The 249,942-nt window shown below is 33.2% G+C and overlaps 10 protein-coding genes across 12 annotated transcripts; 5 read left to right on the top strand and 5 right to left on the bottom strand.

Annotated features, from left to right (window-relative positions):
- Window positions 1-9,856: 9,856 nt before the first annotated feature.
- LOC139503357 (uncharacterized) lies at window positions 9,857-22,363 on the bottom strand. Its single transcript, XM_071293127.1, has 4 exons — window positions 22,179-22,363; window positions 18,301-18,426; window positions 16,846-17,061; window positions 9,857-10,158 (listed from the first exon to the last, which is right to left on the bottom strand). The coding sequence occupies exons 1-4, from the start codon at window positions 22,261-22,263 to the stop codon at window positions 9,857-9,859; spliced, it is 729 nt and encodes a 242-aa protein (XP_071149228.1). The 5' UTR covers window positions 22,264-22,363.
- Window positions 22,364-35,021: 12,658 nt separating this feature from the next.
- LOC139504460 (uncharacterized) lies at window positions 35,022-74,434 on the top strand. The gene is made up of 14 exons (XM_071294554.1): window positions 35,022-35,131; window positions 41,905-42,065; window positions 47,512-47,687; window positions 48,761-48,938; window positions 50,400-50,583; window positions 52,558-52,744; window positions 65,269-65,449; window positions 66,190-66,514; window positions 67,149-67,335; window positions 70,120-70,288; window positions 71,807-71,882; window positions 72,140-72,201; window positions 73,278-73,383; window positions 73,604-74,434. Exons 2-14 carry the CDS (start codon window positions 41,906-41,908, stop codon window positions 73,872-73,874), a joined length of 2,262 nt encoding a protein of 753 aa, XP_071150655.1. The 5' UTR covers window positions 35,022-35,131; window position 41,905; the 3' UTR covers window positions 73,875-74,434.
- A 19,137-nt stretch (window positions 74,435-93,571) lies between these two features.
- On the top strand, window positions 93,572-95,330 carry LOC139502990 (cerebellin-1-like). Its single transcript, XM_071292659.1, has 3 exons — window positions 93,572-93,696; window positions 93,955-94,014; window positions 94,875-95,330. The coding sequence occupies exons 1-3, from the start codon at window positions 93,600-93,602 to the stop codon at window positions 95,282-95,284; spliced, it is 567 nt and encodes a 188-aa protein (XP_071148760.1). The 5' UTR covers window positions 93,572-93,599; the 3' UTR covers window positions 95,285-95,330.
- A 6,080-nt stretch (window positions 95,331-101,410) lies between these two features.
- LOC139503556 (peroxisomal acyl-coenzyme A oxidase 1-like) lies at window positions 101,411-134,236 on the top strand. Its single transcript, XM_071293357.1, has 14 exons — window positions 101,411-101,633; window positions 105,261-105,423; window positions 114,602-114,762; window positions 115,754-115,861; window positions 116,407-116,526; window positions 118,255-118,370; window positions 120,534-120,703; window positions 126,804-126,966; window positions 127,574-127,764; window positions 128,581-128,733; window positions 129,253-129,358; window positions 131,959-132,105; window positions 132,810-133,016; window positions 133,994-134,236. Exons 1-14 carry the CDS (start codon window positions 101,510-101,512, stop codon window positions 134,063-134,065), a joined length of 2,001 nt encoding a protein of 666 aa, XP_071149458.1. The 5' UTR covers window positions 101,411-101,509; the 3' UTR covers window positions 134,066-134,236.
- Window positions 121,833-126,399, bottom strand: LOC139503555 (uncharacterized). Its single transcript, XM_071293356.1, has 2 exons — window positions 126,268-126,399; window positions 121,833-125,710 (listed from the first exon to the last, which is right to left on the bottom strand). The coding sequence occupies exon 2, from the start codon at window positions 125,600-125,602 to the stop codon at window positions 122,354-122,356; it is 3,249 nt and encodes a 1,082-aa protein (XP_071149457.1). The 5' UTR covers window positions 125,603-125,710; window positions 126,268-126,399; the 3' UTR covers window positions 121,833-122,353.
- A 2-nt stretch (window positions 134,237-134,238) lies between the features above and the next one.
- Window positions 134,239-136,307, bottom strand: LOC139503557 (rhodopsin, GQ-coupled-like). Its single transcript, XM_071293358.1, has one exon. The coding sequence runs from the start codon at window positions 136,064-136,066 to the stop codon at window positions 134,906-134,908; it is 1,161 nt and encodes a 386-aa protein (XP_071149459.1). The 5' UTR covers window positions 136,067-136,307; the 3' UTR covers window positions 134,239-134,905.
- Window positions 136,308-142,315: 6,008 nt separating this feature from the next.
- Window positions 142,316-197,387, bottom strand: LOC139503862 (chitin synthase chs-2-like). 2 transcript variants are annotated; one of them, XM_071293818.1, is made up of 16 exons: window positions 197,331-197,387; window positions 167,095-167,204; window positions 163,648-164,023; window positions 160,309-161,252; window positions 159,535-159,634; window positions 157,812-157,966; window positions 157,010-157,092; window positions 156,386-156,494; window positions 152,212-152,365; window positions 151,132-151,333; window positions 148,460-148,654; window positions 147,755-148,152; window positions 146,274-146,438; window positions 145,180-145,388; window positions 143,967-144,109; window positions 142,316-143,274 (listed from the first exon to the last, which is right to left on the bottom strand). In XM_071293818.1, exons 2-16 carry the CDS (start codon window positions 167,193-167,195, stop codon window positions 142,409-142,411), a joined length of 4,200 nt encoding a protein of 1,399 aa, XP_071149919.1. In that variant the 5' UTR covers window positions 167,196-167,204; window positions 197,331-197,387; the 3' UTR covers window positions 142,316-142,408. The 2 variants fall into 2 exon arrangements, with proteins under 2 accessions (XP_071149919.1, XP_071149918.1); XM_071293817.1 differs by lacking the exon at window positions 197,331-197,387 and adding an exon at window positions 170,054-170,208.
- Window positions 197,388-199,313: 1,926 nt separating this feature from the next.
- Window positions 199,314-202,576, top strand: LOC139502993 (uncharacterized). The gene is made up of 3 exons (XM_071292662.1): window positions 199,314-199,444; window positions 200,308-200,409; window positions 201,518-202,576. The coding sequence occupies exons 1-3, from the start codon at window positions 199,338-199,340 to the stop codon at window positions 202,107-202,109; spliced, it is 801 nt and encodes a 266-aa protein (XP_071148763.1). The 5' UTR covers window positions 199,314-199,337; the 3' UTR covers window positions 202,110-202,576.
- A 3,906-nt stretch (window positions 202,577-206,482) lies between these two features.
- Window positions 206,483-222,497, top strand: LOC139502975 (Golgi reassembly-stacking protein 2-like). 2 transcript variants are annotated; one of them, XM_071292645.1, is made up of 12 exons: window positions 209,005-209,231; window positions 210,627-211,190; window positions 211,353-211,528; window positions 212,553-212,743; window positions 213,319-213,364; window positions 213,803-213,889; window positions 217,287-217,417; window positions 217,827-217,962; window positions 218,668-218,740; window positions 219,369-219,488; window positions 220,375-220,503; window positions 220,962-222,497. In XM_071292645.1, the coding sequence occupies exons 4-12, from the start codon at window positions 212,646-212,648 to the stop codon at window positions 221,192-221,194; spliced, it is 1,053 nt and encodes a 350-aa protein (XP_071148746.1). In that variant the 5' UTR covers window positions 209,005-209,231; window positions 210,627-211,190; window positions 211,353-211,528; window positions 212,553-212,645; the 3' UTR covers window positions 221,195-222,497. The 2 variants fall into 2 exon arrangements, with proteins under 2 accessions (XP_071148745.1, XP_071148746.1); XM_071292644.1 differs by lacking the exons at window positions 209,005-209,231; window positions 210,627-211,190 and adding an exon at window positions 206,483-206,670 and having other exon boundaries at window positions 211,424-211,504; window positions 212,586-212,743.
- An 8,041-nt stretch (window positions 222,498-230,538) lies between these two features.
- LOC139502911 (uncharacterized) lies at window positions 230,539-242,612 on the bottom strand. Its single transcript, XM_071292578.1, has 11 exons — window positions 242,398-242,612; window positions 241,642-241,720; window positions 239,990-240,144; window positions 238,957-239,380; window positions 237,975-238,238; window positions 237,414-237,509; window positions 234,494-234,646; window positions 233,722-233,832; window positions 232,875-233,044; window positions 231,401-231,508; window positions 230,539-230,667 (listed from the first exon to the last, which is right to left on the bottom strand). Exons 1-11 carry the CDS (start codon window positions 242,605-242,607, stop codon window positions 230,557-230,559), a joined length of 1,881 nt encoding a protein of 626 aa, XP_071148679.1. The 5' UTR covers window positions 242,608-242,612; the 3' UTR covers window positions 230,539-230,556.
- Between the last annotated feature and the right edge of the window lie 7,330 nt (window positions 242,613-249,942).

Genomic DNA, 249,942 nt, shown 5'->3' with positions numbered 1-249,942 from the left:
AAATGTCGACCTAAGTTTGGTGTATATGTCTAGAAATGTGGATCTAAGTTTGGTGTGTATGTCTAGGAATGTGGATCTAAGTTTGGTGTATATGTCTTGGAAGGTGGATCTAAGTTTGGTATATATGTCTTGGAAGGTGGATCTAAGTTTGGTATATATGTCTTGGAAGGTGGATCTAAGTTTGGTGTATATGTCTAGAAGTGGCGACCTAAGTTTGGTGTATATGTCTATAAGTGGCGACCTAAGTTTGGTGTATATGTCTATAAGTGGCGACTTAAGTTTGGTGTACATGTCTAGAAATGTCGGTCTAAGTTTGGTGTATATGTCTAGAAATGTCGACCTAAGTTTGGACTGTATGTCTAGAAATGTTGACCTAAGTTTGGTGTATATGTCTAGAAGTGGCGACCTAAGTTTGGTGTATATGTCTATAAGTGGCGACTTAAGTTTGGTGTTTATATGTCTAGAAATGTCGGTCTAAGTTTGGTGTATATGTCTAGAAATGTCGACCTAAGTTTGGTGTATATGTCTAGAAATGTGGATTTAAGTTTGGTGTATATGTCTAGAAATGTCGACCTAAGTTTGGTGTATATGTCTAGAAATGTGGATTTAAGTTTGGTGTTTATGTCTAGAAATGTCGACCTAAGTTTGGTGTATATGTCTTGGAAGGTGGATCTAAGTTTGGTATATATGTCTAGGAATGTGGATCTAATTTTGGTGTATATGTCTAGAAATGTGGATCTAAGTTTGGTGTACATGTCTAGAAATGTGGATCTTAGTTTAGTGTATATGTCTAGAAATGTCGACCTAAGTTTGGTGTATATGTCTAGGAATGTGGATCTAAGTTTGGTGTACATGTCTAGAAATGTCGGTCTAAGTTTGATGTACATGTCTAGGAATGTGGATCTAAGTTTGGTGTATATGTCTAGAAATGTCGACCTAAGTTTGGTGTATATGTCTAGGAATGTGGATCTAAGTTTGGTATATATGTCTTGGAAGGTGGATCTAAGTTTGGTATATATGTCTAGGAATGTGGATCTAAGTTTGGTGTATATGTTTTGGAAGGTGGATCTAAGTTTGGTATATATGTCTTGGAAGGTGGATCTCAGTTTGGTGTATATGTCTAGAAATGTCGATCTAAGTTTGGTATATATGTCTTGGAAGGTGGATCTAAGTTTGGTATATATGTCTAGGAATGTGGATCTAATTTTGGTGTATATGTCTAGGAATGTGGATCTAAGTTTGGTGTATATGTCTAGGAATGTGGATCTAACTTTGGTGTATATTTCTAGAAATGTCGACCTAAGTTTGGTGTATATGTCTTGGAAGGTGGATCTAAGTTTGGTATATATGTCTAGAAATGTGGATCTTAGTTTAGTGTATATGTCTAGAAATGTCGACCTAAGTTTGGTGTATATGTCTAGAAATGTGGATCTAAGTTTGGTGTACATGTCTAGAAATGTCGGTCTAAGTTTGGTGTACATGTCTAGGAATGTGGATCTAAGTTTGGTGTATATGTCTAGAAATGTCGACCTAAGTTTGGTGTATATGTCTAGGAATGTGGATCTAAGTTTGGTATATATGTCTTGGAAGGTGGATCTAAGTTTGGTATATATGTCTAGGAATGTGGATCTAAGTTTGGTGTATATGTCTTGGAAGGTGGATCTAAGTTTGGTATATATGTCTTGGAAGGTGGATCTAAGTTTGGTGTATATGTCTAGAAATGTCGATCTAAGTTTGGTATATATGTCTTGGAAGGTGGATCTAAGTTTGGTATATATGTCTAGGAATGTGGATCTAATTTTGGTGTATATGTCTAGGAATGTGGATCTAAGTTTGGTGTATATGTCTAGGAATGTGGATCTAACTTTGGTGTATATTTCTAGAAATGTCGACCTAAGTTTGGTGTATATGTCTTGGAAGGTGGATCTAAGTTTGGTATATATGTCTAGAAATGTGGATCTTAGTTTAGTGTATATGTCTAGAAATGTCGACCTAAGTTTGGTGTATATGTCTAGAAATGTGGATCTAAGTTTGGTGTACATGTCTAGAAATGTCGGTCTAAGTTTGGTGTACATGTCTAGGAATGTGGATCTAAGTTTGGTGTAATTGTCTAGAAATGTTGACCTAAGTTTGGTGTATATGTCTATAAATGTCGACCTAAGTTTGGTGTATATGTCTAGGAATGTGGATCTAAGTTTGGTGTATATGTCTAGGAATGTGGATCTAAGTTTGGTGTACATGTCTAGAAATGTCGGTCTAAGTTTGGTGTACATGTCTAGAAATGTCGGTCTAAGTTTGGTATATATGTCTAGAAATGTGGATCTTAGTTTAGTGTATATGTCTAGAAATGTCGACCTAAGTTTGGTGTATATGTCTAGGAATGTGGATCTAAGTTTGGTGTATATGTCTAGGAATGTCGGTCTAAGTTTGGTGTATATGTCTAGAAATGTCGACCTAAGTTTGGTGTATATGTCTAGGAATGTGGATCTAAGTTTGGTGTACATGTCTAGGAATGTGGATCTAAGTTTGGTGTGTATGTCTAGGAATGTCGACCTAAGTTTGGTGTATATGTCTAGGAATGTGGATCTAAGTTTGGTGTATATGTCTAGAAATGTGGATCTAAGTTTGGTGTATATGTCTAGGAATGTGGATCTAACTTTGGTGTGTATGTCTAGGAATTTGGATCTAAGTTTGGTGTATATGTCTAGAAATGTCGACCTAAGTTTGGTGTATATGTCTAGAAATGTTGACCTAAGTTTGGTGTATATGTCTAGAAATGTCGACCTAAGTTTGGTGTATATGTCTAGGAATGTGGATCTAAGTTTGGTGTATATGTCTAGGAATGTGGATCTAAGTTTGGTGTACATGTCTAGAAATGTCGGTCTAAGTTTGGTGTACATGTCTAGAAATGTCGGTCTAAGTTTGGTATATATGTCTAGAAATGTGGATCTTAGTTTAGTGTATATGTCTAGAAATGTCGACCTAAGTTTGGTGTATATGTCTAGGAATGTGGATCTAAGTTTGGTGTATATGTCTAGGAATGTCGGTCTAAGTTTGGTGTATATGTCTAGAAATGTCGACCTAAGTTTGGTGTATATGTCTAGAAATGTCGACCTAAGTTTGGTGTATATGTCTAGGAATGTGGATCTAAGTTTGGTGTACATGTCTAGAAATGTCGGTCTAAGTTTGGTGTATATGTTTGGAAGGTGGATCTAAGTTTGGTATATATGTCTAGAAATGTGGATCTTAGTTTAGTGTATATGTCTAGAAATGTCGACCTAAGTTTGGTGTATATGTCTAGGAATGTGGATCTAAGTTTGGTGTATATGTCTAGGAATGTCGGTCTAAGTTTGGTGTATATGTCTAGAAATGTCGACCTAAGTTTGGTGTATATGTCTAGGAATGTGGATCTAAGTTTGGTGTACATGTCTAGAAATGTCGGTCTAAGTTTGGTGTATATGTCTTGGAAGGTGGATCTAAGTTTGGTATATATGTCTAGAAATGTCGACCTAAGTTTGGTGTATATGTCTAGGAATGTGGATCTAAGTTTGGTGTACATGTCTAGAAATGTCGGTCTAAGTTTGGTGTATATGTCTTGGAAGGTGGATCTAAGTTTGGTGTATATGTCTAGAAATGTCGACCTAAGTTTGGTGTATATATCTAGGAATGTGGATCTAAGTTTGGTGTACATGTCTAGAAATGTCGGTCTAAGTTTGGTGTACATGTCTAGGAATGTGGATCTAAGTTTGGTGTATATGTCTAGAAATGTCGACCTAAGTTTGGTGTATATGTCTAGGAATGTGGATCTAAGTTTGGTATATATGTCTTGGAAGGTGGATCTAAGTTTGGTATATATGTCTAGGAATGTGGATCTAAGTTTGGTGTATGTGTCTTGGAAGGTGGATCTAAGTTTGGTATATATGTCTTGGAAGGTGGATCTAAGTTTGGTGTATATGTCTAGAAATGTCGACCTAAATTTGGTGTATATGTCTAGGAAGGTGGATCTAAGTTTGGTGTATATGTCTAAGAATGTGGATCTAAGTTTGGTGTACATGTCTAGAAATGTCGGTCTAAGTTTGGTGTATATGTCTAGAAATGTGGATCTAAGTTTGGTGTATATGTCTAGAAATGTTGATCTAAGTTTGGTGTATATGTCTTGGAATGTGGACCTAAATTTGGTGTATATGTCTAGGAAGGTGGATCTAAGTTTCGTGTATATGTCTTGGAAGGTGGATCTAAGTTTGGTATATATGTCTAGAAATGTGGATCTTAGTTTAGTGTATATGTCTAGAAATGTCGACCTAAGTTTGGTGTATATGTCTAGGAATGTGGATCTAAGTTTGGTGTATATGTCTAGGAATGTGGATCTAAGTTTGGTGTGTATGTCTAGGAATGTCGACCTAAGTTTGGTGTATATGTCTAGGAATGTGGATCTAAGTTTGGTGTATATGTCTAGAATTGTCGGTCTAAGTTTGGTGTATATGTCTAGAAATGTTGACCTAAGTTTGGTGTATATGTCTAGAAATGTTGACCTAAGTTTGGTGTTTATGTCTAGAAATGTCGAACTGAGTTTGGTGTATATGTCTAGAAATGTCGACCTAAGTTTGGACTGTATGTCTAGAAATGTTGACCTAAGTTTGGTGTATATGTCTAGAAGTGGCGACCTAAGTTTGGTGTATATGTCTAAATTTGTCGATATAAGACAATCAATCATGCTATAAACAAGGAGCAGAAAGCAGCAGGTTTCTAGGGAAGAAGGGTAAATTTCTTCTTCCTCTTCTTCCCGTTACGATTCGAACTCTATAGTAAAATGTAATTGAATCGGGCGCATCTTAAACACAAAGGAGGCCACTCATCTGGCCAAAAGTAAAAGTCCAGGGAAAACTGGATGGTATTTACAATAAAATATGATCTTAACTACATCTATGTGCGCTGGTTATCCTGCTGTCTTTTTCAGATGTGGCTGGATCTAGGGGATGGTATTCACTCTGGCCCTGAAGTTTTCTAGTTATCCGGACACCACTTCAGATTCGGGGTGTTTGTTCCATTCTCTAGTTGTTATTGGGAAGAATGAGTGATAGTACACATACCTCTTCACTCTAGTTTGTCTGAGTTTGTGGTTGCCTCTGGTCCTACTGTCCCCTGTGTAGTATTTTGGCTGGATCAATGGCAATCAACTGTGTTGGGTCTTGTAACACGTACAGCACCAGACTCTGTGAATCACAGACTGAGTTCTGTTGGACAGACACTGTTTTATCCATTCAACCTGGAAACCTCTTACTCCATAGTAATCCATTTTACGAAGAAGTCTGGCATGTGATACCTTATCAATATTAATGGCACAATTGGTCAATGGCATCATGTAATGTTGTCATTTTAATTATATTTAACATTGCTATAAAAGCGGGAGGTTTGGCTAGCCACAAAACCATTTGAAATTCAAATTATTTGAAACATAACAGGAAACATATATTGTGTGTCTGATGTTGCAATACCAATAACACATAGTATGTCTGATTAGGTGAAATGATTTGTTTTCTGAAATGCAACAGAAGTGATTGTCGGATTGTTAAATGAATTCAGATACTCAGAAAGGTCATTAGTCTTTGCTGTCACTAACGTCACTGTCTCAAATTAACAAAGAGTTTAGTTTATTAAGTGTAAAAAAAAACCTCAACAACAAATACTATAATATCATCAACCACATCTATATACTCCTTTAAATATTGTCCCAGTCATTCTTAAGTGTAAACATATACTAGGTAATTGTTCTTTTTCAATGACGGAAACTGCCATCTTTAAATCTCTGTCACTGACATATCATTTATTAATGTGGTTTTTTTTAATAATAAAAATAAAGTTGTGTCTCACTTACACAAACGTTTGCCCTGTTGATATTTCAAACCAGTTACTTTATCATCTGAAGTGATATACAGAATGTAAAAAAGGAATGTTTCAAAGAGACAACCCGACCAGAAGAGCACAACACAGCACAAAACCACTAATAAAACGCAGCGGGAAAACTCCACACTCGGAAACAATATTCAGCTGTTCCCTAAAACAATTATATATACTAATTCAGTGCAGATGGACACAGCAATAAACTCCTAAACATCAACACCAAGTAAAATTTAAAAACACATATGACTTACAAAAACTAGGGGTACCTAACTTAGGACAGGTGATTGGACTTGTGGCGGGGTAACATATCTTTTGTGAGATCTCACCCCCCTCTTAAAACTGCCGTTATACAATAAGGAACAAACACCCACAAACAAAACGCAGAGTTCAAGTATATGAGCAGCATGGACAACATTTGCAAGTGAGTTATATATATTTTAAATGACCTTTACTATTTGTTTCATCTTTATTCATGTTAGATAATTAATGTTAGCTAAAAATTCGAACAGATATAATGTCAATGGCACAAACCACTTTATACTGATTTCGTAATAACGATGCATTGCGTAATTATCTAACAATAAATTGATGCCTAGAAAACATGTTTGTTACAGTAACTTTACATTTGTGGGCGATGGACATCAGAAGGAATATTTTAAAAGATTAAAAGTCATACTATAGCCTAGAATATGATCGGAGTGGCAACTTTTGTAGAAGTTGAAAGCACCTGTCACTAGCGGGATCAGAACTCAAAACCTCTGAGATTTTTTATATAAGACCACTAGACTACTGAGGCACCTATGTTGACTTAGGTTATCATCTTAATTGAAAAACAAACTCAAAGACACAAATATCAAATCAAGTGGTTCTGAAACTGAATAAGCTGAGATAAAACCTGATGACACCGGAAAAAATATTCAGAGTCAGCGAAGAGTATTGTACAAAACGTTTGAATATAAAACATTTCTCTTTATGGATTCTGTAACACTGTAATTTTTTATCTGCAATATTCCTCCTACTATTTGATTTATACAAGCAGTAATTGTGTGCTCTTTGTGTTACTAATATTGTGTGATCTGACACTGAACTTCTCATACCATCGATCATATGTCTTTATTGACGTCTTGTAAATGTGATAAAATGGCTGTCCGACACGATGGCGTGATTGATGATCGTAGTTGTGTAGGGTTGATGATTAACTTTGTTCTGAACTTTGACGTATTTTGTCCGTTCCATTTCCTAATACAAACATCTCACTTAAGTCGATACTTTCGTTAATGGAATAGCAAAATACTTGAAGTTTGTATATAACAGAGATAGAGAGAGAGGGAAAGAGAGATATCACATATTTACATCATTTTACTTTGAATGTACAGCTTCTTCTGATTGGGTGACGTTGTTATGTCTATCAGCTCATAGACATAATTTTGTCTCGTGACCTTCACGTCCTTAACGTTTTTCATGGTTTACTCCGGTTTAAAATCGAATTTACAATGTGTCATAATTGTCTATAAAGATTAATAAAATTATGTTGGGTAAGAGGAATAGCGGTGACATACTGTTGCAGTTATGTATAAAGACCAAAATTCAAAGTCCAAATCGCATAATTTCAAGATAACAAAATTGTATCATGATTTTCTGACGATATACACGTCTTTTTAATATGATTTCATTGTCTACAAAGTTTCATGAAAGTCGGTTGTGTTTACTCAGATTATAGGAGGGGTAAAAAATGTTGTCTATACAATAGTAGAGTGTTTGTTATTCTTTTGAGAAAATTATGCATCAACTCTTTATGTTCAAGAACAAAATAAACGTTAGTCCTGTTGAACAGCGAAACTGACTAAACTGTTCACCTACAACCTTTTTGAACTTGCTGAACATAATGATGAACTAAGTCTTGATGCTGAATGGTGAGGCTTAAAGAAAAGATATATAATTCCGAAATAACAGGCATATATGCGTTTAAGTTTTTGCAGCTTTCTTATTGATCTTGATTGGTAAACATTAATGCATTATTGATGTTTTGTTCTTTAGCAAATTATTTGAAAAAGAACATAAGGGCACACTTTAAACCATGAAAAAGAAATTTACAACTGAATTTTGTTTTATTTTTTTGTTTTGGAAAATATATTAATATTTATGGTTAATGAATGTGTTCGAAATTTTAAAATGTAAATAAACGGTGATGAACATTAGCACGAACATTAGGAAAATGGTGATTTCTTGATAAATTTTATTTGACAAAATATAGTTTCCATATGATTTAAATTATTTCAAATAAAAACATCGTAATACAACAAAGAAGTGGAAGATACTAAAGAGATATTTAAACTCATATGTCGGTGACAACCTGACATAGGTCAGGGTAAAAGCAGAACAGTAAATAACACAACACAGAATTTCAGATTTTAATGTAAATAATTCAGCTATGACTGCAATGTGTGTCAACGTTTGCATACTTTCTAATTTAAGTTTTATTAGCTTTATAATGTTGTGCACATAACTACAATAAATACATTAAAAATAGACAAAAACACACAAACAAACAAAAAATAACTATATTTTGAATTAGATAATCATTTACTTCTTTATGGGAAAGTTGTTTAATTCTGTATAGTAAATAAGGGCAACAGTAGAATACCGCTGTTCGAAACTCATAAATCATTGAGAACAAAACAAACTGAAACTAAGGGAAACGCATGAAATATAAGAGGAAAACAACGGCACAACATAAACACAGAATTAAAATGTAACACACACAGAAACGAACTAAAATTTAGCAATGGCCGTTTTCCTGACTTCGTACAGGACAGTTTAAGAAAAAAAATGTTTATATTGTAGCATAAATAATCAGTTCAAATTAAACGTTTTGTTTTTCATTTCTACCTTTTATTTAATTTATAATGAATGTCATTATTTGTTTTTCTTTAAAAAAATTATACTAACTGTATGGTCGCAACATATGTTGATGACATCCATTTATCTAGTTATTGCTTTAATGTTTCTTTCTAAATCCCTTGTACTTTCACATTTTTACAACAAATGTAGGAAATGCTTTAAAAGAGGGACGAAAGATAACAAAGGGACAGTCAAACTCATAAATCTAAAACAAACTGACAACGCCATGGCTAAAAATGAAGAAGACAAACAGAAAAACAATAGTACACATGACACAACATAGAAAACTAAAGAACTTTAACTTTTACAGTTGTTTGAATCAAACACCAAATCCCAAATGACAAAAAGACAAAAGGAATCACGGATATCAAAATGATGGCTTTCCTTATTTAAGGACTGGTAGAAAACGGAATCTTGAATATAAATTTGTATCTTTTTACTTGGTTAGCGTCTGGTATACAAACTCTAAAGTCTGGATCCATTTCAAGCATTACTCCATTGTATAAAACATCTATAAATGTGTTAATCTGCATGGACAATTGTAAAGGTGTTAATCTATTGTTATGCTGTATACAATCGGTTTTTTTTTAACTGGGTGCTGTAAGTACATAGGAGAAAATTATTCTTATATTAAAGAAGATTGAGTTGGGTTTCTTCAACCCTGGAAAACTTAATATTTTAAGAGTATATGCATAGGTTATCCAAAGGGAAGTCATCCTTACAATATAAACTGATTTATTTTCCTCTCGAATGCACTGACTATTTGTGTTCTATTGTCTTGTATTTAGTTGTTGTGTCTGTGCCTTCAAAGCAAATCATTGCAATCATTGTCTGTAATGTAAACTCACATGCATGGGTCGTTGATTGGTCAAATAAGGTGTTGTATTTCTATTTCTTTGAAGATTTTAATTAGATACAATTTGAAATAAAATTCTTTCTGTACAAGCGACCCAGATTGTATGGGTCTAATATATATGATAATCAAACATTTCTGAAGCATGTAGCAGTTTAGTTGTTTTTGTTATACCGTGTACAGTCATCATATGTATGTTATCTAATTAGTATCGTGACGTTCTAATTGATTGGCTGTGTCTACAATAGAATCATCAAACATTGTTATATTAAATATTGTGGCTGTGTCATCTCCCCAGTTTTGTAAGCGAGCTCCCCAGTAATGGTTCATTCTTAGTTCACTCACATCAGCATCCTTACTTCTCCCCTTCTTCAGTTTATTATGATGAATGGCAACATATTTTACACTTTTTGTACGACAAATTGGTTTATCTAATTTATTTGCAGGTTTTGGAGTACGACGCAAATATCTCTTTAAGATATGTTTTTCGTCTTTAGGTTTTCCTAAGAAGAGAAAGTTTTTAACAGACCATTCGTTTACATCCGGATGTTTTTGCGAATTCATATGAAGAAAACGAATCAGAAATCTTTGTTTTTTGTCATTTGGCATGAATGGATATTCGTCCATATCAAATTGTATTTGCCATGTTGAGATATTGCGATAAGTCTCCACTGCATGTCGATAGGCAGTCATCTGTGTGTCTTTAACTGAATAAGGAAAGTGAGCATGCCAGTCGTGATAACTTACAGCAAAAGGAAAATTTTCAAAACACCAGTTAAGGCCTTAAAGATTCATTCTTAACTTTAAAATGATCATATAGATATATTCGCTCAACTCCCGCGTAAAGCATATAATCAATCCATTGTCTTAATTCTACTTTGGTCCATTTTGCTTTGTCATTGTCATATATTCTTACGAGAATCACTGCAGTTAAATAAAATGGAGGTTTACTTCTGTTCAAATGTCGAAGGCTGCCACTTTCTTTGTGGTTTTGTATTATGTCTGTTAACCTCACGTGAAAATAGTCCTGTTTATTATAAAACAGAAATCCTGATATTGATGAATATGCAAACACGAGAATACTCATACACCCAATTAAGGTTAATAAAAGTTTAAAACACTTACACCATCTAATCATAATTTCCTCTTTTTAAACACTGTAAAGGAAAATACACACACAAAATATCATTTGTTGAATGCACGTATACCTGTTCTAATTTTCACAGACTTATCAAAACTTAGCATATAATTTTAAATCAAATTCTCACCAGTTATGGCAGATAAAATATACAACACATACAATCAAAGGTTACACACAAGTGCCTCTATATATAGGGTTATTTATGACTTTAAAACATTATTATTCACAGATACAAGTCGCTTTCATTTGTATAAACATTTTATGTTACCAATAAGGACCTATAATATTCAAGATTTATGTTGATATAAACACATCTTTGCACCAATTTAACAATTCATTAAAGAAATGACATATAAAATAAAATATTATGACCAGGCCAGTAGTGATAATTGACAACAGTGGAAGTACTTTTGAAGCTTTGTTCGTGGGGTACCAATTTTCGTGGGTTTCGTGGTTGTTTCCATTCACGAACTCAAGTGTCTAACGAACTTCAGCAAAGTCAAAACACGAAATGCAAACTGTAACGAACTTAGATATCAATAAAAAAAAACTTGGAGTGCCAGTACTTGTATTTTTCATATATAAATGCAGAGACAAAAATATATTTTTTTGAAAATATATAAAAGTTATATACAGTATCATGTTCATATTCCATGCCAATATAGTCCAGCTGGAGACCAATATATTTTTTTGAAAATATATAAAAGTTATATACAGTATCATGTTCATATTCCATGCCAATATAGTCCAGCTGGAGACCATTGCATTGTAAACAATAAACAACTGAGATAATGCTAGAAAAAGATCTCAAATATCTAAGTTGTAAGCAGAAACTCTCTTTTAAAGAAATCATGATATGAAATACAAGCCCGGAAATATCGTATCAATTGGAGGATATATACACCGTAAGCAGACGCGTATGGTATGTTGCTACATAGAAATGGAAATATCTTAATTTGGAAGCTGAAATCATCTCTTCTGTCGTATAGTTTTGTTTTCAACCGACCCTCATTGCCAATTTCCAGATGTAGGTTTAGATATGAGGTAGACTTAACTGTATCTGTTATTTCATGTATCTCTAGTTCCATAGAATAGATGCGTTTAACATAGTCACCAAATTGTGAAAAATTAAGTTAAAGAACATCATCTATGTAACGTTAATGAATATTGTAAATTTCTTATCTGTCTTTTTACAAAGTTCCTGTCTAACGTCAGCCTCACAATAATAAAGAAACAAGTCAGCAAGAAGAGGGACACAATTGATTCCTATTGGAATGCCGACAGTTTGTTGAAAAAATCGTCCTCCAAACGTAACAAGCATGTTGTCAATCAAGACATTAAGCTAGCATCTTGATAATGTAAGTTTCAGAGAATTTTTGTGGTTTGAATCAGAGTGATTTAGTCTTTTGGGATAAAGATAACAATCAAAACTCTATGGGACTGACTTGATACCAAAATATTCCAAGATGTATCGCTACCTTTATAATACACAAAATAAAGTGCATTGTTCGTAACATTTCATACATTCTATCTATGAAAATTTGCCAGAAAGTGAGAAATTTAGAAAGATAAAACAAAAACAGGTTTGATCAACAATTTCTACATAAGAAAATGCCTGTACCTAGTCAGGAATATGTAAGTTGTTATCTATTCGTTAGACTGTGTGTCGTTTGCCTACGGACTTGACGTTTTGAATGTTCCTTGGAGTTCAGTATTTTTGTTATTTTACTTTTTATCAATGAACGATATGCCCTATATTCAAACACAAAATGTTAGTTTAAACATATTTATTTATAGTGGATTGGAAAATAAGTTTTGCAACTTATATTAATCCCTTTCCACTTTGCGGGTGCGAGTGCTGCCTTGTAGCGGCATTAGCCTACTCTTTTTCGAAATCTACAAGGGTGTCTTTAACGTGCAAGAGATAAGGCTCTCTCTTAACACGGGTCAGCCATTTATCGTCCCCTTCCGACGGACTATCATCGTTTCCTCAAGACCATACTCGCAAATGGTTTCAAGGGAGAACCGAAAATTGAGTTCCTGAAATTTTCATCCCAGACGGGAATCGAAACAGGAACCTTTGTGCTACTAGTCCGATGCACTAACCACTACACCACGGTTATATTTGTTACGAAATTTACATAACTTTTGCAAAGTGCTGGAAACTTATATATATTTTTAAAATCTACAATGCAAGAGATGTTATTCTGGTCGAACCATGAGATATCGCTCCGTTTATATCTTCCACGCCGTTATGTGTCGGGTTTTTATTTTGGTTTTTTGTGTACAAATGTTTATTCTAAGAATATTGGTAAACTACAGTTACTTCGAATTGCAAATCTTTCGGTTAGTTTGACACAATGTTGTTTTGGTTATTCATTTTATAATATGCTGATGAATTAGTATAGAATATTGAAGTGTGACGGTATTTACGGCGTGTCCTTTTATTGATATAGGGTAATTTTTTGTATGATCGGGGTAAATGTACTACATTTTGGCGAAATTTCTTATTGCTCAGTGGTAAATGATGAGAGAAGCCAGGAAAGACTTTTAGAAATATCAAATCACGATTCCAAAGCCCGCCTCTGGGTGCGGGAGTTTCAAGCTGTGTTGAATACCCGTTGGTGACCTTCAGCTGTGTTCTATCCTTTGGTCGGCTTGATTTCTCTTTGACACATTCCCAATATTTATTCTGAATTTCAAGTTCTGGTATATCTTAGCAACTGGGAGCTATAAACCACATATGCAGGAGCTGCTAGATATGTTGTTACATAGAAATAGAAATTTCACAATCGGGAATCATCACTTTTGACGGAAAGTTTTGTTCTCAATCGATCCTCATTTTAAATTTCTATATATAGTCAAGATATGAGACCACCTTCAATGTATCTTTTCCAATTCCGAAGGGTATATTGCGTTCAACACAATCACAAGTTATTTTATTTATTTTGTGAGAGGACATCATTTTTATAGCGGAAAGTGAAGTTTAAGAGTAATGCTACCCTATTTTCATTCTCCACAAGAAGCTCCTGTATAAAGTCAGTTTATTATGATGAATGCTAACAGCTTGTACAGTTGTAGTTCATTGGTTTATCTAATTAGGAAATATTTTTCTTTTTAAGTTTTGAGGGTTTCTTAAAAGGGAAAGATTTTCACAGACCATTCATTTATCACATTTTATTTTATATAATGATTCTATTGATCAATGTTCCTCTGCTTATACATATCTTATGAACTATATATGCTGCAGAAAAGAGAAAACATTTTAATATTAAAAAATACAAAATAGAGAGGGCAATTTAGTGTCGAAAATAGAAAAATATACAGAACAACGGAAATGTGTATAAAAGATAATGTAACGTGTAACCGGGCAATCAATGGATCCGTATCTGAATAAATCAGGATATCAAGTGTTCAACTCAATGTTTCATCACAACCAGATGTCCGATTCCAAACAATTAACACATCCTCAAATTGATCCACAACAAAAACTCTATACACAGCACAATGCACATAAATCAAAATGCAAGGTGAAGTGCCTCATTCACAATGCAGAAACACACTGTATCATAACAGAATATATATACACAATGTCACTTTGCAATCACTATGCAACATGTATCAGACCGATTTATTCACAATGTCACTTACATATTACCATGCAACATGCATACGGCCCTAAGGCTTTATAACACAATGTCACCAACATAATACTTTGCAACATGCATCAAGCACGTATCACACAAAACGTATGAACACACAATTACATTTATACAACTCCTATTAACAACGTCCACCAATATATAGTATCATCTTGTTAGTCTGCAACTAACCACAATAACACAATGACACAATTACACTTGCACAATGTTTCAATTCACAAGGATTATACATATAAACACAGCTGAACTCACGAACTAACTATCCTTTTAATTTTCCTCACAATGAATATTATCCAACTGGTAAGGTTTAACACAGTGCATTTTCACTAATACACTTCCACAATATAACAACTTGCAACACCAGCAAGTAAACACCTTGTATTCTGACTAATACAAATCTATGAAGTATTCACACTTCCACATAGTACAACTTGCAACACCAGCAAGTATACACCTTGTATTCTCATTTATACAATAAGCACTTATATATATCAGATTCACTTTATACATTGTATCACAATCACTATTGCAATATTCACATATAAATCCGAACACTATTTATATATCCTTTGGAATCACTTAATTCACTCTACTTACCAGTTGGAAAATAATCCCTGATGTTATCGCTTCAAGGGTCCACATATAACTAAAAAAGTTTCTCTGTCTTCAGCTGCCTTATATACTACGATATGGAACGGTCCATTATACTTGAAGGGGTGAAAATCAAGACTATACCAAAATTAGGGGTGTTTTAAGTAATAGATGGTGCTCCAACTATGGAGAAACTTATAAACATATAGAAACACAATAAACAGGGAAAGACAACTGGTGTTTCACATCAAAATAAATAAACTATGACCGATTTTCGTTACAATAAAAACAAAATACAGAAAAGTATCATATACCAAGGTCTATTCCTAGGTATAATACTGTGAAATTGTACCCCATTAATATAGATTTGAATTTCACATTCCAAAAAGGTGACATATACCAGCGACTATCTGTGAACTAGTAAAATTTAGAATGGAAATAATGAATATGTCTATTAAGAAACAACAACCCGAACAAATGGCAGAAACAGGCGACGGCCACCAATGGGTTGCCAACGCAGCAATAAAATCATCAGATTGTCTGCAGTTGGCTAATAAATAAAAATAGATACCAGGCTTACCAGTTGTGTTCGCCAGACTCACGTTTTTTTTTCAAGAAGTCTATGATCAGTGATCTCGAATAAAAAAAAGGCCAAATATTGACGGTATCATTTTGAAATGCCAAATATTAGAAAAGGTACGTTTTTTTATTTAACCTGCTAAAATACGTGGTCTCCAGTTGAAAAAAAATAATCTAAAACTCAAGTAATGTAACAATTATAAACGTTTAATTTCATTCCTCATTTGACGCCCATAATCTGATAATAATAAAACCCAAAAATAAGGTGGGCTAAAAAGGATAGGATCCTTCAATATGAGCCCCACAACGAATTTAATATTAGACCGTGAAAAAATCGACAGAAAAACATTTCTGCAACTTCATTCATAACATCCGCGTTTTTTACTTTGCTAGTTGGAATACCTCTGATTTTAACATCAGATGATACCAAATAACCCGAAATTATTATCAGCCAATTGTAGACGCTGTTACAAACGACTTTGGTAGGATAAATGTCACAAATATTTCACAGGTGAAAACCGCGTCATTTTACTTAATATTTCTTGCTATTGGGTAAAACTGTGCACTGGAAAATTTCTTGCTTTTGCGCAATATTGTGCAATTAGATATTTCTTGCTATTGTGCAATACTGTGCAGTTGAAGATTTCTTGCTATTGCACAATACTGTGCAACTGAAGATTTCTTGCTATTTCCCAATACTGTGCAATAGAATATTTCTTGCTATTGCACAAGACTGTGCAATTGAAGATTTTTTGCTATTGCCCAATACTGTGGAATTTTAAATTATAATAAAAAATCTATAAGTTTATGTTCAGATTCAGCATATCAAAGAACCCCAAGAATTCAATTTTTGTTAAAATCAAGCTAAGTTTAATTTTGAACCCTTAATTTGGACTTTAATGTGTACCAATTGGAAAACAGGACCAAAAATTAAGAATCTGGATACATGGTTAGATGTGGCATATCAAAGAACCCCAATCATTTATTTTTTTATGAAATCAAACAAAGTTTAATTTTGGCTCCTTTTGGCCCCTTATTCCTGAACTGTTTAGACCACAACTCCCAAAATAAATCCAAACCTGTCTTTTGTGGTCATAAACCTTGTGTTAAAATTTTATAGATTTCTATTTACTTAAACTGAAGTGAGAGTGCAAAATCAAATGTCTTTGGACAACGACCCCAACATGATACCAATATACGACCAAAAAAAACTTTACGATTGTAAACAAATAATGAAGCCTTTATGATATACATTATATATTTTTTATCTTTTGAATAAATTCCAACATTAACTGTTTTCCCTTCCATTCTGTTTAATCTACAGATACAAGTTAAGAAAAAACACATACCATTTTCTTCCTCTGCAGCCTTGCTTGTTGATGGTACTTCTTGGTCTGTACATTTCTTTCCAACACTGGTACTTGCTGATTTAGCTATTGAAATAAGTTTTATTTTTTTATTTTTTTTTAACTATAGGACTTCAGTTTGAAAAGAATGATATTGTTTCTTGTTATATATATATATATATATATATTTGTTGTTGTAATATATATTGTTTCCTTGTTATATTTACATTTTTATTGTATGTACTGTACATATTGTTTCCTTGTTATATATGCATTTGTTGCTCAATATTCATCATTTTTCAATGAATGAAGAAGGACTGTGATAAAACCTCTTTTATTAATTCTACAATGATAATAAATTTCAAAAGGTATTTAGTAGTTTTATTTTAAAAGAGTTATATATTTGCTGAATATTCATAAATTTTCAATGAATGAAGAAGGACTGTGATAAAACTTGTTTTAAAGCATTTTTAATTTTACAAGGATAATAAATTACACAAGGTATATAGTATATAAATGTACAAGTGTATATATATATATGTGAAAATGGATAGCAAACAACAAACCAGCTACTTTTATTTTACCATTATATTGTAATGTTATTATTGTCAGTTTAAACAAAATGTACATGTATTGTGAGCATTTTTATGTATAAATAGATTACAAATATATCAATATGTTTCTGAGTGATGGAATAGTTTATTACAGTGTTTACAGCTGTTTTGATATATCAGACGTAATGGACATGATTTACAAGTATGCCACTACCAATACCATGAATTAAATAAACAAATTAATAAAAAATACTATATATTAATATGTTTTAATAGGAATAAAAAGAACATGCTTGTGATACTTATGGTATATTTGGGTCATTACCAGTCCAATCATAGTAATACGAATTGCATGTGTATTAAGATGAATGTATGCCAATGTGTTAAAGCTCAGCTCATATATCATTGTATATAGTATTTAAAAGTGCTTTTGAATATAATTATATTATATTATAATGATTAAAGATAAGCACATATTCATAGATCTTATTTGTCATTCCAAGGTTTTGTTTTAAGTTTCAGGGGAGTTGCTATGAATGAATATGATATACTGTTGTAATATTATATTTAAAATAAATAAAGGGTAAAAGGGGTGCTACTCCTATAAATTTAAGTTGATCATTGTTGATATGCACATCTGCTTAGTATTTTCTTATTATCTATTCATGAAATTTTGTTTTGGGTTTGACAGAAATTGCAACAACAAGAACAAGAATACAGATAAATAGAATTAAGAATCTCAAATAAGTCTCTCCATCAATGCTATACATACGTCTTGGTTCAATAACCAAAATTTTTTCTTGTTCTACAGAACTTTCTTGTTCTGTCAATATGTTGACTCCATCTTTTTCCAAAAGATGCCCCTGCTCATTAATTAATTTTTGTAGATGCTCTGGATCTACAATGTAAGGATACATATTTTTAAATGTGAGGTGTTTTAGGTGAAACACATTAAAAATCAAAGAGCTGAAAGCTCTGAAGAAAAATGACGCCACTGTCTCTAATATTGGGATAGTTTTTATGCAAGTCTTGATTTTCACATACCGTAATTAGTTTAACAATGCAACATGTCTCGTAAGCATATAATTGATATTCGTATATGTGTGTGTGTGTGAAGTGAAGGTGACAACTGGCTGTTTTTTAAGACAAATGAATAGGTCAAGACTACCTGAATTGTACAAATAAATACTGTAGAAAGGCTTGTATATTTCTCACTGGTACATAGTCTGAATCCGGGTCCGTTCGCGCCCACTCATGTTCGCCCCTTTCACTTTCACGCCCTACATGTTCGCACCCGATCTTAATTGGTTTTGTGTTTAATAACTCTGTAAGCAAGTGTTTTCTTATTAGTATAATTGTTGTCATTGTCTCAAAATAAAGTGAGACAGCATTTTTTTTTGTGTTGAATAAATCTTTATCATGTTTTAGATAGCGTATTGTTAAAAATTATAATAATTCTTTCTAAATAAAGTGGTATCTGTCAACGTTTTATTTTGTGTTGAATAACAGTTACTCTTAATCATGTTTTGGTTAGTGTATTGCTATAACTTTGTTTCATTGACTTCTTTAGAAATGAAGTGAGATTCTGACTATGTTTTTTTCTGTGTGTTGAATAGATTTTATCATGTTTTGGTTATAATAGTGGATTGCTATATTTTGGTTCATATATTTTATTGTTTCATTGTTTCAGATGAAAGGGACCAAGCTGTTAAAAACAATTATCTTTTGTGTTTTTCCTTTAAAATCTTCAATGTTTTACTCATACCAAGCTATAAATACATTCAGTATTTACACCAAAGCAATTTAAAACAACAATCATGATTTTCCAATTATTCAACTTGAATTTGAATTAAAATTGGATGCGAATGAGTAGAGTGCAAAGGGACCTTGGGTGCGAACATGCGAGGTGCGAACGTGTAGGGTGCGAAAGTGTATTGGGCGCGAACAGACCTGATACCACATAGTCTGAACCCCCTTCTCCCACAAAATATTAAGTAAATAATCTTTTTGTTACTGTTATCAAAGGTCTAATGAAACTGAGGTAATTTCAAACATTTGTCAAAGAATTCAAGTCAAACCGGCACCTGGTTAAATTGGCACCTGATATAGTCAATTCATCACCCATGTTAAATATCAATTTTAACAGTATTTTAAGCAAAAAGAGTAAAAATAAGTAAGGGGTTGCCAGAATTTTCTTCAGTATTTAAGCAAAAAGAGTTAAATACTAACTTTCACATTTTTGGGTGTTCATGTACATTTTGTATATATTTATTTTTCTCAACTTAATGACTTTTTTGGTGTATTTTTAATGATATATATATATGAGTAGTCAAAATAATTATTACGTCTGGCAAGGCTTTTTTATTTTATTCTGGGACAACTTTCTATGACCGCAAGGCTATGTTAATTTTTTTCTGGGACGCCTTCCTACGAACTTCGTAGGAAGACATCACAGAAAAAAAATAAAATAGCCTTGCCAGACGTCATAATTATTTGGACTAATACATGAGATATTGGATATTTGTATGCATTATTTAAACCAGTTGAGAGCATTTTACAGGATTGTTTGTTTAATGCTTTTTAAACTTTACTGAAAAAAGACACCTTAAATTTGCTTATTATTTGGCATGAAAGTTTGATTTATTGAAAGGGACTCATAGTTTTCCATTTTATTTTAATAATTGTCTAATTGTTAAAACAACAGCTTGGGTAAGGGCTTCATTGTTTACCTTTACCTTTATACACAACAACATAATTTCACTTTGGTTTCGTTGTTTACCTAAATACACAACAACATATTCACTATGTACTTGGTAACAGTTATTAATTAATTGAATAGAAAATATTATAACAAATATTATTGGATGCCGAATTGACGTCAAATAGGTGCCGATTTGACTAGATGCCAATTTAACCAGGTGCCGACTTGACTTGTATGTTTCAATTCCTCTGCGATCGTTTGCGGTATTTTCTTGAGAAAACCCTATTTTCCACCATCAAGGAGAAGAAGAAACTGCTTGAAAATGATTCTGGAACGCTTCATGATTGTTAAAATAAGTTAAATTCACTCAAAAAACAATTTTAAAACTTGCGATGTTTAAACAGGAAGTTTCAAAAGCATGTGTAAAAGAAGAAATTAACCGGTGAGAGTGGAAATCCGTACATAACAGATATCACTATAGTACGACTTTGAAAGCAAAACAGTTCCATCCTTTTGTAAAACAGTCTTTAATATACCTATCACATTAATGTTTGAAGGGTCTTAAGCTTATTAAAACCATAAAAGTCGGTATGAAACACCAAAACGGAATGAACAATAACCGATTACGTTTTGTAGTTTACAAATTCTAAACTGGTTCCCGTCAAACTACAACACTTTGTTCGAGTGTAGTGGAATACAAGCAGAAACCAGTTAGTTTGTAAACTGGTTCCTGGCTGATTACTGCACAATGACCTCTCATGCATAATGATAACACAAGCAAATTCCAGTTTGTATAGAAAATAGTAAATACGAAACCAAGCGCGGTAGGCAGAGAAATGTAATGAAGTTCAGGTCGCCAGTAATGGAACAATGACTGCGTCATTTTCCAAAAATTGTTTATTATAACAATAAAAAATGGAATTCAAATATGTCAGAAAAATGTCTATTTTTTCTCGCATACGTAAAATTACATTACATTATGGCAAGTTATTGTGGTTGGCTTACATTTACAACAACATCATGTCATTTTAAAATCAACCTTCATTTAATTTCCAATCAAAAATGTAACATTAATGATGAAAATACATGGAGCTACAATGTACTACAGTAAAATGCATACAGTATATATATTTAAATAAAATAAAAACTCGATAGGAATTGTATTTTCATTATTCTATCAAAGAAATGTTATTATAGGAATTGAATATGGTGCATACATGTAAATTTGTTTTTTCCTGTCCTAAGTCATGTTACTGACGTTCAGTGGTTATCATTTGTTGATGTTTATTTTAAGGATTTCTGTTTGTTATATATAGACCGGATCTAGGCCATTGGTTGACCTCTTTGGATTGTTCATTGTTGTTTGGCACAGTCAATTTTGGGGATTTTAATAGCTTTGTGTTTAGTTTAAGCCAAGACTCTGTGTTGAAGACCATAATTAAATCTTTATTTGTTTTTACAAATTGTGACTTAAATGGAGAGTTTGGCCTTCGGGCTAGGGTCGAATTTACTTTTCAGTTAACCCCTAAAAGGGTTCGTTTAATATGGCTGTGTATGGGTTTGAAATTAAAAAAATTTGAAAAAATAAACCAACAAGTTACATGCTACACAATTAGCCCGATCTCCGGACTGGTTTAATTTTATTCAAACTTTCAGTTGGTTTGTTTTTACAAAATCTTATCATTTGCTTTTCATGTTTATGACAATGTTAGTCCGAAATTACTCTGACGTCCGACGGCTGTTTTGCCAGGCAAGCTGGGGCTGTGGTGGGACGTCAGAGTAATCTCGGACTATGACAATGTATGATCATCCAATCATGTTATTAGACAAACAGTTGGTTAATAATATTTTTCTGGGAGACAGCTTGCTCATTCATTTCATTGTTTAAAAAATTGTCAATATTAAGGTAAATCATTTATATAAACATGATTTTCCTTATTAATACTTACTGTCATGGTAAAAACTCATCATACTATATGTAGATTGAAACCTGTAATTTTGAAATTCATAGTTTAATATGGCCTCTGCTTGCATTGTCTGTTAGTGATGGATACCTTATATATTTAAAGAAATGAATTGACTTCAGTCTACTGTACCGGAGGCAGATGTCAGATGAGAAGAGTGCAGACGACAATGAAACAATTAGAATTCAAACGACGAAAAAATTAATCTATCCTTACATATCAAATGGCACCTCAAATTTATAACAAAAAGGTGCACAAACGATATAAAAAGACGATTTTTATTGCATCTCAAGCAGACGAGAATACTGTTACTTTCATTCATGTATTTCTTCTCTTCTTTATATACAGAAAAACATCAACTGGTTGATGATTACTTTCCGGCGCATGCCTGGTTTAACAATATTGTTAATGATTAAAAAATATATATTTTTGGTTTCTTAATAATTTTTCAATTTTTATGATACAAATGTATATGTAAGTAATATTTTTCAATTTTTATTTTTAATTTTTGGTATAAGATAAAAAAAAGATACATATTATACATGTAGGTGTTTGTAAGTGTCAAGGAGCATCTCTCTAGTGAGTTTCTCCTTGAAGCACTCAGTAGTGGTGCTGCAGGCTATTGGTTCTGGTAATTTGTTCCAGTCTTTTATAGTTTGGCAGAAAAATGAAAATTTGTAACTGTCATTGCTGCATCGAATTTGTCGGTATGTTTGTTCGTGGCTAGACCTGGTGTTTGATTGATTTGTTTTATTTGGATGAGCTTTTATGAATGGGCTGGAAAATCACAAATATGCGGCATTTTCACAAATGAAAACCCCCAAAATAACTCGGTTGTGTAATTATGTGTTTCCTTTAAAATCGTAAGTGTTCTATGCCGTTGAAACATCATCATATATCTTTCCTTTTCTGTAATCTGTAATTCGCCTTTTTCAGAAACTAGAGGACTATGGGTAATCTCATTGTTCGTACACCAAAATGAAAATAACGTCACGTCATTGGTTAAATTTCCATTGTTTATGACATTTTTAACCAATCAGGACGTTTTGGTGTACACTTTTGAAAAATATTACCAAGGATGCATTAGATTCTGAAACGGCGAATTGCAAATTGTTTACATTCCTGTTACCTGTTACCTGTTACCTAATCTGTAAGTTCCGCCTCTGTCAGGCGCACCACCATACGGTGTAACTTGGGAGTTGCTATATACAGGGGCTCAATCACACCTTAACTACATGATTTATAATGGGTTTCATCATGAATTTTATGTTAACCAGGTATATACAAATAGTAACCATAAATGGGAAGTTAATATATACTTTAATGGGAAGTTAATATATATTCTTCTTCAACTCTACTTTCCGCCATCTTGGATCTGTATTCTGTATCTGTATCTGTAATCGTAGTTCTGCCAATCAAGGCACACCTCCATTCACACAGAGGATGTCCCTTCATAATATAATTTCCAAATGGAACAAATATTCTGGAATATTATTTTCACAGGAATAAATATTACAATAGATGTTCCTAACGGAATAAATAGTATGTATGTATGTACTGGTAAATGCCTCCGATATCCGAAGAACCCCTCGAAAGCTGCGAGGGTACAGTGGCATCCATGTACACTCCCTAACGGGATTAATGGAGATGTGTCACTAACGTATATTTATACGACAATTTTTTTTTACAAGGACAATCAATCCCCACCCAACACAAAGGACACTGGGAAGTCTGTTATTGTGGTGGAGGAAGCCGAAGTACTCGGAGAGAACCACCGGGCCACTCGGTGGAAACAGACAAACCAGAGAGATATCAGAAGATTGATCTCCAGGTCAAAGTAAGGGGCAACTTTGACCCCAAAGTACCCATTCTAGTTTAAACTCCGGTCTGGGTACCAGAGATGTGTGTGAGAGGGTGAAAATTACCCTTCTGATGTGCTGATATTTTTAGCACCCCGAGTGAGAATCGAACTCGGGACCTTCAGCACTGTAGCCATCGGTCTTAACCACTAGACGACGAAGTATACAATATTTGTTCCATCAGGTACAGGTATTATGACATTGTTTATAACAAAGTTTCCACTGGAACTTCTGTTAGGTGGAACAAATATACGTTGACAAGGAAAATGTCAATACGCAATATAACACAATACAACGCGCATCACTTCATATATTAAAATTTTCCGCCACCTCAAGAATTTATGTTACATACACAAAATAGAACATTAGACAAATCTTTGATAGAAATAAAACTAAAATGTTCTTTGAATACAAAAACAACTCATTCTGGGACCATGTGTGCCCGATATGTACTTGCAAGGCCAATCTATCTAAACTACACTATAAGCAATTAGAAGTTAGATTTTCTACTGCCTTGCTTATCTATATTAGCTAATAAAGCATAGCGTTTGTTATGCATATTATAAAGCAACTGTCTACACAGGGGTTCCAATATGTTACTGGTTTCCTCAAAAACAGCTCTGTTTGCATTAATGTCTACATAACAGAACGGATTGATGATTAGTTGGATAAGATCAATTGGAAACGATGTTGCAACTTTGGCTAGGATCAGGCTTCCATTATCTAAGATCTTTGACAAAAGTGGTATTCTTGTCTCTTCTAACTTTTCACACAATAGAATAAAATGTTCCACCGTTTCATCCGCTTTACCACAGAGTTTACAAGTTGGACTTATAAAATTATTCTTTGAAAATGATGCCTTGTGGGTTTGTAGGATATAGTTCCCAGTTGAAATTTTAAGACGTACAGGAATTTTTCTGATGTCCTTTATATTTGCATTAACTGATATAGCTAAAGGATGTACGGATCCAATATTATATTTATGGTCCATAAATTTAAGAGTTGAGTAACCTTTTGACTCATCAGTAATTTTAAATGTCCAATAGTCATGAATTTTGGATTTAACTAGCTTTTTCCATTGGAATTTTGATAACGGATTGATTAAATAAGCATATAAGTCATTAATTTCATATTTTAAACATAATTCCTTGACTTCAATAAACCAGCTGCCTATTGGATGCGGGGAAATCGACGAATCAGACGAACCGTATGGTACGGCGCGTTCCATTTCAGGTTCGAGGGGTTCAGCTGGTACGTACCGCATAATGGAAAGCACCCCAGGTTCAACCCACTATTTTTTTTCTTAAAATGTCCTACACCAAGTCAGGAAAATGGCCATTTTTATCATGTTTATATTATATATGTAGGACTCTAAAGTGCGATGGGGACGCTTAAGGTCAAGTAACAGTAAATGAACGCCGTCTAGCGGATTCCGCGAAATATTGCGACGTTTTGTACGAATTACGTCCCTTTGACCAGATTTTGCAATGTTAAAATTTCAACCGGCGACTTTTCAATGGGACAACGGTAAATCTGACGGAAAGTATGTATCTTCTAGGAGAAAGAACTTGTTTGCTAAAATTGAAGAAATGCTACAGGATTTTGAAAATGAATATGAAAAGTCATGAAGACGACCTTCAAAACGAAAATCAGGTGTTTGAGTTTGGATATCTGCCGACCAGTTAAAACAAGTGTGAAAACTGTTGACCACTGTTGCTCACCACTATTTCTACAGAAAAACAGTGCGGTCTCGACAGTATATTGAACTCTGACACAAAATAGTACTTTTGATGTCATTGTTTACTTAAACTAACGAACAAATATGCAGAAATGAAACTTCTGGTGAAAGGGAAATATATTTAAACCATTTTGAGTCAAAATTCACTTGTCTATGAGTTTGCGTTAAAAATTCAGGATTAATGCGCTACATAGTACACTAATTTAAGATTTCAAGAAAACAGGGAGTTATTATGGTAGTACCTGTGTTTTCAAGATCAGAAATTTCATATAAGACTTTAAACATTGGTTGAAAATTGGCATGTAGAAAGGTGATACATGTACAATTCAGGATATACCTGGTTTCCTTGAAGTTAAACTTAAGGTAAAATATTTAGATAGCTGTGAAAATTGCAAGATTCGGTTGAACAGATAGGGATTTTTAATTGGTGGTCTGACACCTTTATTTTCGTTTTCCTCCCAAAATAACACAAACTGAATAATCATAAGAAAAGATGACAAATGCGACTATACCTATATAGAACACAGAGGCATGATGATTAATTCATTGTAGAAGGAAGAGAAGCGACACACAAAATTAGGTCTTCTCGTTTATTAGTATAGATACTCTAACTTTTCTTTTACAGTACTTTGTATATCCCCATCCCTGTTTCACTTGAATTATTGTCAGCTTATTCGAATATGAGCATGTTTTCTGGCACGTTTGAAATAAATGCAATTCATCTAATGTTTGAATGTTAATTTACACAATCATGTAATTATAAACATTTAGCATGTTTTAAAAACAGGAAGAAATGTTTAAAAGTGCAACACACGGTATTTTTGGACAAGAAATCAATTTTTCTTACACTTTTAAAATTCAAATGAAGTAAAACAAGAAATCAATCTGGTTGACGCAACAATGACAATCTGTTACACAGAATAATAGTGGTGCATTTCTTTCCAGTGGGTCTCAATCAACACTGATTTACAGAAATCTTGGTAAGAATTTAGTCTTAGATGCTTGATTTTTTTATTAGTTGTTATTGGCTTTGAACAAGCTGTCAGTAACTGCGTGTAGTGGCGGATACAGAGGGGGGCATGAAGGCGTACGCCCCCCTTTTTGCTTGGACTTAGACTAGACTTCGTAAACTTTGCCATTTCCCGTGTATTTAATTTTTATGAGACAATTCTTTTCATATACAGATTTTTTTTCGCCAGTATTTACTGATTATTTCAAAAGTAAAACTACAAAATACTGAACTCCGAGGAAAGTTCAAAACGGAAAGTCCCTAATCAAATGGCAAATTCAAATGATAAAACACATCAAACGAATGGACAACAACTGTCATATTCCTGACTTGGTACAGGCATTTTCAAATGTAGAAAATGATGGATTGAACCTGGTTTTATAGCGCTAAACCTCTCACTTATATGGCAGTCGCATCACAGTAGAGTGATTCGGTATGGTTGAGTTGACCAGTTCGTCGAAAAAACGTCACTTAGTCATTTTGAAATTCAAATTAAAGGAACACATTTGCAATTCTGAGCATGAAAAATCATGACACCTTCAAAGCGACAAAGGAGTGAGCAAGAACGTATTGACTTCTATTTCACAATTCAACCAAAAAAAGTTATACTCTATTATAATCTCATGAAAAAAGTTCCACATTAAAATTATTTACCTACGAAATTATGTTTAACCCCAAACGCCCGCGCATATCTTAAAATAACATAGCTGATAATTATCCCCAGTCAGTATAAGCTCTGGATAGATTTAAAGTGCAAGGTTCGAGCCATTGTTTGAGGAGGCAGTCTGAGATCTGAGAGTCTGGTCGTATTTAGATTGAAAACAATAATCTTGTCCACTTTTTGGCTAATAGAAACGAAAATTTCCAACAGAATAATATAGCATTAAATGAACATAATGAATAAAAAACGGGCGTATTTTTTTCGGGACGGGGGTTTGCATGAACTGATATATCGAATACTTTTATCAAGATCAGACTGCAACCTGCCTGCTGGTGCATGTGGCCTTTATGTCTCCATTTGTCGACCGTCATTCATAAATTCGTTGTCATTTCAGACTCATTCGTAGCTTTTGGTTAATTTTCAATTGTGTTGGGTAAAACATATCAACCAAACATTTGTATAAAAATTACTTGTTTGTCTTTTTTAACTCGTGTCGCTCGTATTGTAAAATTCATCGAATAGCGCGGCGTGTATCTTGTTTACAACAAGAAATCTGTGAGTTTATGCTAACTTAACATACAACAAGCGAGAATTTTCCATGTCTTGTTTTTACTGACAAGTCCCACATCAAATATATCAGTTCATAGCTTTTGACCCATACTATAATTTTATGATAGACAATTTATGGGGAGAATACAACATCAAAAATGTCCAACTCTTACACTTGACAGCAACTATTAAATATACATGCCCCACCTCAAGAACCGTTTAAAAAGTGCATTTTACACTTATTTTATGTTTTTTAGCCAAAAAAAGGTCCCAAAATTTGTTCGCCTCGCGCCGCTCGGCGAATTTAAAAAACTTCGCCCCACTTTGCAAAATCCTGGATCCGCCCCTGTATTCTATACGTAGTATGTCAAAACTGTCCATACAAAAACCCTATACATGCTATATTCACTGGGAAAAGACATCGTGTAGCAGGAAATAAGCAGAATGGGGTGCAAGTTTGGGACATTAATACTAAACTTAGTCTTGTACGGTAAGACTAGATATCCCCTATTTTGAAAATTATCACACCATTCGGAACAATTAAAAATATTTTCAAAGTAGCGAAAAGGAAATGAACCACATAAATTAATACTGGTCATAAATTCTCAGCTGCTGTCAGTCAGTCATATAGATGACACTAAACTATAATACATTTAAATTTTTAACCTTCTTTACGGTCGGAACAATAATTTAATATTCATACAACAGTTTTTAGACTATAACAAATGAAAAATAAACAAAAATGATGTCTCACGATCATTAATCCATCGCTACATTTTGTATTCTGACGTGTTTGTTTTTTTCTAATGGTGTTTTCTTTCACGTCCGCAATTTTGTTGAAAGTTTCGATGTTAAAAATAGAACACAAATCTTTTTAATAGATACATGTATAAATAGTTTATGGTTTAAAGAGTTATACATGGAATATTATCCTAATAAAAGAACATTCAGTGGATCCTTAAAATAATTGTCTTACTAGTATTGATTCGTATGGTTGTCTCCTCAAAGGAAATTGTTCTATATATATATATATGGGTAAAAATTAACCGAATAAAAAATAAAAATGTACCCTGAAAGTAGCATCTCAAATATAGAATAGAACTGTTATCAATTCTATTTCACCCATAAAACTTGAAGGTCGAGAACGAGATTATATCGATCATCTCAGTGGCGGATGCAGGAATTTTCGAAAGGGGGGTGCTAGCCCAGGGCAAAGAGGGGGTGCAGGGGGGGTGCAAACATATGTCCCGATTCAAATGCATTGATCGGCCAAAATAAAGGGGGGTGCGGACCCCCGGAACCCCCCCCCCCCCTCTGGATCCGCCACTGCATCTCTATATCATACTACTACTATATACCTACTAAAAAAATAGGAAGGGTCCCGATTCCGAAATCCCGGCCTTTAAAAAATGAAATCCAGAGGTCCCGAATTTAAAGTAATTTAAAATAAATCCCGCCATCCCGAAATTCGAAAAAAAGATTCCCGGATCCCGAAAAGATTAATTCCGAAATCCCGTATTTAAAAATACCCGATCCCGGAGTTCCGATCCCGGTCCTCCCCCCTCCCTCATTTGTGTGGATGAACTAAATAACAAAACAAACATTTACGAGTCATGTCTCAGCCTGTGTGCGATTATATTTTTTTTTTTTTTGTGTGTTTTCTTTTTTTTTTTTGGGGGGGGGGGGATTATTTTGGTAGACATATTAAACATTAATTTGTACATCTGTTTTTAAGTTATATCTCAATCTCCGTATGTTTGGTTTCCTTGTAAATGTTTTACACGATGTATCTTCTGGAAAATACACCGTGCTTCAAAGACCGTGCAATGTCTTGAGAAAAAGCGAAAATCAGAGAGAGAAGGACATTAATTTATTGTCACATATAATAAGATCTCAAAGGGAGTTGCAGAATAACGGATACTGGCGAATGTAAAAATTGAACAAAAAAGTTTGCAAAATTATAAAGAATAACAACAGAAAATAAAATAATAATTTAATACAACAGTGTTGACACAGACAAGAACCATGTACAGAATTAAGAAATCATTTAATAATAGAAGAATTTTACAAAATTCTTTATTGAGGATTTTACAGAATAAGCGTTGTATTTAAAGATAAAGAACATTTAGGTCCACACTTCATATAAACCCTTAATAACTCGTTGGATCATCTCGTTGTGGCTGGTCAGTAATAAATAAAAAAAAGTCACTGGTCAATTCAAAGGTTGTCGTAAGTGATGCAATATATTCTTATTTTCCTGTTCCCCTTGTGTAACTTCCAGTTTTATTGAAGTTTACATCGATCAAAGCCTTAGTTTAATTTAGTTTCCTGTTATTACTACCCCCCCTTTTTTTGTCGCATGTTGTGTATCATGTACTGATTCTATATATACTTCGAGCATACACATGTACACTTATGGAAAAATAACTATTTACTAAACTTTTTAAAACGTTTTTGTAGACTTGTATACAATAAATTTTATGCAGAACAAAAAAAAATATTTACAAAGATGTCAGTTTGTCTGCGTGTTTTAATTGTTAACTTGAAGATGTATAAATAACCGCACGACACTCTTTCAATAATTTGTAGAATCGTTGATATAATGTTTGTTTATATATGCGATGTTAAGCAGTAGTATATGGACAGAACTCGATCTGTCGTGATATAGTACCAAAAAAACGAGCTATTACATGTTCCGCTGCTAAAGTAAAGTAACCGTTGTTTTAAAAAATTTGCCAAATCATATATCGGAACGGAGAAAAAATGCAAACAGATGATCTACACTATAGTCTAAGAGATTTACGAATTGGTTACCCAAAAAAGTGACAAAATTCAACAATCTCCCATTAGAGCAAATATTAATAAAGATCACAACCCTGACCACATGCACACCTTCAATATATGTACTAACAGACAACAAAGTGAAAACGTTCTAGGATTCAAACTGTAGATGTTATGCGGATTAACTATAATAGGAGAAGGACGGCGGACAGAGGGACAGGGGTAACCCCCCCCCCCCCAACTTTCAGTTGCGGGGGCATACCAAATTATAGTTTCAATTACATCTTTTATTGCGTCAACTTGTAGATTGTAGACAGTAAACCTGATGATTTCTATTTTTATGTTTTTACTATTTTTGCGTTCATGTACTTGCAATGTATTTTTGTTTGAATTAGTAATTGTTTTAGACATGTGTATTGATAATGAACATACATGTATCATATTTTTTATAACGTATAATTTCTTTTAAAAATGTTCCATAAAAGAGGGTCTGATTGAGGTTAACGGAATACAGAATAATGGGCAAAAATTGCAGAATAAAAGGCAAAAAAAAAAAGAAAAAAGAAAAAGAGCATAATGGGGTGCCTAAATATAAAGAATAAAGAATATCGGAAATACAAAATAAAAATTAATGATAATTATCCAGATAAAAAGAATCTATCAATACGAAACACATATTAATCGTGCATAATCAACACGAAGAACGTTGCAAATGATTAGCATGATAACTTGACGTTATGTAATAAAAATAACGACGTCACGAATTTTGATGGGTTTTTTTTTGCCAAAATCTTGAGTTTGCGTCGCTTCTACGGGGAAAACGAAGTCGGTGACCATATTTTTTTTTAATATCATCTAATTCGTAAGACAAAGAGGAAGAAAATGTTAATTTAAAAAAAAATCTATGGAGCGGTTTACGTGATTTATACCGGAAACAGAAAATTGTAGAAGAAAAATACAGATTCCCCTATATATTCAATGTAATTTAGTACCCTCTCGGACCATTTAAAAATGATTTTTTTTCTCGAAAACGAAGTCGGTGACATATACTTTTTTTTACATTTTCTGATGTATATTTTCAATATCTAATCAAGTTCTAAATTTAAAAAAAATCTATGGACTAGTTCATTTACTGATCCTTGACCTTAAGTACGATGGTCACGCTAAAGTGCGATGGTCTACGCTAAAGTGCGATGCTTCCATACGCTAAAGTCCGATGGTCCGCGAAAATATAGACGTTAGAAACGTAGTTCGATAATGACGTAAACAGTCGTTCATACAAACTAAAAATGAACATGCCAGTAGACAAAGATGAGGAATATTTGATTAACAATTTTTACATCAAATGTCCATTACTTACTAGTAATTGATTTGATTTAACCGTGTTCTTTGTCGGCTGAATCACAATGTTTATTTTTTTCGAGTGTTGGAAGAAGGACTACAGTCGACCCTTTTACTATGTAAATACAAAACAGTATACGCATACCTATCCTGCTTCTATTTGAAGCGAACGGATACATTCGAATCATTGTTTTTGTGGCAGTGTACTTTGTGATCCCCGTTAAAATGCCGTCGATTTTAATGAAAAGTAACGTCGGTAAAATAGAGATACATGTTTTCGTGCGTGAACTGTAAATTGTCTGCTAAAACATTAGTTCGTACTGTACATTGCCGGAAAATAAAACATGTATTTGTACTCGCTACGAAAAAAAGGAGAAAGCTCGGCAAACATTGTATTTCTCTCTCATTTAGATTAAAGCTTATACAAATAAATGTTGCATATTCCGACAGTGAACGCATTTTGTATTTTCAATTTTCAATGACAAATGTGGACGGCAATCTACCCCAATTATCCAAATATTCAATACGCTCCGAATTGTCAAAAAAACATTTTACATGAAAAATAATATTTTGCAAAACATAAATTAAATTAATAGCAATTATTACATGATGGTCGGACTTGTTAATTTAGAAACAATCACTTCAGCCTACCGGTAAATTGTAAAGCCTATCACATATGTTGTACTTTAGCATAATAGCTTTTGCAAAAAGACTTTTTAAACCTCGATGTTTTAATACTTCGAATTTTACCCTTTGAACCATCGCACTTCAGCTTGATCCACCATCGTAATTTAGCGAACAAACAACCATCGCACTTTAGCGTGAGACACCAGATCGTACTTTAGCGTAGACCATCGCACTTTAGCTTGACCATCGCACTTTAGAGTACCATCGCACTTTAGAGTCCTACATATATATATATATATAGTTCGTTTCTGTGTGTGCTACTTTTTAGCGTTGTGTTTCTGTTGTGTCGAAGTTTTCCTCTTATATTAATTTGATGTGTTTCCCTCAGTTTTAGCTTGTAACCCGGATTTGTTTTTTTTCTCAATCGATTTACGAATTTCAAATAGCGGTATATTGGCTACTGTTGCCTTTATTTAAGACACGGATAGTGGATGCATGATAGATGCAACTGAAGAGGTGATACAGCAATTGCAAAACGGGTAGATACGATCTGTAATTAAATAATTTCAAAAGTTTATTTAAAGTAACCATATGCCGGATGATTAAAAAGTGTGCCATTTATTGAAAAAACATATATGGTTTGGTAAACTGACAAGAAAACTTCTCTGGTGTTCAAAAACATTTCGTATGAATTTTCAATGCTCCACTTTACATGACATGTTCATAGGCGGATCCAGGAGACCTGGAATGCCCGGACCCCTTTCGTGGGAAAAGTTTGGTTGATTAAATAGGGAATCACTGAAGCATGCTGGAGCACATGCACCCCCCTCCCCCACCTTTTATGAAAATTTCTCGGGATCCGCAGAGACCTAAACCCCATCATTTGAAACCTTATTTCTCCAAATAAGATCTTTAACTGTGGACACGATTTCATATTAACATTACCTGGAATAAAATCTTGTGTTCATATTTTTGATCATACCCTTAAACCCATTCTGTTATATAATTCAGAGGTATGGGGAGGTTATAATGTTTCTTGTAATAAATTACAGTCTTCCTTATTTAATCTTGAAAATATTTTTAAAAATCTTAAGTGTGAGAATCTCCATCTTAAATTTTCTAAGTTTATACTTGGTGTACACAAAAGGAGTGTCAATTTTGCTGTATTATCAGAACTGGGGCGTTTCCCCTTACATTATGATATTGTAAAGTCAATTGTAAAATACTGGTATAGATTTGAAAATCTTACAACTGAATTCAGTCTATTGAAAGATGCTTATAAATGCAGCCAAGAGCTTCACAAATCTAACATAACTTCTTGGTACTCATTTGCTAAGAAAGTATTAGAAGTTTTTGAAATTAAACCAGAAGTAAAACATTTTGGACAATATAAATTTTTGAACATATCTAGCAAATTAATTCACACTAAATATATTAGCAATTGGTATGCTAGCCAAAATAAAGCTTCTGATGGAAAACTGTTTAATTATGTGAAATTTAAGCAGAATTTTGGTTATGAAAATTATCTTTCTTTAATAAAGGACTTTGATTTAAGAAGATCTATATGCAAATTACGTATTTCTGCTCATAAGCTTCAAATTGAAGTTGGACGTTTTTCAAATATTCCACGAAATGAAAGAATTTGCAAAAAATGCTCCTCTGGCTGTGTTGAAGATGAAATCCATTTTTTAACTAACTGTGAAAATTCTAAATCAGATAGAGATGCTCTCTTTGACTTTGTTTGCCAAAGAATTCCAAATTTTTCTTTACTGGATAATCAGCATAAATTTATTTATTTATTAAACTGTGAAGACAATCAGGTCCTTAATGCTGTTGGTAAATTTATTAAAGTGAATATGAGTTAGTAATTGTATTGTTACTGTATGTAAAATAATGTTTGTATCTACATTGTATGTATCTATCAAATTAATATTCTTTTTCCTTATTCATGTATGCTCTGTATGCCCCTTGTGGGCCCTTAATTGGAAATAAAATATGTTCTGTTCTGTTCTGTTCTGTTCATTATTCGGTGGACACAATTTACTGTGAAATAATGTCCGGTGGACAACAATGAATCATATTACTATTAGATAATTAAATTGGTCAGAATAAATTCGGGGCAATTTTTTAAACCCTTGAAATTGAATTTTACATTTTTTCTAATATCTGTCAAAATGTTAGCATGTTGCTTATTCCGAATGCAAAGAAAATCCATCTCGAATCAAAAAATGTTTTCCTATCGGTCGGGACGTTAGTCAGGGGATTGGTCACAGCTTTAGGGTAACCCAAATTTATTTCCCCGCCAAATTGAAACGTAAACAAGAAATTTTATCACGGACCCCGATTGTTATTTTGCGATTTTAAACAGCACACGTAAGTATTTCTTTCTCTTATGTAGTTAGGCTGTATCATTTCTTATGTGGAAGGCTTTCAAGATTTGTCCCACGGCCCCAGCTTGTCTGGCAATACAGCCGTTGGTCGTCAGAGACGGTCAGAGTACAGTGGCGGATCCAGAGGGGTGGGGGGGGGGGGGGGGGGGGGGTTCCGGGGGTTGGAACCCCCCCTTTTTTTTGGCCGATCTATGCATTTGAATTGGGACATATAGTTGGAACCCCCCCCCCCCCCTTTATCCTGGGTTTTTGAACCCCCCCTTTTTTTAAATGGCTGGATCCGCACCTGGAGTAATCTCTGACTAGTTTTGGCCATGTACTAGCGCACACTTGGTTGTTTCGGCCATATACATTAACATTTACATTGAATGAAAAGACTTTTTCTTATCGTATATTTTTGTATCTTTTAACAGTTGAAAAAAATTTGTTTCTATAATTATAATTGAACACTTTTAGAATAGACAAATTATTATGATAGAAATGATGTTTTATTTTTTGTTGAGCCTTCGACTTTTGTCGAAAAAGCGAGACGAAGCGATCCTACACTCCGGCGGCGGCGGCGTCCACAATATTCACTCCGTGGTTAAAGTTTTGAAATTTTACTAACTTTCTTAAAATATACTGAATTACTTCCAAACGTGGACAGAAGCTTGTTTATGATCACAAGATAGTATACAGAAGTTAATTTTGTAAAAATGAAATTCCATTTTTTCCGTATTTTACTTATAAATGGACTTAGTTTTTCTGCGTGGAAACATTACCTGATTACATTCACTCTGTGGTTAAAGTTTTTGAAATTTTGATAACTTTCTTAAACCATACTGGATTTTTACCAAACTTGGACAGAAGCTTGTTTATGATCATAAGATAGTATCTAGAAGTAAATTTTGTAAATATGAAATTCCATTTTTTCGGTATTTTACTTATAAATGGACTTAGTTTTCTGCGTGGAAACATTACATTCACTCTGTGATTAAAGTTTTTGAAATTTTAATAACTTTCTTAAACCATACTGGATTTTTACCAAACTTGGACAGAAGCTTGTTTATGATCATAAGATAGTATCCAGAAGTAAATTTTGCTAAAATAAAATTCCATTTTTTCGGTATTTTACTTATAAATGGACTTAGTTTTCTGCGTGGAAACATTACATTCACTCTGTGGTTAAAGTTTTTGAAATTTTAATAACTTTCTTAAACCATACTGGATTTTTACCAAACTTGGACAGAAGCTTTTTTATGATCATAAGATAGTATCCAGAAGTAAATTTTGCTAAAATAAAATTCCATTTTTTCCGTATTTTACTTATGAATGGACTTTGTTTTTCTACGGGGAAACATTACATTCACTCTGTGGTCAAAGTTTTTGAAATTTTAATAACTTTTAAACTATCCTGGGTTTGTACCAAACTTGGACAGAAGCTTGTTTATGATCAAAAGCTAGTAACTAGATCAAATTTTTATTCAAATTTTGTACCGGTTTATCTGTTTTTTACTTATAAATGGACTTAGTTTTTCTTCCAGTTAACATTACATACAGTCTGCAGTTAAAGTTTTTAAAACATTTATTAGATTCATAAACTATCCTGGATGTTTAAACTTGGACAGAAGCTTCTTACAATTAAAAGATAGTATCAAGTGGAATATTTTTATTGATTTTTACCCTCATTTCAGGGCTCACACTACTTCAGAATTATAGGGAGAAGTGACTTCTCTTTTTGAAACTGATAGGGAGAAGTGGTGAGATTTGAAAGAGAAGTGCTCATTTGCGCGGTGCGATACAATGTTTGGATTTTTCAATAGTATAAAGGGCCATATATAAATAATGTTCTTTTTATATTGTTCAATTCATATCTGAGTAAAAAAATTACAATTATGAATTAAAGTAACATTTGAAATTAAAAGTTGTTTAAGCTTGTGAGAAACTACCAACTAAATATCTAGCACTAAAAAAAAAATATTTTAAAAAATGTAAAGAAATTATAATATATATCAATTACAATTTAATTAAAAATCATCTTGTGTATGACATTCAGTGTTTCTCATAAAAAAAATATAAAAGTTATTAAGCTGGGCCATAATATATTGATATTAGTATAATAGTCTCAGAGTTAAGCAACTTTAATCAATAGTTTGAAACAATCCATAAAAAATATAGGGAATTATATACATGTTCACCAATCAATTAGATGTAACCAAAAGTCTCTTAATGCGTGTGGAATGCGTAATTTTTCCCTTTGGGATCAATATTCTTCTGTCAGCTGTTCCATCAGTGCGTCCGTAGTAATTATTGTAAAAGTACGGATTTCGGTCATAGCTGGTCCGGTTCAGATCCGGAGTTTAGAAATCGGTCAATGGCGGACGAATGCAAGAAAATTTACAAAAATAAAAGATGTTTGACAAGTTATTTGGAAAGGAACATGACGTTTTTAATGCAATAAATGGATTAAAAATTTACTGAAGGCAACTTTTATCACGTTTAAATGAAGTAACAAACTTATTTTGCCGCTGAAATTGAGGTTGATGTACGTTATCGAGTATCAAGCACCGGAACTTGCGGAAATGCACGAAGTGATAAAAAGTTGTATTTTTATCAAATAACCTGCTACACACGGCGAAGAACATGCTTCAACCTCTTTTCAAAAGATAATGAATCGTTTATGTCTGAATTTCTTTAATTATCAATAAAAAAAATGATGTTTCATCAACTTGGTAAAAATTGAAAATGTCCGATGACGGAAGCGACTGAAAGCGACTATCGTCAAGAACAGGGCGACTTGTTTTCGCTTTTGGGGTTCGGGGAAAGCGAAGTGACAGTCGGGAAGGCGACTTCTTCGCCCAAGTCGCCTGGTAGCGTGAGCCCTGCATTTTTGTTGAGCCTGCAATTCACAGCAAAAGTAGGCGAGACACTGGGTTCCGCGGAACCCTTACGAATTTTTGTTTAAAATAGATTGTTATTTTTATCATTTTATAACATGAATATATACATGATATATGGTCAAATCATATGATTTCGTATGAATATATGATCAAATCATATGATTTCGTATGAATATATGGTCAGATTATATATTTTTGTCCAGCCTTCGACTTTAGTCGAAAAAGCATACTAAGCAATCCTACATTCTGTCGTCGTCGGTGGTGTCCACAAATATGGACCATAATTTGCTATTTGGCTCCGTTTCCTATTACTATAGAAAAGTGATAAAATGTGAATTACTGTAAGAAAAGTTGTAACTACATCTAAAGATGCCATTATTTTTATCAACATACAAGTGTGTGCTACTCTTCCCTAGAAAAAAAATTGAAATTAACAAATTTCAAAGAATATATGACCGTATTTGTGTGTCGTTTCTCGCGTTACTTTTCGCGTCCGAAGTGCATAACGCTGACTAATTTATAGATAATCGTCACCAACAAATTCGTAATTTTTGCTTTAAAATAACTAAGAACATCGACCAATAAGAATAGTGAGAAGAAAATGACGAGATTTATAAGTATTTCTGTAGCAGGTGTAAGAACACTGTCGTTATTTTGGTTTCCCATTTCGTAACGCACATTTTAGATGGTTTAATCTGCTTTGTTGTAAAAGAATTCTTTGCAACAATATGCAAATACGAACTCTCGCGAGATGTTCAAACAGGTAAATCAGAGATGATTTACATTCTTGTTTTGTCCTTCGTAATAATTAAGTTAGAAAATGACGTTATCGTTATGCGTTACATTTAACACGAAACAGAATCCATTTATTTATTAAAATTGTTTTTGTCGTTAAGTTCTAATCATTTCCGGTCATACGTGAAACATGTGACTAACATGTGATCACGCCCTTACAGCCGGATATATATACGAAATACTAGGTCTAAACATTGTATTTGTTTCCAACGGGATGTAAGCAAACAATGTATCAACATCTACAACATAGAGCTATGTAGTCACTTGAAAAGGGTACTTCAACCTATCACTCAAGTATAAAGTTTTACTTTGACATCTTCCAACATGACAAAACTTTGTTAATAACATTTAATACAAAAAGTTCCAAATTGTGCTCATAATTTATGTACAGGTGCTGGTTAAAACATCATCTACATGTATCTTTTGATTGCGTTGGTTAGCCACTACAGAGGAGCTTGATTACAATGTACATGTAGCTTGGTCTTGAATTCCTCACTGCTCTCAATCTGTAATACATGTAGCTCGTCTGGTAGTTTATTCCAGTCTCTGATGGTCCGATAAATAAAGCTGTAAAAATCTTTGTTTGGCCTGATTTTAACATATCTTTTAGTATTCGGTTGATGGAGTCTCGAAGTTCTTCTTAGTTTTAAAATGTTTGATAGCAACCTTTTCATGGATGGCTTTATTTTTCTGGTTTCTAAAGGTGTCAGGTTCAATTCTTCTAGAAGAGTTGTAACTGTTCCAGGCTCTCTTGAGTAGTTGCTTTTGATAAAGCTTGCTGCACAGCACTGGACCATCTGATTCTCAATCAGTAAGCAGGATCAGGGATCAGAACCCCCCAATGAGACCCCCATGTCATGCATGATGCATTTTTACAATGTAATGAACAGATTGAAAACCCATGAGACAAGGATACCCAGAACATAATTATAGTCCGCAACTCAAATTTTTTTTAAATGTCACCTGTTCAAATTGTATTTCACATTTGAGTTAAATATCATTTTCTGCGGCCCCAGAATGTTTAGAACATGTAGAAATGCACAAACATTAAATATACCCTTTTTATGGTGTGACATTGCGCTATTGTGATACCATTACATTTTTTGAAAAGAAAGGTGTAATGCAAGATATACATTTTATTTATATCTATAATTATAACGCCTTAGTCAAGCTTACAATCACAATACACAACGCAACCCAAATTAATCTACAGATGTCATCTTTAAAATTTAGAGTTATCTTTCTTTGTTCAGAATTGTAAATGAATCAACTTCAACCAATACAATACTTAATTTTACTTCTGATAAATTAAAGCAATCTTTACCCTTCAGTGCTAACATCTACAAGCACTTTGATTTTCTCAGAGAGCACTCTTAGTGCAATTGACCATGTTGGCAGCACTTGAAGAGGCATCCTTAGGTAAGATAACTCCATGTACACTTTAAACTAAAGGAGCAATTGGCAGCACTTTAAGAGGCACCCTCAGGTAAGATGACAACATGTATACTTTAAAGGTGTGATTGGCAGCACTTGAAGAGGCACCCTCAGGTAAGATGACAACATGTACACTTTAAAGGTGTGATTGGCAGTACTTGAAGAGGCACCCTCAAGTAAGATGACAACATGTATACTTTTAAGGTGTGATTGGCAGTACTTGAAGAGGCACCCTCAGGTAAGATGACAACATGTACACTTTTAAGGTGTGATTGGCAGCACTTGAAGAGGCACCCTCAGGTAAGATGACAACATGTACACTTTAAAGGTGTGATTGGCAGTACTTGAAGAGGCACCCTCAAGTAAGATGACTCCAGGTACACTTTTAAGACCTGTGATTGGCAGCACTTGAAGAGGCACTCTTAGGTTATGGTACAATGTAAGATGACTACATGTACACTTTAAAGGTACAAATGTACATGTACCTCAATAAGGCCAGGCCTCTACAATAACCTTTTTTTCAACTTGTCCTGTAGGACAAGTACATACCAAAATTTACTTGTCCGAATGAACTTGTTACTTGTCCAAAAAATTTCTATTAAAAATAACCTTTTTATATTTTTAGTTGATTAATAGGAACAAAACGAATTTAAACAAAAGACAGGATTTAGTGTATTTCTTTTGATTTGAAATACGTTTCAAAAACATGAGTCAAGATCAACTGAATCTAGTCATGTCACAGGACTTAGGTTCTAGTTTTTCATCAATGCCAGCCTCATCAGACTCTAAACATAAGGTACCATCTGATAGGCCTGTACACTCATTGGATTTGTATAATCTTGCTTTTTTATAAGTTGAAAAAAGTTTATTGAAATGCAATTAATAAAAAGAAGAAGATAAGGTACATGTATGATTGCCAATGAGACAACTCTCTGCAAAGGACCAAATGACACAGAAATTAACAACTATAGATCACTGTATTGTCAGTATTGTTTTTTTCTTCTTATGATCAAATATGATTTTGAAAATTTAATAGTAAATAAAAAAATAAAAAATTTGTGAAAAAAATACCAGTATGGTATTTGTTATAATATAAGGAACAGAATAAGGTAGCAAAATGAGGTACTGATTTGTCTTGGTCCCGAAATGTCTCTCGACTTGCCAAACTGTCTATCAATCATGTCTACTAATTTAAAATATGTCTCCTACGGTGCAAAACTGTCTATTTAACTTGGAGCACAAACCTGTAGAAGTGACGAACTGCCCTGTAAAGTTACCTTATCTACAAAACGCATCATTGATTCGGATCAGTAAGACTGGTTTCCGAGAATAGTATACCTTTTACCTGTTAAAAAATTGTTTTCTTTTTTTTAGTTTATAATTACTTTGTTCATCAAAGTTGGATTAAATTTATTTTCTTCTGAATAATTGTACTTGTCCCAACGGACAAGCTTGATACAGCTTTTACTTGTCCGACCTTTTTTCCCTCTGGTACCGGACAATCGTTAATGTCGAGGCCTGAAGGCACTGCTACTGATAGTGATTTAATCGAGTTATGCATATAAATACTATTTTACATATGGATTAACAGTTTGTTTATATGTTAAATTAAGTATATGTATAATATCAGTCTGCCTTTTGCTTTCAGAATGGCAAGAAAAAGAAGAAAGCCGACTGTTTGCCAAACAAAGAAGTACTCTTACATGAACCAACAAAAGCTAGATATAATCAAAGAAAACCAACTTTCTTGCTCCAAACCAGCAGTTCATAAACATCATAAAGGAAATGAGAGGTTATCTGAGAGTGAAGGTAAAGTTGTCAACTTCCTGTTTACCGAACACTTGCATATTTTTACACTATTAATATTATCCACTTGCGGCGGGGGTATCATCCGTGAGCAGTAGCTCGCAGTTTCACTTGTTTTGTCTGTTATATGGTCGGGTTGTTGTCTCTTTGACACATTTCCCATTTTCATTCTCAATTTTATTTTTATGCAGTTAAGCTGCATTATGCGAGCACCCTAGATTTGTGTTCTACCCAATAAATCCTGAAATACTTGCCATTGTTATTATCTAGCCTGCTACTATGTTATATATAACTAATTGAACACTTTTTTAATACTTTTTATTCTGGATTACAAAAAAAATGACCAGAAAAACCTTAAATGGTCGTCGATTTATCCAAAAGTTTTAAAGTTACACATAGGAAGTAGTGCTTATTAAGAATCCTTGTGTAGTTCATTATGACTTGTGCTTTTAGCTAAGATGTCAAAGAACAATTGTATGAAATATTTAATCGCCGAAAATCTCTTAAGACAAGTAGTTTAGATTTCCCAAATGACAAAAGTCGTAGGAATATTGTTTGTCATCAATACGTAGTACAACTACGTCAGTAGTCTATTATATAATAAGTTCAACTCTTCATGCTGTTGGCGGCAATTTCAAATTAGAAAAAGAAATTTTCGTAGCTTTTTAATTTGGAGGCAGGTGTGCAAATTAGCGGTGTTCCGAGGTCCGCGACCTTCCACTTTTGCAAGCGGAATTTCGACTAGGATAGTTGGTTTCTAGCTACGCCCGACGTAGTCACCTTACATTTGAAAGAAAATAAGAAATTACTTTGCAAACCTTTTCACCATGTTCACCAAAGTCTCCAATTAAACGAGCTAAAAACTTATTTTTATCATTATTATTCATGACGGCGATGTTCATTTTGTTCAACCGCTAGCTTTATACAGAAAATCGCCGACAAATATTGTATAAATTCGAGTAAAATCGTATCTGATTGACAAAAACAACATTGTAAACACATAACAATGGCGGCCGTGAAGACAAAATTTTACAAAATCGGATCCGATTCCGGAAGCGGATAAGGGTAATTCCGGGTTTGGCGATCATTTACAAAATAAATCCAAGCAGGTGAAAAAATACATCTATGCATGGTAAATGAATATAAACACTAGTATTGTACACCGAAAGATATATGTACAAGAAAGAAAAAGCAGAAAAATATTTTATTCAGAAACTCAAAATTACTTTTTGACAAATTTTAATTTAAAAATCCAATACAACGTGACAGCTGGGAACAGTATATCTAACAATATACATGTTCATGGTCACAGTCTAAATTTTCTTTATAAATGATAAATGATGATAATGCATGTGAGATACTTTTAAAGTGTAAACATATTACTGCAATTTCGAGGGGTTATTTGTTTTTTTCTCAATTTTAAAGGGTCAATTAAAGTAGCTTAAAGTTTCATTCTTTATTTTCACAAATAATGCAACTATATTATATATACCTTAATGTATGTAAATCACATGGTATATAGGTGGCATTCTTTGGGCCACTTTACCCCCTCCTGTTTGATAACTTGGAAACTGACGGTCGAGCTCCCCACCCCTAAACCATATGAGGGACAGATCCAGGATTTTAGGTTAGGAGGGGCGCAAACTTAAATTTTCACAGAGCAGAGCGAGCCTAAAAAAAATTGAGGTAAAATTATCGGAATGTTCTTTATTAAGCTGAGAACAACCCATACTTTGCAAATTTAAGAGGGGTGCAAGCCCGCAACCCTCCCCCGTCTGAATCCGCCCCTGCATATATTCAAGTATAGGACAATATGATCAATAAAAAATGAAATATAGGGGGAGTCCCTGAAGTTACCCCACCCCCTCCTGTTTAAGAACTAGGAAACGGTCGAGATCCACACCCTTAACCATATATATTCATGTTTGTGACAATATGAAAAATCAAATGAAATATAGGAAGAGTCGCTAGGGGTCACCCACCCCTCCTGTTTTAGAATTTAAAAATGGTCGAGATCCCCATCCCTAATCCATATATATTCATGTATGGGACAATATAACAAATCAGATGAAAGATAGGGGGAGTCCCTGAGGTCACTGTTCACCCTCCTGTTTGAGAACTTGGAAATGGTCAAGATCCTTACCCCTAAACCATATATACTCATGTATGAGACAATATAACAAATTAAATGAAATATAGGGAAGTCCCTGTGGTCATCCCAACCCTCCTGTTTGAGAACTTGGAAACGGTCGAGATCCCCACACCAAAACAATATATATTCATGTATGGATCAATATAACTAATTAAATGAAATATAGGGGGAGTCCCTTGGGTCACCCTACCCCTCCTGTTTGAGAACTTGGAAACCAATGAGATCCCCACCCCTAAACCATATATATTCATGTATGGGACAATATAACAAATAAAATGAAATGCAGGGGAAGTCCCTAGGGTCACCCACCCCCAGTGGCGGATCCAGAAATTTTCATAAGTGGGGCCCACTGACTGACCTAAGAGGGGCCCGCTCCAGTCACGCTTCAGTGATTCCCTATATAAGCAACCAATTTTTTTCCAAAAAAAGGGGGGGGGGGGGCCCATACTAAGTCAAATTGAACTTCTAGCAGTCAAATAAAACCAAGGTTAACTACCAAGTAGAACAACTGCAATCATTGGGAACTTGTACCACTGCAGACTCACCATAAAAATATACATTGATATATGCATTGCTTTTGAAACCTTGATAACATATAAATTATTTGCCTTAATAAATAAATCATTAGATAAACATGAATGTACTATATATGAATGTTTAATGTTGAGGCAACATTGCAACAGTTTTCATAATTAGGGTTGCCTTGGTTTTTGGTTAACTGCCTTCAGTGCTTACAGCGCTTTGATTAACAATGACTTGACAAAAAAACAAAATACAATGAAAAGATAATTCACTGGCGCACAAAATAGAAAATAAAAAAGTGAAGACTAAACAAGACAATTAGTTGCTCTTTAAGGGTAAACAGATCCTGCTTTACATATGGAGATGCTTTTCGAATTTTATAACTAAAAATGGGTCAATGTATTTGTTTTAATCTTTTCGATATATGAATTTATGATTTTTAGCTCACCTGGCCCGAATGTAAAGTTGGCAATGATATAAGTGGCTTAACACCATCTGTTAATAAATGTAATACATGTATATAGTAGATAATATTCAGTATCAAGAATTTATACAAATGAACAGTCCAAATCAACATGTGCAATATGAGGTTATTATTGCGAACCCTATCATAGTTTTCCATAGATTCACCTGCAAGTTACCTGTCCATTTAAACTTTTGTAAGTTCTATTGTCCCATTGAACAAATACAACAGGTAATGTTTTCTGGATAGTTTATTTGATGGACCTTTAAATTTCTTCCAAGAGAAATCTATCACTCATTGATTAATTTACCTGAACAAAAAATTTAACTGTCAATGATAAAAAAAAATACATGTACAAATAATAAATAAGAACTCCTGCAAAACTGCATGTGAATTGTATTTATTCAATATCAATAATACATTTTTTATAGTTTCAATATAAACACTGATTCAAAAATTAAAAGTTGATTTCTGATCAAACTTTTGTATAATTAACCTTATAACCTATAGGAGGGTAAGCTTGTCTAAGGGGGGATTAGTTTGTTCATACTTCAGTATTTATGATAGTAAAATGAATCTCAGCCAAGTGTGCATTGCTATTATTTAGTTAAGTTAGTTTGCAAAATAAATTTCAAAGTCATTTTCAAGATTTCAAAATTATTCAAGATGCAAAATTAAAGCGTTTTTTTTAATCAAATTAATCATGAAATTCTTAAAATATTTTTTTATCTAAATTGATGTAATGTGTAAATAATGTATCCAATGCAAAATTTGCACTTTGTATGAATCAAAAGAACTACATAATACATGAACAGTCAGACTCAACAATAACCAGGGGAGATAATTTTAATGAATATATCCACAGTGTTTAAAAATGTTTTTTCCAAGCGTTATTCCATCTATAACTGCATCACATATTGCAGCTCTTGTATGGTCAAAAGTAAAATAACAGTGATTTTATAAAATAAGAGTACAAATAAATCATTGTACAAATGTTACTTTTTGGTCTTCCCTTACATAAAAACAGCAAGAAAATTATTAATCTATTCAGATACATAGCTGAGAAATCAACATAAAAGGAATAAGTTGAGATGAATAACTATTTGTGAAAATAAGTTGGTTTACAGAATTTGAAAAATAAACAAAAAACACACATACATACACCTTGGGCATCTATTATATTGATTTCTGTCCTAATAAATACACTATTGACATCCTTTCATGAAAACATAACAAAACCTCAGTTTTGAATGAAGAATAAAAAACAACAACCAGGGTATATTGAACAATTACAAGTGTATTTTCATTTATTTAGAAGAATTTTTTTTACTCAGGTAAATTAATCAATGAATGATAGATTTCTCTTGGAACATTGTGGAAGAAATTTAAAGGTCCATCAAATAAACTATACAGAGAACATTACCTGTTGTATTTGTTCAATGGGACAATAGAACTTACAAAAGTTTAAATGGACAGGTAACTTGCAGGTGAATCTATGGAAAACTATGATAGGGTTCGCAATAATAATGATTGATTTTCTTAGTATGTTAGTTGAGGACCTAATATAAAATTTAGAAGCTGTGAAACTGATGTCACCATATCTGTGTTCCCGCTCTTATTCCTGATATTCATTAAGGTGGCTCGGGACTATTTGACTGCGCATAATTTCAAGCATGAATTACAAAAGTATTTGTCGTAAATTCGATATAATTTTTTTAAATATTTTGATTGATTAGAAATGTTAAATCATTGTAGTTATGTGACTAATAAAATGTTTTTGTTATTATCCATATTTTTTTAAGGGTCAATATGACATTTCACCCATTTTCACCATTTTCTCGCAAAATTTGGGTTTAAAGGCAAAATATTTATTTTTCCTTATCTGTGACGTATGTTTTTTATTTGCTCATTCTTTGAAGCTATATTTGAGCTTTTTATATTGCTGTTTTGGCCCAAGTGTCATAGAAAGTTTTTTTGATATTCCGATAAAAACATGTCAACACCTCTATTTTTCCTATCATTTCATTGAAAAATGGTCCCTTTTACATACCTGTTTAAAAGTAAAATTATGTTCTTAAATGGTCCTTGACCCCTATTTTTTTTTTCGACCAATGTAATTCACTTTGTGTAAAGAATAAAATAACAAAAAATACAGCACTTCTGATAGAAACCTCGAATAGGCCTGAGCCACCTTAATCATATTAAATGGGGAGTGTAAGTCACAGTGACTCACATGGGAGATAACTCTGTAAGGGTTAACTTCCACTTAATGTTCAGAACTTCAGAAATTAATGATTATTTGACTTTTTCAGATGAGATGCCTTTAAATTATCCAACACGTCTGATGTGCAGAGGTAAAGTCAATGATAGCGGACTCTGTAATGAGGATGGAGAATACACTTGGAAGAATGGTAGAATTATACTCCAGCTTGTAAATGGATCATGGACAATCAGCGTAGAATATGAAGCTATACAAAAATATGTAGCAGTAGGTAGATTTTATGGCTCATACTATAGATATAAGAAGATGTGTTATGAGTGGCAATGAGACAACTCTCCATTCAAGTCACTTGGCTCACATCATACAGCAAGCTATAAAGGGCCCCCAAAAAAGACTAGTGTAAAACCATTCAAATGGGAAAAACCAACGGTCTAGATCTATATAAAGATAAAAACAAGTTGAGCTTCACGAGTTGGTTGACCGTTATGGAATAACCGTTTCACAAATGATATCGGATATGTTCCTTACGTCGTAACTACAATCCCCTTCCCTTTCATGAATATGACCTACCGAATTAGACTATTTACCGGATTTGTAATCACATAAGCAACACGACGGGTGCCACATGTGGAGCAGGATCTGCTTACCCTTCCGGAGCACCTGAGATCACCCCTAGTTTTTGGTGGGGTTCGTGTTGTTTATTCTTTAGTTTTCTATGTTGTGTCGTGTGTACTATTGTTTTTCTGTTTGTCTTTTTCATTTTTAGCCATGGAGTTGTCAGTTTGTTTTAGATTTATGAGTTTGACTGTCCCTTTGGTATCTTTCGTCCCTCTTTTAGGTTAAGTTTTACAGTACCACCCATAGTCAACTCACTGTAATGGTTCCAAACATTCTCCCTTTATCTGAAACAGTAGTATAACATCACAACATAGAAAGACACACTATAAAATATCAATTGGAATTACTTAACTCGTTCAAAAAACAAAGTGACACAAATAAACACACACTCATGACAATGAACGAATGAATTTTGTTTTAAAAATAAGGGATGAATTTTTAAAGTAAAACTAGAAATATAAAAATGCTGTGAAATGTTAAACATCTTTGAAAAAAAATATGTCATGCCATGCATATACATGATATAGAGTGTTATTTTCGTGGATGTAAAATTTTGCAATTTTCAGTAAATAATGTATACAAAATATTTTGGCAGTTATTATTTTGGCGAATTCAAAACTTTTATCAATACCTTTGCATGTGCCATTTTATATTGGAGGAATTTATTTTGGCGATTTTGTTCAGTACATAATCTTTACTTAATTACACTGTTTTCGTTTTAGCTATCTTCAAACATTATATGTGACCTCTCCTGTAACTCTGAACTAAAGATACAGTTACGTCCAAATGGAGGCTCTACACAACATTGTATGACCTTCAACTTTAAACCACACGCCAATAAAGGGGAAGGTGATATGAGGAAGGTGTATAAGAAACTGTTACAGATACAAAAGGGGAATGGTAGGTTCACAGATGAAGTATGAATTTATTTCTAGATCAAGCTTTACTACTTAGAAAAATAAGTGCCTGATTTATGTACAAACATTAGAAACAAACAACTAAATTATAGGCTTCTGACTTTGGACAAGTATAAGCCTCACTATTGCAATGTATTGAGAAAAATAAGTGCCTGATTTATTCACAAACAAGAAAGTAACACCAACTAAATTAAAGGGTCCTGACATTGGACAGGCACAAGCTTTACAAATGAGAAAAAACACTGCCGGATTTATGATCAAATAAGCAACAAACGGCCACTAAATAACAGAACCTGACTATGGACAAGCACAAACAGAATGCAGCGTGCTTAAACCTATTTATCAAATACTCAAATATCAGTATGGTCATATCAAATAGATTAAGCAAAAATAAAATCATAAAATGTCAGAAAAAACATGTGTAATGCCTAAAAGAAAAGATAAGCAGACATATTCATAGATGTGTAGCTTAAATATTTAGTTCTGTTTTAGTTTATTTATACAAAATTATTTTGTTTTATATATAAGGAACAGACTTAAGGTAGCACAATAAAAAGATTTTTTTACTTCCAATCTCCAATATAAAAGAGGTATATATAGATAGATAAAATATTAAACTTTTATTGCGAAAATATACAGTCTATCAGAAATTTGAGACACTCTTTTGTAGATAATGGCTCTAGGAACAAGAATTTATAAAATCAACCCAATGCTAATATTGCATTAAATTGAAAGAGTAATCTGTTAGCTATCTATGAATACCACTTTTATAAATGTTCAAGCGTTATAAAGAAAGTTACAGGCTCTAGGAACAAGAAGTTATAAAATCAACCCTCTCAGGGTAACCATGAAGAAGCTAATTTCAATTCGAACATGTTGAAAGTGGAAATTTCTTCTAAAATTTTGTAGACATTGTTAACATTATAATTGATTACATAATTGATGTATAATACTAATATTGCATTAAATTTATAGAGTAATCTGTTAGCTATCCATAAATACCACTTTTATAAATGTTCAAGCGTTATAAAGAAAGTTACAGCACTTTAAAACTAGGAAATGGAAGGTATAAACATTGATAAAACCTTTGTATTGTGCTACCTTAGCAAGTCTAATTTTGGAAACAATTCTAGATTTTGTGCTTTTTATGCCCCACCTACGATAGTATGGGGGCATTATGTTTTCTGGTCTGCGTCCGTTCGTTCTTTCGTCCTTCTGTCTGTTCCTCCTGCCTCAGGTTAAAGTTTTTGGTGAAGGTAGTTTTAGATGAAGTTGAAGTCCAATCAACTTGAAACTTAGTACACATGTTCCCTATGATATGATCTTTCTAATTTTAATGTCAAATTAAAGTATTGACCCCAATTTCATTGTCCACTGAACATATAAAATAACAGTGTGAGTGGGGCATCCTTGTACTATGGACACATTCTTGTTATTTTTTTAGGACAGCCAGATCAGAATAAAACCTTGACCAACAAACCACCATTAAAACAGACAGACTTATGCCATGGTAAACCACAAGACAATCAGAATAAAACACTGACCAACAGACCACCATTTAAACAGATTGATGAAAACCGTGATAAACTACGAGACAATCAATATAAACAACTACCATCAAGTACAAGGTGAAATGGCAAATGTACACGGGTGTTTATTGTTCTAATCGTTTTCATTTTTGTTGTCTACAAATATAGTCCCTAGTGTTGACAGAGTAGTACTTGCAAATTTTAGTTACACCACTTCACAATTTATTATATCATAAAATTGAGAGTGGAAATGGGGAATGTATCAAAGAGACAACAACCCAACCATAGAGAAGACAACAGCAGAAAGTCACCAACAGGTCTTCAATGCAGCGAGAAATGTCCGCACCGGGAGGCGTGCTTCAGCTGGCCCCTAAACAAATATATATACTAGTTCAGTGAGAATGAACGCCATACTAAACTCCAAATTGTACACAAGAAACTAAAATTAAAAATAATTCATATTCAGCCTAAAAACTGTAAGATGGGGATCAAAAAGGTAAAAATAGTATGATTGAAGCTCTCATACTGAATTTGAGACCCTCTTTAACACAAATTTGGCCAATACGTGTTAAGAGCTCATGTATTTTTGATAGTCTTGATATGATTTGTTCCAAAAATAGTACCACATTGGAAATACTATTTATAAAGCTATTGCCTAATTGATGAATTTTAAACCATGTTTTGGCAATTATCTTGAAAACTATAATTTTAGATAGATAAAAACTTTAAAAAGTAAAAATGTTTGGATGGACATGATTTTTGTCGAGCCTGCAACTTTTGTTGCAGAAAGCTCGACATAGGGATAGTGATCCGGCGGCGGCTACGGCGGCGGCGTTAGCTCACTTCTTAAAAGCTTTATATTTTAGAAGGAAGAAGACCTGGATACTTCATACTTTGTATATAGATGTTTCATGTTACGAAGTTTCCGTCAGTCACATGTCCAATGTCCTTGACCTCATGTTCATGGTTCAGTGACCACTTGAAAAAAAAGTTCAAATTTTTTGTAATGTTGAATTCTCTCTTATTATAAGTAATAGGATAACAATATTTGATATGTGCGTACCTTGCAAGGTCCTCATGTCTGTCAGACAGTTTTCACTTGACCTCGACCTCATTTCATGGATCAGTGAACAAGGTTAAGTTTTGGTGGTCAAGTCCATATCTCAGATACTATAAGCAATAGGGCTAGTATATTCGGTGTATGGAAGGACTGTAAGGTGTACATGCCCAACTGGCAGGTGTCATCTGACCTTGACCTCATTTTCATGGTTCAGTGGTTATAGTTAAATTTTTATGTTTTGGTCTGTTTTTCTCATACTATATGCAATAGGTCTACTATATTTGTTGTATGGAATGATTGTAAGGTGAACATATCTAGCGGGCAGATGTCATGTGACCCTGACCTCATTTTCATGGTTCAGTGGTCAAAGTTAAGTTTTTGAGTTTTGGTCTTTTTATCTAATACTATATGCCATAGGTCAACTATATTTGGTGTATGGAAATATTTTATGATCTTTATGTCAGTCACGCAGGTTTTATTTGACCCTGACCTCATTTTCACGGTTCATTGCACAGTGTTAAGTTTTTGTGTTTTGGTCTATTTTTCTTAAACTATAAGTAATGGGTCAACTATATATGTTGTATAGAAGCATTGTTAGCTGAACATGTCTGCCTGGCATGTTTCATCTGACCTTGACCTCATTTTCAAGGTTCATTGGTCTTTGTTTAGTTATCTTGGTTAATGTTAAGTTTATGTGACAGTTGTAATAAAGCTTAGCTTTACACCTAGGACTATCAACATAATATCAATGATTAGTATAGAAGGCGAGACATTTCAGCGTGTGCACTCTTGTCTTATATAAATGTCAACATGGCTAATTGTAAGTTAGCTTTTTATAGAGTTATTGACTCTTATGATGATCATTGTGTAGGATAAACACATTCTTGTTTTAGATACTAATTATAATAAAATTGAGAATGGAAATGGGAAATGTGTCAAAGAGACAACAACCCGCCCAAATAAAAAAAAAAAAAAAAAAAAAAAAAAAAAAAATTAACTTTTTTCTTCTTCAGCCAAATGCAAAAACCAATAAACAATCTATCAGCATTGGCTTGTAGAGGGAAAATTAAATGTTTTAGAAGTGACCCTAGCAAGTTACCATGGAGAAGTGGGTCACTCAGTGTAGAACTTTATCAAGGCAAATGGACCTTGACCTTGGACTATGACATCAGACAAAGTGTCACACAAAAATGTTACGAGGTAATTTTATTATTTTGCTTTAATTAAAATATTTGCCATAAGTCATACATTAATCTATCAACCAGTTGTTAAAATCATTCCAAATGTGAAACCAGGTGCTCCGCAGGGTGCAGCTTTATTCGACCGCAGAGGTCGAACCCTGAACAGTTGGGGCAAGTATGGACAAAACATTCAAGCGTGATACAGCTCTGAATTTGGATTGTGATCAAATTTTTGACATTACATGGTTTTTTTTTACACAAAATAAATCAATTAAAGATTTCTTCTTCAAACTTTTTAAATCTAAAATTAAATAGTTGACACAGCATAGGTCTCTGACACAGAATGAATGTGGTCTAATGAACTTAAAAGGTTTTTTTTGCCTTTGAGCAATTCACTATGCTGTTGAATATTAATCCTCTCAAAAAAATGTTTAAAGAAATTTTCTTTTTATTTATGAAATCTGAAATGAGAAAAATTTAAACCCCCCCCCCTTTTTTTTCACATCCCCGTTTCCCTTTTTCCAAAACTGATATCAATTCAAATTTCTAATGGAGTTTGCAACAATAACTACTCTTTTAAATACATCATAAAATATTAAAATGTAAAATAAAGTGCTTGTTATCACTGAATGGTAAAGATTGGTTGGTAGTAAAAGTGAATATACATTGTTTATATATTGTATAAAACAATAAAAAAAACTTCATCATCAACATTTTATATTGGCAAATTTCCAATGAAGTTATTTACATAAAGTTATTGGCAAATAAAAATAGAGAATGACATCATAGTCATGTCTGGCAAATGTCCAACATACATGACATACATTATCTAAAAACATTTTAGATAAGATAAGGAAAAAAAGCTTCATCAGCAACATTTTATATTGGCAAATTTCCAATGAAGTTATTTACATAAAGTTATTGGCAAATAAAAATAGAAAATGACATCATAGTCATGTCTGGCAAATTTCCAACATATATTATCAACTACTATTCTATACAAAGAAAGATAACTCCAATTGAAAATTAATTGCTATTGCACAATATTGTGCAATTAGATATTTCTTGCTATTGTGCAATACTGTGCAATTGAAAATTTCTTGCTATTGCACAATACTTGATATGGAATCCTGATTTGGACCAACTTGAAAACTGGGCCCTTAATCAAAAATCAAAGTACATATTTAGATAAAGCATATCAAATAAGCCCAAGAATTTAATTTTTGTTAAAATCAAACTTAGTTTAATTTTGGACCCTTTGGACCTTAATGTAGACCAATTTGGAAACTGGACTAAAAATTAAGAATCTACATACACAGTTAGATTTGGCATATCAAAGAACCCATTTATTCAATTTTTGATGAAATCAAACAAAGTTTGATTTTGGACCTCCATTTGGACCAACTTGAAAACTAGGCCAATAATTAAAAATCTAAGTACATTTTTAAATTCAGCATATCAAAGAACTCCAAGGATTCAATTTTTGTTAAAATCAAACTAAGTTTAATTTTGGACCCTTTGGACCTTAATGTAGACCAATTTGAAAACAGGACCAAAAATTAAGAATCTACATACATAGTTAGATTTGGCATATCAAAGAACCCCAATTATTCAATTTTTGATGAAATCACACAAAGTTCAATTTTGGACCCTTTGGACCCCTTATTCCTAAACTGTTGGGACCAAAACTCCCAAAATCAAACCCAACCTTCCTTTTATGGTCATAAACCTTGTGTTTAAATTTCATAGATTTCTATTTACTTATACTAAAGTTATGGTGCAAAAACCAAGAATAATGCTTATTTGGGCCCTTTTTTGGCCCTTAAAATTCCTAAACTGTTGGAACCAAAACTCCCAAAATCAATCCCAACCTTCCTTTTGTGGTCATAAACCTTGTGTCAAAATTTCATAGATTTCTATTCACTTAAACTAAAGTTATAGTGCGAAAACCAAGAAAATGCTTATTTGGACCCTTTTTGGCCCCTAATTCCTAAAAAGTTGGGACCAAAACTCCCAAAATCAATCCCAACCTTCCTTTTGTGGTCATAAACCTTGTGTTAAAATTTCATTGATTTCTATTCACTTTTACTAAAGTTAGAGTGCGAAAACTAAAAGTATTCGGACGACGACGACGCAGACGACGACGCCAACATGATAAAATTTTTGCTGTCGTATAAAAATTATGGCCTTATTAATTTACACACACAAAATATAAATAAACAACAAATATGTAATAAGCAACAAATGACGACATAGATATAGACATTGTCTAGGATAAAGATGTATCTTAACCTGGGAAAGTGATGTAACTGTACATTATTAATCAGTTGAAAAGGTTAACTCTTTCGATGGATACAAATAGAAATTTAATACATCTAACAAAAACACAGAGTGGCCAGGTTCCTGTTACATCCCAATAATAAAAAGACATTAAGAACAGATCTGAGAGTACTTGCACTTACTGACAGCTAGTTCAAAGCCAATAACAACTAATTAAAAAAATGTATACATCTAAGACTAAACTATCAATGATTATGCATCCATACATAACAATATTTAGTTTGCTTTTAATTTGCTGATAACCAAATCAAAAGTATTACCAATAAAACAAAATTCAAAGACCTATTTACAGTGTTGGATTGATAACCTTTTAGAATAAGTTTATTTAAAGGATCCATAAGTTTAGCAGATTGTTCATGTTGTTCTAAATTTTTGGGCACGGTAAACAATACCTTAAAAAGTAGGATGTGCTATCCTGTTTGAAATAATTTTTCTACAGGTTCAACCAAATTTTGTAGCCAAATTCTTACATCTATGGAAAAAATTAGTAACGGTTTCATGTAATTTATGGTAACGAAATCCTTGATTTAATACTTGACCAGTAATACATAGATTACATGTCGCACTATAAAACCAATGGCTAAAGAGGAACTAATTTTTATTCAGTGCCTAGTTACAATCTGAACTGTCTTGTTAGGGACAGTTCTTTTATACAACTACGAACGTGACTTAAATTTAGAAAGAATGTTGTTTGTTTCTACCTTTGACAGGTACTTACTTTTAGAAAGCCTATAGCCACAAATAAAATGGTTATAAAAAGTGACCATTACTTTTGGTCTCATATACTTAACGTTAGGTCAATTAAAGCCAAACTATTAAAGTCTAATTAAATACGATGACCACATGTTGCTGAATGAAAAAGCAATCGTCATAAACTTGAACATCCCTTAAGCCAAAACATGTACATATAGAAAGTCACGTTTGTAGTTTAACAATAATACATACATTTATAAACTTTAGAAATTATATTTAATAATTTCCATACTTTCGATCACTGCATAGTGTTACATACCCCCCAATGTTCTAGAAATATAGCATAAATTTCTTTGCTACAAATATAACACTACAGGATCGAAAGATACCTAAAATAAAGAATCAATACACAAAACCTGAAATAAAACATAAGTATATATATTATATAAATCAATCAATTGATAAATTTTACATAATTGTTCAATTTATTGTCAAAAGTTCTATGCTATCATTCTCCATCTACCATTTTCGTCTACCATTTCTCCGTCCACCAATCTCCGTCCACCATTCTCCGTCCACAATTTGTCCGTCCACCATTTCTCCGTCCATGATTTTTTCCGTCCACCATACCTCCGACATCCATTACTCCGATATCCTTACTCCGACATCCTTACTCCGACATCCTAAACTCCGACATCCTTACTCCGACATCCTAAACTCCGACATCCTAACTCCGACATCCTAAACTCCGACATCCTTACTCCGACATCCATACTCCATCATCCATAACTCCGCCATTTGTATATACAATGTATAAAGAACAGTTAATTGTCATGTTTGTATATATATATATGAATAAATATAAAGTCAGTATATGTGATCGTATAGTGTTTTAAAACATTGTTCGTTATAATCGAATAGTACTTCAGTATTTACACGTTGTGTTTTATGCTATTTCTTCAATTTATATTCGCACTGTTTGTTCTGCTAATTTTAGCAGTGGATATAAATTATTAGCCACTTCTTCCTTTGAGTTGTCTAACATTGGTGCAGAGGGAACATCTCTGGAGGTGTTAACATCACCCTCGGTCTTAGCCGACACCAGTTTACTCACTCTGTCATACTTAGGGGCGACATTCTGCATCTTGCAACCACTTCCTCGTTTGACTGAACAAGGTAACTTATTTCTATATTTACATAATATGAAAATGATAATACCTAACAAAAGAGAAATTACTAGATAAATTACGTTATACACCCAATTTGGAAAACTTGAATCTTCTTGTATGGTTTGTAAATTTTTCAATTGGTAAATCAGATTATCCATTGGGATTTCTTTAATATTTTTCAACTCCTTTGGTAGCTCAGTCAAGTTAAACCTTGGTAAGGAGTCGTGAAACGGCTTCCAAAGTTTTCGCATTGTTAAATTATAATTTTGAATAACTTTCGTAAATGGATCATCCTCAAGAGTATATGAAGATTGTCTACTATAAAACGGCAAAAGCGTAAGATAGTCATTAGTCGCGGTACATGTCTCATTTAACGCTAAAATATTCAAAGGAGGGTTAATTATTTTTGTAAACGTTGTCTTTTGCTTATATTTTTCACAAACAATGGCAAAGCGTAAGGGTGTGTTAGTGGTAACTAACCACGAACCAGATGATATATAACTTGCCATTGGAAGAACTGAATTTGGTTCAACTACGACACGACAATATTTATCAATATCAATTCGTTTCTTTAGGAACAAAGAAGTTATGCAATTTTTACTTAAATTAATAGGATAAACAGGACTTATAACTTTACAAAATTTCGTAAAAGTGTTTGTGCATGATTGAATTTCTTGCTGTTTAAGCAATACATATTTTGACCTTTCTGCATTAACTGCAAAGTATTCTACATCCAAATCGTATTTTGCAACCATACCTATACTTGTATGATTCTTTTGCATGGGCATTGGTAAATTAAATGCCTGATAAATTTCAAATTTATTATTCGAATCGAGAAGAGGTATTGAAATGACAACTAATATTCTACTGTCATACAGGATAGTGGAACATGTCAAGAACCTATAAAAGAACCACAGGTTTTCTTTTGGATCGTTACTCAATTCTAAATATTTTGGAAGTTTATCTTTTATCTCGATAAGAAGATCTTGTAAATTATTTGGTGTTATTGTACTTGGTGAAAGATGGCCCAATGAAAGCATGCTTAACTGATCTTTTATATGCTCTAAATAGAAAAATCCTCTTTGGATTAATTGTTTTAAATCCCCAGTTATTAAATCTAATTGAATATATATTTGCACAAAGTTTTCCAAATCTATTATTTGCTTTTCAATAGCCTCCGTTATATTAACCAACCGGATGTCTAAATCTTGCAACCCCCTTGATAATTTATTAATGGCGTCTCTATTTTGAGATACCTCTAGCCTAGTTACGTTTAAAATTGATAAATTCTCAGTTAAAATGTGTGAAATTTGCTTTTGATTTTGTGCCAATGTACGAACGTTGCCTTTAATTAAATTAATATCGTCTTCGGTTAATGTACCAAACAAAAAACTCATTGCACTACCTATAAACGGCAAAACAGAACGTTTGTGTCGATGTAAAGTTTTGAAATCGTCAAATGTATCAGTTATTGAACGATGCATGTCCATTAACAGATCAAATTCTTGTTCTAAATTTGCAAAAGTATTATAAAAATGTTCTTTTCCAGGTTGTTCATAATGTCTCAAAACAGTTTGTGCTAATGCAGAAGATTTTACCATGTCATGGGATATTCTGTTCAAAAATCCTTCAAAAGGTTTTAAATCAATTATGAAGGTTACCAACCATTTTGACCTTGTGGTGGTAACAGTATTTACTTTGTCAAATACAATATTGTCAGATATGAAAGCCAGCTCGCCAAAACCAAAAAGAAGTGTAAGAATTATATGTCCAGCCGTCCGTCCCATTTCCTACAATTAAACAAAATACCAAATTTTCATGACTAATAATAAAACCATAAAATAAATTAAATAGTTGCTGTACACGTTAACTTTCACGGTACAGCCACAAAAGATCATTTCGGATATCCCCCCCCAATTTCGGCCATAAACTCAGGGCAAAATACAATCGCCCTGTTATACCTTATTTGATTTTCCATCTGTAATCTAAGCGTATGTAAATAATAAAAGCCCCTGTTTCTGGCTCTTTCTACCACAATTTCTACTACCTCTTTAACTAATGAAGGAATTAACAGTCGGTCGTGGTGGGAATTATCGAAGAAAGTTTTATAGGAATCTCTAAAAATAACCCCCATCATTGTATTTTCATGGAACAATCTGGCCTTTTGAGACCAGGTTTTATAAATTTGTTTAATAATTGAAGGAAGAATCCCTTTTTCAGTCAAAGATTCTTGGCAACCCGAGTAGGCTATAAAAGCGAATTCGTTTAGAATCAAATTGAACTTCTGTTTTTGTTCCACTGCCTCCACGTCCTTCCCTTCCAAGTTTATTCCTCTGAACTGCATCTAATATAGTAATATAAATATATTAGTATTTTATATATATAATATGCCTAGACATACATATAAAACAAGCTACTGTTCGAGAATACCTTTTAAACATTTTGACATATCAGAAAAGATATTCAAAATTTTGTCATTTTTGGCAATGTCATCCCGCTTACACGCAGGTTTTTCAATAAAATGATTTACTGACATTGCCTCGTCTTCTGACGAGTTAGCATCTAAATTGCTAGACCTTGTTTCAGAAGTCATTGCCCGAGATTTCAAATTATTTTGTAGCTCAAGTAAAGGAATATTGTCTTCTTCATCCGTTGTATTTTCATTTTGGGCCTTTATCCGTTTCTTACGATATTTTACTCTTTTTGTAAGTTCCATTAAAGGAATATCATCTTCACCAGAGGAAGATTCGCGTTCATTTTTATACCTTCTTATCAATTTGTCACGAGTTTGCTCTACTCCTTCCATAGAAGAATTTTCGCTATCAGTTTCATTATCTGACTCTTTATCAGATGATTCAGGGGGTACAACATAAGTGGTTTTTCTTAACCGTTTATCTTTGTCAGCTTGACCTAATTTTGGAATAGTCCACTCATTTACGGGTGCAGGTTTAAGATGTTGGGCATGCACTTTGGTGGTAGTTCCGTTTAGTTGATTTTTTATGATAAAACTGACCGGTGACCTTTGTTCGATTATCCTATAAAATGGTTTCCATTTACTGTCCAACTTACTTTTACGGAGGTGATTTCGATAAAATACAGCTTGCCCTACTTTAAATTCAATATCGCGTCTCGACTTATCCGCGTATTCTTTTTGTTTTCTTTTTGACTTTTTCATATTTTTGTGAACCATGACAAAAGACTTATGTTGCTGTTCTAATAAAATTTTATGGGGATCGTCACCTGCGTACTTCCGTCTTGGACGCAAAATATTATCAACGGGAAGTACAGGATCTCTGTTGTATAAAAGAAAGAAAGGAGAGAAATCAGACGACTCGTTTTTGTTAAATCTAATTGCGGCTAACGTTTGATTTAGATAAACGTCCCATGTTGAGGCGTCGTCTTGTATTTTCTTTGCTAGAATGTCATGCAAAAATCGATGTAACCTTTCAACCTTGCCATTGGACCCTGGTGAATAAAAGGACGTAGTCACATGGCTTATGTTAAGTTCTTGTAAAGTTTCGCGTACCATATAACTTGTGTTTTCACCCCCATTATCTGTCAATATTTGTAAAGGGAAACTATGCTTTGGAATGATTTCTTCTAATAATAAATGAACTACATTTTCAGCGCACTTATCAGGAACAGCAAAACATTCTGGGTATCCGCTATAAAGGTCAATAAAACTTATGATATATTTATTTCCTGACAATGACCGTGGGTATGGACCGGACAGGTCAATTGCAATTTTTGCAAATGGAAATGGTGGTATATCAGTTTCCTGGAGCTTTGGTTTCGCATGATAGGAGCTACGTTTTTGACACGTTATACAGGAGTTTACATATTCATGGAGTTCTTTGTATAATTTTGGCCAAAAATATTTACCCTTAATAGCGTCATACGTTTTGTCAACACCCAAATGATCTTGATCGTGATATTGTTTCACTACTTCGTCTCTTAATTGTAAAGGGACATACAACCTTAACACAGGTTCAGTATCTGCTTTAGAGATATAATACAATATTTCATCTATCAATATAAACTTATTTTCAACTGATTTCGAGGCTTTGCCATTTTTCATTTGGCTAATTATCAAAGCTAATTCTTTGTCAAGTGATTGCTCATATTTCATGTCGTAACCCGAAACCACAAAATCTTTAAGTGTCAAAGTATCTGACTCTTTGTAACTACAACTTGCAAATTTCTTTGGGTCAATTTCACTAGAATTAATGGTGTTAATTTCGTAAGCCTTATCACTAATGTCTATTTCAATTTCTTCGTCGTCTGTCTTTTTATTTTCTGATGTATTACCTACTACCCGGTTAGGTCTTCTAGAAAGATAGTCCGCGATAGTGTTTTCTGTCCCAGCCAACCATTCAATTTTACAGTTATACCCTGTTATGCCTAATGCCCATAATTGAATCTTTTTATTCTGCATAGGGGATTCTAAAATATACTTCAATGGTTTGTGATCGGTCTTAATTGTAAATTCTGCGTTATGCAAATAATGATCTAATTTTTGAAGTGCATAATGAATGCTAAATGCTTCTTTTTCAATGGTTGACCAACGCGTCTGCGTGTCACTTAATTTGTGTGACAAGAAATAGATTGGTTTCTCATTTTTAACCCCATACAAAACTTCCTCAGTATCATTACACGGCTGAGTCAAACAAGCACCTATTGTGTCGTCTGAGGCGTCCGTGTAAAGCGTGTACCGCTTTGTCAAATCTGGGTATGCTAATAATGGAATAACCGTCAAACTATCTTTAAGATATTCAAAAGCTCTTTGACATTCGTCTGTCCAGTTAAACTTTGCATATTTTTTCGTCAGTTCAACCAAAGGGATCGATATTTTCGAGAAATTTGGGACGAATCGACGATAATAACTAAGCATACCGATGAAACTTCTGACCTCTTTGACATTAATTGGTGCAGGCAATGACCTTATTGTTTCTACCTTTTCCGTATCCGGTTTAATTCCATTTCCGGTTATTTTGAAACCTAAATAATTTGTTTCATTTTTCAAAAATTGGCATTTCTTTAATTTTAACTTAAGCCCGTGTTTTCTCAAACGATCAAATACTTGTTGAATGTGGGAAAGGTGTTCGTCTAAAGTACTTGAATATATTAGAATGTCATCTATGTACGCTACCGCGAAAGGTAACCCTTCGAGAACGATTTCCATTAATCGTGAAAAAACTGCTGGAGAATTTTGAAGACCAAATGGCATTACATTATACTCGTAAAGGCCTCTAAAGCAACCGAATGCCGTTTTCTCACGATCCTTATCGGACATCAAGACCTGCCAAAATCCTGACTTCATATCGAGCGATGTCATGTATTTTGCTTTATCTAATAAAGCAAGAATGTCATCAATTACTGGTAGAGGATAGCTCATACTTTTTGTAATATTGTTCAATTTTCTAAAGTCTGTGCAAAAGCGATTAGAGTTATCTTTCTTTTTTACTATGACTATTGGTGAGCACCAACTACTTTTTGACCTTCTAATTATACCTGCTTCCAACATTTCATCAATTGCCTTATTAACAATGGACCTCTTATGCAACGGTGTACGATAAGGTTTTAATTTAATGGGCTCATGATTTCCCGTTTCTATTTCCATTGTAACTGTTTCAGTATGCCCCAATTCAGAGTCTTTCAAAGCAAATACATCCTTATTTTTACTTAACAAGGTGTCAACTATTTCCTTGTGTTCTGGGGGCACATTTACTTCTGTTTCAACTTCTTTTTCTAGATTAGCATTTTTAATCTCTTTTTCAAAACTGACTAAATTTTCTTCAAGAATTGAACCTATCCTTGCAATTGCTGTACCTCGTTTAAATCTAAAAGTTTTGTTTGTACTATTTACCAAATGGACTGGTATTTTATATAAAGATTGAATTTTCGCTACCGCATTTCCGACCATTAGACCTGGTTCCGAACTTAAACTTCCCTTATCCAAAGAGGAAATTTCATATAATCTTGAATTTGATAATTCCGTTCCCTTTTTCAATTTCGTCATACATATATTTGAAGTTTGAGGTTTCAAAACAATTTTCTTTGATAATCTCAAAATTGTGGAAATATGAATATCTTCTTCTAAGTTAGCATATATATTTCCTACCCTTAACATTCCTAAATCGTAATAAAGCCTTACCCCATTTTTAACAAGCCAGTCACGACCAAGTATTAAATTTCTGTTCATGTCCGAAACCACATAAAATAATTGTGACATTTTTGTACTCTTTATATAAAAGTCTATTTCTATGCATCCTAAAACATTAAGAGAATTTCCATTTACCGATTGGAGTTGAACTGTCTTTTTATTTAATTTTGGTAAATCAGCCAAAGATTTGTAAACATTTAAATGCATTAAAGACACTTCCGCTCCAGAATCAACTAATGATCTAAATTTTTTTCTATTAATATTAATGATGCAACTATTTGGATTTCCTGCCAAATTAATTGTATAAATTTTTGTCGTTACTGGTTTATTAATTCTCTCTTTGTCGGCTCCGAAACAAAGAGAGTGTCCTAGTTTCCCTGAAAGTGTGATTGGTTGGGTCGAGAATAACAGTTTCTTTGAATATGCCCGGACTTCCCACAATTCCAACAAACTATTTCTTTTCTTGATTTATCTGTTGGATAAACAGATCTACCCTTATCTTTGTCATTTTGATCATAAGCATTGACTTGACGCGGCATTTTCCTAGCCCTACAATCCTTAGATTGGTGCCCAATTTTGTTACAATTATAACACCTACGTGCGGGTCGGAAGTGGTCAACTTCCATAGGTTCTTGTCTGTCCGAATACCCCGCCCTGTCAGTAGTTGATTTTCCCCTCCTTAAATCGAACTTTTTTCTTAAATTTTGTTCCGTCATAGCTATTGTAACTGCACGTTGCAGTGCGTCAGGGTTTTCGCGCATAATTTTCATCTTAAGCGTATCCTGTGACAATCCATTTATGAAGAAATTAATCAATTGTGACTGAATTATCGCTTGAGTCCCATCTTGACCCCTGAACGCTTCTTCTGCCAAAGTTAATAATCGTTCAGCAAAAACCTGAACATTTTCTGTTGGTTTTTGTTTTAATTTGTTTAAAATTTCGAAAGCATGCTGAGAGTCGGTCACTTCAGCAAATCTTGAACTCAGTTCTTCTTTTAACTGAGGCCAAGTTCCCCTGAGGTTATCCCTAAGCCATCTATGAATAAAATCGCTTACCGAGCTTGTGCTTGACTGATAAGCTACCAATTTTGTATCATTTTGTTCTAAGTTCGTTAACATTGCATATTTTTCAATTGCTTTCATCCAATTTTTGAATTCGCCTTGATCGCCCGAAAATGTTGGGATAATTTGATTTACCCCTTGAGCCCCTAACTTTATTGATAATCCCTGTAATTGATGAGAGAAATTTTGAAATGCCACCCCAAATTGTTGTCCCTCTTGTTCAGCCATGGTGAGAAAGTAACGGTTTTAAAAATGCAAAAATTTGTCTTACCTTTTCTGACAAGAGTAAAGATCCCTGGATCACGGCAACCAAAACAACCCTATATGTCGCACTATAAAACCAATGGCTAAAGAGGAACTAATTTTTATTCAGTGCCTAGTTACAATCTGAACTGTCTTGTTAGGGACAGTTCTTTTATACAACTACGAACGTGACTTAAATTTAGAAAGAATGTTGTTTGTTTCTACCTTTGACAGGTACTTACTTTTAGAAAGCCTATAGCCACAAATAAAATGGTTATAAAAAGTGACCATTACTTTTGGTCTCATATACTTAACGTTAGGTCAATTAAAGCCAAACTATTAAAGTCTAATTAAATACGATGACCACATGTTGCTGAATGAAAAAGCAATCGTCATAAACTTGAACATCCCTTAAGCCAAAACATGTACATATAGAAAGTCACGTTTGTAGTTTAACAATAATACATACATTTATAAACTTTAGAAATTATATTTAATAATTTCCATACTTTCGATCACTGCATAGTGTTACATACATTCATTTGAATAAAAAATAGCACAGAAGTCATGAATGGGTATAGGAAACAAGTTTCCATAATCTATTGATTATTCAATTGTTTTTAAATGTTAATGCCAAATTCGCCATTTCAGACTCTAATGCATCCTGGGTAATAGTTCCAAAAGCACTAAATCTTTGTGATTGGTTTAAAATGTTTTAAACAATGGTAATTCAACCAATGATGTGACGTCATTTTCATTTTGGTGTACGAACAATGAGATTACCCATAAACGGTGAATTGTGTACATAATTTAACTTGAATTTCATTTAGTAATATAATATGTTTATACTAATGTTATTTTTCTTCTCCTCCAGCTCAGACCAGATACTGTTAAAAACGTTGACTGTTTAACCCAACTTAGGTTAACTTTAGAACTTGGCAAAAATTGTTTGTTATATTTCCATCTTATTCCAATGAAATCTGTGGAGGAAGAGAAAATGAAGAATATTTATGAAAAGTTGTTGGAAATTCAGAAGATGAACGCTGTTCCTACAGGTGAGAACTTCATTGTTTCCTTAAGGATACTGTTAATTCAGAAATTATTGTGAAAAATGAGATAGAGTTATAATTGCATAAATTAAAACTGTATTTTAGTCTTTTTGATGAATTTTTATCCCCCAAATGTTCCTTTTAACTGTCTTTCTTTCTGAATTTTGGTTCCCTGCTCAACTTTATGTTGTCTTAGGAATAGAATTTGAATTCATACACAATATTAGAACCACAACACACAGAGTGAGTTCAAATTATTGTTATGAGTCATTTACTGTTCAAGAGTTATGCCCCTTTTAATTTAGAAAATTTCAAAGCTTGAATGGGGGCAATTATGTCCTCAGACACTTTCGTTTTAATTTTTATGTGGGAACCCCCTTAAGTAGAATTGTTTTTATTTTGGCATTATAGAGAATATGAATACCAGGTAAAACAAGTTGTGAGTTGTACATTTGAAGTCATTATGACAATGAGCAGAGACAAGTGGGAAACTTATTTGTGTAGCCAACTCCTCTACAGTTTTCTATCTTGAAACATGACAGGAAAATTGCACACATGTTGAAATTCAGATTCAGACAAGCACCTTCCATTTTGGAATAGTTTGAGGATTTATTTCTTATTTTTCCAGACTTGTGAAGTTTTTTTAAAAAATTCAAATGTTAAGTACTATATAAAGCATTCTGCATTGTTTAAGAAACAGTCATTTAAATCTGATGTATTTTATAATTCTATGTTTTCATTTTCAGTAATAAAGAATATGTCTGATTCTGAAGATGAGAATTTTAAAGAATATGAAATTGAACCAACCAAGCATAAAGTTCAGCCAGGGAGAATATCTCCAAGACAACCAAAGGTTACACCAATGCCAGGGAGAACATTTCCAAGACAACCAAAAGTTACAACAATGCCAGAAAGAACATCTCCAATGGAAATTACATTAAATCAGAATGTTGATAAAGAAGCACTAGAACATGTTGAAATTTCACCATATGAAACAGAGATATCAGCTGACACAGAGATATCTAATATCCCGACATGTCAAAATCTCATTTCAATGGACACAGACTCTAGGTATTATATATTAATATATGTAGTAAAGAACATGCCAAAATCTCATTTCAACGGACAAATAATCTCCATGGTAATGAGATGTGCCAATGCTAATACAACTGCATACCAAACATCGCAATAATTTCTGAATTTCCAGTAAACAGATAATTTGGTTTTCTTGGTATAGATGTAAAATATCAGCTGCTTGATACAATGTGAAGCTTTGTTGCTGTGCTCACTAGACAAAAAGGTTCACATAGTGTTATTTTTAAGATATCAATGTGTAGAAAATCTGAGAATTGACAATAGTAAGGGCTATTCCAGAAAAAAATGTATGGGGGGGTTGGAAGGCACATTATATTAATAATACATGGGTGATGGGTATCAGAGTAACTTTTCACACTATAAGCACTATATTTCTCAATTACAATTTGTCTGGGTGGCAGATGCTGACAAAAACTGCCTTCCAACCCCCCCATACATTTTTTTCTGGAATAGCCCTAATATTAATTATAAGTTTTATGAGTTACACTTTAAGAAAATTGCAGGCAAAGGAAAAGTTACCATGAAATTGTGGTCATCTCGCATGTTCATTACGATAAATTTGGATTTACATTGACTTTTAATTCTTCATTTGAAATTTTCATTACAACAGCAAGGTGCTCCTTACACAGACAACCCAACTGAAATGTAGTGGAAAGATGAAGCTGGTTGGAGAAGAGTTATGTTTGCCTAAATGGAGAGATGATGGAACGCTAAAAATGAAGTGTGTAGATGGATCATGGGAAATGGATTTAAATTACTATGTTATAGGAGATGGAATGATAACAATGAATTATAATGTAGGTGGTTCAAAAGTGTAACATGTTTTTATGCCACACCTAGGATAGTAGAGGGGCATGATGTGTTCTGGTCTGTGCCTCCGTCCGTCTGTTCGTTCATCCGTCCGTTCATCCCACTTCAGGTTAAAGTTTTTGGTCAAGGTAGTTTTTGATGAAGTTGAAGCCCAATCAACTTGAAACTTAATATACATGTTCTCCATGATATGATCTTTCTAATTTTAATGCCAAATTAAAGTTTTTACCCCAATTTCACGGTCCACTAAACATAGAAAATGATAGTGCTAAGGCCTAAATTAAAATTATTGTTTGTTTGCCCTTTTCCGACCCTATTTTTTGAAACAGGGTAGGTAGGTAGGTAAAATATTTTATTTTTCTTTCCCATAAAATAACTTGGCTCGGTACATTTTTTTGTCATGGGTAGGCAGGTAGGTATAATATTTTATTTTATAGATACAATATCTGCATGATATCATTTTTGTCTGTATTTGTTTTTGTTTTAAGATTGATCGACTTTACTGATCTTTACTTTTATTAAAATTTCTGAATAGTCCCAGGAAGTCCTGAAAAAAAAATTATCACGTAGAATGTGAAGTTAATTCATATGCACTACTATTTGTTTTCAAATATCAAAATATAGGGCTCGAGCATATTTTCAACAATTATATGCCTCGAACTTTTAAGAGTTTTAACTTGCACTGATATTCTGTACTACGTACATGTACCTTGTACGCTTAACTTGACCGAAAGATTTATTAATATCATATATATCTTCCTATCATGGTTTGTGAAACAGCTGTACAATGTGCAATCTAATAGGGGGAGGATAGGACCTTTATCGGGACTCCGGGATCGGGTGTTTTTAAGCTCGGGATTTCAGGATTTCCAGGAAATTTATTTTTTTCGAGTTTCGGGAGGCAGAATTTAAATTTATTTTACCGGTATTAAATTTATTTAAATTCAGGAGCTCAGGATTTCGTGTTTTAAAACCCGAGTTTCAGGATCAGGACCCTCCTACCCCCATCTTTAGCATGCCATGTGTTATTCCGACATTCTACCAATTTTATCAAAATTTGAACTGAAATTATCAGAGATGATACTCTGTGAAATAAAAAAAAATATTTGACTAGAATATAAAGCCACTGCCCGGCAGTGCATTTCTCACCATCATCATCATCCAACCAGGTAAAAGACCTAAAACTAAGCATTTATCTTACTTTACTTTCAACCCTAGAGACTTGAGTGTTTAAATTTTCGTGTGTCCCTGTGTTATCAATAAAAATCGAAAAGACTTGAAACTCAAATGTCACGTATTTTACATCGCATTTATAAATGGTCTGCAAGGAAAACTTGGGCGATTTTACTGCCAATTATTCTCCAATTTACAGGACTTCGGTTCATGTCAGATATAAATAAAATGTCAAAGCTGGTAGAAGGCAGCGTTAACATAATCATCCTGATATACGGATCACTAAAGGTCATTCTTACATAGGATACAACATCCGTTAACAAAATATTTTGTACACACGTTGATAATTTTGTCTTGGACAAACTTTTTTGAATGAACCCTGCTCTTCAAGTATAAAGGGCAACGTTCTTCATACTTTCAACATCGACTTCAATCAAATGCTTAGAATCTCTAAATGAAAGTGTTCATGCCAAACACTCACGTGATACCAAATGGACTAAACCTTATACGGGGAAGATAAAATCCGTGGATTCCGGTAAAAAAGTTTTGAGCGGGAAATACAAAAATAAGATTTTCGATAGGAACGGAAAAAAAATTAAAATAAAATATTGCTGGTAAATACAAATAAAAGATTTTCAGTCGGAACGAATTTATAGGGTCGGTCGGTAAAGGGCAAACAAACAATATTTTAATTTAAGCCTAAGTTCAGGTTAAAGTTTTGGTTAAAGTTTTTGGTCAAGGTAGTTTTTGATGAAGTTGAAGTCCAATCAACTTGAAACTAAGTACACATGTTCTCCATTATATGATCTTTCTAATTTTAATGCCAAATTAAAGTTTTGACCCCAATTCAATGGTTAACTTTTACCAATTGTGACTTTGATGGAGAGTTGTCTCATTTGCATTCATGCCACATCTTCTTATATCTATGTATGTGTGATTTAAAAAGTGACATATATTACAGATTCGTTTTTGAGTTCATGGGTACTAGTTTTTCTTGGATTAAGGAAATATTAAAATTGAGAAAGGAAACGTGGACTGTGTCATATTGGAGGTCATGATTCTTCAAATGGAAACGTGGACTGTGTCATATAGGAGGTCATGATTCTTCAAATCCCCAATTCAACAATTATTGAAATTGTTCACAAATTTTTTAAATCAGGTTCTGTTAAAAATAAACAGAGAAGTGACAGACTAGTATTTGTAAAACCATGCGAATACTGCAAAAGAAATCAAGTTGTAGATTGAAGTTCTTTGTGTTATATCACAAACAAGTGTTAACATGATGAAAATAGTTATCTTTATCTATTAAAGCATTCCATTCTATACCATTTACAAAAAATTGGTACCACAGTGGTATTTTTAAGAAAAAAGTTGTCATCAGAGAGGTCAATCCTTACCAAAAGACTTTTGAGAAAAAAAAGCGATAGGTTGTTAATGGCAACTGAAAAAGGTCATTTTCTCAAAAATGAGTAAACTATGATTTCAAAGGATGACAACACCTCTGTCCATTTCACTATGATGAAATTTTAGCTGAGACAATCCTTGTTTTCAATACCGTAGATAATCTGTTATAGTAATGGAGCATTGTTTCTTTTCAGATTTCTACAGGAATTATCATTAAGGTTACATGTAAAAGTCAACTGACAGTGCAGTTTAAACCTGCCGACAGCCTGCCTGTTATACTTTATCTGAGGCCTCATACAGTCAATGACAGAAATAATATGATAAAAGTTTTTCATAAACTACTGGAGATTCAGAGGAATGAGAGTGAGTTTTAGGGGGAATTTAGTGTCTGATCCAAAGAAAAAAACTGACAAATTTCAAAACAGGAGTAAGAGAAAACTCTTTATTTAGTAGAGGTGAAAGATAACAAAATCATAAGACGAAAACATACTGACAATGCCATAGCAAAACAATGAAAAATGATGAAAAGATAATCTACCATCTCACACCATTGTAACGTAAGACTGAGCAAGACCATTATGTACTCTTCAAGGGTAAACAGATCCTGCTCCACATTTAGAGATTCTTTCTGGTAAATCAAAAAGAAAAGAAATGGATCAATGTTCTAGTTATGATCTTTTCAATTTATGATTTTTTCTTATTTATCTCCCCTTCAAAAGCATATTCATTTATTTTCTAATTTTTGTTGTTGATAGATTGAAAATTTATTTGACCTTTATTTAAACAAAGCTATTTCTGAGAGATAGAAATTTGATATCTTGTTTATTTGAATGTTTGGTTTTACTGTGGATTCATTTATTTTCGTGGGTATCAATTTTCGTGGATAGAGAAAAAAAGACGTTTCGTGGTATACGTAAATTCGTGGATCGCTCATTACAAAAAAAAATAAAATAAGATACGTAATTCGTGGATTTCTTTATGATTTAAGAGATCATATAACCTCATTGGTTTGATCAATAAAAAAACAAACAAAAAAGAAGGAATTCATTGAAAAAGTTTTGAACTGTCAAAATCCTCGCTTGGTCATTTTAGGTTAAAGTGTTCATTGTAAACTTCTATTACAATAATGGACAAAGACAACTAATTATTTGTTTGTTTTACAATTTATAAATGCTTGTCGGAATTATATAGGACAATCAAAACTTTATAACTGAAAGCTCATTTCCCTAATCACGATATAACAGTCATATAAGTAAAAGGTGTGAAAATAAATGTTCCTGTCATAAACAATATTACCTAGGGGCAATATCCCTGTATTTAATTCTATTGATTTTCAAACACTAGTAAACCTAACTATGACACAGTAATTAACAACTTGCAGTTATTTTCCATGAACAGTTTTAATCAATTTTAAAAGTAAATTATCACTGATATTCGATATATTTATTATTGATTTGATTAAAATACTTGTATCTTCTTTCAATAAAAAACACGTGTTACGTTACAATGTTTATCGCTATTCAACACTATACTAGATCTGCATAGCATACCCGGAAATAAACATCCGACTCCATAAACATTTATCGGGATTATTCTTCGTTGAATTCTTAAATTCATGGTTTGCTGTGACCCACGAAAATTGGTATACCACGAATAAAAATGAATCCACAGTAAAACAAATTTCATTTCTGCACTAAAATCTACTATCAAATCATTGTAATCCAAGATGGAAAAAAAATACCTTATCATTGTTGAGAACTATTTTTTGTGATGAAATGTTTGCTACATATATATTGTACTTAAGTCCACTTTCCTGTAGTGAGTTATGTAAATAACAAGAGTGTTTTGTATTGTTTTAATGTTTTAACTATTATTCCGTAGTAAACCAGCCAGCTGTGATCAGTAATAAAAGATCTGTCTCTAATCTATCACATCAGGAATCCAGGGAGGACACCAGGTAAAGTCTTAAAAATAGTTCTGACTAATAAAAGAGGATGAAGTGCAAACCTTAAAATCAAATGTTAAAGAAGAAAGTATTCCTCTATCCATGAAATGGTTTCCAGGGAAATTAAAGAATTGTTTTAATTGTTTTTTACAAGAGGCTTTATTTTTAAACAGAAAATAGTAATTATTTAGTTCTAATTTACATCTTAAGAAAAATGTCTTTATATTATAAATTATTAAGACATACATTGTATATTTATTTATTTTCAGTGTGAAAAGAATGAAAATTTTGCCTGATTCAAGTGAGGGCCTGACAGTGATTCAAGCAGGAGGTAAACTGACACTTAAAAACTTATTTTGGGGGGATACAACATGTGTCTGTGCTTCCATGGAGTAAAAGATTAAAAGACAAAAATTGATTTATACTACTACACATTATAGCTGATAAGTTGTTGACCTTTTGGTTGTATGAAAATTTATTTAATGTAATGATGAATCCTGCCAAATATGTTTTTATACCTCTTTGCAATGTTTGTGGTATATAAAAGAATAAGCCTGTGTGTCTCTTCAACAATTATTTTCATTGCTCTTTACTCAGGTATAGTAGAATAACTCACATACATTGTAATAGAGTGAATTTGTAAAAGGTTATAGCTTCCAATTTCTGTGTCATTTGATCTCTTGTGGAGAGTTGTCTTATTGGCAATCATGCCACATCTTTTTTTTTATAACTTATGATTTGAAATGTCTTGAGGAAACTTTGAATTATAGGGATATGCTTAACACAACAGTGCATGCCTTTTTTGTTGGTATTATTTCCCTTGGACATAACATCTGAACATATGAATGCTGCACTTTTATTTGAATTAAGGTTTGCATTTAAGGAAAGTTTTAATGTCAAATAAGACTTGTGTGCTTTTGTCTTTCATGGTTAAAAATAAATAGAAATAACATACCTAGAATGGTTTACTTTTACAAATTATGACTTGGATGTAGTTGTCTCATTGGCACTCATACCACATCTTTTATGTCTTTATATTCCAACTTCTTTACAAGTAAACCACTGTTTATTTTTACGTCACTTGGTTGCTTGTGGAGAGTTGTCTCATTTTCAATAAACCACTGTTTATTTTTACGTCACTTGGTTGCTTGTGGAGAGTTGTCTCATTGTCATTCAAACCAATCTTCTTATTTTTACACATACATAGAAAAGATGAGTTATGATTTCTAATGAGACAACTTTTACTAAAGTTCACACAAAGTAGATGTAAGCAGTTTAAGGTCACTGTATGACCTTCTACAATGAGCAAAAAAACATACATATATTTAACTTAAAAAGCATCAGAAATATAAAGAATGTGGCAGCAGTAAAGCAACTGACTGTCTTCATGTATTTCTTTAATTTTAGCAACACTGAATGAGGAATTGATCAGAGTTCTTGAAAGAGCTGTCACAAAACCAACAATAATCCAAGCTTGCAGTCAGAATGCTCAGGACTTGAATGAAGATGATTTGTAAGTTTTTAATTTCCTGATGTCCAAATCATATAAAACTTGCTGAGGTTCAGACTTTACAATTCAATAATTTATTTTTCTTAATTAGATAAATCCAATAATCTACATTTATCGCCAATTTGTACATTTTCCCTAATTTTGAGGGTACTTACATCATACTCATTTTGTCCAAATATGTTATTTTGATATTTACATGATTTTATATATTGTTTAATTTCAGGAAGAGCATTGCTGATTTGTGTAGAAACTGTAAACATGATAAAATACTTGTAACACATAGGACTGCTAAAGTGGCAACATTTGCTGAATTTCTTGCCAAACAGGATTTACATAAAACTATCTTACTAGCTGCAGATAACCTTGAACTTACAGCTGATTTTAATGTTGGATTCACACTTGGAGTTTTACAGTGTTTATCTGAAAGAGATATTTATATTATCAAGGATGGAAAATTGATTCATTGGTCAAAAATGTTGCATGATATAGCATAAGCAAGGATATACGTTAAAAGATGATTGTCACATGATATAGGATAAGCAAATTCATTGGTTCAAGGAAAAGTTGATTCATTGGTCAAAAGTGTTGCATGATATAGCATAAGCAAGGCTATAGGTTAAAAGATGATTGTCACATGATATAGGATAAGCAAATTCATTGGTTCAAGGAAAAGTTGATTCATTGGTCAAAAGTGTTGCATGATATAGCATAAGCAAGGCTATAGGTTAAAAGATGATTGTCACATGATATAGGATAAGCAAATTCATTGGTTCTAGGAAAAGTTGATTCATTGGTCAAAAGTGTTGCATGATATAGCCTGAGCATGGCCATTGGATAAACTGATTGTCATATGATATAAGATAAACAAATTAGTTTGTTTAAGGCTGAAAATGGAGACTAGTCAATTGTGTGTACCATAAAAAAAATTGCAAAGCCACAATAACAGCTGATATGGAGAGAGTTATATAACTTTAATATAGTGTATAGTGCTAAGAACTCACGTCTCACAATTTTACTCCTGTGTATAGTGCTTTAGTTTGTGTTTTATTTTTAGGTTTTAGGCCACACCAATTTAATTTCTTGTTCTACGGATTTTTGGACTCCAAAATTTGGGGCGAGCGAGCGATTTGAAAATTTTTATAAAAAAATATTTAATTTGCAAATTTTTGAGGCGAAGCTTGAAAAGTAAAGGCGAGCGATTATAATTTTTTTTTGTAAACATAAAATAGTAGGTTTTGACAATATTAAAGCTTGATTTATCACTTGTACTTTGACATTTCTTTAATTTCTGAAGTATTTTTTCCCTGTTCACCAAGAAATAATTAAATCTGGTCTATGTATGTGTGACTGACAATAAGACAATTCTCCATCCAAGTCATAATCAGTTTGGCGACAACCCCTTAATGTTATAAATATCCCTTTTACATGTTTTATGAGTGATCAATATAAGTTATAATATATTTGTTTGTACAAAAGGGCTCATATTTTCTCAGAGAACTATATATCTATCTGGTATTAAATGGTCAAAACATGTTTTAAGAATTTTGTAATATTCCTGGACTTTAACCATGTTGACACATTTACTTTAACAGTTTAATATTATTCAAAATAAGTGGACCCCTCTTTCAGAAAAAGTTGTTTAAAGTAAGATGTAACTCTCCTCTTTTTGAGTACAAAATTCTAAGTTTTCAAAGGTTTTGTATAGAAGAACTATACAAATCCTTGGTATTTCTATTTTCTTTTCTACATCAGTAAAATGACCCCTTGTCTGAGGGAGGATTGTTCTCAACCTGATAATAACAAACACAGGTCAAAATACGGCCTTTTACACAGGGCTTTGATACAGACCAAACAGCAGGCTATAAAGGACCCCAAAATTATTAGCGTACACAAACCAACGATCTAATTTATATACATGTTTCATGTATATCTAAACGGGAAAATACAAATGAACAACATCAACAAACGATAACTGCTGAATGACAGGCCCCTCAATCAATCAGGACAGGTGCATAAACATGCAGCGGCTATGGATAGTTTTGTTTTGCCAGCATACAATATAATTGCAGTCGAAGGCAAATCTTTCAGAAGTTCTTTTTACTTTATTCTAACGCCACGAACATTTTTTTGATAGGGAATATAAGTAAGGGGGAAAGTAACCAATTTTTTGTTCTTTAAATTTTTTCGGAGCACTCCCGCTTTGGATAAAAAGGTTTCATGCTGAAACAAATATTCTTACAGATATTTACAACGTGTGGTGGGGTGCTTTTATGTTTAAAATCGTTACATACAGGTTAAGACTGTGATTTTAAAAACAAATGTTGATATCTTTTTATAATATTCACAAAAAATACGGTGTGGGAAATGGACATGATTACATTTCCGGATGCGGGAAGCGGGAATATAAAAAAAATTAAAAAATTCTGTTTTGAAAAAAATAGGTGCGGGCGGGTCCGTCGAACAAGGAATCAAATTGGTGTGGCCTTATGATCACATTGATCAGAACTGTTCCAGCAATTTTAAGCATTACTTTTATGGTTTTATGATGACTAATTTCTGGGGTATATGTTTTTTTATGCAATCAGAAACTATAAAATTGTATAGATCTTTAAGGTGGTACCCAACACTTTAGCTAAAATTAATTTAGGTCGTTTAATTTTCTTAAAATTTTGACAAAGTTTTTACTTTGACCCTTTTACAAAAATATAAAAATTTCAAAAAATTTGAACCAACCGTTTTATCAGATAAATTACACTTGTTATATAGCAGTTTGACAAACACTTATTTTGATCATTGAGAAGCTTAATATTCCCTTAACAACACCACGTAATTAAAACGTTTAGCTGATTTTACAGAGTTATCTCCCTGTAGTGTTAGGTACCACCTTAATATTAAAAAAAAATCATATTTTCATAATAATGTTGCACAGGATGTTCCTACAACATAAAGTTACACAAAAATTCAAGGTTTTTATAGTGGTCAGTGTTTGATAATATTTTTAGAAGATTCTGTTTTAAATCCTAGGGGTTGTAGGAACAGCATGCATAACCTTATTATTTACCTGTATTTACATTTAATATTGGCACAAATGAAAGACTTTATTTTTTGCGCAATAGCAAAGATATTGATAAAAAAAAAATTGCATAATACAAACCATTTATGGTTCTTTGTTAGACATATGAGCAGACACTAAGTAGAAAAAAGTGCCACTTAATATAGATCATTGTAGATCTGAGTGTATGATTCAATGTGGAATAAATTATAACGAGGGTTATTTTCATGCAATGTGTTTTGCCATTTTTATTTCACATGCAGCTGTGAAAAAGGTTTATTATTCACCGTGTTTTGTGAAATCGTAAAAAAAAATAGATGTGCAAGAATTTATTAATTGTTCGTTCATCTTGGAATGAAAATTTATGTTTAGTTTTACCATGCAGATACCCCCCTTTACGTCCCTCTATAACTTGCATGATGTGAATGGGTTTATCTATTAGCTTTAAAATTATTATTACATTTATAAAATTAATAGTGTCGTGATTTCCTAGTGAAATAAAAACACATGATTTTACACCTCTGACGTCATCCAATGAAAAACTTTGTCAGTGATGTTACATCGAAACAAAATGGGAACTTGTAGAAAAGATAAACTTATGTTTTAATTTTTATTTCAATTTTAAAGCCCATAGCCAATTTAATAAAATGTTACTAACCATGCTAACTAGATATAAACAAAAATACACTTGTGACTTTAAATAACACTAATAATTAATCCAAGCACTTTACACATTCATCATGTACTTGAACCAATTTGTTGCTAGTCACTTCTTGTATATTTTTCTATATTTAGAATTTTTTTATTTAATTATTCTATAAATATGTATAAGATATGCCAGTATAGCTGAATTAAATGTGATCAACGACAAGTAAGAGATCAGTATGTCAGTTTACTATTCTAGTCAAATTGTTAAAAACAAAGTAGTCACTGTAAACCTACTTATTTTTGAGGATACTATATTTTTTTAATAGTCAATTCTTACTGACTTCATCAAGTTCATGTAAATTTTGTTTTTTGCAATTTTCTTCTCCTAATATACAGCTGTATTTATACAAGTTTAACATATATAACTAAGATGATTTATGTCTGTAATTTTGCTACTCTTTGAAAGTAGCCAAAAATTCAATGTTTTTAAACAGTGACTGGCAGGACAAAATAAAAAATACAATTATAGACAACATGTGCAGTATTTGTCTTTGTGACAGCATCCCAACTTCTAGTTGCCAAAATTTTGAAAAGTGCAAAAAGTTATCAGCAAAACAAGACATCAACAAGTAATTGAAAATGAACCCAATTGTTAGACAACTCAATATAAGAGTAATAAGACGATGTGGTATGATTGCTAATAAGATGGAGCTTGGTGGGGAGATCAGTTGCATTTTCTTTTCAAAACATTGCAAGAATTATAACAAGCCAAATAGTAATTTTATATAAAGGGTGTTACCGTTCTAAACATAAAGTGCCCCTTATGCACCCTATTTTACATGTTTTAATTCTGTGACAATCCTTAATTAAAACTGTACCATTTTTAATATCTTTAAGACACAAAATTATTAAAAAATGTACGCTTGCTGAATTTTTTATATGACTGCAGACTTTTTTTTTATCATATTATCATGATGTCATCATCTGCGTTGTCATACAAAGACACATTTGGTTTCTGGACAATAACTTTAGTTTACATGAATGGATCTCTTTGAATTTTAATAAGAAGGTTCAAATTACAATAGGAAGGTTTGGATTGATTTTGGGGATGATAGTCCAAACCGTTTAGGATTTAGGGGCCCAAAAGAAACATTTTTCTCTACTTTCAGGATAATAACTTGTGTATAAGTAATTTAATTAATTTGAAATTATATCACAATGTTTAATACCGCAAGTAGAAGGTTTGGATAAATTTTGGGGGTCATGGTTTTTTAATAGTTTAGGAATTATGGGCCAAAAACAAGCATTTTTGTAGTCTCTGGACAATAACTTGTGTGTTAGTGTATGAATCTTTTTGACATTGTACCACAAGTTTCAATGTCACAAAATGAAGGTTGGGATTAAGTTGGGGGGGGTTATTGCCCAAACCATCCCATAAGGGCCAACAAGCAAGCATTTTTCTTGTTTCCAGACAATTACTTGTGTTTAAGTGTATGGAACTCTCTGAAAATTATGCTACAAGGTTCAATGCAACAAAGGAAAGGCTAGGATAGAGTGTGGGGGTAATTGCTCCAAGGGGGATTCATAAAGTTTGCGGGGGGGGGGGGGGGTCCAATTTTTTAAATGTCAAGTTTTTGAAAAGTTTCAAGTAGATATCTAATTGCACAGTATTGTTCAATAGATTTGTAAGATCTTGACATTTGTTTTGTGTCAGAAGTCTATATTAAGTCAAAATTTGACCACAATCCAAATTCAGACAGTATCAAGCTTGAATGTTTTGTCCAAATTTTCCCAAAGGTTTCAGGGTTCAACCGCTGCAGTCGTATCAGGCTGCACTCAGCAAAGCATTTTATTTCTTTATGTTTACATTGCCTGCTTTGATGAGTTTTGTTATTTGATTTTGCCATGTAAACATCGAAGTTATCTCATCACTTGATATCTGCCTTCATCGTCAATGTCATCGTTGTTAACTTTTTACAATTTAAATGTCTTCTTAAGAACCACTTAATGGAATGAAACTAAACATGGCATGCACATTCCTTATAAAGTGTTGACCAAGTGTTGTTAGCTGATCCATTATCCAAGATAGCCGCCAGCGGGGGGACTTAGTTTAACACAGGACCGTATGAGAAGTGCTATTACATACAAATGTCTTCTTTTAGAGAACTACTGAATGAAAAAGAACCAAACATGGAATGAAGGTTCGTTATGAGGTGGTATTTTCAGCCACAACTAGAACACACCCGCAAAATCGCGGGGAAATAGAGCGTATGTAAACTGTAAAAAAAATATACTGACTGGAGAATTTCAGGAGAGATATCAAAAGTCAAAGGTACTTAGGGACTGGGCACATTTTTTGCCCTCCCCCTATTTTCCAAATAGCGTTGGAAAAATTTTGTTGATTATATAGGGAATCACTGAAGCATGAGAGGAACGCCCACCCCCCTTTTGGGTCAGTCAGTGCCCCCCTCCCTTATGAAAAGTTCTGGATCCGCCACTGTAAACTAATTGATAGTAAATAGCAAATATTATTCATTTTCGTTTTCCTCCCAAAATAACCCAAACTGAAACACGTTAAGCAAGGATGATACATGCTAGAACTCAAAATAACAGCAGAAAGCAAATTTATATACTTTATTCATAGTCTTTGTATGTTCAAAGTACAGAAAGACACAAACCGGAAGTCTAATATGACTTAAAGTTTTGTCCAATGACGGGAAAATATCCGGACGCATTCTTTTTCGTTTTTATCCCAAAATAACCCCAACTGAATGATCATAAGAATGGATGACAAATGCGACTATACATGTTACCTATAGGACACAGAGGCATGATGATTTAAAATTTATTGTGGAAGGAGGAGAAGCGACACCCAAAATGAGGTCTTCTCGTTTAATAGTATAGATAACAGAATCCACTCCTTATTGTATATTTTTATCCAGAAGATAATAGGAATTTTGCTATGTAGGTGCCTCTGTAATCACAAATAAAACCTGAAGACTCATTATGTTTAAAACAAATACACAGAGGACTGTTCAGTCCATAATCTCTACCAATCAGTACTTTACTGTTCTGTCCATCTTGATATTAAGATCTATTATTCTATCACAGTTGTAGTCTGTTACAATAATATTACCATAACTATCTGTACAAAGTCCTTCTGGTCCTGATAAATCCTGTGTATATTGCCAGATCTGTTTATACCTGATCCATCATAACAGTATACTGCTTTACCATTATAGTCACTATAGATTATTCTGTCATTACAGTAAACAAGGTGAAACAGTCCGGATTTAGTCTCAACTGGTATTGACTTCAGTGTATTTCCTTTCAAGTCTATAATACGGATTTCATCATCATAACTCAAACCTACAGCCAGAGAATTATTGTAGAATGATAAACCCCAGCATTCTTTGTCTAATGTGATAACTTTGACACTGTTTCTTTCTCCATATTAAAAATCTTAATTACTTTCTCCTCAGTATAAGTTATGCCTGTAGAGTTCTCATTGATCTTTGTAACACTCCGGGCTCCACCAGCTATAGGTAATTGTTTCTGTAGTTTACAATTTGAATTAAGAAGGTTAACTTTACCCAATGTTTCTACTACTATAACTCTTCCATCCACCAGACAAATCATGTCACAGATATTCTTCTTCATGTTGATATCTATCTTTGTCTCTATATTCATGGTCATGTTGTTTATGTTGGAATGATCTCGACAAGGTCCACATGCCGGTATAGGTTTAATAGACGCCATGACCTAAACAAAAATGAAACATAATAATTTGACCTATTAATGGGTATATATAGATTTACTTTTATTACATATGTCACAGTGAACTTGACATATACCAAATTAACATATGGCTTATACCAGACAGTGACTTTAGTACCACTTTTATTACTGTAAATATACATTTATTTCAACATATACAAATCTTTCAACAAATTCGGAAACAATTACATTCATTCATACTCTAAATATAAAATCACAAACTACAATGAAACAAGGACTGACGGACTAATGAATTCGACAATGCACTTTTAAAATTACGCCATGAATTAATATCGCCAATAAAACAATTTCTAGCTGTAATTCAGTAATTTGAACTTTACCATAAAACTATGTAAAAAGTACGGAAAAGCCGTATTGCAGATTATGATAAAACTATCATAATATTTCCATTTAACTTTTAATGAATGAAACTCTATCGAGAAACTACATGTAAATAATATTTTCCAAATAACAAAATTAACTAACCTGTAAATATTGCTTTAGCTTTGAAGCGTCAGCTTTGAAAGGCTGCTATTCATTTAATGAAATCCTAAATCTCTATATAAAAATAAGGCGTACACATATTTTCCCGCGCTCGTGCAATAATATTTTATTTTATTTAAATCGTTCAGGTGTGAAGTGACGTGTATATGAAATTGTGCAGTGACGTATATTAGAAATGTCGTCAGTCTCAGTCAATCGTCATAATGAGTATGATGAAACAGACAATGGAATGAATGAATGAATGAATGAAATGAACTGATGAATAACCATTTAATATACACATAAATACGACGGTGACATATTCCCCCACCAAAAAAAAAAATTCATCCCTGAATTATCGTAGCATATATGTCGGCAATTCAACAAACAAAATATTCATAAATTTCGCTCATTTTTATCAATCGTGGCTCCCATATGACGTGCCCATGAGGCACTCAATGCCTGAGTAGGATGTACTCCATCAACTAACATAGAATAAATATAACGAATTTTACTTTTACACCTTTTATGAACAAAAGCGTGTAAAAAGGGGGTTACAACACCATTTCCTAAATTCCTTTGTACAATATATGTATTTACTGCATATAAAATTGAATTCAATCTCTCCTGCATTCTCTCGTAATCAGACTCATATTTTAGGCGGACAGTTTTTCCAACTGATCTCCTATGGGTATTCCATTTCTGGAAACTCATTGTTGTTATAGTTGCGAAAACAACTTTACATCCTATATTTTTCATACGTTTCTCAACATCTGACATAGTTTCTTTTATAAGTGCAACGTGATCCTTCTCTAAATAAAGATATGATTCTTCATATTTCTCGTTCTTGATACGCACCAAAGAACATATATCTGGAATCCCGGCAACAAAATATACTATCTTAGGATGAACGACATTATGAAGTCGCTTTTCAGCCAAACTACACAACCTATCATAAGTACCACCAGGGATAATGTTAACCTGCTTACAATCTACCTGACTCATGCTACTACCACGACTTGACGCAAAAATATAAGAACTACTATACATACCTGTAATGTAAAACAAAACTTCTATATACTAACACTGTTAAAATTTTAAACTTTCCGTTCGACCTCTCAATATGTTCAGGTGGCCACCGCCTCTCTGTGCATATCAAGAATATCGAGTCAGAAAATTCAAAGAAAACAGTAATATATAGACATGTAAAAACAAAAAATAAATAAAATAAGTATTTTTCCTAAAAATACACATAATCACCATAGCGATCTGGCATCCTAGACTGTCTAGACGTGCGACGTAAAACCGGTTCGTTGAACTGTTCCACAGATACATGTGTTCTTTCTGGAACGCTTCTTACCTCGTTAGAAATATCTGAATTCAGGGTAGTTAATGAGGATTGCTCCTGCGTTAATCTACTACTAGTATTAAGTGTCTCATCAATATGTCTACTAGAGAGACCCGAATGTGTTTCAGATGTCGAACTCGCATTACCTGTACCATTACTCAAATTTAGCATATCTGAGCTTTGAGTTTGATTCCCTTGGGATCCCGAAACTAATGGACTAAACTCCTCAGCCGAAGGATTTAGAGAACTACTTGTAATGGCCTTGTACCGACCTGGTTGATCAAAAGGCATTAGAGCATAATCAGAATCAGAATCGGACTCACCCGAAGAGTCATGAACACTTCTTGTATCTTCAGTATCTTTTACAGATTCTACAATCTGTATCTCATCGTCGACTCTATTGGTTTCACTTGTGCACTTACTGTTTCTTTCTTTCTTATTATGAGGTACCAATTCTTCGGTTGGTAAAGAATAAATAGGTAACAGTAGATTCCTATGTACTGTCTTTGTTTTCGTCTTACCTTTACCATACTCGGGTTTTATCACATAAACGGGGATATTTGTATCTGGTTTAGATACTACAATGAAGGGTTCTCTGTTCCAACGGTTTGCAAGCTTTTGTCTACCTTTAATATGTATGTTCTTGAGAAGAACTCTGTCTCCCTTCTTCAAAACTGAATTTCTCACCTTTAAATCATACCTGGTTTTATGTCTCCTACTAGCTTTCTCTGCAACTTTTGCCGCTGTCTTGTAAGCATACTGCAATCTCTTTTCTAACTGACTAGCATACGATTCATGACTCTTACCTTGAGATACGTCTCTATCAACACCTAGAAAAGCGTCGATCGGGAGACGAGGATGCCACCCAAACATTAAAAAATGAGGGCTGTACCCAGTACTCTCGTGCTTTGTAGCATTATAGGCATGCACTAAAGGTGGGACGTAACTCTTCCAATCTGACTTCTGTTCGTCGTTCAAGGTTCCAAGCATGCTTAAAAGTGTGGAGTTAAACCTTTCGCACTGACCGTTTCCACTTGGGTGAGCTGGAGTTGTCCTTGATTTCTTTATACCGGCAATTTTACAAAGCTCACTAATGACTCTGGACTCGAAGTTTCTGCCTTGGTCGCTATGTATACGTGCGGGAAAGGAATAATGTTGAATAAAGAACTCCCACAGGCATCTAGCCGTAGTCTGTGCCGTCTGATTCCGTGTAGGAATTGCCTGAGCATACCTTGTAAAGTGATCAGTTATCACCAGTATATTTTCATAACCACCCTTAGATTGTTCTAAGCAGAGAAAATCTATGCAAATCATCTCCAATGGTTGACTGGTCTCTATACTCACTAGTTCAGCAAATCTATTACTCTTTGTTTTCCTTAGTATACAGTTTGGACAATTCGCCACCTTACCTTCTACGTCTTTATTCATTCCAGACCAATAAAATCTGGAGTTGACAAGATATAGAGTACGGTCTCTACCTTGGTGACCAGCATCGTCATGTAAACCTCTCAAAGCAATATCCCTGTAAGCAGCTGGTAAAATAAGCTGATATATAGTCTCATCGTTAATTTTACTTACCCTATAGAGAACTTCTTTCTTAATGACTAGTTTATCCCAGTCGTAAAGTAACTTGCGTGTACCTAAAGGTTGCTTACCAATTTCTCTCTTCGTAGGTTTATGTCCTGCTCTTTTTAACTCAAGTGCCCTCGCTATATCTTCGTCTTTCTTCTGTTCTACAACCCAAGAAATGTCTGAAAAGGCCTCTAGCTCGGGGTCATCCTTGTCGACTATACCTTCCAGAGTTTGGGACATACAAATGCTCTCAGCGGGTGTACAGCTGGGTGAAACTAAAATAGCTTCGCATATAGCTTTAACAGCATCGCTAAATAATTCCTGATGGTCATAATCAATCCTTGACAAACTGTCGGCGTCAACGTTCGACTTACCACTTCTATACACCAAACTAAAATCATAGTCAGCTAATTCTGCTATCCATCTCTGAGAAGTAGCATCTAATTTGGCCTTACCCAAGACATAAGTTAGCGGATTATTATCCGTGCGGACTTCAAACTTATTTCCATATAGATAGTCTCGAAATTTATCAGTAACCGCCCACTTCAAAGTGAGAAACTCTCGTTTATGGGCCGGATACAATTTCTCTGCAGCACGTAGCGCTCTACTAGCATATGCTATAACCCTTTCGATACCATTCTGACGTTGATAAAGTATGGCGCCTAATCCATCACCACTGGCGTCTATATTCAAAATGAATGGTAGACTATAATCGGCAAAAGCAAGAATAGGGGGACTAGTCAATACCTCTATCAGCTTTTCTCTGGCAGCTTGCTGTTCATCGCCCCATTTCCACTTCGTTGGCTTGGGTTTGTTCTTTTTCTTAGTTGTCTGCTTCTTGTTCGTTTGGTGTCCTACCAGAAGATCATTTAGTGGTCTTACTATCTTAGCATAATCTCGTACGAACTTCCTGTAATAGGATGTGAATCCTAAAAATCGTCTGAGACCTCTGACATTCTTTATTTCTGGCCAGTTTCGTACTGCTTTTACCTTTTCTTGGTCTGTTTTAATCCCCTCTTCAGAGACAATAAAACCTAGGTATTTTATTTCTTTCCTAAAAAATTCGCACTTACTTCCTTTTAGTTTTAGGCCATGCTTCTTTAGCTTACTGAATACAGACTCTAGTCTTGTCATATGTTCTTCAGCAGTCTTAGAAAAAATCACTATATCATCCAGATATATTAGGCATTCTCTTAGGTGTAACTCACCCATGCATCTCTCCATGAGACGCTGAAATGTGGCACAAGCATTGGTTAAACCAAAAGCTAGCCTGTTACACTCATAAAACCCTAAAGGACCGAGACTAAATGCAGTCTTATAACGGTCAGACTCTTTAAGGTTACACTGCCAATAGGCCGACCTAAGGTCAATTTTACTAAAATACTTACTTCCGGTCAGACAATCTAGTGTCTCATCTATGCGTGGAAGACTTTGGGCGTCACGAATAGTCTTCTTGTTGAGTTTCCTAAAATCAAGACAGAATCGAAGACTTCCGTCTGGTTTCCTTACTAGTACAACATTGGAAGAGTAGGGACTAGAAGATTCTCTAATAGCCCCCGCTTCCAACATTTCCTTCAAATGTTCACGAACCTCTTCGTACAATGACGGTGGTATGCGTCGATACGGTTCCTTAAAAGGAATGTTGTCCGTTAACTTAATCTCATGTTCCACCAATGTGGTGAACCCTAGATCCGTTGGTCCTGTAGAAAAGATCGATTTCCACTTAGTTAACAAACCTTTTAATTGTCCTTTTGTATTGTCAGGCAAATCCTCTCTGACATTAATACCAAGTTCTTTAAGACTCTCCTTACCTTCGTTAATTATCTCACCATCTGACAATGTCTGTTCACCAAAACCATCACGTACGACAGTAACTCCACTTAACTCACAAAGGACAGTTTTAGGTTTGATAACAACAGGCTTTGCTGTTATATTACAAATCCTAACTGGTACCCTCTGTTTACCGTTACCTTTGACTGATACTACTCTGGGACAGACAACTACCTGATCTGACAACTCACTCAAAATAGAGCGGTTCTCCGTTACTAAAGTCTCAGTATTTACATCACCTTTTAGCTTCACTATTCCAGATATGGTCATTACTGATGAAGGAAACAGTTTAAACGGGCGTCTATTGGAAGAACGCACCACTCCTGAACTATTATCCTGTATAGACGAAAAGGCAACATCCCACTGTTTTGGTATCGAAATATCATCATCAAGACAGTGTACTAACTCCATACCTAACCGTAAAATGTTTGTACCAACAATTACCGGTACTTTATTTGTATAATCAGACCTAGGTACAACCAACATAGGCACATAGAAAGACTCACCTGGAAGAAAAGGTATCTGAACCTCGACCTCAACATAACCAATATAGGGCAGTTTCGAACCGCCAGCAACACTGACTGATAACTCAAAATCATCCAAATCTTTAACCTCGGGGACAGGTTTCATTAACTTCAAAACATGATCAGAAACTGTTGAAATCATCGAACCACTATCAATCAAAGCTTTACATTTCATCGAATTAACCTGTATAATTGACTGATTCTCCATACCTACCATTCTATCTAACAATGATTTAGTCTTACTTAAGTCTGATTTAAAATTAGGGCTACACTTACTCTCTAAGTCTCTAGTCTGCCCTGCGACAGAGACTAGCCGAAGTTTAAATTCTGATTCTGATTCTGAAACTTATTATCTGTTCCTGACTGTCCTCTGTTACCTCCTCTGTAATTATAACGGCCCCTTCCGTTACCTCTATAATTATTATTATATCTACCTCTCTGTGTACCTCTATTATTCCAATAATTACCTGAACCTTGTGGTTTATTGTTTTGTCTATTTTGTTGATCATCACCTTGAGACTCTTTAACTTTCTTCAACTCGCCTTCGAAATTATCTAGCCTTTTATTAAATGCATCTAACTTCTGTATAAGAACATTCATATCTGATACGGCAGTAACTGGTTGATGTATGACAGTAGCTGTAGGCTTAGAAGCACTCGAAATTTGAAGCTCTAGTTCAACTGCTCTTACCTCTTTTCTTAATTCATCAAAGTTTTTGATAGTGTCATATTTGTATCTAGTAGCATTTTTCAATGCAGAATCCCTGATACCTGACCAAAACTTTGTTCTCAGCATATCATCTCTAACTTCTGAAGTTAATTTACCCTTATCGTATGCTTTCTGTAATATACCTTCTAATTTCATACCGTAATCGGCCACTGATTGACCCTCATCCTGCTTCTCAGTATAAAATGACTGTAAAAGTGTCTCATTTGAATAGACATTTCCGTAAATACCTTCTAATTTTTCTAGAATATTATGTGGAGTAGCAGACTCAGGAAGTGTAAGCAGGGTATTACGGGCTTGATTTTTTAAAGAATTTCTCATACACTGTACTATGATTAACTCCGGGTACAAGTTTTCTCGGAGTAAGCATTTTACTTCAAATTTCCACACGTCAAATGAAGCCTCACTCTTTGCATCCCCAGAGAAAACCGGTAACCGTGGTCTTTGGTACGTTGGTGTATTACCAGTAATGTCATGAGTGTGATTTCCCAAGTTAAAACTAACTTTCGGTTTCACCTGCTCATTTATACCCGAAAAATCGTGATAGTATTTTCTAAAAGGGGGAGGAGGTGGTGGTCTAGACGGAAGCTTATCAGTAGTCGGCTTCGGAGTACTAGTGGTATACCCTGTTGGCATACTTCCTTCTTTCTTAACCAACGGTTTAGCATAAGATATCAAGTCATACTCCTCATTAGTAAGTACTTTATATTTACCATGTTTAGACAAAAATGCTATCATTTTTGCAATATCGGTCTCTGACATATTAGGTTCGTGACCTTTAACATTACCCTCAACTACGGAACCAGATGCGTTTCCTTCAGCCATAGTCAAAACAGAGTACTCAATATACCAAACGGGACACAATACAAAACGTAAACAGACACATACAAAAGACAACAAAAATAATGAAAATGATGATGATGATGAAAATGTCAACTTACCGTCAAATGATCTAATGTGCATGTGAAATCTGACAGTGCAAGGACCAGGTGTTCATGCAATAATGCACACAAAAATTCAAACTGAAAAATATAAGTAATAAGATAAACTATGACATCTTAAATACATATATATATATATATCAATAATACTAAACAATATAAAGAATATATAATACTATTAAATAATGTTTATTGTTTTAATTGCTATTCTTTATTTGAATTTCAGCTCCAATCTAATAAAATACTGTCTGGGTTCAATACACTATTGTTTACTTCGTTGATACCAGTCGAATCCACCGCGGAATGTGTTATGAAATTGACATCTGTGATGATTGTAAACACACAACGTTGTGTACTATAAAACTACTCAACTGGAACGTTATCGACACCAACACAATATTATGAATATTTAAATGAATGAATCTATTTCCTTTTGTTATCGGTGTAAAATTAAACATTCACCAAACTAATTTAATTCTTTGGTTTGCGCAAAATATGAATATTTTCTAAACATTCATTACCAATATGCCTTTACATGTTTTCAATCCAACTCCGGGATTTGTTTAAAACTTTTTCACTATATACCTCAACAGCGCTGTATATTCTTGGATTATCGTGTCGCCAAGTAGATATCTAGATGAACTGTTATCCAAATAAATTCAAGTGCGGACAGATTCTCCGACAACTCTTAACTAACAAAAAAACGTGGCACCAACTAGGTCATCTCTCTCTCTGAAGGCTCCATTTGTCACAGTGAACTTGACATATACCAAATTAACATATGGCTTATACCAGACAGTGACTTTAGTACCACTTTTATTACTGTAAATATACATTTATTTCAACATATACAAATCTTTCAACAAATTCGGAAACAATTACATTCATTCATACTCTAAATATAAAATCACAAACTACAATGAAACAAGGACTGACGGACTAATGAATTCGACAATGCACTTTTAAAATTACGCCATGAATTAATATCGCCAATAAAACAATTTCTAGCTGTAATTCAGTAATTTGAACTTTACCATAAAACTATGTAAAAAGTACGGAAAAGCCGTATTGCAGATTATGATAAAACTATCATAATATTTCCATTTAACTTTTAATGAATGAAACTCTATCGAGAAACTACATGTAAATAATATTTTCCAAATAACAAAATTAACTAACCTGTAAATATTGCTTTAGCTTTGAAGCGTCAGCTTTGAAAGGCTGCTATTCATTTAATGAAATCCTAAATCTCTATATAAAAATAAGGCGTACACATATTTTCCCGCGCTCGTGCAATAATATTTTATTTTATTTAAATCGTTCAGGTGTGAAGTGACGTGTATATGAAATTGTGCAGTGACGTATATTAGAAATGTCGTCAGTCTCAGTCAATCGTCATAATGAGTATGATGAAACAGACAATGGAATGAATGAATGAATGAATGAAATGAACTGATGAATAACCATTTAATATACACATAAATACGACGGTGACACATACATGTATGTCGTCTTATTAAGGTGATAACTGGTTTAAAAAACTAAAATTGTTTGTTATGCGGACTGATATAACAAAACTAAGGTCAAGGACAGTATTGACTAGTTGTTGCAGTTCATTGCACTTCATTGCTTTAACAATATATATATATATAAAAAGATAAGGAAAAAATTGATAAGGCTTAAAATGCACTAAGTACCTTTTTGGGGCCCTCAATAGCTTGCTGTTAAGTGTGACAAAGGCTCTGTGTTAAAGGCCGTGTTTGGACCTAGCTCAGTTTATTTCAATTTTTGTAAGAAGAACTTTACAGTTCTTGAGTTTTGTCTCTTTATAACATAGCAGGGGATTATCTGTGTCCCTATAGACACATTCCCCATTTGTTTTAACTATGTTTTTTGAGGGGGCTGAAATTATGAAGTTAAATAAAATAGATTTTAATGCATACATTAGTGAGTCACAGAATAGTCGACTTTAAAAGAACCCGAATGAAAAATGTAAAACAATTTAAGTGAGAAAATGAACGACATGGTTTAAACACAAAAAAATGGAAGAAAGAAAACCGTGAAATATGATATACAGCAAAGAAAGAAAAACAAATATGATATACAGCAACAAACGACACCACCTTTTCAGACACCTGACTTGGGATAGATACAAGAAGATGTGGTATGAGTTTCAATGAGACATCTTTCCATCCACCCAAGTCACAATTTGTAAAAGTAAACTATTATAGCTCAAATTACGGTCTCCAACACGGAGCCTTGGCTCACAACAAAAAAACAAGCAATAAAGGGCCCCCAAAACGACAAGTGTGAAACTATTAAAACAGGAAAATGAGCGGTCTAATTTATATAAAAAACAAAACACGGGGGATACTTAAGAATTGAATGCTTCTTTTTGTAATTTCTTTGGGGTGTAAAGGGTTGACCGAAGTACATTTTGTATGAAGCGCGGAAGCGCTTCATTCTAAAAATGTGCGCACCGTCAACGCTTTTACAACCCTATGAAGTTACAAAAAGAAGCATTCAATACTTACAATTACATTATTTAGCTAGGATCATGAAAACACGAATTTTATCAATTTTTTTATTTAATTCGCCTGTGCACTTTATTGTGGGACCTCGTGTTATCATGAATGATAAGTTTTATTGTGTAATGCAATTGCTTAAGCAATTACAAGTGATGTGCAGTTAGCCAATAATAATATCCTATTATAATGAAACATACATCTAATGTAATTATTTGTGAACAACATCAACGACCACAGAATGTATACATACCAAATGTGGTGGGCGGAAACGTATTTGTCTGCGACCAGCCATCCCTAAACATGGAATAGTGGTGTAACAACACAGTATATCTAAATCTATAACCATATAGAACTTTATGAGATAAGGTTTTAACTCTTCAGATCGATACAAAGCAAAATAACAAATAACAAAAACCTTGGACTATTATACTCAATAGTTTTTGTCGAGCCTGCAACTTTTGTTGCAGAAAGCTCGACATAGGGATAGTGATCCGGCGGCGGCGGCGGCGGCTGTGTTAGCTCACTTCTTAAAAGCTATGTATTTTAGAAGGTGGAAGACCTGGATGCTTCATATTTTGTATATAGATGCCTCATGTTACGAAATTTCCGTCAGTCACATGTCCAATGTCCTTGACCTCATTTTCATGGTTCAGTGACCACTTGAAAAAAAAGTTCAAAATTTTTGTAACGTTCAATTCTCTCTTATTATAAGTAATAGGATAACTATATTTGGTATGTGCGTACCTTGCAAGGTCCTCATGCCCGTCAGACAGTTTTCACTTGACCTCGACCTCATTTCATGGATCAGTGAACAAGGTTAAGTTTTGGTGGTCAAGTCCATATCTCAGATACTATAAGCAATAGGGCTAGTATATTTGGTGTATGGAAGGACTGGAAGGTGTACATGTCCAACTGGCAGGTGTCATCTGACCTTGACCTCATTTTCATGGTTCAGTGGTTATAGTTAAGTTTTTGTGTTTTGGTCTGTTTTTCTCATACTTTATGCAATAGGTCTACTATATTTGTTGTATGGAATGATTGTAAGGTGTACATGTCAAGCGGGCAGATGTCATCTGACCTTGACCTCATTTTCATGGTTCAGTGGTCAAAGTTAAGTTTTTAAGTTTTGATCTTTTTATCTAATATTATATGCCAAAGGTCAACTATATTTGGTGTATGGAAATATATTATGATCTATATGTCAGTCCCGCAGGTTTTATTTGACCATGACCTCAATTGCACGGTTCATTGGACAGTGTTAAGTTTTTGTGTTTTGGTCTATTTTTCTTAAACTATAAGTAATTGGTCAACTATATTTGTTGTATGGAAGCATTGTTAGCTGTACATGAGGGGGAGGACAGGGGGGTACCCTTCTCCCTTCTCCCACCCCTCTTCTCCTTTGTCCTACCCCCGTTCTCCTTTCTCCCATTAGAATAAAACATCTCCTTTTGAGATATTTTTTCTTGAAATATTAGAAATTTTTTTAAAAGGAGAGATATTTTATTTTTTCTCCTTTCACCAACTTTTTCTCCTTTCTCCCAGCCTTCCTCTCCTTTCTCCTACCCCCTTTCTCCTTTCTCCCACCCCCTTTCTCCTTTCTCCAACCCCCTTTCTCCCTGTCTCCCTTACCCCTGTCCTCCCCCTCGTACATGTCTGCCTGGTATGGTTCATCTGACATTGACCTCATTTTCATGGTTCATTGGTCTTTGTTTATCTATCTTGTTTAATGTTAAGACTATGTGACAGTTGTAATAACGCTTTATACTTAGGACTATCAACATAATATCAATGATTAGTAAAGAAGGCGAGACATTTCAGTGTGTGCACTCTTGTTATGTCCAAAAGGGGGGGGGGGGGTAAAAAAGACCGGCTGTGGCAGGGTATTTATACATCCCCACAAGTCTAAGAGAATTTGATGAAATTGGCTTAAATGCTGTTAAAAGTTCTTTGGCAAATGATATGCATAAAGTGGCCGTGCAATTTTTATGTATTTCCATATTGTCGGGGAAATAGTGGCATTGGAGAAAAGAGGCCATATGTATACGCGTACTGTAAACTTTCCGTTGGGGGAATAATGGCAATGATCAAAAACCATGAACGCTAGTTTTTATGCCCCACCTACGATAGTAGAGGGGCATTATGTTTTCTGGTCTGTGCGTCCGTTCGTCTGTCTGTCTGTCTGTCTGTCTGTCTGTCTGTTCGTTCGTTCGTCCGTCCGTCCGTCTGTCTGTCCGTCTGTTCGTCCGTCTGTCCCGCTTCAGGTTAAAGTTTTTGGTCAAGGTAGTTTTTGATGAAGTTGAAGTCCAATCAACTTGAAACTTAGTACACATGTTCCTTATGATATGATCTTTCTAATTTTAAAGCCAAATTAAACTTTTGACCCCAATTTCACGGTCTACTGAACATAGAAAATGAAAGTGCATGTTTCAGGTTAAAGGTTTTGGTCAAGGTAGTTTTTAATGAAGTTGAAGTCCAATCAACTTGAAACTTAGTACACATGTTCCCTATGATATTATCTTTCTAATTTTAATGCCTAATTATATTTTTTATCCAATTTCACAGTCCATTGAACATGGAAAATGATAGTGCGAGTGGGGCATTCATGTACTTTGGACACATTCTTGTTCTTTCATAATTCCTGGAATGACTTCAATTTAATATCATGTTTTTATTATCGAATTTCATTATCATATTTAATAACATGCAATCTTGTAATTAAGCAGTTATTATTTATATTTGCATTATTCTGACATTTCAAGTGATATACAATCTATTGTTTACTGGTAAACAATGTACACCATGAGAGCTGTTTGTTTTATTGTTGTTGCACTGGTTATGAGTTGCTATGGTCATAAGACAGATTCTGGGTCGTGTACACCAAAACTTGGTATGTTATATTCATGATATTGTTAATTGAAACTTAAGACAATAAGTATCTACATAACGTTTAAGTGAAGCAAAGGACTAAATTGATAAAGTAATAGTATTAAGGATAAGAAGTTGACAAACATGATTTTTTTTACATCTCCCTTAGTAACCCACACACAAACTTAGGTTTAACCAAATTTGTTGAATGCATTGCTTTTGTATTATGATCTATTATATATACCGTTTTTTTTCATCAATGTATTTATTTGTTAAACAGAAAACGCCCTTTTCGAAGACCTTCTTAGTATGATGTTGAAGATAAAAGGAATACAGAAAGGTAATAATATGGGATGTATCTAGTATATCGTGTTTTACAGAACTTTTATAGTAGATTAACTGGATAAGTTATTCATTGCATTATGTAGACTGCTTAATCTTATTTATTCAATGTTTTTCCACATTCGAGAATTTGAAATCTTGACATATTGTCAATACATAGAAGTACTTTTTATACATGAGATTATGTATAGAATGAAAAACCTCATCTCACCATCAGATATCATTTAAAAAATACGGTTTTGTAGACAAGTAATTCAGTGGTTGTCGTTTGTTTATGTGTTACATATTTATTTTTCGTTCATTTTTTAAATAAATGAGACCGTTAGTTTTCTCGTTTGAATTGTTTTACATTGTCATTTCGGGGCCTTTTATAGCTGACTATGCGGTATGGGCTTTGCTCATTGTTGAAGGCCGTACGGTGACCTATAATTGTTGATTTATGTATCATTTTGGTATCTTGTGGAGAGTTGTCTCATTTGCAATCATACCATATCTTCTTTTTTATAAGTATTAAGTTGATATAGGAAGATGTGGTGTGAGTGCCAATGAGACAACTCTCCATCCAAATAACAATTTAAAAAAGTAATTCATTATAGGTCAATGTGCGGCCTTCAACACGGAGCCTTGGCTCACACCGAACAACAAGCTATAAAGGGCCCCAAAATTACTAGTGTAAAACCATTCAAACGGGAAAACCAACGGTCTAATCTATATAAAAAAAAAACGAGAAACGAGAAACACGTATAAATTACATAAACAAACGACAACTACTGTACATCAGATTCCTGACTTAGGACAGGTGCAAACATTTGCAGAGGGTTTTTTAACTCCATTTTGTATTTTGTAATATCTTTACAGGTACAAATCAACGTGACGAAACGTTTTCCGCTTTTGCAGCTTCTTTAACTGCGTCAAAAACCCTAGGAACTGGTGAAATTGTAAAGTTCGATAAAGTTTGGACGAACGTCAATAATGATTATGATTCTAGTACTGGTGTCTATACAGCTCCAAAACCAGGGGTTTACCAGTTCTTATGCACAGTAATGACGTATTATAATAAAACTCTCCGTCTCCTCCTATGGAAAAATGGCATGAAGACAGTAGCTGTTTATCCTGGTGCCAATGGTCATCAAACAGGAACTATAAATATGATATTAGAACTTAAGAAAGGCGACAAGGTCTACATCAAGCAAGCAAACACAGAGAAATACATCTACAGTGAATCTGCTTACAACTACAGCATGTTTTCTGGGTATCTTATTCGATAAATTACATGCGTTTTTATCGAAGTTAAAAATAAAGAAGTTAAATGAACTTTAGTTTTCTCGTTTGAATTGTTTTACATTGTCTTATCGGGGCCTATTATAGCTGACTATGTGGTATGGGCTTTGCTCATTGTTGAAGGCCGTACGGTGACCTATAGTTGTTAATGTCTGTGTCATTTTGGTCTTTTGTGGATAGTTGTCTCATTGGCAATCATACCACATCTTCTTTTTTATATATTGATTGTTTTTTATGCCCCACTTACGATATTGGAGAGAAATTATGTTTTCTGGTCTGTGCGTCCTTTCGTCTGTCCATCCGTTCATTTGTTTGTTCGTTCGTTCATTCGTCCGTCCGTCCGTCCGTCCGTCTGTCCCGCTTTAGGTTAAAGTTTTTGGTCAAGGTAGTTTTTGCTGAAGTTGAAGTCTATTCAACTTGTAACTTAGTACACATGTTCCCTATGATATGAGCTTTCTAATTTTAATGCCAAATTAGAGTTTTGAACCCAATTTCACGGTCCACTAAACATAGAAAACGATAGTGCGAATTTCAGGTTTAAGCTTTTGGTCAAGGTAGTTGCGATACCAGCTATTTACACCTTGAAAGAAGCAATTCATTATTATCTTGAACGTAATTCGATTGTTTATGCCATTTTTCTCGACAAAGAAAAGGCCTTTGACCGAGTATGGCAAGATGGCCTACTTTACAAACTGAACCAAATTGGAATTCAAGGTAAATTGTGGAATCTGATATATATGTCGTATAAAACTGCAACAGCACATGTGCAGCATAGTGGACTAACAAGTCAAGTGTTTCGGATTGAACAAGGAGTAGGTCAAGGCCGTGTGTTGTCTGCCTGGTTATTTTCCTTATTTATCAATGACTTGATTTGTGAACTCTCATCGACACATTGTGGACTACTAGTAGGCCCGATAAGCATACCAACAATCTTGTTAGCTGATGACACAACTTTATTAAGCGCAACTGTAAATGGTGCTCAGACATTATTAAACGTTGTTAACAGCTATGCGCTTAAATGGCGGTTAAAATATAATGCATCGAAAAGTAGTGTTTTGACTTTTACACCACCAAAAAAGACTCGCAACAATTGTGACTCTGCAGCATGTCTTAACCTAGGTAATATTGTACTCGAAAGAAAACGTACATGTACTTACGCTGGAACACTTATTAGCTCAGATGGAAAAACTTTCGATAGATCAGATAAATCCAGTAAAAAGTTAAAACAGAAACTTCACTCACTATATACTGTTGGTGTTAATCCACGAGGGATGAGTGCCTTAACTAATAACTTGATATGGAAAAGAGTAATTCTTACAACTGCACTTTATGGATGTGAAACTTGGGGTCAGCTACCCTACCGTGAAACTGAAATGTTGGAAATAACTCAAAGATATTTCGTCAGATTTATACTAATGATGGATAAACGTAGTCCGACTGACTCTTGTATTAGTAATGTTGGTTTGTGGTCTGTCGAAGGATATACTGATAAAATGAAACTTTTGTTTTTTGGGAGACTGTGTCGTGCAAAATCGACAACAATACATAAACGGATGTTTAATTTTCGTATGGGACAAATATTAACCGGTGAGGCCAGTCAAATTTCATTGACTTACGATTATATCAAAATTTTGATAAAATATGATTTTGATTCTTTTGTTGAAAACTTTGTGGCTGAAAATTTTTTTCCAGACAAACTACTGTGGAGCAAAATTGTAAAACAGACTTTAGACATATACGAAGAAAACAAATGGAAACACTCAGTTGAACGGCGACCAGAACTTAAGCGGTACCATAAAATACATACTTGTTTGACGGAGCATCGTTTGTTACGACTAGCGGTAACTTATCCATCACTAAATTCAAAATTTATGACGCTTGTGAAATTAGGAGCCATAGCTATTCAAACAGGCAAATGCTCCTTGTGTAACTTATATAATACGGATATACTTATGCATTATATACTTTGCTGTACATCTCTTTTACAAATTCGGACAGAAATGTTCTACAAAATTGTTGATATTCTTGACGTAGAGGATTCCGTTCGTTTCTTTAATCAAGATGATGACGAAATTATCGAGTCGTTACTTGGAAGTATGAATCATACCATGCAAACTATAAATGCTGATGTATGGAGCCTCTTGATGTGCCACATAGCAGATTATATGTATAAACTATATCAGGTCTTCAATTATGATCTTTATAGTCACATATTTGATCTTAACTAATGTTGTTCTTGTATGAAGTTGGTGAATTATAGACGTTTTGTTTTTGACTCTATTTCCTATGTAATTATGTAACTACCTATAGACTTTTTTTTTATTGCTGTTTGTATACTTTGATGTTGTTTAGAATATGTAAATATGTTAGTGTTATGTTCTTGATTCTGTTCTTATAATATAAATTGTAAAATCTTCATATTATGGAGGAAATAAAGATAATCAATCAATCAATCAATCAATCAATATTCAACTTGTAACTTTGTACACATGTTCCCTATGATATGATCTTTCTAATTGCAATGCAAATTTAGAGTTTTGACCTCAATTACGTTCCACTGAACATAGAAAAAGACAGTTCAGTGGTGCATCAGTGTACTATGGACACATTCTTGTTTTACCTCCATTGATTGTCAAGGCCATTTTCAGGTAGGCATTGCAACTGATCCTCATTATAACGTGCTTACAATTCAGAATCTCAAATATTCTTTGAATATGTATATTTAAATCGTTACCCATAACGTAATGATGGATAACACTGCCTTAACAAAGAAACCAATGGATAGATGACCTGTTGAGGGAACATGCAATAGAATCCGTAAGATTCGTGATTCAGATACATCTGTCCAACATACCTTATCGAGTCACTAATATTTTACGTGAAAAAAATGTTGAGAAAAATCTTTCCCTCGTGCCTTACTGACAAAATAACATGACCGATTCCCTTTGTTTATTTCATCAACAGGACCATTTGACAATAAATACTAAAACAAGCCACACAAAAAATGCAGCGGGAAATAATAAAATAATACCACGAAAGACAGACGGACAGACTAAAAGAATAAAAATACACACGAAACGTTTTAGCACAAAAGTGATGGCTGATTAATATGAAGCCATCAAAACAAATTGGAGATTTAAACAGTGCTTCGGATAAGTAAACTGATACCCTAGTGACACCCGCCACTCATATACCTAGTAAAAATCCAATGCAAAGGGAGCAACCGTTTGAATTTTTGAGGGGGCTAGGATGAAATTTAAAAAAAAAAGGCAGGACAGGAGTTTTTATGTTTTAAAAGGCAGGATAAGCATCTTGGCAAAAAAGAAAACTGCAGATAAATAAGCAACTTGGCAAAAAAAATGCAGGATAAACTAATAAAGGCCGAACCGAAAAGAGTGAAAATCAGAAGTAGGACAGAGATTACAATTTAAAAAACACAGGACAACATTTTACATCCTAGCTCCACCCCGCCCCCCCCCCCCCCCCCCAACTATAACAAATGATAGCTCCCTTAATCGTAATTGGTGATGTCACGAATGTAAAAAGTATCCATGGCAGACTGTTATTATGGAGTACTTCATTAAACAGTATATATTACTGCAAATGTATATATCTGTGCAATTTATAGATTATGTGATAATACTTATATATCTGAACGATAATTCCTGTCAAAATGTAAAACGGCTATCAAAATGACGAACGGCATTGCGATGTTCTGTTATGTTTGCTTCATTTTGAGATAATTGTTTAAGCTCGTGTTTATTAACTCCACTTTCAACACTAATGGCTATTTCTTAGTGGTCAAAATTTATTGAATAGGAAGTCGGATTGCCCTTGAAAAACAACCGACCGTCAGCAGGAATTCTAGACAGTCAGTTGGAAAGTTCATTTGAGTGAACATGGTGAAGTTTGCCCGATTATCAACCCCAAATTATCCATTTAAGTACCACTTCCGAGGTCCGTGCCTTGTGACAAGAACAGGTTACGTTGTTTATCTATTTTTCAATATGGCCGACATGGCTAAAAATAGAACATACGGGTAAAATGTAGATTTTGGCTAATAACTCTGAAACCAAAGCATTTAGAGCAAATCTGACATGGGGGTTCTATTGTTTATCAAGTTAAGATCTATCTGCCCTGAAATTTTCAGATGAATCGGACAAGCGGTTGATGGGTTGATGCCCCTGAATTGGTAATTTTAAGGAAATTTTGCCGTTTTTGGTTATTATCTTGAATATTATTATAGATAGAGATAAATTGTGTGAAGCAATAATGTTCAGCAAAGTAAGATCTACATATAAGTCAACATGACCAACATGGTCAGTTGACCCCTTAAGGAGTTATTGCCCTTTATAGTCAATTTTACTATTTTTTCTTGAATTTTTGTAATCTTTTATATAAATCTTCTTCTCTGAAACTACTGGGCCAAATTTAACCAAAACTTGGCCACAATCATCACTGTGGTATTTAGTTAGAAAAATGTGTACTATGACCCGGCCAGCTAACCAAGATGGCTGCCATGGCTAAAAATAGAACATACGGGTAAAATGTAGATTTTGGCTTATAACTCTGAGACCAAAGCATTAAGAGCAAATCTGACATGGATAAAATTGTTTATCAAGTCAAGATCTATCTGCCCTGAAATTTTAAGATGAATAAAACAACCGGTTGTTGGGTTGCCGCCCCTGAATTGGTAATTTTAAGGAAATTTTGCCGTTTTTGGTTATTATCTTGAATATTATCATAGATAGAGATAAACTTCAAACAGCAATAATGTTCAGCAAAGTAAGACCTACAAATAAGTCAACATGAGCAAAATGGCCAATTGACCCCTTAAGGAGTAATTGCCCTTTATAGTCAATTTTAACATTTTGCATACATTTTCTAAATTTTGGTAAATTTTTAAAAAATGTTTTTCTCTCTAACTACTGGGCAAAGTGTATTATATGTAGATATATTGTTAACAGCAAGAGTGTTCAGTAAAGTAATATCTACAAACACATCACCATCACCAAAACACAATTTTGTCATGAATCCATCTGTGTCCTTTGTTTAATATGCACATAGACCAAGGTGAGCGATACAGGCTCTTTAGAGCCTCTAGTTTGTTATCTCTATCGGTGCATTGATGGATGAACAAAATGCTACTTAAGAACATACTCTAGAAATGAGTATACAGTTGAAGCAAACTGGTAACATCAACGCTTCTGCAAATTTGCAGATTTATTATTGGTGTGTTGATATCTAGAGTAGTTGTGTTTTCAGTCGTGTGTCACGTTCACTGGTGATGATCAAATGGATGAATCTGTCGTATAGTTAATTCCTATACAGAAATGATACCAGCACACATTTACAAAATACAAATACAAATACAAAAAAAAAAAATAAAAAAATTAAGAGCCCATCCCCTTGAAATGAAGCCAAATACAGGGACAAATGTTGTATGATCAGAATAGTAAGAAATGAAAGATTTTGTAAAGTGTGTACAAATTACAAAGTTGAAGATGAAGATCACGTCATTTGGCATTGCCTTAAATATCAAAAGGAAAGACAAATCGTTTGTGACAAAATTGTCTAATTTTACCATAGTGAAAGTTTAAAAAATATATACATTATTACATTATGAAAAGATCTCGAGGATAGGATAAAGAAAAAAACTTTTGTTAAATAGTGGGTTAGTAAAATATCAAAGATATGTTCAAATTACATTTCCGAATGGTTACTTTTATTAAATATCATTGTTTAAAACGTATGGATTCTTTAATTTTAAAACGTAATTTTATAAAATAATGTATTTTTTTTTTTACTAAACAGTGCCTTTCACTATTGAGGGGCCTAATTATTTTTTGGAGGGGGGGGGGGGGTCTCATCAGGATTCACACGAGTTGATTTTTTTTTATCACGGATCACGAAAATATAAAAAAAAAAACTGTAGAAAAACGGATCACGAAGAACGAAAATAACTCATCAGGCCCCTCACTAATGCGTGTGTGCCTATAAAATATCTAGTGACATATTGTCTTTTGTATAATTGTCTGCAATCATTTTACTTAACCACCAAGTTTGTGATGATATATATTGTAATTTACCTGTGTACTATTGACCTTTAACCCATGAACTTGCTACTAATTTTATCATTTGACAGTAGTATAAACATAGCGATAAATACACATAAATAATCGATATAATACTAAAACATAATACAGTGTGCTATGTCAGAACAAGGTGTAAATGCCGATTTAGCCAAAGAAAGATTGAATGCAACGTTTGATGTGGAAAACTTAATAAATTTGATCTATGGCGGACCAGAAAAGGTCGAACGTAGAAGGCAAATTCGTAAGTATCAACATTAAGTTATTAGGTCAAAATGTAGGACGATCTCATTTATTTTGTATGTATATACAAGTCATTACAAGTAAATAATAGCTAATGACAATACGTTAAACAGCCGTATCAACAAAAAAATCATTGACATGTCTTTTATCATAATGAACTGTATTAATTGTATCGTTTACTTTATATATAAATAAGTAGGCCAGACCGAGTAAGATCAGACCCTCCCCCTTTTTCCTCGTCGTTTAATTCAAAATCACGTAATTCTTCGAATAAGTTAGACTGAAAAGTCAAACCACCTCTTTTCAAATATATGTAATCGTCATTTGAACAAATCACAAATGTACTTCGATCGATTAAGGCATAAATGCTCGCGAAAGCATTGCGAATCGTCTATATAAAACTGTTTAAATATATCACCATGAACCAACGACAACCACGGAACTACAGGCTCCTGTCTTTGGAAAGGCACTTTAACAAAGATGTGGTTGGGTTAAACATGTTTGTTATTGCTTAATCCCCCCCTTACCTGGAAGAGTGGTGTAACAGCACAGCATAAGAGAGTCATGAGAACGAACTTTAAAAATCATTTGAAAATGGATTAACTTATCAGATGCCATTGGATACAAATAGAAATACGTCTACAAAAACACATAGCGGACGTGGACGGGTACTTGTACATATATGAGAGTATACGCAGTTACTGAATCCTAGTTCAAAGCTAATAACATTTAATAAAAAAAGAGTAAATTATCTAAGACTGAAATATGAATCAGTACACAACCAACATAATGGATTTAGTATACACACGTTATTAACTGTAAATATCAGTCAGAAAAAAAGATTTGATTACAGTAATGAACGTTTCAGAATACGTTTTTTCAAGGAATCGATAAGTAAAACAGGATCACATTTAAATTTCTGGGCTGGGTACATAGCCTTGTATCTCTGATGATTTTTTTCTGACATATGAAAATAACTAGTCTACGTACATTTAAAATTACAATTTACAAATTTCATTGCAACCTGTGGGTGATGTTTGTGAAGGGAATCCATATCTTGCATAATTTACACGGTCAAGACCAAGATTGGTATCATGCTTGATATGGACTGCTAGTAAAGTACGATACTTGACTCATGATATGAGCGTTATACTGAAGGCACATGAAGTTCGTAATTCATAATTGAACGTCAGAAATTAAACTGTGGTCGATATGACTTTCTTTTCTTACACCCGTTGATCTCATACTTCAACATCACAGAGCCATGAACTATATTTTCTGTGTTTACGCTTTCATAACGACTCGCATTATCAATTCAAGCAAACCACATGCAGTTATCTGATGCGCATGTCCATTCCTAATTACATTTGAACATACTCGAAAAGCATCTACCATTCTAGGTGTTGCAATATCGGCTTCAGTGAGGGCATATGTTCATCCACTATCGCGCAATATATCACTCAGAATTTTAAAACTAGCCATGGACAATCCACCAAACGTGACGATAAACTTATGTTCTCCGTACAAATCTTGCCATTCCATCTGAAATTGCTTAGCCAATACCAAAGGGTTTTTCTGCAGCTCTGCAGCTATAATTGATGTTTGCCCGATATTTAGAAACTTAACGACCTTTTTCACCTTATCCATCGAATGCTCGATCATTGCAGTTGAGAGTGCGTGTTTTCAAACAGTGGCGTCAAAGAAGTAACACTTTATTTTCGAACAGAAGAGCCTAGATGCTTAGAGGAATGAATGACGATCACGATATGTTTAAGAAATTCAAATACTCATCTGTTAATACTTAATGTATATACTTAATGTGACATTTTTAGTGTTTAGATACATTAACTTTCATTTTAGTGGGTAATTACTCATCAATTGAGGTGCTCCTTAATTGGAGAAAGATTCTAAAAACTTAACTTTACAGGAAGAATGAAAACTGCAGTTGCTCTCCCCAATCTCAATAGGTATAAACTACAAAAAGCAAAATTTTATTCTTTTTAATTTTTTAAAACCATTTCAATAATTATGTTGGTACACAATTTTTTTTTTTATATAGAAGACTACTTATCATATACTAAATGTCACATTTTAAGTGTTCAGAAACATTTACTTTGATTCTAGTGTGTAAGTACTCATCAATTGAGGTGCTCCTGAATTGGAGGAAGATTCTAAAAACAGAACTTTACAGAAACAATGAAAACTGACGTTTCTCTCCCCAATCTCATGTATCCCCATTGACATTGTTTACCGCGAAAGTTGACCTACAAATTATTTGATTATAGCCTCAGATTAAAGCATTGCATGATGGTGTGTGAATCATCTACACTACAGCAAACATCATTAGGTTAACATTTAACAAATACGGATTTTTAATTAGTATACAAATACTGAGAATGATTTTTATAATGAATAAAGGATATCCCTGTGTAGTGTGGCTTTCCAACAATGACGTCACTAGGGTAGATATATTTAGAATATTTCGTAATACTGATTTTTCCGGACTGTAAAAGAAACGTATATAGTGTAAGGGAAAGCTCAATATACGATAATTTCACGAGAAACAGAAGGGAAATGTGTAAAAAATGTATTTAAAGTCCATCTGTTCTCCTTGTAATCAATTTCAGTATGACATTTTGAGGGGGTTTCCAAAGTATCAAAACAAAATGATTGACGTGAGGGAATGATACTCTGGCCAACCCCATTAGGAAATTGACGGCTTGAAGCCGTCTTTCCCCAAAAACTCAAAAGCGCTAAGCATGTAATAAACAGGTGAAATGTTTGTGTGTGAATTTTGTAACATTTTCACGCATGCGCAGACCCAGAACTGTCAAAAATTCATTTTTAGTATATTCGTCACATGTAAAGAAGGTATCCACCAAAATTGATAATATTTTTTACTTAATGAAGGTCAAAGAAAACGTTTTCCATAAAAAAAAGTACTTCAATCTTTTAAAAAAACAGCCATTTTAGAAAAGGTGGTGGTCATCTTGAAAAAATGAAATATTCTAATGGCCAGCAGTTTTTTCTTAAAATGTATTATACATGTTATAATGATGCCTCGTGCACAGTGATATTGTTTGCCGGAGAATAAAGGCTTTTCCCCCTGGAGAAGAATCCCAATTTGAAAAAAAATGGCTTGAAATTATTCCCAAAAAGACAACATTTTCCCAAACAGTGCAGTCTCAGTAGTAATTGTGCACAAATTCAAACTGAAAAACACTCATTTATACATTTTTCATGCCTAAAATTACTATATGAGCAGATCTGAGGGTTTATTTATGTATCATAACTGACAAAAATGGGTCTTATTTCAAAGCAGGGTTTGACTCTTGAAAGGGGGTCTGTAAATTGAAGTTTCAGTACAATTAATGGTTTATTCTAAATTTCCCAATTTGATGAAAATTATGCATATTTTTCCAATAAAAATGGGTATAGGTAGTTTTGAAAAAAGCCAACAATATCACTGCAAATTTTCATGCTTGTATCATCATTTGCACAATTCATTTTCCTTGCTAATATCTTCCACTAAACGAAGAAAACAAAGTATTGTATTCATATTTGGTATTTACATTATGAAAATAAAATGTTATTGTACAATATTATAGACTTTAACGTATTTTTGTAGATAAAGTTGCTAGCGAAGATCCATTTTACAAGAAACTAAAGCCATGGTCTTACTGTAGTGTTGAAGAACAGTATGCAAACGGTTTAGCCAAACATAATCACATAAAAGAGAGTGTAGACAAGTTAGAACTCAATGGCTTTGAAGATCTTTATTATTATAAATCGTAAGTTTGTACTAATTCGTGATAACCACATAAAGGAGAGTATAGACAAGTTAGAACTCAATGGCTTTGGAGATCTGTATTATTATAAATCGTAAGTTTGTAGTTATTCTTGATAACCACATAAAGGAGAGTGTAGACAAGTTAGAACTCAATGGCTTTGATGATCTGTATTATTATAAATCGTAAGTTTGTAGTTATTCTTGATAACCACATAAAGGAGAGTGTAGACAAGTTAGAACTCAATGGCTTTGATGATCTGTATTATTATAAATCGTAAGTTTGTAGTTATTCTTGATAACCACATAAAGGAGAGTATAGACAAGTTACAACTCAATGGCTTTGATGATCTGTATTATTGTAAATCGTAAGTTTGTACTAATTCGTGATAACCATATAAAGGAGAGTATAGACAAGTTAGAGCTAAATGGCTTTGATGATCTGTATTATTATAAATCGTAAGTTTGTAGTTATTCTTGAAAACCACACAAAGGAGAGTATAGACAAGTTAGAGCTTAATGGCTTTGATGATCTGTATTATTATAAATCGTAAGTTTGTAGTTATTCTTGATAACCACATATAAAGGAGAGTATAGACAAGTTACAACTCAATGGCTTTGATGATCTGTATTATTGTAAATCGTAAGTTTGTAGTTATTCTTGAAAACCACATAAAGGAGAGTATAGACAAGTTAGAGCTTAATGGCTTTGATGATCTGTATTATTATAAATCGTAAGTTTGTAGTTATTCTTGATAATCACATAAAGGAGAGTGTAGACAGTTTAGAACGCAATGGTTTTGATGATCTGTATTATTATAAATCGCAAGTTTGTACTAATTCGTGATAACCATATAAAGGAGAGTGTAGACAAGTTAGAGCTCAATGGCTTTGATGATCTGTATTATTATAAATTGTAAGTTTGTAGTTATTCTTGATAACCACATATAAAGGAGAGTATAGACAAGTTACAACTCAATGGCTTTGATGATCTGTATTATTGTAAATCGTAAGTTTGTAGTTATTCTTGAAAACCACATAAAGGAGAGTATAGACGAGTTAGAGCTTAATGGCTTTGATGATCTGTATTATTATAAATCGTAAGTTTGTAGTTATTCTTGATAATCACATAAAGGAGAGTGTAGACAGTTTAGAACGCAATGGTTTTGATGATCTGTATTATTATAAATCGTAAGTTTGTACTAATTCGTGATAACCATATAAAGGAGAGTGTAGACAAGTTAGAACTCAATGGCTTTGATGATCTGTATTATTATAAATTGTAAGTTTGTAGTTATTCTTGATAACCACATAAAGGAGAGTGTAGACAAGTTAGAACTCAATGGTTTTGAAGATCTGTATTATTATAAATCGTAAGTTTGTACTAATTCGTGATAACCACATAAAGGAGAGTGTAGACACAAAGAGGGACGAAAGATACCAAAGGGACAGTCAAACTCATAAATCTAAAACAAACTGACAACGCCATGGCTAAAAATGAAAAAAGACAAACAGAAAAACAATAGTACACATGACACAACATAGAAAACTAAAGAATAAACAACACGAACCCCACCAAAAACTAGGGGTGATCTCAGGTGCTCTGGAAGGGTAAGCAGATCCTGCTCCACATGTGGCACCCGTCGTGTTGCTTATGTGATTACAAATCCGGTAAATAGTCTAATTCGGTAGGTCACATTCATGAAAGGGAAGGGGATTGTAGTTACGACGTAAGGAACATATCCGATATCATTTGTGAAACGGTTATTCCATAACGGTCAACCAACTCGTGATGACGTCCGTAAAATTTACGAAGGGATGATTTCAACTTCACCATTTGGAACTCTTGGTTTAATAGCTTCCTTGTGAGCAGGAACCCTCTATCAAGAAAATCATGATAGGAAATGCAAGCACGGGAATATTGTATTAATTGGTAGATATATACCCCGTATGCAGGTGCTGCTTGAATGCTACTTAGAAACGGAAAGTTCACAATTGGAAAGCTGTAAGTTATTCTTGATAACCACATAAAGGAGAGTGTAGACAAGTTAAAACTCAATGGCTATGTTCCACTAAAGAATTGTCTATTAGATTGACTAAAATTCTGTCTGCAGTGAAAGAGGGTCTTCAGAAATACTGTGAAACTGTTTACTCGCGTAGTGGTATTAACCATATGTGGATTCTTAAAAATTCTAAAGAACTTCTAGACAATTTCAAATCTCGGTCTCTTTCTGAAATAAGTTCCATCAAAACTTTTGATTTTTCAACCCTGTATACCACCATTCCCCATGTAAAATTGAAAAATCGCCTAAAAGAAATTATCCACAATGCCTTTCAACATAAAAATGGTAGCATACGCTATAAATTTATTACTTTGGGATTTCATAAAGCATATTTCGTTAATAGTGACAAACAAAAAGGTAAATCATGCTACACAGAAGAACAAGTAGTCAGTATGCTGGAGTTTCTTATCGACAACATATTTGTTGAGTTTGGAGGTAGACTTTTCCAACAAGTTGTCGGCATTCCTATGGGAACAAACTGTGCGCCTCTTCTTGCCGACCTCTTCTTATTTTCATATGAATCGGAGTTCCTCCAGACACTTGTCAAAAACAAGAGGATCAAAGAAGCCAGATTATTTAATTTCACTTTCAGATATATTGATGATGTTCTTTCCTTAAACAATCCGAACTTTTCTGATTGGGTTCCATTAATATATCCCCCAGAACTCGAGATTAAAGAAACAACAGACACGGCTTCCTCCGCCTCATTTTTAGACTTATATCTCGAATTTGACTTACACAGTCATCTCAGTACCAGAATCTATGACAAACGAGACGATTTTAATTTCGAAATTATAAATTTCCCCCACCTAAGTAGCAATATACCAACTTCACCTGCGTATGGGATATATATTTCTCAACTTATTCGATATTCAAGAGCTTGCAGCTCCTACTCAGACTTTGTAAAACGTCATCAGTGTCTGAGTAGAAAGTTGATGAACCAGGGGTATGTCAAAGAACGTCTCGTCCTTTTTCTAAAAAAGTTCATCGGAAGGTACCAAGACCTTGTTGATAAATATTCCGTATCAACTTCTCAAATAATACACGATGGTCTTGATGTATAGATTCTGCGTACTGATGTTGTGTATCATCTTAACAACATGTTTTATTGTTCTTTTATTTGTTTTTGTTCTATTATTAAGATTACTTGTACTGTTGAATGGTTTTATGTGATATCCGTTTGACGTGGCTCGGTACTTATACATCTCGTCAATGTGTTCGTATTGGCTTTCATTTTTTTGTGATTTGTTTTGTATATGTGACTCTTTGTATTTCTTTTGTGCTTATAACGTGACTCTGTACTTTAAAAGATCCCGTCAGTATGATATATTTCTATAATGAATTACCATATATGTTGAACCACAAACGTCAAAATCAATCAATGGCGTAGTGGAATAAACAATTTTTGGATTCTCATAAATTCTATGTATAACTTTTGGACTAGTTTGAATCTCGGTCTATTTCTGTAATTTATTCTTACATACTTTTGATTTTTTAACCCTGTATGCGTACATTGCCTATGAAAATTTTAAAATTGTTTGTATTCACATTGAACGACAAATTTATGTGACGTATATATTTTTTCTGACGTCAGACACTCAAATCAATCCATGTGTTCTTAGACAGTAGATGTTTTTGTGTCCTGTTAAATTGTTTCTTTTAAAAGTTTTGGATTCTAATAAATTCTATGTATAACTTTTGGACTAGTTTGAATCTCGGTCTATTTCTGTAATTTATTCTTACATACTTTTGATTTTTTAACCCTGTATACGTACATTGTCTATATAGATTTTAAAATTATTTGTATGCACATTGAACGACAAATTTATGTGACGTATATAATTTTTCTGACGTCAGACACTCAAATCAATCCATGTGTTCGTAGGAAGTAGATGTTTTTGTGTCCTGTTAAGTTGTTATACGATGATGACTGATGTACCCATATTTTGACTATTTTATTAATTGTGACTGTTTATTTAACACATCATGTAAATGTAGCGGAATTTGATGAGACTGTTATTAAAGTGAGAGGGTTAGCGCTATAGAACCAGGTTTAATCCACCATTTTCTACATTTGAAAATGCCTGTACCAAGTCAGGAATATGACAGTTCTTGTCCATTCGTTTTTGATGCGTTTTGTTTTTTGATTTTGCCATGTGATTATGGACTTTTCAAATTGATTTTCCTCTGAGTTCAATATTTTTGTGATTTTACTTTTTGATGATCTGTATTATTATAAATCGTAAGTTTGTACTAATTCGTGATAACCATATAAAGGAGAGTGTAGACAAGTTAGAACTCAATGGCTTTGATGATCTGTATTATTATAAATCGTAAGTTTGTAGTTATTCTTGATAACCACATAAAGGAGAGTATAGACAAGTTAGAACTCAATGGCTTTGATGATCTGTATTATTATAAATCGTAAGTTTGTACTAATTCGTGATAACCATATAAAGGAGAGTGTAGACAAGTTAGAACTCAATGGCTTTGATGATCTGTATTATTATAAATCGTCAGTTTGTAGTTATTCTTGAAAACCACATAAAGGAGAGTATAGACAAGTTAGAGCTTAATGGCTTTGATGATCTGTATTATTATAAATCGTAAGTTTGTAGTTATTCTTGATAACCACATAAAGGAGAGTATAGACAAGTTACAACTCAATGGCTTTGATGATCTGTATTATTGTAAATCGTAAGTTTGTAGTTATTCTTGAAAACCACATAAAGGAGAGTATAGACAAGTTAGAGCTTAATGGCTTTGATGATCTGTATTATTATAAATCGTAAGTTTGTAGTTATTCTTGATAATCACATAAAGGAGAGTGTAGACAGTTTAGAACGCAATGGTTTTGATGATCTGTATTATTATAAATCGTAAGTTTGTACTAATTCGTGATAACCATATAAAGGAGAGTGTAGATAAGTTAGAGCTTAAAGGCTTTGATGATCTGTATTATTATAAATCGTAAGTTTGTAGTTATTCTTGATAACCACATAAAGGAGAGTGTAGACAAGTTAAAGTTAGAACTCAATGGTTTTGATGATCTGTATTATTATAAATCGTAAGTTTGTACTAATTCGTGATAACCACATAAAGGAGAGTATAGACAAGTTAGAACTCAATGGCTTTGAAGATCTGTATTATTATAAATCGTTAGTTTGTAGTTATTCTTGATAACCACATAAAGGAGAGTATAGACAAGTTAGAACTCAATGGCTTTGATGATCTGTATTATTATAAATCGTAAGTTTGTAGTTATTCTTGATAACCACATAATAGAGAGTGTAGACAAGTTAGAGCTTAATGGCTTTGATGATCTGTATTATTATAAATCGTAAGTTTGTAGTTATTCTTGATAACCACATAAAGGAGAGTATAGACAAGGTAGAGCTTAATGGCTTTGATGATCTGTATTATTATAAATCGTAAGTTTGTAGTTATTCTTGATAACCACATAAAGGAGAGTGTAGACAAGTTAGAACTCAATGGCTTTGAAGATCTGTATTATTATAAATCGTAGGTTGTACTAATTCGTGATAACCACATAAAGGAGAGTGTAGACAAGTTAGAACTCAATGGCTTTGATGATCTGTATTATTATAAATCGTAAGTTTGTAGTTATTCTTGATAATCATATTAAGGAGAGTGTAGACAAGGTAGAACCCAATGGCTTTGATGATCTGTATTATTATAAATCGTAAGTTTGTACTAATTCGTGATAACCACATAAAGGAGAGTGTAGACAAGTTACAACTCAATGGCTTTGAAGATCTGTATTATAAATCGTAAGTTTGTAGTTATTCTTGATAACCACAAAAGGAGAGTGTAGACAAGTTAGAACTCAATGGCTTTGATGATCTGTATTATTATAAATCGTAAGTTTGTAGTTATTCTTGATAACCACCAAAAGAGAGTATAGACAAGTTAGAACTCAATGGCTTTGAAGATCTGTATTATTATAAATCGTAAGTTTGTACTAATTCGTGATAACCACATAAAGGAGAGTGTAGACAAGTTAGAACTCAATGGCTTTGATGATCTGTATTATTATAAATCGTAAGTTTGTACTAATTCGTGATAACCACATAAAGGAGAGTGTAGACAAGTTAGAACTCAATGGCTTTGAAGATCTGTATTATAAATCGTAAGTTTGTAGTTATTCTTGATAACCACAAAAGGAGAGTGTAGACAAGTTAGAACTCAATGGTTTTGAAGATCTGTATTATTATAAATCGTAAGTTTGTAGTTATTCTTGATAACCACAAAAGGAGAGTGTAGACAAGTTAGAACTCAATGGTTTTGAAGATCTGTATTATTATAAATCGTAAGTTTGTACTAATTCGTGATAACCACATAAAGGAGAGTGTAGACACAAAGAGGGACGACAGATACCAAAGGGACAGTCAAACTCATAAATCTAAAACAAACTGACAACGCCATGGCTAAAAATGAAAAAAGACAAACAGAAAAACAATAGTACACATGACACAACATAGAAAACTAAAGAATAAACAACACGAACCCCACCAAAAACTAGGGGTGATCTCAGGTGCTCTGGAAGGGTAAGCAGATCCTGCTCCACATGTGGCACCCGTCGTGTTGCTTATGTGATTACAAATCCGGTAAATAGTCTAATTCGGTAGGTCACATTCATGAAAGGGAAGGGGATTGTCGTTACGACGTAAGGAACATATCCGATATCATTTGTGAAACGGTTATTCCATAACGGTCAACCAACTCGTGATGACGTCCGTAAAATTTACGAAGGGATGATTTAAACTTCACCATTTGGAACTCTTGGTTTAATAGCTTCCTTGTGAGCAGGAACCCTCTATCAAGAAAATCATGATAGGAAATGCAAGCACGGGAATATTGTATTAATTGGTAGATATATACCCCGTATGCAGGTGCTGCTGGAATGCTACTTAGAAATGGAAAGTTCACAATTGGAAAGCTGTAAGTTATTCTTGATAACCACATAAAGGAGAGTGTAGACAAGTTAGAACTCAATGGCTTTGATGATCTGTATTATTATAAATCGTAAGTTTGTACTAATTCGTGATAACCATATAAAGGAGAGTGTAGACAAGTTAGAACTCAATGGCTTTGATGATCTGTATTATTATAAATCGTAAGTTTGTAGTTATTCTTGATAACCACATAAAGGAGAGTATAGACAAGTTAGAACTCAAAGGCTTTGATGATCTGTATTATTATAAATCGTAAGTTTGTACTAATTCGTGATAACCATATAAAGGAGAGTGTAGACAAGTTAGAACTCAATGGCTTTGATGATCTGTATTATTATAAATCGTAAGTTTGTAGTTATTCTTGATAACCACATAAAGGAGAGTATAGACAAGTTAGAACTCAATGGCTTTGATTATCTGTATTATTATAAATCGTAAGTTTGTACTAATTCGTTAAAACCATATAAAGGAGAGTGTAGACAAGTTAGAACTCAATGACTTTGATGATCTGTATTATTATAAATCGTAAGTGTGTATTTTTTTTTTGATAACCACATAAAGGAGAGTATAGACAAGTTAGAACTCAAAGGCTTTGATGATCTGTATTATTATAAATCGTAAGTTTGTAGTTATTCTTGATAACCACATAAAGGAGAGTATAGACAAGTTAGATCTCAAAGGCTTTGATGATCTGTATTATTATAAATCGTAAATTTGTAGTTATTCTTGATAACCACAAAAGGAGAGTATAGACAAGTTAAAAACTCAATGGCTTTGAAGATCTATAATATTATAAATCGTAAGTTTGTAGTTATTCTTGATAACCACAGAAGGAGAGTATAGACAAGTTAGAACTCAATGGCTTTGATGATCTGTATTATTGTAAATCGTAGGTTTGTAGTTATTCTTGATAACCACAAAAGGAGAGTATAGACAAGTTAGAACTCAAAGGCTTTGATGGTCTGTATTATTATAAATCGTAAGTTTGTAGTTATTCTTGATAACCACATAAAGGAGAGTATATACAAGTTAAAACTCAAAGGCTTTGAAGATCTGTATTATTATAAATCGTAAGTTTGTAGTTATTCTTGATAACCACAAAAGGAGAGTATAGACAAGTTAGAACTCAATGGCTTTGATGATCTGTATTATTATAAATCGTAAGTTTGTAGTTATTCTTGATAACCACAAAAGGAGAGTATAGACAAGTTAGAACTCAAAGGCTTTGATGATCTGTATTATTATAAATCGTAAGTTTGTACTAATTCGTGATAACCACATAAAGGAGAGTATAGACAAGTTAGAGCTCAATGGCTTTGATGATCTGTTTTATTATAAATCGTAAGTTTGTACTAATTCGTGATAACCATATAAAGGAGAGTGTAGACAAGTTAGAACTCAATGGCTTTGATGATCTGTATTATTATAAATCGTAAGTTTGTAGTTATTCTTGATAACCATATAAAGGAGAGTGTAGACAAGTTAGAACTCAATGGCTTTGATGATCTGTATTATTATAAATCGTAAGTTTGTAGTTATTCGTGATAACCATATAAAGGAGAGTATAGACAAGTTAGAACTCAATGGCTTTGATGATTTATATTATTATAAATCGTAAGTTTGTAGTTATTCTTGATAACCACATAAAGGAGAGTGTAGACAAGTTAGAACTCAATGGCTTTGATGATCTGTATTATTATAAATCGTAAGTTTTTACTAATTCGTTAAAACCATATAAAGGAGAGTGTAGACAAGTTAGAACTCAATGGCTTTGATGATCTGTATTATTATAAATCGTAAGTTTGTAGTTATTCTTGATAACCACAAAAGGAGAGTATAGACAAGTTAGAGCTCAATGATTTTGACTATCTGTACATTTTGTAGTATTTATATCTCAAAATTTCTATGATCTCATTTTTTAGTACACATTATTTCGCTGTGTCTTAACCTGTCCTAATCTAGGAGCCTGGGATACATTGTTTTTTATTGATTGCTGCCGTGTTTGCTTGAATTTTTGTTTTTTTAAATACAAATCAGGCCTCTGCGTTTCTCTATTTTATGTAATCGAGACATCCTGTGTGCTAATATTTATAAGCCTGTTATTTTTTGACGACTTTTTAAAACATTCATTTTTATATGACAGGTGCGTGACACCACACGAACCCGGTCCACTAGATGTACATTATGGAATGTTTATACCAACTATAGAACAACAAGGAACGGCAGAACAAAAGGAAAAATGGCTGGCATCAGCATACTCTGAGGAAATCAAAGGGACATATGCTCAAACAGAAATGGGGCATGGTGGGTAATTTTATAATTAATTATTAAAAAAAAAACAAAAAAAAACCGTGTCAACACAAAATCAGGAGCTGATGTGTATAATCCACCCGTGAAAGAAAAGATTAGAGACAAGAATGTTTGTGTGAACTTTTTGATAAGCATAACAAATGAAACAGTAAAATGTTCATTTTATAGATATGGCCACATCAACTTCTTACTTGTTACCCATATTTGTTTTAATGTAAAAATTATAATTTATATGCCAAATTATCATTTTATATCTGATTACCACGGTTCACCTAATAGGGCCTGGGAATTGATGGTGTAATCGGGACATGGTTTCATATAATTACATATTCTTGATTTCATTTATTTTTGATGGGGGGAGGAGTGAAACCCTACAACCCATTTGATCTCCGACTTTGTTCTTGCACTAGTTTGTAAAGGAAACAATACATTTTTTAATAAAGCAAGATTCACATTTTGTTTTCATTGAACATTTTGTTAAATTTAATAACCTTTATTCACCAGGAACGCCAAAGACTTAGACATACTAAAATAAAAAAGGAACAAGTCATCGATGTTAAATGTTTTTCACAGCCCATGTGGTTCTAGTTAAATATACTGGTGCTCTCATGATTTCCGTTTGAAAGAATATCATAACTTAGCTTACCTTCTATACACTTCTAGGAATATAATTGGTTAAAAGCAATCGCATTGAGACCGTATAAATTTCAAATTAGATTAGTAGGTGGAGCTTATTTCAATACACGGTTAGAAGTGGTGTTACATCCTTTTATAAAGGCCATCATGGTTTAAATAAAAACAATTAAACAGACACATGAATTGACAATGAACGATTGCAATAAATATATATATAATTATCTATAAAGTATTGGTTTACTTTAGTTGTTTATACCCTTGTCCTCTGGTCTGTTGTTGATAATCTCTTTGACCATCATAACATGTTTCCATATTACCGGGATATGTAATAATTTATGTATATTCACAGGTACATTTCTCCGTGGATTAGAAACAACAGCAACATATGACCCAAACACAAAAGAGTTCATACTGAACAGTCCAACATTAACATCTATAAAATATTGGCCAGCAGCTTGTAAGTACAATGAAAAAAAAAATCTTATTGAAAAGTATACAAACTCAATAAAGATACAAGGGGTGGTAGTGGTAGTGCTACCTCGGGAATATATTACCTTCTTTTGTTGTATTTGGCAACACTTTTAGGAATTTTGGTTCTCAATGCTCTACAACTTTATACTTTGATATTTGGCCTTTTTATCTATTTTATATTCGAGCGTTACTGACGAGTCTTTTGTAGACTAAAAGCGAGTCTGGCGTTACTACAAACTTTAATCCTGGTATCTATGATGAGTTTATTTATGTCGGCTAGTCGTGCTTCTTGTCTACATACGACTGGTCAGTAGCACTAGAATAAAAAGTTTAAAAAGCCAAATCAAATACAAAGAGGAAGATCTTTGATCAACTACAAATTCTGAAAAGGTGTGACAAATACGTCTAAGGATACCAGATTGTTGAAGGCTGCTTTCGAATTAGCACAATGTATCATATATAATTCTTAATTGGTAACATTTTCCTAATAAAATCATTAGATGGAGTATTAATTTAAACATTTTATTTTAGTAGGAAAAACTACAAACCATTGTGTCGTAGTGGCTCAGTTGTATACTCAAGGAACATGTCATGGTATTCATACTTTCATGCTGCAGACAAGGAGTTTAGAGGACCATTCTGTTCTCCCAGGTAAGTTTTGGAACTTCGCCTATGATTGTAGTGGCTCAGTTTTATACTCAGGGAACATGCCATGGTATCCATACTTTCATGCTGGAGATAAGAAGTTTAGAGGACCATTCTGTTCTCCCAGGTAAGTTTTGGAACTTCGCCTATGATTGTAGTGGCTCAGTTGTATACTAAGGGAACATGCCATGGTATCCAAACTTTCATAAAATTGAGAATGGAAATTGGGAATGTGCCAAAGAGACAACAACCCGACCATAGAAAAAAAACAACAGCAGAAGGTCACCAACAGGTCTTCAATGTAGCGAGAAATTCCCGCACCCGGAGGTGTCCTTCAGCTGGCCCCTAAACAAAGATATACTAGTTCAGTGATAATGAACGCCATACTAATTTCCAAATTGTACACAAGAAACTAAAATTAAAATAATACAAGACTAACAAAGGCCAGATGCTCCTGACTTGGGACAGGCGCAATAATGCGGCGGGGTTAAACATGTTTGTGAGATCTCAACCCTCCCCCTATACCTCTAGCCAATGTAGAAAAGTAAACGTATAACAATACGTACATTAAAATTCAGTTCAAGATAAGTCCGAGTCTGATGTCAGAAGATGTAACCAAAGAAAATAAACAAAATGACAATAATACATAAATAACAACAGACTACTAGCTGTTAACTGACATGCCAGCTCCAGACTTCAATTAAACTGACTGAAAGATTATGATTTCATCATATGAACATCAGGCACAATCCTTCCCTTTAGGGGTTTAGTATCATACCATCATAACATATATGAGAAGAACATATCCCGTGTCATGTTGGAGATAAGGAGTTTAAAGGACCATTCTGTACTCCCAGGTAAGTTTTGTAACTATGATTGTAGTGGTTTAGTTGTATACTCAGGGAATATGCCATGGTATTCATACTTTCATGCTGGAGATAAGGAGTTTAGAGGACCATTCTGTTCTCCAAGGTAAGTATTGGAACTTCGCCTATGATTGTAGTGGCTCAGTTGTATACTCAGGGAACATGCCATGGTATTCATACTTTCATGCTGGAGATAAGGAGTTTAGAGGACCATTCTGTTCTCCAAGGTAAGTATTGGAACTTCGCCTATGATTGTAGTGGCTCAGTTGTATACTCAGGGAACATGCCATGGTATCCATACTTTCATGCTGGAGATAAGGAGTTTAGAGGACCATTCTGTTCTCCCAGGTAAGTATTGGAACTTCGCCTATGATTATAGTGGCTCAGTTGTATACTCAGGGAACATGAGGTCATGGTATCCATCCTGTTCCAGTTCTGTAACTGTCCTCACATTGCAAATCTATCGCCTATGATTGAAGTTGCTCAGTTGTTAACTCAAGGAACATACTATGGTATTCATGATACAGACAATGAGTTCAGAGGACCATTCTGTACTACCAGGTAGGATCATGAACCGTACTTACATTGCATATCTTCATGGCGAAAATCCATTGCTTAAAAGTTCGTTTTTCAAATTGCTTCCTGGTGCAGCAGTAATCGTTAAATGAACGTGCATCAGTTTTGAATTGATATTAAATAATAAGGATTTCATTTAACATATTTTGAATGAGAATGAATATATTTATAGCCTAAATACTGCTTCAATCATGAATATATATAAATTCGTATATATTTTTTATAAAATCTAAAGAATTGCACAATGTCTAGTGATATGTTCAACACTCATTAATTTAATTTCATTTCTCAGGAATAGAAGTTGGTGTCATCGGTAACAAGTTTGGATTTGGAACAAATGACAATGGATATCTTAAAATAACGAACGTTAGGATCCCAAGAGATAACATGCTAATGAGATATTCAAAGGTACCTGTATACAACATTCGTCAGCGATACTAACATATATTCGAAAAACCTTCTAATACAGACAGTAATTAGGAGGGTGTGGATAAGGTCGTCATCTCTTTATTTTTTAAGACCAGTTTTTGTCGAGCCTGCAACTTTTGTTGCAGAAAGCTCGACATAGGGATAGTGATCCGGCGGCGGCGTTAGCTAACTTCTTAAAAGGTGGTGAAAGACCTGGATGCTTCATACTTTGTATATAGATGCCTCATGTTACGAACTTTCCGTCAGTCACATGTCCAATGTCCTTGACCTCATTTTCATGGTTCAGTGACCACTTGAAAAATAAGTTCAGAATTTTTGTAATGTTGAATTCTCTCTTATTATAAGTAATAGGATAACTATATTTGGTATGTGCGTACCTTGCAAGGTCCTCATGCCCGTCAGACAGTTTTCACTTGACCTCGACCTCATTTCATGGATCAGTGAACAAGGTTAAGTTTTGGTGGTCAAGTCCATATCTCAGATACTATAAGCAATAGGGCTAGTATATTTGGTGTATGGAATGACTGGAAGGTGTACATGTCCAACTGGCAGGTGTCATCTGACCTTGACCTCATTTTCATGGTTTAGTGGTTATAGTTAAGTTTTTGTGTTTTGGTCTGTTTTTCTCATACTTTATGCAATAGGTCTACTATATTTGTTGTATGGAATGATTGTAAGGTGTGCATGTCTAGCGGGCAGATGTCATCTGACCTTGACCTCATTTTCATGGTTCAGTGGTCAAAGTTAAGTTTTAAGTTTTGATCTTTTTATCTAATATTATATGCCAAAGGTCAGCTATATTTGGTGTATGGAAATATATTATGATCTATATGTCAGTCCCGCAGGTTTATTTGACCATGACCTCAATTGCACGGTTCATTGCACAGTGTTAAGTTTTTGTGTTTTGGTCTATTTTTCTTAAACTATAAGTAATAGGTCAACTATATTTGTTGTATGGAAGCTTTGTTAGCTGTACATGTCTGCCTGGCATGGTTCATCTGACCTTGACCTCATTTTCATGGTTCATTGGTCTTTGTTTAGCTATCTTGGTTAATGTTAAGTTTATGTGACAGTTGTAATAAAGCTTTATACTTAGGACTTTCAACATAATATCAATGATTAGTAAAGAAGGCGAGACATTTCAGTGTGTGCACTCTTGTATTTATTATTTATCATTTTGCCCATTTTTTGTTTCGCCTTGACGGAAATGAGGGGTTATCAACCGTAAACATAATAGTTCTAATTAAGCAACAGTGGTATAACACCCAATGAAACCAATGCTACGTTTGATATCATATATGACGAGTAGAAAGTTGGTTGATAAGAGTGAATGCATTACACAGCCTACTTACTTGGATGTAATTTTGACGCTGTCAAATCTTGCCCAGAAACAGTCAGATTTTGCTCAATGTTCTTAAATTTTATGCAAAAGTAATAGGAAATGTATCATGTAAGTACAAATATAAGCAAAAGGCTACTGCGATACAGATTCATTTATAAACCAAATATATAAATTTTACAATGTTATGAATGGTTTATGTTGCAAGAAAAATGAAAGTTATGAGTTATTGACACTAGTAATATAATTGTGGTATGAATGCCTATGAGACGATTATCCACCAATGGGCAAAGATGTTAAAAATAGTACAGCCGTCGAGAATGAACACAACTTTATGGGCTTTGCTCATTGTTGAAGGCCGTACGGTGACCTATAGTTGTTAATGTCTGTGTCATTTTGGTTTTTTGTGGATAGTTGTCTCATTGACGATCATACCACATCTTCTTTTTTATATACAACCCATATATATATATACAAAGGCAAAACCATGTGAAATATAAGGTAAGAAGATATGAATAATAAAAAAAAAGGGAAAACAGCGGCGGCCTGATTTAATCTAATAAATTAAGGCTATAGTAGTATACTGGTGTTCAAAAGTCATAAATCGAGGAGAGAGAAACTAATCATGGTTACAAACTAAAAACGAGTGAAAACACATCAACTGTAAGAGGAAAACAAAGGAACAACAGGAACACTGAGGTGCAACAATACAAATAACCCATTATACATAGAAACGGACTTTTAATAGCAGCACTAGGTTTTTTCTTCTGCATTTTGATAGAAATGTATTCTATCGTTGACAGGTTTTAGAAGATGGTACCTACATAAAACCTAAAAATAGTAAAGTGTCATATGGTGTAATGGTATATATCAGATCTATGATAGTCAAACAAGCATTTCAAGCTTTAGCAGAGGCATGTGTTATATCTATACGATACAGTGCCGTTCGTCGTCAGTCTGAAACAGTTCCAGGGTATGTAACAAGTAATCAGAATCGTCCAAACGTCAATTCAATAAACGTTTTCAGTGTAGGTAATGTTATATGCTGTGGTGAGGTAAACATCTTACCTTAGTTGAGAAATAATTTTACTCAATACATGTTAAAGTTCGAAATATTCTTTCAAGTTTTTAAATTTACTGGATGTGACTTTTGTCTATATGAATATGAATATATCTCTTAGAGAATGAATTACTTTACCATGCACCTCAATTTTAAGATTCGATAGGTATAAATTTGTATGATATGTATAAAGTAAAATCGCAAAAACACTCTGAACTCCGAGGAAGATTCAAAAGGAAAGTCCCTAATCATATGGCAAAATCAAAAGCTGAAACAAATTAAACGAATGGATAACAACTGTCATATTCCTGACTTGGTACCGGCATGTTCCTTATGTAGAAAATGATGGATTGAATCTGGTTGTACAGCTAGCTAAACTTCTTACTTGTATGATAGTGGCATCAAATTCAATTATATTGTAAACGATGCGTGAACAAAACTAACCGTCACAATAGGTAGAAATGTCAAAATAGGGGTACAGCAGTCCACATTTATACATTAAAAAGACGACAGTGGATTCATTTATTATCGTAGGTTACTTAGTTTCCAGATATTTGATTTCGTGGTTTTTCAGTGTCTGCATTCATTGTACTGATAAGTCGTTGAGAGTTCAACTGTTTATTGGTATAGACCTCCGGAGAGGGTAAAAAACTGAAAATACAAAATAACAAACATAAGCATACTATTGAGTCAATAAATGTCAAAAAGTAGTACATTCACAAAGAAAATGGTTCCATAGTTCGATACAAGTAACTCTTGTACACTACACTTCGAAAAACAACATCAATTTATCAGAAAAAGGTTACACGTAAGTATCTATATATGCAATAAAAATGACAGGTTGCATATGTCAATGACTGTAGTTTACATATCGTGCACGATGAAAAATTTACACGTTAAAACTGTGCGGTACTGTAGTTCTAGAAAATTCGAGCGTGACCCTTGTCTACATCGATAAAACACAAAAATAAATCCTAATATGTGGGATTGACAAATACAGAATGGAATTTAAGGGGCAAATAGTTATCAAATGTACCAAATGCATGCATAAAAAATACAAACAGTACTGTAAATTCACAGCGGCAATATTTTTTCATGTCGTGCGTAAATGAGCACCAATAATCAAAAATGAGTTTGCATAAAATGTATAGTTCAACAATATGGACAACGATATAAAAAATGAGCACACATATAAAAGGTAAACTTACTCTAGTGGTGGATTAAACTTCAAATAGAAAAAACAACGTGCTTCAGTTTTGACAAATATCGAGGGATAAAAGAGACTGGGGAGTGAAATGATACAAAAAGGATGACATGGTCAATTCGGCACTTTACCAAAACAGTACACTCCTCCTCTGATTTCATAGGAAATCACTACATTTTCAAAAATAAAAGGATAATATCATATGAAAAATGAGCATGTTATAATAAGTGTTTATGTATCAAATGTGGTTGATTAAACACAATGTCACTGTCATAGTCACTCGGCTTCAAGAAGCGAAATAGTCCTAAGTAATCGGTCTGAAGTGAAAGTTTCTGTTAACGGTAGTTGCACTATTCAGATTAAAGTATGTATCTGTGATTGCATCTTTTGAAGCATCTAAGAAGGTTGTAGTTCTCCTGTTTAACACTGTTTACACATGAAGATCCAATGTACTTCTTCTGTGTAGGCAAATGTTCAAGTTGGCTCAATGAAGGTAAACTTGATTCCCATGTTTGATTTAGTGATTCTGAGAATGGATTATTCCAATCACAAGTAGACGAAAGCCTTAAGGTTGGACTTATAAATAACTTGTCCTTGATAGTCATGGGTGTTGCTAAGCTAATTGGGTCATACAAACTGTTGACTGTTGACAGAAATCCACGGCGTGGAAATGGCTTGTTGTCAGAAGACACTCTTAAGGTGGACTCGTCTAGTTCTGTGTCCCAGGAGAGACCTAAGTTCATCTGTAACAAGATACTTGCCGATCCAAGGTCGAGGTCCTTGAGATTTGTGGCAAGGTCATCTGATTGATGTGCTTCGAGCACTGATCTGCAGTTTGAAGCGACTGTATCTAACTCATGAGTGGGCTTTTCAGAGTTGCAACCTAAATTCATATCAAATGATTTTGTTCCATGGTTTGATCTTTGCGTACTGTTCTCTAAAAGAGGTTTGTCTGGTATAAACTTCTCGAAAGTTGGGTCTAAACCAACTGGTATCTCACTATCACACCGAAACAATAAAGCAGATTGTACATTGCCGACAATAACGGTTTTGTTCACGTTGACATGTTGCTGTTCCTGAAATCTTCCCAGACATACATTCCCCACAATAACCCATCCTAAGCGTAAACGTTGTGCATATGGTTCCTCTTCGACTCCTACACGATGTTCGATAACATGGTGTGCTCTAATTAGGTCACGGCCTATTAACATCTGTATTTCAGACTGATTGTCAATGTCAGGAATACAACTTGCTATGTCCATCATGTGTGGATAACTTGAAGCTACGACAGATGAGGGTATTTCCTCCCGATTGTTAGGAATGTCGTTACACTCTATTATTTCAGGTACGTTAAGACAGGATGACCCGTCCAGTGACTCTAGTATGTATCCGGAAGCCCTTCGTCCACTACTGACGAACCTCCCTGCACAAGAAGCAAGTGCGTATTCGAATTCTTTGCCATTTTCTCTGAAAAAATTGAAGAAGTCTGAAGTAGCTAAAGTTCTGTTACTTTGGTCGTCTAACACGCAGTAAACATTTTTGAAATGTTCTGGTCTATCAGAATGATATACTTTGGCGAGTACTATCTTGGAGCAAGATTTACAAGTATTGTATATTGAGTCACATATTTTAGTGCATATGCTGCTAATCTGTTCATTTGAATTCTCCTCCTCGTGCTTTTGCTGGGGTTCATTTTCAATGTCTATGTGTAAGGCAGAAGGATGGTCACAAGAACCACACACGCTGCATTTGACGTTCTCTTTACATTTGTCACGGAAATGTCTCTTAGGTCCGCAACACTTGAAACACAAACCTTTCTGCTTAATTAAATCAAGTCTCGCTGATAATGGTTTAGCACGAAAATCACGACACGCGTTGAGTGTATGGTTAGTTCCGTGAAGTGGACACAAGTCCTCATTCGACTTCTGAAACGGTGGCCTGTTGTCGTTGCTATCAATGTCGGTTTTGATGCTTGACACTTGTGTGGGACTTTGAAATCTGGTTTGCTTTGATGTGGTTGGTTTTGTGTCTTGATTGTCATAAATGAATCCAGGGTCATTACGCACTTTAGCAATGTTTTGCAGGAATGGCACGAAGAAGGAGAACGGCGGATATGCTCCATTGTGTTTTGACTTATAACCATTGGCAGTAGTCGTCCATTTTTCTTGAATGCTGTAAGGTAACCTGGTTACAAAACGATTAACACCAAGGGAGGAATCAAAGTAAGCAAATATGGTAGAAAACTTTTCATCTCGACGAATAGACTCTATCTCTGCAGCCAAGTCTGCTAAGTCGTAAAGTTCCTTACGGTTATCGTTTGAAAGTTTGGGAAAGTTAACTATACGTGAATGAAGTGAGGATTCAATAATCTCTGGACTACCGAACCTAGCATCTAAGCGTTCCCATATAAGGCGCACTGCAGTTGCCGGATTATGAGCATTAGCACATCTTATATTCTGAGCATACTGTTTTGAGCTTGGTCCCAAATACTTTGTTAAAAGGTCCAACTGTTCCAATGGATTTGTATCTAACTCAGTCATTATGTGTTGAAAACTAATTTTCCAAGATGAGTAATGTGACGGCTGGTCATCAAATGATATGAGCCTAGATGTGATTAAATCTTTCTTCACCATGAACTTGGCCAATTCATGTGCTTCGTTCCTCTGAGTTGGAACGAAAGGTTGTGCTGTAGGATTCAATGGTTCTAAAGAATGAATAGGAATATTTACATTGTTCACTTCAAGGTTATGTTTGCTCAAATGTAAGGAGTGGTGTGAGCGCTGTTGCTCCACAAATTCTGCTGTACGTTGTTCTGTAATGTTACGTGTATCTGGTATGTTAGCACTACGGTACTTTCTTTCAGACATTTTGTTTTCATTGGCATGTTGAACTACTGGATCGGCGATCCTTGGTGGTTCGTAACTTTCACCATAATCTTTAAGATCGAAATCCAATGCCTTCTTAACAGCTTGTAATCCCGACTCAGCTTCGTCAACGTCTCGCTTCATAGCGAGGACATTTTTCTCTGCTTTGAGTGTAGCTTCGCGGTGCAACAACTCCGCCTCCTCTTTAGCATATTTAAGTCGTGTCTTAGCGGTTTCAAGTTTCACTGTTTGTTTAAGAATCTCTGATTGAGCACTTAGTGATGAGTGTCTTGTTGACACAGTATGACGAGAACTATGTTGGGAGCTACGACTTTTATGAGTTCGTTCACTATTTTCTATTGATCTTCTAGGTAGCAATTCACTTAGATGTTGTTTGACAACTGATATCTTAGCCTTTAAAGCATAGAATGACACTTTAAATGATGCATGCTCACTTTCACTTTCTCTTGTTCTATATGATTTTAAGTAATCAAAATATCTGTTAGCTTCTTTTTCATACTTTTCTGACAGTTTCAGAAGTTCCTCTCTGTATGTTGACGCTGTGGACAGGTCCACCACTGGGTTATCTTCAACGTCTAATAAAATAGCGTCTATATCTCGTTTTATAGTTCTGAGGATATAGTGATGTCTTTCATTAGATTGTTCGAAAAGATGGTCTCCATCTGATGTTAGTGTTCTCAAAGATCTGAGCTCTCTGTCAGAAACGGATTCTGAGTGTGACATGTTGAATCTATCTTGGGTTCATCTCTTTGATCTAGATTTTTTACTGTACTGATAAGTCGTTGAGAGTTCAACTGTTTATTGGTATAGACCTCCGGAGAGGGTAAAAAACTGAAAATACAAAATAACAAACATAAGCATACTATTGAGTCAATAAATGTCAAAAAGTAGTACATTCACAAAGAAAATGGTTCCATAGTTCGATACAAGTAACTCTTGTACACTACACTTCGAAAAACAACATCAATTTATCAGAAAAAGGTTACACGTAAGTATCTATATATGCAATAAAAATGACAGGTTGCATATGTCAATGACTGTAGTTTACATATCGTGCACGATGAAAAATTTACACGTTAAAACTGTGCGGTACTGTAGTTCTAGAAAATTCGAGCGTGACCCTTGTCTACATCGATAAAACACAAAAATAAATCCTAATATGTGGGATTGACAAATACAGAATGGAATTTAAGGGGCAAATAGTTATCAAATGTACCAAATGCATGCATAAAAAATACAAACAGTACTGTAAATTCACAGCGGCAATATTTTTTCATGTCGTGCGTAAATGAGCACCAATAATCAAAAATGAGTTTGCATAAAATGTATAGTTCAACAATATGGACAACGATATAAAAAATGAGCACACATATAAAAGGTAAACTTACTCTAGTGGTGGATTAAACTTCAAATAGAAAAAACAACGTGCTTCAGTTTTGACAAATATCGAGGGATAAAAGAGACTGGGGAGTGAAATGATACAAAAAGGATGACATGGTCAATTCGGCACTTTACCAAAACAGTACATTCATCGTTTAACATTTGATTTCGAAGATAACTTATACCCACAAAATCCACAACATATTGTATCCACGAATTATTGTTAATCAACATTAATCGAAAATGACAATCAGCTGTAATTTAGTGCATTGTTAGATTAAACAAGAATCAACTATAAGGACATATAATAAAATTGAAAATGGAAATCGGGGAAAATTGAAAATGGATATCAATCAAAGAGTCAATTTGTCTTAAACGCAGTTCGAAAATCCCGCACCCCGAGGCTGGTTTCAACTGGCTGCTAAAACAGATTGGAACAAGTTCAGTGAAAATGGACGTCATTCTAAACTCCAGAACATTTAAATGAACTAAAAATGAAAACAAACATACAAACTAACAAAGGCTATATATATTGTGTTTTCAGTGGTATTGAACCTCAGATATTAGACTACCAAACACAGCAGTATAGGCTATTCCCTTTATTAGCCACAGCTTACGCTTTGTACTTTGCTGGGAATTATATGTCTACTGCATACTCAGAGGGTAGTCAGAAAATAGAAAAAGGACAACTAGAGGAATTGCCACAAGTAAACTAATAAATTAATTATAATGTGCATCTATAGTGGGGGTAATATTGAAAAGGGGGTCAGAAACAACATAGGGTAATAACAGCTGAACACTAAACAACTTAATAATAAGTTAAAAAATTGCTGATCAGACGAAAAATAAAAAAAGACAATACGAAGAGAATCAAAAGTAGTGAATCAATGAAAGCAGACAACCTTGACCAAAAAAAGAAAAAAATGAATAAAACAAGGAATCATAAAAAAACGAAAATTCAAAATTGCATGAGTTACACTAACCTACACAGATAGGGCATACATTTATGTGATCTGAAAAGGTAGACCGCTCCTGCAATACTAAATACATCCGGCGTTTTACTAATTAAGCATAAACATATATTAACAGTCAACACAATATATTTTGAAGTATAGTTGAATTGACTTTAAGAGATGTGTCGATAGAGACCTTTGAAACAATATTACAAACGAAACAAATATTTTCTCCTGAAAATGAAAAAGGAAAAATACAAAAATCCGTATCTGGAATGGAGTTATGCATTGTATGCGCATACCTGTAAATCATTGTACATGTATCATCGTGATTAACGTTAAACTTTATATATAATTTTAGCTTCATGCATTGTCAGCAGGATTAAAAGCATTCACCTCCTATGCTGCATCTGCTGGTGTAGAGGTGTGTCGAATATGTTGTGGTGGTCACGGATATTCACATGCTAGTGGACTTCCGAAAATATACGTTAGCGTAGTACCAGCATGTACATACGAAGGTGAAAACACAGTTATGATGCTACAAGTTGCACGGTAAGGCTGTAAAAGAGAGGCGAAAGATACCAGATGGACAGTAAAACTCCTAAATCGAAAATAAACTGACGATGTCATGACTGAAAAGAAAAAGACAGACACCAAATAGTACACAAAATACAACATAAAAAAAGACTAAGCAACACGAACCCAAACATAACTGGGGTGATCGCAGGTGCTCTGGAAGTGTAATCAGATCCTGGTACACATGTGGCGCACGTCAAATGTCTTCGATACAAGATATGTGGATTAATTCAGTACGCAAAACATATCAACCAAAATTGAACATACTGAGTAGCTTAGAGGCTACACGTTAAGAGTCAATACCGGGTCACCAAATATTTGATAATTTATTTATCCATGCCAAAATAAATTACGAAAATGATAAATAAGTTATATATACATATATAATACAACTAACAATCAGAAAAAAAGACATTTATGTGTTAAAAAAAATTTAAACAGTTAATTTATAAAGAAATTAATTTTTCAATAGTCTTGACTTGTCAGTGTATAAATTTTTTTTTCAATTTAGTTGTTCCACAACTTGATTATTCTATATATCATACATACTTTTTTAATTATACATGTATAAGATACTTTTTGGACATCTTATAGTGGAATTTGATTTCCACTTTCGTTTTTAATCTAGCAAGGGCATTTTATGTTTAAAGTTATATGACGACACTTCACTTAGTAAAATTCTAGAATGAGATCACATCTTCTTTATACTTTTGGTATTGATTCTGTTATATCAAACATTGTTATACTACAGGTATTTAATGAAGTGTTATATCAAACATTGTTATACTACAGGTATTTAATGAAGTGTTACAAGGATAAACAACAGGGATCAAAACTCCCTGGATTTGTCAGTTATATTGCAGAGATACCCGAGAAAAGGTCATGCATGGATGAACATTTATCATTCAACTGTTTAGTCAAAGCTTATAAACACAGAGCTGCAAGGTAATACACTACTAAAAGATTCAACTCATGATGCCTTTGGCATTTTCACACGTCCGTGGGTGATGACTGGACTATGAAGCTGATCCACATAACATGTATTATTATAATCTTGGCTCCGATGCAGTACTTAGTTTTTTTATATTGCCATGTCATAACTGTTCCTTCTTGTGCACTCCCAAAAAATAAATAAAAGAAAGGCACTTAGTAATTAAACATGAAACCCAACACACGTCCGAAGCGCTTTTCTTGATTTACCTTCATCGAAACGCTCAAAGCCGAATATTTGAAAGCATCGGATGTACAAGTATCGAAACAGTTAAAAAAACTATATGACAATTTATTTGTTATGAAAAGAAATAAGAACTTTATTTGGAGGCTATGAGTTATAATGCAATAGGTGTTGTAAAATAGGAGTGTGTTCTTAGAATTACTACACAAATTAAAGTTGATATAAAAACTAAATCTTTTGAACCGAAATTACTTGGTGTTATATTTAAGTTCACTTATGTTTTTTTTCAGGTTAATAGAAGAAGCAGCCAAACAAATGCAATCATTGATACAGTCTGGTAGCCCTGCACATGAAGCATGGAACAAGAGTTCAGTTCAGCTGTTTTGGGCGGCTAATGTAGGTTTGCGTTTTTGTCGAGCCTGCAACTTTTGTCGCAGAAAACTCGACATAGGGATAGTGATCCGGCGGCGGCGGAGGCGGCGTTATCTAACTTCTTAAAAGCTTTATATTTTAGAAGGCGGAAGACCTGGATGCTTCATACTTTGTATATGGATGCCTCATGTTACGAAGTTTCCGTCAGTCACATGTCCCAAGTCCTTGACCTCATTTTCATGGTTCAGTGACTACTTGAAAAAAAGTTAAGAATTTTTGTAATGTTAAATTCTCTCTTATTATAAGTAAAAGGTTAACTATATTTGGTATGTGCGTACCTTGCAAGGTCCTCATGCCCGTTAGACATTTTTCACTTCATTGATCAGTGAACAAGGTTAAGTTTTGGTCAAGTCCATATCTCAGATACTATAAGCAATAGGTCTAGTGTATTGGGTGTATAGAAGGACTGTAAGGTGTACATGTCCAACTGGCAGGTGTCATCTGACCTTGACTTCATTTTCATGGTTCACTGGTTATAGTTAAGTTTTTGTATTTTGGTCTGTTTTCATTGTACTGTATGCAATAGGTCTACTATATTTGTTGTATGGAATGATTGTAAGGTGTACATGTCTTGCTGACAGGTGTCATCTGACCTTGAACTCATTTTCATCGTTCAGTGGTCAAAGTTAAGCTTTTGGGTTTTTTTTCTTTTTTCTAATACTATATGCAATAGGTCAACTATATTTGGAAATACTTTATGATCTATATGTCAGTCGCGCAGGTTATATTTGACCTGGAACTCATTTTCATGGTTCGTTACTCATTGTTAAGTTTTTGTGTTTTGGTCTGTTTTCTTAAACTATAAGCAATAGGTCAACTATGTTTGTTGTATGGAAGAATTGTTAGCTAAACATGCCCGCCTGGCATGGTTCATCTGACCTTTATCTCATTTTCATGGTTCAGTGGTCAATGTTTGTTTTTCTTGATTATTGTTAAGTTTATGTGACAGTTGTAATAAAGCGTTGTATTTAGGACTATCAACATAAGATCAACAATAAGTAAAGAAGACGAGACATTTCAGCGTGTGCACTCTTGTGTGAAAAATCTACAAAATGATTAACAGATAAGGGCAATCACAAAACTCATTACCGGTGAGAGATCGACAATACATACTGCCAAATAAAAACAGGCAAACAGCAACTCACAAAATAGGAAACTATTAACAAAGTTGTTTCATTGGCAATCATACTACATCTTCTTTTTTATAACACAGTTGAACAACGCTAATATCACTAGAAATGGTGTATATACTCTAGTAACCGGAACGGTTATCATTTACCAAGGAGAAAAAATCTGCCTCATATCGTGACTTTTATTTCCTATTATGATTTCGATTATAGAGAGTTACTACTCTCAAGGAAGCTATTAAACCAAGAGTTCCAAGTTGTGAAGTGAAAAAAAAAGTAAAATCACAAAAATACTGAACTCCGAGGAAATTTCAGAACGGAAAGTCCCTTATCAAATGGCAAAATCAAAGGATAAAACACATTAAACGAATGGACAACAACTGTCATATTCCTGACGTCGTACAGGCATTTTCAAATGTAGAAAATGGTGAAAAATATTCCTTCGGAAAATTACATTACGAGTTTGTTGACTGTTATGGAATATCTTTTTCACGGATGATGACAGATATATTCCAATTGTCATAACCGCAATCCCAATTGTGTCCTATCAAACTATATTTTTTACCGGGACTGCGTGTGGAGTTTTGTGAATTTGTTTGTCCTTTTGTCATCTTTGTTTTAACATGAAATGGTCAGTTTTCATGACTAATGCGATTTGAATGTATCCCTGTTATCTTTGTCTCTCTTTTCATAAAGAAACAGAATGGATCAAAGTTGCAATGAACGAAATAAATTCCCATCTTATTTTTGTAAAATACAAAAGAAGGATGTCAAACAGACAAATGATAATGAATAAAGGACCAAACACATAAAACTAAGAATAATCATCAACTGGCCAATCAAAAAAATGGCTAAACTTATGTACTCTAGATAAACTCATCATAGATACCAGGACTAAATTTTGTATATACGCCGGACGCGCGTTTCGTCTACAAAAGACTCATCAGCCACGCTCGAATCCAAAAAAGTTAGAAAGGCCAAATAAAGTACGAAGTTGAAGAGCATAGATTACCTAAAAGTTATGCCAAATACAGCTAAGGTAATCTATGTCTGAGGTAGAAAAGTCTTAGTTTTTCAAAAATTCAAAATTTTGTAAACAGTTGATTTATAAATATAACCATATCAATGATAATACATGTCAGCACAACAACTGCCGACTACTGGGCTGGTGATACCCTCGGGTAAATAAATCTCCACCAGCAGTGGCATCGACCCAGTGGTTGTAAATAAACTCATCATAGAAGTATAGTTCGGAGATGATAGTAGTAAACTAATGTGCGTATCTTCTTAATACATTTAGAGATAAATATAACATACATTGAGGTTAAAAACATCAATAATCGAAATATCATGATTTCCGAAACAGGTCGAGAGCGGGTTCGTTAATCATGTTAATGGGATACATATCCTGTTTTTACTATGTGATTATTATTTCAGGCTCATTGTCATCTGTTTTGCGTTCAGAATTTTGTGGAAAATGTTGAAAGAAGTAATGGCGATAGCAAAACAAACGAGGTATTGAAAGCTGTTTGTCAATTGTATAGCGTTCATGGAATTTTAGAGAATTTGGGAGAATTTATACATGTAAGTTTTATTGGCACCTTGACTTAGTATTTACTTATGGTTATACTGTATACGTTAAATCTTTACAAGTTGTGTCAAGCATATTGTTTGTGGGAATGAAGGAAAAAGACGTGCACGTATTTAGAATTAATTGTAGTATTTATGAAATAGTAAATAATTGAAAAGTTTATTTGTTTTAAAGAAAAAAGTATTGATGAAGAACTCATATGAGTTTCTTTGTCTGCCTCTTATCTTGGGTAAACGGACAGAAAGTCACAGGACAAGACGTCACAGGACATAAAGTCACAAATAATTTGTTGACAATTCTGTGAATATATGATACGAAGATCTTGAAATATTTTCTTTTTATTACATACATTCATTTCTAAGTTTAGGACATTGTTCATAAAGCTTAATAAATGAAAATTTATGAAATTTTAATCATGCAAAGGATATATTTCTTGGCAACATGAAGCCGTTTAAGTAACAATCCATTTTAATATTTTGTTTTCATAACAATAAGTTGATCGTTATAGATATAAATTAAATACATTTTAATTACAAATAATAGTTCAATTAAAACACCAAAACATTATCTTGAAAACTGAATTGTGAATTTTTGTCCTGTGACTTCTTGTCTGTGACTTCTTGTCTGTCATTTTTGTCATGTGACTTTCTGTCCTACATTCTTATTTTGCATGCATTCACTATTACATTTTCAATAGGATGGATTTTTATCTGCACAACAAGTAGATTATTTACAAAAGGCGATGTTCAAACTATTTGAAGTAATTAGACCAAATGCAGTGGCTCTTGTAGATGCCTTTGACATCCCAGACCAAGTACTACAGAGTTGTCTAGGACGATATGATGGCCAGGTTTACCAAGCCTTATATGACTATGCTAAGATGGCTCCAATGAACCAAACAGAGGTAGGCATAGTTCCGATGTCTAAATTGTATAAAATGATTCAATTTCAAATTCGTGGATAATCTATATATACACAAGAAATCGACGAAATTAAGTGTTCCACGAATTGTATGAATCAATGGTAAGCAGATTTTGGAATCATGTTTTAAATTATTTTTTCTTTAAAATATTCTGAAATCTTGTAAAAGTATATGAAGAAGACTCTTGAGTAGTTTACCGAATTATGTAATGTGTAAAATACTATAAAATATTATATACACAAACCCTTGTATTGGAGGTTAAAAAAATCAAGACTATGATTACGCATTGTGGAAGATGCATGCATAGCCAAAGGAGTCTACCCTATCTATGCACTGGATCTCACTCTTTGTAGATTTTTATTATTATTTGCCGTGATTTGTCACTTTTTAATCGATTTACGAGATTTGAGCTGTCGCCTTTATTTAGTACATGAGATGCGTTTTTCTTCTACACAACTTTTATCAGTTGTACACAAACCAAAAATACTTTGAAGGCACATTCACAATGTGACACATGTGTAATAGACAAACACTTGGTGTTTACTCTCAAAATGAAGTTGTACGTATTAAAAAAAATGACGTCATTGTATAAACTATACATATATACAAATGAATAGTTTATTATCAGTACAGCGATTTTCGAATTCATCCGTGTGGAACACTATTGCTAAACAGTGATGTACACCTAAGAATCAAGCCATAATGTTTTATATGTTTCTGTTAGTTTTTAAAGCGTTATTCTACGTGATAGTAGATTAACACATTCCAAAAAAGTAGTAATAATAAATGAGTATTGATTTATTTTTACGTCAGATTTTGGAAAATACAACTACATTGAGCGCCATTGATTGATATTTTGAATAGGAGAAATGAGAAGGCATCTGGTGTATTTACTGAAAAGCCTGATTTCGTTTAAAAGATTTGACTGCATGTATAACTTCATTTTTTTCTAATTTCAGATTCACAGTACTTATTATACACACCTTAGACCACTGATGAATCCAGAGACATCAAATTATTCCAAACTATGAATATATTTACGTGGATGCTAACAACTTTTGTGTGTACTTGTTATCCGTCACACCACTGTTATTATCGTTTTGTAACTACATTAAAGCCCTCTATGTATTTGAACATAAGAGAAGATGTGAATTTATAGAACATTTTATTAAATAGTTTGTTTTACAACTGTCACAATAAAATTAACGGTACCAATTTTTCTTGCACCAGATGCGCATTTCGACAATACATGTCTCTTCAGTGATGCTCGTGGCCAAAATATTTGCAATCCAAAGTATATATAAAAGATGAAGAGCTATAATCCAAAAGATCCAAAAAGTATAGCCAAATCAATGTTCATCTAGCTGTTGTTTGTTTTAGAACTGAAGGGCTCACAGTGCACAACGTTGATTTTCTTCTCCTGAAACTATTTCATTGTTTGATTGATTGATTGGTGTTTAAGGCTTCTTTAATCACTCCTGGCTATTTCGTAGCTTTGAGTTTTTAATGGTTGGAGAATAGTGCCATAGTGCCTGGAAAGAGCCACCGATCTTTGAAAGTAAAACGGATATTCCTAGTCAATTAAGATTTGCGTCGAACGCGATGCCCACTGTATCTTTTACATTTTTCACAACATTAAGATAATTCCATAGAATAGTCACGGAATCCATCAGACAAAATGTTGGCAATCATATTTGTATTAGACTTCACCACTTCATTGTTCGTGTGGTAACTGGAATGAATTTGTCATATTTTATATTTATAATTTTACCAGCTTAAAGTGAAAAACATATTGTCACTGATAAAAAAAAAACACGTGATCTTTCATTAATAAAACAGACAAGGACACATAATTAAAATATGATGCTTTATCATCCAAACTCTTGTGATGACATCGCTTTTCGAAGCATAGGCTTTTCAAAAAGAGTCCGTGATTGAGCAGTTGGGTTCGCTTGAACAGAATTTCTCAAATGTACCCGCGAGGATTCGCTTGCTAACAGAATTATATTTTTCGGAATCGGACGGAAATGGCTGATTGTATAAGATGCTTCTAAAATAGAATGTAAACCCGTTGAAACTGAAAAGTCTGAAACTTTCTTCCTGCTGCTTCTACAGCATTTTCGGCAAATGAGATGTTGTAATCTTTTATGATAACTCTTGTTAAATATTGCTATTATTACTGGCGTCATAAAACAGCATATCATTGACCAAATCGTCTTAAAATTGACTAATTTTGTCGACAAACAGTCTGTAACGTGTACTTTGACCAGAAACCAAATTGCTTCCGGTATGCAAAATATTAGATACGCAAAAGCAATAAAAAATAGCGATCTCATTGCACGCAAAGTTTTAATTGGATTTTTGGGCTGGACATTAGACAGAACTATTGGTACGGTTGCTAATGCGAAAATACGATGCCGGAATCTAGCTTCTCTCACTATGATGCATAGGGCAACAATGATCACCAGAGTAGGAATAAACGTAGACATGATCGTGAGAATCAGCACGTGAAATGTCCATGACAACCCAGTAAACATGCATAAGGATTCCTGAGCGTCAAAATGATAGCTAATATGTCCCATAAACGGAATACATGCAATCAGAAAACTTATGATCCATAAGCAAAGAATTACACTTCCGGACGAGAAAGGCGTTATAATACTGGAGTATTGAACAGGTTTATAAATAGCAATACATCTATCAATAGACAGCATCGTAAGAGACAATGTCGCAGATATTCTTCCTGTTGTCATAACATATGCTAGCACGTGACACAAAGACGAGTCTGGTACCCAATTCGCATTAAGATTTGCTACAGCAACAAATGGCATTTTTAAACATCCGTGAATAAAGTCACTAACTGCAAGTGATGTCACAAACGCATTTGTACATGTATGAAGACGTTTTGTGCTTTGTATTACGAATATCAGCATAAGATTGCAAACTATTGTAAAAAAAGCCAGTAATATGGCAAAAACTGCAATTGTGTAATTTGGTTTAGAACTCAAATGTTCACATGCTGTATTATTCATACCAACCCCGCTGTAAACCTCGCTGTCGCTCTGACGAAATACTTTTATGAAAACTTCACGTGTTTTGGATAATTGTTATAATCATTTTCTATCACTTCCTTTCTTTACAGTCGAATAATTATATCGTCATTACTTCTGGTAAATCCAATCAACAAATGCATGGCTGTGTATTAGCATTTGATTAAATGATACATTGTGTAGTTCCATGCATTTCGTATTTACTGCTGTTATAGGTCGTCAAACATCCTGTTTTATCCTTCAGCTGAAATTACAATGATATTATTGATTATTGATAATTTACAAAACAATATAAATAACAGAAACACAACCATTATTTAAAAAAAATGTTCATTACTTTTTATTTTCGACTTTGTGAGACACCTAATATGATTATGAGTTGCACGATACAAGCCAATAATAAAAAGATATCTTGAAAATAATATTTTTGTTATTATCGTCCATTTAAACTGTTTTGTTTAGATATGTATGATAGTGACAGTTGTTTTATAACAAGCAGCCAAAATAGATTTATATGCCCGATTTATGGTGGGTATAGTTTTTTTCGATGTGTGCGTCCGCAGTTCGTCCTTCCGTCTGTCCCACTTCATGTTAAAGTTTATGGTCATGGTTTATTTTGATAAAGTTGAAGATCAATCAACTTGACACTTAGTACACATGTTCCATTTGGTATGATCTTTCTAATTGTAATGCCAAATATAAAGTTTTGACCCCAATTTTACAGTTCACTGACTTTAGAAAATGATAGTGCAATTTGGGTATCCGTGTACGAGGGACACATTCTTTTAAAAATGATCTAAACCAAAATATAGGATTTTTATGTGGCCGATATCGATTATACGATGTATTTATATCGCTAGACTTATTTATATTTAATCTAACCCTTTTAAAGAATCACAGTTACATTTTAAAGAAAAAGAAAAACAAAGGACACCCTTCAACATTGTAGACGAGAATAGAATTTGGGCAAAAATATACCTTTTGCTGTAATGCTCATCATCTAGTGTCTCTGTATCGTCCTTAGTCTTTGCTCAAAACACAAAATAGGGTAAAAAAAAATCCTGATTTTATGGCAATGACTCCAATCACTCACAAAAAACTTCACACAGAAAGACAGGTACATGTACAAATGCAGACACAAAAAAAAGTCTTAGAAACGAAAATAGCCGACACAGAAATATCCTAGATTGCAATAAATTCTCTGGTAATGTCACTGTGCGGTAACAAAAGTATTCTAAAGCAGATATTCTTTTATTCTTTTAGCAAAGCCTGACAATAATTTCTAAAAAAGGAAATGTGATCAATTATGGAAAATCAATGGTGTGTCTTTATTCTGTATATAATATCACTATAGAGATCGATCAGGATTCAGAATTATGATCTAGGAATCAAATATCAAAAGGGATAATACAATATCGTTATTTCAGTACTATGTAGTTTATATGACAATAGATCAACAAACATCCTATCGAAGAATACACCATATCGTGACATCCGAACTACGAAGTTTTTATAGGTAATATTAGAATAGATTAACAAACTCTCTTTTCCTCGAATTCAATGCACTAAGCAATCTGAATGTACACTACGATTGGTCACCTATTTAAATTGTTAAAATAGAAGTCGCCATGATGACTTCTATTGGTTGCTTTTTTCGTGGTGTGTTGATCAGGCATTGACATACATCAGACCCCGTCACACAATAGCGTTACATCTGTACTATGAAATTATTATAGCTCATATGACAATATACCATTGAGGCCTGGACTGAGTCGGGTGTGTCTATTCTGTGTTGGTCTTTGCATTATGTATTCGTGTTTGTAATTAGTTAATACTTCAGTTTCATTATGTATATCTTTTATATTCATTTGATAAAAAATTTACTGTTTTGCAATAGCATAAATTGTTCAAAATAATAAGGATGTTCTTATCCCAAGCATAAAAACATAGCCGTATTTGACACAACCTTTTTCAACTCTTGATCTTCAGTGCTGTACAACTTTGTACTTTTTTTCACTTTCGATCTTTTATATCTGGGCGTCACTGGACGAGGCGCATTTTTGGCGTATTGAATTTTAAACCTAATGCCTTTTGTTATCCATTAATCGTGTGTTTCTTTGTCTAATACGTTCTCCTATTTATTTGTATTGTAGTCCTGTAATATTATGTTGTCATTTCAATGTTATATTTAACATTTCCATTAAAGTGCGAGGTTTGGCATGCCACAAAACCAGGTTCAACCCACCATTTTGTCAGGATAAACTTAAAAAAAAAGGGCAGGACCGATTAGAGTGAAAAATAAAATGGCAGGACAGAGATTACAGCTAAAAAAATGCAGGACAAAATTTTTCATCCTAGCCCCCCCATAAAAATCAAATGGTAGCTCCCTTACTGAGAACAAAGGTTACTCTAGAGATGAGTAATATTTTGTCGCAATCCAATCAATAAATGTGCAAAAAGCATAGAAATGAAGGGAAATGATAATAATGAAATACTAATATTTTTAAGTAGAAACACTGTCTCATACACATGTGAAAAAAGAGGTAAACATTTACAAAATACATTCACATCGGATCCTAGAACAACTATAAATTACATTTTAGTACCCTTTTATTACACTATGCTATTATTTTTTTTGCTGCTGCGCTGAGACATATTACAAAGTACTATGGAATGTGTTGATTTCTAATATTTTACAAATAAAGAATAACATGGAAATAAGTGATTGCTTTTATTACTAATAGCATTCGAACACATTTGTCGTACACAGTCTGCTTTGAAATATTGTACCACCTACCCTACATTGAGATATTTTATTAAGATAGAATTACATGGGAATAAGCAATTGCATTCATAACCATTTTAACACATATGACAGAATAAAAAAAGACTTCTTTTCGAGACAAAAGTTATTCTCCTACCTTTAATTTGTGTTGGAAGCGATATTTAATCCGTAATACACTTTTTCTTGAATTCTTTTTATTAGAAATAAGAAATAATGTTCAATCCATACAATTCGATAGTCATATATCCTTTTAAATACATGAAGCATTAAAACATATCTTTATAAATCATTTTCTTGCTTTGAAAATGACAAAATCGATGAAACATTGACTTACAACTATTAATTTGTAACAGGTAATATAATGTCTTGATGCTATACAATACAAAAGAATTCCCATGTATTGATGGTCTGTATATTTATATTGATTGAAGAATCTGTATGCATTGTACATGATGCTATTAGAATCATTCTACATAAGAGAATGTTCTACATAAGAGAATGCCTGTACTAAGTCAGGAATATTGCAGTTGTTATTCATTCGTTTGATGTGTTTAGGCATTTGATTTTGCCATTCCGTTTTGAATTTTCCATGAAGATCGGAGTTTTGTTATTTTACTTTTGAATATTTCATTATATATAACTTGCATTAAATGTATAAGAATTGCAAAGAGTTGTGTAAATATGCCATCATAGAATCGTCATATATTGCACAAGAATTTGATAGATTCATTTTGAATATGTTATTATTGAATCTTCATCCATGATACAAAACATCATTAAGATAATTTTACAAGAATTTTAAGGAATTATTTTGATAATATCATTTTGAATTTACAATCATTGAATAATACTTTAATAAAGATATTTTGAATATTTCATATAAAAGCGACATATCCTTTTATACGGTTTTAATTATTTTGAATGTGTCATAGTGAGTTTTTCCTCATTGTACTGGCATTTCAAAGAAATATTTTGAATACTAGAAGTATAAACATATGAAAAAAGTTAGCAATATCCTTTAACTTTACTTACCGCTATATAGATGATATTCCCTCAATAAATAATTCAAAGTTCGGTGACTATCTTGAACGAATCTGTCCCATCGAAATTGAGATAAAAAATACTACAGATTCAGTTAAGTCGGCCTCATCACTTGACTTAAAAAAAAATTCAAGATGGGATTGCTGCTCACAAGGAAGCTTTTAAATATAAATGGTGGAGTTGAACTCATCCCTTCGATAATTTGACGGACACCATCATGAGTTGGTTGACAGTTATGGAAGATTCACAAATGATATCGGACATGTTCCTTATGTCGTAACTACATTCCCCTTCCCTTTTCACGAATGTGACCTACCGAATTATACTATTGACCGGATTTGTAATTACATAAGCAACACGACGGGTGCCATCTGCTTTCATTGTAAAAGAATTTGATAGAATGTCATCATTAAATCTTCTTTCATCGTGCAAGAACTTGATAGGACCTTTTATAATATGTCTTAAAATATTATTTCATTAAACAAAAATATGATAGAGTCAATTTGATTATGGCATCCTTGAATCGTCTTTAATTGTGCACGACTATTCTCGACTTTGTACATGCATTATCTTATGTAGACAATTGTGGAATATTTTCAACATTCAACCAACCCTCGTTCATTCCGAGGGTCATTACTCTGTCCAACTTGCAGTCATGTTCATCCTCTGGTTCAGTCACTGTGGATGCAAAAATAGTAGAGACATTCATAGAATAAATTGTTGAAAATTGGCTGCATTTTTAATGTTTTTGTTTAAAAAGTTATTATAAGTAAGTGCTATCAAAAAGCTTGTTTGCTAAGTAAGCACACAAACGATTTCACTAGCTATATATAGTGGAGCAATATCTGTGGAACCTTCCGAAGCTAATGAGTTCAACCCTTGAATTCAATTTGATTCGTATTGCTCAGTTAAAAAGACAGTTTAAAGTTTTCTGTGTTTTGTTTTGTATACAGTTGTTTATAAAAATACGAATGTGTGGTATAGTCTCTTCAAATGAATGCTTTAAAAGTAATGTAACTGTACGTGGAATCACAAAGCTAGAAAGACGTCAAAATACAATGTTTAAAAAATCCAGCCTTCAGACACTAATTTTTTCAGTTTCTTATTGCCATCAGCTATGTTCATCTAATTTCACCATTAAAAGAGGGACGGATGATACCAGAGGGACAGTCAAACTCATAGATCGAAAATAAACTGACAACGTCATGGCTAAAAATTAAAAAACAAACAGACAAATAATAGTTCAGGAAACACAACATAGAAAACTAAAGACTAAGCAACACGAACCCCACAAAAAAACTGGGGGCGATCTCAGGTGATCCGGAAGGGTTAGAAGATCCTGCTCAACATGTGGCACCCGTCGTGTTGCTTATGTTAGTACAAAATCGGTAAATAGTCTAATTTCCTAGGTCACATTCATGAAAAAAGAGGGTATTGTAGTTACGATATAAGGAACATATCCGATATCATCCGTGAAACGGTAATTCCGTAACGGTCAACCAACTCGTAATGGCGTCCGTAAAATATATGAAGGGATGATTGCAACTTCACAATTTGGAACTCTTGGTTTAAAAGCTTCCTTGTGAACAGCAATTCTCTATCAAGGAAATCATGATAGGAAATCCAAGCCCGGGAATATCATGTATTAAACATACATATGTTCATAGGAATATTTTTTGATAATTTGCTGTGATAAAGTTTCGAAATTTTTAGAATGTTTTACCTTAGCCTTATTTGGCACATCTTCTTGAAACTTTGGATCTTCAATGCTCTTCAATTTTTACTTGTTTGGCTTTATAACTACATGTATTTTGATATGAGCGTCTCTGATGGGTCTTAAAACGAAACGCGCGTCTGGCGTACTAAATTATAATACCTTTGATAACTAATTAAATAAAGGAAGCCATCTCACTCTGACATATGTCTGACTTCTCCTCCGGGCCTAGCTTTACTTTTTTTTTTTTTTAACTTTTCGGTTGAGATTAAGGACTTAATCAGCCCAGTAGTCAGCATTTTTTGTGTTGACATGAATTATCATTGATATGGTTATATTTATAAATTAACTGTTTACAAAATTTAGAATTTTTGAAATACTAAGGCTTTTCTACCTCAGGCATAGATTACCTTAGCTGGATTTGGCAAAACTTTTAGAAATCTGGTCCTCAATGCTCTTCAACTTCGTACTTTATTTGGCCTTTTAAACTGTTTTGGATTCGAGCGTCACTGATGAGTCTTTTGTAGACGAAACGCGCGTCTGGGGTATATACAAAATTTAGTCCTGGTATCTGTGATGAGTTTATTTAGTTTTGTATCGAGTATCAGTGCAGAATCTGGTCTGATGCAGTGAAATTGATACCGTTAATGGTATAATGGTATTAAGGAAAACATGTTACATGTGAAAAACGATAACATATCATTTTAATATATGAAATAAAGTGCACTTTTATGAATAGAATCAATTACAACTCATTTGAATATATTTTCATTATGCATGATAATTAAAGCTGAGTTGTATTCTCATTTAAAGTAACATTCTTCTCCAGTTTCTTTTTCAAGAGATTTTTCTGTTTCCCATTGAGAAATGTCCTCATAGCTTCTCTTTCCTTTCTTGTTAAATGACCAAACTGTCGAAGATTGTCGTCATTTTGTTTAATTTTATTGTTTGGACCATCAATCTCATCGTAAACTGGAATAGCCTCTAAACGTTCTCTGACTACTTGATCGAGTAATCTCCCTTTATTGTGCCTCTCCTTTGTGATCATACGTTGTATTTCCTTCTTTTTCTTTTCTTCGAATACATATTGATAGTCTTCTGTCCTGGAGGATATTCTGCTATCTACTGAACCTGATCTTTGCAAAACTTGAATCGCTAGAAGCAGATTTGCTGCCTCATCAGGTTTTTCTTTAATAGATGTAGTCGCGGTAATATGAATCAATGTCGACATCCGATGGAATAGCATACAAATGAATTGAACACACAGAAGAATTCCAAAGACAATGGTGAAAGTCACAGATATCGGTTCAATTGACATACATTCGATCTTAATTGATAAAGTATCACTATATGCGGACGTCTGTGTCAAAGCATAAATCAAAGTAACCAAAAAGGTGTTAATTAGAAAGAAAAACAAGCAACATTTGTTTCGGAGTGCTATAAGTTCCTCTTTTATCATCTTCTCCTTTACATCATTCTTCTCTAGTGGTTTTAAATACTTTTCAATTAGCTGTTCCCAAAACTTTTCTTCTACTTTGGTTAATGTCTTCGCGGTCTTGAAATTTACAGTCTGGGTTTTGTCACTATGAATTGTTATACTGACGTCAGTGATAGCTACTTTCGTTTCCTCTAAGTGTGTGGCATTTACTACTGTAAAGGGAAGGTTTTATAGAAAAAGTTGACATTCAACATGAATGAGGTATTTTGATTGGTAAAAAGATTTGTGTAATAATGTTTTTTAGCTTGATGAAACTCATATTTCGACCAGACCACATTTACGAGACTACTTTTGATCGATCTCTTTCCTTTTTTATTTATTATTATCTTCATTTATGCTTTAAGATGTTATGGGTATAGCCCTTATAAGAAAACAACGCAATTAACGTGCATTTTGCCTAGAGTGGTAACAAAACCAAAATATGTGCTTGTAGGTTAAGTGATTATTACTCAGCATATTTTTTCTCCTTTACATAAGTTGGTTGAAGAATTGAACTACGTGTAGATATTTGAGAACACAAACCCATTACTGTATTTTTTGCTGATTCACATTTTTCCGTTTTGAAAATATTTAAAGTAGCGTATGGACTTTACACTAATCTATTCCCTTATTTTGTGGGAGTATATCAAGTAGCTGGAATAAAGAAAGCACTTTATCTGTGATGTGTTTTGTCGACTTTCGTTTGTTTGATTGGTATTTTTAGGACCGTTTGGGTGTGTGGTTTTTTATGATATGTTTTACTTTAATAGTTCAAGATGTTATTGATTTGTTTGGTTTCCCCTCCTTTTATCTTCTTTCTCATTTCGATCAAAACGTTAAATTCATAAATTATGAATAAAAATACCGTCTTTTTCAATATTTGATTGCAGCTTATGTTCATTAGCTGAATTCCTTTTGATTTCATGTTCAAGCGACTTTATTCTGTCTAGTATTGTCTGGTACACACTGTCCTGTTTTTGTAATCCTCCAGTAGGACAACAAATACACCTGAAAAAAACATTTCATTCTTCGTTATGGTTTAATAAAATGAATAAATGGGGATGTTGATGCGACACACACATTTGTACAACAAGAATATGTCCATAGTACACGGATGACAAACTCGCACTATCATTTTCAATGTTCATTGGATCGTGAGATTGGGATTCAAACTCTTAATTTTCATTAAAATTAGATCATATCATAAAGAACATGTGTACTAATTTTCAAGTTGATTGGACTTTAACGTCATTTAAAACTACCATGACCTAAAATATTAACCTGGAGCAGGACAGACGGACGGACAAACGAGCGAACGGACGCGCAGACCAAAATAACATAATGCCCTAAACTATCGTACGCTTGAGAACAACTCACACTCTCTCCAGATGACAATGCCCGCACGCCACCAATATATACATTCAATCGTTCAATCGTTTCGAATTTAATAATGTTAAGGTAAATCAAACAGAGTTTTTCAATGAAAAAAACAGGACAATATACCATTTACAAAATGGTGAAAGAAAGACAAGTGTCAAAACAGCGAATTTGGAATAGTATATTATATCTATTTGTCTTCTTCGTTCAAATCCTAAACCAAATATTTTGTAAATTGAGATATTTTAATAAAATTAACGGTATCAATTTTCTTGCACCAGATGCGCATTTCGACAATACATGTCTCTTCAGTGATGCTCGTGGCCAAAATATTTGAAATCCAAAGCTTATATAAAAGATGAAGAGCTATAATCCAAAAGGTCCAAAAAGTATAGCCAAATAAATAATAATATCAAGATGCAACTGTTGATATAACGTTTAAAATAAATCATATATTCAAAAATAAATGATAAATAGACCATGGTAGCTAAACAATATAAACATCGTCATACTGAAAAAGTAGAAACAGTTGGTACTAGAACAACACTTATATAGGATACAACATCTCTTGTTTTCGCGAAAAGGTACCATGGCCATTGACGTGTTAAACATGTTTTAAATCTTACAATGTCGTGAAACTGACCAGTCTTCATGACAAATGCCTATGTCTATGACTCCGTATAATGCAGATCTTATCATACCTAAATATTTTCCCAAGAGACAGTGTGTATCCTGATTCTGTGTCTTTTATTTGGTTCGACGCTTTATTTTCTTGTGTCACTGGCTGTTTAACCTCTCTTGTCCCCCAAGAAACCACGTGTAGGTTGCCAAGGGAATATAGAACTAACAACATAGACATTGATGGAATCGAAACAAAATATAAAATTCCATGCATGATGCACGAGAATTCCTGAAAAAAAACCAATACTAGAAATTATAAAGCATTACTTGAGATGAGGCTTTATAGATGCCACACAATGCTTCCTAAAACAAAATGTAACAACATATCTAATCAAACGAAGTGTAATATATGAAGAAGGAACATAGTAAATTTATGTTCTACTAGTCTGGATTGTAATTAATATAAGTATGGCATAGGTCTAACCGAATGATCAAAAAGCTATGTATGTTTTAACTATGAAGTTTAAATACTTGTATCAACTATTTTTCATTGGTGTTCATTTTGTTTTAAAAAGTAAAAACACAAAAATACTGAACTCCGAGGAAAATTCAAAAAGGAAAATCAAAAATCAAAAGGCAAAAGGCAAAATCAAAAGTCCAAACACATCAAACGAATGGATAACAACTGTCATATTCCTGACTTGGTACAGGCATTTTCTAATGTAGAAAATGGTGGATTGAACCTGGTTTTATAGCTAGCTAAACCTCTCACTTGTATGACAGTCGCATCAAATTCCATTACATTGTCAACGATGCATGAACAAAACAAACATACTCAAAGAGTAAAAATGTCAAAAATAGGGGTACAGCAGTCAATATTGTGTTATCATCTTAATATCACTATAAAAACAACAAATGTAACGAAGAAGCACAAAAAGGCATACATCAAATTTAACATACTCATATTGCTTTTCTTATACGACTTAATTTATCTATGTAAAGTCTACCCGTAATGGATTTAAATTGATCTACATTATTTTTCTTCATTGCTTCAATGTTTGATCTTTGGTCTGAATGTCAGGTTACAAGTTTTTAAGATAGTTTTTTTCTATTGTTGCATCTTTATTTTTACCAATGTGTTCTAAAGATCATGTAATGTTTAAGATGATAATACCTTTGGGTGTAAAACTGCCGAGATGATAAATACTCCTGCCACGAAGCATAAGAAAACTGTAGTGACAGAACAGAATTCTTCTTCTGTCGCTTCTTTGATGATACCTACCAATACCAGCAACATTACAATGGAGTAGATCGCTGACAAAATCCCAGCAAACAGTAACTGAAAATGATATGTTTATCTCAATATAAGTGTGGACACAGATCGATGTGCATAGGATTTTGTTTGATTTGTGTAAAAATGTTTGACAATTTTATCAAATAATTCGTTTCTATGTTTGTTGGTGTTTGTTTTTGCAGTTAACTTTAATGTTTTTGTTGTTACATTGTTTTCCTCTTATAGTTTTCTATAAATCAATAATTGACTTTATTTATCTCCACTGAATTTATGTATTGGTCTTGCCACACAAACCGTAAGGAACATATGTAGAGTCTCTCTAGAAGATCCTCTGAATAGGAGCATGATTCAATGATTCAATAATAAAAGAATAAAATAATCAGATTAGTTAGCTCATCAAAACATGGAAACCCTAAAGTTAAGACAGGTCCCATTGATTCACACGGAAAATGGATGTAAACAAGGCTATAAGGCACCCAATTCTTATTGCCAAGGAACTCTAAACTACGTTAACTCTAATGATTCATTTAGAACAGATTGGGTAAAAACAAGTCTGATTTAATCTTTAACAGCATTTTTTATCTAAAAGTCTGACCATAAACACGTTCAATCTTCAGATATTTTCCTATTGTTAATTCTGTACTGTTAAGACATTGTGAGAATAGATAATCCAGTACTGTTAGTAGATTGTAGACAGTTCATTATCATATGTCGTTGTTTTGCACTGATAAACATCTACTGAATAATTTGAAGAAAGAACGCACTGATGTTTTTTTTAATGCAAGTAAAGTGTCTAAGCAGTATGGATTAACAGCAATGGGTGTTCGAAAAGTACTGAAAGATCGGACATAGCTCCTTATTTATCATTCTGTTCTGTCTTTTGTCACATGTTCAGATCAAAATTACTGTTCCGGTTCAAAAACGATTTATTAGTGGTAAGAAATGAAACAAAAACCTTAACTCTTACTTCTGTAGTTTGTTTATCCTTTACCAAGCAAAAAGGCCACTTACAGTAAACACAAATGTGTTTGAATGCTCAAGGTGAACTAAACTGCACCAAAATCGAATGCAAACCATACCTAACATAACAACTAAAATAATGTTGTTTTAAAGAAATATAATAAAGTGAAAGTGCCTATATGTATTAATCTATAATCGTGCGTTCCATAATGACTGGCTCTTCTTTGCACATCATCCTTCTTTTTCGTAATTATATACGAAATTCACGTCTGCAGTAGGAAGATCAAAAGGACATCTTAAACAAAAATTTGATTATATAATCATAAGTTATAATTAACATGTTTGGTCTTGAAAATACACGACAAAAACAAAAAGTCTTTTAAATTTATGCATAAACTTACTTGTGTTTCTGATTTTGTGAATATACAAGACAACATAAACAATCCAACAGGAATAAGGTTCAAAGTCAATGACAACCATGGTGGAACAGACGGAAACCCTACTATAATGGCGCCCACGATCATCAAAAAAATAGTTCCGGGGGTAAGCAATGATGATATAAATAGAAACAGCTGGTAGGCCATATAAAGGGTTGAGATACTTTGATTCTGTGTCACAGTAGCGCGACAATCTGTTAACAAATCTAAGATGTTGGCCATTGTTGACGGAGTCCAGCGCCGACGTTGGTTATAAAACTCATTGAATCCTTCCGGAGCATAGGTCAGTGCATCACTTTCAGCACAGTATTCAACACGGTGTCCTTGTTTTAATAGTAATGTGCACAGCCATCGGTCTTCACCTGAAAATGATTTTTTAACACGTTTTGATTTTTAAATTGAAATTCATTTCTTGAAAAAAAATTACTTTAGGTTTAGAAATACAGATAGTAAACTTTACCAGAATTTAAAGAAGGAGGACAGAACAAAGTCCGCCATTTTGTCAGGTTATGTTGCGTTTGTTTTATACCTTATAGTTGGAAAAACGTAAAATCACAAAAATACTGAACTCCAAGGAAGATTCAAAACAGAAAGTCTTTAAACTGCTAAGCATTTATTAATATCTTCCTGCTTCATTTAATCTTTCTTATAGAGTTAATGTAACCGTACCTTGATCGTACTGTATAAAATGCCTAGCTTCAGATGGTTCAGTTGTATACGTTCTCAAGACGTCCATGACTGCAGAGCCTCTGAACAAACTGAAGCATCCAGGACTACATAGTACACAGCCAATAACATGTTCTGTGGCCTTTTGAAGCCAGTGGCTCACTGCATACTCAAACTTTTGATACCACACAAGTGGACCTACGTTGGAGAAAAATAAAATATGATGACTGTGGCCTTTTGAAGCCAGTGGCTAACTGCATACTCAAACTTTTGATACCACACAAGTGGACCTACGTTGGAGAAAAATAAAATATGATGACTGTGGCCTTTTGAAGCCAGTGGCTAACTGCATACTCAAACTTTTGATACCACACAAGTGGACCTACGTTGGAGAAAAATAAAATATGATGACTGTGGCCTTTTGAAGCCAGTGGCTAACTGCATACTCAAACTTTTGATACCAAACAAGTGGACCTACGTTGGAGAAAAATAAAATATGATGACTGTGGCCTTTTGAAGCCAGTGGCTAACTGCATACTCAAACTTTTGATACCACACAAGTGGACCTACGTTGGAGAAAAATAAAATATGATGACTGTGGCCTTTTGAAGCCAGTGGCTAACTGCATACTCAAACTTTTGATACCAAACAAGTGGACCTACGTTGGAGAAAAATAAAATATGATGACTGTGGCCTTTTGAAGCCAGTGGCTAACTGCATACTCAAACTTTTGATACCACACAAGTGGACCTACGATGGAGAAAAATAAAATATGATGACTGTGGCCTTTTGAAGCCAGTGGCTAACTGCATACTCAAACTTTTGATACCACACAAGTGGACCTACGTTGGAGAAAAATAAAATATGATGACTGTGGCCTTTTGAAGCCAGTGGCTAACTGCATACTCAAACTTTTGATACCACACAAGTGGACCTACGATGGAGAAAAATAAAATATGATGACTGTGGCCTTTTGAAGCCAGTGGCTAACTGCATACTCAAACTTTTGATACCAAACAAGTGGACCTACGTTGGAGAAAAATAAAATATGATGACTGTGGCCTTTTGAAGCCAGTGGCTAACTGCATACTCAAACTTTTGATACCACACAAGTGGACCTACGTTGGAGAAAAATAAAATATGATGACTGTGGCCTTTTGAAGCCAGTGGCTAACTGCATACTCAAACTTTTGATACCACACAAGTGGACCTACGATGGAGAAAAATAAAATATGATGACTGTGGCCTTTTGAAGCCATTGGCTAACTGCATACTCAAACTTTTGATACCACACAAGTGGACCTACGTTGGAGAAAAATAAAATATGATGACTGTGGCCTTTTGAAGCCAGTGGCTAACTGCATACTCAAACTTTTGATACCACACAAGTGGACCTACGATGGAGAAAAATAAAATATGATGACTGTGGCCTTTTGAAGCCAGTGGCTAACTGCATACTCAAACTTTTGATACCACACAAGTGGACCTACGATGGAGAAAAATAAAATATGATGACTGTGGCCTTTTGAAGCCATTGGCTAACTGCATACTCAAACTTTTGATACCACACAAGTGGACCTACGTTGGAGAAAAATAAAATATGATGACTGTGGCCTTTTGAAGCCAGTGGCTAACTGCATACTCAAACTTTTGATACCACACAAGTGGACCTACGATGGAGAAAAATAAAATATGATGACTGTGGCCTTTTGAAGCCAGTGGCTAACTGCATACTCAAACTTTTGATACCACACAAGTGGACCTACGATGGAGAAAAATAAAATATGATGACTGTGGCCTTTTGAAGCCAGTGGCTAACTGCATACTCAAACTTTTGATACCACACAAGTGGACCTACATTGCAGAAAAATAAAATATGATGACTGTGGCCTTTTGAAGCCAGTGGCTAACTGCATACTCAAACTTTTGATACCACACAAGCGGACCTACGTTGGAGAAAAATAAAATATGATGACTGTGGCCTTTTGAAGCCAGTGGCTAACTGCATACTCAAACTTTTGATACCACACAAGCGGACCTACGTTGGAGAAAAATAAAATATGATGACTGTGGCCTTTTGAAGCCAGTGGCTAACTGCATACTCAAACTTTTGATACCACACAAGTGGACCTACGATGGAGAAAAATAGAATATGATGACTGTGGCCTTTTGAAGCCAGTGGCTAACTGCATACTCAAACTTTTGATACCACACAAGAGGACCTACGTTGGAGAAAAATAAAATATGATGATAAATATTCTAACAGTATACATTCAAATGATGTATAAGTAGGGATAGCATGTTCTTATCTAAAAAGTATTGTAAATAAAAAAAAAATGAATTGACACTGAGAACTGTGTAATGTAATATACACGGGGAACTTATGTTAGGATAAAGTATTCAAAATGTAATTTGCATATACATTCAGGAAATTTGAATAATGTGGATTCTTTATTATTCGTAGATACATGTACCTATGAATTTACATGGTGAAATTTGTGGGTATACGTAAACCATGAATTTAAATATTCATTAAAGTAAACATTTCTTAAACGTGTGTATAAAGACTTGGTATAAACACGAATCAAATATCCACAAACGTTTTCCTTGATCCACAAAAATCGGTATCCACAAAAACGTACATTAATCTACTGTATATAAATTATAAATCTAACCGTGGCCAATAGGATGAATTCTTCCACATGCAGCGCCAACCATTGGATTCTTTTTCATTCGACGGACAAGATGCATAACCGCTTCCGGTTGAAAATCTACATCGCCATCTAGTGCCAGTAAGAACGTGTTGTAAGAATTATCAACAATTCTGTCGATTTTATTGGGAAGCCGATGACTGAGGAAGTAGTACATATACATCACCTTTAAAATAGTAAATTACAAGTAAAGCTCAGAAAAACATAGCTAAGACAAAATTGCAAGAGCAAAGACTAAATATGGGAATACTACAAAAATCACTGTGCTGAAGTCACATAATTGAACTATGAAGTGCAAAGGGGTACATCTTATTGCAAGCCATTCGAAACTATGTATATTATTATTTGTGATTTTTCATGAACAGAAATTCTCTTTTCTGAACATCAGAGAATAAAAACTGCTTTAAAATGTGTGTGTGTTTTTGTTTTTGTTTCTCTTGAACATTTACGATCGATATCACGAAATGCGCTCGTCGCATATTCAATGCCACTTATTTTTGTTATCTCTTATTGCCATTATAGTTGCGATTTTTACCATATCTTTATATAATGTTATCCCTGATATATGATTTGTTGTAAGGGTCTATCTCTGCGATGTTGATAAATTTGTTCCAAAGAGTTATACATCATGTGGACATTTTAACAATTGGTATTAAATAGGTCTCTCTATAATTATGAACTATTGCTCCTGTCAATTTAAATTTATATTCAATGAAAACAAGTAACAGGTCGTCCATAACAATATAATATCATGTAGTTGTTATCTCTGTCCTGCCTTTTTATTTTTTACTTTTTTCGGTCCTGCCTTTTTTTTTACTAGTTTATCCTGACTTTTTTTACACAAATTGTCATCCTGCCTTTTTTTTTAACAAGTTTCTCATCCTGCCTTTTTTTTTACTCAAGACTCCTGTCCTGCCTATTTTTTTCAAATTTCATCCTAGACCACCCCCCCCCCCCCCCCCCCCATAAAATCAAATGGTAGCTCCCTAAGCTCTTCTACAAAATATTCTTTGCAGCAATGTGACCAAATGTTTTACAAGTTACCTGACTCCATCGTTTTTTATGTCGTATTTTTGTTTTGTCTTTCAGATGACAAACAAGAGAATTTCCTCCCAACAATTTCCATGTAAGTCTTCCTCCGTACGGCGTCCTTACCATTTCATAGTCTTCAAGCTGTATAACGGTTCGATGCACGGCACTGCAGGAAATGAAACAAAATTTTATAATTTTAAAATATGATATGTCAAGGTCTATAGAAAAATGTAATATAAGAAAAGATACAGACTAATCCATGAAATTACTTTAAGCTTACATCTTAACAAAAATGAACAAAGTATCCTATAGTGCATTATGATCATCGTTTTGTTTTATCATTAGCTTGTAAAAAGTCAAATCACAAAAATACTGAACTTAGAGGAAAATCGATTCGGAAAGTCCATAATAACATGGCAAAATCAAATAACAAAACACATCAAAAAAGAATTGACAAGAACTGTCATATTCCTGACTTGGTACAGGCATTTTCAAATGTAGAAAATGGTGGATTAAACCTTGTTTTATAGCGCTAACCCTCTCACTTTGATGACAGTCTCTTCAAATTCCGTAACTTAAAGCCTAACCGTTAGGTTTCAAAAGGTAGACTTGCAGTCAGGTGTCAAAAGAAGTCTTTCCGTTCAGGGGACAAAAGGAATTCGTGACGTTAAGGGCATCCGATACAGTTTCTCGATATAATGTCATTTTTATAATTTTGAAATATGTTGTAGGCCTTGGCGAGTTATAAAATAAAACACAAAATAAAACATAGGTCACCGTGCTTGTTTTCGAGAAAATTGAGGCTGAAAATTGGGGATTTGTGCAATTTTGTAAAAAAATTAGGCAATGTTATAAAATTTTTGGAGCAGATATTCTTCGTCGTAAATTATTAAGATCGGGTTCAATCTGAAGCTGTGATAAATGGCAATAAAGAAAAAAAATCACTACACGAATAACTATAAAATTATTCAAGTCTTGCTTGACATTGCGGACCAGATGCTCAAAGTGGTATTTTTCTAAACCTAAAAAAATGGAAAAAAAAAAACTGTTTCTGAAAAATGTCATTTTTATTATTTTTCTGCATAAACTGCATTTTGTCATGCTTTCTCCAAATCTCAAATAAAAAATATAGGTCACCGTGCTGGATTCCATGATAATCGCGATTTATCCTAAAAAATTGCGTCACCCCTTTGTAACCTCAACGTTAGCGCTAAAGTGCATGACGTCGCTTGCAGACAATTTCGACGTTATCGCTTCAGATTACCGGCGACATTTTTCAGATGTATAAATATTGCTTGTAAAGTACTATCTATAAATTGGCAACATTATTTTCGGAAGTAAAATCATGTGAATAACAAATACCTCTCTGTGTTTGTGGTCTAAGTGAGAAACATCTCAAGAAAAGTTATTACGGACTGTTGATAATTTTTACGGCTTTCAAAAGTTAAAGACTCGGCAATTTAGAACATGACATACAGGTACATTTACTGTACACACTCGTATATTATTTAATACTGTATGATGACCTCTATATGTTGTTCTTTGTTTTGTTTTGTTTGGTTGCTGCTGATTCGTTACACATACTCCTTAATATCCTTTAATTTACGTTTTTATCACTGAGAAAATCCGTTTTTGTTGATACGAATTTTAAAAAAGTTAGCGTCGATTGGACAGTAATCAAATTTGACGAGCATTGCAATTTGAATTAGAATTTACGCTAGGACGTAAAACATTTCGAATGCAAATTAAACTAATTCGAATTACGTGTGAACTCAACATTCTCCTCCAAACGGAACTTCTTTTTTTTGTACATAAATTGCAGCACATAAATTATGCCGTTACTCTTCTCGTTTGAGTTGTTTTACCTTGTCATTTCGGGACCTTTTATAGCTGACTATGCGGTATGGGCTTTGCTCATTGTTGAAGACCGTACGGTGACCTATAGTTGTTAATTTCTGTGTCATGTTTGTCTCTTGTTGAGAGTTGTCTAATTGGCAATTATACCACATCTTCTGTTTTATGTGGTCAGAAAACAGAAGCAAAATCTTACAAAGGAGAATCTTCAATTTGCTTATGGATGCTTTTGTCCAGACAGAGAAACTATAATTTTGAAATTTTTTATTTGGCTAAAAAACGATTGAATTAATAGCGAGAGGACTGGATATATTACGATTAGTTGCGATTAAAATCTATCTCTCATAGCGTAATTTTATTGGTAAATAACTATATATTTTTTCCACCACAGCGCGGACATAAAATACCGCATGTCCATTCCCCTGTCTGTCCTTCCGGACTTCTGGTTAATTAGATTTTTCAAGTGTACCATTCTTGCCAACTTTCTATAAAACTGATATCGTATGGACACGTTCGAAAATCAGTGCATATCAACTATTCTTTAATTGTATTGAAAATTGCATTGTATTTTCTGTCATTCCGTCATTTCTCTAATATATCTATAAAAAAAAATAAAGAAAAAAATAAACAGCTGCGCTTCGAGCGCATGATACGCCCTTCGTCTTATGAAAAAAAAACCCAACATAATATATGTTTTTAAAATAACACGGGGGTTGTACGGGAAGTCATGCTAGGTATATCCTGACTCATTCATTATTCTTGCTCAATAGGAAGTTTATATATCACAACATGTTTTATATGATCCCCAAATTAAAGCTCAATAAAAATTCAAGAACTCAAAAATGAATTAAAGAATCATCACCAAAGTATACAGATCTTAAGAATAATTTAACTAAAAAGTATGTGAAGTTTTATGCAATAATTATAGATAGTTTCTGAGATACGGCGCGACATGTGAACCCCCACCCCCTTTTTGTCATAAACTCAATATCTCTAAAGTCAAATTCTGAATCATTCTCAAAAGTATATACAAATTCTTCAGAATTATATAACCAAGAAGTGTGTAAAGTTTTGAGCAATAGTCATAAAACGTTTTCTAGATACAGCGCGAACTGTAAAATAAAAACCTGTTCTAGTTACGAAGTCCTGTAACTCATAAAGTTCACCAAAAAGGATACAGATCGTTTGATTATCATGACTGAAAAAAACAACCATGTTCAGTTTAATGATAATATGCTGTACCATATTTACGACGGACAGACGGACGCGGGCATTTTTATACCATTATGTCCCGTCAAAATTTTTACGGGTGTATAAACATATTGTTTGCTATTGCCTTTTGTTAGATAAACTACGTGCAACGTGGAGGAAATAGAAACTTTGTTCTTTTATAAAAGTTGTATCATTGTTTGTATTAGCGGCATACCATTATTTTTTACATACATAAATTGAATAAATTGTTTAGAAAGGAAATTGACTTCTTCGTGTACACACATTTTCGGTATTAGTTTTAAAATATCATTGGTTTTCTGTGCTGTAATAAAAAATCGGATCCGGACCAAATCGTGGATGATGAATGATAATAAAATTTTAATTGACATGCATGATATTAGTAACACTAAAAGGGTCAGTCGTCTTGAGATTGCTCACTATACGATATTTGTTGAAGATCTCAAAGAAACAGTAATGTGTTTTATTTCTTATTATGTTATTAGACTGTTATCCTGGTAGAATGGGTCAAATAAAATTGATGATACAAGTTAAATATGTAGAAAACAAAGACGATCTTTAAATTTTATAAACAATTAAATTATATCACTGTTTATATAAAGTACCTTCCACATGATACCATGGGTTGATGTATAATCGATCACTAATCGTATACGAGGGTGTGGATGAGGGGTCCTTCATTTCTATATTTTTTTTAATTTTTTGGTAGTTTTTGTTCATTTTTTATATTTTTCCCCCATTATTCTACCTTTTAATATCATAGCATCCATCAATTTACTTTTCTTCATTTTTGGTCCATTTTCACTATTCTTTCTTTCTTTTTTTCCGTATTCAGAACTTCATGTCAATTATTTTCTATTCTGTATACCTTATCCAGATCCTCTTGTACTAATATCCAATACATTATTGACACAATCTTCATTACTTTTACCTTTGTTCATTCGTTTTGAGTGTTTTATCATTTGATTTTGTCATTTGATTAGGGACTTTCCGGTGAGAATTTTCCTCGGAGTTCAGTATTTTTGTGATTATACTTTACGCTAAATTAATAACCAATACATTTATGACGCAACCTGCATTACTTTAACCTTTGATAACTTACCTTGCAGCTGTATCCATTACCTTGATCAGAATTTTCACATACTCATTTACATCCGGGAAATCTTCATCTGTCCTCGGGCTCTCAAAGGCGTCGTCAAAAAAGATATGAGCTACAAATACAATAGTGAAAAGTACACATGCATATTACAATAAGTAAGACAGCTAAGTGTAACATCTATTCCCCAGAGTTCACTGAAGTTAAATGGATGTTTTACCAAAGCACAAGACTATTATTCCTTGTTTTATTGAGAAGAGTAAAAATATGTGGTATGATTGCCAACAAGGAAAATAATCTCTCCACTCCGCCAGAGACAAAATGATGTAGAAAATAACAAATAGGTGCTTATCCGAAATTTAGAAAAAAACATACTAGTTATGTAATTTTATTTTTTTTCAACATACACGTCGTCTTGATCGTGTCTTATTGTCATATATACTAGTATTGCGCATTATTTCCTAATTTCCCTCCAAGTCGAAGTCTTTGTTGTTGTTTTTTGTATTGCCGAGTTTGCTTTGATGTACAAATGTCTTCATGGTTATTATTCATTGGCCCATAGTTGGTGTTTTGGCCTACGTGTACGCAGTTTTAATGGGTAGGGTTTTCATCTATTTCTTATTTACTAACCTTCAAAATCGTAGTCAAGTAAGTTGCTTTTTTCTACATTGGATTGTCTAGCAGTTTTTATCATGTGATGGTGTTTATCCATTCTACAATACAAATTTTATCTTAAAGGACATTTCATGAGCACATTTGAAAATAAAACGAAAAATTTACTTGACATACAAATAACAACAAATATGCCCTATTTGATTGGATTCTCAATATGCACCTTCGAAATATTATTTCTTGTCACACTATGTTTGAATTTAAACCTATTTTGAAATAACTATTCCTATAATTTCAAGTGCAGTTCATAAGCTGAATTAAGGGTGCGGCCTCCCACAATAGAACTTGACATTACGTCCCACTCCTAACATCCCCCCCCCCCCCCCGCCCTATTTCCCCATTGTTATAACCCTGGATTCGCAAATACAGGTTATTCGTCTCAAAGGGAAGGGGATACAAATAGGTAAGATTCTCTTTGTTATCCTTCTTTGATGCGTTAAAAAGACAGGAAGATACCAAAGAAATATGCAAACTCATAAGTCGAAGACAAACTTACAATGTCATGGGAAAAAACGAAAAAAGAACAAAACACAGTCTACAAAACACAACATACAAAACTAGCTTGAGCGAAACGACCGGTACTTAAACCGTTGATGATCCAGTCAGGTACTCCGGAAGGATAAACAGGTCCTGCTTCACATTTAGCATCTATTTCATATGTCGTGTAGGTCATTAAGTCCAACTTCGATTATGTTAAATTCGAATTGAAAAAAAACAGAAAGTGGTTCATACTGTTTTTATTGTCCAGAACAATACTAACCTGAATATTGATTTCAATAGTTGCGTCATTTCCATTTCAGTTTCATGCCACATTGTGGCACAAGCATAAATCTTTGAACGTTCGTCTACTTTATTGCATTTGTCATGCTTTTGGTTGGTTCTTTTTTTCTCCTTTTCAATTCTTTTGTTTCTCTCCTAAAACAGTCTTATTCTTTACATAAATGTTTCAATTGATAGATCCTAGATATCATTCGCGTGGCATGATATATTTATAAAATGGAATTAGGAATTAAATTACAAAGAATGACTGTAATTTTTTTCTTTCTATCTATTCGGAATAACCTTAAAATGTGGTACACGCTTTTAAGTAACACGCTACTCAGGTTATTCGGTGTGCACCACATTTCTTAGATCATTTCATCATCATGATTAAACAGAAAAAAATATTACTGTCATTTCTTAAATAGAATACATCATTAAAGATTACTCGAGCTCATCATGCCAACAAAACATATAGACACAACTGAAAGCTAGATTTAAGGAGGCTCGCGGGTATAAGATTTTCAGAAAAAAATTAAACATTTATTTTTCATTACACATTTTATTTATTGCCTTAAGTAGTTGTTACTTTATCATATGGTACTAAAATCATTCCAAAAAATCAATTCTTGTTGGCCCCAGATGACTTTTAAAATGTAGATATCATTGAAAAAGCTCCAGATTATCTCCCTTTGGTGCAAAAATGCCATTTTTTGGCATTAAAATTGAAATATTTTTTTTAACTCATCGGTGACCTATATTTTTTATTGTTGTTTTGGAATAAGCTGTACATAAACTAAATAATTGTAAAATTTAAGCGATTTCTGTAAATTAGTTATTTTTTTATTTCTATATTACAGCTATTTCTCCTATTAGTTCAACAGAAAAAAAGGACATTAACAAAAATGTATGCTTCTTTCGAAGGCAGATTGTGAGCGTAAATGAATGGTGACCCCATTTTTTTATTTCATTTTTCTATTAAGTATAAGATAAAGTTCATTTATAGAAAAATATATAGAAATCCTATATTAAATTTAAAAAAATGATTTAGACCCGCGAGCCCCCTTAAGTCGTATTTTGATGGTTATGACAAATGCAAATCCTAGTATTGAAAACTTTTTTTTTAGGTTTTAATTGGGTGATTAAGCGTTCATCTTGAGCACATTTTTAGTAAGAAGCCCGAATAAATCATCGCTTTTACATCCCAATAAAGGTATGTTTAGCGCTTCATATTGAGTAAGTGAGAACGATCTTAAAGTTTTTATAAAATAAAAAAAAAAAAAATAGCGTACATTTCTTAAACTAAAATGACGCGATTAAATCTTTGCTATTATATCCTAGACTAAACAAAATGGGTACGAGTTTTGAACAGCGGTATACTACTGTTGCCTTTATTTATATGCATCATACATTTTTCAATGCAAAACAAATGTGTCTCTGGCATCTCCCGCTTTTACCATATACAATATTAATCTAATAAGTGAAAGCAACTTTGTTAATATTAACTTGCTTGATAATGAATCGAGTTTGCTAATGGTAGTTTAATATATTATTCAACTTTTTCAATATAATTCTAAATTGATCCCTTTACTATCATATCCCTCGAAGCTTGATGCACTCCAAAGCGCACAAAATAATCATTTACTTGAATACATAACATATAAATTTTGTGTGTATAATGGGTTGAAATTGCATAAAACAATGTAATTGTTTATATTACATACCATGTCTCTGATGAAGTCGAACTCTTTGTCATTTTGACTTCTGTTCAATAGTAACGACATGTCTGTATATATACCACAGTACATAGGTATTATAAACATTCTGTGAAAATATAACGGGCTTTTAGAAAAAATGCAGGTGTGCTGTTTGTTTTTTTTCACAACATATCAATTCCCAATACCAAATAAAATGTTATAATTAAGCCTACGCGGTTGATTAAAAATTTTAAATAGTTAAAATACACCTACACCTATATTATTTCACCGTATAAAACGCTACATGCGGATGGTTGCTATGCGTGTTACGGGGTGGAGACGTCGACGCGTAGAAAAATACGATTGAGAAAGTAAAAGAATATATATTGGGTTTTTTATCATTAGCACCAAAAGGATTTTGCACGGAAGATACAGATCAATTATCTATTTTAAGCAAAAAGTAAAATCACAAAAATACAGAACTCCGAGGAAAATTCAAAACGGGAATTCCTTAATCAAGAGGTAGCATACTTTCCGTTTTGATACATCAAATGCTAGTTTTTCGATAAAAATTTTACTTCGGTGAAATGTTTTGCAAGATTCATTTATTTAAACGAAATCATATCACAGATATCAAGACTAAAATAGTGTACGTAAGACGCGAGTTTGGTAAAAAAAAAAAAACAACTCCTCAGTGACGTTCGAATAAAAAGACAAAAGTACGAAGTTGAAGATCATCGAGTATCCCCCGTTTTGAAAATAATAAAGTTTAAGGCCCAGTTGAAGTTCTTGTAGTCTTACCTTTGAGTTTTTCCTAATATAAAGCCATTGGTCGTCCATATGAAGCTTGTAACAAATAGTAAAGATATATACAACAGTAACCCACCAACAACAAGAGGCCAACTATCAGAAATATTCTCCATAGATTCAAGGTTCCAGCGGGAGAAAAACATATCGCAGTCTTTGAAATCTAAAATATCTGGATATGATACTAGTCCTTGTAAAGCAAATGGTGTTAAGAAAGGCGCCAGTATAAGTGGTATTGAGAAACACAATATTTGACTTCCGGTCACACATGCTGTCTTTGCAGCCTTTGCGCATATGTAACCACTGCATATGTTAACAACAGCAACAACGTATGGAACATATGTCTTACATATGTCAGTCGTACCAAGAAAATGGCCGCCGAAATCATGTTTTAATTTAGTATCGCCCAAATTGAAAATAGCTTTGACACCATCTAAAGCGCTTTCAGCTTGTATTGCGTATAAAACAATGATTGTTATAAAAGATATTATGGTTTTCCAGAAGCTAACAATACACATCATTTTTGTACGTCTTGTTTGGTAGATCCATTTCAAATGTGACAGCCAGTTTCTTTTGTCGGCAGACGATTTTACAAAATTTTCCCAGTACTTCAACGAAATGAATAATGCTGATACAGCGAACATGATAACCAATATAGTGTTGTCTTCATTAAGTTTCTTCCTAAACATGTAAACACATAGTAAAGCAATGCCACCAATCTGTAGTAGAACTCCAAATACTGTTACAAAGTACCTACATGTATCGCCTTTTCTATCACTATTGACTGATCCACTTCTTGTACTTACTAATTCGATTAATGGTAATATAACTAATACTGCCAAATACACTACAGATGCGGCTGGGGCATTGAAAGTCGGTAAAACTATAAACACCATGCACATCAAACCGATACTGTGAAAACTCTCTAAAATCAATATCTACAAAACAGCAAAAATCTTTATTTTACATAAGTGTTAATAATAGAAAGTTTTAACTATTAAAAATCACAATAAATCCACCATTTTCTACATAAGAAAATGACCAAGTCAGGAATATGGCATTTGTTATCAATTCGTTGGGTGTGTTAAAACATATTTTTTAAGGGGCCATCTGAAGGGGCCTCCGGGTTCGGGAGTTTCTCGCTACATTGAAGACCCTTTGGTGGCCTTCAGCTGTTGTCTACTCTATGGTCGGGTTGTCGCTTTAACACATTCCCCATTTCCTTTCCCAATTTTATTAAACTTTTGGTTTTGCCATTTAGTTAGTGACTTTCCGTTTTGAATTTTCCTCGGAGTTCAGTATTTTTTTTGATTTTTATGGTACATTTCTTATATTAACTAGTCTTTTTAATTTGTGTACTATTGATTAGGAGATAAAAGTAGGTTGTGAAACATTATTCTTATATAGTACTTTACGTACTTTGATTTACTTTCTTTGAGTTACCTCCCTTTGGTATCAGTCTGATATAATTTATGTAAACCCCATATATTATTTGTATAATTATTCTTATGGAATACAAATGAACAGGCTGACACACTACATTTTAATATCAAATAAGTTTAAAAGAGGGACGAAAGATACCAAAGGGATAGTCAAACTCATAAATCTAAAACAAACTGACAACGCCATGGCTAAAAATGAAAAAGACAAACAGAAAAACAATAGTAAACATGACACAACATAGAAAACTAAAGAATAAACAACACGAACCCCACCAAAAACTAGGGGTGATCTCAGGTGCTCCGGAAGGGTTAGCAGATCCTGCTCCACATGTGGCACCCGTCGTGTTGCTTATGTGATTACAAATCCGGTAAATAGTCTAATTCGGTAGGTCACATTCATGAAAGGGAAGGGGATTGAAGTTACGACGTAAGGAACATATCCGATATCATTTGTGAAACGGTTATTCCATAACGGTCAACCAACTCGTGATGGCGTCCGTAAAAGGAGTAGGTTCAGTAAGACCCCTTTTTGGCCCCAAAATATATCAGTTTTACAAAAATGTGAAAATGTAATCTTTTAGCCATTTATTGGAAAGTAGAATGCTTCTGCTACACATATATGGGCTGTTTTTGACAATACAATGCACATATATCGGGCACTAACATCATGCAAAGTCATGCTAAATTACTGAAATATTCACAATGTTAACATTTTAGTTGAATTTAAGACGGTTTCCGTATTAAATGAAAGGGGCCGCATTCGTGTTCATTCATAATATTGAAATGTAAGTTGTATTTGATGATAATACACAACATATATAAAGATTGAGGATGAACACGGATGCGGCCACTTTCATTTTTGACGAAAACCATCTGAAAAGTGACGATTTTTTGCATATTTGATAGACTTTTCATATTTAAGTTTGAATCGGAGCATTTTTAATGACTTAATCAGTAAAAATCTTGACATAAACTAATTGAATTAATTGAAATAGACACTCAAGTGTTTAAAAAGTGTCCAAAATATTTCGTTAGATGAACCTGACATTTGAGGCCAAAATCGGCCCTTACCGGACCTACTCCTTTACGAAGGGATGAAGAAAGGATACCACATATATAATAAATCTTGCTTTGGATCTTGAATTGCATCTATAATTAATGTTGACACTGATGGTTGGTTGAGAACTGAAGAAAAAAAATATGATTACTATTTCCTCAGTTTCAACTTCCTTTTCTATGTAGGTACATTTCAACATCATATGTATTTAGAGTATATCTTTCGGAGCTGATAAAGTATTCCAGGGGTATCCTATCAATATTTCATTGATTTGAGTGGTATTTTCTTTTATTTAACTAGTACTGCTGACAAGAATGGTTCTAATTTGTAAAGTTAAAGCGTTGCTAATGATAACATTTGCTTTGCATAGTATTTTGTAACTGTATAAAGTTGTCTTTTCTCCATTTTCTTTCTATTTTCTATCTGGCTAGGGTAAAATATATTATTGTTTTCCTAATTGTTTTCTCTCTTTCTGTCATTTTATTGAATTTCTAGAAAGCAAAATAATCTTGAATTTTATAAACATTTATTAAAATATTGTTTTTTTCATCTTGTTTTGTGAATGATTTGCGATTTTCCTCTACCGCTTAACTGAAGCTTCCCCAATCTTTAGTTTTCTATGTTGTGTCATGTGTACTATTGTTTGTCTGTTTGTCCTTTTCATTTTTAGCCATGGCGTTGTCAGTTTATTTTCGATTTATTAGTTTGACTGTCCTCTCTGGTATATCTCTCGCCCCTCTTTTCCAATACCCTACATCATAAGTTTGTAAGATCTACCGAGGTTAGGTAAATTTGAATCCCTCGTATTGTTTTAAAATGTGATTTTATACTTACAACAAACAAACTTTTATAGTGAATCTTGCGAGTCTTTTTTAAACACATTGTTTTTAGAGATGAACACATAGTAAAGCCATAAGGAGTCACTAATGTGATAAGCAATGCCCATATCCAAGTTTCATCCACAACATGATAGAGAGACTGTTTAGTTTGGAACGTGGCATTTGTATCATTGTTTCGTGGCAGTTCGGGTGGCTTAATGTGCCACACAAGGATATGTATTGTTATACGTGATAATAAGGCTGTACCGAAAACGACAAGGAAAAGAAAACAAACAAAAATCACTGTCAAGATCTTTTCAGAAGTTTTCCAGAATTCTTCAGACTTCACATACTTAGCAGCGCTCCTGTTTTCTTGGAAAATATCCCAATCACTAAAACAAAAAATATCCCAATCACTAAAACAAAAAATATACCAATCACTAAAACAAAAAATATCCCAATCACTAAAACAGAAAACGACAATTTTGATATTTGTTTAATTTATTGTAGTATTAATTCTCATTACACTCATTTCAACTTGGTTTATAACGTTCTTTGCATATTAAATAGATTGTTTATGTCCATTAGACCTCGCCGTTTTTGTTGTTGTTTTTTTTTGTAACAAATTGTTTTCATTTGCCCAATAGGGACAAATGCTATTTTAAATGGTATTTTTTAGATGACATTATCAAGTCGTGAAATTCGGTTTTGTTCAAGGGTTTCTGTCTATTCGACTACAGTATACCTTTCACATATTAAGACAAAAGACATAAGATATAAAGCTTTATTTAAAGTCGGTATATGCAACACAAGTACACACATAAGCTCTGAAGAGCTTTTAAAACCTATTATATTATTCCAACATGTGTTATAGTTCTTACAGTCTAAATAAAATATAGATGCTCGTAAGACGAGTACATGAGTTACGATATATATACGTATGTATCTGAATTTTAATGCGATTTGTAGCTGTAATTGTCCATCCCCGCTCTCGCCACGGGATATATATAGTAATGGTATTCGTCGGTTCGTCCAAAACACAGCAATACAGAGATTGTTTGATAGAACTAAATAATTGGACTTTTGTATTTGTATTGTGAACTCATCTGACACATTTTGACAGAAATTAAGTATCCGTATTTGGACGAATTCTTTGCCATCATGTGCATCGGATTATATTGTTCCGTCATTTTGATTCCACCGGAGTTATGGGACTTTGACTTTTTGGATAATCCTTCCACAAGCCACCTTGTGAACGCTACTCTTCTGAGACCTTTTGACAATCCTATCACAATGTCACCTTGTGAACGCTACTCTTCTCAGACCTTTTGACAATCCTACCACAATGCCACCTTGTGAACGCTACTCTTCTCAGACCTTTTGGACAATCCTACCACAATGCCACCTTGTTAACGCTACTCTTCTGAGACCTTTTGACAATCCTACCACAATGCCACCTTGTGAACGCTTCTCTTCTCAGACCTTTTGGACAATCCTACCACAATGCCACCTTGTGAACGCTACTCTTCTCAGACCTTTTGGACAATCCTACCACAATGCCACCTTGTGAACGCTACTCTTCTCAGACATTTTGACAATCCTACCACAATGCCACCTTGTGAACGCTACTCTTCTCAGACCTTTTGGACAATCCTACCACAATACCACCTTGTGAACGCTACTCTTCTCACACCTTTTGACAATCCTACCACAATGCCACCTTGTGAACGCTACTCTTCTCAGACCTTTTGGACAATCCTACCACAATGCCACCTTGTGAACGCTACTCTTCTGAGACCTTTTGACAATCCTACCACAATGCCATTTTGTGAACGCTACTCTTCTGAGACCTTTTGACAATCCTACCACAATGCCACCTTGTGAACGCTACTCTTCTAAGACCTTTTGACAATCCTATCACAATGCCACCTTGTGAACGCTACTCTTCTGAGACCTTTTGACAATCCTATCACAATGCCACCTTGTGAACGCTACTCTTCTGAGACCTTTTGACAATCCTATCACAATGCCACCTTGTGAACGCTACTCTTCTGAGACCTTTTGACAATCCTATCACAATGCCACCTTGTGAACGCTACTCTTCTGAGACCTTTTGACAATCCTATCACAATGCCACCTTGTGAACGCTACTCTTCTGAGACCTTTTGACAATCCTATCACAATGCCATCTTGTGAACGCTACTCTTCTGAGACCTTTTGACAATCCTACCACAATGCCACCTTGTGAACGCTACTCTTCTGAGACCTTTTCACAATCCTACCACAATGCGACCTTGTGAACGCTACTCTTATAAGACCTTTTGACAATCCTATCACAATGCCACCTTGTGAACGCTACTCTTCTCAGACCTTTTGACAATCCTACCACAATACCACTTTGTGAACGCTACTCTTCTCAGACCTTTTGAACAATCCTACCACAATGCCACCTTGTGAACGCTACTCTTTTCAGACCTTTTGGACAATCCTACCACAATGCCACCTTGTGAACGCTACTCTTCTGAGACCTTTTGGACAATCCTATCACAATGCCACCTTGTGAACGCTACTCTTCTGAGACCTTTTTACAATCCTACCACAATGCCACCTTGTGAACGCTACCCTTCTCAGACCTTTTGGACATTAAACCCAGTTTTTTTCTCATGTTTTATTTGCTTATTTCCTTTCTTATGTTGTATACAGAAATCAAGTATAATAACTATTGTCTAACTTGCAGAAACAACACATTTACCTTGACATGACTCTTTTACATAACTTTTGATTTTATAACCCTGCATACCACCATCTCCATGTGAAATTATAATTGTTTTGTATATACATTGAACGACTAAATTTCTTTTTTGTGACGTTTTTATTTCTGACGCCCAACACGCGAAACAAGAATTTGATAGATGCTTTTTGTGTTTTTTGTATATGTTTGTTTGTCTTGAGATTGTAACACAGTGATGACTGCTGTAACCATATTTTAACTATTTTACCGATTATGTCTGTTTTGTTCACGCATCGTTGTAAAAATAACGGAATTTGATGCGACTGTCATAAAAGTGAGAGGTTTAACGCTATAAAACCAGGTTCAATCCACCATTTTGTACATTTGAAAATGCCTGTAACAAGTCAGGAATATAACAGTTGTTGTCCATTCGTTTTTGATGTGTTTTGTCATTTGATTTTGCCATGTGATTAGGGACTTTCCGATTGAATTTTCCTCGGAGTTCAGTATTTTTGTGATTTTACTTTTTGGTCGGTTTTTTTTTCTCGCTTTGACACATTCCCCATTTCCATTCTCAATTCTATGACAATATGATAACAGCAACAAATACAAAAGCTAGGAATACACTTTAAAATACCCATAAAAATGTGTAGGCCATAAAGATGTGAAATAAGGCACATGTCATTGAATAAGTTGTGTTTTTTTAAATCTCAACCCTACCACTTTACTCACATGGTTTCGTGGTCTTGTCTTGGTTCTTCTGTTTCAGTATTACTTGATGCTATGTTGTCCTCATTGTCATGATTGAACCCTTTATTATCATATGTTGCCATCTTAACAAGCTACACCGTTGAAGAAAAATTTAAACCAAAGACTTAGAATTAAAACCGCTACTGGATATTTCTTGTAGTCTCTTTATAACTAGACTGACATTAACATATTTTTTTCTTCAGTTGTATTTGTCTATAGTAAATATTGTGTTTGTCTCTATTTAACCTTTTCGCTGTCACATTTTTCTAAAGGCAACGCGAGGTTCATGATAAATATACTTGCCATCGTATCAAGCTACACATTATAATGTAAAAAAATTAAAACCAAAGACTTAGAATTAAAAGCGCTACTGGATATTTCTTTGCATCTCTTTATAGCTAGACCAAAGTGTAAACATATTTTGTTTTTACTTATAGATTAGTTGTATTTGTCTATGATGAGAATCATGTTTGTCTCTGCTAAACTTTACACTGCCGCAAGGTTTCAAAATAGCAAAATCGACGGTATGTGTATGGCTTTGTTAAATATACTTCAACGGACACAATTTTGAATAATGCACACCGTGTTAAACCCCGCCAAATTCTGTATATGCCTGTCCCAAGTTAGGAACCTGTAATGCAGTTGTTGTCATTTGTTGCTGTGTTACATATTTATGTTTCGTTCATTATTTAATACATAAACAAGGTTGTTATTTTTCTCGTTTGAATTGTTTTATATTTGTCATTTCGGAGCCTATTATAGCTGACAATACGGTATTGGTATTGCTCATTGTTGAAGGCCTTACGGTGATCCATAGTTGTTAATTTTTGTGTCATATGGTCAATTGTGGAGAGTTGTCTCATTAGCAATCATACCGCATCTTCTTTTTATAATTACTTCTGTTTTGTGTATAACTAGATGAAGCAAAATTGAACATCGCTTGTCTTGGTATAAACTATGTTTGTCTTTTTTTGTGTAAGAAAACAAACTTTCTCAAATAGTTTCCTTTTATAATAAAGACTAACCGTCTTTTTTTTAACACGCGAGAGCTCGAATTAAAGTTACTTTATATAGTTTATCACTATATAAATTTAGGAGTGAGTTTTCGTGGAAGTTAACAAAAGCATTTATCAACTTAAAGAACTTAAATATAAAAGAAATAAATGGTGTTTTTTAAATAATGTGTGTTAACAAAATGACTAAAAGATGAATTGATTTCTAGACAGAACATAACTTTCCCAAATCAGTGCGAAATTTCACAGAAATTGTTACCTATTAAAAGCTACTTCACAAGATTATGATCGAGTTTGTAGAATAGAGCATAAACAAAATAGATAATAGAGAAAATTGGACAAATAATAATGAATAAAGAACAATGGGGGTGGTTAAAATATCAAAAGATAAAGAATGCTGGGCCAAAAAATAGAAAATGAAAAACATTTCATTGATCCTACCTATTAGATTTATTGTTAATTTAATATTGTCTTCAATTTGTATGAAATACTTGCCTTGTAAATTAATTAAAACACAGCAAATAATCGATAAATGTGCGGAAAGTGCAGATATACGACATCTGAACGAACCAACAATCGAATATCCTTCCAAATACTAGTAGTCAAACGCGATGTGGCAATTGGTTTCAATAAAGATAACAAAACGACTAAGAAGTATTCTGATTTCTATAGACATAACATAACCTTCCGAAATACAAGAAAGTGCATGCGAGACTTCATCGAAAAGGCCATATATCTAAGGATGTGGATTGGGTTTACAGAATAGAGCATAAAAGACAAACACAATTAAGAATAGAGGATGTGCTAAATTATACATGTTATATATTTCTACTTTTTTGCTCATTATTCTCTAGCAGTTCTTTGTATTTTTGCACCCCATTATTATCTTTTCCACCTTAGTTCTATATTCTGTAAATCCAATCCCGATCCTCGTATAGTAAATTGGAATTTTTGAAACGACCTAAGTTTGTCTATTCTATACAGATAGATTGACCAGTCAAAATCTCCTACATAAAAAAATATAATGGAACAGGGGTAGTTGTCCATTTCACAATTGAATTGTTCTCAGATAATTTTTCTGGTATTTACTTATTAATAAGCAGAAGAAACAAACATAACCATGATAACAATTAAACAAAATTCAAAGGACAAGGCAGACAACACGATAGTAAAAAAGGAAAACTGACAAAATCAAAAAACAAGTCCAGAAAATCACTTTGCATGGATGCAGAAAACTTAGTTTTTAATAACAGGAGCCCCAGAAAAAAATCGGGGTTAAACACATGCGCTTTGGAAGTGTCAGCAGTTCCTGCTCCACTGATGACATCTACCGTGCATGTTACTCCTGTTAAAATACGTTGATGGACCATATCCGTTTATTTATATGAAGAACAGATAATCTAAACTAGGACACCACCATATTATTAAACAAGTAAATTGTCCCTTTAGCCAAATTTTGATGTTAGAAATAAACGCGGAACAAAGGAAATAAAAGAGTGTCACCGGCAGAAACAATAGACATATCAAACTTAGATTGGAAACATACAAATATGGAAATAAAGCAAGAACTACACTACATAAATCATCTTTAAAACTTAGTAAGGTGTAACTCCAGTGCTCCGGGAGGACCTATTATACCAGTAAAAAGTAGGTTATACGTCGAATTCAGTGATGTTACAATCAAGGAAAAGCATAGAATATATCGTATGTCGACACTTGCTTAATATTTATTTTTGAAAATGTTTCACTTTATCATGTTAATTGTGCTACAGATGTGTTTTGGTTTGATTTTGGTATGAAAAGTAAGACAAAAAAGAAACCAAGCTATATTCCAAAACATGTTTTCAAATACCTAGTGTCTCTAACTTTGATTGTCAATCAAAATAAACAATGTTTTCAAATACTTTTCTATGATATTAAAGACTTACCGACTTTGAGTTCACATACGGTTTGAATTATATTGTGTGATTCCAAATTCTGCTGTTATTAATATATAAATTACGGATAATTAGAAATAAAGGCGCGGTTTTACTTAGAAGTTTATAAAACCATTTATTCATGTGTAAATCTATTTATAACTATTGTGGATTTTTTAAAACAATCTGTTAAAACACAATAACCCAGAAGAGTATTGGTTTCACGACAAAATAAAGCATGTTGCATGACCATGACTTTGAATAGAGAAGCTACACAAATGCCTTTGTTAAAGGATTGATAGATAACTTTAGGTTCAAACATTTGATACTACTGTATGAGGGTCTAGATTTGGGAAGGGGGGTTCTATTCTTTATCTTTATCTGTTTCCTTTATTCTGCACTTTTTGACCATTATTCTCGAATCAATTAACACCATCCAAACCCTCCTGTATACTACAAATGAATCATTTAAATGCCAGATAATAATCCAAAGTATTGTCTTGTTGTATATTGCTCATTTATTAGGTTTTATATATAAATACTTTGCAACGCAAGGGGAATGTCATACATGACGATCAGATATTAATAGAAAATTAATAATGGTAGTAATTAATTTTAAAAAAAGGAGGCGAACTCCAATAGATTCAGAACAAGAGGCTGTCACAACGACAGCAAACCGGATTTATTAATATTTATTTGTGTCCTGGCAATATCACAAGAACAATTACTGATGAATGGTGAAAGTGAAAATCGTCAATATCAAATTTGACCTCCATTTTGTCATCAGTATCAACATCTTAAAATTTGAAAAGCTTTAGATTGCATGGTTCATGAGTAAATGCAACAAAGTGAATGGAAACGCCATTTCACAATCTTTCAAGAACCATAACTCCTGAACAATAAAAGTCAAAATCGTCATTATTGAACTTGACTTCTAATTTGCCATCAGTAACAACATATTAAAATTTGGGAAGCTTTGGTAGAACAGTTCATCCGTAAATGCACGGACACGACTGGAAACACCATTTTTCAATCTTTCCAGAACCATAACTCCTGAACGGTAAAAGTCAAAATCGTCATTATTGAACTTGACCTCCATTTTGTCATCAGTAACAACATATTAAAATTTGGGAAGCATAGGTAGAATAGTTCATGCGTAAATGCACGGACACGACTGGAAACTCCAATTTTCAATCTTTCAAGAACCATAACTCCTGATCGGTAAAAGTCAAAATCGCCATTATTGAACTTGACCTCCATTTTGTCATCAGTAACACCATATTAAAATTTGGGAAGCTTAGGTAGAACAGTTCATGCGTAAATGCACGGACACGACTGGAAACTCCATTTTTCAATCTTTCAAGAACCATAACTCCTGAACGGTAAAAGTCAAAATCGCCATTATTGAACTTGACCTCCATTTTGTCATCAGTAACATCATATTAAAATTTGGGAAGCTTAGGTAGAACAGTTCATGCGTAAATGCACGGACACGACTGGAAACACCATTTTTCAATCTTTCAAGAACCATAACTCATGAACGGTAAAAGTCAAAATCGTCATTATTGAACTTGACCTCCATTTTGTCATCAGTAACAACATATTAAAATTTGGGAAGCTTAGGTAGAACAGTTCATGCGTAAATGCACGAACACGACTGGAAACACCATTTTTCAATCTTTCCAGAACCATAACTCCTGAACGGTAAAAGTCAAAATCGTCATTATTGAACTTGACCTCCATTTTGTCATCAGTAACAACATATTAAAATTTGGGAAGCATAGGTAGAACAGTTCATGCGTAAATGCACGGACACGACTGGAAACTCCATTTTTCAATCTTTCAAGAACCATAACTCCTGAACGGTAAAAGTCAAAATCGCCATTATTGAACTTGACCTCCATTTTGTCATCAGTAACACCATATTAAAATTTGGGAAGCCTAGGTAGAACAGTTCATGCGTAAATGCACGGACACGACTGGAAACTCCATTTTTCAATCTTTCAAGAACCATAACTCCTGAACGGTAAAAGTCAAAATCGCCATTATTGAACTTGACCTCCATTTAGTTGTCAGTAACAACATATTAAAATTTGGGAAGCTTAGGTAGAACAGTTCATGCGTAAATGCACGGACACGACTGGAAACACCATTTTTCAATCTTTCAAGAACCATAACTCCTGAACGGTAAAAGTCAAAATCGTCATTATTGAACTTGACCTCTATTTTGTCATCAGTAACAACATATTAAAATTTGGGAAGCATAGGTAGAACAGTTCATGCGTAAATGCACGGACACGACTGGAAACTCCATTTTTCAATCTTTCAAGAACCATAACTCCTGAACGGTAAAAGTCAAAATCGTCATTATTGAACTTGACCTCCATTTAGTGGTCAGTAACAACATATTAAAATTTGGGAAGCTTAGGTAGAACAGTTCATGCGTAAATGCACGGACACGACTGGAAACACCATTTTTCAATCTTTACAGAACCATAACTCCTGAACGGTAAAAGTCAAAATCGTCATTTTTGAACTTGACCTCCATTTTGTCATCAGTAACAACATATTAAAATTTGGGAAGCATAGGTAGAACAGTTCATGCGTAAGTGCACGGACACGACTGGAAACTCCATTTTTCAATCTTTCAAGAACCATAACTCCTGAACGGTAAAAGTCAAAATCGCCATTATTGAACTTGACCTCCATTTTGTCATCAGTAACACCATATTAAAATTTGGGAAGCTTAGGTAGAACAGTTCATGCGTAAATGCACGGACACGACTGGAAACTCCATTTTTCAATCTTTCAAGAACCATAACTCCTGAACGGTAAAATTCAAAATCGCCATTATTGAACTTGACCTTCATTTAGTTGTCAGTAACAACATATTAAAATTTTAAAAGCTTTGGTTGAAAGGTTCATGAGTTCATGCACGGACAACATTTGATTGCCGCCCGCCCGCCGTACATCCCCAAATCAATAACCGACATTTTTGTCACAAAAATCCGGTTAAAAATGTAGAATTTATAGTCTTCATATTTTAAAAAATAATTCTTGTGAATATCATTCATGTCACCACTGCAAGAGATATTTTGAATCCTGTTTGATTGTTTTCAATTCAATTTTATAATACCATTCTTACAAGCATACATCGAAATGGTCAGAATCAAACTTGCGGTATATATATATGAATTTAGAAAGAATCACGATCTACTCTAAAAACAAGTGATGTGCAGATTCGATGATATCAGATAATCTGTGTTTTTATCCAATTTCCGTTGATACTTACTATCTGTGTATGCCTCATGTGAGTAAAGTAAAATGTCGATGAAAAGAGGAGCACAGTTGGTTCTTATAGGAATGTCTTCTTTTGTTGAAAACAAGACAAATATGTTGTTAAAAATTAAATCAAGCAAGATGTGAGTTTCTCAATAGTTCTTACCCAGTAAAGATGGTTCCAAACATTTGAATGCATGCGACTCTCTATATCATTTCCTGGTCGGATTTTTTCGCAAATTCATTCATGAAGGGCAGAGTGAAATACTATGTCAAACTGTGTTTCGTAAGAAATTCACAATGCATAACTACGTAGAGGGTGACCTTGGGTCCCTGTATAAAGGACCCCCAAAATGATGGGGTCCCTGTATAAAAGGACCCCCAAAATGACAGGGTTCATATATCATGTATATTAATTATACATACATGGAAGAGTCCAATATAGAGTATTTGGAAGAGTCCAATATAGAGTATTCTGAGCTTAAACTATCGAAGGGTCCAAAATCAAGAATGAGTCAGGCACCCTTAAAAATAAAAAAAACCTAGTATATAGACGTTATTTGGAAGTCAAGTAGGCATGACGCATAGAAGGGGGTCTATTGATATATGAAAGGTATTTTAAAAGAATTGTATGGATGAATAATTTTGAGAATTTCATAATAGCGTCATCGTTATTACATGAGGAATTGATACAAAGGACGTGTCCAATGAATACATTGTGGTACTGTGGCATCTTATGCTACATATATATATCAAGTAGAATCCAAGTAAATACTAATATTTATTATACAACTCAAACGATCGAACTACAGTTACAGAATGATTATAATCCTAATAAAAGCCTTATTAAACTATGTGCAGATAATGTACCCGTGTGTGGTCGAAATGATAGATACATAGAAACTGTCACAGTATCAATTATCAGCGGATGTAACTGTTTATATTAATGTCACTACACACCTCCATCCTTATATTTCACATAACCTTAATGTTTATAGTTCATTTATCACTGAATGAATGAAAACACAATCAGCTGTTTTTACTTTAAATTTATGAATGAAATTCTGCACATATATTTATCTATTGAATTTTAAACTGAATGAACTTTTACAATTATAGTGTATTTCCTAAATCCTACTAGAAATTGAAAATAAGCAATATGTAAATCTATTTTTGCATGCAAAACAAAGAATAGGTAGACTGCCTTATTTCTTTGCATAAAATGGTTATAAGGGATTATTCTGCCCTTTAACATTTTAACCATTGCCTTAACCAAAGTTCGTTCAATTTTAATTATACACAAAATCTCCATATCTATTTGGCGGTTTCCGTGTTCTGGTTAGTCTCGGAGTCTCAACGGTAGGTTTTACAACGGATTTTGAATTGTCACTTGTGTCACTAGAACCAGACGGTGTTTCTACATCTGCTTGATTGTCGGATACGACTGGAATCGGAATATCTGGAATCTCAGATATGTCTGGTAATTTATTGTCACTATACTGATCATATTTGTGTCTGATCTGATTCTGATGTCGTTTAATAGTTCTGCCATCGTTTAATCCAATGACAAACGAAACTGGTCCTGTTCTTTTTATTAAAGTTCCTGTAATCAATTTAGCTTCACGATTGTGACTCAAAATGTACACACTATCTCCTACATTAAAATTTCTCACTTGAGCTGTCTTATCATGAGATTCTTTTTGTCTTTGTTGTTTCTGTTGAACACGACTGTTAATGTTCGGATATGTTAAGTCTAGCAACGATCTTGGTCTCCGTCCCATTAACATTTCAGCTGGAGCAATAGCTGTTGTGGCATGTTGTGTTAGTCTATACGTAAATAAGAATTTCGCCATTCTTGTTTCTATACTTCCCTCGGTTACCTTCTTCATCCCCTCTTTAAATGTCTGAACAGCACGCTCGGCCAACCCATTTGTGCTAGGTTGATATGGTGAAGCACGAATGTGCTTAATTCCGTTTCTTTGAACAAAATCCTGGAATTCCTGACTAGCAAACAGTGTTCCATTATCACTCACGATGCTTTCTGGTAATCCATGAATTGCAAACATAGTGCGCAATTTCTAGATAGTGTTAGCACTGGTTGCAGAGTTCACTACATGTACATCCAAATATTTTGAGTGTGCATCAACACATACTAAGAACATTTTCCCGTACAGTGGCCCTGCATAATCAATATGTATCCTTGACCATGGGTTTGACGGCCATTCCCAAGGATGCATTGGAGCTTCTGGTGGAGCACGTCTATTGACTTGACATTTGTGACATGCACGAACTGTCTGTTCAATTTCTGCGTCCATATTTGGCCACCAGACATAACCTGTAGCAAGTACTTTCATACGTGAAATTCCTTGATGACCCTCGTGTAGTTCTTGAAGAATAATGTCTCTTCCGGGGTTTGGAATAACAACTCTATTTCCCCACAATAGACAATTGTCAAAAATACACTTAACTCTGTTTTTCGACTAAAATATGGCTTCATTTCATAATTGTCTCTGTAATTTGGCCGACCTTTCAAAACATAGCTAGTTATTTGTCCCAATATCGGATCTTTGCGTGTTCATGCTTTAATTTGCTGGGCAGTAACCGGCGTAGAATCTATGTGATATAAAGTAGCATGATCATTTCTGCGTGTACTTCCGTTTTCCCTACTCGGTTTAACGGTAGACGGCTTAGTGCGTCAGGGTTAGAATTCTTCTTTCCTTTTTTGTAAAATATCTTATATTCATATGCGGACAGTGTCCAAGCCCAACGCTGAATTCTTGCGGCTGCTATTGGTGGAATACACTTATTTTCGTTAAATAATCCTATCAATGGCTTATGATCTGTATAAATGGTGAATTTTCTATCAAACAAATATTGATGAAATTTCTTTAGTGCGAATATAACGGCTAATCCCTCCTTCTCAAGAACACTATAGTTCCTCTCGGCGGGTGCTAGCGTGCGCGAAACATATCCAACCGGTCTGTCACATCCATCTTCCATTTTGTGCGACAGGACGGCCCCTATTCCATACGTTGAAGCATCACACGATAGAATAATGTCCTTGTTCGGGTCATAATGTACCAACACTTTAGAAGACTTTAGTAAAGTGTTTGATATTTCAAAAGCCTCTTGTTGTGATTTGTCCCATTCCCATTGTTTTTCCTTTTTCAACAGTTCATGCAACGGTGCTAGTTTTGAAGATAAATCCGGCAGAAATCAGTTGTAGTAGTTAAGCATTCCTAAGTACGATTTTAACTCGGTAACATTTTAAGGTTCCGGTGCCTCTGTGATCGCTTTGACTTTGCTTTCAACAGGATATATTCCATATTGATCAATTGTATGACCTAAATACACTACACCATGTGCTAGAAATACGCATTTGTCCTTGTTGAGTCTCATACCTGCTTCCTGTATCTTGCCTAATACAGTTTCTAAATTGTTTAAATGTTCACTCTTTGAACTTCCAGTGATAAGAATGTCGTCTACTCTCGCAACAACTCTCGGGATTCCTTGCAACAAATTTTCCATTGTTCTTTGAAATATTCCCGGTGCGGATGAAACTCCAAACGGCAAACAATTATACTGATACAATCCTTTATGCGTGTTGATTGTTACATATGTACGTGACTCCTCGTCGAGTACAATTTGTTGATAGGCCTGGCTCAGATCTAGCTTGGAAAAAGCTTGTCCCCCACTTAATGTTGCATAGAGATCATCGGTGTTAGGGATCGGATAATTGTCAAGTTTAGACACTTGGTAAATAGTTACTTTGTAGTCCCCACAAATCCTTACTGATTTGTCCGGTTTTACTATTGGCACTATGGGAGCAGCCCATTCGGAAAATTCAACCTTTTCGATATTTCCCCCCTTTTCCAATCTATCAAGTTCTTTTTCAATTTTTTCTTTGAGTGCGTACGGCACTGGCCTTGCTTTGAAATATTTAGGTGTAGCGTCTTTATCTACATAAATCCTTGCTTTAGTCCCTTTTAACGTGCCTAGTCCTTCTTTAAATACTTGAGGGTACTTACGTAACAAGTCCTTGTCCTTTTCCGGTTCCTGATTGTGTGACAATTGCTCAATTTTGAATATTGATTTCCAGTTGAGTTGTAGTTTATGAAGCCAATCGCGCCCCATTAAACTCGGTCCCGTTCCCTTAACCACGGTGATCGGTAAATTCACACTTTGTTGTATATAACGGTAACATTCCGTTTTCCTAACACATCAATTTTTTCTCCTGTGTATGTACACAAACTACACGGTGATTTTTTAAATGAATGGTCACTTCCAAATACTTGTTTACATGTCTCCTGACTTATCACTGAAACTGATGCACCTGTATCGATTTCCATATTTATTTCAGTGTTGTTGAGTTTAACTGACACTAGATACGGTTTCCTTTTTGTATCTTCCAATTGATACATTGTATAGGTATCCTCCATATCGTCACTATCCTCCTCAACAAAATGTGTTTTAGTCGGACGCTGCTTAGGGTACACTTTCCCTTGCTGTGTTTGTTGCTTCAATTTCGGTTTTTCTTTAGCATTTTAATTCCCCTTATTTCGGCATTTTTTTCGCTAAATGTCCCTTCTTATCACTAACATAACACTTTGCGTCTTTCCATTTACAATCCGTTGCATTATGAGATCCTCCACATCTGTAACATTCCTCATTACGAATTGTAACTTTGTGCACTTGCTTAGGTTCCTGAACTTGCAGATCGTGTGCGTTCTTAGCTGCCATTTCCATTGCTGTTGCAACTTCGCTTTTTTTAATGTCAATCCAGGTTCAGCTAACAAACGTCTCTCAATACGGTCTTCTTTTATTCCACAGACAAGTCTATCTCTCAACATATAATCGAGAGTAGCTTTGTAATCACAATGTTCAGATATCTGTCTAAGCTCTGCTACAAACTGGCTCACCGATTCGTTTGGCTGTCTCAATCTACTGTTAAACTTGCACCTCTGTACGATAGATGACGGTTTTGGATGTTGGTGTTCTTTTTATATAGTTGATTGAATAAAAGTGAATGTAATAATCAATTGACCATGAAAAAAAAGTATATAAGAGAAATCAAATTCATGTTGGAAATGGGTTTCTTATGTTGTACTGTTATACCACTGTCCCAGGTGAGGGGAGGGTTGGGATCCCGCTAACATGTTTAACCTCGCCACATTATTTATGTATGTGCCTGTCCCAAGTCAGGAGCCTGTAATTCAGTAGTTGTCGTTTGTTTATGGGTTACATATTTGTTTTTCGTTAATCTTTTTACATAAATAAGGCCGTTAGTTTTCTCGTTGGAATTGTTTTACATTGTCTTATCGGGGCATATTATAGCTGACTATGCGGTATGGGCTTTGCTCATTGTTAAAGGCCGTACGGTGACCTATAGTTGTTAATGACTGTGTGATTTTGGTCTTTTGTGGATATTTGTCTCATTGGCAATCATACCACATCTTCTTTTTTATATTTGATAAGAATATTGTAAAACAAGATTGTGGTTGTTACACAAAATACTGGTCCAACGATTCATACTTTTGTTAAGGCAAAAATATTTGTTGACAACAAATGACGAGGAGAGACTGGTGAAAATTGCAGATCAAAGGGAAAAGACAACAGAACTTTTATTAACACTTTACAAACCTGATTTCAATCCTTTGTCACAATTAAAATTAGCAAGTAGTTGATATCCAGTTGGGCACCTTACTATCATAACCTTCGATTTCAAGGTGTCCATGTGGACACTACGAGTAATTAAACAAATATATGATAGTGTCCATTAAATATTTATACAGTAATGTTTAATATATAAAAGATCGCATACATTACAAAGTACACACAGGAAGAGTCAAATAGTCATTTTGCATAGCGGGGAGTTCGATTGATATATGAAAGGAATTTAAAAGAATGGTACGGATGAACAAAATTCACGCTGAGAATTTTATAGGATGATATATTTGTTAAAATAACACATAAATATTTGTATTTGTAAATAGAGTCACGGTTTAATAAAAAGGGAGCGTTAATGAACACATTGTTAAGTCCGATGGTGTTCTTTTGTTTTAAAAGGATTAGTAATATACAGAAAAAAACCAATGGCGTTGACCTTGTGTCCAGGAGAAAATATACCTCAGGGGTTCACGTTATGAAGTAAGCGTAATATAAAAAATGATACATTATTGAATAAACCTGGTGTTCAAGTTATGGAGGTTCACTAGAAATCACGTTGGGTTATTATAAAGCATACTGTACTAATGATGTAAAGAATTACTGATTGTGAAGATTTATATCCATCCTTTCTAAATCGACACCGTAGGAATTTAAATCTATAATTTTAATAATGTAAAACAACCACCTTAAACTAATGTTGTCAATATGGACAAATGACAAGACAGTTGTGAGCATGATCTAATTGAGGGTTGAATGTGAAATGAAATGGACTTTTACCTTTTTACAGCGTCATAAATGTGGAATCATGCAATTGAAGTCGATATTGGATTTGATTAACGAATATCATTGTGGTTGCAATTTTTTACAGAATATATCACACACGACTACGTAAAACATGGTCATTTTTATAACGTGCGTGGAAATTAAAACACAATTTGGCTAGAGAAGCAATAACACCTCAACAGAAACAACATGATTGGAAGACTTCATTAAGAAGGTAATTGGAAATTATATTTTAGAAAATGAAATTGAAATAGGATGATTCAAAATTATGGATAAAAAAGTAGGCAGATCAAAAGTAACGAATACTCAAATCATTAATAACAAAAAAGAAAAAAACAGGGAAATATTAGTCACTCTTAGACTAATAAAAGTCGGATATATCATTCAACAGTCGCTTTGATTAAATATGGGCAATCGTTAATGTTGCAGTATCTGGTTCAGGAACAAATGAAATAGAAGTAATTCGAGAATTTGTTCATGAATTTGATAAGGCCTACGTATGTGCAAAATCAAACCCATGTGAAAGTGAAAGATTTGCTTGTAAAGAATGTTATCCATTTGAAATGCAGGAAGTAGACAGTGGAGATTGGAAAAATTATGAAATCAGTCTCAATCAAATCTAAAAATAACAAGGTTTTGATAAATACTAAAAAAAATAACTATTTCTTTTTTTGCAATACACACGTATTACTATAGTGTAACACATATGTACATGCAAATAAGGAAGAAAAACATATGAGTGTGTTGTGTTATTTTGTATCATTACAATTTGAAGAAAATAGAAATACCCAGTACTTGAAGTTTTGGGGATTTGATGTTTCTTTATTCGTCATTTGTTTTGTTTCTGTTCTTCTTATTTTTTTTTACATTTCAATTTCATGTTTTTTTTTTCTTTTTTTAATTTTTTTTTGTTGTACTTATTTTTTTTATGATTAACTCTTGTTTAAAAAAAAAAATTATTGACATACCGTAATATTTTGTTTCTGTTGTTAATGTAACCAAAATGGTTTTGATGAATAAAAAAAAACACTGAACAATTTTGATAAAGTATCCTGAATCTGTTAAACATTCTCATATTGAGAATTAAATATATTCCTTTTCGTTTAGTTGGTATTCTTATGAATATAGTTTTGACGAAACGCTAGTAATGTATTTAAACGAATGTTCTTCACTGTTATTCTTTAAAAAGTCTAACAGTACCAATAAACTTGAATCAGTATGCTAACAATAATGTCACATCTTATATTGTTCTGGCGTAATAAAAAAATATAAGCCTGGTACTTTTGATAAGAATTTATATTCCAAGCAAATTTTTTACGTGGGCATAACTCCTACAGTAAAACACTCATTTGATACGTTTTAAGGCAAGTTATTAAAAATTAGCACAATGTGGTATCCCGTCAGTATGATATTGTTCTATTATATGTCATTATGATATATTTCTATTTTGAATTACAATATACGTTGAACCACAAACGTCAAAATCATTCAATCGCGTAGTGGAATTAACTATTTTTGGATTCTTATAAATTCTATATATAACTTTTGGACTAGTTTAAATCTCGGTCTATTTCTTAAATTTATTCTTACATACTTTTGATTTTTTAACCCTGTATGCTAACATTCCCATGAAAATTTTAAAATTGTTTGTACGCACATTGAACGACAAATTTATGTGATGTATAAAATTTTCTGACGTCAGACACTCAAATCAATAAATGTGTTCGTAGATAGTAGATGTTTTTGTGTTCTGTTAAATTGTTCCTTTTAAAATTGTTAAACGATGATGACTGATGTACCCATATTTTGACTATTATATTTATTGTGTCTGTTTATTTAACGCATCAATGTAAAAATATCGGAAATGGATGAGACTGTCATTAAAGTGAGAGGGTTAGCGCTATAGAACCAGGTTTAATCCACCATTTTCTGCATTTGAAAATGCCTGTGCCAAGTCAGGAATATGACAGTTTTTGTCCATTCGTTTTTGATGCGTTTTGTTATTTGATTTTGTCATGTGATTATGGACTTTCCCAATTGATCTTCCTCTAAGTTCAGTATTTTTGTGATTTTACTTTTTAGTCATTCATTATGTTATAGTCTGGAATTATCCATAATGTTCTTGTCGGTCAAGAAAATATGAATGATTTTAAGGATTTTGTACATATTGATATTAATGATTGATATGCATGGCGCGTTTGTTCCAGTGTCATATACAATAATATGCTCGGGGTACTAATTGTGATCAACCGTATAATCATCCGTGCTTGTCCAGGCTAATGCATCTGCTAATTCTAAAAAGCGATGAGTATACATATGGCTGCTGATAATCCAACATAATTGAACTCGACCGATAACCTACAGTCGCACCATGTCTCTACGGGGATCCGTGTTTCCAATTTGTCTTAACTTTTTAGTGTTGAGTGTTTATTTCTTGTCGTTCTGAGTCTTTTCTGACCCCGGGATTCCTGACTTTGGCTTCCGTTGCATGCCCTTCCTGGTAAAATGTTTCCCCAACGAATACTGATGCATTACAATATGTGCGTTTCGTGTATGAAACAATGGCCGAAACTTTGAAAATAAATAAACTCAAAGAAATATTGATGACCAGTGACACCTTACTTAATTAAGGACCACTGTAGACAAACACAGACAAGTCCGAGCTTCACTATAGGAAATTAGTTTACTAAGACAATCTTTAAATGTTATGACAACAAAATGAATGCAACAGTAATAAAAATAAACTTTTAGCCACCGCTTTACAAGCAGAGCCAAATACAATGAAAGTCCCAACTATGTATTGGCTTCCGAAGCTACACAAAACCCCTAAAAATATAGATTATTTCGCCTTCAAGCCATTGTTCAACTACTAAATTGTCTATTCTTCTTACCAGCACACTTGGTACAATTAAAAATCTGATAATAAATTGTTCAAATAAGGCCTTCGAAAATAGTGGAATAAATTACTTTTGGAGTGTCAAGAACTCGTTGGAAGTACTTGATAAATTGCATGCTTATATTGGTGATTTTGAATCTGTTCAAAGTTTTGATTTTTCTACCCTGTATACCACATTGCCTCACATTCTCATTAAGAAAAAATTCACACACATAATTAAATGGGCATTCAAAAAATCAGAATGTGAATATATATGTTCAAACTCTTTTAGGTCATTTTTTAGTAGCAATAAACAAAAAAAACTATGTTAATTGGACATGCTTTGATACTATATATGCCCTTGAATTTTTACTAGATAACATTTTTGTTAGCTTGGAGATTCCGTATATCAGATTATCGGAATTCCAATGGGGACTTACTTTGCACCACTTATTGCGGACCTGTTTTTGTATTGTTATGAGTTACAATTTATGACAAAAATAAGCAAAGACCCATCGAAACAACATCTGATAAACAAATTTAATAATACTTTTAGATATTTGGATGATATTTTGGCTCTCAATAATGACGACTTCAGTATGTATATTAATGAAATTTATCCTGTTGAACTTACTTTAAATAAAGCTAATACTAACAATACCCACTGACATTTTCTCGCTCTTGATGTCTATATCACTAATGGAAAGCTGAATACTAAAATTTATGATAAAAGGGAGTATTTTTCATTTCCTATCGTTAATTACCCGTTTTTAGATGGTGACATTCCCTTGTCACCATCTTACGGTGTTTATATATCTCATTTTGTACGATTCGCTCGTGTATGTAACAATGTTTTAGATTTTAACGAGAGAAATTTATGTATTACTGAAAAATTACTACACCAGGGTTTTCGATATCACAAACTAGTCAAAACATTTACTAAATTTTATCATCGGTATAAAGACATCATTCGTAAATATAGCTCAACATGCAGACTTCTAATACGTTCAGGTATTTCACATCCAATTTTTTATGAAAATATTCTTTATAAAGCACAAAGGTGTCAGTATTCACCTCAGAAACTTACAAAACCTTTGAATAGACTTATCAAGAAGGGATATAATTACGATACTGTTGTCAAGTCATTAAAGATTGCATATTTTGGCGTTAATATTGAGTCACTGATAAGGTCTTTGCATCAGAACTAAACACATTTATTCTAAAAAACAGTTGTTGGCATGACACGGGTTATGTTCTTTTCATATATGTTATGATGGTATGATACTAAACCCCTAACGGGAAGGATTGTGCCTGATGTTCATATGATGAAATCATAATCTTTCAGTCAGTTTAATTGAAGTCTGGAGCTGGCATGTCAGTTAACTGCTAGTAGTCTGTTGTTATTTATGTATTATTGTCATTTTGTTTATTTTCTTTGGTTACATCTTCTGACATCAGACTCGGACTTCTCTTGAACTGAATTTTAATGTGCGTATTGTTATGCGTTTACTTTTCTACATTGGTTAGAGGTATAGGGGGAGGGTTGAGATCTCACAAACATGTTTAACCCCCAAGTCAGGAGCCTCTGGCCTTTGTTAGTCTTGTATTATTTTCATTTTAGTTTCTTGTGTACAATTTGGAAATTAGTATGGCGTTTATTATCACTGGACTAGTATATATTTGTTTAGGGGCCAGCTGAAGGACGCCTCCGGGTGCGGGAATTTCTCGCTACATTGAAGACCTGTTGGTGACCCTCTGCTGTTGTTTTTTATTTGGTCGGGTTGTTGTCTCTTTGACACATTCCCCATTTCCATTCTCAATTTTAAACATTCAAATCGGGTTGAAGCATATTTAACACAAATGCAAGTATAAGTGTCAAAAGTACTAGGCTTCTATGTTGTTGATGGTGCCATTTTGAGACTTATCATCCACTTCATCGGTAATTCTAGTAAAAACTAATCCAATTGCTTTGCCGTATCGTTACCGTTACCAGTTCCATTTAGGAGATAGCGCTTATAAGACTATCATCATATATAGAACTACTGTTCCAGTCTTATATGATAAAAAAGGCCAGGATTCATATCAGAATAAAATGACTTCATACAACCTTCATACTTATATTTGATTTACTAAAATAAAAAGTGAAAAAAATGATTGAAATTACACATATCTCACAAAAATATTCTTATCAATAGTATCATTTACAATCGAATTATGAAATATGCATGCTCTTTTATTTTGTAAATGAGATTGCACTTATAAAACTATCGTTATCTGGAACCGCTATTTCTGTTTTTTATGATAAAAAATAGTAAAGGCACAAGCCCAGGATTCATTTCCGAAAACAACGTACTCAAAATACTTCATACTTGCATGTGAAAGAAAAAGGTGATAAAATTGGTCCATTCTATTCTATTTTGCTTGACCAATTGGTCATATGAAAATGTGTTGTTGTGACTTCGAAAAATGAGTTGTTGTGACTTCGAAAACGTTAAGAGGGGCAGTGGAAATGACAAATGTTTTGTATAAAAAAAAGCCCCAAAACATCCAAAGACATATGTTGACAATCTAAAATATTTTAAAACTATACGTTTTGAGTACCGAAGAGTTGTTAAACTTGTACATATAAAAACAATATATTGTTGTTTCAAAGAAACAAAAGTTTTACTTTTTAATATACAAATTCGCAATTAAAATAAACCATTATGTTTGAGAGTAAAACTAATAATATTGTTTTTATATGTACAAGTTTAGCAACTCCAAAAATTCAGCTATGTATTTTTATCGCTTTTTGGTACTCTAACTTTGCAATACATATTTCTTTGGATGTTTTTGTGCTTTTTTGATAAGTGTATTAGTACATTTTGTTCTGATACAAATCATGGGCTTTTGCCTTTACTATTATTTTTTTTGTCATCATTGAAGACAGAAACAATTATTCTAGATTACGATAGTGTTAGAAGAGCAATCTCCTGTACGACATTGGTAACGTTAAAGCGTAGGGTGAAAATGAATTAGTTTTTAACTCCCACTACCATTAGTGGATAATTAATTTCAAAATGGTTTCATTAATATAGCGACCTAGTACTTCGACACTGGCGTTACGGATTATTCTTTGAGATTTGATTTCTTATGCTATAATTTGCTGTCATAACATTTGAAGTTACCTTAGAAAACATATTTCCTATACTGAAGTTCGATCTTGTCTAAATTTGTCTATAGTGTTGGTCCTTAAATCTTTGATTTATCTTATATTCTTCCTCGGCCATAATAACCTCCCATCATTACCGGACTGAACAAAGAACTAACACGATGGGTGCCTTATTTGGTGCAGGAAATGCTTACCCTTCCGAAGCACCTGATTTCACTCTTGGTTTTTAGTGGAGTTCGTGTTGATTCTTATTTTTTTTACTGTTGTTGTAAATGTCTTTTGGTTTTATGAGTCTTTGTTTACTTCTTGGTTTTGATTGCTATTGTCTTAATTAAGTTGACTCTGGTCATCAATGTTTCTTTCTTTTAATTTATTTTTAAATGTTCCGATGAGTCTTTCGTATATGAAACGTACATAGTGTAATGCATCATCTTTTGTTGCGCAAATATGTTACCCCGATAAAAACAAGAATCACATATCACAAAGGAGTATTAATGTATAAGTGTGTAAATAGTCTTGCACCTGATTATCTTTATCAATTTTTTAACAATAACCAAAATGTTAAAGCAAGATATTATTTGCGTTTATCGGACAACAATTGTCTTTTCATACCACGTCCAAGAACAAATTTTATGGAGAAAAAAACATTGCAATATTCCGGTACATTTCTTTGGAATAGTATACCTGTTGAAATCAAAAAGATAGAAAGGATAAAACAGTTCAAAAAAAGTTTTTATAATTTCTTGTTTCTAAACAAAAAATGTAATTATCAGATGAAATTTATCTATTATATAAAAGTCCATATATTCATCTTGTATATCTGGCATTAACAAAATATGTTCATGAACCGATTCTGTATGTTTTTCGCCTTTTGATTTGCATAAAAAGTATGTATGTAAATGTATATATTATATTATTGTATATTTTGAATTATTCAGAGGGCATCAGGGGAGATTAGTATTGTACTAACTGATTTTATTATTATTTATTATTATTGCGTTATCAATGTAAGAAGTTCCCGCGCAAATGTCATGTGTTACCGAAACGGGAAACACAAAAAGGAATTGTAGGTGTATGTTGTCATTCGCATAACGATCAATTTACACAGTTCAATAAAATATATATGTTAACTGTATCTATATTGGTTTTGAATTTAGTTACTTCATCGGAAAAATTATTTGTTTCTCGCAGACAACGCAAAATAATATACATTAACTCCAGACTTAATCTTAACCCTACAACAAAATGGGACGACCAAACAGATTTCAAAACTTTGAAAAAGGCGAAATACGTAGAATAAGAATTGTGCACACTGGAATAAGATCAGAGATAAGCCCTATATAAAGTGTAAACCAAAACAAAATAATGTGTGAAATCATTGTTTATTAAATCTCCTTATAATATTGAAGTTGAAACTAACAACGATTACGTGCAACCTGTCAACCCTTGAAAAAAGTAATATTGTCTTCTTGACTACTTCAGCAAACCGTGATCTGATAAAATGATATATTCTTATAGTGTATGTTAACAACACAAAGCCACACTCATCTGTACCTTTTTTTTTCTTTTTTTTTACTTTTTCGGATATTCTGAAACTCAATAATTTTGTAAGATGTTTGATATATTCAATTCTTCCCCCCTCAAGTGTGATCTTCGTAATGTTAAATATGGGGTTTTTTTCTGAGACCACCGCCATGAACTTGTTGATAGATATGATGTGTATTGTAAATAATATTAGTTTTACTCTCTAACATAATATTCTTCAATTAAATTGCGATTCTGAATATAAAAGAGCAAAAAAAAATTGTTTCGTTAGTAACAACAACGTATAGTTTTTAAAATATTTTAGATTGTCAACATATGTCTTTGTATGTTTTGGGGCTTTTTTTACACAAAACATTTGTCATTTCCACTGCCCCTCTTAACGTTTTCGTAGTCACAACAACACATTTTCATATGACCAAATGGTCAAGCAAAATAGAATGGAATGGACCAATTTTATCACCTTTTTCTTTCACATGCAAGTATGAAGTATTTTGAGTACGTTGTTTTCGGAAATGAATCCTGGGCTTGTGCCTTTACTATTTTTTATCATAGAAAACAGGAACAGCGGTTCCAGATAACGATAGTTTTATAAGTGCAATCTCATTTACGAAATAAAAGAGCATGCGTGTTTCATGATTCGAGTGTAATGAATAGATACTATTGATAAGAATATTTTTGTGATATTTGTGTAATTTCAATAAATTGTTTTCACTTTTTATTTCAGTAAATCAAATATAAGTATGAAGGTTGTACGAAGTCATTTTATTCTGATATGAATCCTGGCCTTTTTTTATCATATAAGACTGGAAGAGTAGTTCTATATTATGATAGTCTTATAAGCGCAATCTCCTAAATGGAACTGGTAACGGTAACGATACGGCAAAGCAATTGGATTAGTTTTTACTAGAATTACCGATGCAAGTGGATGATAAGTCTCAAAATGGCACCATCAACAACAAAGAAGCCTAGTACTTTTGACACTTATACTTGCACTTGTGTTAAATATGCTTCAACCCGATTTGAATGTTAGCCTTCATTTTTTTGTCATAACATTTAAAGATTGTATTAGTAAACTAATTTCCTATAGTGAAGCTCGGACTTGTCTGTGTTTGTCTACAGTGGTCCTTAATTAAGTAAGGTACCAGACTTATATTTTTTTCTACGCCAGAACAACATAAGATGTGGCATTATTTGTTAGCATAATGATTCCAGTTTATTGGTATTGTGTTACACTTTTTAAAGAATAACAGTGAAGAACATTCGTTTAAATACATTTCTAGCGTTTCGTCAAAAATATATTTATAAGAATGCCAACTAAACGAAAAGGAATATATTTAATTCTCAATATGAGAATGTTTAACAGATTCAGGATACTTTATCAAAATTGTTCAGTGTTGTTTTTATTTATCCAAACCATTTTGGTTACATTAACAACAATATTACGGTATGTCAATAATTATTTTTTTTAAACAAGAGAATTATAAAAAAAAATAAGTACAATAAAAACAAAAATGAAAAAAAGAAAAAAAACCATGAAATTGAAATGTAAAAAGAATAAGAACAACAGAAACAAAACAAATGACGAATAAAGAAACATCAAATACCCAAAACTTCAAGTATTGGGTATTTCTTTTTTCTTCAAATTGTAATGATACAAAATAACACAACACACTCATATGTTTTTCTTTTTATTTGCATGTACATATGTGTTACACTAAAGTAAAACGTGTGTATTGCTTGCAAAAAAAAACAGATATTTGTTTTAGTATTTATCAAAACCTTGTTATTTTTAGATTTGATTGAGACTGATTTCATAATTTTTCAAATCTCCACTGTCTTCTTCCTGCATTTCAAATGGATAACAATCTTTACAAGCAAATCTTACACGTTCACTCGAGTTTGATTTTGCACATACGTAGGCCTTATCAAATTCAGGAACACATTCTCGAATAAATTCTATTTCACTTGTTCTCTTCACCAGATACTGCAACATTAACGATTGTCCATAGTTAATCAAAGCGACTGTTGAATGATATATCCGACTTTTATTAGAGTGACTAATATTTCCCTCTTTTTTCATTTTTGTTTTTAATGATTTGAGAATTCGTTATTTTTGATCTGCCTACTTTTTTATCCATAATTTTGAATCATCCTATTTCAATTTCATTTTCTAAAATATAATTGCCATTTACCTTCTTAATGAAGTATTCCAATCATGTTGTCTCTGTTGAGGTGTTATTGCTTCTCTAGACAAATTGTGTTTTAATTTCCATGCGCGTTATAAAAATGACCATGTTTTACGTAATCGTGTGTGATATATTCTGTAAAAAATTGCAACCACAAGGATATTCGTTAATCAAATCCAATAACGACTTCAATTGCACGATTCCACATTTTTGACGCTGTAAAAAGGTAAAAGTCCATTTCATTTCACATTCAACCCTCAATTAGATCATGCTCACAACTGCCTTGTCCGTTTGTCCATATTGACAACATTAGTTTAAGGTTGTTATTTTTACATTATTTAAATTTGAGATTTAAATTCCTACGGTGTCGATTTAGAAAGGATGGATATAAATCTTCACAATCAGTAATTTTTTTGTTAAGGTACATCATTAGTACAGTATGCTTTATAATAACCCAACGTGATTCCTAGTGAACCTCCATAACTTGAACACTAGGTTTATTCAATAATATATCATTTTTTATATTATGCTCACTTCATAACATGAAACCCTGAGGTATATTTTCTCCTGGACACAAGGTCAACGCCATTGGTTTTTTTCTGTATATTACTAATCCTTTTAAAACAAAACAACACCATCGGACTTAACAATGTGTTCATTAACGCTCCCTTTTTAACCGTGACTCTATTTACAAATACAAATATTTATGTGTTATTTTAACAAATATATCATCCTATAAAATTCTCAGCGTGAATTTTGTTCATCCGTACCATTCTTTTAAATTCCTTTCATATATCAATCGAACTCCCCGCTATGAAAAATGATTATTTGACTCTTCCTGTATGTACTTTGTAATGTATGCGATCTTTTATATGTTAAACATTACTGTATGAATATTTAATGGACACTATCATATATTTGTTTAATTACTCGTAGTGTCCATATGGACACCTTGAAATCGAAAGTTATGATAGTAAGGTGCCCAACTGGATATCAACTACTTGCTAATTTTAATTGTGGCAAAGGGTTGAAATCAAGTTTTTCAAGGGTTAATAAAAGTTCTGTTGTCTTTTCCCTTTGATCTGAAATTTTCACCAGTCTCTCCTCGCCATTTGTTGTCAACAAATATTTTTGCCTTAAGAAAGGTATGATCTTTTCTGATTTCATCTTCCCTCTCAAATCATCGGCACATCGTTCTAACGAGCTCTGCCATTCTGTAAAATTCATTTGTTAAGCGCTGTTTTGCATTTTATGTTTCAGGCAAACTGTGAAATGATCAGACTCTGAATAATTAAACAAATCGTGGGACCAGTATTTTGTATAACAAACACAATCTTATTTTACAATATCCTTATCAAAACCCATTTCCAACATGAATAATTTGATTTCTCTTATATACTTTTTTTTCATAGTCAATTGATTATTACATAAATATAAGTGGAGAACAACGACATAACACTAAAATGTAACACTCATAGACAAAATCCCACGAGAATAACAAATATAACATATATATATAACATCAAAACCAAATACATGAATTTGGGATAGACAAGTACCGTGACACGTCTTATCGCAATGTGAATTTACACTAAAAAATAAGAGAAAACAAACGACACAACGTTATAATGTAATACACACAGAAACGAACTATAATATAACAATGGCCATATTCCTGACTTGGTACAGGGCATTTTTAAAGGAAAAATGGTGGGTTGAACCTGGTTTTGTGGCATGTCAAACCTCGCACTTTTATGGCCATGTGAAATATAACATCAAAATGACAACACAGGACTACAATATAAATAAATTGGAGAACACAATTGACAAAGAATCACACGAACAACAGCCAACAAAAGGCAACAAGTTCAAAATTTTAATACGCCGGATACAAACGTTTGAAAGCCGAAACGAGTACAAAGTTGAACAGCATCGAGGACCAAAAGATCAAAAAGGTTGTGCCAAAAACGGCAAGGGTTTTCTGTTAGTTACCAGAAAATCCCTATAATTTAGAATAATTTATACTTTTGCAAACAGTAAATTTTATAAAATGAATATTCAAAAGATGTACATGATAAAACTGAAGTATTAACTAATTACAGGAAACAACTGAAATACATTTACATAACCAGACATTTACTTTTATTCTATATTGATGTTCAATCAACTAAATGAAAAGAACACCATCGTACCAGAATGTATTCATTGGACACGTCCTTTGTATCAATTCCTCATGTAATAACGGTGACGCTATTGAAAATTCTCAAAATTATTCATCCCATATCATTCTTTTAAAATACCTTTCATATATCAATAGACCCTCCTTCTATGCGTCATGCCTACTTGACTCTTCCTGAATGTAATTTTTCATTTGATTCTTCTCTTTTCTAAACACTATGTATAAAGGACCCCGTAATGATTTTGATAAACATATATTAGATGATAAGGACACCGTCCAAATAACGTCTATATAATTTTTAATTTTTTTTATTTTTAAGGGTCCCTGACTCATTCTTGATTTTGAACCCTTCCATAGTTAAAATCAGAATACTCTATATTGGACCCTTCCAAATACTCTATATTGGACTCTTCCATGTATGTATAATTAATATATGAACCCTATCATTTTGGGGGTCCTTTTATACAGGGACCCCATCATTTTCGGGGTCCTTTATACAGGGACCCCTAGGTCACCCTCTATGTAGTTACATACATAAATATCTTTTTTTTTATAACGAACAAACTATATTGTGTGCAAAAAAACCTCTATTCTCTATTCCTTATTTTTTTTACTCATTGTTCTTTATTTCTTTTGTCCATCATTCTCTTTCCAATATATGTTTAACACCATACTTTTTCTCTTTTCTTTATTTTTCGGCCTATTTTCCTATCGTTTAAGTAAAGTAAGTATATTGAAATTCAGATAATCATGACAGGCAGAGTGTTTTCGTTTAATTTCGGCGAATTCGTTTCGTTTCGTTCCGTTCCATTTTAATTTGTTGTATTTTATTACGGTTTTTTTTATATCTCTTTCCGCACTTTACACTGAGGTAACCGGCTTAAGCCAGTCACCATTTAACATACTTGCACAAAAAAAGGTGATCATATCCAACTAAGTTAGACATCACGTGACTTTTGTGACGTATACTAGCCACCATTTTGTATTATATTGCCCCGTATAAAATGCATAGGTGCTTAAATAAAGTTTAATTTTCTCATTAACCTGACCCGTTTTCTAACTTTTGCAAATCAATCCTTGATATTCAAACATATGTCTATCAAACATTGTCGGTCCTGACAGTTTAATTTTTTATTAAATTCTGTCACTGGCAAATCGTAAAAAACATGCACTTTTCTCGTCATTTCTCCGTTTACTTTATAGACAGGTTTTTCCAATTATCTGCCTTGGTTTATGATGCGACTCCTAGGCGTCGTCGTAATAGCGACCGCCATTACAACCGTGAAAAATGTAAACAAGCTATACATCTATTTCCCAGACCGCATATAATTAACGTAAACACACGAATTTGAAGCGTACTTGACCTCGGCAAAATTACAGAATAAATAAAATAATTAGATAAGGAATGGACATTAAAATTATAAGTGTATTGCCGGCTAGGTGACGTGTCCTTAAAATATAACTCACGGTATTTGCCCGAAGAATGCCCTCAGATTTGAGGGAATCTCAAATTTCACAACTGATTACCCTCACAGTTTGAAGTCCTTGTAATTTATATATCACTCTTCCCAATAAACTGAACACAGATGTTACACATAGATTATCTGATAAGCAAGTCAACATTTTGGCTTTTCTGTCTTTTCTTGAAAAATAAATATTTTTACTACATGTAACATTACCTATGTATGAATATTCTTCATAAGATTTTGACAATCAAGTCACTGTTTTTTATCAATCATGTCCAAATACAGTTAAAGGAATATACATGTAAAATAAAGTTATGAATATTTTTTTATTAATTTAAATTTAAATGTTGAATAGATTGATAATTGTTGTCATTTTGAAGATTAATGTTGATAAGAAATAAATATTCTTTGTAATTTTCAATTTTTTTTACATAAATTTGATTTAATGATAAAACAAAATCTCCTCAATATTTAAACATTTTTTTTTATAAAAGCAAAGACAATTTGGGATAAGAACACCCCTCCCCCTTTTTATACGCCTGATTAAAGGAAGTCTTATGGTATATCTTTGTCCGTCCATCTTTAACATGTCAGACATTAAAATTTTCTAGTATTTTGAGAAAACTGAAAAATGCTTTCAGCAGTTCTCATGAAACTTTGGTGAATTGTTTATATCTATTTATTTAAGCTCCCTTTTAATTTGCTTTTTATAAATTTTAGATTTCACATTTCCGAGTTATGGGGTTTAATTCATAAAAAGGGGTGATTCTCCAGTTTTCTGACAATAACCTTAAAGTGCTTTGACCATTTTTCATTATTAAGATAACCCCCCTTTTTCATGACATTGAGAAGTTATTGAACTGTATTCTTGAAAACCGTTGGGCGTATCATGCGCTCTAGCTCATGGCGCAGCTGTTTATTATTAGTATGCCCCACCTACAATAGTAGAGGGGCTTTCTGTTTTCTGGTTGTAGCGTCCGTTTGTCCGTTCGTTCAATGTCCGTTCGTTTGTCCGTCCTTGTGTCTGTTCCGCTTCAGGTTAAAGTTTTTGGTCAAGGTAGTTTTTGATGAAGTTAGAGTAAGATCAACTTGAAACTTAGTCATGTTCATTATGATATGATCTTTCTAATTTTAATGCCAAATTAGAATTTTTACCCCAATTTCATGGTCCACTGAACATAGAAAAATATAGTGCGAGTGGGGCATCCGTGTACTGTGCACACATTCTTGTTGTGTTTAATTTTCATTTTAAAACATCTCCAAGTGCTGGACCTTGTGTTGAAGGTCAATTGGTGGCCTTCATCTGTTTTCTGCTCTTTTGTCGGGTTGTTGTCTCTTTGACACATTACCCATTTCCATTCTAAATTTTATTTAATATTTCAACTCATTTTCTCTTATTTTAAGCATTTGATCTCACTCATTCCAATGTGATACTATAACAATAAAAGTGGTATACATACATATTGCCCCTCTTTTCAGTGGAAAATAAAAAGGGGGGTGTCCACTCCACATTTGCACGTGAATAGAATTAGATAATCTTTTAACCTTTAAATGAAGAATATATGGCTTGGCCCAGTGGACCCGATGGATTTCAATATATTTATTTGAATATCTCCATAAGTGAAACCAAATTGAACCATTTTAAGTATTACAAGAAGGGAAACATATAGGTTAGGGATACCTGATGAAGATAGGTCTAGGTCTAGGTCTACATGACCGTAACCAAAACACCTCCTTTAGTATTAGAAACACAGACCAGATTTTATTCTAAATATACACACACGATACATATACTACAAGCTTGCAAGTGGGAATTAAAAAAAAAATATCAAAATAAATGCTAAAAAAAAGTATTCCATGAAAAAGTTTTTAACAAGAAATATTTATCCTTCATTGAATATACCAGCTTCAAATATATGCACATGAAAAATGGAATTAATTACGAAGGACTATAATAAAATAGACTTGATTGGTCCTGGACTCGATTGATTAAAATATAATATTACATGTAAAACATATCAAATTTGCTGAATTTAAAATATTTATCATAGCATTTCCAAATTAGCTGCAGAAATCCTAAAGAAAAATTTAATCTATATATTATTTAAATGAATTTTTGAAGTAAACATTTTTTCATTAAAAAATACCTTGACTATCAGAATATTTTGTAGACAAGAATATAAAATGTATTTAGTGCAGAGGATATGGAAATTAAATAATCTTGACCAGCTTACAATCTGTGTTCATTTGATAACATCAGTGGACACCAACTGTGAAAGAAGCACTTAACCTAATCATTTATATTAATTGCTTGTATAAACAATCAATTACATGGTTTCAATGTTTGATATCAGTGAAAATCCGGGCTGTTCTCTAAAGTACGTTGACTCAATGCTAAATTACCGATACCTATGTCTACTTGTATGTAACAAATAAGGAAATTCCGTAAATAAAAATTAAACTTTGCAAATCGATTAAGTATATTTAAACATCATCATCGCCTGTATGAAATATTCCACACAGAATGTACACAGAATATAGTAGGAATATTGCATTGAATTCCTACCAGAAAAGAGTGATATTCTAGGAAGACAGTAGTAGGAATCCACATCGAAAATAGCCGAAAAACTTAAATAAGCAGGAATTTCTTAGTAGGTATATTGTATATTCCTACCAGGAATATTTAAATTAGCAGGAATAATTTGGCGGAAAATAAAATTCCTACTAGAAAACCTGGTAGAAATTTTTCAAAATTCCACATAGAAAAAAATATTTTCTAATAGACATCTAACAATATACAAAATGTAAGTGTATATTCACAAATACACAACTGGGTCAATCATTTAAGTTTGAATCTCAACAACAAACAACAAAGGAAATGCATGGAATATATTCATTTAAAAAAAGTTGACTTTTGAAATGTATGAGGGAGCTGTGATATATATCCAAGCTATAAATTGTGTTATATAAGTATATGGGCAAAAATGTTGATTAGATGAAATTAAAGAGTATATAATGAACAAATATTGAGTATATTGTGCACTATTGTTGAATTAACTGATTAATAAATGTATTGGCAAACCTCGAGTGGCAAACATGCAGATCAAACATTTCATTTAAAAGTATAAACATTACCTTCAATCTACATGAGCCATATACATTTTCTCATATTTCAATATTGTAGTTAATTGACCCTTGCAGCATTGTGTTAATTCCAACACAACTTTTCGTTCTTCTATCCTCAAACTTTTGAATTTGTGAACTGGAACTTGGTTGTATTTAACACAGCAAAATGTATGTCATTAGCAAACAGGACTCCTGTTTAAGATAATTAAAAAGATTCCATGTAGAAAGATTTTCTAGTAGGAATAAATTAATTCTGGTAGGAATCTAGTCTAGTAGTAGGAAAATGAACAATTTAAAACAAGATTTTCTGTTCAAATTCCCACTTTATATTTTCAAAACAGAAAAAAATCCATACAGACTTTTAAAATTCCAGCTAGATTGAGGGATTTTGCTAGTGAAAAAAATAAAAATCCAGTCTGAATTTTTGTCCATTTTCCCTGTCCGCCTACTTTCTATATAGAATCTTTGATTCTAGGTAGATTCCTAATACATTCCTACTAGTGTCTAGGTGGAATCCTACTACTTATTTCGTACGGGTTTATCTGCATAAGAATACTACTCAAAACAGTTTACTTTCAGGGCAAATTCTGTCAAACATCGATTTAAAAAAGTGATTTTTGGTGATTTTTCAAAATGGCGGATGATGTATATGGAAATGAAGTATTTGTATAGTAAGACTTTCCTTGATTAAATTTCTTTTTTTCATGCAGAATCTCTGATGTTTCTGTTGTTTTCTTTGGTGATATTTCGATATGAATGATTTCAAAATTTCTTGATAAAAAAAATATTATTTTAAGTGTGACACGGGAACATTTATTTTGACAGATATCTAGGATATACTGTTACCAGAAAATAGGTAAATCTATAATAAAAAAAGTTCTCTTCTTTTTAAAGGTGTTTTGCCTGATTTCTGTATAATTTATCTTTCTTTTTAGAAATATATTTATACATTGCTTTTAGAACAAAAAAATGTTTTCGTCCGAAGAGAAAAAAAACAATGCCCAACAATTATTATAGATAAATATTCTATACCTGAATAGATGAAATCTGACTTGAGTTATACTGTTACATAATATATTGTCAGGTAGACGTGCAAACCAGGTGACATTAAACACCCTGTGTACACATGTATTACCAGAGTTTAAATTTTGTGATATACAAAATTTTCATAAATGTAAAAATAAACATCTTCTCTTCCCCGTGTCAAATCAGAAGAAGTATGTAATAATAAACTTTAAGAAAATATGAATATTATGAAAATTGCTTTAAAAAAATAATTTTTGCTTAAAAAGAAAATCAAATATTCATGTTTCCATAATTATTTTAAAGAAATATTCTGTTTCAAATTTTAATTTAAATGGATTTTTTTTTAATTCAAAGAAAATAAAACGCGATTTCATTGCATATAGTTTTATTATTCATTCTTTTAAATTCAATATTTTAAGCAAAATCAAGGCATCCAATAAATCGATATTAAAAGTTTAAGTTACGTAAAAAAAAAATGTTATTGTAGACATATAATACAATTGCTCTGATTTCAACAACATTGTATATTCGACAATATTTAACGACAGAGTTATCTGTCCTGAATAGGACTGATTTAGTTGGGTATGTAATTGATTGATTAGCGTTTAACGCAACGTTCAGCACTATTGACTATTTCGTGGTGTCAGTTTTCATTGGTGTAGGAAGCCGGACGCCCGAAGATATCCACCGAACTTCGGTCACAGTAGGAAAACTAGCAAACCTCAATTTTGCACGACTTGTAGCTTGAAATATAGCCGCTGGGTGACCCACACTTTTTAGTTTAATTTAAACAAAAAAAAACAAACAAAAAAACAACATTTTAAGTACTTAATTTTGTCAAGGTTCACATAATTTACAAACAAATAGAAGGGGGGTTCCAAACCCGTAACAACCCTCCGACCTTGGATCTTTCAATGCTTTTACCGACTTGAAATTAATTTGATATGCCAGCTTTAGCTTATGGTAGTGGCATCGTTTTGGAACAAAAAACGATAACTCCCTCTACACGACCCATGGAATACTTTTCAAGAAACACGGGGGGGGGGGGGGGGGGGGGGGGGGTCTCTTCCTATATAAAGGTATATACATATGTGCCGCTGGAATGGGTCCCTTTTTTGATCCGTCAAATATATCAATGGGGTGCAATTTTACCGAGGAAATATATATCAATAGGTAGTAATTGACCGATTGTGATATATCAATGGGTCATAAATTTCAGTTTGTTGTGCAACGATCTTCACTGAATTTCCCAAACTCTTTGTCATTAAAATTTCCACATCTGCTGAAACTTATTTACACAAGTTTTGATATTGATTAAATTTAATTACACTGTCACAATTAATAATCTTCAGTAAATTACCCAGTAGATATCGAACCTTTTGCACTAGTTGCGTCATGTGAGTTGCGTAACACATCGATTTATTTGCACTTAATTTGTTGCGACTATTCTCATTGACATTGTGTGTCTTGCTTAATCACTTTTAATTTGTTGAAATAATTTGTCATTATTTGATTGCCAAAATGAAAGACATACGAAGCATTGACAGAGGGAAATGTTTAAATTGTCATGAATGTGAGGAATTTACTGGAACTTTAATTTAAGATGTGATTATTGTGACTGTGTAGCTGCAAAACACATTCGAAAACAAGAGGAGGAAGGTTTAAATTGCACAAGTTTATTCATTACATAAATGTGAATACAAAATGTAGATGTCTTAGAAATTCACGAAAATGGAAATGTCTAAGAAGTTTATCTAAGAAGAAAAAATCGTGACATGGAACAACACCTTAATATCATTGTTGATTGTCATTTTTTTTTAATATTATTCGATATTCTATTTTTTTGATTGGATACTTGTTAAAACAATAAAAGCAAACACAACTACAAATGTATTGTTTTATCCAAAAATCAAAGCTTCTTAATATAAAACAGAGATGATTTTTTTTACTTGTATCTAATGTAACCTTTATCATGATATTTCAGACATTTTTGAACCAACAAGTTCAGAATTCATGGAAATGCATGAACGTATAGATGTAGCAATCGACAATTTTGAAGAACACTCTGACCAGAATAGCGTTAATATTGATGACAGTATACCGAGCTCTTTACAGAAACGGTAATTTAATATATTTAATATATATATATTCAGGAATTCTAAGGCGATAGTGATTTACCGTGTCATGGAACATGCATTTTCTCTCTCTCATAAAAGCTGTACACATGTAATGTACGCATTATTTATCTATGTCACAGTGGTTCTTTGTGGTGAATGTTACTGATATGTCTGTTTTTTACACTTGCCATACATGTGGGAGGTTTGACTGGCCATAAAACCAGGTTAAATCGACCATTATTTTCCGGAATAATGTCCTGTGCCAAGTCATGAATTGGCAACTGTAAATCAGACAGTCCGTTTCTGTGTTTTGGTGTTAGGCTTTGTGTAATTATGTGTTTGCTGTTTTCTTGTGGTTGGTTGTTTCCCTCGGTTTTGGTGTGTTTCACGGTTCACTTTTTATCGTATTATGACTTTGTGAACAGCGGTATACTACTGTTGCTTATATTTATTTATGTTTGAGTACGCTGAATTAATTTTAAAGAAGAAAGATAACCTTTACTGTAACAAACACTGAGGAAATAAGACATTAAAAGAAGTTACATGAGGCTCGCACAACGTTATCAAAGGACTCAGAATCAACCAATCAAATTATTGCCAGGTGTGATTCTGTCACCAGCTATGCTTGAATCACCGGCCCCATCAGTACCCGAAAATGTGTGTTGCTAGCCAGTGCTATATGCACAAAAAACAAACCCAATAAGTAAAAACATCTTTATATTATATAAATGTTATAGTTAAGCATGGGAATTATGATAAGATTCTTCACATACTTTTACTGAATACAACCATGACAACTATTAATGAAAGATGTACAAAAGATCACTTAATTCAATGGAATTTCAGAGACAATTAATATTTTTTAGACAAAGAATAGACGCAACACTTCTGGTTCCAGAACATGGCATCCAACATAAGTCAACTCTTGTAAAACTTCTAAATGAAGACCCAAATTTATCAAAAGACAGGTATGCAGTTAATTCTTACAGATACATTAATTTTTGTCAGATATCTTTCATGCCCTTAAATATAAGCCATACAAAAAGGCAGTGGCTATTTATCAAAATATCTAATTATAGCAGGCAAAATAGCATATTTCTAAAGCAATCTTCCTTTTAAGAAAAATCAAAACAAAACCAATGCAGATTGTCTTAGAATTTAAAAAATAATTTTACAAATTCACTCATATACAATGTATAAGTCGTTATACACAAAGAACTGACAAAGCGGAAAAATAAGAAATTTTAATCATAGCCGGCAAAATAGCACGATGCCGTCAAAAATGTCAGCTGCCTACAAAAAGATTGATGAGGGGTCCTTGCAGTGGGTCATTGATGCATACACCTTTTAAAAAAAACCAATGGAATAATCGATTTGTTTTTAAAATACATACGGAAATGACTTACAAATTTATAATAACATTTTCCTGTGGTCGCAATGCAAAACATATGAATAAAGGCGGGTAGAGAGCAAGGAGGTGAACTGTGGTTTATTTTAATCAATAGTACAGAGTAAAGCGATGCTTGGGGCTGTCTTGATTTGATTTGTGAGAATCATGACAACCGAAACATTGAAGGTCATGCTCTGACCTATAATTGCATACATTAAATAACTTGGGTCTTGGACGGAGAGGTGTCTCATTTGGTCATTGGCAACATAGCATATCTAATGTTTTGGCCTTCTTTTACTTTAAGGGTCCCTATACTTTAGAGTTAAGGAGCATTCGTGGTTATGGTTAGGTTAGGGGATGTTTTAGGTTAGGGTTAGGGCTAGTGTTAGGTTTAAGTATGGGTTAGGGCAAGGTTTGAGGTTTGAGGTTAAGAATAGTTTTGTAGAGTTCTTTATGGGTTGGGATCCCTAAAGTAAAAGAAGGCCAATGTTTTTTATGTATAAACCCAGTGTATAAACCCTCTTTCATGGCATCATGCGTATGCATTCCTACATGCATAGGAAAACTATTTTTTTAAATATTTATGAAATATTTAATTTAGGCAAATTTTAAGTGCATTTGAAACTTAAAAAAAGCCTCCAAAAATGGATTTAATTTCGAAAATTGACGATTTATATTTGTTACAGGTTAGTGCGTGTACGACAGGCTGCCTTACCAAATATGGCCAAATCGGCACAATTAGGAACAGACAACGGCATTAATCTTTTTGAGGACTTCGCCTATGTTGATAGGACAGCAAAGACTTTTCAAATTGGACGCATCCAAAGGATGCAAAGAACAATTGTAGCTAAAAACAAAAGGCAGTTGGACTATAAAGATACGGTTTCTTTTTCGGCAGACTTTTTAAACGATTTACAAATTACATTTTCAAAGTACGAGAGGATAAGTGAAGACACGTACAAGATTAACATATTTGAAATAGTCTCAATAACAGCCTCTGATATCATATGCCATGTCCATTTAACATTTCAATCTGGTGTATTAATTCTTTCTGCAGAAGAATTATCTGTTATTGAGCAATCAGTCGAAAAGTTAATGAACACAAACCATGGTAAAACAAAAGAAGGTAGAGCTACAGGACAGAAGAGATCAGTTTCACATCAACATGCATTTCAGGACTTTGACGGGAGATTTGCTGAAGTTGTTATCCCATCACATTCTGAATCGGACAATCGCCGAAGTTCAAGGATACGGAAGCAAATCCACTACATAACATAGGTGCAAAACCACCAAAGAGTTTTCTATTACTTATAAATAAGAAGATGTGGTATGAGTGTCAATGAGACAACTCTCCATGCAAGTCACAATGTATAAAAAGTTAACAGTTATAGGTCAAAGTACGGCCTTCAACACGGAACTTCTATTACTGTTTGTTAAATTAAATTTTTCAAAAAATTGTGCAGAATTTGCTTAACTTTTCAAGTGATTGCTCATAGAGCAAAAAAAAATGCATTAAATACAGGTTTATTTCCTCAAAACTGCGTGTTTTTGGCTCATAATTATAACCAGCTGTGAAGTCATATTGTTTGTGCTATTGCACCTTCAAAACAGTGTTTTTACTTGTTATTGTTTGAAAAGTTCAATGTTTCATATAAATTAAAGTGTATTGTATAATTGAAAAGTGTTTTTGATGTATAATAAGATTGTATATGCATATAGGTACTATTTGAGCTGATAAATATATGAATGGGTGATGATTTCGCTGTGAAATATATGTATAGGTAGGGATTTCACAATTATTCAATATATGAATGGGGGGTGTTTTTAAAATCCCAGCTGCACACCTGTACCCAAAATCCCATGTTGAGACCCCCCCCCCCCCCTGTGGTTATATGTCCTTATGAATAGAAAGGCAAGCTATCAATAATTCTGCAGATAACACAATTTTATCAGGTTTATCGTAGATTTTCTGTTTAAATTTTCACACAATCAGTGAATCGTCCAAAAAAGGCTTAACTAACTTTTTATTACTGAAAGTTTCAAACAAGGACTATAGCTAGTGTTTCATTCACCAAATAACTCGTGCGTTTCTGCGAAAAAAACATGTGCATTTCTTTGAATTAAAGGGAAAGAAGATCCTTTTGCGGTGCACTCGCGCATGTCAATTGCTAACTGACCCAATATATATTTTTTATCATGACCAGTCCACTGATACTGATGTCGACATTAACAAATAGCACACATCAAAGGAAAAATGCATAAATTACTGATAAAATAATTTACACACCCTGTTTCGTGTGTATCTCCTGCCATATCAGTATTTGTTGCATTTATATATAGATGAGAAATAATCAATGTAAAAATGGTAAATTTTTGGAGAAAAATCCCAAAAATTATGGAAAAAAAACAACCCCAAAAATGTTGTTTTTGACTAACCTTCCTTTTGTGTATTAAACCTTCTGGTACAATTTCATAGAGATGATCATTCAGTGATTCACTTAAACTAAAGTTATTGTCCGGAAACCAAATGTGTCTTCGGAATACAACGACGACATGATAGCATTACTCGAAAGCAAATTTTTGACATACATGTATTCCCCATTTCCATTCTCAATTTTATTTTGCCGTCGTACTATAAAAACTTGAAAAGTAAGCTAATATAAAACAAAATGCAAGAAATGACATAAAACTGACTCAGAATTAGTACATGAAATTGATGTAGAAACCCACAAACAAAAGATGATTAGGAATACATTTATACTGCAGAGCAGTGTTCTCCCCTCAAATTTTAACTAGCATCCTAGAAAATAGCAAAATCTTTAGATTATCAACTTAACAATCCTATTTATGGTTCCTTAGGCTCAGATGAAAATGTAAAACCTGATCAAAACATTATTCTTAACAGGCTCACTGTAAATTCAAACTCTTCTTTTAACAACCAGAATGATCCTCTGCAATGCTGATCACATATATATGAGATGCAGGAAACTGGGAATACAATATGTTGGAACAGGAACAATTAGATATACTGTTCCCAAGTTGAAAGTAAAAATAATTCAACAAACTGAAAGCGTTGTTTGCAATACAAAAAAAAAAACAAAAAAAAAAACAGCTACAACTTTTATATATTGATGAAAAAAATATTACAAATCCTCCACCTTTTCATGAAAATCAACAAAAAGTTAATTTAATAAAGCTATGGATTGTATACATGGTATAAGAGTATTCATAGTTTGAAATTAAACAAATGTCTTATTGTTTTAAATTTTGTAAAATTTGCAAAGAAAGAAAAATGGATATGAAAATAGCACATTCAAGATAATGCATGTAAGCATGGTCATTTATAAATTATTGTCACCAATAAATTCATTTTCAGCAGAAAACAATAAGGGAGCAACCATTTAGCTTCAAAGGGGGAAGGTATGGTATTTTGTTTGAGTCAGAATTTTTTCACCAAAGTGCATCAACGCTATCAAAATTATTTGGTCAACATTTAACACCAGAAGGTATGGTGAAGATCTGGATTCAGAATATTTTTTTTTGTCCTCTGCTTGAACAGAATTTTTTTTCCCCATCAAGTTGGGAATCAGAATATTTTTTAAAGAAAAAAACCATACCCCCTCCTGCCTTTTGAAGTTCAATGATCGTTCCCTTAACATTTTCCATCTGAACCTGAGACTACTATGTGTTATAGTAGTCTCAGTCTGAACTTATTATTTTATTTTAGACAAAATATATGTTAATGTAGGGAATGCTAGTCAATTTGTTCCAAGCCAGTTCGTCCCAGATTTGGTGAATTCGTACCAAGTCAATAGTCAATTCTTACCAAGTCAATGGTCAATTCGTTCCAACTGATTTAGTTCATTATTAATCAGACTTAACAATTTGTTTCAGCTTTTTTTTTTATGTATATGTCCGTACATCACTGTGTTTGTGTAAATCAGTGTACAGTGCATGGCAAAAAATCAGCAATTCCATTTTTCTGTATATTTCATATAAAAGGACATTTTTCAATAATAACTTTGAAGGCATTTATGGTTTGATTTTAACAAACAATGTGTTGAAAAACGCAGATTTATGTGTATTATATTATTTGTTTATTTAGTCATACATTTATGCCGTACATTTATGGGTTGTCTTTGTTTTGTTGAAACAAAATTAAAACATCTCAATTGTTTCCTTCCATTTTTTTATTCGAGAAAACGTCAAAAATCTCCATTTTCGTCTTTATTTTCAATGATCACCAGCACAGAACGTGCTCTCGCAGGACAACCTAATTACCCATCGTGTGAGTACGGTTTTATTCTTTTGATGAATGCATAAACACTTATTGTGCGCATATTATTGAAATACAATAAGCAGTTATAATGATAACCATTTCTTTAAAATAACACTAGTTAGTTTTTTATTCATATTAAATAGTATTAAATTGTCATGAAATACTTACCTAAAAGAGGGACGAAAGATACCAAAGGGACAGTCAAACTCATAAATCTAAAACAAACTGACAACGCCAGGGCTAAAAATGAAAATGACAAACAGAAAAACAATAGTACACATGACACAACATAGAAAACTAAAGAATAAACAACATGAACCCCACCAAAAACTAGGGGTGATCTCAGGTGCTCCGGAATGGTCAGCAGATCCTGCTCCACATGTGGCACCCGTCGTGTTGCTTATGTGGTTACAAATCCGGTAAATAGTCTAATTTGGTAGGTCACATTCATGAAAGGGAAGGGGATTGTAGTTACGACGTAAGAAACATATCCGATATCATTTGTGAAACGGTTATTCCATAACGGTCAACCAACTCGGGATGGCGTCCGTAAAATTTACGAAGGGATGATTTCAACTTCACCATTTGGTTTAATAGCTTCCTTGTGAGCAGTAACCCTCTATCAAGAAAATCATGATAGGAAATGCAAGCACGGGAATATCGTATCAATTGGGAGATATATACCCCGTATGCAGGTGCTGCTGGAATGTTGCTACTTAGAAATGGAAAGTTCACAATTGGGAAGCTGAAATCATCTCTTTTGTCGTAAAGTTTTGTTTTCAACTTCTAGATGTAAGTCAAGATATGAAGCCGACTTAACTGTATCTGTAGTATCCTTTATCTCCAATTCGATGGGATAGATGCGTTCCATATAGTCACCAAATTTTGAATTGTTTAGTGAAAGAACGTACGTCATCTATATAGCGGAAAGTAGAGTTAAAGGACATTGCTAACTTCTTATCTTTCTTCCTAAGAAGTTCCTGCATGAAGTCAGCCTCATAATAATAAAGAAACAAGTCGGCAAGTAGAGGGGCACAGTTTGTTCCCATTGCGATGCCGACAGTCTGTTGAATTACCTTAATAATTAATATAATTGTCAAATTATATCATTCTCAATATATCTTTCCCAAATCTTTAATGTAATAAGGTTATTTAAATAGTTTATAATGCTTAATACTGTTCTTGAAAAATTTGGAACGAACTGACCAGTTCTTGAAAAATTTGGAACGAACTGACCAAGCAACTTGGGACGAATTGGTTGGTACGAATCGGAGTTGGAACGAATCATCCATCATCATATTCACTGCTCATATTATGATATGATTTGATTTGTTACATGTTACTTTTCTTTGTCGGAAAATGTTTATTCAGTATCCGGAATCGGTCCACAATTTAGAAACCGGAAGTAAGTTTACCCAGAATGCAATGAATGCCACGTCGAGGCCATCTTGTTTATAACGTCAACCGGCTTCTAAATTTATTTGAGAAACCGAGTCAATGGGTGCAGCCTTTAGTACAGAGATTCCAGGTGGAGGAACGGAGGGCTACCATGTTCTAAGGGTAAAACTTTGAAAGTGATGTCATTTTTCAGAACTAATGAAAACCCATAGAAACATCCACAAAACATGCATGACATTTCTTCTTCTTCTTCTTTTGGTTTCTAGCGATCCTTCAATTATTGAAGATTATTCGCCGGCTTTCATTTGACTTGAAGTTGTAAGTTGTAGTCAACGGGCCGGGAGTCATGCGTAGCTACGACGTGTTGCCAATTTCAATATTTTATTCCTCAATGCGACATTAATTTTGCACTACAACACCATTACCGGCTTCCGAAAGTTGAAATTATCTGCCATTTTTGTGATCGGACAGATGCCGAGATGGTTTGTGTTCAACAATCAATGTTAGTATTGAAAAATATGTGAGTTCGTGGTCTAGTGGTTAAGACCGATGGCTACCTTACCTTACCTTACCTCTGTATCTTTACCCCCTTCAAAGGAGAACCACACAGTTTCTGTGTGTTGAACGGGTGCTTTGGGTGGCGGTGCTCATTATTTACATTGGTGCTGTGTCTGTGGGTCCCATCACCATAATTTATCCATGAATTTTTTGGATCATCCTTCCACCATTATGTACATTATTTACATATATGAATATCACTAAAGATAATGTTTGCAATCCGCAACGACACCTCCCGACATTTTAAAATTCATGTATGTTATAATAAAAGTTCATGGTGATTGTTATCAATGTTAAAACAAGTCTATCCACACGGGGTTTTGTGTTAATATATAAAAACGGCTTCTTATTAATCGCTTATAATCTAAAATCTAGAATGTCCTCACATACGGAATATATATATATAGAGAGCGACTTTGCCTGGTTAAAATACGTATTTAAAGCTCCATGTTTAAAAAATGTTTGCTCTTAAAAATCTAAAAGTTCAGTGTTCATACGAAATTACTGCATTGTGATAAAAGTATATGTACGGTAAAATCTAAAAGTATGTCCACTATGAATCTGTGGGCAATCCGGTGCTTTAGGACCCAGAGTCAATGGTATCCCTACCCCTCCCCCTCTACAGCTACAGTGCTGAAGGTCCCGAGTTCGATTCTCACTCGGGGTGCTAAAAATATCAGCACATCAGAAGGGTAATTTTCACCCTCTCACACACATCTCTGGTACCCAGACCGGAGTTTAAACTAGAATGGGTACTTTGGGGGCCTCGGTTGGTCAAAGTTGTCCCCTGCTTTGACCTGGAGATCAAATTTCTGATATCTCTCTGGTTTGTCTGTTTCCACCGAGTGGCCCGGTGGTTCCCTCTGAGTTCTTCGGCTTCCTCCACCATAATAACAGACTTCTCTGTGTTGGGTTGGGGATTGTCCTGGTGGTGGGTTGTATATAAGTTAGTGACACATCTCCATTAATCCTGATAGGGAGTGTACATGGATTCCACTGTACCCTCGCAGCAATCGAGGGGTGCTCCGTTCACGGGGGGATCTTCGTACATACATACATACATACATATGGCTGTGTTTACACCCAGAAATTAGCTGTTGAGTACACACAAACCCTTCACCTGGAGAAGCTTTAAGGTGACTTGATCTCGTTTCAAAATGATTATGTGACTTTGATTGCTTGCTTGGATGCCTTTCTATACACATGATCTTATTGCTATTTGACCGCAATTACTGGACATCATACAGGTTCCTGTAAAATTTTGACTTCATAAATAATACAAAATATCTGACGCCACAATGGAAAAATGATTGTTGTATGACATCGATACATTTTATAGTTCAAAGGGGACAGATTCTTTGGTCAGCTTGGAATATCGATAAGGTGTATGCTATTAGGACTATGGATATCTGTTTCGCTTGACCCAAGAATCTGTGCTGGTTGAACTTAATTTGACATCATACAACAATGACTTTTCCATTGCGGCTTCAGATATTTTATATTGTGAAGTTAGAATTTTAAGGGAACCTTTGTGATGATTAGTATGGCAGACAAAAAGCAACAAGGTGTATAGTTCATGCCTATAGGAAGCAAACATCTTATTTGCATACACCTTATTACTATTTGTCTGCCATTATTAAACATCTCAAAGGTTCCCGTAAAATTTTGACTTCATAATACAAAATATTGAATGCCACAATGTTAAATTGATTGTTGTATGGCGTCAATAATTCAATTCCATTAAACTTTTCAAAGAAACATGATTAATCCATTGTAAACACTTCAAACAAAGAAATGTTACTGATGACCTGTTTTTGGGAAGTTGGTGTTTTCCCTAGTTTGTCCAAATAGTTAAAACATATATGACAGTTGTATCATTTTGTACAATGAAATCAACAAGTGTAATCATAAGTAATGTGTAGCTCAGCTAGGATTATACAATTTCAAGATATCCTTCCAAAATACAACATTTTTTTGGCACAAAATAAGCAGTGTCCTCTTCCTAAAGTTGAATTTGGTTAGCAATTTCAATGGACCAATGGTTGGAAATATATATATAGTTTAGGTTCACAACAGTATTGAAAAATATGCCCATGATTACATGATGAACCAGTCTAAATAAAAGACTACTCAGACCTGTATAAAAAACTATGCAGACCACTTCAGTGTCTTCCCTAGAAAATTCTTGATGCATGGTGGGTCTAAGATAAATTTGCAACGCGATGTGCGGCGTTGTTTTGTAGAATTATTTTTATTACACTTGTGAAATGAATTGTGCATGTCAGTTTAAAAACTTCACATAAATCTGCAATACATGCAGTCAGGCACAATACTTAACATTTTCTCTCAAGGCCAGCCTGGATCCAAAAGTTTTTTCAAGGGCCCTGTAGAATTTTTTTAGGCCTTACCAGGTTTGTTTTTACTACAGGTACATACATATTAATAGTCTTGAATGTTCTTATATAAAAGCCAAAAATATATGTTTGAAATACCTTATACATGTAGCTTGTTTCTGATTATGATGGAAATAATAAAGGAATTAAATAAACATGAGTTTTTCAGAATTAAAATCCATTTAACCATGTATTTTCAGACTGGTGAACTTTATATATATTTGTAATATTATTGAGAAAAAAAAAACCAAAAAAAAACAGCCCCCCTTTCCATACTCCTAGATGTAAATTATTTTCATAAAAAAAGTATTATCAGTTTCACCCCAAGAAATTATTAATTTTTCATGAATAAATCTTAGCAGTTAATCAAAATGATTTCCAAAATGAAATTCCTACTGTCTATAAATAACAATGAAATGTAACTGTTTCCTGTTAATAAGGGGTTTCCCGAATTTTCCCGCCAAAAAGCACATGGCTTTCAACAATTGTAAACAAAGCATTCAATTTGTGATCATGGATTACAGTTTTAATTAATTTAATTTGGATATAGATATTCAACTTAAGGTACAGTCGAGCAATGTTTTTACTTTCTTCTGGATTAAAACTAGTTTGAAAGATCAGTTTCAAAAATAAAAACATCAAAACAAAAACGATCTGAATTGTGAATATTCAGTGACCCATACATTTTTTGAACTCTGCTACGGAGGTCAAAGTTGCATCATGTTTCAGCCCAATGATGTGTATTCTCTGTTACAACTAATCAACTGCGTTTGATATAAATATTTCGATATCAGACATGATTTCAAAACGTAAAATTTATACTGCAAAAGGGTTACTTTTTATTTTTTCACGGAAGGATATTTGGAAGCTGTATCAGGCTATAATATTTATCATTAAAACAATTTGAACTCCCGATTTCTATTATGCAATCGAAGTATTGAATGTTGTTCCATCTAATCAACGTGGTTGTAAAATCATAGCGTTGCATCTAATTACGATCAATTATCAGTCTAGTGAGTTTGAAACACCTGTAGAGTTTTGTCAATTGTCACTTCATATTATAAGATAATGAAAATTTCACACATAGCGGGATGCATAGCGGGTATGATAAATGCATGGCGGCCGAAATTTTATGCGTAGCGGTACCGCCATGCATGAATAGCCTAGGGAAAACACTGCACTTATGAAAAGTTTGGAAGACAACTCTGGTCACTTATCAATTATTGAATTTATTGCGTTGTGTTTAGCTATAAATGTAAATAAGTTTGTTTATTTGATGAATGTATCTTTTCATATGATTGCCTGAATATGCATGAAATATTTGCCACTGTATCATGTGGCTGTTAAGCAATCAGCAATCAATGAAGGTGACTGTGTTTTCTCATAAATTTAAAATGCAATTAAGCAACCCTATTAGATTTGTAAAAATCATGATCAGCATCAGATAAATTTCAGTTAAACTATTTCAAACACATCATCACATGTTACAATCAGTTAACTATGCATTCATGTACATGCTTGTTACAGTGTACATGTATATTACATGTGTGACACTAGGATTACATGATGTAGATTTTACACATCAACTGGTACAAGATTAATTCCTTTGATTAGATGATATAATACAAAGAGAACATGCATTCAGTTCATGGTATGCATAAGAAACACATGATCCAGGTGCAGATCTACTTTACACAGGATACATTACTGAATCACTAACACATGATCCAGGTGCAGATCTACTGTACACAGGATACATTACTGAATCACTAACACATGAGCCAGGTGCAGATCTACTGTACACAGGATACATTACTGAATCACTAACACATGATCCAGGTGCAGATCTACTGTACACAGAGGATACATTACTGAATCACTAACACCATCAAGAAATGAAAGTCTTGCTTAATAATAGTACTTTATAATCTGCCAATTTTCATTTTAGTAATCTTATTTTGTAGGTACAACCAGGATCCCCTGGACATAAGGCAGGGTTAGAGGCTTTCTTTGACTTCATTGTTGCTATTGGAAATACAAGACTGGTAGGTATAGAGTGATTACATCATGTACATGTAGTATTAGCAAAGTGCTTTGATAGAAAAAATGACAATTTATATAATTTGATCTGGCGTAACTTATATTTTCTATGTCACAAATTATTCAGTACTAGCAGCTTGTCTAGTCAATTTGATTGCCTTGTTAATAGTTTAAATACAAAAAAGACAGAGAAAAAAAAAAATTTAAATGGAAATCATGTAGATTTTTGTCCCCCCTGCAATGGTTAAAGGGGACATAGAAATGCAAGGCGTCCATACAATCAGTCTTGTTGGTGCTAGCTCTCACATGTACAGTTCTTGCCAGATTTTTATAAAATTAATATTATAGGTTTATATTACATGTATTAGCTGTATCTTGGACAAGCATGACAAGTGGGAAAATCAGTGCGGCTCAATAATTTTAAAATTAGTTATGCCCCTTGGAAACATTAAATATATATATGGAAAATTGCATCGTTAGCACTCTAATGTGGTTAGTTCTAAAAATTTCCAGATTGTTTCCTTTAACCAAATGTAATGAAACTTATACACAATGCTTATTACCACAAAAAAAAAAACCAACAGATCACTTTTACCATTCTAGAGTTATGCCTCTTTACTAATGGAAATTTTGCTGAACTTTTTGTTTCCTTTCCCTAACTGAAGTTTGCCTCAACCAAATATTAAGAAATACATTATGGGCCAGCTGAAGGACGCTTCCAGGTTTGGGAATTTCTTGCTGCATTGAAGACCTGTTGTTGACCCTCGGCTGTTGTCTGTTCTATGGTCAGGTTGTTGTCTCTTTGACACAGTCCCCATTTCCATTCTCAATTTTATACAATATGCTCACCAACACAAAACTCAGATCAAGTATAAAGTTTTGTAGCCTCACTTTCACTGTTCTTAAGCTATGTCCCTTTATAACATTATATGTAAGTCAGGTGTCTATCATATGTATCCCATAGACACATTCCCCATTTAATTCTGGAGCTGTTAGAGATGTGCTTTATGTATTTGAAATCCTTTGAATTACAAGTATTTCACTACATTTTAGCTTGATTGTCACTTTAAACAATTTACATTTCAGAATCAAGATGATGATACTTTGAAAAGTTTATTGAGAGCAAACATTGAGAAAGAAGTCAAAATGGTTGTATACAGCAGTAAAACCCAATCAGTAAGAGAAGCCACAATTATACCTAGTCATAACTGGGGTGGGGAAGGACTTCTTGGTGTTAGTATCAGGTAAGAGTTGTATTTTATATAAAAATATAGTGGTTTCAACATTTAAATGCAGAGTTATAGTTTTCTATCTTGACCACTGACATATTAACCCAGACATGTATGAATTATACTACTGGCCAATAAAATCAATAGAAAATTGAAAAAAATATTCTACTGTTAAAGGTTATTATGTTAAATATGCTGGCATACTATTGTTTGTATGAATCTAAAATAGATCTGTTCTGAAGAAATAAATGAAGTGATATTTAGAATTGGAGTTATCTTTCTTTGTCCATAATCACATTTGAACCATAGAACTATAATTAAAGAAGATAATCTGCAATGCATTGTACAATGTAATGTTAAATGAATACAGTCTTTACCTTTTAATTCTAAAATTTCAAAAAAATAATTTAAAAAGACATTAAAGATCTATAAAATGAAAACATACTTTTTCATTAGCAAACATGTTTGAAATCTTAACTTGTTTTCTGGAAATATTCTCACATACTCCCTGTGAGGATCCCAAACAACATAATCATGATGATAGTGCATTGGGTTTTTGAAGATGAATAGATTATTTTATTCTATTTCAGATTCTGTTCCTTTGAAGGAGCCAATGAGAATGTTTGGCATGTGTTGGTAGGTAGAAATTATTGATACATCAAATAGATCTAAGAAATACGAGATGTGGTATGATTGCCATTTAATTCAACAGAGACCAAACTACATGGATGTTAGCAACTGCAGTTTAACAATGAGTAAAACTAATACTGTATTTGTAAGCTTTATAGATATACATACTTAAACAAGTGAAACAATTAATAAAAGATTAATGGCATGATTTATGACTTCAAACGAATGTTTAATAGCACAACTTTAGAACAAACTAAATACCTGTTGGAATGGGTTTTACTCATGAGACATGCAACACAAAAAATCAACTATCAAAAAGAAAAAGTCATATTTTATTAACATTTCTGGCAAAATTGATAGTTTGAAAGAATTATATAAGTATGGTTTATTTTCTGTGATTATCTGTATCTGATAAGAAAACATCATTCTGATTGTTATTTGTAGGAAGTTAATCCTAATTCACCAGCTGATTTGGCAGGACTCAAATCCCATACAGATTATATCATTGGAGCAGATTCAGTATTACATGAGGTAATTAATTCTATATAGGTCTTATTGTAACTCTAAATCAGACTTTTGAAATATGTACAAATCTCACAGAATTGGGAAAAGTTTAACACATTTCATTACTAAAACTTATTTCTAATAATATTTTGATTACTAGCTGCAGCCTAAATTTGATGCATAAAATGAATAAGAGGTAACTTCGCCACCTTTTTTTAGCTGAGATGTATATTTTCTAGTTAATTTCCCTTATTTTTATGATTGTAGTTTCCCCCGGTACTATTTAATGATAATGACAGAAAGGTAAAATGCAACCATAACAAAAAAATACATAGTGTACTATTTATAACACAACCTGTCCAATGGGTATCTAGATCATATATATAACAACTTAATTTCGACTTTTGGCTATCAAAAACTTGCATCTTTTGTCTTATCCAAGACATATTCATGTAAAAAGTAAAATCACAAAAATACTGAACGCTGAGGAAAATTCAAAACTGAAAGTCCCTTTTCAAAAGCAGTATAAATCTTTACAAGTTCTGCCAAAAATCATATTTTATCATTTTAAGTATTTAAAAAAATAGCCTGCATGATTTACCACAAGCCATATATGGTCCCAAGGCTAGTGAAAATGTATTCTGATGAGTAAAATTTTCTTGATCAGCCAAATGAATTGGTTATTGAATTTTAGGTGTAGAAGTCATGAAGTTTTTGTAGAGACTGATTAATTAATCACTGCTCAAATGAAAACATATATTTATTATGCTGTTAATATATGAACAAAACACAATCCATGATAAATATAAGCTGAGTAATATTTCCCTCTAGCACTTTATTGAATTAATTCATGTATGCAGATATGCATGTAATCTTTATGTTTTTGTTGTATAGATATAGATATATGGATAGATGTTCTATACATAGCAAAATAAGGGGAAATAACTCTGTATGAATTTAATGGAACTTGCCTTTACAGCATATTTTTTTCTATATTTGATGTTATAATGATTCTTGATCAGTAGAAATTGACTTTATGATATGATATAGACACTCAGGTGGACTAGGATTTGCTTAGATATATCTTTGAATATCTTTACATAGCAGTTTGAGCTAAAATTATACTACTAGATGTGACATTACTATTTTTAGATTTGGTTTTATCATGTATATGATTCTCTCAGAAGAAACAATATTATTTTCTGTTTTAACATATAGTTATTGTTAAAATGTGTTTAATTTTTAACAAACCAAATTATGATAAATTCTTTTTCTTTATATTTTTATATTAGAATTTTACTTGCACTTTATATAAAATGAAAAACTACCAAAGTTTAGAAAAAGATAAATGACAACAACGCACAAGATATTCTTTTTGGAATAATATTTGTCACGAAATGTGTCCATAAAATTCCTGTTTTGGTTTCAATATCACTCCACACTTTAATGACTATAGCTAGTTACACATATCCTTTCATTTATCATTGTATAAAGCTCATAATTTTTATATTGACATAGCTTTAATAGTAATATTTATATATTTGAAATTATTTTAGTATATTTAATGTACAGTGAACCAATTTAATTTTGAAGATAATTAATTCTGCTTTTACCTTTTTTCTCGTCCATTTCACAGTAATTTATTTTTACAATTTTAATATTTTCTTGATAGTAGTAGTCAAAAAGGAAAGGTCCAAGTTTGATAAATTTATTTTGATATACAAGACTATTTATAATCAAATCAGCAATTCATTTTCACAATTTTCTAATTTACTAGATGTAGTCAAAAAGGAAAAATCCAAGTTCAACAAATATACTATGTATACATTGACATACAAGAGGATTTAAAATCACATTATTTTTCTACATGCTAAAGTTGTGAAAACAAATGACTGGCTATAAATAAGTTGGATGACAATAATTGATATGTTAGCTTTTTGTTTGTTTTTCAAGCTTCATAATACAAACATGATCAAAACAAACTATGATACACCTTATCAATTAACAATCATGATAACCATGATCAAAACAAACGATGATACACCTTATCAATTAACAATCATGATTACCATGACCAAAACAAACTATGACACACCTTATCAATTAACAATCATGATTGCCATGACCAAAACAAACTATGATACACCTTATCAATTAACAATCATGATTACCATGATCAAAACAAACTATGATACACCTTATCAATTACCAATCATGATTACTATGTCATGATTACCATGATCAAAACAAACTATGATGCACCTTATCAATTAACAATCATGATCACCATGATTAAAAGAAACGATGAAACACCTTATCAATTAACAATCATGATTACCATAACCAAAACAAACTATGATACACCTTATCAATTAACAATCATGATTACCATGATTAAAAGAAACGATGAAACACCTTATCAATTAACAATCATGATTACCATAACCAAAACAAACTATGATACACCTTATCAATTAACAATCATGATTACCATGATTAAAAGAAACGATGAAACACCTTATCAGTTAACAATCATGATTACCATGATCAAAACAAACGATGAAACACCTTATCAATTAACAATCATGATTACCATGATCAAAACAAACTATGATACACCTTATCAATTAACAATCATGATTACCATGATCAAAAGAAACGATGATACACCTTATCAATTAACAATCGTGATTACCATGATCAAAACAAACTATGATACACCTTATCAATTAACAATCATGATTACCATGATCAAAACAAACTATGATACACCTTATCAGTTAACAATCATGATTACCATGATCAAAACAAACTATGATACACCTTATCAATTAACAATCATGATTACCATGATCAAAACAAACTATGATACACCTTATCAATTAACAATCATGCTTACCATGATCAAAACAAATGATGAAACACCTTATCAGTTAACAATCATGATTACCATGATCAAAACAAACTATGATACACCTTATCAATCTGTTTGTAGGATACATTCACTGAAAACATATCCAGCTCACATACTCAAAAACCATGTTTTGTACCACCCAAATCATTAAAATCTGATGCTATGGTGTGTCAACTCACAGACAGCATTCCTTATGTCTGCAGAGTGGAGGTACTGAAATATATATAAATAAGAAGATGTGGTACGATTACCCATGAGACATACCTCCATCAGAGACCTAATGAAGTGCCTTATTGCCTTTTCTCCTACACTATGATTACATATAAATGTATGGCAGTGAAATTCCCATTTGAGACTATCAATTCCCCAATTGATGGTTGCAAATCTTCAATAACAGTTCTATTATTCCAAAATGAAAGTGTCAAGAAATGCTATGGACATTATTTTAAATTAACTTAGACCTAAGCAATATTCATCTTATTTTCATCTATGTTTATACTTATTTTACAGACAGAGGATTTATTCACCTTGATAGAAAACCATGAAGGGAAGCCATTGAGATTATATGTGTACAACACAGACAGTGATGCATGTAGGGAAGTTACAATTACACCCAATGGAGCTTGGGGAGGCGAGGGAAGGTAGGTCAAGGATTAGAGTTATATGTGTATCTTATGATAATGATGATTGCCTTTCTAGAAACCATATAAATGTGAACCTTTTTCATGGCATAATTCACAATTGATGGTATGGAAATAAATGCTAAAGATTATGACAAATTTTTAATTTATGATTTGATGTTGTTTTCTGTCAGTTTCATTAGAATGGAGATAACAATATACACTTTGCCAGTAAACTTAATTTGCAACCATCAAATCACCAATTGATGTCATCAGAGCTTAATATAAAATACAGTTTTCTTGTATTTATTTTAATTTGAATATTGTGTAGAACATTTAAATGTGCCACTAGACAGCACAGAACTTTATGAATAAAATTAAAAATAACAAAGTATTATGTGTTTAATTATTTAACATGTGTCTATTTCAGCCTTGGCTGTGGGATAGGATATGGATATTTACATAGAATACCTAAACGACAGTTTCCAAGTTCAAATCCTCTAAAATCATTAAATGAAGCAGTAATAGTACCTAATCCACAGAAGACACCTGACGGTTTTGCTGAGGTAAACTTTTAAAATATACAGTAACCTGATTAAAAATCAGACCATTCATTCTTCCAATTTCAGTTCATCTGTACATGTCCTGTCAGAGCAACTTTTCATTAAAATTTTAGCAATTGTAGAAAACTTCAATGGCTACACCAGGATGTTCACAGAGGAATATAATTAATTCAACATATTAAAAGGGAGATAATCAAATTTACTTTCTTGAATAATAACCTATCTATCTAAAGCACAACTCAAAAGATTAGATGGGTATTAATGACAATTTACACATAAATATGAGGATCATGAGGATGTAAACAAAGAAATGTAATGTAGCATGTGAAAGGGGAGATAATTAAATTAACTTATTGTAATCTTGCAATTTTTTTTTGGATATTCTGTTCTAAGCACAACTCCTTCTTACTGGCTTGACTGGTGTTATTGTAGTAGACTCAGGATGTGCATAGCGGGATATCATACTCCTAGAAAACTCCTATATCCTTTTTGTAATATTTTATGGACTTAAACATTTATAGTCTATAAAGATGTATAGCTATGTGTGTTTACTCAATGTTCTAGTTTGTAGTTATTGCCTTTTAAAAACTTTGCTTTTTGTTTCAAAGATTGTAAAGGAATTATATTCTGGTCTATTCATAATGGTGGAAAAGGTTTGATATTGAATCATATTTATTTACAATTGTTCATTTATTTGGTCAATTTCAGGTAAATTTATCAAGTTCACCTTTACAAGGTACAGATTTAACAGCTGGGATAACAAATATATCATTAAATACAGGTAAATATTGTTCTTCAGCCTAGAGGAGATTTATTACAACGCTGGTTTAAGCTACAGGCTTATATAGATGAAAGAATTGTTTTAAAATACTACATACTTTTACTTACCATTGAATTGTTTGGTTTTTGTACTACTGCTATTAAAACCCATTTCAAATTTTAAATATCTGTCATCACATTTATTTTGTGTCATGAACCTTTAAATTGTCAAAAATTTGTTCACAATCCAAATTCAGACAGTATCAAGGTTGAATATTGTGTCCAAATGGTACCAACTGTTCATGGCTAGTTATCCGTCGTATTAGACTGCACCCAGGGAGGCATTTTATTTAGTTACATACTTTTATTTTCAATTGAATTGTTTCAAAAGTTTAAACAACACTAGTACTATAGCAGTTGATAGGTTCTCTTATATCTGGTAAATTTCGATAACAGCAAATTAAAAAGACACGGTAATATATGGTCTCAAATTGTAAATCATCTCTGCGTCTCAAAACATTTCAAACAAACTAAATATTAAAAATATTGAAAAATATTACCTGTTAACAAAACAAATTTCATTTATTTTTTAAATATGGTTTCTTAATAATAAATGTTTGGACAAATTATGATTTTTTTTTTATTTCTAGGAACACCAACAATACCTGTATTACCAACATCAGTAGGAACAGCAGGTCAAAATCAAGTGGGCGGTGTTCCGTTACAACCTTTCCCAAACTTTACAGCAAGTGGTGCAGCCATTCCATCAAGTTAGTATTATCTGACCTTCACCTCAAAGTCAAGTGGGTGGGGTTCCATTTCAATCTTTCCCTTACTTTAAGCAAGCAGTGCAGCTATTCCATCAAGTAGGTATAATCTCACTTTGACCTCATATATTTAGGTTTGACATGTTTGAGGTAATCATCTGATTTGTAAGTTTAGTCATGGGTAATTTACTTTGAATGTCTTGAATATTTTACATGTTAAAGTATTGTTATTTTAATTTCCCCATTTGCATTTCACTTTCAAAATTTAATTCAGGTGAGACATATATCTGTGTCCACTTTTTATTAAGCCCCATTCATGGGCATTATGTTTTCTGGTGTGTGCATCCGTCTGTTTGTTCGTTCGTCTGTCCGTCCGTCTGTCCCGCTCCAGGTTAAAGTTTTTGGTGGAGGTCGTTTTTGATGAAGTTGAAGTCCAATCAACTTGAAACTTATACACATGGATATGTTCCCTATGATATGATCTTTCTTATTTTAATGCCAAATTAGAGATTTTACCTAGTTTTCAGGGTCCACTGAACATAGAAAGTGATAGTGCAGATGTGGCATCTGTGTTCTATGAACACATTCTTGTTAGTTATGAGTCAGTTATACTCCTGTAATACACAAGTTTGTTTGTCTATCTATTGTCTGCATTATAAACAAATACAATGTTATACACTTGTTTTGGCTCATGTTTATTGAATTGAACTTTAACACTATTGGAATGGAAAAAAGTAGGATGTCTATAAATAAATTTGTTAAATTTCTTAATTAATGGAATTTAACTTTTAAAATTTATGGTAATTTTTTGCATTTGTTTCTAAATTACATTAAGATTAATTATATATGTATGTTCTCTTTTGTAAATAAGATTATTTTTATATTTCAGATTTTCCACTACCAACCATGCCTAATTTAGGGAATATGTCGATGCCACCATTAACAACACCTATCTCTATAGCGGGGATGCCGCCTGGGCAGTTACCTCCCCTATCATCATTTTCAAGTACATTACCAGGTATTATATTCTTGTAACCATATAAACTGAATTTAGATTAATGAACATCTTTTTGTCATGTATAACTGGAGCTGAATTAAAACTTCAAAATTAAACAGATGTCAATGCTTCATGTATGTCAAAATATCTACAAAGTTGTAAAAAAAGAATATCAAGGAACTGCCATCCATTAAAAAAGAAAAGAAAAAATATTAATAATAGTTAATGATGCTTGAAAAACTATGTTTTGGGCTTTTCTTGTACCTGGTTTAGAGTTCAAACTCATTGTGCATATGTAATTGATTTATCGTAATAGTAAATTAATGAATACATCCCTTCTCACTTTTAAGTAAACTTTTGTGTATTTTTCCTCTGATACTTACATGACTTAAGTTATGATTACTTGGTTTTGTATATATAAGAATGAAAACTTGACTTTACTGCCTTTACAGCACTTTTGCACTTTGATTTTTTTTTAGGAGGAACAGCCAGCGGTGTAACATTACCAGCAGGTTTCCCCATGCCAGCCCCAGCACCGTTACCTAACATGCCTACAAACTTTACTCTACCAACAACATCTCAAGGTGATTCTACGTTACCCAACGATGCCGGATCTGCTGGTGGCATTATGTTAGGGAGTGATGTGGCACAGTCCACAGTGGCTGCTACTGGACAAAATGTACCTGTTGCTGAAGCAGCAGCTACATCATAGTGCTAATTTGTGTCAATTTCTATTTATATGTGCATCATGCTTCAAATTTATATCAATGTACAATATGAAGGAAAGAAGAAAGAAAGAAAACTGATTTTTTCAGGATTTCGGCACAATTTGGGACCACAGAAAAAAAACAATTGATATTTTTTGCATAATATATTTTATTTTGAACTGTCATTACACTAAAATTATGGATTTATTTTGTTATAACTGAGAAGCAAGATATTAGAAATTTTAAACCATTGTTTACTCTTAATCTTATGTGAAATATTGTGCATGTTCACTTATCATGTAAGCTTGTGGCAGACGTGGTGCATAACTTACTAAAGACATAAGGACAAAAAACCAAAACTGTGTTTAAGACATTTCTAAATTTTTCAGCATTTTACATAAAAATGTCCTTCCAAAAAAATAAAAATTATGAAAATATGTGAAATGCTATATTTGATCTCTATAGATAAGTTTTGAGTGATTGTATATTGGTGTGTTTGGTTAGTATGTATATGAAGGTGTGTTTGACATTAAGAAATATGAAATGTAATAAAAACATCTATCTGACTGATTTTATATCCATGCAAGTTGCAGCTAGATATTTTCTGTGGACTAGATTATTGACTGATGGTTAGTGTTTAAAACCATGTTTAGCAAACTTAGCTAAATCATAGAGTATGTGGGGAGAACTACTGTCCTTCCCCTTGGATAAGGAGGGAATTCAATGAAGTATTTCATAAAGTAACACACACAACGTAGATGGGGTAAATGAAAGAGTAGTTATTTATTAAGTAGTCATAAGTTTCCCTTCAACCTTTGAAGCAATAAGAACAGAAAAGTATATTTCTGTTTGGAATGGAATTAAAACAAAAGATCTGTTTGCAACCACTAGTATTGCTAATATGCCATTCTTTATGATCAGTTTACAATAAATTTATGTAGAACATGTAGAATTTTGTTTATTGTACATATTTGCTTATTTATACTACGACTAAAAAATGAAAACAACACGTTAGAAAGTTCTTGTCTCATTTTATCTTATTAACTATTGTGAAGAATAACAATAATTTTCACCACTTGTTTAGAAATGGTTCCTTTTAAAGGCATGCATGACTTGTTTCTGGACAGAATAAAGAAACATAATGAAGATAATTCTGCATTATTAATGTTATTTTATTTATTTCTTTGGTATTAGAGTTTAGAATTATCTATCATTGTCTATTTTTGATGAGATTTTGTAAAATGTTTTTTGAGGTTGTTATCTGATAAATACACGATACATTTTATAAGATTAAATATGATCATTCTACGACTTATTAATCTAATGTCATTAACAGCATTAATGGTCTCTTTGTAGAATGATGGAAGGATTCTCATTAGACCTTTTAGCATCATTGTAAAGTGATGCTATCTGAATTGATTTTCGATTATCGATTATATAATGGATGCGATGTTAAAAATTCTAGAAACAAGGTGGTAGTTCAGATTTTTAGAAAACCTGACCCAAAGGGCCAAGTGAGCTTTTCTCATCACTTGGCGTCCGTCGTCGTCGTCTGTTAACCTTTACAAAAATCTTCTCCTCTGAAACTACTGGTCCAAATTTAACCAAACTTGGCCAGAATCATCATCTAGTTTTAAAAAAAGGTCCGGTGACCCGGCCCGCCAATCAAGATGGCTGCCATGGCTAGAAATAGAACATAGGGGTAAAATGTAGATTTTGGCTTATAACTATGAAACCAAAGCATTTAGAGCAAATCTGACAGGGTGAAATTGTTTATCAGGTAAAGATCTACCTGCCTTGATATTTTCAGATGAATCAGAGAACCCGTTGTTGGGTTGCTACCCCTAAATTGGAAATTTTAAGGAAATTTTGCCGTTTTTGGTTATTATCTTGAGTATTATTATAGATAAATATGTAAACAGCATTAATGTTCAGCAAAGTAAGATCTACAAATAAGTCGACATGACCAACATGGTCAGTTGACCCCTGAAGGAGTAATTGCCCTTTATAGTCAATTTTTAACAATTTTTTCTAAATTTTTGTAACCTTTTACCTAAATCTTCTCTGAAGCTGCTTAGACAAATTTAACCAAACTTGTTCACAATCATCATTAGGGTATGTTAGTCTAAAAAATGTGTCCAATGACTCGGCCTGTGAACCAAGATGGCCGACATGGCTAAAAATAGTACATAGGGTAAAATGCAGTTGTTTGCTCATATCTCTGAAACCAAAGCATTTAGAGAAAATCTGCTGTGAATAAAATTGTTCATTAGGTCAAGATCTATCTGCCCTGAAATTTTCAGACCAATCTGGCAACTTGTTGTCGGGCAGCTGCCCCTGAATTGGTAATTTTAAGAAATTTTTGCAGCTTTTGGTTTTTATCTTGAATATTATTATAGATAGAGATAAACTATAAATTACAATAATATACAGCAAAGTGAGAGCTAAAAATAAGTCAACTTGACCAAAGTGGTCAATTGAAACCCTTAATGAGTTATTGTCCTTTATAGTCAATTTTTTACAATTTTCATAAATTTTTGTAAATTTTGACAAAAATTTTTCCACTGTCACTTCTGGGCCGATTTCATTATAGATACAGATAATTGTATGCAGCAAGATTGTTCAATAAAGTAAGATCTACAAACACATCACCAACACCAAAACACAATTTTGTCATGAATCCATCTGTGTCCTTTGTTTAATATGCACATAGACCAAGGCGAGCGACACAGGCTCTTTAGAGCATCTAGTTCTGTTTACCATGATGCTTTATGAAATATCTGTGGAGAACACTACTGACCAGTTCATGGGTTTGATATCTGGCACGGTAACACTTATTGAAAAGTTGGCATATACTGCATACTGAATAAGGAGCAACAGAAAAAAAACATCACAGAATAATATGTCTTAAAAAGGTGACCTGTCTTCCTGTTGAATGTCACCATGTGATCTTTAACCTGAAAAACTACCTCATCATGCAGTTTTAGTATAAAGCATATGCTTCCTATAATATGTATTTGTTTACCATTGCGGTTATCTTCATAAGGTAATAACTGCTTCATTTGGATCATAGAATATTGCAAGTTTGATTTCGTACAAACTCAATTGGTTTAATGAAAACAAATAATTCAATGCAACCTTGAGAGTTAAATGTTTAATGTTTAGCCTCATCATATTAGGCCATAGTAAGTAAATGTATGATGTAATATCAAAGGGTCCAGGAGTAAGCAGATAAAAAAACCAGAGTAAAACAAGTAAATTCAGTTTGTGTACAAATGTATATTTGCTCAAAGACCGCTGATGTTAAGTTGTGCTGTCAGAAAGGGTGTATTGAAGTCCTTCATTGCATCTGGATTGTTAGAATAGGACCGTTACAATTACACTAATATTCCATAGTGGTCAACTAAATATGATAATACCATCACCTGTGAGACTATGAATTACTACATGATTAGTTTGTGTACTAACATTGATGGTACTGATTTTACTGCTCAAGGTTGGCATTCCTAGTTTGTATAATCTAGCACTGCTAGTACATATACTGGTACACTAAAAGAATGTCCATTGGTTCAAATGTATAATCACAGTAAGGGATAATCTATAAATTTGTTCAGAAAAGATTACGATAAAATATAAAATCTGGACTTTTTGACAATAAATGTCGTTTCAGTGCTGCAAGGGAATAACATATGGAAAAAATTAAGATTAAAATAATCATTGCTGTATCATCTGACACATTACACGTTGATGCTATATAATACAACTGCAATATTATTATTTTGTGTTGTTTGTTTATATTATCATGGACAGGATAGACAATATCTGGCACCAACAGGCGCAAGTTAGAATACGTTTTTTAGATTATATGTCTTGGATTCTTTATAAATGTTAAACCAAACTTGCCAACCAACATCTGATTTATAATAAATATGCAGTGGTTAAACATAACATTTTTATCATAAGTAACAGGTCTAATAACTAGAGGCTCTAAAGAGCCTGTGTCGCTCACCTTGGTCTTGTGCATATTAAACAATGGACACGGATAAATTCATGACATAATTGAGTTTTGGTGATAGTGATGTGTTTGTAGATCTTACTTTACTGAACATTCTTGTTGCTACAATTATCTCTATCTATAATGAACTTGGCCCAGTAATTACAGTGGAAAATATTTTCTAAAAATTAACAAAAATTTATGAAAAATGTTAAAAATTAACTATAAAGGGCAATAACTCCTTAAGGGGTCAATTGACTATTTTGGTCATGTAAACTTATTTGTAGATCTTATTTTGCTGAACGTTATTGCTGTATACAGTTTATCTCTATCTATAATAATATTCAAGATAATAACAAAAAACGACAAAATTTCCTTAAAATTACCAAGTCAGGACAGTAACCTAACAACGGGTTATCCGATCCATGTGAAAATTTCAGGACAGATAGATCTTGACCTGATAAACACTTTTACCGCATGTCAGATTTGCTCTAAATGCTTTGGTTTTTGAGTTATAAGCCAAAAACTGCATTTTACCACTATGTTCTATTTTTAGCCATGGCGGCCATCTTGGTTGGTTGGCCGGGTCACGTCACACATTTTTTAAACTAGATATCCCAAAGATGATTGTGGCCAAGTTTGGATTAATTTGGCCCAGTAGTTTCAGAGGAGAAGATTTTTGTAAAAGATTACTAAGATTTAGGAAAAATGGTTAAAAATTGACTATAAAGGTCAATAACTCCTAAAGGGGTCAACTGACCATTTTGGTCATGTTGACTTATTTGTAAATCTTACTTTGCTGAACATTATTGCTGTTTACAGTTTATCTCTATCTATAATAATATTCAAGATAATAGCCAAAAACAGCAAAAATTACCTAAAATTACCAGTTCAGGGGCAGCAACCCAATAACGGGTTGTCGGATTCATCTGAAAATTTGAGGGCAGATAGATCTTGACCTGATAAACAAATTTACCCCTTGTCAGATTTGCTCTAAATACTTTTGTTTTTGAGTTATAAGCCAAAAACTGCATTTTACCCCTATGTTCTATTTTTAGCCATGGCGGCCATCTTGGTTGGTTGGCCGGGTCACGCCACACATTTTTTAAACTAGATACCCTAATGATGATTGTGGCCAAGTTTGGTTTAATTTGGCCCAGTAGTTTCAGAGGAGAAGAATTTTGTAAAAGTTAACGACGACGGACGACGACGGACGACGGACGCCAAGTGATGGGAAAAGCTCACTTGGCCCTTCGGGCCAGGTGAGCTAAAAATTAATCAATCATTGTCATGCGAAAAAAAAAACCCCTGTTTTTCAAAAATAAACTTTATAAGGCAAGTACGTATGAGACAAAATCATATTGATAATGAGAAAAATAAGGGGAAAAAAAAACCTCACTTATACACATAATACACTACCAATCTATGTGCACGTTGTTTGAGAGGGCTTTATGCCTTAGCAAGATGATTTATCTCACGAACTGGAAACTTACCGACAAACATTACCGTCTTAACATGGCAATGCAATTCAGAATCAACTGTTTACAAATCATATAATTTTTGATATACTAATAGCTATTCTAACTCATAAATAGTTAACCTTAGCTTTATTTGGCAGAACGTATGATTCTTTGGTCCTCAATGTTCGTCATTTTCGTTGGTTTTGCCTTTTTGGTTTTTTGAGATTCAAGTGTAACTGACGAGTGGCGAGTCTTTTTTTTTTAGACGAAACGCGCAATGGAGCAAATACAAAATTTCAATCCTTGTATTTATGATCAGTTTAACTTCATTAGTTTCCGTTAAAATGTTTTTTCCTGAAACTAATACGTTACTAGAAGTAATACGTATCTTAATGGAGAATTTTTTTAAACCTGCCTAATATTTCAATAATCAATTTTGTTTGTTTTAATCCTCTATTTAGCAAGGACAAAGCATTTTCTTTTATTTTGATAAAATCGTTTAACAATTACCGCGTTCAATCTCATCATCCATTTTATAAGTTATAAACCAGAGTATCTAAATCAAACTAAATATGTGTCACTGTTCTAGAAATATTTATTTAATACAAAATTAAATAATGCAAATTTGAATAAAGGCAACAGCAGTATACCGCTGTTCGAAATTCTTAAATCGATTGAGAAAAAAAAAAACAAATCCGGGTTACAAAAATGATGGACAAGAAACAAAGAACGTGAATGAAATACCGATACTTACATGCATCAGCTGCTCGGTTAGTCAAGTCAATGTGATTTTGTCCAAATACAGGCAGCTGCAAATAATTTAGGTATATTTAAAAATTTCTAATTTTTTTTTTTACTGAATATTCTTTCTTTAAAGAAATTGGAACCAATACCAGAAAAGACTACTTATAAATGAGCCCCATAAATTATAAAGCATATATATCATTTGTTTTACCGGTCTATTGTTTTTTTCAAAATTTAAATAGCACTCGGTCAGATTATGATACGTAATGATAAATGGAATACATTGTTTTACCTATAAAGATAAATTCTTCTTATGCCCACGAAAACGGAAGAAAAATGATTTTTTTTTGTGGAACGTACTTAGAAAACATAAACTGTTTTTGTTGTGTCTTTATTTGTAACCCCTCCCACCCTAAATACAAGTCTTGATAGCTTTATAAATTAGACTCAATTGAATAATTTTAGATAATTTTCCATCTGTGACAATTTACATCAATATTTTCCAAAGGGTTATTATAAGGCTAAAAGTGAAAAGTTCACATCATTTATGAATTAGATATTTAAATGCTTTAATAATCATGACATGTCTAAAATGAAATTGGACCTCCGGATTCGTGACAATTTACTTAATTTTGTAAAAGTAATTACAGTTTTCAAATTCTATCAAAGTTAACACCTAACCCTACCTTCGGTACTTGATATGATAATACAGTTTTAAAATACTTACTTGAAATTCGCAGTTATACAAATCATCCTATGTTTAGGAATACTAGTATATATATCATGCTCTAAGTGTTTGCCGATGTTTTGGTTCTGTTTGGTTTTATGATTGTCAAATACTGTGGATTTATTTATTTTCGTGGGTATTTATTTTCGTGGATTCCTGAAAACTGCATTTTCGTGAATATTTGATTTCGTGGTTTTGCCTATCACTGTATACACAACCTATTGAAAATTTGTTATTCGTTGAACATTTGAATTCGTGGTTTACCTGCACCCACGAAACCCACGAAAATTGGTATACAACGAATAATAATGAAATCACAATATGTTTGTGTCGAACATCACTTCAGATAAGACATCTAAGTGATAAATGTATCTGGTGCATCAAAATTGGAACTATTAATATTTTCAAACATAATCCATATAGACCTAGAAACAATATACCGAAAGAATAAAAAAAAAAATCTTATTAAACATGTATCCATTATCCAAATTCAAGCAGGAATTGCTTACATGCCCGAGACACCAGAGATCAGTGCAATCTTTTGATGGGTATTTTATAATGTGTTTTGAGCACTTGTTTGTTATTTCACCGTCGTTCGGATTTTGCATATGTTGTTGTCAATATATTTCGATTTCTAAGTTTTGAATGCTTCTTTTGTATATCGTATATCATAATAATATAATCATTCTAGGTTAGTATCAATACTGCAAGACATGTTGTACTCAAATTATTTGAACACTGATCATAATTGAGTCAAACTTGCCGCCACATGTAGATAGCTCTTTCTTTGTGTTTCAGCTTACTCCAACATCAAAAACATTTCCCGCCATGTTATAGCAAAAGGTATAATAACCAAAACTTGGGAAAAAGGGAAAATAAAAAACGGAAAGTCCTTTGTAAAATGGTAAAATCAAAAGTTTAAACACATCTATGATCGAACAAATGAAAAACAACTGTTACATTCCAGGGTTGGCACAGTCATTTCCGTATGTAGGAAATGGCGGATAAGATATACAACAACAGGTACTAACAGTAGGAGGTGTAGTATACACTTAAGCATAAGCAATTTATCAGTTGGTTGAAATTTTACCAAATTGAACCGCTGGAGGTACATCGCAGTGTAAAGTATACATACATATTTCACTTCCTATTTCTGATACTGGGAATATTTATCTTCTTCCTGGTTTCATGTTTTATGGGATGATTTCTATTATATTAACTCTGCATTTTCTCGGTTTATATAAGTTGTATGAATACGTGTTAAACACCTAGGTGTGCTCATCAAACTTGTGATTTACGCATTGATTCAATCACATTTGCTATGTATTTTTACATCGCACACTACCAGAAGAATGTCATTGCGCAACAAGGTAACTGTATTGTCATGTCTTAGTCACCTTTGTCATAACATTAACTCACAGACCTCTTATTCTTAATGAATAATTCCTAAAACGTTGACAAAAGAGCATTAACACAATTACACCCTTTTGCTGTGACAATGGGGGTACCCTCTCTGTCCCTTTGAATATTCTATTAATTATGTCTGTTTTTTTCACACATCGTTGTAAATATAACGGAATTTGATGAGACTGACGTACAAGTGAGACGTTTAGCGCTATCAAACCAGGTTTAATACACCATTTTCTACATTTGACAATGCCTGTACCAAGTCAGGAATATGACAGTTCTTGTCCATTCGTTTTCGATGTGACTTGTCATTTGATATGATTAGGGACTTTCCGATTGAATTTTCCAAGGGGTTCAGAGTTTTTGTGATTTTACTTTTTGATTAGTTGAGTAAATTATACATATTTGATGATGATGATTCAAAATTGCATATGAGATTACCCCCAGTTTTTTTGTCGGGCTCGTGTTGTTCAGTCTTTAGTTTTCTATGTTCTATATTGTGAACTATTGTTTAGGTGCATGTATTTGTCTTTTTAGCCATTGCGTTGTCAATTTATTTTCAATTGATAGGTTAAATGTCCTTGGTGTTTTTCGCCTCTCCTTTAAACAATTAACGAATCGAGATAGGTTAAGGTAATTATCCGTGACATTCTCCAAAATTGAATCATACTGCTCAGTACATAATAAGGTTAGATTGCTGATTAAAATCAATCATTGTGTCAAACGTATAACACTTTTCAAACATGAAAAGAGTTCATTCAAACATGATTTTGACAGTTCAAAGATGTAGTGTCAATTGATTATGAAAAAAACCTATAACACTTTTAAATCAAGAATTCACTTCAAAAATTATTTGTAGATTAACTAATCGAAGATTTCAAATAAAAAAAACCTCAATGATTGACCGCACAACACATTACTTATGAAAAAATGATGCATTAAACCTGGTTTTAAGATAGCTAACATACATACAAACAAACATACATACATAATAGGGGTATAACATTCAACAATGTGTTATAATCTAAAATAAATTTATTTGACAATCAGTACATAGTATGCATCTGCATCGGAGAAAGATGTTTTTGTGCTTCCAGATACCAGGGTTTGCTCTTTAAAATGTTCATTACATTTCTGTATTCCAATCTACAAGGGAACACATTATAGAGATGTAACATATATGTTCTTGTCCATTCGTTTTTGATGCGTTTTGTTATTTGATTTTGCCCTGTGATTATGGACTTTCCCAATTGATTTTCCTCTAAGCTCAGTATTTTTGTGATTTTACTTTATACTGATGTTTAAGTATTTGGTATTGTATTGTTATACATATTGTGAATCATCGTATAACAAATGCTCTCTAAATTTCCTTTATTTATCGGTGTCACAAGATAAGTTTGTCATTGGATAATCTTAAAATCTAATTTGAATGATTCCAGATGGAAGACGTTATAGCAACGTCATGTGTGTTGTTCAAACCTTTATTTGTTAAGAACTATATTGTAGACAATATGTTTCTTTCTGTGATTATATTTTTATTTCTAAAATATCTATTTTATGGATTAAGGCATTTGTATAGCTATCTCGCCCTAACAGATTGGTGTTCAGTACAAAAAGCCGTATGCTTTTCATAGATGTTTTCTTTTTAGTCTTTATGCTAATGTTATCTTAAAAAGTTTTTTTGTGACTCATTCTTTCTCCTATTCCAACCAAACTGTTCAACTGACATACACTGGATAATTGCAATTCAATTAAAGGTTTATTTATATTGAAACATAATTTAGCTAGGAGCAAGTAGACAATTGAGTGGGCAAAGTATTACAACAAATATGTATAAGCTTTCACATGTCATATGGCGCATGACTTAAATATATTATACCTTAAAACCTGTATCAGTGCAGCCAAGAAATATTCCAATTTGATGCGAGAAAGAACCAAACGATGAAACAGGAGCATATAAGGAAATTGTTGGACAGTTTGACACAACCTGAAATAGAAATAAGCTATCGTTATAACAAAATATAAACAATGACCTAATACCTAAACTGAAAGGTCATTTGAAATATCAGAGTTGCAAATCAACGACATGAAAACCTATTATATTAACCCATGGAACGAAAGATATTTTGTCTAATGCTACATAAAGTGCACTTTCACATTTTTCATATTTAGGGTTCACATATTTCCTAAACCTATAAGTGTTTTACTAGCTGTATTTCGTATTTCGAATATGTGAATTATTACGGAGCGCTTTAATTTCTTTTTACAAAGTTATACGTATCTTAACTAACCACCTGACATGTTGAGTGTCGTTACATTTACACAAACAACGCGGTAAAACTCTATTATTTGAGTATTGATAATACAGTATATTTGCTTATCATATGTTTATGAAGTGCCGACAATAACGGTACAAAAAATAAACACAACAAAATAAGCGTAGTCCGAAAGATATATGCGGTATTCAAATGATCATTGTAAAACGGTATAACAGAAATGAGCAAAACTGCAATTACACTGATTATAGATATAGGAAGATGTGGTGTGAGTGCCAATGAGACAACTCTCCATCCAAATAACAATTTATAAAAGTAAACCATTATAGGTCAATGTACGGCCTTCAACACCTATAGGTAGGAATACAAATAACAAAGTTTCATTTTGATTTGGTTCACATATAACAATAAACACATGATCTCTTCAGACCTTTTACCAATCATCAAATGGTGTCATTGTTTAGAAATACTACTCTCTTAACTGATAGATAGGCACATATTCACACGTATAACAAATGATAACTTCATTGTGCAAATTAGAACAATTAGTTTTCTTTCTTTTAATTAAGTGGTTTGAATAAATAAAACCACTAATGCATAGTCCCATTGCTTTCCATGTTAAATTCTACAGTTTCCAGCATTAACGGCTACTGTGTCTTAAGTTAAAATAAAAAAGCAGTTATTTTAAGTCATGACTTGTACCGGAATTTGGATTGTACAAAACAGGTACTTATGATGTGAAAAGTGTGAATCCTATTGTAATTGTATGTACTTTTGATTATTCAAAAGAATCCTTTAACAAGGGGGTCTACAGTTATCCTTAGTACCCAAGCTTTCAGTTGAAACCAAACACTACCCAATTTCTCTCCTTTTGACAAAGATACAGCTACGTGAAGGCATAATTTTTTTAAACTACCTTTTTACATTATTTCTCACCAGGTTAAAATTAGTGATTCTTTACATATTACTGCACAAAAGGACGACGTTTGTCTAAACTAGCTATCATCTAACTGTTTTTGTAAAACTAAAAATAATTCTGACCCAAATGTCCCTACCCGAACATATAAACGGTCCTACCTGAAGCCCTTTTTGCCACATTTTATCAATTCTCGCATTGCATAGATTAAGGACAACTGAATCTGCATTTGTCTGCGTGCCATCAGAGCAATAATCCCCTGCCGGGTGAGATAACACAGAATGGTTTGACAGAGCAGAATAAGTCATGGTACTGTTGCAGTGATGTCCATCTGAAAACACGTACATTAATTTTACATAGAAGGAACAGTACAGGTATTGGTCCAAGGTAAGAATCGATGAATCAATAGCAATGCTACACGAATCACATTATTGTCTACATAGGAAAATGCATGTGCCAAGTCGGGAATGAAAGAGTTGTTGTCCATTCGTTTGATGTGTTTGGGCTTTTGAATTTTGCATTTGATAACGGACTTTCCGTTTTAAATTTTCCTCGGAGCTCAGCATTTTTATTACTTTACGTTTCATCTATATTTATCGAGAACAAACAAATTGACAAATGCAAGTAATTGATAGTGACAATATACATGATATATGTGATTTTTTATGAAAACTAAAAGATGATATAAAGAATAGTGGAAACGTTTCGATTAAAATGTTTAGAACATTTTAGACGTGGTGATGACAACACTATCTGAATTGTTACACATCATCATAACACATAGTAATACTACGATATCAATAACAAACAAAAGAAAGTATTTCATATAAGCATAAACAAATATAACTTTTTGGCGCTAAACAAGTGTCGACGCTAGAGATATTTTCTCTTTTATCCCAATGTATAAACACATTCTATGTTTTGGTTTGAGATCTCCTGATAGAGATACATCTAAAAAGCGCTTCGTACGCAGATAATATATAAGAGTTTGTTAACAATTATACTGACCACATATATTACACGATGAAGGACAGATCTGTTTAACTGTTGAGTCATTACATTGATTTGATATCTTAGAACAATCATTTGAACGGTCATCGCAGTACCTGGCTGTATAATCTGAAATACAGGAAATATGTCATACCATTAAATATCGAATGAAGTAGAATAACAAACAATCAATTATATTTCGTGGAAAAGTTTTAAACACATCGGTCCATTCTTATCTAAACAAAATATGCACCAAATTTCTTCAACTAACACAGATATTTAAAGGTGGCGTAGTTCTTCTCTAATATTTGATGTGTTTCCCTCAGTTTTAGTTTGTACATGGATTTTTTTTTCGCAATCGATTTATGAATTTCGAACAGCGGCATACAACTGTGCCTTTGTTTAGCTTTACGTTGTTAAAAACAGCTTTCTACACTTTTACTTATAATCAGGACCCTTAGATATTACACGTTGATTGTCAACTATGTTTTAAATGCCTTTTTATAAAAAATCATATAAACATTTCATGAATGTATTTACAACTAATAATATAAATCATTTCACCAGCAATACTTTTTTTGACTGAAAGCGCCTTTCTAGATCTATTTTGTAAAATATTTGTTTTTGCGATCCTGTACTCTACAATTCCATAGTGCTTATAATCAAAATTATTACGAACTGATGAACTATCAGAATCTTACAATCGTGAAGCTATAACTAAGACCATGAAGGGTATCAATTCTTTTGTTTTCTCATATACATGCTATATTTATCATTAAAATGCACCTACTACAAATACCACAACTCCTTGGACAAAGGATCATCAGATGTATCCCTGCTTCACATTCACCAGGAAGTAGCTGAGAACATATAACATGTCCATCACGGCAAGTGTTGTTTATATTACTAGATACAGTTGTAGGTTCTGCCGTGGTTGTTTTTGCTGAAAATATTAACAGGTTTCTAGAAATCGGGACAAGAGGAGGACTACAAAATACACTGTTGACAAGAACACATATCAGACGGGTGCTTCTAACATGTATTCCTATTTTTATTCATTGACGTTGTGATGCATAGAAAGGTACAAACTACTGGTCTATCATCAAATTATCCTCTCACAACTTTTGTTGTTCTATCAAAGTCTTTTTATGACCTTACATTGTTTGTAGATATTGCTTTAACACCTTCTTCTTGTATTTGTACTTGTATTTTATCCATCTGACGAATTAACCCTTTTTATCAACTGATTTTTATTGTACGTTCTTATGTTGTACAGTTACACCACTGTCCAAGGCAAGGGGGAGGGCGGGGGTCCCGCTTAAATGTTTAACCCCGCCAAATTCCCTTTTCATGTACTTGTCCCAAGTCAGGAGCCTGTAAGGTTGTGGTTGTCGTTTGTTAATGTGTTACATACTTGTTTTTTGTTCATTTTTTGTACATAATTAAGGCTGTTAGTTTTCTCTTTTGAATTGTTTTACATTTTCGTTTCGGGGCTTTTTGTAGCTGACTATGCAGTATGGGCGTGAACATTGATTGGTTAAATATTTCTCAGTCATGTCCTGTGTTTGAATTTGTTTGTTAGCTTTTTGGTCATGAATGTTTGTCTCTAATATTTAATTAACTGTGCATTTGTATTCAGATATCGCAGATCAAATTTATTCGTTCATTGTTTAATCATACGTTTTTTGATTGAGTTAAGTCTGCCAATTGATATTTTATCGTATGTTTTTCTTTGTTGTGATGTTATGCTATTGTTTCAGAAAAAGGGAGAAGGTTTGGATCCATTAAAACGTTTAATCCCGCTGCAAATGTTTGCACCTGTCCTAAGTCAGGAATCTGATGTACAGTAGTTGTCGTTTGTTTATGTAATATATACGTGTTTCTCGTTTCTCGTTTTGTTTATATATATTAGACCGTTGGTTTTCCCGTTTGAATGGTTTTACACTAGTAATTTTGGGGCCCTTTATAGCTTGTTGTTCGGTGTGAGCCAAGGCTCCGTGTTGAAGGCCGTACTTTAACCTATAATGGTTTACTTTTTAAATTGTTATTTGTATGGAGAGTTGTCTCATTGGCACTAACACCACATCTTCCTATATATATTGTACGTTGACATATAGTTGTTAATTTCTGTGTCACTTAGTCTCTTGTGGCGATTTGTCTCAGTAGCAATCATACCACAACTTCTTTTTTATATTTGAAAGTGTAATGCAAAAATCATTGGTGATGCGCATAAAATAGATAGCAAGCGTTTGTATTGAAATATTTGGCATACAGTCAAACCTGATTAAACCGGACCCTAAATAAACCGGTTTCCTGTCCATTCCGGCCGAAAATGAAAGTCCCATTTTTTTCCCTTCAAAGTGTTTGTTAAAATACCCTTTGTAAACCGGACTCTGTGTATTCCGAATTCCGGTCTAATTATGCAGTCCCAATACTCTTAATTACATTAATTATGACCTGTCAAAACCGGTTTGTCCATTTAATTTAAAAATCGATATGCAATCAAAACATATCTATTTATACAATATGGCTTTTCAGGATAATCAATTAGTCAGGTGTTAAACTGTGAACTGACAATCGTACAGGAGTGAGCTGTATTATTTATTAAAACATTAAAAACGTGTCAATTAAACGAAAAGTCAAATCGGATATATCTCGCATTGAACTTGCGTTGTAACTTGGATGAACAAATTTAAAAAATCGCGGAGTAAGAAATTTACATCGTGATTTCGAAATCCTGGGTTCCCTGTTGTGAACCCCTAAACACATGACCTTGATAATGAAAAACACCCGGATGGCAACAATCAATTGATATTGTACACTGTACGACAACGTTTCGATAGTGATGAAATTATGTTTGATAATATTCTGGCTTTTTAATCGGCCGTGGAATTCAAACGTTTCAAATTAACGATCATGGAAGAAAATCGAAATTCTCGTCTCACAATCCAAACAACGCGAGTATTATGATGCAAATGCAAACAATAAAAAACGAAGTGAAAGTATTTTAATTTATCAGATATAATTTACAATCTGACAGAGAGAACGTTTACATGCAAAATATCGGACTTCACAAGTCATTAACTTCCGGTCAAAACGGAAACCTGAATAAACCGGCTCACTGTCCAAACCGGCTCTTTTTCAAAGTCCCGTAGCCGGCCGGTTTATACAGGTTTTACTGTATATCAAAAGCATCACACTTTTGATAGGATAACATGATTTCATATCTATCGTGAGTTATGTAATGCACATTACAACATACGGCATTGAATTTGTTTAGTGAGTGGATTAAAAGTTTTATTTATTAAAAAAAATACATTTAAGAATGTGTTTCCCTTAGCACAATGAAGAAATTTGAATTTTGACTTTAATTAGGAATGACCTTGTTGTCAAAATGTGTTTGTTTAATAAAATGTGCCAAATAAGACTTATTTCCAAGCTCCAAAAATGATGATTTATCTTAAATTCTGTTAAGTGGTTATGTTTATTTAATTAAAAACGATTTTTTAGTTGTCTCCGGATCTAACGCAGTTGATTGTGGCAATTGTCGTTACATTTTAATGTTTTGGCTGTGATTATACTTGGAGACTGTAAATAGAGACATGCGTATGTTGATTATTTATGCGCTTAACTTTCATTTCAAAAATGTATCAAAACCAAATCACCTCTTCAAGACTATTTGCTAATGCATGATACTTATTTTTACTTACCGATAACATTAACTTCCACTTGCGCTTTGGCAAGTAATACACCACTTTTGTTATATAAAGCACAGACAAAAAATCCATCATATTCTGTCTTTATTCCTGTAAACATGATACGATTGATATATTTACAAGGGACGAGGTCATAAGTTATCAAATCGATAACACAAGTAGAAAAACACTACATTGAAAACAATTTAATTATCGAGCTGCACACTCTAGCAATGGTCAATGATTTTTAACATTTTTGAACCATGATGGCATGAAATGCAAAAAAAAAAAAGAATTGTAAAAAAAACATACATATTTTATCTGCTCAAAAGTAGATATAAACAATACCTTGCAGTTTACTGAAAACTGTTATCACATACTAGTTGTCTGTTTAGAGGGAAAAAACGAGATATGACATGTCTATGCCAATCCAATGAAAAATCGTAAATTTCGATGTTAATATTTTCAAGTTGTGTAGATAATGATAATCGATTATGTCGTTACTGTCCTTTTTCTATGCTTCGCAAGTTACATTATATTAAGAATAAAACCGTTTAATAATGAATCAATACATACCTTGAAGAAAATGCAATATAAACTTCATTGAATTGTCAGTGGTGTCTAATTCCACACTATATTCGCTCGCTACTCCTATTTCAACATTGACGAGTACGGATATATTCAAAGTTGACCCATTACGATCAACCTTTTCCCATCTCAATGGATTTCCTATCAGAAAATTGGCGTTTTCTTGGACAGTACAGCTGTATGAAGGTGTATCGCCGACATGCACGTAATCCTGTATTTTATTGATCGACAATCCATATCTATTATACGCCACTAAACAAATAAATATTTTAATTAGTTGTTTGATGAATTCTTGATAAAAAAAGATAAAACTTACCTGATTTGGAAAAGCATTGTCTTAATGATAAATGAATGTTTATTTCATAAGATTACGAATTATCTTTGATGTGATCTATCTTTATATTTAAAAAAAAATCTTAAATTAAAGAAAAAAATCTAAATTCTTATGAATACAATTTGAATAAATTATAATGATAAGCATTAACGGTTCATGCAATCTTAACATTTTATTACTACTTTTCAAGCTATAATTCAAAATTCACACACCTGATCATACAGGAAATAATAAACACTTATTGCTTATGTTTGTTTCGAAGAAAGTATATTTAGTCGAAAAAGAATGCATGTAGTTTCCGTCAGAACGTTTTTATCAAATGTAACAAATACAAGTAATGCCAGAAGAAATTATATTTTTTTCTATCATTGGTTTATATATGCCCTGAAGAAGGGTCTGTGTATAATAAAATGCATAAAAAAAATCAGGAAAAAATTACTTAAACCATCTCCCCATCACCCAAAATTACCGTATCGCATACTTGGTCTTTTAAAGTTTTTACCTGTATCAAGCAGTATAAAATGTTTGTTTAATATGACCGTTATGATATCAAGTTTGAAAAAAAAACCATTAGTACTTTCCATCCTCAATACTGTTTCATGTTTTTTTTATTTCCTGAACGTAATATGCACATACCTGTCACGTGGTCCAATTGTAAGTGTATCACTGGCTTAGATGATATAAACAAAGTGGTATTTTGTATAACATTGGGCCTAGTTGTAAAAGATTCCTGCCTGGCTGAACTTTTTAAATGGCCATAAGCTGCAAGAGTTGTGTAAATGTTGTTTGAGTTTGATGATATTTTAAACGTCGATGTTGGCACTTGATTGATATAATTCTCCGTGTTAACAGCTGATGTTTCAGATGTTGTTGCCAAGAAATCAGTGAGTTGTGGTTTAGATGTTGTAGTCATGCGATATATGGCTGATGTAGTTTGTGATACAGACGTCTTTGGTTTAGTAATTGAAAGCTGTCGTTGGTAAAAGTATGAATATGAAAATCCTGACAGATTCTTTGCAGAACACATCTGTACGGGCTTGTATGTTGTTGTCGAATATATCTGTGTATTGAAAATATAACCATCACGTTTAGAATTATCAGTTGTGTAAATAAGAAAAGGTTTTAGTTTTTTTATAGGCTTCCTGCATAGTATGATTCAATTTTATTGTAAAGGCACAAAAATAATGAACTCCGAGAAAAATTCAAAACGGAAAGTCTCTACTTAATGGCAAAATGAAATGATAAAATTCATCAAACGAATGGACAACAACGGTCATATTCCACACATAATATGATCATTTTCAAAATAGACCTAATAAGTAAAATGTCAAAATATGGGTTACAGCAGTCATCACTGTGTCACAATCTCAATTAGGACGAAAACAAACAATTAAATATTTAAGAAAAAAAAATACCATTCTCGTCCTCTGTTGGCAATTCTTTTTTCAAGAGTTGGAAGCTATATCGTGTACTTTATCTTTCGGGTGTTTTATTTACTACTATGATAAGGTCGATTCATATTCAATATATATTTCAATAATCAACCCGGAATCCAATATTGACTCCAACCTTCTTAGCTTAATTCAACGTTAGTTTATTTCCGACTTATGAGTTTGAATGTCCCTCTGGTATCTTTCGCTTACTTTATATATTCGCGGTCTGTACAAACCTTGTCATCAAAGTAAATCCATATTCTACATTCACTATCTGTACACACATCTATATAAGCCACCTTTAAGCAAGCTATTTCGGTTGATTTTAAGTGAATTTCCCGATGTTCAGGACCGTCTAGGACTAGATCTTTTCGGCACACACATCGACTGGCTAAAATTAATTAAAACAATTATTGTAAAGAAGGAGAAGATATCAGAATGGTTTTCAAACCCCAATCTGTAAAATTGAAACAGACAAATAGTTATCGAGGGTACCAGGATTATAACTTAGTAATCCAAACGCGCGTTTCGTCTACATAAGACTCATCAGTGACGCTCATATCAAAATATTTATTAAGCCAAACAAGTACGAAGTTAAGAGCATTGAGGATCCAACATTCCAAAAAGTTGTGCCAAATACAGCTAAGGAAATATATTCCTGGGATAAGAAAATCCTTAAACCATGTTAAAAGAGGGTTTGGATGGGGTTAAAATATTAAAGAATAATGCCCTTAAAAAATGAAGATTAGAGAATAACGGGCCAAAAAAAATGAAGATTAGAGAAAAAAGGGGTTAATTTTTTGAAGATAAGAGAGAAAAAAGGGGTTAATTTTTTAAAGATTAGAGAAAAAAGGGGTGAAAATTAAATGTTTACAGAATAACAGAGACCCCCCATCCAGACTCCCTTAAAATACCAGGTCAAACTGTAGAAGAAAAAAACTTATAGTACCGAGGAGGGGTTTCTGTTTGTGTATGCTTCACCTGTATAGTATTCAAATCAGCCGAAAGTACATAGTAGTCTTTTTAATAAGTATTGCTTTTATACGGAATATAATAATTCGACAACAACACAAACTACTTCCTTCAGTTGTTTTGAATGTTTTGAATGTTTTGAAGTCTGCCTCATATCTTGACTTACATCTAGAAATTGACAATGAGGTTAAAACAAAACTTTACGACAAAAGAGATGATTTCAGCTTTTTTTTAGCCATTTCTAAGTAGCAACATTCCAGCAGCACCTGCATACGCTGTATATATCTCCCAATTGATACGATATTCCCGTGCTTGCATTTCCTATCATGATTTTCTTGATAGAGGGTTGTTGCTCACAAGGAAGCTATTAAATCAAGAGTTCCAAATGGTGAAGTTGAAATCATCTCTTCGTAAATTTTACGGACGCCATCACAAGTTGACTGACCGTTATTGAATAACCGTTTCACAAATGATATCGGATATGTTCCTTACGTCGTAACTACAATCCCCTTCCCTTTAATAAATGTGACCTACCGAATTAGACTATTTACCGGATTTGATATCGCATAAGAAACACGACGGGTGCCACATGTGGAGCAGGATCTGCTTACCCTTCCGGAGCACCTGCGATCACCCCTCGTTTTTGTGGGATTCGTGATGTTTATTCTTTAGTTTTCTATGTTGTGTCATGTGTACTATTGTGTGTCTGTTTATCCTTTTCATTTTTAGCCATGGCGTTGTTAGTTTATTTTCGATTTATGAGTTTGAATGTCCCTCTGGTATCTTTCGTCCCTCTTTTAATTAGAATTTTTTAATGGAAAATTAAGGTATACACAATAAGATTGAGAAAGCGAATTAAGGGTATAGTTGTCATAGAGAGACACTATAAAATATCAATTGAAATGACTTAACTTACTTTTAGCTGTCGAGTTCAGTGTCATTACATTAGATCCACATCGGCTCATTGTGACAACTTTTGGATCAACATAGCCAGTCTATAAATAAGGAATAATAGTTGCCAAAAAGGTCTCAATGTCATTAAGTAATATGCTTTATCATGAATCAGTTGGAAATACCATACCTACATTTTAAAGATTGGTCTGGTACCATCGATTTTCTTTACCTGTTCAAAGAAGGTTCAATTTTTAGTGGTAAAAATTTACGGACGCCATCACAAGTTGTTTGGTCGTTACAGAATATCTGTTTTTCAGATGATGACGGATATGTTCCAATTGTCGATACTTCAATTCCGTCCCCTTCCCCCATCCCCTTCCCCTCCAAAAACAAAAAATTGACCTACTAGTTTAACGTATTTATTGCTCAGTCTTAAATTTGTCTATGTTTTGTTGGTACTGTTGTTTGTCTGTGTGTCATTTTCTTTTTTCCATGGCGTTTTCATTTTATTTTCGAGTTTTAATGTACCACTGGTGCTCTCCTTCTTAATAATACTGATATAATTATAGTCAAAATAAGTGAAACTATTCAATTTCAAAGATATTCTATGAAACATTACTTTAATTGGTTAACTCCGAATGATACTTAGTGTGCGGACCGGTACTATTATTTGAGATTTGAAATTTTCCCGAATTTGTACAGTAATTACAATAAATATGGCATGGGCTATAAAATTAAAACCCTGAAACTGTATACAAATAATAGTAAAAATATTTACCAATCCGGAAATGTTGACCTGTATATGATTATTGTACGAATGTGGTCTTCCGACAAGTTGTGCACAGTCATTGATCAGTGTTATAATTATTGTACGATTTGACCCCAGTTTGTCGTATACGTCAGCCTCGTTGTTCACTGGACATACACATATATTTGATGAATGACCAACGGTCCAACCAAGAAAAGTGACCAACACCATATATGTCATACCGAACATCTGAAATGAATATAACTTACCGTTAAAATATAATAACAATTACACAAATTTAAAAAAAGGGTGAAATTTTGAATATTATAATGTAATACCAGTACATAAAATGCAAAAGAAACAAAACAACATACAAACAAACATCACAACCTATCACATAAATGTCAATCCATCAATATGCTATTCCCACAGGCTTACCTACCCTCGTGTGTCTGTTGATTCGTTGACTATGTGTAGTTAGATTTTACAACGAGACTATGCGACAAATATGAATATATTCCTGTTCATAATGGTGGGTGATGCATGAAAGACAAATGATCATTACCAGTTGTTATCTAGTCGGATGATGCGTTTAGGGTTTTGATTTTGCAATTTACTAAATGACTTTCCGTTTAGAATTTGCCTTGGAGTTTGTTGTTTTTGTAATTTCACTTTTTACCTTTTGACGCATCCAGTTTTGCTTCGATGCTTCAGTTTTTTGTTTGCTTGGTACGTCTCTTCCTTGTCTATTTACGATATTTCAACACAGAGTAACTGCTTTATTAGAGATTGTGTCTCCTCTGTTTGCAATGTAATGTATATAAAGGATAAGAGTGTTAGTTTTGCTGAGATGGTTGTATTTGAGTTACCCTTTCCTATGTTATTCTTGTGTCAATTAGGTACCTTCCAATTCAATCTTCAAATGTAGTTTTATGAATAATACTTTGAAAATTGCTTGTTTTAAATTTTTCATATGCAGTCAAAAGTAAAATCACAAAAACACTGAACTTAGAGGAAAATCAATTCGGAAAGTCCATAATCACATGGCAAAATCAAATAACAAAAAGCATCAAAAACGAATGGACAAGAACTGTCATATTCCTGACTTGGAACAGGCATTTTCAAATGTAGAAAATGATAGATTAAACCTGGTTTTATAGCGCTAAACCTCTCACTTTGATGACAGTCTCATCAAATTCCGTTATATTTACATCGATGCGTTAACTAAACAGACACAATAAATAAACCAGATTGAAGAGACCGACCGGTTAAGGGAGAACAGCAAAGTGGTCTCTTAAGATATATGGTCTTTTAATACAGTTTCAATTGTTATGAAATGTACTTCAGAGGGATCTAAAATTGGTGGTCTTGGTTTTTACTTAATACATGTGGTCTCTTAAGCAAGTTTGACTGTACTTATAAATTTAGAATGTAAACGAGTAATGTGTCAACGAAACAACTACCACACCAAAGAGCTGAAGACAATAAAAGTCATCCAGCTTGCCCTTAAACAAAAATAGGGTTTTCCCGTTTGAATGGTTTTACACTAGTAATTTTGGGGCCCTTTATAGCTTGTTGTTCGGTGTGAGCCAAGGCTCCGTGTTGAAGGCCGTACTTTAACCTATAATGGTTTACTGTTTAAATTGTTATTTGTATGGAGAGTTGTCTCATTGGCACTCACACCACATCTTCCTATATCTAGTTCAGTAACACTTACACCATAGGAAAATGCTAACGTTACTTAGTTGAAAACGCCAGTCTGATTTAAAACAGACATAGTGTGAAACATAAAAATTGAAAACTTGCCTTATAAGCCATGTTTATACAGTCTGTGATTGCTATCTGTTTAAATTATAGGTTAGGTCATATAGATAAAATTTAAACTTACAAATACAAAGCGTCATTATGTAAAAACAGGTCTGATTGTATATAATATTTAGAAGATGAAGTCTTTTTGACACTTTTCTTTTCAGTTTTACAATCAACTTGTGTTAAAAATTTTCATTTATTGTAAAATCTTACAAAATGAGGTTTAAATAGAGATATTAAGTATTTTGCATTTTGGATGTTAAATTCGAAAGAACGAACCGTCTCGGTGTATGCCTCGAGTGCGACAGGTCGTAGGTTCATACTACGGCCTGGTCAAGTCAAACATTTTCAAATTAAATTGGCATTTGCAGTTTCTCTGCTAAGCACGTTGAATAAATGACTATTCAGATACTGGTCATAATAATGTGTCCATATTCTAAACAAGTGATCTAGCACGTTATGAAGGGGGGAAATGTAACAGACAGCAGTTAGTAGAAATCTAGAAGTCAATACTAACAAAGGATAGAGGTTCCTGACTTCAGAGAGGTGCAAACATGTGGTGCGGTTAAACACTTTTTTTTATTTCTCATCATTCCCTCTAGACCTCTTTAATATTTGTGAATGCATCCTTATATGGACGTAGTGATGACATTCTATTTTTAGAGTTTTAAACCAAACAACAAAGGAAGAATTTGTCAATAAACAATGATAAACTATAAAAATCAAAGTTCTGAGTCCAATTTATGTAAACTATTCTCGTATTTGTTTAGGTCTTTCCGTTTTGAATTTTCCTCAAAATTTGGTTTTTCTGTTATGTTACGCTTTATCTGGTACGTCATGGAAAATGCAATAGTGATATTATGTTATTTGGTTTCTAACTAAATGCTTTGGAAATGAATATTGTTTTATGTTATTTGGTTTCTAACTAAATGCTTTGGAAATGAATATTGTTTTATGTTATTTGGTTTCTAACTAAATGCTTTGGAAATGAATATTGTTTTATGTTATTTGGTTTCTAACTAAATGCTTTGGAAATGAATATTGTTTTATGTTATTTGGTTTCTAACTAAATGCTTTGGAAATGAATATTGTTTTATGTTATTTGGTTTCTAACTAAATGCTTTGGAAATGAATATTGTTTTATGTTATTTGGTTTCTAACTAAATGCTTTGGAAATGAATATTGTTTTATGTTATTTGGTTTCTAACTAAATGCTTTGGAAATGAATATTGTTTTATGTTATTTGGTTTGTAACTAAATGCTTTGGAAATGAATATTGTTTTATGTTATTTGGTTTGTAACTAAATGCTTTGGAAATGAATATTGTTTTATGTTATTTGGTTTGTAACTAAATGCTTTGGAAATGAATATTGTTTTATGTTATTTGGTTTGTAACTAAATGCTTTGGAAATGAATATTGTTTTATGTTATTTGGTTTGTAACTAAATGCTTTGGAAATGAATATTGTTTTATGTTATTTGGTTTGTAACTAAATGCTTTGGAAATGAATATTGTTTTATGTTATTTGGTTTGTAACTAAATGCTTTGGAAATGAATATTGTTTTATGTTATTTGGTTTGTAACTAAATGCTTTGGAAATGAATATTGTTTTATGTTATTTGGTTTCTAACTAAATGCTTTGGAAATGAATATTGTTTTATGTTATTTGGTTTGTAACTAAATGCTTTGGAAATGAATATTGTTTTATGTTATTTGGTTTCTAACTAAATGCTTTAGAAATGAATATTGTTTTATGTTATTTGGTTTCTAACTAAATGCTTTGGAAATGAATATTGTTTTATGTTATTTGGTTTCTAACTAAATGCTTTAGAAATGAATATTGTTTTATGTTATTTGGTTTCTAACTAAATGCTTTGGAAATGAATATTGTTTTATGTTATTTGGTTTCTAACTAAATGCTTTAGAAATGAATATTGTTTTATGTTATTTGGTTTCTAACTAAATGCTTTGGAAATGAATATTGTTTTATGTTATTTGGTTTCTAACTAAATGCTTTAGAAATGAATATTGTTTTATGTTATTTGGTTTCTAACTAAATGCTTTGGAAATGAATATTGTTTTATGTTATTTGGTTTCTAACTAAATGCTTTAGAAATGAATATTGTTTTATGTTATTTGGTTTCTAACTAAATGCTTTGGAAATGAATATTGTTTTATGTTATTTGGTTTCTAACTAAATGCTTTAGAAATGAATATTGTTTTATGTTATTTGGTTTCTAACTAAATGCTTTGGAAATGAATATTGTTTTATGTTATTTGGTTTCTAACTAAATGCTTTGGAAATGAATATTGTTTTATGTTATTTGGTTTCTAACTAAATGCTTTAGAAATGAATATTGTTTTATGTTATTTGGTTTCTAACTAAATGCTTTGGAAATGAATATTGTTTTATGTTATTTGGTTTCTAACTAAATGCTTTGGAAATGAATATTGTTTTATGTTATTTGGTTTCTAACTAAATGCTTTAGAAATGAATATTGTTTTATGTTATTTGGTTTGTAACTAAATGCTTTAGAAATGAATATTGTTTTATGTTATTTGGTTTGTAACTAAATGCTTTAGAAATGAATATTGTTTTATGTTATTTGGTTTGTAACTAAATGCTTTAGAAATGAATATTGTTTTATGTTATTTGGTTTGTAACTAAATGCTTTGGAAATGAATATTGTTTTATGTTATTTGGTTTCTAACTAAATGCTTTAGAAATGAATATTGTTTTATGTTATTTGGTTTGTAACTAAATGCTTTAGAAATGAATATTGTTTTATGTTATTTGGTTTCTACATATATTGGTTTTTATTGGTTTTTGAAGGTTTTACAGATCAAAGAAGTTAAAAATTCAAAACAAAAATCATTCAATTTTGTTTTCCCTCTACGACAATATGTGTTTAAGTAGCGTAAACTGCCGTTTTAATTGATCTCAGTTTTATCAAAAATACAGTTTTGTTTGTAAGTCGACATATCTGTCTTCTTGCTTTTATTTTTGTACGCATGCCATAACGATTTGTTTAACCGCTAAGAAATATTTGTTTCACAGATTACTACCCATTTTTGTAATGTGTTACAAATAGTCGCATCTTTTTATATTTGTTTGAAGGAGTAGACGTATTGTACAGGCAAGTGTATATAGTTGGAGGCGCTACAGTTTTTAGTGGGGTCCGTTTTTCTTACTCTTTATTTTTTTATATGTTGTGTTTTGTGTACTGTTGTTTAACTGTTTGTCTTTTTCTTTTTTAACCATGGCATTGTCAGTTTATTTTCAACATGAGTTTGAATATCCCTCTTGTATCTATCGCGCCTCTTTTTTAAGCTCCATATAATTGTATGTAGTTTTCCTATAACGATAATAGCTTTACTTCTTTTTGATTTATATCACAATATCATTTTATTTTTTAGCGGGAAATGCTGTGCATATTCATACAGAGAAGATGGAAAATGTACAGGTAAATTTATTAAACTATCTTATGAAAATAACTTTATCTGGGTTACCTCCCCTTATGTGGCAAAATTGAAAAAAAGTGAATCAAAGAAAACAAAGTTGTTTTTGTTTTTTTGGGGTAAAAATACAGACGTACATATGATAAAAGACATAATTTTCTATATCAAGACGGAACGTATTACATATGAATTACTTACTACTCTTGAAATTTGTCCGTTTCATTAAAGATCAGACCGCTGTTATAGATCTGCTTTTTCAAAATCCAAGATGGAGGAAAACACCCAAGCAAGTTAAACACTTCATAGTAAAAACACTCTCGTCGTAGCCACCTTAAAACAGAATCGATACTAAAATAAAACATACCATAGTGAAAATTTTGTTGTGATAGTTAACTATTTTTGCTTTAGAATGTCCATCTGGAAGTTTTAGGTTAGATGATGACAATGATGAAAATTGTAAGGTATGCACATATGGCTTTTATGGAGAAAAGTGCACAGGAAGGTGTTTATGTACAGAAAATGAGAGGTTTGAATAGTTGACTATTATAGCAAAAAAAAAATTGTCATTCGTTATTTCTCGGTTAGAAACTTCTGAACATTTCGAATAGGAGAAACGATGAACATATACCATGACCCAGTGTAAAAAAATTGAAAGTATTACCCGACGAAAACATATTGTCATTCATTAATGTATTTACAGTTTGAAAAATACCACTGTCTAAAACGTTAGATCCAAGATAGAATCAGGTAATAGCTGAATATAGTTGCACGTGACATTTCCCTAAAACTAGTATTTCTGACAGACGAAAAGGCCAAATAACGTACGAATTTAAATAGTTCTAAGGAACCAATATTTTAGAAAGGTTTCACCAAATAAAGCTAATGTTGCCTATTCCTATTTTCTTCAACTATTGTGTATTATTTGTGAAATTTAAAAAAAAAAAAAGACTAGACGTTCTTTGACATACCCCTGATTTATCAACGTTCCCCTCAGATACCAGTGAACATATACCCTGATCCAGTGTCAAACAAATGGCAAGTATGGTCAGATGTAAAACGAATTTAACCAAACAACATTCATTTTCGAAATAAAAGGGGATCACACAAATCAAATTTAAAAAACACCTGAGCTACAGATCGAAAGATTTGTACTTCGAAAGAAGAAAACAACGTTTGGTTTTAAATATGCTAAATAATATTATCTAATTGCCTTTTATTGATAAACTTCTGTGTATTGGTTTTCAGATGTGATCATGTAAGAGGGTGTGTTCCAAGGAACAATGATATCAGATCTAAGATAATATGTAGGTTGTGTAAACTTATGAACATATGTAATAGCATTTAATCATTGGTATGGTAAATGACCAAACAAAAACAAAGGTTACCCCCCTCCCCCTACCCCCCCCCCCCCCCCACACACACACACGTGGTGGAGTCAGGATAGATATGTGTGTTACTTCTCGATTTATAACATAAAGAAAATCATAACACTCAAAATCAACATTACAAAAATCAAAATAGGACTTTTATGATAAGTTGTATTCTCTATTCCGATCTGTCAGCATAATTTTTTCTGACCTAAACCTGATATTAACTGTATAATGCACAGCAACAGTCTCATTATTTTCTACGGTACAACATTATAAAAAAAACGTCGTTACTTGCAGATCTTATATACTCCATATTTTCGTAGGCTAGCCGGTAATGGAATGTTGCACCACGGAAATAGGAGTTGATTTCTGGATGACAAACCGTGGATAACTTGTTATTTGTTTGGTATCAATTTTTATGGATTTTTGTGAATATTGATAAACCGCAACTGTAAATTTTTAACGATTTCACATTATATATTGGTTTTGATTCCAATCAAGGGATCAAATATCTAATTACAAGCTTCGTTCTATAGTCGAGATTCCCGTTGATAGTAAACATGCATATTTAGAGTATAAATATGGTATATTAGTATATATATGGTACAAATAAGTGATATATATCGAAAAATCTGAGATTTATGATAATAAGGGGTAGGGACTATATGGGGCTCATACAGGATCCTGTCCTCAAGCACCTATGATTACAAGATCATTTCTGAATTAAACATGAACTATGATCAATCGCACGCGATCCAAATGGCATTATTATCTGTCAGAATATCTTCCGTAACCTTTCAGGAAATCAAATGAAAACAAAATTATGTAATAACATTGAGAATGGAAATGGGGAATGTGTCAAGAGACAAAAACCCGACCAAAGAGCAGAAAGCAGTCAAAGGCCACCAATGGGTTTCAACACAGCGGGAAAATCGCA

The sequence above is a fragment of the Mytilus edulis genome, chromosome 14 (genome assembly GCF_963676685.1).
Source record: "Mytilus edulis chromosome 14, xbMytEdul2.2, whole genome shotgun sequence".
Lineage (NCBI taxonomy): Eukaryota > Metazoa > Mollusca > Bivalvia > Mytilida > Mytilidae > Mytilus > Mytilus edulis.
This window is presented reverse-complemented; position numbering and strand designations above follow the sequence as displayed.

Bases quoted from the DNA above. Each gene is read 5' to 3' on its own strand.
- LOC139503555 (XM_071293356.1), bottom strand. From the start codon at position 125,602: ATGTCACACTCAGAATCCGTTTCTGACAGAGAGCTCAGATCTTTGAGA.
- LOC139504460 (XM_071294554.1), top strand. From the start codon at position 41,906: ATGGCAAGAAAAAGAAGAAAGCCGACTGTTTGCCAAACAAAGAAGTAC. The intron at 42,066-47,511 runs GTAAAGTTGTCA...TGACTTTTTCAG, and splicing joins GAGGTTATCTGAGAGTGAAG to ATGAGATGCCTTTAAATTAT. The intron at 50,584-52,557 runs GTGAAATGGCAA...TTTCTTCTTCAG, and splicing joins CAACTACCATCAAGTACAAG to CCAAATGCAAAAACCAATAA.
- LOC139503357 (XM_071293127.1), bottom strand. From the start codon at position 22,263: ATGCAAGCAGAGGCCATATTAAACTATGAATTTCAAAATTACAGGTTT. The intron at 18,427-22,178 runs GTAAGTATTAAT...CTTACATTGTAG, and splicing joins GATGAGTTTTTACCATGACA to ATCCAGAGCATCTACAAAAA. The intron at 17,062-18,300 runs GTATGTATAGCA...TTATTTCAATAG, and splicing joins TTTGGTTATTGAACCAAGAC to CTAAATCAGCAAGTACCAGT.
- LOC139503556 (XM_071293357.1), top strand. From the start codon at position 101,510: ATGTCAGAACAAGGTGTAAATGCCGATTTAGCCAAAGAAAGATTGAAT. The intron at 114,763-115,753 runs GTGGGTAATTTT...GTATATTCACAG, and splicing joins TCAAACAGAAATGGGGCATG to GTACATTTCTCCGTGGATTA. The intron at 127,765-128,580 runs GTAAGGCTGTAA...GTTATACTACAG, and splicing joins ATGATGCTACAAGTTGCACG to GTATTTAATGAAGTGTTACA.
- LOC139502993 (XM_071292662.1), top strand. From the start codon at position 199,338: ATGGAAATGCATGAACGTATAGATGTAGCAATCGACAATTTTGAAGAA. The intron at 199,445-200,307 runs GTAATTTAATAT...AATATTTTTTAG, and splicing joins CCGAGCTCTTTACAGAAACG to ACAAAGAATAGACGCAACAC. The intron at 200,410-201,517 runs GTATGCAGTTAA...TATTTGTTACAG, and splicing joins CCAAATTTATCAAAAGACAG to GTTAGTGCGTGTACGACAGG.
- LOC139502990 (XM_071292659.1), top strand. From the start codon at position 93,600: ATGTACACCATGAGAGCTGTTTGTTTTATTGTTGTTGCACTGGTTATG. The intron at 93,697-93,954 runs GTATGTTATATT...TTTGTTAAACAG, and splicing joins GTCGTGTACACCAAAACTTG to AAAACGCCCTTTTCGAAGAC. The intron at 94,015-94,874 runs GTAATAATATGG...ATATCTTTACAG, and splicing joins GATAAAAGGAATACAGAAAG to GTACAAATCAACGTGACGAA.
- LOC139503557 (XM_071293358.1), bottom strand. From the start codon at position 136,066: ATGAATAATACAGCATGTGAACATTTGAGTTCTAAACCAAATTACACA.
- LOC139503862 (XM_071293818.1), bottom strand. From the start codon at position 167,195: ATGGCAACATATGATAATAAAGGGTTCAATCATGACAATGAGGACAAC. The intron at 157,093-157,811 runs GTTAGTATTGTT...TTTGTATTGTAG, and splicing joins CTATTGAAATCAATATTCAG to AATGGATAAACACCATCACA. The intron at 151,334-152,211 runs GTAACTTGTAAA...ACTATTTTAAAG, and splicing joins ATAAAAAACGATGGAGTCAG to GTGATGTATATGTACTACTT.
- LOC139502911 (XM_071292578.1), bottom strand. From the start codon at position 242,607: ATGACATATATGGTGTTGGTCACTTTTCTTGGTTGGACCGTTGGTCAT. The intron at 241,721-242,397 runs GTAAATATTTTT...CCTTATTTATAG, and splicing joins AGGTCAACATTTCCGGATTG to ACTGGCTATGTTGATCCAAA. The intron at 233,833-234,493 runs GTAGGTGCATTT...CCTGTATTTCAG, and splicing joins AAGGAGTTGTGGTATTTGTA to ATTATACAGCCAGGTACTGC.
- LOC139502975 (XM_071292644.1), top strand. From the start codon at position 206,608: ATGGGTGCAGCCTTTAGTACAGAGATTCCAGGTGGAGGAACGGAGGGC. The intron at 212,744-213,318 runs GTAAGAGTTGTA...ATTCTATTTCAG, and splicing joins CTTCTTGGTGTTAGTATCAG to ATTCTGTTCCTTTGAAGGAG. The intron at 213,890-217,286 runs GTAATTAATTCT...CTTATTTTACAG, and splicing joins CAGATTCAGTATTACATGAG to ACAGAGGATTTATTCACCTT.